At 40.5% G+C, this 243,793-nt stretch overlaps 4 protein-coding genes across 4 annotated transcripts; 3 read left to right on the top strand and 1 right to left on the bottom strand.

Moving 5' to 3' along the window:
• Positions 1–599: 599 nt before the first annotated feature.
• On the top strand, positions 600–43,302 carry LOC106498179 (cytosolic phospholipase A2 epsilon). The gene is given in 21 exon segments (XM_013959326.2): positions 600–710; positions 1,133–1,219; positions 8,803–8,878; positions 20,376–20,512; positions 21,277–21,405; positions 22,093–22,133; positions 22,692–22,734; positions 23,147–23,210; positions 24,153–24,322; positions 24,443–24,538; positions 25,465–25,502; positions 27,691–27,826; positions 29,323–29,459; positions 30,643–30,868; positions 32,116–32,230; positions 32,683–32,820; positions 34,580–34,687; positions 35,746–35,934; positions 36,803–36,969; positions 38,114–38,300; positions 42,584–43,302. Coding segments are annotated over 21 exon segments (2,604 nt in total). The 3' UTR covers positions 42,793–43,302.
• A 3,603-nt stretch (positions 43,303–46,905) lies between these two features.
• EHD4 (EH domain containing 4) lies at positions 46,906–81,328 on the top strand. The gene is made up of 6 exons (XM_067296473.1): positions 46,906–47,152; positions 55,096–55,272; positions 58,249–58,346; positions 68,184–68,596; positions 73,154–73,318; positions 76,611–81,328. Exons 1-6 carry the CDS (start codon positions 46,911–46,913, stop codon positions 77,145–77,147), a joined length of 1,632 nt encoding a protein of 543 aa, XP_067152574.1. The 5' UTR covers positions 46,906–46,910; the 3' UTR covers positions 77,148–81,328.
• A 12,574-nt stretch (positions 81,329–93,902) lies between these two features.
• On the top strand, positions 93,903–194,399 carry SPTBN5 (spectrin beta, non-erythrocytic 5). The gene is given in 68 exon segments (XM_013959456.2): positions 93,903–94,013; positions 96,659–96,826; positions 98,257–98,376; positions 99,239–99,396; positions 100,252–100,480; positions 103,576–104,207; positions 105,150–105,288; positions 106,297–106,529; positions 107,123–107,276; positions 108,185–108,385; positions 109,516–109,722; positions 110,602–110,793; positions 111,557–111,709; positions 112,266–112,396; positions 114,990–115,241; positions 115,894–116,181; positions 116,707–116,953; positions 117,785–117,924; positions 118,991–119,090; positions 120,388–120,558; positions 120,651–120,815; positions 121,501–121,727; positions 122,615–122,801; positions 124,096–124,296; positions 125,670–125,786; positions 127,077–127,240; positions 128,885–129,017; positions 129,857–130,002; positions 131,100–131,214; positions 133,202–133,312; positions 134,486–134,665; positions 138,860–139,063; positions 140,319–140,468; positions 152,824–152,928; positions 153,912–154,097; positions 157,394–157,549; positions 157,925–158,116; positions 158,799–158,894; positions 161,652–161,770; positions 162,327–162,441; positions 164,347–164,460; positions 166,004–166,125; positions 166,758–166,920; positions 168,827–169,015; positions 170,118–170,195; positions 171,657–171,829; positions 172,832–172,922; positions 173,576–173,722; positions 175,254–175,391; positions 176,283–176,539; positions 176,712–176,898; positions 179,752–179,964; positions 180,356–180,552; positions 181,166–181,370; positions 182,117–182,311; positions 183,522–183,677; positions 184,218–184,435; positions 185,954–186,143; positions 187,156–187,332; positions 187,422–187,526; positions 188,537–189,151; positions 190,456–190,527; positions 191,989–192,075; positions 192,506–192,597; positions 192,782–192,867; positions 193,338–193,434; positions 193,436–193,471; positions 194,077–194,399. Coding segments are annotated over 68 exon segments (11,670 nt in total). The 3' UTR covers positions 194,252–194,399.
• A 9,768-nt stretch (positions 194,400–204,167) lies between these two features.
• Positions 204,168–235,306, bottom strand: LOC106498213 (cytosolic phospholipase A2 beta-like). The gene is made up of 21 exons (XM_013959364.2): positions 235,286–235,306; positions 228,922–228,994; positions 227,652–227,828; positions 226,872–227,008; positions 225,998–226,129; positions 224,391–224,449; positions 222,611–222,653; positions 221,307–221,370; positions 220,732–220,859; positions 220,500–220,610; positions 219,361–219,398; positions 218,321–218,456; positions 217,178–217,314; positions 216,706–216,928; positions 215,937–216,054; positions 214,783–214,920; positions 213,419–213,523; positions 212,596–212,781; positions 209,350–209,516; positions 208,257–208,443; positions 204,168–205,098 (listed from the first exon to the last, which is right to left on the bottom strand). The coding sequence occupies exons 1-21, from the start codon at positions 235,304–235,306 to the stop codon at positions 204,854–204,856; spliced, it is 2,625 nt and encodes an 874-aa protein (XP_013814818.2). The 3' UTR covers positions 204,168–204,853.
• Positions 235,307–243,793: the final 8,487 nt, after the last annotated feature.

Raw genomic sequence — 243,793 nt, 5'->3', positions numbered from 1 at the left:
GATTAAGTCACTTTAATACTATGAAGAACTCTGTCCTCTTGATAGTGGTAGCTTGGTAATGGTAATCTAGTTTACTGCTTAATGGTCATCTGTGCAAGTCCTTAAAGAATAAGGTACTGTGTGAAATCTATTGACATTAAAAAAGTCCCCTGATTTTTTCTAAACCAAAGAGACATGCCTTGCTGACTTTGGTGGACTTCTCTCCTGACATCTCCCTTGTAGAGGGAATAGTGCATACCATTTCCCAGGGTCTTTGCACTGAAACACTTGGTAGATGGGTCTATTAAATTATATACTGTCTTTTAGATTATCACTGCAAGACTACCTATTGTAGATTATCTCTACCAGATCATCAACCAAATTATCACCTTTTTTACATTTCTGCAGTCCCCTAGGTGGAAATGGTTTAGTCTCTTTGCATGCTCTGCTCAGTCACAAGAGCTGCAAATGAACATTCCCACCTTGCAACAGACTTATTCTTAGGACAAGCAAAGTGGGTGGTGAATTTTCCTGTTTCAAAAATCCGGCGGGGTGGAGCTCTGACTCAGTGTAATAAAACACCTGTTCAGCAGCTTCTGACACTCTGCAGGTCTGTAAATATGTTTCAGGAGACATTGGGAACTGTGGAACCTCATATGTAGGTGCCCTCTGCAGCACCTGCTTTTCATGCAGCAGCGATCTCAATGGCATCAACAGCTGCCTTCCACCAGGTAAGTGGAAAATAGAACAAACCTGGCAGGATTCTCTGAGAAATTGATTCAGATGTGTCCCCAGTGTACATATAGTTCAAGTCCATCCTTATCTGTAGGACATAACTTTGCAAGAAAAAAAGATTGTCCTTCCTTGGCTATCTGCAGATATGGGGACCTGGAGTCAATATCTTTTTATATTGCACAAAAACAGCTGCCAGTATTCTGGCACATTCATTTTATCTACCACCTTGCTGATATAAGCAATGAGGGAGTACAAATTGCCCAGGTACGCAGCCTACCAGCGGTATCATAGTGGGAGTTCATGAACAGCAACATTTTCACATTGAGAAGCTGAAATAACATGTTGCAATTAAGGACATAAAATACGATTGAAAAAATCATACTCTCCTTTTCATCCTTTGTTTTCCCTACCTCAACAGGATTCAAGCAGCAAAACAAGCTCCTTGGAAAATGAGCAAAGAAAATGGATGATCCAGCATGCAGCACAGCACAATGTTCATGACAAGGTACCCCATTCAGCAAACTAAAAATGGGAGGGACTAAAACAATAATGACGTATTTTTTGAGAAGGGCAGAAGCTTTTTCCCAAATTTGCTTATTATCAAAGATTCGTGTGCTTATTTAGAAATAGGAACAACATTTCATGGATGAAAATTCTCTTTAGGTGAAACATCTGCATTCCATTAGTCTTCTATTCTATTCCTTTGTCTATTTACACAAAGTGTATTATTTTCCTGGGTTTAATTTTTAGAGTAAATCCCTGGGGAAAATGTACTCGATTTACTGTTAAAACGGGACTGATTTTGGCCTTCTTTTAATACCGTCCATCTCTACTGACTTTAATGGAGTTTTAGCTCAGCATGAATGGAGAATGTTGCCAGCATCAGCTACTCAGAGCACGGCTGTCGGTGATCCTCTGGATTTTAGTCATGAATGCCAGTTTCCAGAATAAATGTCCATTTTGCTTACTGTGCAAGTCATCACAACAAAAGGAGAACAACTCTAGTAGACTTTGCAGGGCCTGAGACAGAGCTGTAATTTTGTCTAACCTGTACTGTTTTTATCAGTGACGATTTTTCTCTCCGTTCTTGGTTAGTTTGCAACTGGCTGTACTTTCTGACAAGCTGCTTCAAAGTAAAACTGGATCATTGTAAGCAAAAAGCTAACTCATACTGAATGATATCTTAAATGGGGTGTGATTCAAGTGTCTCTAGCTGACAGGAGACCTCAATATTTGATTTCGTGTTTGTAATAAGTGTTCAAAATCTATAGAAAATGACAAACCACTTTGTTTCTTTATTTATATCACAAACTTGTCAAAATGATTGAAAACATTCTTGTTAATAGTACTCTGACAGCTCCTACACGTGGAAATTAGAGCAGAAAAATGGTAACAAATTATCAGTGGGGTGTGAAATTTGATGTAAATGGCAAAGTAGCATAACCAGTGCTGACATGGCATTTAGGTGTTCAAAATTTGCTCTGTGTGTTTCTGTGTGTGTCTGTGCACTAAAGGTGAGAAAGAGTTGAAGCAGGAAAAGCAACTACCAGGGAGTGTAAGGGTCCAATCTCTATATCGTTCTTGTAATCATTTACAGTATCCATACAGAACTTGTTTTTTGCTTTAAAACATCTATGGCTAAAAACATCCACGACTTCTTTACCACTAATGCATCTCTATATATATATAAAGATTGTTAGAATCCAGTATATGCTTTTGAATGCATGTAAAGTGATACAAAAAATTACGTGGTCAAAAGCGCCTGGATATGGGGATATGGGACTCTTTCCACAGCTTTGATTCTTTGTTCTTGTCCTCATTTTTTCCTTAGTGAAGCAGCTTCCAGAAGTTCTGCCTGGCCATCCCCAAGTGTTTAACAACCAAGATGTTCTCAGTCATTCTGTATTTGCCTCCTGGCTTTAGAACATCTGTTTCTCTCTTCTGTAATAAAGCCTGGTAGAAAACTGACATTAAAGGCACAGGCTTGTGCGAGCTGGCCAATTTCTGCCTCTTACTGGCAACAGATTTCCTGGACAGCTTTGAGCAATCCTTGATTTTTGCTTGCCACAGCTTGCCGTCTGCAACAGGAGGATAATCATTAGCAGAGAGGTGTTATAAAGGATAAGATGCTTATAGAAGCTCTAGAGTCCAAGGCCCAGAATGAGTAATCAGGTGCAAAGCTCTCCTTAATGCCAATGCTTAAATATTTGCCTGAGTAGTTGCTTTAGTTTGATTTCTAAGAGGACTTTGCGTAACTGTGATAAACTAAACAGTTACTGGGTGGGTTTTAGAAATACATGCCCAGAGGCTGCTGCATGGAATTTACTGTGACTGTAAAATAGTAATAGCCATCTTGCCTATCTACAGCGGAAAGCCAAATATCCCTCATTGCTTTATTTTCCGACAATGCATCAATGCTATGAAACCTCCTTCAGATTTTAAAATGGATGAGAGTCTCAACTGAGTGCACCAATAGAGTGCTTTAGAGTGCTGTGTCTGGGCATCCTGAGTTGATAGTTTGCCTTTTAGCATGTTAGAAATGAGTACAAGGAAGATGAACCATAACAAATGAATATCATAAATGGTTGTAAGCCAGCCCATAATTACAGTAAATCTAGTAAATTTATCACTGAATATTATTTGTTAGTGCATTGCATTTCTCAGACTCCTACACTGTAATTTGTCATTTACATATATGCAAAAAACTGTGGCATTTTTCCTTGATAAATTATCAGCTTAAAAAACCTAGCTGTTGGCTTATCAGCTGTGGATGTATTGAACATTTGTGTGCAGTAATGCAAAGAGCAAGAAACTGGCAAGCATAATCTCAAGATTAGTAGCATGAACAGTGAGCGGAGCAGCTCATCAAGGTATTCTGCTGGACAGGATATCAGAAACTGGAGGAGCACCAGCAGGAGCTCTGTCAACTTTGAATTTATGTAAGCAATATAGAGCACATCTCACCTTTAACAATTTGCTGCAAAACTAGAAAAAGTCATGACGCTAGGACCAAGCCACCTGTCACCCTTCCCCCTTAAAAACTACCTGGAATTGAACAGTGACATGCAGGCTTATATTTTGCAAGGGTAAAAATGAGCCTTTAAAGAAGGCTACTTAGTCTGCCAGGCACCCTGCCATTGTAGGGATGAGTTTAAAGGTTCAGGGTACAGGCATACCTCATTTTATTGCGCTTTGCTTTATTGAGCTTCGCAGATACCACATTTTTTACAAATTGAAGGTTTATGGCAACCCTGCATTGAGCAAGTCTATTGGCGCCATTTTTCCAGCAGCATGTGCTCACTTTGTGTCTCTGTGTCATATTTTGTACATTGTTTTTTTACACATAATGCTACTGCACGCTTAATAGACTACAGTATAGTGTAAACATAACTTTTATATGCACTGGGAAACCAAAAAATTAATGTGACTCGCTTTATTGCGATATTCGCTTTCTGGCGGTGGTCTAGAACCGAACCCGCAATATCTCTGAGGTATGCCTGTATACAGTTTTATCTCATTGTTAGAGAGGACTGCAAGTCTGCAGTGAGAACAAACCACACTCTTCAGGGCTTTGCCCATCTGTGGAAAAAACATGATGTACTGTGGATCCTCATGTTTTGGTAACAACGCTTTCTTCTTTTAAAGTACCAGGAATTGTTCATGACTCAATATGGAATGCAAATGTTCTACTGAAAAAAGCTATTTATGATAATTATCTGTCATGAATAGTTGGTTACATTACTAACTCTCTGAATTAATAATTTTTTAATGTAACACAAATGATCAGCAGCAGCAGCAGCAACACATTGTTACTTTTTAATTTGTTAGCATTTAGCTTTGCTCAAGGTGTTATTGTAATGAAATGATGACCCTAGAGGAAAAGAAGGATTAGTTACATGATTTCCATTGATGACACCAGGGACTTGAGCTTCAGTTAAAAGAAGATGTTATTTTGCTCACAGAATTTTCTGGAGTGGCTTTCATGTCTGGCTTGGGCCAGCAGGAAAGTACTATATGGAGTAGTTTTTCATTAACTGCCTTCTCTAGAGGATAGGTCTCGTCTTCATTTGTCTCAGAGACTTGCTTAATACAGAGCTGGCAGTTCTCTCCAAAGGCATTGCTGTCTCATTGCTGTTATGATGAGAAGGAATAGTCACTGAGTACTGCTCCTCCTTTGATGCCCCAAAGAGGGGACAAAAATGTATTCTAGAACTGTTTTTTTTTTTTTTCCTGAAGGACCTTGGTTTGGGGGATATGGCCAAGTGTTGTACTGAGAGAAAGCAAAAGCAGATCAGGTTACAGACTGGTTCTGAGTGCTATGAAAATGCTCTTTTAGCTGGTAGAAATGTTGAGAACATGGAGATAAGACTAACATTTTCATCATTCCTTTAAATTTAGAGTAATCATTATTTTGGTGGGCAGGCTAACACTGGAAGGAATTTTGCTGAAAAACCTGCTCAGTGAATGAACAGAATCAGGCTGAGGGAAGCTTAGTCTCCCTTTTTCCTTCACTTCACTTGCTTGGCTGCTTGTTCTTTACCACCAAACATTCTTACTGAATGCACCTTCTAGGTTCACATCACTGTCCTTTACCTCTCTTGTTAATTCCTTGAATGTTCTTTTTCAGTCTCTTTCTCATGGTGTTTGTTCCATGATTATTTGCTGGGTATCCTCCGGCTGATATATCCTGTATGCTGTCAACTCGTAGTACTCAGATTTCTCAGCCAGCACTCTGAGATTTTCCCTGATGGGGGCTGCCTGCCTTGTGGTACACAGTGTGTCTGTACAGAGCTCATTGGCTTTTCTCTTACTCAGCACCCACTCTGAACTCTCCTCCTGGAGGTGAGAAGTAATTCTTCTTCAAATCAATTTCTAATCTGTACATTGTAGATGATCTCATACTGTGCGCTATCATTCCCTAGCAAGCTCTTAAAATTTAAATGAACTCCTTCCCTTCACACTGAACCATCCTCCTGTGACACCACACATCCACGTTCACATTCTCACCATGATTCCACGCAAATGGCCATGTTTGAATCCTTGCATCATCTTTGACACACTGTAATCCAGGTAATATCTTATTGTTCTCCACAACTGTGTACATTGTGTATTTTTTTTCCTAACATAGCCCTCCCACACTGTAGATCTCTTATCAATTTGCCTTTATTTGCATGCAAAATATGATGTCCTTGTGAAGTATTCTTCTCAGAATCTCTCTTCCAGTCCACTGCAATGAAGTGTTCATGGCCCTCAGGAATGAGCATATGACTGATGCTTCACGTAGATGCATCCTCACAGAATCCACACTTGTTTCTACTTCTGCCATTCTGCTTCTTAAAAAGTCATGGTAGTCTTAAAAACATAGGTTCCAAAATGTTGGTTGACAGAATGATGCCACAAGCTTTCACTAAATAAGGCTAAGAGAACTTCAACACTAAACTCACACACAATTTCTTTCACTCTGCCCTTTATGTTTCCTAAAATACTTCTGCTGAAGGTTGTTCTTTTTTTTTTATTTGAGGTCTACTTTTGAAAAAAACCCAAGCCCAATGGATTTGTAGGTTTCTTTGAAAACAAAGCAAAACAGAATCAGTTAAGCAGGCATAGAGTTATGCCTTTCTGATGAAAAAGGAGTGGGTTACCATAATGGCTATGCAATAGTTTTGAGGTGGCTCAACCCAGATCCTAATAATGTGGAGATCTTACCTCCCTAGTTTAAAACAAACACTTTAAAATAAAATATAAATAAACAAAATATTCTGCACCCTACCTCAGACTTTATGCAATAGCTGTTAGCTTCCTACTTTGTTCTGTTCACCCAGAAGCTCAGTAAAATGCAAATATATCTTCTACTCCTTGTAGCGTGATCAAGAGAATGTGTTTATTCAGCACTGAATAGACGTCTTATTGTTTTGGGTGTGTTTCTGTACCTCACAGCAAAAAGTACTAGAATTTTAATTAGCCAAGTTATCAAAAATATTTTGAAATTATGATTCCTGGTTATAAGATAGAGCTCATGCACAAAGCTTTATGGTTATTTAACATATCAGTTAATTTTTATCTAATACACCATTAAGTTACTCAGCATTTTCTCAAAAATTCATTCTTGCCTTTTCATCAGATAATTTCAGAGCTTGACAACTACTGTATTATTTGCAAGTTACTTTTATTAATTTCATGTCCTTTATCTTCATAGAGATGGAGACAATTTGGGGGATTAAGCTAAGTTTTGTCATCATGAATTCCCTATGGTCAATACTTTACACACTTCAGCTGATAGACTGTCTTGTCCCACTGATTTCTTATACTTTGAGCTTTTTTGCAGTCTTTGACTTTCTGTCACAGCAGCAGCACCTATGAATATGTCACTTGCTCTTACTTCACTTAAGAGTTTCTCCCTATTATTTTAATCAAAGTTTCTCAGAAAATAGATAGTATCATCTTCCACTAGCACTCCACCACTTTCACTTCAGATAGTTTTTTCAAATTTTTGGCCATTAGCTTTCACAACAGCTTTTTTCTCTTTCCTCTTCCTTCTTCTTTTCTTTTTTTTTTTTCTTTTCTTTTGTCAGGTGAAATTACTAAGAATTTATATCAGTTTACTCAGAGGTCCTTAAAAAAAATCACTGTGATTCACAAACCTGTATCTTTCTTTAAAGGTCACTTTTTTGTTTTTTTAAATAAATTTTGCCATATTTATATCTTACCCTCTTATTGGAGGTACTCAATTCAGAATCTGCTGATGACATCTTGGTATGCAATTAAATGCTCTTATGTCATGATAATGATCAGGCTTGGTGATTTGAAAAACTAGTATTTTCTTTCTTGCACAGAGCTTCATTCTCTGTGACACTCAATGCAGTCTTACTGTGTTACCCCAACTATCTAATGAGCTATTTCTATTATAACTACACATCAGCTTGGGACACTGAATTTACTACTCAATACAGTTCTTTCTGAAACCTCTCTTTTTCTTCTGTTTCTGTTCCCATGCTATGATGCCCTACCAGTGGCCTCCCCAGTACTGATTTATCCTTTTCACTCAGTCTGTTGTGTACAAGTGTGCAACCCTCTTTCCTGTCTAAAAAATTTTTTGACTAATTGACTAAACTATTTTGACTATTCTTCCGTAACAGTTTCCACAGTCAGGGACTCCAGATAGTCACATGTTCCACCTGCAGAAAGCTTTGCCCATTTTCTGCATCTTTCTGCTGATGCTTTAATTGCTGATGCTGAGTGATGGATATATTCTCTAAATATGTAAACCCCCTACAGCACATATGACTGGCACAACTTTTACAGACCCAGCTGGTCAGGCCTGACATCTTCTACATGAAACTGAATATTTCCTTCTTTGAGATGGATTGTAGTCAAAACCGTGTATTCTGTTATACTGCTCCACATATCTAACAATCAGATACCCACATCTGGTAAGGAAAACTTCTGCTCACAGTAAGCAAACTGTGAGTATTTTTCAGAAGTTCAGTGTTGCACTGGCTGTGTGAGACACGTCCTAAGGAGTAAGAACGCATCCTTAGACATCCCACACCACAATCATGATGCTGATTCTACCTTTTAAAAACAAGCAAGAAAACCTCAAAAGATCCCTCTTATATTTTTTCCTCCACTCATCCAAGAATTCCATTTAAAGCAGAAACTTTTGTGTAGGCCTTCAGTATAACACAGGCTGTTGGTCAATAATCAATCCAAATCAGAGTATCTCTGATCTGTGGATTCACTGAATTGTGTGTTGTCATGTTGGATACAAGTGGCCACTTGTATCTTATATGATTTGATGTAGCTGGCTAACTGAACTTTCTCAGCTGTATTTACCCTCTGTCTCCACTTTCGTATTTACCCTTTCCTTCTCCGCTTTCTGCTGTATGCTTAGGTGGCTGCAGACTTTAGCAGTTGATTAAGTTTGCAGAGAAAGTGCATTTTGTTGCTGATTGTGTTTCTGCTGTGATGTGCATTGGAAGAGATACGTTCAGTAGAACCTGGGTTCCTTTCAGTGTTTGGTTAGCATTAAAATGAATACACATACCCCAACCTTTAAAGCTTATGCACATCTCCTTTGTTATTTTTCAGCAGAAAGAAATGTCACCTTACTGCCTGCTCACCGTAAGAATCATAAAGATGAGAAATGCTCATCAGGCAGATTTTTGTAAGTACCAGATTTTTCTTAATGACATACAATTCTAAAATTACTGGATCAGGCCCTGCTTGTGCTAGCCACTGCACAAATACAAAACACAGAAATCATACTTGCTATTAATTCACAATCTAAGCCAAGTTCTGCCACAGAATATCCATTTTCAGTTTCAGAGTTCATTTTTTAAGAACTCACCAATGTGTCAATGCCAGGTCATATACTGTTTGAAACTTAAACGCTATCATCACTCAGCAAAGCACAGAATTATACATTAGTTATCTGACATGTTAGCTATTTCAGTGGTGTGAAAATAGCTTAATATCAGTTTTAATAACCAGGTGTCTATATTCTATGTCTATAACAAAGAGAGAGAATGCAGGGCTGAAATCCTTACACATCAGTTATATATACAGCTTACGTGCAAAGTGCTCTGAAAATGTGTGATATTGGCTAGCCCTTACTTGATGCTCCACTTCCACAGAGTTTTTTTCCAGAGAAGTTTCTCCTGCCTTTCCACCATGTGCCTCCTTAACTTGGCAGGTCACTAATAACTACAGTTTTGCATATTCCTTTACCACACTCTTCTTCCTCCCCTTGCTGTGCACTTTTTTCCATTTTGGGAGATTGTGCTGGAATTTACTAACACCACAACCTCTCCACTGCCCAACATCTCATATAACTTCTTACCTCTCTCCACTGTCTTCCTATTTCTTAATATTTGTAGGTACTGTCTGAGCCTCCACCATAGTGAAAGGTCATTTACTGTTGCTGTTAGCTATGGTACTCCAAAATATGGTAGCTTTGGCGCAGTACCAAAGCTGTCAGATGAATTGCCTGTACATCACATGGCAAGGACTCTCTCAGATTATTTTGGTATATTCTTTGAAGCTAGAGCCTAAGAAAATGTCTATGATGGGCACAACTTTTCCAAATAAATAAGATGAGGCTCCCCATGCTCCCAGTAACCAGACAACTCTGCTCCATGCTACTCTTGTCTGAGAACCCAACAGTTTTTCCCTTCAGAAGACTCCTTCAGACCAGACTCCTTGCTAGGTGACAGGCAGACAGGATCCTTATAAATCCCTGCTCCAAAGATGCATCTTCCCATGAGGCAACATGTCATTGGACAGACTTTGAGGAAGGCTAGGAAAATGGCAGGATGTTCCTTGTTGTTTTCTCCAAGAAAGCTACCTAAATTCCATTGGATAATTAAAAGAAGGCAACATTTTTAGCCAAAACACTACCACTAGCTTTTATCTGCATCTCCTGATGGAACAATATTCTACAAAGAAAAAAATCTCACCATCTCTTTGTAAAACTCACTTTGGAGTTTTAAGATCATGGATGTCATTATTGTGAATTTTCCAACCAAATGAAGAGAAATGTTTTGTTCACCTGGTCTGTAATACTGGGTTGCAGAAAATAGAAAAAATATCATAGGATGGTAAAGAAGGTCAAATTAATTTCTGTAGTGTTTCACAGCTATGAAACACTATATACATGTGCAAGATCTTACCTTCATTCCTTTGAAGTGCTGGTTTATTTTCTTTTAATATCATCTTTGATCTAGAATGGAGGTTGAATGACAAGATAAGAACCATGATTCATCAGATTATGCCACGGGATTACACAAAGTAGAATGGTGCTGTGTCCTGACAAAATAGTTTTACTGTTGTGAACCCTGTCTTCCATCCTGAGGACACGGGGATTTCAGAGAAAATCTTGCATAATGAGCTGCAGAGGTTTTAGAGCTGTTAGAAGCTTTCTTGTTGATTCTCATTATCACCAAAATGTACTTCACTGGACTAGGGTTCAAGACATGCGGGCTCAAGTTTCTAGCTCTGCCAACAGGCTTCTTGTATGATCTTAGGCAAGTCATCTGAACATTCAGTGCCTCTGTTCCACCATCTATAAAACATTGATAACAAAATATCTTTTCCCAAACACTTTGTCTATCTTGTCTACTGAGATTATGTACTCCTTTTGAAAGGGATAATCTGTTATTATAAGCAGAGGGATCCTAATTCAAGATGGGAAGTAAGTCTTAGAAACAATGGGAAACATCTTCAGACTCCTTTTTGGCACCAAAGACCCAAGACATGAAAAAATGCCATATAAACTACCAGTAAACAAGTTTTGGAGATCAGTAGATGAAAAAGAGGATCTCTTTCTGTCTCTTCCATCAGTAATTCTCCAGCTACTCTGTGGCATTGAGTCCGTTTCCTAAGGAAGTCACACCATAACAGAGCACCGTAAACCAGCATGCCATTGAACAAGGAGGATAAAGCAATATTAAATAGCTCTTTGTTGACTGAGCAGCATCCATCCTGTGCTCTGAAAGAGGCTGCAGTCTTGCAGAAAAAATAGTAGGTGATCATGTAGTTTAAATACTTTAGTACAATGCACACAGAAATCTTGTAATTTTTGAGTGCTTGCTTTTGCATTGACACCAGTGTTCTTTTAACTTAATGTTTGTTTTGGTTTTTTTACATTGGAAAGTATTTCAAGTATTGTAAAACTAAAATAGCTACACATACTACCATGTGCTGAGGAGAATTTAAAAATGTCATTTACCTAGCCTCAATTACAGGTCTCGGCAATATGATCTTTTCCCCTAGAAAACTGCGTATTAGCAGATGATGCATGTGCCACCAGACTGTGAGATATCAGTGGGAGGCAGATAATTTTGTAATGATTTATTTCAGATTTCCCTAGATTTTCCTCTTCCAAGTATCAAATCCAGGAACAAACCACCTTTCCAACCAAGTGCAGCAGCTTCTACGACTTCCTTTCTCCACCACTGTGTAGGCTTCCCATGTTTCTAAACATGCACCGTTATCAACTTGCTCAAGTTTCTGTCCACCTCTGCTTGATAAAACAGGCTTCCTTTTTCCCTGATTTTTCTCAGTTTATTGCAAGTGCTTTAGCCATTAGTTTTTTTATATTTTTCCTTAACTTACTTGCTAAATCCTGGCTTTAGGATACACCACTTTCTATGTACTTCCAATGACATTCATCACTATAGTTTGCAGCCAGCTTGATCCTGGGTGTTTTTTTAAATATGTATCTCGAGAATTGTGGGATGGGTGTTTTGCGAACCTGGGATGGAGTCCCATCTTATCCTGGAATCTAATGCCACACCTTTGCCTTTAGACAACACGCGCTGGTGGAGTTCTGCAGTGATTGCATCTATTTACAAACAAAGACAAAATTAAAACCAAAAAAAATCCATCTCACTCCTCCCACTCCTGCTCAGTAGATCAATTAGCTCATTTTATATACCTACTGTCGCACCACTACTTTTGTGGGCTCCGCTGTACTTAAGTAATGTTCAGCTCTGACATTTGCTTAGTACTTCGCACAACTGGTTTCTAGCTTATCTTTATTATGCAAATGCTATTTACAAACCTGATCTAATTAATTTTCACTTTATTCCTAGCTGACCTTTATGCCAATTTGTAATAATGGGTCAGAAACAAACACAAATTTATGGTACTCCCTAATTTTATGGGGACACTAAAGAGGCATTACGATAAGATCTCTTTTACTCATCCCGCTGTCCTGCAAGCAATGAGTGTCATCACCATACTCTAATATGTGTGCACAGTTACACTGGGGAAGTGGTGGGAATACCAGTATGCAAGCAATTCAGGTGAAGTTTATGGGACTTTCATAGCCTGGTGCCTGCTTTGCAGTGGTATCTCCTCCTTATTCCCAAGCCTCCACACAGTCTTGGGCACAAAGAAGAACAATTTTGGGGGGATTATTGATGCACAGAGGAAGAGAATTTCACTTGTACCTCCTGCCCAGCAGAGGTGGGGAGGGCAGACTGGGCGCTCAGTCTGCCCACAGGGAGAGGCAGTGAGGAAAGCCACCAGAAACATTTCACCTCAGGGAGCATGGAAAAGGCAGCTGTTTCACATGCGTGCCAGAGGCTTTTCTAAAAGCTCTTGTTCCCTGGCTCCATTCATGGCATAACTTCTCCCTAGATAATTCCCTCCCTATGCATAGGAGGAATATCTGATCAGGCTGAGGCAGTGGCAGAAATGGTGCATTAGCCTCTTTCCTTGCTGCTAACACCTCCTCCAGTGCATCTGTTTCCCAGAAAGGAAGAGGAAGGAGCCAGGCCAAGGGAGAGGAAGAGCGTGGTGGCACACGTTCTGTCATACTTTAAAGCTGCTCTCCTTAAAGATATGAGTGACTCTTCGGCTACACAGAGTTTCACCCAGCCTAGTCCACCTTCACTGCCATTAACATTTATTCTTTATTTCATGGCAGTGCCTAAAGTCCAGTCACAGCTGAACCTCTCCCTACCCCCATCCCCATGAACAAATACATGATTAATGACTGCATCTGCCTCTTCTAGCATGTCTAAAGCGGTAGCACCAAGAGAGGGAAAGAACTGTATGACGCTGTGAGGGGAAGTAGACCTCTCTCAGGTCCTCAAGGAGTGCGAGTGACAAAGTCCTGGAGTGATGTGACCTCCCTGCTGGCCTACAAGGGCCTGGAGGCTGCCTGAGCTCACTGGTCACTGACCCAGGGAACTGTGTAGCGGAAATCTGTCTCCAACATGGACCTATGATTCAATACAAGGTTAAAGAGCAAAACTCTTGCAACTCTACTGGATATCACATAATGCCCAAAACCTAAATAAAGAGGTCTCTGTAACATATGATTCTTTGAAACCATGGTGGCTAACGTGGATATCAGCTGATAAGACATAGCAAGAGCTGACCTTTGCTGCTGCAGAGCATGTTGTGGCTCAGTAACACAACACAGGTAAAGAGGGGGTGTGTCTGGTCTGGCTTTACATGCTCAACCTAACTAGTACTGAGTGTTTGCAACAGCCTGAATTGCAGAGATGAATTTGAGCTATGTGTCCTAATAAGAAATTATTTGGAATGAGTTCCAGATTGACAGGTGCTCTCTTCCCAGAGACAGCAGCTTCTCTGCTGGGTATTGTTCTATCAGTTTAAGAGGTTGTAGGTAGTGGGATCTCCATGATGCAGCTGTCAGAGCTGAGATAAGCCTAGGTGAAATCTTGGGAGGCTGAAATGTGACTGTGACTGTACTAACTGGGTATAGTCTCCAACTACAGAAATCGTGCACGTAGAATCTGGGATGGAGTGTGGTGCCCTCCAAGTGGTATAAAGTGCCAGAGGTAAATTTGAATCTTCCTCCAGATTTGTGCTGAAGGCCACCGTTAGCTGGCTCAGCTGTAAAAAGATACCTGTTTGTTTGAGCTGGAGGGTCAAAAAATCATACTCCCTTTATCCTTCCTTTTGTTTTGGGGAAACCTTTTGATGAAGAGAGATTTTGTATAATTATAAAGGAGAAAAGGGCTTTTCTCCTCTCCTGGCTTGAGAAATTATTTTGTGGACGCTGTCATTCTATGTGTTCAGAAGACGTGCATCAGTTTGGGGATGATACACCTGGAGTCAGAGTGTTTACAAATTAGAGTGGCTCTCCAAAGACAATAGGCATTATTTTTGCTAAGGAAAATAATCAAATGCACAGAAACTAGGAAGAATACATTTACTACTACTTGTTATGTGCATTTCTGTTTGATATTGGTCATTTTAACTAAACAAATATGATAGAGCACTGAGCAGTCATTGACTTCCTGGAAGAACTCAGTGGGAATTTTTGTCTTTCACTTCCCACCAACTTCTCTTCTGTTACTACTGCACAGGTGTGATACTCATGGATACTCCTATTCTAGGAGTGCAAGCGGTGCCAGTGGAGCAGGAGGTAAAGCCTACCTGGGGCACAAAAGCTTCCCTCTGTGACTGAGCCAGATACTGCACCTGCTGAGTCTGTGCCCCAGGGAGCCAACCCGACCGTGCCAGATGGCTTAAATGGCTGGACAGGGTGGAGGGCTAATTCATGCAGGGACTCTGTTCGTTCCTGGTAAAGGACATTACTGATAACACATAGCAGATCCATAAGCCTTTGTTATTTCCACAAGCAAGCTGCGGAGACTGGTATCACTCTCACACATAAGTGTTGCATCTGGTTACCTGTAAAGGACAGTGCTCAGTTCAAACAGGCTCTCAGATAGATGGCAGTTGGAGGAACTTCTTAATACTGTTTGCCTTCTACTATGTTGGTGAGGAAAAAATGTCCCTGAAGACTGTGTTTGATGATTGAGTAATGGGAGTGACTCTCCTCCTTCTCTTAGGTAAGCCGTAGTAAACTAGGATTCAAGGGGAACCTGTCTGTCTAGGTAGGGAGGAATTCACTAGAAGAAATTATTTTTTTTTCTTTTTGTCATTATGAACTGCAGTAACAGGACAGATTTTTTTAATGGTTATTTACATTCATTGTTCTCACAAGACTTGCTTTTCTTATATGCTTTGTTCTTCAATGCTGTAATTTTCTTTTATCTGTGACAGAGATGAGTGATTTTGGTGTGTGATGGTTTATTGTAGTAACATGTCACAGGACTATACTCTCACAGTGAAGCAAATAGCTGGATGAAATTCTGAACTTTTAGGTTCAGTTTTGAATGTTTAGTCCATCTTTCATTTGAAGACAGAAATGAACAATACTCCCATCAACACACAAATGCAATTGAATCAGAAGAAGCTGAGAAACGGGGGAGGCTGCCCGTGCCACTTAGTACCAACTTCCAGAGGGACTGAGAGTTATGACATCCCAGCATCCCTGCAGGGTGATGTCATGTCATTCATTAGGGAATGAAATTGCAACATTGTGTGCTGATGTATGGGCCTGGCATGGCATGAAATTGCAAATGATGCCCAGCCACACTGAGTTGCATTACAGTTTGAGCATGGAGGAAACACAGATGTACCTCCTTTAATTAGCTTGTAGGTAGCAATGAATAAACTGAAAGATTTTCATTAGCTCTTCTGTACACCTTTTTGCAGGGATAAAGGGAAGCAAAAAAGCTGGTTAGTCATTTCAAATGCTCCCATGTAATAAGGGTATCATCTTCAGCAGACATCCCCCTATCCTGGTATTTTTCATCCATCCCGCTATTTGCTTCATAGCTTAGACTGGCTTCATGTGCACTGCCACTTCTACAGCATCATATAAGTTCAGTTAGAGTCACAGCATGGAGAACAGCTGGTACTGTGTACAATACAAGGAAAATACAGGAAATAGGATGAATTTTATGGGGTACAATAAATTCTTCTTCCCATCAGTAGGCACAGTAGATGAATTATGGTACAAACACATCTGGCATGGTTCCCTTTCTTCTTGGGGAGCAGAGGTTCCTTGTCCTAGTGGTTTCACCTCACCTCATCTTGAAGGTCACATCTGTACCAAATAGTTACTAACAATTGCATGTAATTTATCTTTGGCCAACTGGCTCTGCTGTCACAGAATCACACACAGACTCAGAGAATGGCTGAAGTTGGAGGGACTGCTGGAGACCCTCTACTCCAACTCTCCGCTCCAAGCAGGATCACCTACAGCACATTTCTCAGGGTTGTGTCCAGTCAGGTTTTGAATGTTTCCAAGGATGGAGACTCCACAACCTCTCTGGGCAACCCGTTTCAGTGTTTGACCCACCCTCACAGCAAAAAAGTTTCTTCTTATGTTTAAATGGGATTTCCTGTATTTCAATTTGTGTCTGTTTCCTCTTGTCCCTTCGCTGGGCACCACTGAGAAGAGTCTGGCTCCATCTTCTTTACTGTCCCCATTAGGTATTTATATGCATTGATAAGATCCCCTGGAGCCTTCAGCCTCCAGGCCGAAGAGTCCCAGCTCTCTCAGCCTCTCCTTATACAACAGAGGATCCAAGCCCTTAATTGTCTTTGTGGCCCTTTGCTGGACTTGCTCCAGTATGTTCATGTCTTTCTTGTACTGGGGAGCCCAGAACTGGACCCAGCACTCCAGGTGTGGTCTCACCAGGGCTGAATAGAAGGGAAGGATCATTCCCCTTGCCCTGCTGGCAATGCTCTGCCTAATGCAGCCCAGGATGCTGTTGGCCTTCTTTGCCACAAGGGCACATTGCTGCCTCATTGTTTGTTGTCCACCAGGACCTTTTCTGCAAAGCTGCTTTCTAGCCAGTTAGCCCCCAGCCTGTACTGATGCATGGGGTTATTCCTCCAGAGGTACAAGACTTTGCATTTCCCTTTGCTGAATTTGAGATTCAGGAATTGCCCACCCATTTCTCCAGCCTATGGAGGTCCCTCTGAATGGCAGCACCACCATCTGGGGTATCAACCCCTCCTCCCAGTTTTGCTGAAGGTGCACTTTCTCCCACCAGCCAGGTCACTCATGAACATGTTGAACAGGATTGGATCCAGTATTGGCCCCTGGGGTATAACACTAGTGACCAGCCTCCAGCTGGACTTTGTGCTTCTGATGACAACCTTTTAAGCTTGTCAGTTCAGCCAGTTTTTAGTCCACCTCACTGTCTATTTATCTAGCCCATAGTTCATCACTTTATCAAAGAGGAATTGTCGATAACTTAAATTTTAAGTAAATATTTATGAAAGCAAAACTCATGGAAAAATCATTTGTGAAAGTAGCCTCAGGAAATTGTTTTGTCAGAGAAAACACTCTAGCAAATGAATAGATCCCAGAGAAAACAGTAACAAAAGAGATTCATAAATGCTGTGGCTGTTCATTCATGCTTGGCTCAGACTTTCAGCATTGTCAGCTTTCTCAGTTTTATCATGAGTCTTGTTATATACACTGTATATTTGAAATCTGGAATTTTAAAAAAGACTAGGGCATCTCATGAAGAGGAGAGGAGAGGGAGAGGGAGGGGAGAGGGAGGGAAAAGGGATGGGAGAGGAGAAGCTTTGCAGTTAAAGCAAAAATCTTGAAATGTGTTCTTCACGCACCCTACACAGCCAGAAACCCAAAAGGAAAAAAAAAGAAGTCTCAGATCAGTTTAATAGTTTTTAAATTACATCATCTCTCAGCCATTTTGGTGATTTCAGGGAAGGTAGATTCATGTTTTTGGAACACTTGAGATGGCAGCAATAAGTGTATGAATGAGAAGAGGGATGGTCTAGATGACTTGAAGCCATATTCAGCTCTTGGCTTTTGTACAGGTTTCCTAAACGCTCTTGAGAAACTCTGTAGATCAGAACCAGTGATACCACATGTCAGGATGAGTGCATCGTAGATTAGCAGGCCTTCAGACAATACAGTCAGAGGAGCTACTTCAGTGTATCAGACAGATTGGTAATGATAGTTATCTTGCACATGGTAAGTAGAATCTTACACTGATAATTACCAAAGTCAATATATCATTCTGTCACTTTGATTGTGTAAAAATCTGCCACTCTGAAATATTGTCTGTGGAATCCGTTTCAAAGGCAGAAAGGCAACACACACCCTTGGTGAAGAAAGCACCTAACAGCGTTAAGAAATTCCTTCAGATTCATCAAAAAGCCTTACCTTAGAGCCTCCCCACCCATAAATCATCATCCTCTGAGGATATCCCCGCTCTCCTGACATGGCCCTTGGATTTCAAGTAACACATTATATTTAGGTAAAATATCCCAAAGGGAGCTCATCCTGAACAAAGATACCAGGATTAGCTGTCTTTTAACCTGAAACTTGATACATTTTGTCTGTAATTCTGATTGCATCACAGCCTGCCCAGGGGTCAGGGCAGCTGAGGGGCCTATGGTCTTTTGGGAACACCTGAAATCATTAGAACATGCTTCCTCTCCTCCCACATACCATTTCTCTGCCAGCTTCAGTGGGTTATAAGTGATTTACAACAGTTTATCAGTGGAGGATTGATCTACTGCCTTGAGGAATTCACTCAAGAGTTTGGGCTGTGATTACAGAAATTAAGTGCTCAACTCTCTCCCCATGAGGTAGGCAGCTCTATTAACTGACAAGGGACCAGACTTCTCCCCTTCGTCTTTTCCCTGCACCAAGGCCTGTTCTACACAACAGGGTGGATCAGCCTTTACTGAAAGGAAAAGATCCTGCTGAAGGTCTGAGAATCTCTTTGCTTGGCTCATGATCTATGGGGACTGATGCCTTATAGTAAATGCAGGTTCACTCCATCCACAAGATCTAAATCCTTCTTGCCACTTCCTTCTTCCTGGAAAGAGAGATGGAGTAGGAAATGGCTTATGGATTTCTTTCAGGCATCAGTAAGCACCAGGAAAAGGATCCAGCTACCTACTGACCTCCTAAAGAGGTAATCATATTGCTAGTGGGTCTCTCTCTTCCTACTCCGCCTAAGGAGGCAACACTCTGGGTAGGAGGGATAATTGATTTTTTTTTTCATTGTGAAGGGTTAATAACCAGCTATATCAGGCATTTATTATCTGAATCAAAGTCAAACCCTGATTCTTTTAAGGATTCTCATAAAGCTAAGTTGTAGACATAGAAATGAGGATTTAGGAAGTCAATATTCTAAATCATGAGCAAGATTAGAATATGCTTTTCTCTAAATATAGGTACTGTGTGTCAGTATTATACACCTACAAAATCCTGACTTTAATGGTTACAAAGCAAAGTAGTTAAAGCTAGGAAATGTCAGGATTAAGTTTGCTTCTGTCTGGTACACAAACCAATACAATCTTCCCAGTTTCCTCAGTTGGTTCCTTTATGGGACTAGCACCTTCTTTTCTTTCCATTTGACCCCTGTTTCACCTGAAACACATCTTTCTTTGCTTATTCCTACTGCCAGGCTGGATCATCCAGTGCTGGTGCCCTTCAAGGTCCAACTCGATGACCCAATGGCCCATTCTTGCCTTAAAGATTATTTACACTCCATTATTCTCAGGATCTGAGGCTCTCACTCTCTGCTATGTCAGTGGCAGTTTTCTCTCAACTCCCAGTCCTACGGTCCTCCTCTGCAAGCCAACTCCAGAGCATTCCCCATATAGTCCTTGTCCCATGACACTCCCTTGCTTCCTCACCTGGGTCCAAATGTTGTCTTCTCTGTATTCAGATTGGACAATGTCCTTCTCCTCCTCACTTTCTGGGACTAGCAGCATAGGTGATATATCTGATCTTAGGAGAAGGACCATTGTGCTTTCAGCTCCGATGCCTGACACAGAAGGCCAGAGCTTCAAGTAATAACATCAGCGAGTCTCAGACTAGGGTATGTAGGGGGTTTGGGATATGAAGGTCTAGCAAATACATTATAGTATTCACAGTTTTTTGAAGGCTGATAATGTGGCCAAATGTAGACAGATTTCTACATGGCAAATTTCTCCCCCTGCCAAACTTCCAGAGAGAAGAAATAATGTTGATAAGGGACAATATGGAACTTCTTGCTATGCATATTACTCTGTCCACTGGCTAGTGTTTTTTTTTTTTTAATAACATGTAAGATTATGAAGTTATTCAAATACTCTGCTTATTAAAATAGTGTTGTGATGGACAACAACTTAATTTTATACAGCTGTGTGATTCCTATATTCCTGTTCTGGACTATGTATGTCAGAAAGAATTGGCCATGTCTTATCCATGTTCAAACTGCTGAGCGTTTCAATGCCTTAGTCTCTTGTGTCCTAGTTCCACTGCCAGATATTCTGTGCCTGTATTTCTGTAGTAAGTCAATCTGATTACTACGTGAGCCTCTGGTTACCAACTGCTTCAGATGAAAAATTCCAGACCAAAGCCATCAAAAACTGCAGAAATCCAGTGTGGAATGAAACTTTCTATTTCCGGATACAGAGAGAAGTCAAGGTATGCAAATAAACCAAGAACTCTCTTGTTCATCTCATCTGTATGCAACTTCTTTCAGTTTAGACTAAAGCAGGGTGTCAGGTCTTCTAAAGCCTTGCTGAGTTTACTGAAAATCCCACTAGCAAGCTAGAGTGAAACAATTTGAGCTTTTTCTGGGATCTACTTCTCTCCTAAAGGATACTTATTTGTATATCAGTAATATGAGCCTGACCTTCTTGCAGAAGACTGATGAGCAAATGAGTGACAATATAGAGAAACAATGAAATAAAACAGTAAAGCAACACTATGACAGCAGAATACATTTTCCACTGAGAGGTCATTAAATAATGGCATACCAAAGACAGGAAGATACTAAATTCTATATGATTAAGATCTTTATTCAGTCTGGTACCGCTAATGACACTACACCCAAATACCTATCAAACACAGATGCTGAAAGTTTAAGGCCCAAGAAGAACACAGAAAGGTGGCCTTGAAAGTTCTTAATATGAAGTTACCTCTATTTAAGACTACGTTATCTGGGAGAGTTGCTGGCAAGCAGAAATGGTGACCTGTAAGAAATCTCAGCTCAGCCTTAACTGACAAGACTAGAATCTGTTTCTTATAAGTGAGATTATACTCACTCTCTTTCTCTTCCTTGTGAGTTTCTTATCAGTATGTTTACATTTCCTCTTTAAAGCATATGTTAAACTTGGAATAGGTGCAGAACATCATGTTTCTTGGGTACTTTCTAATGAATTGTACATTTTCCATCTCTTTTCCAGAACATCCTGGAAATGGCTGTTTCTGATGACGACATTATTCATGATGATGAGCATGCGATTGTTCTTTTTGATCTAGCTAAAATCTCCCTTGGGGAAAGAGTATATATGGCATTTCCACTAAATCCACAGGTAAGGACTCAATCTGAAGTTTAAACAGAGGCAAAAGAAAATGAATGTCTAGATTTACTAGAGAGATCTGCTGTCTTTTGTGTTTTACCATCAGGACCAGCTTCCAAGTAGCATAAAAAAACTTTCTCAAATCTTGCAAACTTAACACTGGTGGAAAAAACTGACAATCTCAACAAATTCTTGTCTGTTTTCTCTGGCACAGATTCTGGCCAAATCCCTGAGCTCAGTAATAGATGCAATTTTAGAGAAGCTTTGTATTTTTACTAATCTGACAGAAAACAACAGAGATTACCTGATGCTCACAGAGATTATGAAAAGAAAAACAGTACAAGGAAAGGAAAACTGTGTCTATTTCCACAATATTTTTCTAAACACTAACTCTTAGCATATAGTGTTCAGCACATGGAAGCTGGCAGGGAAGAAAGTGTGACAAATAAAAGTTTACTAGGAAGACTTGTAAACACCTTTTGTTCTGCTAGTTCAGTTGATAATGCCTCTTCCTTTGGGAGGAAAAAGGTGCCTCTGTCCTCTACTGCTGACAATAGCAAGCAAGAAAGAGAATATTGTTACATATTAAAGCATAAAGGAAACCGCTTGCAAAAATGAAGGCCACTTTGTAAACCTCCACACATGCAAATTGAGACTGTTCCTTCCCCTCCCACCCCCTCTTTTTTCTTTCCCTTTTAGGGGAGGGAAGAGCTGGAAGTTGAGTTTGCATTGGAGAGCATGTGAGTAAAACCAAGTATTATGGAAGCAGCAGCTCAGAGTGGTACATCAGTGCAATGAAACATTCTGTGCACCTACTATCCTAACAGCCAGATTCTCCCTTTTTCCAAAATTAATGTGTGTGTTAGCAAATCCTTATAAGATGGGAAAATGACATGGTGTGGAGAAAGAGCCCACAATTTCCCATTCAATATTTTTTCTTAAAATTAATATGTTACTTACATAGTTCAGAGTTGGCTTTCTGGGATGGGTACTGTAGTAAGTCTGTTGATTTTCTGAAGAGGATTCTCTAGACAGTTTATGGTTTGGGGGAATGTTGTTACCCAATCTGGGACATACCTGTGACATTAAGACTGTTAGAATCATCTACCTTGCATTTTATTGCAGTTGAATCATTTCTGCTACATAGTTACGTGGCATCTAGTTAAAAGGGAGTGTACTTCTATAAACAATAGAAAGGAGCAAAAATCCATGTTTAAGAGAGAAAGATCTGTCTTGTTCAAAAAAAAATCCAGATTATATTTGTTATGAAATGCATATTATTTGTTCTTGTTTTCTAGCCAGGGTCCTCCTGAAACTATCATCACAAATGGAGCAACAGTGGTAAAAGATTATTTGCTTTGCTTTCTTGTGTTCTTTCCTACACCACTCTACCTTAGCTGATTATGATGGTAGCGAGGGAAACATAAGTCTTCATTCTTCAGTGATACTTTTTTCTCTTAGGCTTTACTTCCCTCTGAGGAGGCCAACATGACCCTAAGGGAGCTTTCAGACTGCTATCATTTTCCTCCTGCTTTGTCTGTATCCATAGAAAACTACAGCATGCTTAGCATAGCACCATCTTTCCATGTGAGGATGAAGTAATTCTCACTATCACAGAGTCTAGCAGAAGCCTCCAAGATGTTTAGCCCCCACATTCAAGCGTTCTGCTTACAATGACCCTTCCAACATCTGCCAGCACTGATGGTGAGATGGTCGGATGAGTAAACTTCTGTCTCGGTCATGTTTGTTACAGTGTCGTGAACTAGCCTGCTTGGAAGTTCAGTTGGACGGAAGGAAGAAAAAGAAGCATTGTGCAGGTAAGCTTATTAATTCTTTAACTAGATATTAATGATTTTACCTTCTCTAACAGTGCCTAGAAATGGCATCATCCAAATATTAAGGGTTGACTATTGACTATGTCTAAGGCAACTTATAAAAACTTCACAGCAGGAAATGCCACCCATTCAGCAGCAGGTTTAGGTTCAGGGTTCTGACTTCACAGGGAACCTTGTGCCAACCTAGAAACAGGGTACCAGGTGCCTGTACAGAAGGTATCTAAATCCAAAGTTGAGATCCTGTAAAACTCTGCTGTAGTACTGCTAAACCCTGAAGAAACTTACTTCCTTTGGCACTGTAGTCTGTGGCCTTAACTTTCCTCAGGATCTCTGACAGCTCGACTTCTGCATGTGCACAGAAACACCTCATTTTTTGCAGGTGTTAGCCACTCAGCAGCTGGCTCATGCCTGACCCTGATCAAGATCCAGAATCTAGAAGTTCCTCTGCCTACATCCTCTGAGGGGCTGGATCTGGTAGGCAATCTCGGAGCATGCATAACACCCTGGCAGGATTAGCCAATTTCTTCACAGAAATAGGGTCAATGTCTGTTGCAGAGTCAGATCTTATTTTAGGGGACTGTGAACTTCTGTTGCTTGTTATTTGGCTGAGATAAGAAATGATTTACAATGCAAGGTACCTGGCTGCGTTTACTGTATCCTGATATACCTGCCATAGAAATACAGAAGTCCAAAACTCAGTGCCATTCACATCACATTCACATCCAGCTTTTTGTTCAGCCCATTATAAAAATAGAACCACCTGTAGTGTTTGGGTCTTGGGTCACTGCTGAATGTCAGCTTTCAAAGTACACAGGAAGAGGGGAAGGGGACTTTTCAGATCTACCTTTTGCTTTTTTTTCCCTTTTCTCTCTTTCTTGCAGTTAAAGGTAATTTTTGTGTGTGTGCATTTTATCCTTCTTTTAGAGAAAGAGCTAACGTTTACAGTGAGAGGATCCTTTGAAGAAACCCAGAGAATTTCACTGGGCTGTGACTGCTATTCCTCTCTCCCAGATCCCACTTTCTTCCACTATGCCAAATACAAACAACCCTCACTGGATGTTGCACTCACAAAGAAGAAGAGACTTCCCACCTTTGTACGTTACCCCAGAACATGGTAGACAACACAGACAGTAGTATGAACTGACCTTTATTTGTGAGTAAGCAGCTACAAAGGAATACTTCTGTCTTAAAAAGAACTCCATGCTCATTTTCAGTGTGCTTGTATGTCATGTGGAGCAAGAAAGAGCAGAAGTGTCCTGTTGTCTCTTCCTCTGAAGTCACTCCCCTCTGAGCAGGAAGTAGTTGGTGAGGTAAGTGCCTGTTGGCCATCAGGAATCCTTCACAAACTTTTAAAATTGTTGCTGGTTTCAAAGAAACAGAAACCAAAGGCCACCTCTCTTGCTACAGAACTGGTTATTCTCCTACCTCCCTCAAATCTAGGGCAACGCACAATGTAAAAAATTCTATAGAGCAAAATAAAAAGGGGAATCCACAGGGGACAGAGGAGGAAGAGAAATGTAAAGATGCCACTCATGCTCCTGGTATATTCTATATCCTTAAGCAGGCTGGAGGTCACTGGGTGCCAGTGGGATAAAGGGGAGAGGCTACAGCCAGGCTCACTAGCACAGGCTGCAGACTGGGCTGCGCACCAAGCCATACTTATGTGACAACCTCTTCATCTTTCTCCTCACCTCGGTGGCTCTCTCTCTCTCCCTGCTTACTCAAGAGCAGAAAGAAACCAACATTCTGAAATTCCGGAAAACCCTGTGGGACCTACTGGTCACAAAGCCTAACAAGGCAGACTGAACCCTTGATACACTTGCATGTCAGTCTGGACACTTCAAGTTGCTTTGTGAGATACTTTAGTTTCTGGATCAGTGTTAATGGTAGATCTTTTCAGTGAGATGCATCACTGCAGTTCTTCTCATATTTATTTGTGCATTAGCTAAGCAGTACTAGAACATAAGCTGTCCCACACCTGAGTTTTATAACAGAGAGAAGATGCAGGTTATCCATGAGAACACTGAAGTCGTGACTTGTTAAATTGGTGCACGCCTCCAGGTGCTAATGAATTGTTGAGAGAACTGTTTATCTCCCAAAATCATTTTACTGAGATTTAGAGCTTTGTAGATGTAATAATGACCCAAAGAAGCTATGCCTTATTCTGAGTGGGGAAGGAGGACTGTGTTAAGCAGAATATCAATATACATTATTTTACCTTTCTGATTTTTTTCAGCACAGAAAATTTGACTTGCACTTTAAGGTGAAAAACTGGTAAGATATCCTGTTTATCTTCCTTAAGCGTTTTTCCCCTTGGTTCTTTACATTCAAATAGTTGCCAGTCAAGTTCCAATTCCTTTGTTACTGCTCATGTCTTGAATGCTTGCTTACCCTCATTTCAATCTATAAAATAAAATGAACTTAGTACAATAACAATTTATGAAACCAATCCATTAAATAAAAATCCCAAAATGGTTTTGAAATCTCAGGACAGAGCAAGCTTCTGCTCTGTATTTCACAGATTGTTCTTTTCACAGGGGTTTCAAAAGATCACTCAGGAAAAAAGTACTGATGCTGGGGTATTCTCTGGGAAGAAAAACTAGGGGGATCATGGGATGCCTTTACACTGCTCCAACAATTTAGCTAATTTAAATGGTTAAAAAGAGTGAGTCAGGCTCTTTCTCCCTCTGACTTAACTCTTACTGTGGCAGTCCTTTCATGTTCTTTTGATGGGTCAGACATTGTACGCAACACAGATACTTTTAGTGACTGTGATTTTGGGTAATGGGACTACACAGTGATTTAAGAAAAGGTTTCATAAAGAACATGCCAATTTTCTACTCATTTTGCTGTAACCAAAATTTGCACTAAGGTGGCTCTGTAGACACTCTTTGATAGCCCTACTAACCTTTGTCAAATATAGACTTTCAGTAAAGGCAGCCTTTGAAAACTAATTGATTGAAAGAAAGCATAAACATACATTTTTCCTTTGTATGTCATCTGTTTCTAACACTTTTGCTCTTGAAAACTCCTCTGGTAGGTCATATTCTGTATCTGTAGAATACCACAGAAGTAGTTGAAGAAGGTATTTTTAATTCTGGGATCTGATGACTTAAAACTTTGCTGGAAATTAACTTTGGTTAATAAACATACTGCTTTCAGTCCAATTGTGAATTCTATCGAAAAGTCTGGAACTGGGGAGGAGAGGTCCATCATTCAGAAAGACAACTTATAAAGCATTTGTGGCTTTGCATACTAAATTCAGTGAAATAAACCTATCTGCTGGACTACTGTTGCTGTTAATGCAGATCTTGGCCTGCAAATTGTTTATCAAAATCTTTGTGTTGGGGGGGGGGGGGGGGGAACTAGTCAGACTTATTAGAGAATAGCAATGAGGTATCCAAGGAGAAGCGGTTTGCCAGCATGGATTTCACTAGCCATGCAGATGTGCTGTGGCGACCAGGCCAGCTCCAGCAGCAGCCTGTTAAATGGCCTCAGTCTGGATGGTCCTTTCTTCCTGGGCTGTGGGAGTCCCCATCCCCTGGGCAGCACCGGCTGTTCTAGTCACTGCCCAGACTCTGCAAAGGAAGAGAGGACAGTTCAAGCAACCACTTCTGTTTCTTGAGTAGAGCCAAAAAACCTAACAGACCAAAGCCAAAAAGCCTGGTCACTCTGGGGTGTGAATGAACTGAAATAATAAATGTATCTGTGTTCATTTTTAACCTCCTTTCAAAAAGATTAAGCTGAAATTAAACTCAAGTTAATTCAATCAAATGATTGCTTATTTTCAAACCAAGGAAACACGCTGTATTTTGAGTTATGGCTAAGGCCTTAGTAAAAATCAGTATGTTGCATTTTGTAGGCAGTACAGTTCTCTTCCCTTGTAAAAGCAAGTACATTTTTGATTGTGCTCTTTATTTTCAGTATATATGCCATGAAATAGACATAGTTTATAACTGCTTAAAATCTCTCCTTTACCACCTCTATTCAAGACTTTCATAGCAGCTTCAAAACTGTAACTGTAGTGCCTATAAATATTCATAAATGACCATACACCCGGGGGGGGGGGGGGGGGAAGCATTTGAACATGGAAGTCCGCAGCTTTAGTCCGTGAATTGCAGGTATGGGTGGAAGTTTGTAACTTTTGAAGGTGCACTCAAAAGCCATCTTTAAAACATTGCCCTCTGCAGGCTTCTGGCTTTATGCCTGAAAGGGAACAATTCTGTTATTTGTAGCTATATTCAATTTCAAGCATTTTCAATAAGAAAAAAAACCTCACTCTCAGTCCAAAGGAAGAGGTGCCGTAGCTCTCTAGCAACAGAAAAAACATTTCAGCTCTTCTTTTCCTGTGTTGCTTTATACAGATGTGGGGGTGAAGGCATGTCTATTTATGAAGTGGAAACAATTTAATTACTGAATTAAGCTATAAACATAATGCGTGATACTTTTTCCTGTGTTCCAGCCAGGAAGACCTAGACGTGCGCCTGGGGTTTGACTTGTGTGCCCAGGAACAGGATTTCATTTGTAAGAGGAAGAAGGTGGTTGCAGCTGCTCTGAAGGATGTCCTCCAGTTGGAAGAGGACTTGCAGGAGGATGAGGTATCTGAGACATAATTATTCTCTGCTTTCTCCACAGTACTTTACCAACTAGGTATCAAAATGTGGTGTTTGTGCTCCATATTCACCATTTCCAAGGGATCAGGAAGTTTGATGTGCCAGATATGGACTTTTTTTCCCCTCTATTCTAGGGAAGAAATGAGTGCTCACAGGGAATATTAGTAAAAACCTGTAGCCTTGTTCCTACAGGATCTCGCTTTGCATTGAGAAGCAAACTGCATGGTAATGCAGAGATGGGCTAGGTGCTCTCAGGACTATAGCAAAAGCTTCTTTTTTAGGATTAACAGTAATCTCAGCCAGCTCAAACACATTGATTCAGCAGTTCTTTCTCCAGTTCAAATCTGGAATTTCTTTTGTTTGCATTTTGTGCTGACATTTAGGCTTCTATTGTGTGAGCACAACATGTTTTCAGTCTGACTGCATCATCATTTGAAGGTAGAGCGTGTAACTTACTTCACAAATGGAAGTGACAATAGAGGGCCCAAGGCAGGGAAAAAATCAGGCCTCTTTTTTAATAATACTGCCAAGGCTACAGTGCGAAGCCTAACCTCAGAAGCCAAGATGCCAAATTTTCCTCCTTTCCCCCTAAACTGAGCTCAGCTGTTCTTTTGCACAGCTGGACCTTTCCCACACAAGACCTTGTCAGCACTAAGCCATGGGCCATTTCCTTCCCCTCTGATTTAGAGGCACCAACACTTCTGTGCAGAACAGTCTCCCTAGAGTCTCCTGACTCTTTGCACAAGAGGTGAATACACCCCAATGCATGGTGTCCGTCTTTAGTGTTAACTGAGCTAATATGTTTTCATGGATTAATCCTTCTTCTAAGACTACCAGACCCTGGGGTTTTGTGTCATCCCAGAAAGAAGTAATGACAGCTCACTTGCAGTCCCAGTATTGTATATACATACATGGTAGGTGGAGTGAATATGGCTCCTGTTTCCCTCCAGCAGCTGTGAAAGGTGGTAGGGTCATCAGCTTTTGGTCCTTAGGGGGTCTGAATTGCTCAGTGCTCCCTTAGAATCATTAGTCATGATATATCTGAATATGACCCATGAAATTAATGCAAAACAGTAGAAATCATATTCAGCAAACTTCAGTAACAGAGCAATTATTGTTATTCATATAGAAAGTATGAGACAGCACCTATATTTCCTGGTCTATTGTAGTTCGGATGGAAGGAGGCACCATTCATTCAAGGTTTTTTTGTTGGTCTGTGTTATTGGTTTTGCAGAATAAATAGAGCACTGAAATGTGATATCCGAGATGGTAGATTTCACCTTCCTAATGCACAGCTGCTTAGCAGAAAAAACATGAAGTATTTCTTATTCCTGCTACGCTCCATGATTAATTCAGGTCTTGCTTCTTGCAAACTGATGGCACACTTCTTTATTGCTTTATCAATGCTGCAATGCTGTCTCTTCTAGTCATGGACATCTCCACACCATTTCATTAAATGCATGTCTTTTGGGATTGAACAGGTACCTGTGGTGGCAATCATGACCACGGGTGGTGGAACCAGAGCTCTGACGGCCATGTATGCTCACCTTCTGAGTGTCCAGAAACTGAATGTCTTGGACTGTGTCTCATACATCACTGGTTTATCTGGCACAACATGGTAAGGCCAAGATAAGTAAAGTTTTCATAGGAATATTCTATAAATGATGCCAAGAAATGACAAAAAGAGATGTAACATCTTGACAGTGGTAAGCTGTTAGCTGAAGTGTAGTTAAATATTCAGTGGTTATTAACTGCCAGATCAGAAGCCATCATTGTTCACAGTTCTTTTGGACAGTACTATGCAGAAAAGTCTTTGTTCTTCCGCTGTGACGTTTTCTTGTTTCCATCAACTGGTATTTGCCAGCATTTGGAATCAATTCAATCCTGATTAAATATGTGGATGGCATCACAAATACGTGGATGGCACCACAAACACATGTGCTTTTTCATGTAAACAGCAGCACTGAAGATGGAACAAGGGATGGGCACAAGAAGATCTCTATTGGCAGTTTAAATGCCACGGTTCTAGAGCAAGAGGTAGCTGACACAGAAGGGCTTTGTGAGTTTGTTACAGAGCCCTCACTCCAAACCAAACACACTTCATCTCATTTCAGAGCTTGCTGTAAATAGATAATTTCAGCTCAGATCCAAAACTGATTGCTGTTGATGAACCTAGGTCGAGTGTCAATGAAGTCTGTGCCCTCTGCTTTCAATGGGAAGCATATAAATTTGTTTTTTCAGTAGAAAAGGGCTGGAAGGGACCTTGAAAAAACAGCTAGTCTATCCTCCTGCCTCATGGCAGGATCTACTGAGACTATCTTAGAAGTTTAACTTGTCCTTAAAGCACTCCAGGAGTGAAAAGGACTCCATGAGACTCACTAGGCAGCCTCTTTCAGGTTTTCTCTTACTGCTAGAAATTTTTTTCTGAAACATGACCTAACTTCCCTGTTGCAGTTTAATGCAATTATTTCTCCATCCTTGCTGCATGCACAAGTCACATGAATAAGGATCTTCTCTGCAACCTCCTTTTACACATCTGAAGATAGAGATCATATTTCCCTTTGGCCTTCTCTTCTTTAAGTTAACCACAGAACTTTCAGTCACTTTTTCTAACTCTCTGCTCATTTCAATTAGGTGTAGTTAGCTTACATTGAGGCATTTCATTTCCTTCAAATATCAAACCCATCCTACAATCGCAAATCAATACATAATACACAAACCTCCATAACCCCAAACCTGTTGGTTTCCCAGTGCTCTAGCTGGAAACTTAAACTTTTTCTTGTGTTTCTTTTTTCTTTAAGGACCATGTCAAATTTGTATGAAGATCCTGACTGGTCCCAAAAAGACCTTGAGGAAACACTCAAGGATGTCCGAAAACATGTGCTCAAAAATAAGTTCTTTGCTTGTTTTGCACCGGATTGTCTGAAATACTATTTAAAAGAGTTGTACCAGAGGAAGCAGGATGGACACCGGATATGTTTCACAGATCTGTGGGGACTCATCATTGAAACCATGTTATGTGATAAGGTATAGTAGAAACACATTTCTTTTCAGATTTGCATATTTAGTGGGTATTCCAATGAGGACAGATAGTAAATGACTAAAGTGTGTGCCTCAGCAGTATCATTCTTTGTGTTTATTGGCTGTATTATGTAGCATTTAACACCACACTTGCTAAAAATAGGGCATGAATAAAGGGAAATAATGGAAAACTTCTAGAATGAATGATTTGTAAATGATTTTATGTGTAAGTATTTAAATAAAAATCCTGCCCTTCTTTAAAGAAAGGGGGAAAAAGCTGCACAGTGTGATTAAAGCAATGAAAAATCTCAAACAAAAACAAAGTTATCTCTGAGTTGCTAACTTTATTTCTTCACTGTGTAACCATTTCCAAGAAACAGCAATGTTCAGACCACGTGCAAGGCTGTATTTTATTATCCATGAATATTTTTTTTATCCCGCCGCACCATTTATACTTGAAGAGAAAACATTCCCCCAGTGATACCAATGCTCCCCTTTTGTAATTCCCCCCCAACTCAGTGCGGCACAGCAGGAGAGCCCCTCCAGGGGTGGTTCAGCCAGGAGGTGCAATGGCTCTCTCCGCTGGACCCGGCGCAGCCTGAGGGAAGCAGGGTGGCCTGGGCAGCACAGCTGTCCCTGCCAGGGCCACTCCGGCAAGGCAGGAGCACCTGCAGCTCTCACAGGGCCTCCCCTTTGAGAAGGTGCTGCAGTCAGCACTTGCCAAGCCTTAGCCCCCCTCCCAAGCTCTGCTGCACTTTCTACCAGTGCTGAATATGCAAGATGCTCTACAGCACAGCAGTGAGGGTCAAACCGTGCTGAATGTTAACTCTGTCTGAGCCTTGGCTCCACCACAGCACTGAGGAAAAGAGGATTTCCTGGGCTATTAGGAGCAGGGGCCACTCTTACTAAATGATACATCTCACGTCAAGAATGCTTTTCAAATGTTTCCTGACATTTTTTTCTGAAATAAACAATATGAATAACAACGTTTTCTTCCTACCAGTTAAATCTCAGGCTTTACTTCAGCATAAGAATTTAACTTAAGAGTACTCAAGTCACAAGGACTATTTGCCTGCTAAAGTGCTGGGGCAGGGGACAATCAGAGACAGGGGTCACAGCACATTTCTGTATGAAGCCTGTGGGACACATCCTAGTTGGAGCCTGGTATGCCTTGTTGGATTCCAGCCTTAGATGAAGTGGGAGGCTCTTTGTGTCATCTAAGTGTCCTCAGCTACTGTCCTTCTTCAAAACAGGAAAACCCCCATAAGCTCACAGACCAGCAGCAGGCACTAAATCAGGGTCAGAATCCCCTGCCCATCTACCTCTCTCTCAATGTGAAGGACAAAATCAGCGACCAGGATTTTAGAGGTAATAATAACACTCCAGAACTGCATTTAACTTCTAATCCCAATAGGGTTCTGTTTAAGATTAGGCAAATAAATTGATTCAATGCACCTAAGAGTAGATTTTTGAGTTAATTTTTCAAAAGCCTTTCTATTTTCAGCTGTATTCTAGATCAAAAGCAGGATGATGGAGGATATTATCATGAAATTGCCTTCTAAACATTTATGTAGAAAGTTTCAAAAATCTAAAGTTGGTAGACACATTTGGGGGGGAACAATCATATAGGGGAACAATTCACTTTTCATGCTCATTACTGTGAAATGTAAAGTGAATAAATGTCTGTTTGCAAAGTATGTTAGTTCAGAAGCTAGTTTGCCTTAACGTAGCTAATATCTTATGTTTTATTCAACTGATTTGCCCCTCTCTTGCTGTAATCATAGTCTGTCTTGTGCCTCCCCCTTTTTTTTTGTGTTAAGAATGGGTGGAATTCACTCCTTATGAGGTAGGATTCCTAAAATACGGAGCCTTCATTCGTGCAGAAGATTTTGGTAGTGAGTTCTTCATGGGTCGCCTGATGAAGAAAATACCGGAATCTAGAATCTGCTTCTTGGAAGGTAATTTGTTGCTCTGGGAAACTGTAATGTAATATAATATAATACATTCTCTAGCAAACCTCTCTTCTGAAATGAAGCAGATGATAGTATATTTTCATCTGCCATAAAAAGCACATGGTGAAATACTAGATTTAATAACAGGTTGTGGTCTGCAGGATTTTTAAATTTCTCTGTGAATTTATTCAGCTGAACAGATTTATTTGATTTCATATACAGTTGTGCTGACTGTTGTGAGACCTTTCAATATTTATATATCTTTATGTCAGCAACAGAATTTGTGTACCATTACATTTAATTTAAATTATCAGTCTCTTTTGCAGTCTAGGTCTCTAGAATATAGACTTTTATCTAAAATATCCCAACTGCTGCTAACCCTCATTAATCCTCCATGATAACACTTCCATTTTGGATTGCAAACAGTTCCTAATATTTACCTTTCTCCTTCTTGCATAAAAATGATAAGAGCAGTAAGAGCAACTTTTTTTTCCCTTTGCGAAAGCAATCTCTTGCCTCCTTGTTCTTCCTACTCCCACCAATTGCATAAAGGAAATTTCAGGTTTCTGGAGAAGTCAAGTCATGCTAAGACTATTTTGCCTGTGTGGAGATTATGCTACAGCCAGCGGTGAGGTGTAAGGAAGCAGTCTGACTTAGAAACTCCCCTTCCCTGGATGCCAAACTGTACCCAGGCCTCCTCTTCTGTGGTCAAACATTTCAGCCCCATCTGATGTCTCTCTCCTTGGTAGTCGTCTTCCTCACTGCTGTAGAGTGACTGCGGGACACTTCTCTCCATGTCCACTGCAGATGACCCAGAGCCTCCTCAGTCAGAATATGTTACTTTAGTGACAGAGTTATTTGAAAGGCTTTCAGCAAATTAGGCAAGCTACTTTACACCCTTGCCCCCAGAATATAGTGGGGACTGACTACATAGGTTGTGCTGCTCTTTCCTAGCCTGCTTTTGTTGATCAGGCTGGTATTGACTGTTCAGGTAATCACCAAGCTGCTCAGGTGCAGTCTTTTCTGCCCATCGCTCCATTTCTTCCAAGATGCCAGATTTAATAACAGGGTTTGGAAGGCACAGAAGACATTGTTACACACTCAACACCTCTGGCTGTATCAGGTAGTGGTGTTTTCTCAGCCTGAAACGTTGCAGATAGGTGGCAGTCTGGACTGTCATTAAGTTCACAGCACCTATTACTACAGAGAAGAACTTGAGACTGTAACCCAGATATGCTCTAAACCCTCAAAAATCAGAAGACAAATCGAAAGACCCATACATTTACATTTTCTGTTTTGAGAATTTTTAAGCTAGTCCCCTCATTCAAGATTGATATACTAATCTCCTGAAAATTTGTGGTTGGCAGTCCTGTATTATGACTGCATATCTGTAACAGGATTGTGTTCTAAAGAAATAAAACCTTTAGAGTCATAAACAGTGGGAACCTGGTGAAAAGGAAACATTGAAGACAGGCAAATTATACTAAGATACACTTGATAAAACATTATTTGCCACACAACAACAATGAATGTATTGGCAGATATATTGAAAATACTGAAATACTATGTCAATAAGTAAGATTCTTTATATATATTATGGATACATATCCTGATTCAAAAAGACACTCCCTTGTATTTTCCCACTAAGATAATTCAATGAACAAAGTTTCCTGGGGAATGTAGGAAGTGATGGAGGTCATTGTGAATGGAAATTCTTGCAGATCTTTACTGTATTACTTTCTGACAAATATATCCTATGTCACAGGGATCTGGAGCAGTGTATTTTCCTTGAATCTTATGGATGCTTGGTTTTTATCTGTTCATTCAGAAGACTTCTGGCATAGATGGACCCGAGACAAAATTACTGACATAGGTGGGTTATTATTATACTCTAATGCTATTTTATTTTCTCTTTCTTCTTCCTTTTTTTTCATCTTTGTGCTGCTGTTCTCTTACTGAATTTTTCAAAGCCATTTTGGAATTTTTTATTCGAGGCTGTGTTAGAATCTGCACAGAAACCAAGAGGAAGTTCATGTCATGTGTTACAATATGGCAACCATTTTTAGTTGTATGAGGAAAAGAATCGATGGGATCCTTCACAGAAACAAGAGAGAATGACCCTCATATGAGCCATTTTCAGTTCACAAGGGTAAAACCAAAGAAAAATATTCCTGTACAGTAGGAGAGGCTGGAGGCTATCCTAGTGATTCAGTCTTTCCTGTTCCTCTCTTGGAACACGGAATATGGCATGAGGCTTCATAAAAACAAAAGAAAACACCACCCTTTTCTTTCTGGAGTTTACAAAGGCAGAATACAAACTTTAGTATTATTGTAAGTTATTCCAACCCAGTCATCAGGATGAGATTTGCAAAACATGCTACCTAATTAAGGAAGATCTGCAGGACTGAGATTTCAAGGACAAACATACAATAAATATTTACTACAGAAAAAAAAGATGAGAAGGAAGAATTTTTTTTTTAATCTTCTTGCACATGTAAGGGACGGTTTCTGATAACTAAAACAAGGAGCTTGCATTTGCTAGAAAAGGGATCTGAAGTCTACATGCATTTTTCTCTGTGTGACTGAGAGAGAACGAGTAACAAGAAGAAGCAAAGGAAGACAGGATAAGTGCAGGATATTGGAGTGGATAAAATCATAGAAAAGCAAAGGAAGTTATAGTAGATGAGGTGGACTGATTTATAGTACATTTAAGGATTTTACCACTGGGGACTGAGAAGACAAAATGGATTTTTCAAAGCTTAGCAGAAAAACTGAGGTTTTTGGAGATCCTGGAAATAAAAGGAGAAAGATGAATAAAAGGAGAAAGGAGAAGTTTTCTGAAACATTAAAATAAATTATGATTACGTAGGACGATCTCAACAATGAAACTGCATAATAGAACTTTTACTCTTTTTTTTTTTTCTTTTGCAGATGATGAAACCCTATTCCCTACAAGACCAAATGAACTAGATACTCGAGTGGTTTCTCCCCCTGATAGCTTCTCAAACATTTTCCGAGACATTGTCATGTTACGTCCAGCAGCTTCAGAAATCCACAATTTCCTAAAGGGCTTACAGATGAACACCAACTACCTGGAGAGCAAGTTTTCTAAATGGAAAGGTATAGTAATGACACCTTGCTTTTAGTTGTATTTTAGACTATTCTTTTAAAAAGGAAACAAGGCTTAGGGAATTAAGCTATTAGTAATATTTGAAACTGTTTGTCACTGATAGCTGAAATTCATTAAAAGGAGAGGCTTCAAAAATAAATTCTTATAAATTCCACAAAGAATGGCAACTGATAGAAGAGAAAGACCCTGATTAGTCAAACAGCATTTGCCTGCTGATGGGCAGCCAGCCAGCCTGTATGTGGCATGGAATTGGTGCCATCGTATGCTGCCTCTTGCCTGGCCAGTACTCAAGGAATAAAACCCAGTTTTATTTGACCTTTTTACCTGTAAGTGAGGTATAACCATTGTAACAGTATTTCCTGTATACAATTTGGGAATCTGTGTTCAGTCAGGTACCAGATCTTCAGTATTCCACAAGGGGATTTGCCTCCTTCAGCTGCATACATTAATATCTATGTGCCTGTTCTTGTAGCATACAAGGCACCAAACATCTTTAATATTAGTCCATTGAGTCAGTGCTGTGCCTTTCTGATTTTTTCCATATAAGTAAAACTTAAATTGACTTGATCAGAGTCACACTAAAAATCCGGAGGTGGAATTAATTTTGTTCTTCTGAGCCCAAGTTACTCCTTCTTAATTAGAGGAAAGCAAATGAAATTGCAAATTAAAGAGAAGTGAAAGGAACCCAGACAAGGAACCCAGAAATGACTGAACTGCAGCTCTCAGCTATATAGGTAGGTCTAAGACCAAAGAAAAGTTGAATTCTCTCTCTTTTACTAACTCTTGGCTTTCTTCAGCATAGTAGCACATCTTTTGTATTGAGTACATCCCCTGAAAAAAAAAATACTTCTTTTCTAGACTGCGAGCTTGATTCCCAGCCCAACCACCTGACAGGAGCAACGGACTCTCTCATTCTGATTGATACTGCCTTTGCCTTTGCTACCAGTTACCCACCCCTTATGAGACCAGAAAGAAAAGTGGATGTGGTTTTGCATTTCAACTACAGTTCAGGTTCACAAACAGGGGTGAGACTTGCACATTCTTCTTTAATGATATCTCAGTTTTATCACTGAGTTACCAGAATGGCCGATCTTCTAGTGACAGAAACCTTTTCCCAATATCTGGGCAGAGTAAACAAGCTGACTGTTTACCAGGGTCACGTATCTTTATTGATTAGTACAAGTATTATCAGTAAGTCAGAATTTAGTAAACTGAATCTGCCCATTTTTTGGACTACGCATATATGAAAGAAATGAAAGAATTGTCTTTAATTTGTAGTTAAACTTTACATTAGAGAGGGTGTGTTTATACGTATATGTGTTTTGGTTGATTTTTTTAGGCAGTTAGGTGTAGAATGAATAAAGCTATATGCATTTAAAAATTGTCGGAGACTTCTCAATCCAAAGATGCCTTCCCACAGCCTCATGCACAGGAAAGTGTACATTCAGAGTTTAATTTAAGAGTTTTTTGCAGGAGGTCAGATATGCAAATAAACGCAAGCACAGTTGCATTTAGGAACTTGATATTCCTTAGGAATAAAAAGCCATCTAAAGGCAACATTTTTAATATCCAAATGTGGGATTTAAATTTTCAGAGGCATGTGAACCCAAATCTATCCTGTTTACCTCTAGATCCTTGGGATACCTAGGTGAGAAGTGTAGCTGTCCTGTTCTTCCTATAGTCAGTAGGCTGCTCCAGAAGGTATTCAGACCTCTAGGTGGGAAGGATATGAAAGTCAGTGTATGTTTCGTAAATTCTTGTCTGTGTGCAACTATGTCTTGGAAATGTGTCATCAGCCAAGAAAGTCACGTCTTGGACAGGGAAGGGCACAAAGAGCTGTACTGCTATTCTGCCACTGTTACCTAGAGATGCCCAGTGCATTCAGACCACCTCCTAGGAGTACCTAATTTAGTTGTTGTGACCACTGTAACATCGAGGTTCTGAAGAGATTTGGGCCAACTGATATCTGGCCATCCAGACCTTGGCTCCCTACTCAGTCTATGGAGAAATGTAGTTAAAATACCTAAGTTGGGTATGTGCCATAATCTGTCAGAACTTGTCCCTTACTCCACAAGCATTCCCAGTGAAATTGTTTTTGATGCAAACTCAATCAAAGTGTCTTCAGTACGTTCTGATGTTTTGTTTTGTTTTCCTATTATGGCAAACCAGCCTCTGAGAGAAGCCTCTAAATACTTTGCAGAACAAGGAATTCCTTTCCCTAAAAAGGTGCCGGATGAACAGGAAACATCAAATCTGAAGGAATGCTACATTGTTGGTGACAAGGAAAGCCCAGAAACGCCTATTGTGGTATTTTTCCCTCTAATAAACGACACCTTCAGGGACTACAAAGCACCTGGTAAGTTTACAGCAACCCATCACTTCTTCAGAGGCAGCAGCCTTCCACTTTCTCTTTGTTACCGTGCAATATCTATTGTTCAGATTCTCCTGTAAACATTTATGGAGTCAGAGTTCCACTATGGTATCAGATATGCCTAGATCTGAACTATATCAGGGATTGTAAAATACAGAATGTTCTTTGACAGTAGAGCAGCAGCTGGGATGAGCCTTGGACATGCATGCCACCCCACAGATTTTTTTCAGGGTTTTCACAGGTGGATTATAGAGTTCACAGATGAAAAACATACTCTCTCTGTCTGCAATGGCAAAAATTAGTAGGGTTAGCAGGTCATTTGCTTTCATACTTCTCATTCCTTCCTGTCAGAGAATGCTCTTGGGAACCCAAGGATTTCATTGTTTACAATCATTTCCAGGCTTACAGTTAGGCAGATAACCTTGAAAACAAAAGTGTGAACTAGTAAAGTGATGAAAATATAACACTGAAACATGGACGGCTTCTGTTCACTTCAGTGAACTTCCTAGAGCTTGAAATCAAGAGAAGAATTTAAATAGCAACATTGCCAGTCACTTCAAAACAGATGAATTCTAACAGATATTTTCTCTTCATCTACTCTCACAACTCCCCACTACTTCTCCTGGTGCCAAAAATATCAATTGTTTCTTCTCCAGATGACAAATCACTAACTCTTGCTATGAAAACACTTTTTTTTTTTAATCACTTCAGTGATTAAAAAGTATACTGAAAACTAAAAATCCTGGGATGGTATATAGTACATGAAATATAATAACAAAGCAAAGGTCCTTATTGTATTCATTCTTATTTTTTAAAGCAATCATTAAAAATCATGCAGTATTTTTACTTTGTAGATATTCTGGATTGAGTTCCTTGCTTATTTGAGGTATGGAACTGGGATTTTTAACAGGTTTCTAATATGCTAGGGGTATTTACACAGGTACACACACCTTTAAACTCAAGCACTTAACATAGATCAGATACCTAAAAGGTTAGTTTCTCTAGCTGACCTTTCTAGAAAGAATCAGAGGAAGGAGAACAGGAGAAAGAACTAGAACAGGAATGGAAAATCAGCTCCTGTATATTGCTTTCTGTGTGAATTTACCTCTCTCTTTCCCTCTCAGTGATTTGCAGAACCCAGGGATGGTTGTTCCTAGCTTAGCTATCTAATACAAGGTACATCTCAGATGATGCACAGATGCTATTTGTCAACCTAAATTATCAGGGAATCTAAAATGGGGTTTTATTATGTATGTAGCAGATGTATGTGAAGACCTATGTGATATCTGCATATTACACTCATTTGGACAAGTCCGTGCTGTGTCTGACTGGTTCAGCTCGTAGCTGCAAGCTGATATAAAGAATCAGAGAGAGAGAACAGGTCCTGGTGGGGACCTCAGGAGCAGGAGCTCCTGCTGAGCTCACATGCAAGGGCACAGTTCATGGAGGGGGCTAGGAGGCTGCCACCTTTCTGGAGGGGCTGCTGCTCGCCCAGGCTGGCAGGACGGATGCTACAGAAAGCTCCGATGCTGGCCACAGAGGTCTGCCCTTGGGCCAGTGACAGACAGAGGTCAGCGATGAGCATAACTGACAGCGTTTCAGTACCATGTCCTGGTCCCAAACTAGCCTGTACAGCATCTGAAATATTAGTTCAATTACATGAATGGACAGTTTTTCTGGAGCCAGCTCATACATGAGCTTGTTCAGCAGTGAGAATTTTGAGCCAGGGCAGTATATAAGTAAAAATGACATATTTAAACTGGGTTGCTTCTGCACTGGTTAGACTATCTCATGTTTGGAGAAGAAAGGAGAATTCCTCTGCATGAGGCTTAGTCTGCTTCCTTTAAGAATATTACCAGTTGCTCATGACTTTCTCTGCAAAGCCAGGCAGAGTACCTTTACTGATCTTACAGAGACCCTTCCAGGATAATCACTTTGAGTGAGTAAACTGATTTCCAGAAACATAAAAAGATTTTTTTGTAGCAAGACAAGCACAGAAAAGATCCATGTTTGAGAAGATTCCCCAAATGCATGTGATCCTTTCAGTGAAAGAAAATGATGAGTTTCTGCAAGACCTACTGCCCTGTTTTAATATAGATATTGCAGGTATTTGCAACTGAAGAGGTGGATTGTTATCTGTGGTGAAAACCTGGTGTCAATTTAATGGTCTCATTGGAAGCTGATAGAAAAATTCTCATCTTTGGTGCTCTCACATCTATGATAAGAGGGAATCGAGCATTGTATTTCCTGTCTGTGTTAACCTTTGTTAATTACCCCTGATAGTTTTATCTGCCATTTGTGTTCATTTCTGGCTTGGCACCACTCTCTTTTCCTCATGCCAGCTGTTAGAAAACCTAGGGGTCTGTGGGAATGATGAGGAAGGAAAAAAAATGTGAGAAGCCTCATGTCAGGGTACAGGCTAGTCTACAGCAGTGGATCTTTGGCCTATGGTTGGATTGGAGCCCAGGAATCTGCACAACCAAACCAAATTCATTGAGCCTTTTCCCTGGGAGATGGAAGATCTCCACAAACCTCTTTATTCTGCATCTATACTAAAAGGCAGATAGATATAAGTTCAGTCTGCCCGTGTGCTGTGTTGCATTAGTGCAGAGTTGAGCCAAAGCTAATATGGTCAAGTGGGCTTTTGACATTCTTTTAGTGTGGGCAGAGAGCGCTCATGTTTGCTCAGAGTTCAGGAAGGGCAAGTTTGCATACTGTGTACAGCATGTAAATAAACCCTCAGCTCAGGTGGTATATGTTGCATGTACTGAGTTTAGAGTATAGAAGTATTTCCACCAGCTCAGTAGGTGATGGTGTGTCCAAGACAGCAGCTAAATAAAGAGCACCTTTCCTGCCAGTGTCTAGAGCAGATGGTCAGGTCCAAGCTGAGATCAGCTGCTGTATTGAATCACAGGTGATTTATGAAGGTCTTAGAAAAACAAGTGAGGAGATGTGTTTTACATCTTCTACATCCATAAATTTGTTAGTATTTGTGATCACAGGATAAGTCTTGGATATTTGTCTCCCAGTACCAACAACTTGCTGAGGAGGTCCCTATGAATGTTTGCTCTGTGGTAGCCTGTAAATAAACACGAAGTTTTGCATTAGTTTTGGATCTGGTTTCTATAGTCAAATGAATTAAAATAAATAAGTTAATTGATTTTGTCTTCAGGTTATAAGACATGATGGATCTAATATTTCCAGAGATGACACTTCTGGGACTATCTGCCTAATTGTTTTGCCTGGGGCCGTCATATGTATGTTGATTATCCTGGGATGATGACGTGCATGAAAAGGTCTTTCAGTGTACCCTGCCATGTCTCAGTGTTTCAGGCAATATTAGGTTCAGTCTCACTGCTGAGGTTTCATAAAGCTTGTAGTTTTTTATAGCAATAGGTAGCTTGCGGAAATTAGTTAATGTTTGTGCCATCTGCTTCCAGGATATGTCCAGATAACGGCTCTGTGAAATCTCCAGATTTAGATAATAGAATCCAGTTTTTGTTGTCTGTTTTGTATACCTTTAGATAATTCCTCACAGTAGGAACCAAGAGCTGATGTAGCAGACTGTGCTAGGGAGTAACTGGGTGGCAGCAGTCACTGAAAAGGCAGGTCTGCTTTTGGAAATATCCTTTGTCTGAATACCTGAAATGGGCGGATTTTCAGCAGCCTGTTTCTAGAACATGAAAGCATAGTAGAGAGGGAAATAAGATGTAAAGTCAAAGTTGGCAGGCACAGAAAGTGGCAGTGGCATCGGAGGCCCTTTGCCAGTAAAGAAGTCATGCTGTCATGAGGTCCTTGCTGCAGTTCCCTGCTTTGGGAGAAGGAGAGGAAAGAAAGAGTAATTGCTCTTTGCTCATCACCTTAGCTAGAAGTGCAAGGTGCTGTAATGGCTGGGACATGGCAGCAAGGCAGGGGCCAGGGCTGGGAGAGCAGCAACCTCTGGAGGGAGACCCAGGGCGGGCGCCTGGCCATGCTGCCAGCTCTGCCTGGGGCTAGGGGAGCAGGCATGGAGACAGATCGCAGCCTCACCTTCTGGTGTTCAAAAAAGGAACTATTCTTTTTGTTTTGGCATTTTCTAGGGTGCCCAAAACAACCCGTACTCCCCCTTACCTCCACCAGCTCCTCTACCCCACTGCTACCAATCAAACATACCAGCAATAAAATGCCTGTGGAAGGAAATCTTTGGGTTGTGATCAACTGCATGTCTGAGAAACGTGCAGACCCTAATCATGTTTCGGTAATTAATCCAACCATTGTTTGTCCCTTAGGTGTGAAACGTAGTCCCTCAGAGATGGCGGAGGGTGATGTTGATGTTGCCAATACCTGTGGTCCATATTACATAAACAATCTGAGTTATTCAGAGGAAAATTTCGACAAACTGGTGAAACTAAGTTACTACAATGTCCAGAATAACAAAGACTTGCTTCTTCAGGCCTTGCACACAGCAGTGGAGAGGAAAAAGCAGCATAAGAAATAGCCACCACTGCAAAAATCATGCAGTGATTGATGATGCCATGTGTGTCCCTCCAGTCAAGAGGGATCCCAGCATTCTGTTGACTGCCCAGCACTAGGAAATATAAAATAAAATATCTGAGTCCTATTCTGAGTCATCAAGGAGCTTGATTAGCTAATGAAGAAAAGCCAAAGAATGCTAAGAAGAGCACTCTGTCACCAAAAATTCTAAAGCCTGTCTGTCAGTGAAGGAAATAAACACAAAAAACAAAGCTCTTCCTTAATGAATTAATGTGCTTCCCTTGTTGAAAGCCTCAGGAGTGTGGCCAGGTGAGGCTATGCTATGCTCTTGCTTGCAGAAGTGACCTTTCAGGCCAAGGCTGAAATATGTGGACACGGAAACGTGAGGAAGTTGATGTTGACGGTGTTTGTGTTCTACCTGTTCTATAAAAAGAGAGGATTTTAAGTCCAGAAATGCAACAGAGAACAAAATCCATTGTTTCTAAAACAGCAACAAGAAGCCAATTTGTGAACTAAGGAGTCTTTATGTGAATGTAAATAAATATCAAACTTTATATACTAAAATACTTTTTGGTGTCTGAGTTATAGCAAATAAATGTTTTTTGGAGGTAATAAATGTTACAGCAATTTATTTTAGGAGAGTCTTTTTCTACAAGCAGAAAAATTAAAGACAACATGCAGACTGACTTTATAGCTGCTGAAAAAGTATTGAAGAAGAAATGACGCTTGCTCCAGATCTAGATGCGAACTACCTCAGGATCCTGGGACAGCTTGAGTTTCAGATTTCATTTAAGACCCATCTCTCCAAGAACTGACTCACACTAATTTATTTAATTAAACTGGATTTAAATGCTACTGGTACACACTGAAGGCTTGAGACTTTAAAGCTTTTGAGAATATTACATTTAAAAATACATAAACAACATAGGCAAAGTAGATCTAAAATTATACTTCTAATACCATTCACACAAACTATGATATCTTCCTCTTTTTTAACTTGCTATAGAGTACTCCAGCTAAAGTTAGTAGAAGATTAACTTTCAACTTTCTGACACTTTGGTCATCACATTAACATGGCTCCTTTCATATAAGCATTCCATTTTCATGATGCAGATATAGCAGGTTTAACGGCAGTTGGACAACTGCCTGGAACCTCAGCTGAATTCTGTAAAATGCTGAGCACTGCCCGAGTGAATCCAAGTTCTGGGGAGAATCAGGCTCTCATGGAGTGTAAAGAGGGACATAATTCTATGTGGGCAGAGTCTGAGAATTGGAAGTAATCTGCAAAATAAAATATAAGCATTTATAAACCTGTCCTCTATATTGCACAGGAATATACCTGAGAGAAATATATAGAACAGAGAGAGAGAGAGAAAGAGAGGAATAGTTCATTTAATTGTTGGGCAAAAATGATAAGGTATCTGTTATGGATAGACAAGAGTGTATGTTTCTAATTTTCTAAGTTCAGAGTTGCTCTGTATTCAAAACTGAATGTAGTTTGAGTGGTGTATTTGAGAGATGAAATCCCAAGTCTCCGTTTATAAGTTTTCCTAGGATTAGTTTAACTTTTATACAATCTTCCTCTTTTAAAAAAAAATTTATTAGAGATCTTGTTTCTACAAGCCCATGGCACTTTGATCTGTTTCCTAGAGGCTTCCCTGCTCATCAGTTCTATTGTAGTGTCTTTTGTAAAGAAATCTTGATATTGTGGGCCTAAAATGGAAGCCCAATGAATCCCATTGCCCTCAAGATCAAGGATCTCCTCCTAGGTGGTTCACAGAAATGTAATTCTTCTGTTTACCACTTAGGTCCGTTAACTCTTACCTGTTGGAGCACACAGCAGGAGCCTGCACAGCTCCTGCTTGGGCTCCATGCCCCAGGGTTCACCTCCCATGGAAACCAGGGAGCAGGGAAGGAGGTCATGCTGGTGCATGCTGCATCTCATCGTGGTGTGGAACTGGATGTAGCCAAAGGGCACAATAAGACCTGGGAATTTGGAAGCACTCCCAGGTTCCCTTATAGTTACAGTTTTATTGTCTGAAGGGCAAAAATTATCCTACTGACGGCAGGAAGCTTAAAGACAAGCAGGACTAGGTGTGTAAGTGCAAACACTTCCCTTCCCTGCCTGCAGCTTTCCAGGAGCCATGGAGGGGTCACAGAGAACAATGAACATTTTACCTCATTTCAAAAGAGTACAGTGGAACCGAAGAAATAATTCAGTATCTCTGAGTTCTCTATGTTCAACAAGAATATAGAACAAAATGACAGGGATGATCAAAGGGGGATCAGCTTCCACACAAGGGGTAAATAGATATATAAAGAATATATAGAATAAAGAATATGCAACCTAGAAAAAGGACAACATGAAGGGGGGGAAGATAGAAAGGGGGGAAGATAGAAAATCTGGCCTTGGCCTGAGGGAGATGGACAGGGAATGACTGTGCATTTTTCCTCTAACACAAGACCTCAAGGGGATCAAACAAAAAAAACAAGTGTCAAGGTCAAAGTAAACAAAAGAAGGTAGTTCTTCACACAGCATGTAATTAATTTATGGACCTCTTTGCCACTGGTTGTTGCCATTGGTAAGTTTACATGGGTTCAGCAAGGATAACATAATTACATTTAACAAGCTTGGGGGGAAAAGTCATAAAAAACAGGACAAATGTGAAAATGAAATTTAAAAAAGGGGATTTCAAAAAATGAGGAAGCCAGTCAACAAGACCCTACATGAAGTGATGTAAAATCTTTAGACTCAGCATGGAAATTGCAAAAAAAAGGTTGCAAAACACATGCACAGCCCTAAATAAAATGTGAAGCAAGGAACCAAGAAAAGGCAGAGTGGTTAAATGCTCAGAGGCAGAGCATTATTAAAGTCTAACATCTGTTCTTCGAGGAACAGAGCAGGGAGGGAGGGGACAGGGAAAGGGCACATCTAAACCTGCTGATGTATTTAGAAAAGAGCAGGAACATATAGAGAAAAAGGTAACATCCAAGATAGAAATTAGGAGGAGGATTGTGAAAGGTGAATAGCTAAAAATGTGAATCTGTAGGTGCAGCGGACCAGCTAAAAGCAATTATGATGATGGGAATATTGCAAAGAAGCCGAAGACTTTATGTAAGCGTGCCACAGGAAAGATGTACTTCTAACACACTGTTTACGCACAGATTTAGTAAAAATTGCCACTTTTTTTTTAAACTGTAAGCCCAAGCATCTGTTCAAGTGAGCACAAATAAAACTTTCATATCAGAGGAATATTTATTCATTTTATTGATGTCTTATATCTGTTAGTGAATATGGTATTTTTTCCATTAAAGTCTGTTGTAAAATTAATGGAAAAGGTGATCATCTTGGGCGGAAGAGCTGAGGTTAAAAACGATAGCCTGTATCTGCTACCTAAGTCCCACAGCAAAATTTTAATGTCATACTGAGAATTTTCCCTGTATTTAGAAGAGAGTAAGTTGTCTAACGTAGCAGTTAACCCCCACCGCATTTAGTCACGCACTGCTCTGACGTCTAAGGACGGTTACAATCTTCAGAAAAACGTGAAAAAGATTTTGGCGAATCTCTGTTCGGATCTGATTTGTCAAGAGCTTCTGGCTTCCATCTCGCGGGACCGAATTTCGGCCGTGGAACAGCAGCAGGTGCAAGTAACCTCCAGCGGCAGATCTGGAGCCAAAAAACCTCACCGGTTCGGGGGGAAAAACCCCAAACCCTGAACAACCAATCCCGCCCCCCCGCCGGACACGGAGTTTATACTGCAGGGAGGCGCCTCGCAGGCTGGCTTTGGCGCTGCGGCGCTGGCGCTTCGGGCGGGGGGGAGCCGCCAGCCCTGCCCCCGCCGTGGCCCTCAGGGAGCCCGGGCGGGGCGAGCCGCCAGCGCAGGGCTGCGGGGGATCGGCCCAGAGGCGGCGGCCGCCGGCCGGGCGGCGCGGCCCCGCCATTAGGCGGAGTCGCCGGCAGGATGCGGGCGGCCCCGCTGCCGCTGCTGCCGCTGCTGCTGCTGCCGCTGCCGCCGCCCCGGCACGGAGGGAGGGCGGAGTCCGGCCCGCCCCCGCGGCTGCGTGCGCGGGGAGGAGCGGCGGCGGCGGGCAGTGCGGCGGGGCAGCGCGGCGGGCGGCGGCATGTTCAGCTGGCTGGGGAAGCAGGGCGGCGGGCGGGAGCGGGGCGGCGGAGGCGGCAGCGACGTGGTGCAGACGGTGACCGGGGCGCTTCGGGAGCTCTACCTCCGCAAGCTGCTGCCGCTGGAGGAGCACTACCGCTTCCATGACTTCCACTCGCCCGCCCTGGAGGAGGCCGACTTCGAGAACAAGCCCATGGTGCTGCTGGTGGGGCAGTACAGCACCGGCAAGACCACCTTCATCCGGTAGGTGGCGCCCCGCGGCGGGCCCCTCTCCCTCTCCCCCTCCTCGGCGGCCCGCTCCGCTCGCGGCCTCCGCTCCCCGCGGGCAGGTGCAGGCGCCCGCGGAGCCTGCGCCCCCCTCTCGCCTGCGCGGCGGCCGCTACCTGCTGGGCGTTAACGGTTCCCGCCTCGCCGGGTATCAGGCCACGCCCCCCCAACCTCCGGGGCGAAAAAGCAGGATAAAACCCCCACTCTGACAGCGTGCCGAGCTGCTGGCCCTGTAGTAGGGCTCCGAAGTTTCCTTAAAAGCAGCCTAGCGGCAAAGTAAGAGGTCCAAGAGAGCCGAGTTCGGTCGCTGCTGGCGGTGTGAGGTGATGTTCAGCGCGGGCAAGCTGCCGTTACGCGGTGGCTGCTCCGCGTGAAACACCGCGCTGGGGGTGGCCGCCGCCTGTGGGTCTTGCAGACGATCTGTAGCTCTTCTGGCAACTTCCTGTCTAAGAATGTTCTCTCGATTTCATGTTCTGCTGGGAAAGTGCGACCTGGCTCTCTGCTTCCTGTTAACTTCATTTATCTAAGCTACTTCAAAGAAAAATAGTCACTTCAAGCTAATATACCATGACTGCATCAGTCATCACAGACCATTTAACCTTTTCCTTCTCGTTCTTTCCCAAAAGTAGCTTACTGCAATAGATTGTATGTGAAGACAGGGGAGAAATGGGATAACAGTTTGGGGCAAAAGACACCATAGTATCTTGAAAGTTTTCTCCCTGCTGTTTTGCTTAATTACATTGAGTAAGAAATATCACAAGTATGGCAGCCTAACAATAATGTTGCTGTTGTAGTATTTTCTGTCTCTTCTGTTTTCCTTAGTTAGTAACTATGATGTTAGGAGGCTGAAGTGTGCCTCAGTTGTTAGGAGACTGTGAATATCTTAGAAATCTCTAAGAAAGATTATTTAAAACTTTCCAAAGGACGCTGAGAGGTCAGTTGGATCAAAATTTTACCTCTTCCTTATATCCGAAGTTCATTAGAGTCTTTCTTGAAATTTTACAAATCTTTCACTTTTGGTTTGAAAGGTTACTGGCAGCCTTATGTAACTTTTTTGTTCTTTTTATTGTGCAAAAGACCTACCTCCTTTCTTCTGCATTGGAGAACAATGTTTACCTTTACTCCCCTGAGCACTTCTCAGATATTTACAGAGCCAGTCAGGTTTCTTTTCCAGTTTCACAACTAGCTAATTGGAAGCTTAAAGCAGAACTTGGTTCTTTACTGGTTATTGATGAATTCCTGCAAACACTTATGTACAGTGTCTTTGCTCAGAGGAGTAAGTAAAAATAGAAACAGGGCTATAATTAAGAGAAACTTAGTTTCAAGATCCCCAAAGGCAGTTGCCAGAAAGTGTGTGAGGAGAGGTAACTTGGGTTTTTCCTAACATTTGTTTAGACATGCTGACTGATGAATTATCTGTCTTACTGGTGTACAAATTAAAACTGCTTTGTGGGCCTGAGTATACTTCCAGATAAGCGGTGTTCTTGGCTTATGGACAAAGGAAGGTGAGAGCATGGGTAATTTTGAGACAGAATGGTCCGGATTGACTTACTAGAACCTGTTCAACCTGTCAGCTAAGTTGCTGTGTCATTTGCAATTCATAGATGGCTGGGTTTTGGGGTTTTTTTTCCTTTCCTTTTCCTGGAGGAGTTTGCCTTAGATGAGAACACATGTTCTTGATTTATAGACATTCATGTTTTCTGCCTTTTGTAGTTGCCCGTATTTGATTGGAGTATAAGTCAATATCAGGGTTAGAAATGCTGATATTCCTGTAGCGCTTTAAAAGCATTTTTGGTACTGCTGCTTTGTAAGTAACCAGTTACCACTTTAAACATGTCCTGTAAAATGCTGAGCAGTAGGGCTGGCTTATTATTTTTGGCTGGGCCAAAAAAGAAACATCATTTATTACAATTATTTCCAGCCTTTTAGCCTGATTTCCCAAGGAAATGAGGCTTCAGTGGTCACTGTTGGGGGAAGACATCCCAACAAATTTTGAACCCACTGGCAAATGTCAACTAAGTTTGACAGAGATGAAGGTTTCAAAGGTATTTTCTTAAGAGCTTTATTAAAATACCTGACTGAGTGGAGGAAGAGAATTCTGCTATGGTATGCCCTTCTCTCCTCCCTTTTCTCCTCCCATCTTAGGTAGATAGCAGTGTGGTTTAATCCCTTATTAGGTATCAAAGAACTCAGAAAGGTATTCACCCTTGAGACCCAATCTGTAATAAAACAGCTGTTGTTGCTCCACAGAAGCACAGTCCGACCTCACCATTAACACTGTCCCTGGGGAAACCAGATAAGTGTTCATTACATCTGCATTCACTATAGAATAGATTAAAAACTGTCAGTATCAGAATGAGAACACACTCCATTCAAAATGAACAGCAACTTATGATAGCAGTATAAAAGTTATACCACATTGACTGACATTCAAAAGGCAATTTTGAGAGAAAAAAGAGCAAAGAAGTGAGAAGTGAAATACTGCTTGTATATGGAGGCAAGGCTTATGAAAGAAGAAAAGGGGAATTATTATAGTGTCCAGGTCAACCACATATAAATTTTCTCTCTAATAGGGTGAATTTTCAATGGAAAAGTCCTATCTTACTCTCTAAAGATTGTTTTAAATCAGTTTATTATAGATAATAGTTCTTAGAATTAAGTTAGACTAGATCTTTTTTTTTTTCCAGCAGCCTTTTAACAAGCAAACATTATTTAAAATATTAATTGGAACTCCTTTCTGTTCCCCAGTTCTTCATTTCATAGTCAGCTTTTTATGGAGGACTATGTCTTGAATAGGAAAAAAAGGATCATGCTCTTTGGTGGAGGAGGCTTTTGTTTTGTTTTTTAATTTCTGAGGCAATAAAACATTAGTTTCATCTAGATGAATAATTCCTCTGAAAATATGCTTAGGTGTTTGTTACCTTGGTGGCAGATGGAATTAAAGGAGGACGTACTAGATCTACTTTAGTGTTTACTATTATGTTTATAGGTGAACCTAAAATTTTGTTATCTGATAAATATTCATTTTGGATTTACTTTTTGTGCTGTTAACTTCTACATCAAATTATCCTGTTTTATTTATCATGAGAACTGTATATTTTTAGAACTCTTGACACATCCACCCCGTTTCTTCCACCAAGTCTTCATGTAAAACATTGATCCAGCAATAACAAAATGTCCCTAAGCGAAGTGTTAAGATTCAAAAAAAAAACCCCAAAACCCCCAAAAAACAAAACAACCCCCCCCACACACATTTCTAGGTTTTTAATTCTAACAGTGTTTCTGATCTTTCACTAGATGCTTTTATACTCTTTGCACTTGGAACAATAAAGTGAAACTAGACAGCTTCACTGTCTGAGTAAGGTGCAGTGTGGCAATATTGTTTTAAGTGTCTGACAATGCTGACAATTCAAACAAATACGTCCAGGCACAAATAGCGATGCTTGCTTTTGTCTGATTAGTTTTTAATGGGGTGAGAGAGGGTGCTCATCTTGCCTGTAAGCGGCTTGACAACATACCTGTGGTGCTTCTGCAGTTCTCTCAATTTGTCATGGCTGCTCTAGAGGAAGAAGAGGGGAAAGGAGAAACAAGAGAATTGTAGTATATCAGAGATAGGAGCTAGTCTGTGCAAATCTGTAGTCACCGATCTCTTTCTTTCTAATGATGAATTAAACTTCTAGTCTGTTATAATAATGCATTTAACTTGTTAGTAACTCTATTTTAAAAGTGTAAGAGACTTTTTTTTTTAACTCATCAAAATGAGGAAAAAACAATTAAATTGCTCAGCTTGCCAGGCTATGCTTTTAGTTTCCTCAGAAGTTATTCAGAGGTTAAAATGGTATTTAACTTAACCAGAGCTGAATTTTCTAAAAGCACTATATCGTATGCATAATATTTGGAGCTTGCAAGAAAATTGCAATTGATTGTGTGGCAAGAATGGGCTACATCTTTTGCGGAAAAAGAATTGTTCTTAATTTCTCAGGGGTTATAAAGCTGAACTTCTTTCTTACTGATACCACATGCAATGAGTTTTTATTCAGAGCAGAATTCTCATACAAGAGCAAAAATCCTATGCTAGTTTTGTTGTGCTTAAAGAAAAAAAGTGTGTGTGGGGGGCAGTAGCTGGTTTTGAGTCAAACAGCCTTCTCAAAGGAGTCTTCAGTTTGTGTCTCCATACACCAGAACAATCGCTAGTGTTTCCTTGTCCAGTGCTGCTCAGTCCGGCAAGCCTGCGCTGGCATGTTAGTATGGCTTAGCCGAAGCGTTGAGACCTCAGATGGTTATCAGCCTGAGGAGCTCTGGGTACTCTTTGCTGTCTCTGGAACTTCTGTAAAACAGTTTCCCATAGTTTGGCTACAGATCTTGCAAAAGGAAATAGAAGGATGTTTATTAGCCAAGGAGATAGGTTATAGCCCAGGTAAAAACAAAGGGAGAAGAGCAAGTGCCTTGAGTCAACAGGATGTCTGTTGTTTGATCTAGACTGTCTTTGGGACATGTGCTATTTTTAAGCATTCTTCCTGTGAACCTTTTTGAACTCCCTCTCTGCTGAAAATTCCTGAGAAGGCCATGAGGTCACGGATGTTAAAAATCCAGGTATTTTCCTATCTTAATGTAGCATACTGTACAAAAAGTTGAAACATTTCTGTTTATGGAAGACTGGTCTTCCCTTTTGTGCAGCTAAGTGAAGCTGATATTTTCATGTTGAGAGGAAGTGTGATAGCTTATACAGCCAGCACTCAAGATCTAAGGTTTATTTTGGACTGTACTGATCCTTGATGTGTGACTGTCAGACAGTATCTTAATTGCCATTACAATGTGCTGCCTGTGTCTGTTGAATAGCTCTACCAGGCCCAGCACTGTGACTGTTGGGTGGGACTCAATATTTAGAAGGAGCTCTTACCTACATGGGTTGTTGTCATTATAAAAACTTATTTTTTTGTGTTTTATTTTCTGGGTTTTTTTAAGCTGTATCTGTGAAGTTAGTTTGAAAGTATCTTTGCAATCCAGTAGCACTTATATTCAAGTCCAGTATTTGTCTAGTTATTGGAATATGCAGATAATATGAATTTGCACTGTTCTTGTTCTGAGCTGAAAATCCTAAAAGGTGCTTGATACTTTCAACTCTTCATAAATTCTGCAAGTGTTGCATGTGCTAGAAAATGTTCATGAGCAGGCCACGCAATTACTGTTTTTAGTGATCTAAAGGAGAAAGACCGCTGAAGATGCATCACCATGCCTGTCAGCTTCACCAGCTTGTGATGTATAGCAATTGCACTATTATCCTGGAGGTCTTCTATCCTGCGTTCAGATCCCATGATGCAGTTGTTCTGTGTGACTTGGGTCTGGGACTTTTCTTAGGCACGTCTGGTTCGGTACAAGGTGTTCACTGCTGTTCTGGGAGCTTCTTGTCAGTTGTGTCAGCACCTTATGAATTGCTTGCCTTCTGTCAGCAGGAGTCTGGCAGTGATGATTCATATCAAAAAAAGAACTTAGTTATGGATCCCATAGAGATTTCTTTTCCCTTGAAAGAAGGGCAGTGAGGAAAAGCAGAAATAAGAGATTTTAAAATGGAACATTTTATCATGGCAAGTTGAAATCTCGTTTTAGAAGTTAAAAGTATAACTAACCTTTCAAAATCAGTGCTGCAGATAAAGTCTAGTCTGACTTTAGTAAAAAAAAAAAAAAAAAAAAAAAAGTGGCTGTCACAAATCAGTCATTACAAACTGTTTTAGAGGACTATAGTCTGTCATAGTATTTCATGAGAAGGTAGGGATATGCTTTTCTATTTCAGGAATTTAGCTCTTTGCTAAAGCACTTGAAACTCTAATGTTTCCATGCATAAAGAGTTCAACTTTTGAGCTCCAAAAGGAGTTTTTTCTTCATTTTGTTCCTTCATCTTTACCAAATAAGTCATATATTTGGTGCATTGTACATTCATGCAGGTGCAGAATGGGTTGTTTTTTTTCCTTTTGGAAAGGCGTTTGTTTTATTTGTGCGCTCCTGAGCATTAGGTACAGGTTATTCCAGAAGCAGAACGAATTACTTCAGCAAGTTCTGTCCTCAAAGTTCTTATGTTCTTCCTTTCCCATAGTTTTTAGCAATTTTTTTTTTGGAAGCAGAAAGATGCAGTAAGTCACAATTAAATAACTGTTCTCTGCTTTCAGCCTCTTAGATCATAGCCTTCATGTAGGAAAATAGAATTGTTCCCTGCAGCTTCGAGTAAAAATATTGAGCTGCTTGGAACCAGTTTAATAAGGCTAGTAGAAAGAGATCTTTGAAATAGGTAGTGTAGATTTAGTTCCTTAAAATTAGCTTCTGTGCACTGATACTGTAACTGCTTTGAATGTTTTGGCACTGGAGAACTGAAAGACAAACAGGAGTCTTCAGCAAGTACAGATACTTTGTGGCATGTTTTTGCGCTTAGAGCAGCCTGCAAGTCCTCTCAAATCAATGTTGCTTCATGAAATAATAGAGAAACAGGCAACTGTTGTGAGATTAAGGACCAGGACAAACCTACTGCTCGAAGACTGGTGTTGATCTAGCACATGCTCAAAGCTATCTAGTACTGCCATTGAATGTGGGACCATCACCCATGCCTGAAGAATTCTGGTTTAAATCCAGGTTGATTATTTTAAAAAAACTAGACCATAGTTGGTCAAAATTGGTTCAAAGAACTCCAAGGTGACATGAAAGCTGTGGAATTAATAATTATTGGTAAGACTTTACTTAGCTGATTTGAGAGAGGATTTTAATGCTCTTGTAATGACAAATTACAGCATACTGAAAAAGCTATTTGACCTTAGTCTTTCAAGGTGATAATTTTCAAGATGATGCTGTTGTGAATGAAGACAATAGTAGTGATATACTGTAAAAGTGAAGAGGATGGTTTGCTCCTTTTTTGAAAAGTAGCAGTTGTCATAGTGTAGGCTGGAGTAATCTTGCAAGCTGGAGGCTTACTTGATAGGCTTGTGTGTTCTCTTGCTTCTCACTTTCCATTCAGGGAGAGATGCCAGCAAGCTTTTCTTTGAGTACAGGCTCCAGTTCTATTAAATTTTAGCCTTTAAATATGTGCATCCTTTATTTGAGATCTTGTCACCTTGAAAGTCAAAACTTGCTGTATCAGACTTGGTCCACTGAGTACATGATGTTTGTGTCTCTAAGTAGCTTACTCAGGAGAAGGTACAAAAGTCTTTCTGTTGGTACAACATTGCATGACTTGATGTCTCAAGGAGGTAAGTTGCCTTTAGGCCTGAAGTTCTGCAGGTATAACTTTGTTAACAATTATTATTTGATATACAGGCCAAAATGAAATCTCCTTTCCTCACTCCCAAACAGATGCAACAGTATTGCCTCAACAAGTGTATGATCTGTGCCTATGGTAAGATGGGTTAAAGCTATAAAATCTTATCTTGTAACTGAATTCATTTAAGGCTTAGAGCTGTCAGCAAACTGACAAATCTGTTAATGGGCTGTGTTTCAAACCACTGCCTCTCAGTACTAGCAGCACTCACAGCTTGAGGAGACATACAAAAGAAGCAATGTCTTGTAATGTAAGCAGTGTGGTATTTGCTAGCTACCAACAGGCCTGGCAAAGTACTCTAACTACAACACTGTGATTGTCAGTAGAAGCATGCATTTGAATGGTCCAGGTGCTATAGTTGAGGGAATACTTTCCAGCCTGTTTTTGTGGAGGGACTGACTTTCTTTATCCTATTACCTAGTTGTTGTGGAAAAAATGAAATTCACTTCTGATTTCTTTTCTTTCCCCTAGCGAACAGAAACAGTGAAATGCAGGAAAAATGTAATTTTATGACTCTAGAGCATATACATCCTTGGGAATTTTCAAGAGAATTATAGGTATTTATTTTTGTCATAAATCTGTTATTCATTTTGTTCCTTTATGTGCTCTCCATCTCAAGGTATCTGCTCGAACAGGATTTTCCAGGCATGCGCATTGGTCCAGAGCCTACCACAGATTCTTTTATTGCTGTGATGTATGGGGATTCAGAAGGAAGTGTTCCTGGAAATGCCCTAGTTGTTGATCCTAAGAAGCCATTCCGCAAACTCAGCCGCTTTGGAAATGCTTTCCTGAACAGGTGAGATTTTGGTTGTTTGCTGTCTTTTGGTTGTAAGTTTAAATTTCTACTTGATATCATCTTCAAACATCAATGTTTGCTAAGTCTTTTCTGCTGTACTCATTTTGAACAATATGACAATAATGACAAGTAGGAGTAGTGGCAGTTCAAGTAAGTTAAAAATTACAGTACTATGTAAGGTAGCATTAGCATAGAGCTAAGTACATTTTTAAGAAAAAAATTGGAGGAAAAAAAAGATAAGGTATGTGTGTGTATATATATTAAATTACCAGAACATAAAATCATCATTAAAACAAGTTCACAGAAAACTGCTGAAACGCTTCACCCATTGACTTGTTTGTAAGGCATTAGGCAGTTTAAGCTTTAGATCAGTTTGGGCATAAATCTCTCTGCTTAATTAAACTAGTAGATTAGTACAATTTTAAAAACTACCATCCAAAACAGAGATCTGTTCCCTTTGATGCTCTTTTATTGCTTTGTGCTGTCTCCTATACACCAGAGTTTTTGGTATAGCTCTTTAAAGTTGTGAGTTGCTGAGATGTGTAATAAGGCCTACGCGAATGGATAACATTTGAATATACTTTCTGAACAAACTATTCAAGCTGCTAGTGATTAATTTTAGAGATGGTCTCTGAGCAATCAGAGAGACTCAGGAGATTAGTTTTAAGTTTTGGGTGGCTGTTGTACATTTATAAAAAGGGGAAAGTTGTTGAGGGGCTATGGGCATTGCAGTAGGTAACTTGTATAACAGGCTAAATATTTTCAAATCAGTTATTAATAACTTTATTCAGATGGTGTGAGCAATCACCTCATTTTCTTTCTGTATTTGATAGCAATTTGACATGGAGGCCTGGTTTTGGAAGACAATGAAGTTAAATTGGTTCTCTCTTAACTTTCCTGTCTGGCTGATAAACTCTGGCTTATGTGTTAAAAGTTCGTCATGTACAGTCTTATCTCTTGCTGTACATTTCATAGAAGAAAGTTTATAGCTGCTTATATTTGGCTTGTCTATCAGTTTGTTGAGAGAGAAAATTATGTGCAGTGGGAAGCTGCAGTTAAGCCATATTTTAAATAATATTTTTGTGGCCTAAGACCACTTTCTGTGAAGTTATTAGCAGAGTTCTGTCCTCCACAGCACTGTTCTATTTCTCTCTCTCCCTATGTCACTGTGTACTGGGCTATCCATGCAACTAGTTAATATAATTATATTTTAAATTGTATTTTACACAATATTCTAATACTTACACAGAACATGTAATAATACTGCATGTTTGTTTGGATGAATGGGTAACATAATTTTGTGGCTAAATCACCTGTCTAGCTGGTTGTGTCAGGTCCTGAATTTTATGTAACCAAGGTCGTTTGCTAGCTGAAAAGATGTACATTCTATATATGACAAAGTAACCAACTAAATTATTCAAATTTTTTTGTTCTTTGGTGATTGTGGTATTGTTATATTACAGTACTGTAAGCAACTTAATATTCCCCAACATTTGCATTTGCTCCTTAAGCATGCAGACCTCTGCTGCAAAGTTATAATATCACCCCCACCATTCCCCTGGGCTGTTCCTCTGATCATATCACTGCATTTCCAAAACTCTCAACTCATTTCTCTTTCCTACTTTATCTAGTTAAAAATGTCTTAGGCTTCATTTCAGCATCTTGAGTCACTTCCCCCTGTTCTTACCTGTGAGCATACTACATATTTTTCTTTGTTTTCTCTCAATTGCTGTACTGTCAGTGACAATCCTTTATCCGCAATATTGTATTTTTCATTCCTGTCTTAATATATTTCTGTATACATCTCCCTCCCCACTTCCCCCCCCCCCCCCCCAAAATGATTTCTCAGTCCAAGTGTTTTGTTCTAAGGCAAAACATCAGGTATCACTTTTCACAAGGCTATGGACACTTATGCTGCTCAGTCAAATGCCCTTTTCACCTGAATGTAACATGAGGGAAAAGAGTGCCTGAGAAAATAGGAAATCAACAAACAAGAACACAGTAGCACAATCAAGACTTGTACTCAGTAAGTTTATGAGGCTGATTAGTGATGTTACCTTGTCTCTTTTTTCCATTTCCCTTTCTTATTTCCCCCTGTGTCACACTACTTGTGATAGTTGGCATGTCTCTGAATAAATTGTAAGGCTCCTGAGTGTAGAAACTTGTCTTTTATTTCTCCTGTGTACTTTTAGGGAAAATTTGGGGTGGGGAACCTAGTGTGCCCTTGGATGCCAAATAAAGTAAATGTAGCTAAAGAACATTGCAGTATTCTCAACAGTTGGCACTGCTGAGAATAAATGTGATCCTTCTGCATTCTAATATATATCTGAATGGACACAAAAAGGTATGTGCATTCTTGTTAGATTCTTTGAATCATCCAAAGGGGATCTTAAAACAAACAAACAAGCAAAAGAACAGCAGGTCTTTACAGGATTGTTAACTTTATTTTTGCAAATGATGTAACTTTTATATTTGCAAGGATAGCCCAATATTGCTGGGTTTCTATAATACAATTTTATAATATGAAAAGCATGAGAGGATCAAAGTTCTTAGAATGCTAATGTGTCATAAGCAGTTATGGTCATCTCATACAACTATTTTTTTGTAAAGTTCTGTTCGCATCTGGGCAGATACTATGTAGCTGCTTTTTATGATGCAACACTTGAAATCGCATTTTATACAGGTCATGCAAGAAATGGTGGTTCAGAGCCAAGTCTCAATGTCAAAAACAGATATTCGAATACAATGAACATTGCAGTTTTAAGTTTTCTGAAATATGAGTTTTGACATAATTTTAATCTGTTGTCTTTAAACTATAGATTTATTCTAAAAACTGCAGCCAGTTAATTCTAATTTGAGCTTATCCTATTTCATATCCATCATTTCCATCCAGTCTGTCTAAAAGCAGATACATCAAGGGAGACTTTCAATGTGAGCTAGAGCTGTTGTTAATGTGTTTCTCTCCTCTTTGTGCAGGTTCATGTGTTCTCAATTACCTAACCAGGTTCTGAAGAGTATCAGTATCATCGACAGCCCAGGCATTCTCTCTGGAGAGAAACAGCGCATCAGCAGAGGTGAGTTGCAGAGGTTAAAAATAACCAAGTTTACTAACTCTAATTTTGCTGTACTGAGAAAGCCATTATCCTAATCTGTTGGGCACCTATTTCAGTGGCATTGAGCAGTGCAGTCTCCCAGACTTTCTTAACACAAGGCCCATTAAAACCATGTCTTAAAGATGGAAGCAGGGTTTGGAAATTATTCCATTGAAAACTGGTGTTGTTGGGACCTCTCCTGCTAATATGGCTGCAATTAATCTTCAAATGGTTATGGTTGCATGGGCTGTTGACTAATTAGTGATTTTTTTATTTTGAGAGAAAGCCTTATTTTCATCATTTTAATGGCTTTCCACTAAGTAATAATAAATAGGCTTTTATACATACTATTGAAAATCATGAATGAAGGAATGTTTGATAATGGCTATAGCTCTTCAGGCTGGTTATGTTTAAGAATTGGGGAATGTAGGCTATAAATAAGGTGTTCTTACTGTAGCCACAGTTGCTAGTGTAGCTTATAATGTTGCTCAGTAATGGCATAATGTAGTTTTCACTCATAGGAAGAAATTAAGGTAGCAGGAAAAAGAGGGAGTAAGACTTGGGAGGGTCAGGAGACTGTGATGGAATGAAGTGCCCCAGAGTTAGAGATAAGGATAGGGCAAAGGAGTTGCTCATCTGTGGGGAGCAGATGAGAACTGACTTTGCTCTTAGGAGCGCCTGCCCTGAATATCCTTGAGTATCTGATATCCCTGAGTTTTTCTTCCTTTGTGGGAAGAAAAAAAGTCTCCACTGACGTGTCTCATCTTCCGTAATGCCCAATTTGTCATCATTGTTGAAGACCACTATTGAATAAATTGTTTTTTAAATGTATTATATCTAAAAGCTCCTGTCTTACTGATAGCCTGTGTAAGTGATTAGTGTGAAACTGCAAAATAAATTAGGGTTTTTTTTTTTAAATAAAACAAAAATAGAAAATGCAGGAAGTGTCTTAGAGTTACATTAAAAAATTTGTTATTAAGACTTCAAAGTCAAGCACTGAAAAGTACAATTAACTTGTCAGAAGGAAAAAAGCCTACGCATGATATTTCTCTCAGTTGTGTGTATCAAATAAGCTGCATGATATTTGTTGTTCTGATACTGCTGGACTTTTCTGTGCTTGGCCATGTAACTATAAAGCAATTTGTAAACATAGCTTTATGCTTTTAGTCCAACTAAATGTATAAATGGCACAGAAACTAGAAGCTAACACACTGACATAAAAAAAAATTATAAAGTAAAAAATGCAATAACTGGAATGAATTCTTGACCTTAATTTATTACTTCTGTGGGAAGTAGCTATGGTTTGAGCTGTCAGATAACCATGGTAGAGAGGTCTGATCCTGCATACTGTGAGATTTCTTCCCCCCATGGAGGAGTTTCCACTCTGCTCATGCTGTATGATTGGAAACTGAGTCTTATCAGCCATTACATCTGAACATCTATTTTACTGTTCTGATGCTACTTAATTAGTTATTTGCTGCACCTATGGCTGCTCTTTGTTTCAAGTGGTTCATCTGTGTGGTATTTTTTGGTATTTCCTATATTGTGAATTATGCTTCTTTTTAAATAAAATTGAAATTCTACAAAAAAATTGATCATGTTTTTAATAGGTTGTTTATGGAATTAACCTGTCTTTGAGAAACTATTAAAGCAAAACAGCATCATGCAAATCATCTTTGTCCAGGTTTCTTTCAGTTGCATTTAAGTGCGTGTCGGAGGATTCTGCAGTTCGAGTTATAAATGGTAGCCATCTATGGTGTGACTTATTATGCTGCCCTCTGTTTTCAGACCTTTGCTTAGGGAACACAAACTTATGTGTGTTTTGTGGCTGTGGGAAGGGAAGGAATCAGTTCTTTAACCTGTACCACATCTGAGATTTCCTGAGGAAATCCTGGAATGAGCACAATATATGGCTGTTGTGCAACCATAGTCTTTAGTTTAAATTGCACTGACAGAACAAGATTAACTTCTATTAATAGTACTGATTGAACACAGTAAAAATAACAAGTTGGGGCTATTAGCATGGCCAGTTTTTGATTTTTGGTTTTCTTCAGACTAATCAAAACTATACTTAAGCTGCTTAATAAAATGATCTACTAAATGTTTCAGGATTCTCCTTTTTTACTCAGTGCCAGAATGCCTGTTCTGTCCTGTTCGTTGCTCATACAGTCATGTGAAGCATTCATTGTAAAGAGTGGGTTTTTTTCCTATGCCTGATAAACTGGTCAACTCGCAGAGATGAGCAGCATGAGTGGTCTACATTTGTGCAAGCAAAGGCTTCAGTGTTGCCAGACCAAATGGGCAAAACAAATACTGCAAGTTGACACATGCAGTTTTAAACGGAAATGACCAAATGCATAACAAATATTCATTACTCCTTAAAAATCTTCTCATAATATGTTCATAAAATGGGTAAGTCTTGGTTTAGAGTCTGATAAAATAAAAGATGGTCTTAAATTTTATTTTTTCTGCTTCTCTGTTTAGGATTCCAGTTTCCTTTCTCCTCCACCAAAGATAAGCATTCTCCTCCCCCCCTCCCCCCCCTCTCCCCCTCCCCCTCCCTCTCCCTCTCTCTCTCTCCTTTGTCAATTAAATTAAGGGAAAATAATAGTTGGCAGCCCTCAGGTATTTGCTGCCACTGCCATAACAGTATGGAAGTAAATATGAAATACACAGACAACTAGAGCATCATACTACTCAGCCACCAAAAAAGTGAGCAATTGTGTGATTAAAATTCTACACTATTGTGACTTGCCTAAGAAGTTCCAAGACTTCATGTGTGGTTATGTCTCATTGGTAGTCTGAGGTTGTCTCACTGGTAGTCTTGTATTGCTTAAAGGACTGTGGTTCTTTGCTGCCATCTAGAATTGCTCTTTTGAGTTAACAAAACATGCCTGTTGCTTTACTGTTCAAAAACTTTTTCTTGATGGCGTGTGCCTTATCATTTGCTTTTATGGCCTAGTTGTCCCTGCCCTTTGATATGGTAGACTTTCGCCAAAGTTGACAATGCTCAGTCACAAACTTTTATCTGTTTCACAGGCTTTAACTTGACTTATATTTGCATCTCATGACACTTTTTTGATGTTAGGAATTTGTTAAATAACGTAACTTGGCATAGTTCTTTTATTAAAACTGTGGGTCTGCTGTCTGCTGTTTAGCTTTAACCAGTCTGGTTGTATCATAAACAAGGTTTGGGAAGTCAACTTTAGAGCACTGTGTTCTCTGTGCTCCAGGTTTACAGGGCAACTGCTGCCAACATTTAAGGTTTTGTAAGTTCTGGTTTTGTTTTTCATTAGAAATTAGAGGAAAAGAACACAAGTAGCCAGCTATATCTACTAGCTCCCATCATTTTTTTTTTTTTTTTTTCCTCCTCAAGTGGTGAGACCTAGTTCAGAGTTGGCCATTGTGTGTATATAGACCTAGGGGTGTTCTTCACGCATGCAGTTCACCTTGCATATAGGTACATTGAATTTCAGTTGTCATTCATTTATTTCCCCCTTCACTTAGTCCACTAACATTCTTCCATAGATTTTTTTTTTTTCCTTCCAACTCCCTGCAGGTGCCTGTACAAAATCAGTGGAGAGTGTCAAAAATATGATTAACCAACTTTAACGTTTAAGGTTTTGTATAGTTAGATACCAGCATGCACTGAGTAACTACAACTGAGTATAGGAATTATTGCATGTTCTTATGATTGACAATACTGTGCTCACCCTTATGTTTTTGAAATTTTACATAGTCAGATATGCTTCCTGTATATGATATCCTGACTGCTTGTGCAGTTCCAGTACAGATGGTTTTGTGTAGTACAAATTTAACTCGTCCTGTGATGCTACACATTGCAAGGCCTGTCTAAATTGCTTCCTGAAGGATTCAGACAGACAGCAACATGTTTATGCTACAAGTCTAATTTAGCACATTTTCAACTTCAGTTGTTTAAATTCCTTTTTAAATCACTCTGTGTGCAAATATAAGCAGGATTTTACAAGAAGGTTTCTGGAGTCCTTAAGTGTGTTTGTATCAAAGAAAGTTTTATTTGCACATCTTCAAACCAGCAAAGGTGTTTTCCTACAAAATTTGTGGTGTTACCCCTTACACTCACTGACTGCTTCTTACTGAAGTAAGGTGATAGGTTGTGTGCTTCTCTGGAACTGCTGTTTCCTTTTGCTTAAACTCATGACAGGCTTAAGCGTATGGACTCTTTGCTTGCTAGGAAAGCTCTAAACATACGGGGTGATTCTTTAGGAGAATTTATTTTCTGACAATTTCAAAACTTTATATTTCAACAGCTTGAACAACTTTTATATTTCAACAACTCAACTGAAAGCTTATAAAACTTATTCTTTCTGCTTCTTTTCTAAGATGTCCTTTTTTTAATGAAACTTGGTGCTTTTTTTTTTTTTTGAAGAATGTATCTAAGAAGATGGGATTTTCATAATGCTGTAGTGTATATGGCATTAAATAACACCTGATAAGTATTCTTAGATGCTTTCTACTCTGCACGTTATTAGTTTTTGTTTGTATATTTTGTCCTAGAAGAGAAAGTTTGGCCAGTTTCTAACACTGCTGAGCAGCAACTTTCCTTTCGGGTGATATTTTATTATGTTTGGAAGAGAAACAACCATTCTTAGCTTACAGAATCTTAATGTAAAGGTTTCACTACTTTTTTTCATTTTTATTTTCCCTCTTACCATGAGCAACTGCTTAGCTGTTTAACTATCAATGGACATAACACCTGCATAATGATAGGATTTGGCAGATACCACTAAGAGTAAGGTGAACCCCTGCGCAGGCCAATAAAGCTATCAAACATTAACTTTCAGTTTTAAAATGCAGGGGAAAAATAATTTCTTCCCCAAACACAGGGTATGCATTCCTTACCAACATACTTTATTTAAAGCTTTGGAAAGTTCACAAGGTAGTCATGAAAAAAGGAGCTGCTTGCTTTCTGAAGGGTCAAAAATGTACACAGAGTACAGCATTCAAAGCTGCCTGTCTTTTGACACACCTTCCCACTACTTTTATTGGCTGGAGCATGTGCTAGAAGCTTACTGCCTGACTTTGCACTGGCAGTAAGTAATTTGAAGACAAGGCACAAACGTGTGCCAGCATTGTCACCCAGGCACGCAAGGGGAGGCTCTGTACTGCCGGCACCCAGGGAGCATGTAAGAAGGGTCTGCAGCATCGCTAGTGACATTTGCAAAGCTGCTTTCAGACACAAATGTCTGAATGGCCACCAAGAGTTGAAAGAAACAATGAGGGTAAGAAGAGGAAGAAGGTGAGGCCATGGCTGCCAGGTCATGGGGAGAAACTGCTTTTAAACAGGAGGGGGGAAAGTGCTGCCTACTGTTTCATTAATGATTTAGTGTTAGAATGACTGTCCTCTATATGATTAATGCAGTTAGAGTATGTAGCAACTTTCCTGTTGCAGTGTTCAAGGCCAGGCCTTGATGTTTTGCTGTAAATGTCAGTGAATGCACATGGGTAGGGAAGGAAACACATTCCTCTGTCTTGTGATTGTCTTCCTGGGATGTAAATGGTAACTGAAACCCAAAGGCAAGGGTTTCAAGAAGCATGGGGAAAGAGCACAGAGGAAAATGCAGAATACTGGTTAGTTTGTATTTTTAGAACTGGCATTATTTAAATACTAGTAATTTTCTGAGTTCAGTTTGGTTTGTGAAATGTAGTTGTGGACTAAATCAGATAATATACATAGCTAAGCACTGTGTCAGGCTTTCCCTTGTGGTGAGGTGCAGTGCCTTCCCTTCAGGATGAGGCTGCCAAGAGGAATACAGTAAGAGGGTTATCCAGGAGTGCTAGGTTGAGACAGGTTTTCATTAGCATAACTTGAAACTTCCCCCCAGGGTAGGAGTGTTAGCAAAAAATGCATCTTTCTTTGTGGGACTGAGCTGCGTTTGAAAGACTGGGCTAGCTTGGATGCCTGCCTGTGGTAAAACCACGAGAAGAACAACGGATTTCTTCAGGGTAAAGGCTGCTCTTGTCCAGGTCCAGAATGTGTCAGCATCAGTTTTGTGGTACGGGGACGGCACTGGTGACTGCAATCACTCCAGCACTCTGTCCTTCCTGGTTTGATCTAGAAAGTGGAAACTGTTCTCTGAACTTGGAGGCAACTTGTTGCTGTGTTCCTCTAGAGGTGCTTCTCTGTTACTGCCCCACATGGGAATCACTGGATGCTACGTCCCTCTGCTCTTGGCACATGAGTGGAGCCTGTCACGTTCCCTGATTATTTTCCAAATTGTAAAAGCTTTGGGGGATGGTATTAAGGCAAGTCGGAAATTATTTATTTTAAGCCCCAAAGGGAAAGTATGCCATTTGTGTACATGTTTATTAGTAACTGGCACATAAAATTGACCTGCACTTGTACCACATGGATTGCATAGTTGTATCTGTGAGTGTGTCCTGCATGAGACTGTTACTTTGCTCTGTGCCAGTGACAGAGGAAGCTAACCATCATTCCTGGCATCTGTGTTTGCAGTGCTGGAAACCATGCGCAGTCTCTCTCGGACTCTTTCATCTCTTCTGCATTGTTTCATTCTCTTCTCCTTGGCAGCCTCTGTGCTGTGCCTGTTACTGATGCCCGCTAGCCAAGTGCCTCTGGTGCCAGCATGAGCTCACTGCCTTTCTCCCCGTGCCTGGGATGAGCTCCAGAGCTCTGCCGTGCTGTGGGGAGGCTGCTGCTTTCCTGTGCCCCTTAGCTGGGCATGAGGGCGACTTGTGACTGTGCGCTTGCAAGTAGGTACTGTAACTTCTGGTCATACAACATAGACACAGATCCTCAGGCAGGATATAACTGCTGACAGCAGTCTTTAGGACAAACCTTTGAAGAAATAGCAACAGTAAAACAGCAAAAAGTTTAGAAGCTATCAACACAGGATTTTTTGGTCGGGTTTTCCAAACTGATCAGTGTTGAACTAGTACGGCTCAGCTCTGAAAATCCTACTCCACACACATACAGAGTATATGGCAGGATCTTAAGTGTGTTGTATTTCAGTGCTGTGTTATGTTTCCTTTAAAGAACATTGCTTTGAATTACGGGATAGATACTGCATTGTGTTCTCTGTGAATAGGCTGGACAGAGTGGGACAATAGTGAAATCGGCCATGTGAAACCCTTGGCTGAAATATTTAACCACATATCACTTCCCTGTACTTCGGATATACTCTTAGGTCTAACCGCTGAACCTGTGGAGAAAATAGGTTCACTTCTAATGGCAAGTTTTCATTAAAATTAATGGATTTTTTCAGATTGTTTTTTAAGATGAGATCTTTCTTACTGATTTTCAATTAACTGGGTTTTCTTCTCCAAGGAAATTCTTTATTAATATTTATTTAATTCATATTTAAGATGAATTTATTGTTAACGTACAGTTAAGTATACATATTAGTGTATATACATATTTACATATATGGGGTATATATAAACTCAGTAATTATATTAAATGAAAAAATATTTTTGTAGTTGAAAATCCATCAAATGTGTGGTGGGATTTTGTGGGGGAGGGGAAGGATTATTTATTTATTTTAACCAGCCCTATTAGTCACCCTTTCACTTACCCCTTTGTGGAAAAATTAGTAAGATTTAACTTGTTTCATTTTGCAATTTTATGTATTTCAATTCAGACCAATTTCCTTCTACATAAATCAAGTTCAGAACAAAGTGCTACGTTCAGATTTGTGCAGTGTTGAAACTACTTTGTCCAGAGAAGTGACGAGATTTTTTCTCTCTTTCTTTCCTGCTAAGTTTTTGTACAGACAAATCAGAATTAATCATACCAGTTTTGATTAAATGTTAGTGTGAAGTCAGAAGAATTCTCTTCATGTGTTTTGTACAGCTCCGCTCCTTGCCCCTTCCTTTATCTCTTGTTCAGTTCTTTTGAAACTATTTACCGGGGGAGAGAATACTCTATGAAAACACCAGAGCAGCATTATCTGGGAAGGCCCTGGATTTTGCATTCCTTGCGAAGTAATCCTTTTAATGGGAAATGTTATGTTGGCTTTTTTTGTATAGCCAGCTAATAAGTCTGATCTGCATCCTTTTAGATCCCAATAATAGCTTTTTTGCATAGTCCTCTTCTTTCAGTTTGACATGACTGCGCTGGATTTATAATGAAGTTACGGGGATTTCTGGTGGTGTTTTTGGTGGGTTTTCTTGGACAGCTAATTGGGGACATTTTGTTACAATTAGAGTTATGGATGTAGTTTCATATGCTATTCGTCCTTTTTAAACAAAGGGTTTGAGGCTACGTTCTTTCCTATGTTGATAAGCATGCACAAGTATGCTTCATGACAAATCTGGAGTTCATCATTTTTCCTATTTTCATATATATCTGCTTTTCTTGATGTTGGCTCTAGCCAGGTTCTACTGGAAAGCAAAAAAAGAAAGAAAAAAAAAAAAGATTTGCTATCAGGTTTCCTGTTAAAGACTGACAACTTGAAGATATAGTGAGTAATGGCATGACTGAGCTAAGATTGCTTCAAGAACAGCTGAGCGACTTTAGAATGTCCTAGTACCCTTTGACTTGCACCATGTAACAGGTGCTGGGGAAAGCAGGAAGTAGAGAAGAGGGATTTTTGCATGTATCTGGTGTACGAAATATTTGGATGCTGCATTTGTATGTGAATAGTTTAAGTGGGTTTTCTTTGGAGGTGGGGTGGGGAGGGGCTCTAAAGGCTTATTTTATACTGCTATTCCTGGGAAATGACTCAAGATATTGTGACAATCTTGCTAGTGACAATTGAGGTTTTTTTTGTTGTCAGTACTGAAATACATGTTACTGGAGGGCAAAACTATAGATGCTATTTGGGTTATTTTACACCAGTCCTTGCTTTTTTGTTTTTAATTTTTTTAGCTTTTTATTGGCTTCTTAGAGGAAGAAGAAGGGTGGAATATTGGCTTCCAGCTCACGTCTTGCTGTTCTTTACTCAAGCAAGATGAGTCATTTATATGCCAAACCGAATGCCACATCATTAGTGGTGACTTTCTGTGGATTAAATGTGTCACTTCAGAAGGAGTTCCTGAATACTGTTTGTTGTGTAGATTAGGCTATCAGGCTACCACCTGGGTTTATAGAGCATTCAGACAGATGCTACAAACAGGCTTTTCTTTAGAACATCAGAAAGAGTCTGTTCCAGGTAATCAGAAAGGTCACTGATCAGTTCTGTTCTGTAACCTGTCACATCCTCAAAGCTATCAGGGACACAGATTACTTGTAAATTGAATTTCTGAGTTTACTATGGCAGAGATATTGCAGTGCAAAGAGATATGAGTTTGAAATGGTTTTAAAATGCAAATATTATTTTCTGGTTGTTGATTTTAGCTGGTGTGCCGCACCTTCACTGTCTTCCTAGTTAGTACAGATATGCAGTGATACTGAGGTGGGCCAACATTAACAGCAAGGAAGAGAGCTTGTGCTGTAGAGCCTCACAAAGCTTCTTAGCTTGGGCTCTGTGCTGCAGTCACGAGTTCAGGGAAGAGGCAACAAAGGGTGTGAGACAGTAACCCTCAGGATGCAAAGACAGTGACATAGCAGATGAATGGCAGGGTTGAGAAAAACAAGAAAGGGGAGTGATGAAAACAAAAGGTGGTAATAAGTGAGACCTGCCTAAGGAAATATAGGGTACAGTTGTCCTGACCTCATTGCCTGCAGACACACTCCTCCAGGTGCTCCATACCCCCTCTTCCCCCAGATAAATACTATAATTCCCTTGTTCTCTACCCCCAACCCTACCTTACTTGAGACTCACTGCTTTAACTGGTAGAATTGTAATAGTGATTTTCACTGGTGCGTTCTTTCTTCAGGTTATGACTTCTGTCAAGTCCTCCAGTGGTTTGCTGAAAGGGTTGACCGCATCATCCTGCTTTTTGATGCCCATAAGCTGGATATATCTGATGAATTTTCAGAGGCTATTAAGTCATTCCGGGGCCAGGATGACAAGATTCGAGTGGTGCTCAATAAGGCTGACCAAGTAGACACTCAGCAGCTGATGAGGGTCTATGGTGCACTCATGTGGTCCCTGGGAAAGGTGATCAACACTCCAGAGGTGCTACGAGTCTACATTGGCTCCTTCTGGGCCCATCCTCTCCAAAACACAGAGAATAGAAGACTCTTCGAGGCAGAGGCACAGGATCTTTTCAAGGACATCCAGAGTCTCCCACAGAAGGCTGCTGTGCGGAAACTCAATGATCTCATAAAGAGAGCAAGACTTGCAAAGGTAAGAAAAGATGAAGACTTAAGTTATCTGAATGAGCAGTCTTTTCCGTCCTTTCCATCTGACTTGCAGTAGAATGCCTCCCTAACTTTTAGAGAAGGGATTCAATGCCTTTGGTGGCCATTAAAGGTATTGTTTGCTTGACAGAGGGTTGAGGTTTTTTACCCTGTACAATGAGGTGAACTTACTACTATTTGAAGTTAATCCACTTTGTTTTTTAACAACAGTTGGTATGTACGGAGCTTAAAAAAGGGGCAGGGGGGAGGGGAATGCAGAAAAACAACCGAAACTACACCTATGCAACAAGAACAAAAAAATTTGAAAATGTCAAGTGAACTACCTTTCCAGTGAAGACTACCTGAAGGCTATCTAAGACCCCAGAAAAGTAATTCTCTTCCTTCCAACCTTCCATATGATCACTTATACATTTAATCCATTAGAGCATAATGCCAGCCAGTTGCTGTGGAAAAATGTTTTGACTAAATACATGTAATACCCTGGAATTAGAAGATTAATTAAAAGGTTATTACTCGTAGTGAAACTCTGATATGCAGATATTGAGCAGAGGTGCTTGTGTGTTAGATGAAACTCTTTACCTCAAAATAAAATGTAATCTCTCAGATTATATCATCTTCATCTCCAGTCCCAGAGCCCCAGTCCCACTTAGGCAATATGGACTTTGTATCATTATATCCAGAAAAATCCATCTCACTGTCCAAAATGCAAGTTCTGTGTCCCTGCAGTAGCTGGCCCCCGTCGCTGTTCTCCCCTTGTTTTCAGCTCTGGAAGAGCACTTGTGTTGCGTGCAATTTCCAGTCATGAGCTAAGGTGTGTGGGCAGTCTGAGTGCGAGAACACTGTGACTCTGTCTACAGCTGACTATTGAAAATGTGTTTAATTTTTTTGCTGGTTCTCTAGCTTTCTTAGATGAATAAGTGGATGTCACTTTAAAGCTCTTCTATCACCAAGTTTTGATATCTATTTGTAAAGCCTTCTGATTACATTTTACACTAATCTGCAGAATCCCTGCTTAACATTAGCTTCAGCTGTCCTTTCTTGTCACAGCCCAACTAGAATAAGTTTTGGTTGCTGTCTGAAGTGTTTCTTTACCTCTCTCTCTGATTCTGCAGCTACCACTAGATTAGTAGTTGAAAGTACTGCCAAGCTTCTTGTTTTTAAAAAACTCAAGAACAAAATGAACGTTGGTGATGCAAGAATTACCATTTGTCACTTGGAAAATGGGAAAAGAAGGAAAAATAACCTCAGAATGATGACACGTTTAAAGCTTTTCTTTGTAGCCTGAGCTTTAGGGAAACCAGTAACAATTGCTTTTGAAAATTCAATTTACTATCATGTTCCTGATATTACTGTGTTAAATATTAAACTTTTGTTGTCATAATCTCAGTCTGTTTTGTAGACATTGTTGGTAGCTTTTTATTTTCATTCTTCGCAATCATTTTGGAAGTTAAAGAATGTCAGAGGCAGATGGATCGTTTTGAGGTGTTTTTACTTAATGTAAAATAAAAATGGGTAAAGGTGAATGCAAAATATAATGTTCATAGCTCATGCTGATATGACAGCTGCAGAAGGACAATAAACTGCTTATCTGCAGGGTAGTAGCAATGTAATGCTTCCTGTGTCATCTTTTCACCTTCTGCACTGAATTTACAATACTGACGCTCAAAAGTCACTTTTACAGCGTTGCAAAGTATTTACTTATTTGTCCAATTTCTATATCATTCTGTTTGTTAATCTCTAAAACATGTACAAGAACCCAAAATAAACCAAGCAAACTGTCAACTTGCTGTCAAATTTGGGTTTTAGCCTTTTTTTTCTTCTTATTTTAAACACATGTGACTCTCCCATTTCAAAGATGGGAACTGTTATCTTTAAGAAACATGTGTGGCTATTTGCAGATCTTAGATCACTGAGCATGCACATGCAAAACTGTTAGTGCTTGGAAGCTATAAACATACTTTTCTCTATCTTTGCTAGAAGTATTATTTTAAACATAAGTTCCATAAAATTACTTCAGATTATTTATAAACTGCTAGAAATACTTGTTGAATTAATTGTCTGTCATTATGGAGAAATAGTTCTTTCCCCTATTAGGTGTGTGTGGGGGGTTGTTTTTGTTTTATGTTTGTTTGTTTTAGGGTTTTATGTAGAAAGCTGGGGGTCTTTTTCTTCTCTGCAGAAATTTAAATTTATTTGCTGTTGAAACGCATGCACTCTTTAGATATGAGGAAGTGATGTTGAATACACACACACACACACACACACACACACACAAAATCATCCATATTTGCACAGCTATTGTGTTAAGTCTGCATTGCAATGACTACTCAGTTCAGTCTTGAAAATACTGAGTCATTTGCTTCTAAGGCTCTTCAGCAAAACTAAACATTTCAGGACTATTTCTGGATCTTTGAGTTTAGTTACACTCCAGATACTTTCCATACATTTCTGTGGAGACTGCAGGCCTCTCCCTTCTGTTTCCAAGTTAAGGACATCAGTGCACCCATTCCTTACCTCCTCCCTTGCCATGATTACGCAGGCATCTCTTATTTTGGTGTGAGATTTCCAAAAAATTCTTTCAAGCTCTGGGAATGCTGACTGACTGTTTCTCAACAATTATGATAAATGCAAGGTTTTTTTATTTTTTCTTTTTGAAGACAGGAATGTTCCACTTATGTAAAAGATGCTCTCCTTCTTGCCTTCTGCTTTAAGCACTTTTCTGTAATAGCTTTGTTGTGTGGTCCAAAATGCAATGTTCAGTAAAGATAGTATTGCACAGGGTAGTCTGAATAAAATCTGAGGCTTGTAAATACTTTCTGCTGTGAAGTCATACGTACTTATGGATTCTCAAGTTTGCCATGGAATTCCAAGGAAGAAGCAGGTATATCAAAAGTGAAAGTTTGGATCTTAAGAAATGCAAAGAAAAACTGGCTACACCATTTTTCTTTAAAAGCAAAGAGGAATTTTTTTTTTCCATTTTCCAGTAGACCTTTAAATAAGTAAGGAAAGGAGTGTGAACACAGTTTTCCTGTGCAGGTTATGTGTAGAATTTGTACAGAATACCATGAAGCATGTTCTGTGGTGTTTTGGTAGGCATTAATTATTGTACTCATCACCATATCTGCATAATTCTTTTTTTTTTCTACTGCTGCTTTTTTGTTCTAGTCTCTTTCCCCAGTCCTTCCAATTTCAATTCTTTAATCTATGCTTCAATAGTTCTTAAATTTTAGTTAAGAAGAAAAAGTACAACTTCTGTTTTGGAAACAGCTGCTACTTTTTTTTTTATTATTATTATTATTATTATTATTCTCTTAATGAAGAAAGGCCTGAATTCTTTAAACATTTACACTATTAAGGAGGTAATTTAACTTCTGAGCTCCTTGCAGGGATAGAGGTTAAGATAGTCTGATTACTTCAAGTTGTCATAAACTTGTATTGCTTCTAAAAGAAGCCTGCCCTTGTGTTCTCTTTCTTGTGCAGCATGAATATCTACATCTGCACAAAGAGCTGGATAAGTGAACTCTTGTGGGTTAAGAACAAGAGCAATGCACACAGTTTAGGTCCTTGACCAGATTGGTATGTGGCCCCGCAGATCCTGTTGTTGGTACAAGGTGGTGGGAGGGTAATAAGGGGAAGAGATGAGCGGCTGAGCGGTAAGGGTAGAAAGGAAGTGCAGGGGCAGGATGGATCTGCATCTTTGGCAGTGCTGGATCATCTTGATTATGTTACATGGGAAACTCAAATTGCTCGGAAAGTATTGATGTGTTTTAGGGCTTGTCAAACTAAATTAATGTCTTTCCTTATATACTGGAATGACTCTGCTTTTCTCTTTCGGGCTTCACAAGGCAGCCAGGGCATACTCTTATTACAGCATGCTGAATGCTCTGTCATCCTTTTGGGGCTGCATAAATATAGATTCTATGTACTTGCTTTTCTGGGAGTGAGTAGGAATGCAGTGTCACTTAAGTTAGATAGCCCTGTCACTTAACATACTTGGATTACTTGAGGCATAACCCCGTTCTTTTCCACAATAATATGTTGTGGTAAGGCAGATGGAGTTACAAATCTCAGTCACCGAGATGGATGGTCCAGTATGGCTGGAGCTCGTCATATGACCTGTAGTGTCTGGACCTGTTTTGGGGGCCTTGCTTTCATTCTCACTGTTGGTACTGATACAGTGTTGTACCATGCTTCTCCTTAAATTGCACTAGATTTTTCAAGTGTCCATCTATAAAATTTTTATGTGTTTCCTTTATCTCTGCTGAAAGGAATGCTGAAAGCAGCAAAAGCTAGTTAACACCTCTTCCTGTAAAGATGAAGTCTAAACTGTATGGTAACTGCAAATATCTCCCTGGCCCTTTCGGTGTAGCTTTTTAGACTGCTCTACCTTAGTTGTTCCACAAACAGTGGTTGATAACATGTTGTCCTTGAGCTGACTTATGGAACACATTCTTTCTGTTTCTTTTTATGGCCTGGATGAGAACATTAATGCTGATAATTTTAGATAAGCAATAGTTTTGATTTCAACTTTGCTTCTTCTTAGGTCCATGCTTATATCATCAGCTATTTGAAGAAAGAAATGCCATCTGTATTTGGAAGAGAGAACAAGAAGAAGGAACTGATCAGCAGATTACCTGAGATCTATACTGAACTGCAAAGAGAATACCATATCTCAGCAGGAGATTTCCCTGAGGTCAAGAAAATGCAGGTAAAACAATAGAGTACAGTTCTGCTGAAATGATATTAACTTTCCAAGAGGATTACTAAATTACAAAAGATAGGACAGGGTCTCTTATTGTAGTTTTGGAGTCTTCAGGTAAATGGCAAAAGAGCAGTAGAAATAACAACCACTCTAACAACCACAATAATGCTAACTCCCTAACAGAGTTGTTATGACTTAAAGTACTGCAAAATGAAAGCAATTGATAATTTCCTTAGAGTGTAAATCCACTGTTACAAGTTTATAGGAACTGCCATAAGGAATTAGACCTTCTGCCTTTTTAGTCAGTATTGTCCCCCGTGGCAGATAGTACTAGATGTTTCAGAAGATTGTGCAAATAAAATGGCAGTGGATGCTTACGGGTTAAGGTGGTACATGATTCTTGTCCTAAATGTGGGTATTTATATCTCCTTTAAAATGTTATCAGATATTTATGTAGGTGAGAACATACTTAGACACTCATTCATATTTATCCTACTCTGTTCTTGCTATTATTTATGCTGTGGGCCAGTGAGTCACAAAGGCAATGTGTTACCTGAAAAATGCAACTTAGAGGCTATCACTTTTGAAAATGTTGCCTTTCAGGTTTTTTCCTGTCCTTTTGAGCTTGCATTCTGTGCAAAAAATAAAAAATAAAAGTTCTCAGTTTATCTTGCAAACTTTTAAATGCTTCTTGTGTCTCTTCCTGTTTCTTTGTTGAATTTTGTGCAGCATTACTGCCAACTTCCTATGTCACTACTTCAGTTTTTTATTTCTGTACTCCCTCTGATTTGAGGTGAGTTGATTAGAAACAAACAGGTATCCTGGGGAAGGACAGCTGTGCTGTTAGTGGTTAATTTATCCCCAAACCTCAATTTGGCAATGAGGGTGGATTGAAATGAATACTTTCCAGTCATTTAGTTTGTGTAATCTCATACTAGGCAACCTTTTGATCCCAGATCCCTATGGCACATAGGCTTCTCAGATGGTCTTTGAATTAGAAGGTAATTCAGTGTCCAGGTCAAAGAACATGAGATCAGGAGCCTGTTGTCTGGTCTGACTGTGCTCTATCCACACATGTAGTGGAGAACATATTTCACGTTGACACTTATGTATCATCCTAACAATTTATATGTGGTGTATTCATGCTGGTGATCAGAAAGAGCAATGACTAGCTTTTTTCATTAACCTACCTACAAGGATGCACAAGTTTCTCTTATGAATTAAAATATTTAATTTAGAAATCAGTTTTTGCATGAGTCAGTAAGTTATAGACAGAGCACAAGATCTGTTTCAGTTAGGTTTTCACAGCAGCAAGATTGTTGAGGAGGGATTTCATGAAGTTAGGTTTTAAAAAGGGATTTGTTTGAAAAAGCTGACTTCTCCTTTCTTCCCATACCACATTCTCTTTGGGATAATGAAAGGTGATAATTTGTCAAACTGGATATCAAAACAAACTTTTGAACGGAACTTTATCAGACTGGTAGTGCATATCTCTAAGCCTTAGCAGCAGATGGCAGCAAATATATAGATCAGAGATCAGTCACTTCTGTGATGAGGAAGGAAATTGTGAGAAAACAGCAGGTTTGACCTTTGCTTTCTAAAACTTATTACATGTCATAAATTTATATTGAACAGTTGCAGTAAATCAGGTGACTGCATAAACTTTAGCCGAATAGAATGGTTGTTAGCTTTTTTCTCCGGGAAATCCAAAGGGCTTTGTGCAATTGGGCAGTTGAGTGCCTGTCAGTTCTGTGTGCATTAACAAAGCAGTTTGCCTGTACTTCAGGTTTCTTGGGTTGGCATCACTGTAGTTCTGATGAGTGGCAGAACAACTCCCTAAGGGAAATGAGATTTGTCAAAGCGGCTTAACATCATTTTGACAGACATTTTTTCTTCTTACAGTTTCCACTGTAACTCTGCTTTCCCAGCTAGCATTTTTTAATGTAGAAGTCTAGACTCTTAGAATATTGGCTTTGTTGCAGTCAGTATCAGTTTTGTCATTAGCACCCAAGAGGCCATAATATACACAGCAGGACAAAAAGTAAAATCTTAATTAAAATCAGCTATTACGACAGCTAGGAAAGCTCTAATCTGTTTCTTTTTGATTAAGGTGAGCCATCTCTAGTAACTGAAGACTTTCAAATGAATACCTTGTAGAATAGTATGTTTCAGGAGCTGAGAGACAGTCTGCAGACACAGACTTAATCCAAATAAAGGTTTGCAGCTTTTTAGATGGTTTTAGGTGTATAAACATGAAAGTACCCTGAAAAACAGAATCTGTGGTAATATTTTAATAAGAAGTATATGCTGTAGAACAATAAGAGCCATATAAATTACACTATAATATATTCTTTAATAAGAGCTTATAGGCTGCTTTTTGTATCAAGAAGGAATCCCTCCTAGAGGACAGTGCCTATTGGTATGCTTGCTGTAATGTCAACAGGATGAAAACCCTTCTTGGCAAGGATTGCCCCCACCACCCATACTTGCAAAGCTTTGTCAGTGTCATTGTCACATGATGGTTCTGCAAAAGTGACAACTGATTAGATAAAATTTAATAATTGCCTAAAGCACTTTTCAATTTTTCTGCTCTCTGACATAAAACACGTTCAGGCTTTTGTTGAAATAGCACATCTTGCCTAACAAAAATCTCATTGAGGTTAGTAGGAGTTCATGTCCAAGATGAAAACTCAGCCAGGACTGTATCACTGCATGAATTCTAGCAGCACTTTCATAAAAATGCTGCTGCTATAATCCCGATACAGTAAGGCTTTTTTTTTTCTTCTTCTTCATAACTTGACCACAAACAATAAGTTTAATTTATAAAATCAGATCAGTCCTGCAGATACATGAATTTGTTTAACCTTACTCTTGCATAGTGTTAGCAGGACTGAGGCCCTGCTTGCATACTACTTTTGATACTTGGAAAAAAATCACCAAATGGAAAGTTGTTAGGTAACATTCATCAACTGCCATGTTTTCATGCATTGCCATTTTGAAAATTATACTGTGAATGTACTTTAATAGAGGAGCTCATACATTGTTGCAAAATTGTCTCAATGTATTTGATCAATATATTAAGTATATGATAGGTATTTTTATGTTCACTTTACTTCTCCTTTAAGAAGAGTTTGAGTTTCGGTTGTGGAAACTGCTTCAAAAGAGACCTTTACAGATCGTTGTCGTTTGAAGCCCATTCCTTAATAACCTTTTCAGTATAATCAAGTTTTTCTAACTGTACTGTCACTGAAACCTTTAGTAGATTTTTTTTGCTTATTTATATATTTGTCATTGACAGGAGCTGCTGGAGACTTGTGACTTCACTAAATTTCACTCTTTGAAACCAAAGCTAATTGAAGCTGTGGATAATATGCTGGCCAATAAAATTGCCTCCCTTATGAGCCTAATCAGCCAGGAAGAGAGCAGTATGCCCACACAGATGGTGCATGGTGGGGCATTTGATGGCACCATGGCAGGACCCTTTGGCCATGGATATGGAGAAGGTGCCAAGGAAGGAGCTGATGAAGAGGAATGGGTTGTTGCCAAAGATAAACCTGCTTATGATGAGATTTTCTACACTCTGTCACCAATCAATGGAAAAATATCTGGGATCAATGCAAAGAAGGAGATGGTGATTTCCAAACTACCTAACAGTGTCTTGGGGAAGATCTGGAAACTTGCTGACTGTGATGGCGATGGAATGTTGGATGATGAGGAGTTTGCATTGGCAAAGCATCTCATCAAGATTAAACTGGATGGATATGAACTGCCTGGCACATTACCTCCCCATCTGGTGCCACCATCTCACAGGAAACCTCTGCAGACAGCAGAGTGAAAAATACAGGGAGAAGAATGAGGATTTGGGATACCAAATGTGTTTAAACCACCAAAGTTGGAAATTAGGCTTAGATCCTTAAACCTCATAGCACATTCCATGCAAGTTGCTGACATTAGAAGTGTAGTAGCAGGAAAACACTTGTGCAGTAGTTCCTGCTGACCTTCACTGAGACATGCTTATCACAAGTGCCTTGTATAGATTTATCACAATGTGTGATGCAGGGTGAAAAGGTTTTCATTGTCTTGCTTCCATGTCTTGCTGCCTTTACAGCCATAAAGCAAAAAAGACCATGTATAAAATCACCAAGCTTCGCCAAACCTAAATGCCTAGCAACTACAAGTCTCTCCAAACTGTTTTTAATAAGTGTAAGGAAGCTCTAAACACAAATTCACCTGCCTGGAATGTGTTTATGCTAAAAGCATACTCTAGACACCTGAGTGAATGTCAGCATTTGTATAGTTTAAGAAAAGGCAGACCTACAAAGAAATTTAAATTTTAGGGTGGGTTGTTTTTAGTTTGGGATAGAGAAAGAGAAGAGAGTCAGGAGAACAGTCTTTTAAGAAGTGCTCAGAATACATGAGCAGATTTGTTTTTAGACTTCAGCAGTTATGGTTAAAACTGCAAAATATTAAAATGATTCCTTCAATCTGTCATCACTGTGTCCTGTTATAATCTGAAGAACTGTTTATTCTATTTTGTACAGCACTATATGTTCAGTATTCTCAGTTAAAAGAACTGAATCTCCCTTCTTCCTTGAATTTGGAGTTTCTTTTGAGGTTTCAGGTTAGCTGCTCTGCAGACCATGAATTCCTGAATTGTTCAAAATGATGGTGGAATGTTTTCATAAGCTAAAAAAGTCATATGTTTCTATTGAAACAAAGCCTCACTTTCTGTTCCGAAAAGGTTCACTGTTGCAAAGTCAGCCTCTTCACATTGAGTTGTGTTGGGAAATTTTTGTGAGTTAATTTCTACTTACAGCTAATTATACAGGTATCTCTAATTATGCAGGTATCTCTGTATATGTTACATACATATATACATGCACTATAGATATATTCGAAAACTTTAACTCTTTCTGTTGCCAGCATGTAGCTGACAAATACAAAAGAGTTGTTCCATTCCTATGGTGGCCCATTTGAAGGATGGGGCCACTAATAGGAATCTTCACATTGAGATTAATAGCTGATCCCTCCAAATATTATTCCTTTATTCAAAATAATCCAAGAAAGGAATGGATGCTTACTAAACATTCATTTTCTAACCACACAATCAAAATGTTGAGCATATCAGCTGCTCACAACTCATTTTGAAGAGTATCCCAGAAGAAGGTAGATTTTTGGCTCTGAGCTTCAAAGTCTATTGGGGAGGGCCGGTTCCTTTCTGAAATTGAACCTGGCAATCATTTTAGGTCTCTGCATATGAGCAAGAATTGATTTGTACTCCACTTGTAATATAAAATACCCTACATATCAAAGGTACTGTAACTTTGAGCACTCTTTCTCTGAGTCTCAGTAAGTGGTAGCAGTAGTGCCTTCTGGGACAGAGAAAGCCAAAAAGTGTTTTATCATCCTTGCAGTGGAGGTGGGGAGGGAAGAATTTTGAGTTTTGTCTCTGACTTAAGATTTACACATTTACATGTTCAGATTTGTAGGTGATCTAAGAGCCTCAGCTTTTATCAATCTGGTTTCATACTTCAGATCTTTCCAGACCCCTTATCTTTCTGCATCTTGTCTATTCTGATGTGAAATTATGAACCTTGCCAGGGCTGTGCCATGTGAAAACAATGAAGCATTTTTAAGTAATGATATAGAAGAACTCCTTTACTCTGCCAGATTTTCAGGCCTCTGTATCAAGAATACCCTGGCATAGTTGATCATTCTTGAGGACTTGCTTGTTTTTCATTATTGTTATTAGATTTTTCTCCTGTCACACAGGTATACTAACTTTATTTCTCTTGGATCTAAAGTAGGAACCAAATCTGCCATAGTGCATCTCTGTGCACTTTAACAGTTATGAAACTTGACCATAAGTCTAACTGTATGACTGTATGTCTGCAGAGTAACTGATTTTTTATGTAATTTATGCAAAGTATGCAAAATGTATTTCTGACTAAAAATATTCTATAGATATTGGGGTGTTTTAAAAAAACAAAACAAAAATGCCCCAACCTGCACAATTATTAATGTGTGCTTGCTCATGCGTGTAGTGTCTGCAGTCAGTGACAAACTCATACACTAATAACCAACCTGACTAGTGTTGCAAGGAAAGCTGCTGGGAGAAAGAGCAAGTTTGTGTATTGTGACTACTGTAGTGTAGTGAGAGGATCTGGGAAGCTGCTGGTCTTCTAGCTGTGCCTGCCTTACCCTGCCCTTCAGCTGCACAGGATTCCCAGGTGGACTCGTGTTCTGAATTACCACTGTGTGTAGTTTCCAGGGGTGATACTCTCAACACTTTGGAGCTGTGTGATCCCGTGCAAACATCCTTCTGCAGTGAAGAGGGAGGAGAAGGGTAGTTTCTCAGTGACTTATTTATTTTATTTTTCTAGCTTTATTGGAAGTAAAATGGAGAACATGGCCTTACCCCCCCCACCCCCCATGACAGTGTACTAACTTGGGGTTGTGGAGACAACTTTAAATGTGTCATTTTGATAAGTTAAAACATTTTGTCTAGATATATCTAAAATATATATGGGGGGGTTGATTTGTTTTTGTTTTTTTTCCTACAAAACTTGAGGAGGGGAAGAAGAGGAGGAATGCACAAAGCATGTATAGGAGTACAGGTGGATTCACTCTGTTTCTGTGGGGAAATAGAAATGTTTCAGGACCAGCATGCAGAGCTAAGTGCATAAATGTATTTCTAGATATGTGGTGCAGTGCACTGGCATCTTAACAGAGCTCATACTTACTTGAAAGTATTTCAAGTACATTTCATGTAGTCTTTAAGCCATGGTTTCTTAGGCAGCTAAACTGATCTAGTAGCTTGTTGCTCAGAGGAGGGGATCTCTTTCCTCATTGCCTCCTCCCAGACCTGTTGCCCTGCTCCCTTCACTTTGCTAACTGTGTGGTTAGTAGGATCTGTCTGCAAGCCAGTTCAATTAGCTAAACCAGCCACACAAAACAGTTTGGATAGTGTCCTGCTGACATTCTTCAATGCATTAGGAATACAAGGAAGAGAGAAAGGAGCAGGATTACCTTCTCTCATGAAATTGTGCTTTAGGTAGTTATTGAGAACAGCAGTATGATGTAACCTTTGTTGTTCACTTCAATGTCATTGTTGATTTCTGCTCAGGAAAGACCAAGATCTTGGATTTTATGCCTGGGACTTTGGATTTGCTCCAAGGACATTCAGAACTGTCAGATTCATTCTGTAAAATCGGTGCTCTGTGGTGTTGTCCACTGCCTTAAGCCAGAGTAGAGACTGCTGCTTTTCACCTCTTTCCCAGCTATTCTGCAGCACAGTTTTTACTTCCCAACTCTGATTCTGTTCCCACAGAAATTAATTGGACTTTTGTTACAGATTTAAACAGAAAATGAAGGGGTCCAGTTCATAACCACACCACAGGACAGCAAGAGCAGTTTAAAGCTGTGACTGTTTGAAAATTGTGAGTTTAGAAAGATTTTTAGGTCAGGATGAGGTCCCAATTGTTGGAGTCAAGGATGCTATGGATTTGTAGTCCCAGAAGCTTCTGTGGAACTTGGTCTCTAAGAAGCAGTATCTGGCCCTTGACTTTCAATAACTTAATACATCTCTAGTACTTGAAATGCACCTTTTTTTTCTCCTCACTCCCTTCCCTTCACAAGATGCACTCAATTTGGTGGCTGTTCATACAGTTGGAATTCAAGCAGAAAATTCAAAGTATATGCTTTATTGGATGTGTGTAACATAGCACTGAGAGAATGGATGTAAACTTTTTCTACTTCACGTGCTCACTTTTTCTAATACTTTTGTTAAATATTGTATTTTCACTTCAGAGGCACTCTTTTCTGAGGGAATGCTTCACCTGTGCGGTGTGCTTCAGTTTGTCCAACTAAGCAAACAAAGTTGTAAGTTCATTACTGTTGCACTTTGATTACACAATAAATTCCATGCAGATACTGTAATATATTTTAATATGCTTTGTAATCATTTTTAGGGAGCAGTGATAAAAATTGCTGATTTAATAAACTAATATTAAACTACCTGAAATTTTCTTTTGTAAGCTTCTTTCTGAAAGGGCATCTTTCAGTGACTAGAATTTTGTAATTCTGCAACTTAAGGTTTGTAGGCATAGTGGCTTTTTGGCAAGCTGCTCGCTTTCCCACCTCAGTTTGTGTCCATAACAGGTTATGGCTGTTCCTTTCTGTGTCCATGAACTTGTTGCTGAAATTACTGCCCATAACAAGGCTTGACTCCAGAATCTAAATTTATATTAAAAATATATATATAGTTCGCTTTTTATAGCAAAACATAATTCTGAGGTTTTCAATGCAAGTCCAAGAGTGGAAGATAAATCAGACTTCTGTGCTGATTGAAAGCTTGAAACTTGAGCTATGAGAGACACTTATTTTATTAACTTCAATGGAAGTATTAACAATGAAAAAATAACAGATTAAATGGCAGTTTAGCAGAAAGTACTTTATTAATGTTTGCTCTAAAAATTCAAGGGCATCTTCCACACCATGCTACCTACTACTTATAAATAACTAATGAAGTCAATAGAGCATTCACTTTAATGTGTTTAAATTAATTCATCCTCCCTTGTTTCTTCCCCCATATACAAACATACAGTTTATTTGAAACATCTCCAAAGATGCATCTGTGCAGGATGCTCCAGAATTTAGATAACACTCCTACGATTATCAAATGTCAATTGCTGCCAAGTTAAAAGGTTTTGTGTATAGCAGTAAGTGTTAGCAAGCCATGCCATTTTGCCTTTGGTCATCATGAGTTATGTCACATGCAAGAAAATTTATTTCACATGCAAACAGTGTTGAGGGTCCCTGGGGGCTACACTACTGTCAAAGTGCAGTGGCTTGTTTGAACTGTTCCTTTTCAAAATCAAATGGTTTAGATAAGACAAGGTTTGGTTTGGGGGGAGAGGGAGGGTGGCATGGTTTGGGTTTTTTGCATAGTATGGTGTTCTGCATACTCCATATACAATACATTTTGGACTGAAAAACTTACAGTATACTTTAAATCTGCTGTACACCACAGTTTATATTTGGACAACAGGAAAAGTTCAGAACACCTACAGAATCACAGAATCGCTGAGGTTGGAAGGGACCTCTGGAGATCATCTAGTCCAACCCCCCTGCTCAAGCAGGGTCACCTAGAGCACATTGCACAGGATTGCATCCAGGCGCGTTTTGAATATCTCCAGAGAAGGAGACTCCACCACCTCTCGGGGCAACCTGTTCCAGTGCTCTGTCACCCTCACAGTGAAAAAGTTTTTCCTCATGTTCAGATGGAAGTGTCTGTGTTTCAGTTTGTGCCCATTTCCTCGCGTCCTGTCGCTCGGCACCACTGAAAAGAGTCTGGCTCCATCCTCTCGACACCCTCCCTTCAGATACTTGTACACATTGATAAGATCTCCTCTCAGCCTTCTCTTCTCCAGGCTAAACAGGCCCAGCTCTCTCAGCCTTTCCTCACAAGAGAGATGCTCCAGTCCCCTCATCATCTTCGTAGCCCTTCGCTGGACTTGCTCCAGTAGTGCCACATCCCTCTTGTACTGGGGAGCCCAGAACTGGACGCAGTACTCCAGATGTGGCCTCACCAGGGCTGAGTAGAGGGGGAGAATCACCTCCCTCGACCTGCTGGCAACACTCTTCCTGATGCACCCCAGGATACCATTGGCCTTCTTGGCCACAAGGGCACATTGCTGCCTCATGGTTAACTTGTTGTTCATGAGGACTCCCAGGTCCTTCTCTGCAGAGCTGCTCTCCAGCAGGTCAGCCCCCAACCTGTACTGGTGCATGGGGTTATTCCTCCCCAGGTGCAGGACCCTGCACTTCCCTTTGTTGAACTTCATGAGGTTCCTCTCTGCCCACCTCTCCAGCCTGTCCAGGTCTCTCTGAATGGCAGCACAGCCCTCTGGTGTATCAGCCACTCCTCCCAGTTTTGTATCATCAGCAAACTTGCTGAGGGTGCACTCTGTGCCTTCATCCAGGTCATTGATGAAGAAGTTGAACAAGACTGGACCCAGTACTGACCCCTGGGGGACACCGCTAGCTACAGGCCTCCAAGTAGACTCTGTGCCACTGATCACAACTCTCTGAGCTCTGCCATTCAGCCAGTTCTCAATCCACCTCACTGTCCACTCATCTAGCCCACACTTCCTGAGCTTGTCTATGAGGATGTTATGGGAGACAGTGTCAAAAGCCTTGCTGAAGTCAAGGGAGACAACATCCACTGCTCTCCCGTCATCTACCCAGCCAGTCATTCCATCATAGAAGGCTATCAGGTTGGTTAGGCATGATTTCCCCTTGGTGAAGCCATGCTGACTACTCCTGATCACCTTCTTTTCCTCCACATGCTTGGAGATAGCCTCCAGGATGAGCTGCTCCATCACCTTTCCAGGGATGGAGGTGAGGCTGACTGGCCTGTAGTTCCCTGGGTCCTCCTTCTTGCCCTTTTTGAAGACTGGGGTGACATTGGCTTTCTTCCAGTCCTCGGGCACCTCTCCTGTCCTCCATGACCTTTCAAAGATGATGGAGAGTGGCTTAGCAATGACATCTGCCAGCTCCCTCAGCACTCGTGGGTGCATCCCATCAGGGCCCATGGATTTGTGGGTGTCAGGTTTGCTTAAATGATCTCTAACCCGATCCTCCTCGACCAAGGGAAAGTCTTCCTTTCTCCAGACTTTCTCTCTTGCCTCCAGGGTCTGGGGTTCCTGAGGGCTGGCCTGACCAGTAAAGACTGAAGCAAAGAAGGCATTCAGTAACTCTGCCTTCTCTGCATCCTTCGTCACCAGGGCACCCACCCCATTCAGCAAAGGGCCCACATTTTCCCTAGTCTTCCTCTTGCTACTGATGTCTTTGAAGAAGCCCTTCTTGTTGTCCTTGACATCTCTAGCCAGATTTAATTCCAAACGGGCCTTAGCCTTCCTCGTCACATCCCTGCATACTCTGACAGCGTTCCTATATTCCTCCCAAGTGGCCTGTCCCCCTTTCCACTTTCTGTAGACTTCCTTCTTCTGGTTGAGTTTTGCCAGGAGCTCCTTGCTCATCCATGCAGGTCTCCTACCTCCTTTGCTTGACTTCCTACTCATAGGGATGCACCGCTCTTGAGCCTGGAGGAGGTGATGTTTGAATATTAACCAGCTCTCTTGAACACCCCTTCCTTCTAGGGCCCTCACCCATGGGATTCCTCCAAGTAGGTCCCTGAAGAGGCCAAAGTTTGCTCTCCTGAAGTCCAGGGTTGCGATCCTACTTGGTGCCCTGCTGCCTTCTTGCAGGATCCTGAACTCCACCATCTCATGGTCACTGCAGCCAAGGCAGCCCCCAACCTTCACATCTTCCACCAGTCCTTCTTTGTTTGTTAGTACGAGGTCCAGCAGCACACCTCTCCTTGTTGGCTCCTCCACCACCTGTGTCAAGAAGTTGTCACCAATGCTCTGCAGGAACCTCCAGGACTGTTTGTGAACACTGCCTGTTCTACTGTAAGTTTTGTGGTAACTTCTAATATTTTTGGCACTCTTAAAGCATGAAATATTTTTCTGTCTACCATTTAATTTCTCCAACTTCTGTTTTTATTCCCATGTTTGGTATATTTTTAAGGGCTTTGGAGCAGGAGCTCCTTTATTCTCAGCTTCTCTGATCTGAGGTTCTATTATGCTTCAGGTAATACCTGTGAGTGCAGAGGATCTTTCTTGTAGCAATTGAAGGCACGGACTCAAGAAGCGATGCATCTTGAGACGTTTATTATTTGTTTCTGAGCATATTTATACTAAGAACTTTGCTGCTTCAGCGGTTTTACAGATATATACTGTTCACGTCACAGATACGCTTCGCTAAGCCAGTCGTCATGCTGATTATGTCACAGGTAGCCAATCATTACATCGATCACGCACGCAGCCATCATGTCTTGTATTTTGCTACTTGCTTCTCCTTTCCCATATGCTTTGCTACTCATAACTCCTTGTATCTTGCTACTTGCTTCTTGTTTCCCATACGCTTTGCTGCTAGTAAGTTTCCACCAGTTTAACCCTGTCATGACCCTCCACATTTCTGACAGCTTGGCCCTTGAGCTTGCCTTCCTGACTCGCATAGCAAATGCTGGGAAGAAGAGTTGGCAGCCTTGCTGTGCTTGGAGAGCTGAACAAACATATCTACTGTGGAGGAAAGTGCCTCCTTTCACTTGGGTTTTGCGGCAATAACCTATCATTTGAATTAATGCCCAAGCCCAGCTAACACCTGTCATGTACAAAACAGAGCCAGGAAGAAATGGATGTGTCTTTCACAATTTTATTTGGTAGTCCTGTTGGACAGCTTTTCTCACTTCTGAGTGAAGAATATCTTCTCTCATGGAAACTATGGTATTCTGACGTGGGTTCCTCTCCCTTTCCCCAGGTGATACATGCTAGCACAGACTTATACCTGACCATAGACTAGGCTCAAAGTTACCTTCTCTCTGGTCCAGTTAATACTGGAAACTACTTAATGCCAACCCTAACTTTTTCCCTTACCTATTTCTTTCTCTGAGGTAGAGCTTGTTCTTTCCAAGGTGTGACTAGTTTAGCATCCCATATTCCCCTTCAGTCTGGAGCTTTGGAGTTTTTATTGTAGTGAAAGCAGTTCATTTTACATGGTTTGGAATAGTCTGCTAGAAATAAAAGCAGAATTAGCTACATCTATGATATAGAGGCACTGGATGGTATGCATCTCTTGCCAGATGCTGCATTTCACATGCACTGTAAGAGTTCCGTATATAATTATCACTTCTCTTAAATATTTTAACATAGGAACTATTGAAATATGGTGCTGATGCTTATTGATTTCCTATTTCAGATCACTGTGTTCTTTAAAATGCATTAATTTTATGTTTAGTCTGAAAATAAGGAATCAACCAACAATGTAATTGCAACCGGTAAGTTTAGGACTTGGGCAGTTTTGGCCTACGATGGACAGTAATTGCAATTGGTCTTCACTTTACCTTATCCTGTCTTATCTTATCCTGTCTGATAAAGTTTGCAGCCTTAAAAGTGTTCACTGTACAATTCTATGCCATTTGCCATCTACCTTCCATTATTCCGCATGACTGGGTTGCCTTTGCAATGAAACTGGGGCTTGTGGGCTTGGAGGGAGCTGTGATTGTGATCAGTTATCTGCTGACTGGGGACCAAAATATGTAAGCACACTACATCATCTGCCTTCCTACTGGTTAGGATGCAGTGTTCTGGCATCAGAGTTGCTGGGTGCCTGCAGTGCCTCTCTCCAGTCTGGTTGTAAGTCTTACAAGTTTGTTTCCTTGATAAATAGAGCTAAATGCTTTATCAGTGCAACATATAAAACAGCCCCCTAAAATATATTTGTAAAGGAGAAAGAATTTTTGCCCTTCCCAATACAATGGTATTCCTTAGTATCAATGAATAAAAATGAAAAAATCTGAATAATAATAAAAATACACTAATTAGATCTGGAATTACCAAGGCAATGATTTGCAAGGTTCATTTTCATTATGATGTTTGAAATATTAAGGCTGTTCTGTTACTTGAAATTCTTTATCTATATTTGTATGAAATGGAAAGAGAATGCAAGTCCTCTGTCCCATGTGCTCATCCCGCAAAGGCTTTGAAGCTCTTATGTTAACAGTTGGAGGTTCAGAAACAGAAGGAAAATTTCAAGATAATATGTACAGCTCCAAGGCGAAAATGTCTTTAATTCATGTGTATTTTCTGTTTCACAAAGATGACTGAATTTCTTTGTGCCAGGAGAAATAAATCCATCTGATTTTTGCTTTAAGCTGTCCTCTTTTTCAAATGCAGCAAGGGGCTCCAAATCCTTTGGATGATGTAATTCAACTGCTCTGCTTGAATTCTGCTCCCTGTTGATGTCATGTAGCCTCTAGCCAGCTCTTTAAGAAGAAAAGCAACTTCTAGTTTAGACTAGAGCCTGATGAGGCTGAGGTTTATAATGAGCCTGCATCACAGAATGCTGGTGTAGATCCTCACGGGCAGAGCTCAGCTGTAAGAGGAACGGGGACTCCTTCTGCGGGTGGCCCCCACCTGCGGGTGGGATGGCACACGGGGTCGGCTGATGGCAGCACACGCTGGGAAGACAGGTACTGGGGGGGGGGCGCAAGGGCAGTGGTGGGCTGCAGGGGTGTGTGCTGGGGAGTGGGGAGGTCAGACAAACTGAGAGAAATATTCAGGGACAACATTCAGCTCAGAGGCCTATGAAAATAGGGAAGCTGTACAGACTGACGACTGGAAGTTTCCACGCCTCTCCTAAGCTGTTTTTGACTAACTCCCTATGTCTGATATCCTAACTGGGCAAACAACATCATGTAATAATTACTTCCTGACGCTATCTGCTGTTTTCAGTATTCGCAGAGCAGCTCTTCTATGTCATACTGAGGTCTAAGGTTTGCCATAATTCAAGATGTAGTTAGGAAATATTCTGGGACCATGGTTCATACCACCTGTGGCTCCACTGCCTTGACATGACTAAACCTCAGCTCTGGGCTAGAGCACCGCTGGTCCGTGTCCAAGCCTCTTGTGCGGCTGTGCCTTCAAGCGTAGCCAGGGAGCAGGCAATGTTCCAGTGTTAGAAATAAGGAGGATGGGGACTGCATTTGTATTTCTACCTAAGCTGTAAGTATATATTCCTGATGATCCTTCAGAGTAGATCTAATGTATGAAATAAGTGTATATTGTCTTTGGAAAAGACTATGCAACTGTGTGGTAGTACAGGCAAGAAACTGTCCTTTTTGCCAGTCCATTCAGTTTTGTGCCTTTGTGCTGTACCCATGAAGTTTGGGAAGGATGGAAGAGGGGAGGACTCTTTGCAGGCAATTTAATCATTGCCTGTGAGATCTGGAATGGCAATAGCTTTTTACCAAGGAATAAACTGGCTACTTCTTGTTCTTTCTTGGCACACTGTGGGCTACAAGACTGGCGTTGAGGACTGCCCTTAGATTCCCCAGAGCCAAAGCTCAGATGTTTGTTGTTTTGAGACTTTTACATGTGGAAGCAACATTTCTTGGGACACTGAGAGGGATAGCAGGGTGAGCTGTCACGCACATGTTTGCACGTATATACTTGTTTTCTTTGAGATTTGGGGGCCTTCTCCTTACTGAAGCCCAAAGAGGATTTTCGCATACCTTCAGGAGCACATGTGCACAAAGCATACCTAATGGAGGGCTACAGGCTCTGCCAAACCTTTTGTCTGAGCCAAGTGAACAAGCTCAGTCCTCTCTTAGAGGAGGCACTAGTCTGGCCATGTGGCTTTTAAATCTGAACTAGCTTTGTTCAGTGGCAGCTCAGAGCGTGCACTTACTAGCTTGGTACTGTGAAGGGCTTGTTTAGTTATAGGGCTGTTGGATGCAAATGGCCTTACCCAGGGGCCCACCAGAACATGAAGGCATCTGCACACGTCTCTATGCAATACTTCCCCTGCAGACCTCGGCAGGCTCCTCCATCCCAGAGGAGGAGGCAAGGCAGAGCTGCTGCTCCGTGAGCCTGGTTGTGCTCTGCTGCCTGTTTGCCTGCCACGGGGAGGCTGCCAGGAAGCACCCTTCCATCTGGGAGGGAAGTGGGAGCAACAAACTGCACTCCTCTGGGAAGCCGGTATTTGTCTCTTTATGCTATTTCACAGAACAACAACAACAACAACAACAATTCAAACAAGTGGAGAGGAATTTTCACATCCTTTGTTCTGTGTAATGCTGCCAGGAGTGAAAGAGCAGCAGGGGCAGTGCTCAAAGGGGTTATGGGACGGCAAGCCAGACAGCTGGCGGGTGAGGTCTATTGCATCCCAGTGGTCTCTGATTCTGTCTTAAGCAAAATGAGATCATGGGCAGGTAAGAAAGGGTCCTAAAAGAACTAACACATCTTACGTGGCTGCTACTTTGCAGATGGGAAACCCACATCAGGATCCTTCCTTTTAAGAAACAAGAAAATACCGTTTTACCACGGTGGTTCCAGGGCCAGGGGGAGAGCGCTCTTTGGGCTCCTTCCCAGCATCAGAAGCAAGGCTCCACTTCTCTGTGCAGGCAGCGAGAGAGGGCCCGTAAGCAACCTGGAAGGATGGGGTTTTTTTGTTTGTTTGTTTTAAGAGTGAGCCAGTTCATGGAATGAAAAAAGTGCCACGTCCCCTGACAGCGAGTGCAACCCAGTGCTGCTGGTGTGGCCACGCCGAACTGCAGCCTACACTGAGCCTCTCCCTCTTCAGCTGTCCGCCCAGGAAGCTGCATACAAATATTGTTTTACCCTTCCTCTTGGCACATTAGGATATAAACAACTGATGAAAAGGCCTTATTTAGCAGTGTCATATCGATGCCCACCTTTTTAATTCTGAACTGTAGATTCCACGAATGGAGATAGGCATTCAGGAATTAGAGAAGTTTTACACCAGATCTTTGATTGCCTGTGTTACTGTAAAAAGCAAAGCCAGTGTTTCACAAATTTAATCATTAGATAATAATTAACTTGCAACAGGGAGAAATGCCTCCATCTAGGGCCAATTCACCTACTGATTCTCTGCCTTATATTTGATAAAAGCAATGACAAAGAGTTTTCTCAACACAGACAGCTCTGCCAACCTGTACTGATTGAAGCCAGTAGCCTAGGCTCATACCTTCAGAAGAATGAAGGTATAACTAAAAGCAAGACAGAACAGAGAAGAGTGGAATTGTAACCAGGCAATGAGCTTACAGATGAGGTGGAAAGAGCTGCTGAATTCATATCCTTTTCCCTCTTTCATCCTTCTCTCATTTAATGCTGATTATTAAAAATGATATTGTCTTAGCTGGCTGGTAAAGACAAGTCCAGGACTTTGGAGGGAATATTTGGAGCAATACCTGAAATATATGCATTCCATTTTTATATTTAGCTGGCTTAAAGACACTCAATGTGACATTTCTGTAGGGGGTGTATGGAGATACAGATTTCCTTGCTCAAGTTTTATCTGTACCAAGTTTGGGGATTTTTGTGCATTTTTTCTAACGCATCTCCTCCCCTAGCACTTGCACTCTAACAAAACAATCCTTGCCAGAAGGGAAAGTCTGGTATTTTCTTACCACATCCTAAGCTGGGCATCTCTGCTTACCACTTCTGATTACAGATGCCTGCTCATTTTCTAGCGGTGATTCCCAACAGCAGCCCTCTGTTTCCCAGCAATGAAGCCAGGTCAATGTGCTCAGTGTTTATGCAGCCCTGTCAGTGACAGCAAGGGCTCAGTGCTATTTAAGTTACCAGAATTATTTCCTCTTTTGCTATTAACAGTAAGTCCATCAGCAGTAACTTTTACAAGCATGCCTACCACTGCTGGCTTTCTCCCAGTACACCTTGCCAGCAGCAGGTAAACGTGCAGATACATGAACTTCCTCAAAGACGTGACTGACAAATTCTGACACATACGATTTTCATCTTCTCACTTGCTTTATCCCAATTCAAGCATTTGGGAATTGCTCTGATCTTTGTACCCTCTGCTATGCTTTCTTTTTCAGACTTCATTTTCAGATTTAATTTCTCAGGTAACAATTTTCTTAGAAAAGTGACCTGTGATCAGTCAGAGCCTTCAATGAAACTGAGAAAGGCTAAATGCCCTTTAATAAAGCATCAGCATGGTGGATGACTATTTTCACTATGTTATAGCAATTTCAGTGTCATTTCTACGTTATTTTGAACATAAGAATCAGATAAGGTCTGTGACAACCTTTACTCATTGCGTTCTAACGGGTTATTTCCTCCAGAGTCAGGTGAAAGGTTCATAGGTAGATTATAAATACTTGGTCTCTATTCCTGAATTCAAAGGTCACCCCACATGAAAATGGAGAGCTGAATGTATGAATAGGAGTGAATCTAGAACTGAAAGTCATTCTCCAGAGTGATCAACTGGTGAATGTGAGAAAGGAGTTCCTCCAAACCCGAGTAAGTGCTGATTTTTTTAATGTTTTTTGATCTTTTTCTCTAATGTATCATGACAGCCATATCTGGCTTTTAACACTGCCCTTATATCCTGCAAATGCAGATAAGTCATTACAGATCTGTCTTCACGTAAACTTCTACCATTGTTTCTAACTTAATTTAATGAAACAGGTGAACTATTGTATGAGGCAGTAACTCAGCAAATAAGCTTCCTTTTCACTTAAATGAAATCTGTTTAGTCATTGTCCAGGGTGACTGCAAGCCTGGATTATGGAGATGGCATACATTCTGAGAACCATTTTGCAAATTCAGAAGTGGTATTATTATAAATTACAGAGCTCATTCTTAACTGGTGTGGGTTTCCAGAGATGAGGGGATATTCTGTAGGAAATAGGAAACAGGCACAGTGATTTCATGCAGAGTGTATATCAGCTACATAGCATAAGTTGTAAGAAAGAACAAGGAATAATAATGCCAGAAAAGAGAATAGCTGGAATTTTGCTGTGGGAAGAGATGTCTATTTGTTTCTAAGCCTTGATACTGAACTGCTGCCTATATGAAATGCCTGTTTGTATCCATTTCTATATCTTTGCTGTGTAGTAAGTCAACAAACTTACACATCCAAAACAGCTGATAAATTTGAAGTTACTGGTGGTAATATATTTGTGATCAATATTTCAGTATGATATTGTAAAGAAGAGATGGATCCATATCCTGGACCAAGTGATGACAGTCTGCCTTGTGCACTGAATAAAGCACTGTGGAAAAAAGAAAAAGCATAAGAAGGCTGAATTAAATTTCTGACAGGCTCCCCTAGGGCTGCCATTTTTTGGGTGCTTGGCTCTGAGGATTAGAGATAGTAGCAAGCAGATCCAGTTGCTTCTGACTAGTTTTCAAGTAACTCCACTATAGAATCAGTTGGTGTTAAATCAGTCAGAAAATGTAGCATTAAATATTATTCCTCACTAGGAAAGGAGAGTGAAGGGGGCGAGAGATGTTGGCATCCTTGAGAATGGAAGGGGAATGGTTAATATCACCCTCTCTGGCAGGGAAAGGCAATTCTTTGGATAGCCGCTCTCCAGATGGAGAAAGTTATAGTGCTAAACTAGCCCAAAAGATCAGAAAATATTGTGAGGATCTATTTACAGTTCCATTTCAAACTTTGTTAAATTCCTTCCTTTCCCACGACTTTCATCTACAGTCATGATCCTCCTGAGTGGGCAGATCATGTCAGGTTTCAAGGCTGTCTGGTTTGCAGAAGCCAAGCAGTAAGGGTTGAAAAAGGTCTGACAAAAAAAAAAGAAGGAAAGGAGAACAAAAAAAGAAAGACACAATAACGAATCATTACTTCTCCACTTCCTGCACCTTTCCCCATTGTAAAATGGCACAATCATCTTTCACATTTATTAGAGCAAGGAAAATTTTCAGGCAAGCAACTCCCTATTTGCTCTGGCTGCTGCTGCTAGTTTGCTGTGTCTGTCTTCTCACACTAGAACAGATATTATTTTTTCAGTGATTTACATTTTATGAGTTAAAGGACCCAGAGCCCGGAGTAACTTAGAACGGGGCCTCTGCACAGCAGAGATAAAAGAGTTAGAAAGCAGGTCACCCTGCTCCAAACCTCCACAGATTGTCACAGATTTTAATTTTCCGTTCCCTTCTCTCTTTGCAGTGAGTTGACACCAGCAGACTCTTCTACCACCACTACAGCAGGTTTCTCGGTTTCACAGTGAGGCTGATACCCAGGTAATTCTTAGAACTATGGCAGTAGTCCAAGGAGACGATGTTTGGTGACTAAAGATATCTGTAACTATCTTTGATTTATTTAAACGATCCTCTTGCCTTCATAACAGCAATGGACACTGCCATTAGAGTCTCACACCTTAAGCCCAATGGCTTCAACAGAACTGCTCAGTAGAGCTGAAATCCAGTTTAATGCACCATAAACTCCATGAGGAAGACTCTCCTCCTTTATAATCTCTGAACATTCACACTGGGTATCGTGATGAATTACACTTCCTTGCTCCCTGCCCAGGGCCCTGTCTTTGTGATTGCAGACCTTTATCACCATCCTTACAGTGACAGATGTGAAAAAACTGAGCTCATGGGAGGAACAAACCAAGATGGTTCTGTTTCCTTTCTAAACAGCTGCTTGACTTCTGTTGGACATACTATGGTCTGAAAGCCAACCGCAGCATCTCAACCAGTCCTCAGTGAGCATAACACATTCAAATACATTTTCAGGAAGTGCATTAGAAGGTGACTTGCAGATCCCTCTTTTTCTTAGAACGTCAAAGATCAGTTCCCAGCCATGTGCTTTCAGCACATTGAAGGAACTTACTGATGGCTTTCAGATCATGGTGTGCATGATGGGATCAAGTGACTGGGGAGACACTGAAAGAAAGAAAGTAAAGCTGCATAGATACAGGTCTCATTTTCATTCTGAAACTAGACAAGTATTTTAAAAGGGAGGACTCAAGTAAGTGAAAATAAACTGGAATGAAAAGAAAGAGCAAAGTACAAGCAAAAGGAAATTAAGGTATTATACTGGGTGTGGTATTGAATCTTGTACCTGCTGTGGCTGGGTTCCCTGGATAGACTGGGTACATCATTGTTGTTTGTAGCTGGCTGGGCAGATCCCTTCAGCGCTGAACACCTCACTGGAGTTTCTGACTTCGTAGGTGACCATGGATACAGAATATGAAAAAGATCACATTAAAAAGCTGCAGGAGCAGCATATGTCCATGCAAAAGAAAACCTTCACCAACTGGATGAACAATGTCTACTTCAGGAACAATGTAGGTAGTTCCTCCGCTTTGGGGCTTTTTCCTGTTTTTTTTATTTCACCCACTCTATTATTTTCTATGTTATTTTTTCACACCTTTCCTAAGTGTCATCATTAGATATGTCTGCAAGCAAGAAACACTTTGACTAACCATAGTATTCCAGCCTGTATCTTTTATCTCACATCTATCTCCATTCCCCATGTTACCTATCTTCCCTGAAACAGTAGTTCACTTTTGTAGACTATCTTCCTATAACCATGTCACTTTTGTGATGTCCATTGTATCCTGTAGATCTTCCCAGAGTAAGATCTTTATTTGTTCTTCTTATAATAAGTGAAGTATTTGCAAGTGTCTGGGTTTCCCAAAACAATGTCCAATTTTTAATTGCCCAGCCAAAATTTAAAGATTTTCTACTTTGCCTGCGATTTCTGGATGCAGATCAGTCCAGGTTGCGTTGCTGCTCTGTGGCTCTGAAAAAGCTGCTTTAGGTCTAGCAGTTTCAGACATATTACTGTGCAAATACAGAGCAGTTCGTTTTCAGTAAATCTGAGATTTCCAGAAAGCATCAGAACTACTGCACAGTTGATTTGTGCATGCAAGGTAACTCCAACATATTCCAAACGTCACCAGGTATACTTCACATAAACTAATTTCAGGCACAAATGATGTATCACAGCAGGAATTTACCCAAGAACAATTGCCTTTTCTAGAGTCTGTGGTTGATATTAATGACAATGGACCAAGTAGGACCAGGCCTCTTGTTTCTTTTCTACTTCATCACCATGACGGATGTTTCAGTATTAGATGCATTTTTTTCAGTGTAATGTTGCAACTCAGTGATTGGTGCACAGGTAGCTTCAGAGCACAGCAAAATTTTAAATTAATTTTTCTTAATATAAGAGAAGAACTGCAAAACACAATCTGTTTTTGTTACCTGCAGAAAGTCAGGCTTTTATGATGTAAGAACTTATCTCTGTGTAGCCACAGATAAATATATATACTTTATCATTTTTAAAACACCTTCGAGTTCAAAGATTAAAATGTCAGTCTTAACTCCCTTGACAGTACTTGCTTGTATATCATAAGTGTAGAAAAAAAAGAATAAGAGAGAGGGAGAGCTTTGCAAGCCGTATATGGTAAGAAATGGTGCAGAGATTGAGAGCTTATCAAAGTCTTCTTAGAAATGTAATTTCAGCTTTTGAAAGCACACTTTAACTTGACAGGATCATACTACAGGACACTACAGTGTTTTCAGTTGTACTGCTGGCTATTTGTAGTCTAGCAATAAGGATGCTATTGGATTTAATTTGTTAAGTAATCTGTGATTGGTATCTTAATTCAAAGACTGATACAACAAAGCTATTAAAAATATATCAGCGGCTGGGGATTAGAGCAGATATATGAAAGTAGTCTCTTTACAAATAAGTTAAAATGAAGCTATTCTTCACGAGTAAGAGTTCCACAGAACATAGCAAGTTTAGCTTTTTAATGGTAAGATACCATAGGCAGAATTTTAGGCCTATTTAATGTACAAAAGAAAGTGGAAGAATAAATAAAGATAGCAACTAAATAGGGAGTTCTTTCACAGGGATAAGAAGTCAGAGAATGTTGTCAGTTCTTGTTCTACACAAGGTACAGACTTAAAGTCTCTCTGAGCTGCTTTTACGCTTTCAGTGATTTCTTGATTCTCTGGAAGATCTGGTCAGGAATTAAAAGATAAGTCTCCATGTTACTCGTCCTTTTTTTCCTTGCATGTAACTATGCTCTGAATTAAAAAAGCTACTACTTCACTTCAGAATTTTTTTATTTTTTTTCTGGAGACAAAAAGCTTATTTACTGTGATTTCAGAATCACAGTAAGTTATTATTGGGTGTGTGATATGGTCTTAGTGTCACTTCTTGATGGCTAGTGGCATAAAGCCAAAAGGAAACGCCTAAGGCAAGCTCTTGCTAGATCAGAGTACACACTATGTCATGTTGTATCACATAAGCATTCAGTGATCTCACTACTGGCAGCAATGAAATAGTTTTTGTAGAAAATCTTAATCTTTCACATAGTGACTGAGTTTAGTGTGAGACTGGCTAAAAATATGGAGACTTTGGATGGCATCTAACCAGGATGTAACAGACTTTGTTAAGACTATGGACTGAAAAAAGGAGCCATTGAACCCAGCAAACCTGTAAATATGTCTTCTCATTTCCTTTGTTTTGTTTCACTTCACTATGGGGTTATCAATGCAATTTTTAAATGAAAAGCATTGCTCAAAAATAAAAAGTTGAAAACATTTATTTGAATTGAAAAAAAAAGTCAGCACTTCCAAAAATGTTTGATTTTGAAAATGTTGAAATGTTTTGACATTTTTCAAAGTATTTACTGCCTACTTATCCTGTTTTTGTTCTTTATTGGTTTGGTCATTTATTTGACTTCAGTCCACAGTCATAAATAATGACAGTCTTTCTACATATCCATTTTTAGTGAATTAAGATTCATCAGATAATCCACTTACTCTTCACACTTATGCACTGACCTACAGTAAATTCACTGAAACCAGCAACAAGGTGTTGTTTGCTTATCACTTAAAGTAGAGGACTCTGTGGGCCAACTGTTCAGGCACAGAGGCTGAACTGGCTTTAGTACTGCGTGACTGATCTTTGCAGGTAAAGGTTGTGATAGAAGATATTTATACAGAGCTGAAGGATGGCATTTATCTCATGCAACTCCTGGAGCTGCTCTCTGGAGAATCTTTGCCCAGACCAAACAGGGGAAAGATGAGGGTGCATTTTCTGGAGAACAACAGCAAAGCCATTACATTCCTGAAATCTAAGGTAAGTATTGATATCACAGATGACAAAAGTTTAGAAATGTCACTAAATAATTATAGTATTATGCTCATCATGACTTTCCCCTCTGACACACAATAAGATGTTCTTTGTATACAGGGCAGGGTTTGGGGTTTTTTTTAAGTTTTTAGATTTGACTTTTTTGTTATTTGACTAACATGACTTATAAGCATCTGATGTCCAGCAAAAAAAGTCACACCTAAATGAAAAGATATTGCATTTTGAAATGCTGATTTGAAATGCTATTTCCCATAAGAAATTTGAGACAATAGCACTCAAAATCTGCACTTTCACAATAGAAAAGAATTATTTCCTCAAATTCACATTTTCTGATGGAAGTTTTAGTCATGTGAAAATTGTTGACCAATTTTAATCTTGGATAGAGGAAAACTGCAAGAAGAGAATAAAATGGACTGAGGAATAAGAATATGTGACTGGTAAGAGGGAGACCAGGGCTGCGGGAGAAAAAGGCATAGGAAATACATCCAGGGAATAGGGAGAAGGTTACTCTGCTAGCTAAACTTTTTGTTTTATTCATATAATTATCTCACACTTGGTTTTGTTTCTTATTCATTGGAGTTTGAGAAATAGAAGCAAAATTATCCCAAAAGTCCCAGCCCCTTTCCCAGATATGTGAAGGACAGTTGTAGGCTGTAAGAGAGATAAGACAAACTGTCATAAATATTCTTGATTCCCATGGCAAAGAGGGTCACTAATCCTTCATATTTGGACAGCTTCTTAAAATGGTCCCTGCATGACTGCAGTAGGATAAATGTTCTCTAAAGTCTAGGTAATTCCTGGAAACCTGTCTACAATTTCTGAATTAACTTAAAGAACTTTGTCACATGAGTCTCAACTCCATGAAGGTGAACATGCAGACAGCGGGAGTCAACAGGGTGTTCACAGACTATCTGAAGAGATACCACCTTGCTGGCATGACCTGCAGCCCTGCCTGCTGCTTGAGCAATAGCAGAGGAAGCCGTGGCTTGTTTTGTAGGGAGCTTGTGCTGTTTGGTGAGCCACGAGCTATGTGCTGACTAGCTGGAGGGAGGTCAGACAGACAGAGGGTCTCTGAGCTTGCCCTGCAGCCATTCCCTTGCAGGAACGGGGCACCAAATCATGGTTCTCTTCTTTCCTTAACCACCAGTTTTCAAAACCCTTGTAGGAACTTTGTCTGTGAGACTGCCATCCCTTTGCCAGGCTTTTGCTGAGACTCAGCTTTGGTGCACATGGCAGCTTGAGGGGAGTGAACATGGGAGCTGACAAGTCTATGGACAAATGAAGAGATCACATAAAACCTGTTTCCTTAAGAAAATAGCCTAAACATTCTCTTCACACACAGTTTGCTACACAGATGTTTCCTTCAGAGAACTGGATGTGAATTGTTTGATGCTGAACAGATGTTGGTTTATTAGCAGGTACAAGTAAAAGTGATTGGGCCTGAGAATATTGTAGATGGTGACAAAACCTTAATCCTGGGACTTATCTGGATCATTATACTCCGATTTCAGATTTCATCTATCAAACTTGATAAGGTAAAACAGCAAGAAAGGACCATTCTGATGATGTTTCTTGACCATTTTGATCATGTAGATCTTGTAATGTTACCCAGTGATTTGCATGTTTCCTAGCAACTGCATGCAACTATCTAACTCGTTTGACTTTAATTAGCCAGGAATTTCTAAAAGGAATTGAATCCATTTTAGAGTTTCTCAAAGACAGAGAAAACAATAGCTTGTAGATATACAGAATATTCATGTTCCTTACTCCCGTCCGCTAACTTTCTACTGGCTTTGACTCTAGAAAGAATTTTTTTTTTGAGGAAAACTCTCTCCATATTTGAACTACGTGCTGACCATTTGTTCTTTTGCCAAAGAAAAGTTTTTCATTTTTAAGAAAAGTTAATTTTATAACCCTTATTTAACGTGTACTCTAAGTACCTGAGAGGTAAGATCCTGTGAAGATACTGCAAAATCAAAGTTAGTAATTTCTAACGTTAGATATCAATATATTATATTTTGTTTCTGAGTTCTAGACTGCAGCTAAGGAAACAAACTGAGCTGAGCTTTATGTCTCTCCTGCTTTTCACTTGGTTTCTACAAATCTTGCAAAAAATAAAAGTTTAGAAACTTTTTAACACCTTCATTTCAAATTATAATTTAGGAGTTCATTCAATTAACTTTCACAGAAACCTTCTACATTCATGTTAAATCATTCTACCTTCATGGTAGATCTGGCCAATAAGTATGATAAGGCTGTTATGACTGCTAGAGGGGATTTGGAAGCAGAACAAAAGTAAAACAAAGAGAGTTTTTTGGGGAACATAAGCGTAAACTCACTGATGCTACTTACATATGCTGTCTGCCCTGATTTTTCTCTTCTTTGCCTTCTTCACAGGAAGAATTTGGAGGCAGAGCTGATTTTCTATTTGCCAATGAAGCCTTACTAATCTGGTGTCAGCATAAAACTGCCAGCTATTCCAATGTGAATGTGAAGGACTTCTCCAAAAGCTGGAGTGATGGGCTGGCCTTCAATGCAATCATTCATGCTCACAGGTAAGAGCTGATGGATCAGTTCAGATCATTTCAGGAGCAGTTGCTCATTGCTGTCTCCAGGTCTGGCACAAGTTGTTCCATGGTCCAAGTTACCTGTATTTGTCAAGATATTGTAAAATTGTCTCTTTGCTCTTTCTCACTGAAAACTCTCTGAAGAAGGACCAAAGGCTTCCTGCTTGGCAGTTCCTTTTGTTGGAAGTAAAATGGAATTTCCAAGGGAATATCACACATCTAAACAATGCTGCCAAGTTCTTATTTGGTCTTAGCCTCCCTGATCATGTTCCAGTTGCACTTTTACAAAAGTTATTGATTTTTTCAGAGATGGGTCTTATTGTAGGAGCTTCGTGAGCATTCACACTTTTCGATTCAATTTTAACAGAGTAAACAACCTCTCAGTGTCTTTTTTTCCTCCCTTCTCTGCCCCTCAGGAAACATGTGGGGAAAACAGCCCAAGGCAGGAGAGAAAAGCCACCTGTGAGAGCCTTGAACAATTCTTTTCCCACTAACAATTCTGCTCCATCTTCTGGCAGGATGGGGGGAGCCTGTAGCTTCTCCAGCTGGGAGTGAGCTGCCTTCTCAGAATTGCTTCACTAATATGCTTTGGTTTTCATAAGCCAGTGGAGACAAAGTGCAGAGACCTGCTGGGGAGTGGTGGTACTTCAACTTCATAAGGGGGTTTTTCTTCCTCCAGTGTAAGTGAGGTTTGATGCTCTCAGATGAAGCTCAGACAGAGTAATTTCAGAGTTTGTGTTGCATTTCTTATTCTATTCTAATAAACAGTTTATGTTTTATCATCTCAAAGAACTTAATATAAATCTCTTTTCCCCTCCACCCCCTATTCTTCTCCTTGTCCAGGCCTGATCTTATCCACTACAGCTCCCTGCGGCAGGACCAGCCCATCAAGAACCTGAACAACGCCTTCAATGTTGCAGAGAAAGAGCTAGGAATCAGTAAACTGCTGGATGCTGAGGACGTGGCAGTACCCCACCCAGATGAGAGATCCATCATGACCTATGTGTCACTCTATTACCACTACTTTTCCAGACTGAAACAAGGCCAGACAATCCAAAAGCGACTTGCCAAAGTAAGGGCATCGCTATCTTTAAAAGTTACCTCTTATTTCTATCTCTGTTTATGCTTTTCACTTGCATAAAGTTAAATTTGTTTTGGAGATGTTTATTAGTGCAAGCTCAGCTTCAAGATCATTTGACCTGAATTAAATGGCAGTCATTTCAGAGATTTTTTATTGTCACTTGAATCTTGAGAAGTAACTGCAGACTCTCTGATCTCTAAAAGTTTGCATTTATCTCACTGGAAATGGATCCCTTTTTGACCTCACAGTTTCTCTGAGAGCTGATGTGCTTCAAGGCAGCTTGAAGCATACAGATCTCATCAATCTTGGGAGGATTACAGCTAGGTAAAAGCAGAGCTAGTCAACAATTTTCTGATTTAACAGGAAAGATTATCTCTTATTCTATGAGACTACTCTGAATTTTTATTTCCTGTAAAAATCCTCATCCTTTCTTTCTAACTCCGTAATCAGGTATAAAATGCAAACAAGAGCATGAAAAGTGGAAGAGTGTAAAAGAAGGGGGAAAACTCCTAGAAAACCAAATGGAAGAGAAAAAAGATTCGTTAATTAATTTTATTCAGTTTTCATATGATTCACATGATTATGATTTGTATTAAAATTACTTACATCCTTTTAATGAAAAACTGAAAGAATTTTGAGTAGTTCTAACCAAAATATTGTGGTTGTTCCACTGAGGACTACTTTCCTTAGAGACAATTTCTTTTCTACCTTCAAAATAATCCATTCTGTTTTTGTCAAAAATACAAGACAAACAGCCCACAAAAAATCTGCATGCCCAGGATGGGGGCTGCATGATTGTCTGCATTCGAAGAACAGGCTGTGCTGTTGTGGGGGGTGGGAATACCTTGCTGAGTAGGAGGCATAAAAATCAAAACCAGGACTTCCCTGGTGGTGACAAGGTGAAAAGCTTCTTCAAAGCAGGGTTTGCTCAGCTAAGTAGTTTGGAACAAGAACAAGATGATCCTGGGTCATATATTGGTAGCAGTGATGTTCTCTGAAGAGAAGTGTTAGATGAGAGCAGGAACTGGAGTTTAGTTAAACAAAGATTGGGCATAAATGAGGAGAGTGGACAGTAGGTTTTGACTGGAGTCCACCCAAGGCTCTGAGTTTTAACCTGGAGACATTATTTCAGTTCTCTCAGAAGAAAGATTTTCTTTTCCATTTTGCCTGAATTTCATTCTTCATCGCTCAGGGGGCACTAGCAGAATTTCTTCTGAGAGTTTGAGGGTTATTCCTTATACCTGAAATAGAATATCTTAGAAATATCTCAGGAACTGATTTCAGAACAGAGGAACACATTTTAGAACCCCCTGCATTATATTAAGCTTTTCTAGAGTCACCAGACATGTATTAGGGGAACTCTAAGGATCAGATAGAGTACATCTTTGTATGTTGGTCAAAAATGGAAAGAATATTTCTCACACCTTTTTTGTTGTTGTTGTTGCACTCCACAGATTTTTCCTCTTTGTATAGGCATATTTATTCTTTCTTCTCTCTCTCTCTCTCTCTATCTCCACTTACCTGCTTCTTTTTCTTGGTTTGTCTTCTTTGACATTTTTACCCTGTCCCTAACATTGCTCTCCTCTCCTCTTGCATTTCTTGCACTCACAAACATACAGAAGGAGAATGAGACAGATGTTAATCTCTTCATGTCCTTAGTGCCCTCAGATAGGCAACTCTGAACTTACTAATAGGATTGGGGAGTGAAGCCTGAATGTGTCAAGGAAGCGTTTGTGTTGAGGGTAAGTGGGTGACCAGGACGGCAGAGAGAACAGGTCCAGGGAGGTAAATCTCCCTTCCCCCAGCCACACAAAGTGGCCGTGCACTTACTAGGATCTTTCAGCGAGAACTGGGTATGATGGCAGAAAATACAGAAGGGAGCTCTGATGCCATGGGCTGCTTTTCCTACACTAAAGGGTGGTGCTGTTTTACTCCCCTTTCAGCACGGTGACATTTACTCATTGCCAAGTGCACTTTCTGATAGATAAAAGCAGAATACAGCTTGCAGGGCCTGGGTCTTTGCTCAGCATGCCATCTCCACTACTAATCTGCCTGCCTGGAGCAGACAGGCTCTGAGGAGTGCTAGAGGCAGACAATGTTGTTCAGCATTAACTCTGATGTCTGCAGGAGAGTGATTCAGAATGAGGGCCACTGAGTTAGGGTGAGAAAAAATATAAAAAGACAAAGATGGAAAAATATGTAAAATGGAGAGAAGGGATGGTTTCATTCTAACACTTTTTATTTCATTATAAATTTCATTCTAAATATTTGCTCCAGGAACAGTATTTACTTGAAGTTCACATAAATGCAGGTCTGACCACAAATGAAACAGATAAATGTCCTGGACTTGGAAAATCAGTATTGAGTCACAGTTAACATCCTTACCAAACCCCTGTTTGTTTATGATGCATTCTCTTTCTCTCATAATTTACATAAAATGAAACAGCTCCAACAGAAGAGATTGAGAAGGGGCTGCTTGACAACAGTCTGCAGTAGGGTTGTGAGAGAGCCAGGATGTGACTCAGGCGAAGGAGGAACTTGTCAGATGCTCTCCTGCAGCTTAAGGCAGTGAAGCTAAAAGAGGGTAATTGCATATTAGCAGACAGGATGGGACTGTTTCCTTTTCTTTTCTTTTCATGAAAGAGAATGGAAAAAAATCTTAGTTTTTCTGCACTATGAAACATAGATTCTGAATCCTCAGTTTGGGATTCTTGCTTTCTGGTCAGCCCACACAGGAACTGTCGACAGTCTCCACACACATGCTGCCAGTATTTCCCCCTGTTTAATTCCAAAATTAACCTTTCTTAAATAAAAATGAAATGAGACATTAAATAACATTTATTTTACTGTGTTTTATGGAATATCATTCTAGGATTTCACCTAGCCTCAAATGTGACAGCCATCATCACACTGATTAAAAAAAAATGTGATGACTGTGTCAACCCGCTTGTTAAATACAACTTTCCTGACATATATTGCAGGTCATTGGGATCCTAAACTTGGTTTATGAGGATGTTACATTCTGTTCACCCACTTTATTCCATTCTGCTTATTATGTGGCTTGTAACTCCATATTCCCATTACAGATCATGTCCTTCCTGAAGGAGATAGATGACTTGAAGCTTCAGTATGAGCAGATGGTCTCTGATCTTCTGAAATGGATGAAACAGAAGGTGATGGAACTGGATGATCGTCATTTTCCCAACACTCTTCAGGAAATGTGGCTGCTCATGGCCAACTTCAAGACCTTCCGCACTGCAGAGAAGCCCCCCAAATACCAAGAGAAAGGTATGATTGAAGCTCATCTCTTCAACATCAGGACCAAGCAGAGAGCCAACAATCAATGGCCATACCTACCCCCTGAAGGGAAGACACTGCAGGATGTGGAAAAGCACTGGATTATCCTGGAAAAGGCAGAGCACAACCGGGGAAAAGCACTACAGAAGGAGATGTTGAGGCTAGAGAGGCTGGAGCAGCTAGTTCAGAGGTTCCTGAAGAAGGCAGCCCTGCGTGAATCCTACTTGGATGACATGAAGAAAGTGATTGGGAATCAGGACTTCTGGCTGGAGAGCGCAGACAGGATGGAGGCTGCCAGTAAGAAGCTGGAAGCCATTGCGGCAGATGTATTCCCCAGGAGGGAACGCTTCACAAATTTGGCTGAAATGGCAGCAGTCATCAGCCAGGAGAACTATCATGGCAAGGACCAAATCAAGAAGAAGTGAGTGACAGTCGTGGTACTGTGTAGTGGTGGAGGTTAAAGTTAGTCCTGATATTCAGTGGAGTGGAGGAAGAAGTAGAATCGTAGCTATTTACCTCTGCCCTCATGAGTAGAACTGGCCAGAATTTCTTCTACTGAACAGTTTCAGCATATAAATGTTTCATTTTCTTTAAAATTTTATTTTTTTCTTGAATGATCCAAAACTCAGGCTGATTTCCGGTGAAAAATAGTTTTGAGATATTTTCATGTTTGTATGAAAATATGTGCTCTGCCAAAAATCCTATTCTCCATGAAAAATGCTTAGATGGATACATTTTTTTCCAAATCAACACATTTCCTTTCCAGTCAATAGTTTGGGAAGTGCAGATCAGTTCAGGCACAAAGTCTTCCAGTGTCACCTGTTTGGAGCAAATCTTGAAAAATTGTGACTTCTGTGATTATCAGTATATTCTTATTTGGGACTGGCTAAAAAAGCCACATGAATAATTTTTATTGTGGTATTTCAATGCTTTTCTAAGTTCAGACAAATTCAGAAGCATGTGGGAAAACTGAGAGAAATAATTATAAAAGAGTAACCCAATTTCCTTTACGAGGTCAGGTTGTGATTTGAAGACCCCATCTTTTTTCCAAGCCTCTCCACTGTATCAGACAAAAGCAATACAAGATGTCAAGTGTGAGGATCCATAGAAAACTATCTCTAAAATAAAAATTCATTGACAATTGATATGCTAGTCAAAATTCCTCCCTATCTCCACACTAATTAAATAACAGCATTGCTGTGACCTATCCTGTGATCCTGGCCTATCCTCCTGCCCCACTGGCAAGAGTTGTATGTGTTCATTTAGCTCCTCTAAAACAGTGAGCACTGGGACTCTTTTCCCATGCTGCCCAAAGCATGAAGTCTTTGTTACAAGTGGGTCCTTTCTCTCTCTTCCCACACAGGCAAGACAGCATTTCAAAACAGTGGCAGGATCTTCTGGATCAGCTGCAGAGACGACAACACTCTCTGGGTGCAATGCAGGAAATTCTGGGCCTCCTGAGGGATATTGATGCCATTACGGAGGAGCTGAAAGAGTTGCAGGTACCAAGCCCTCTCTGCCAGCACACAGCTCACACTGTTATCAATGTGCATCACTAAAAAAGCACCCATATTTCAGGGACTAGTATGATCTAGAGTGCTCGCTGCCTGGTGTGAACAGATGAGTCTATCAGCTTTAGAAAAAAATCATGATTTTTTACTTCAGTGCCTAACAGTACATTTCAGTTCATCATTCCAGGTACCTACATTAGAAAAAACAGGCTTCATTACAGGGCGCTCTGTAACCAGAACCCGATATGGTATTACTAGGAGTGCACTGTAAGTTCATAATATGTAGTAAAATAAAGATTAAATTAAGGATAAGTGATACCTATAAGATATGAATCTGTCTGTCCTAGTGTTTTGTCAGCCAAGAGCAACTAATGGTAATGCTGTTGGAACCATGATAGCCTGATATGAGAGAAGAAAGATTTATAAGTAAAGATAATATCCTACATTAGAATAATTGATACAATTAGAAAGAGAACAAACTCTCAAGCATGCAGTATCTTTGTCAGGCCCAAATAAAATACTAATTTTGTTATTTATTATTTTATTATTTAGATAGCAAAGACAAGTAAGTTCATCAAAGAAAAAATGTGTAGTCAAAGCATATCACGAAATGGGATGTCATAGAATTCTCCAGATAAAGACTGTGAATCTAGCTGATTATGATCGGATGTATAGGAAAGGCCTATTCCTTGGACCCAAGAATGCTGAGACTTTGAGTGCTTAATCAATAGAATAACTTAGATGTGAAAAAAGAGGCTTGTTTGAAGAGATCATTGCTTCCAGTGTAGTAGATAGAAACTCAAGATTGTTGGCACTATCTTGTGAAACTGAAAGAAAAGTATGATTCCTCTAATTAGGCAGATACAGTCTTTACATAGTTGAAACCAGTCTTTTACATTTAAAAGCTATCAAAGTCAACAGGAACCTTTTATGTGATTTCTTTGTACTGGGCCCTTAGATGACACCTTCTGCCAACACCATTTCTTTCTCACTTTGCAGGCACTAGTGAATTCCCAGGACTGTGGGAAGCAGCTCTTGGAAGTAGTAGATTTGCTGCAGAAGCATGACCTGGTTGACTCGCAGATCTCTTCCTATGATGATAGATTGGCATATATCACCCAAAGGACAGCAGAAATCAGCAAGGACAGCACAGTCAAACCAGAAGTGCTTTATGCGAAAGTTCAGATGCTTCGTCAGCTGTATCAGAACCTTGTAGCTCTGAGCAAGACACGGTAGGGCTGTGCTTATGGCTCTTTTCTTGCTGATTAGGATGATGGAGCAATGCCTTTTAAATCAGAGGACACAAAGGTCCTAGCATTTAGAATTTCTCCTTTCCCCATTTAGAAAGGCACTACACAAGCAAATTGAGTGTCTTTATTACAGCTGACTGGAAGGGTTCACTAGCGCTCATAGCTGAAGAATAGTTTCATTCTCAGCATGTATTTTGACTTGCCAAATATGTAGTCTGGATAGCATGTTGGTTGACTTCACATCTCCTAGAGGAAGCAGGAAATGTAATTTTCATTGCCTTAAGAGGAAATGGGAAATTTAATTTTGGTTGCCTTGTTTTCATTTTCAGCATTTATTCTTACTTGCTGAATGTGTAGTCTGCATAGCATATGGTTGACTTCCTAGCAGAAGTGGGAAATTTAATTTTGGTTTGCTGGTTTTCTTGTATGGATAAATTAAGCTATGACAAAGAGTTACAGGCATTCAAAATTTGGATTTTCTAAATTCTGAAGCTCTTTGATTAAGAAATTCTGTACCATTGTCCCCATGGGATCTCAATTCTGGCTGTGATATACTGTTTCTTTCTTTGTTTCAGAAAATCTCAGCTACAGGAGGCCTTGAAGCTTTTTGAATTCTTTCGTGACTGCAAGGAGGAAGAATTATGGATCTCTGAGAAATGGAAGCTAGCAAGAACAACAACATTAGGGAAAGATGTCAGCCAGATTACAGCCTCTATTCAGAAGCACAAGGTATCTTATTTTGCTGGTGGTCTTTTCTTTGCATTATAGCAAGACTTTAGAACATCTGTGTCCTTTAGTTTAGTCAGTACAGCACTTATAAGAGCTCTCACACCACTCTATCTCAAGTGTCATGACCAGTGCCTGGAACTCTAAAAAAAAAGTGTAGGATGGGGATTTTTCCCAGGAGGGGAATGAAAGGGCAGGGAAGTCATATATTTGATACTGGACTGGAAATGTGGCCTGAATTGAAGATCAATGGGCTACATACTAGCTTACGTTGGTGGATGGAGGGGAAAAGGCTGTAGTTTTTGTTTTTCCCATTCATCTTCCCTGGGCAAGAGAGATGGCAGACTGTTGGGAAAGAAAGAGATGGTGAAAAAAAGACTGGTCACTAATAATAGCAGGCAGGATGGGAGCCCCATGGATGGTATCGTGTGAGATGCCTAGAAACCTGTTACAGCTTTCCCTAAGAGCTTGCTGTGGGTTAGCGTCAAAAGTCTAGCTATGCAAACTACTGCTTTTTTTATGGCAAAGGATCATTGTAAACAAGCAAAGAGACTTGTGGTGTTGAGAATCCAGTGATGAAACTGAAACAAGAGCCCCTTCTGTAATCTGAATATGCATGCGTGTGCATCTATTTGTGTATGCTACTTCCAGAAGCTGTACAGCAGCTGGATTGGTGAACAAACAAATATCTCCCTCAGAGCAGCAGACCATGTCAAAGGCAACAAGTAGGACAGTAACTTGGGTGGGGAAGGGAGTTGTCTCATGGCTCGGGGAAGAGTCCCAGGCACAGATAAGGCAGAGGGCTCTTAGAACAGTCTGTGTTATAGTAGCTGACAATAAGACCCCCACTTTGCTCTCAGCTGGTGGTGAGTGAGTGACTTGTGCTCGTGCATCTCCCATCCCTCTGCTAGGCTCTCGAAGTGGAGTGCAACTCCCACAGGGCAGTTTGTGCAGACGTAATGAGGAGGGGCTGGGAGCTGAGCCAGAAGAACCATGCGCACAAGGAGGACATCCTGAGGCAGACGGACAACCTCCAAAAGTTGTGGCGGCAGCTCCAGGATGAAGTGGCTGATCGCAAAAGCCGTCTGCAGGCAGCAGCTCTCATCAAACAGGTCAGCGGGGCTTTACTGTGGTGTGTGGTAGTGGGGACACAAACACGGTTCAGTTCTGCCCTGTGCTCCTGCAGGCAGGGCAATGGGGGAGGAAATCTTCAGGCTTCGAAAAGAGATTGCCAGTGGTTCAGGCTCATCCCTCCTGCAAGCCAGGCAGGCAGTGGAGAGGAGTGGTTTGTGCCTAGCAGAGTACCTCAGCTGGTGGTTGTTCTCAGTTAAAAATGCTATTGGAAGTAGCTCACATAACACTGCTGATGCACAGTCTTTTCTGAGGGTGAGATCTGGGTAGCTGTGCGACACTTTTCTAACGTTAAAAAACCCAGCAAAACAAACATGCCATAAGGCTTGGATCTGGATCATGAATTTCCCAAAGCCTGGGAAACACTTGACCCTGCCATGGTGATCTGCACAGCTCTCTTGCACATACAAACGTTCACACAGCTGCAGACAAAGAGCTCCTATAAAATCAGCATTCAGAAATTATATATCAGTATCTCAGGTATTCTTATAATCGCCTCTTTCCTACTTTTTTTGCTCAGCCTCATAACATCATTATGATGTTGTTTTATATTCTTCTTTCTTTTCCTTTCACTATTATTGGGGGGGGGTGTTATGCTTTTTTTCTGTATCACAATATCTTGTTTGTTTTGTTTTGTTTTTTTACAATCATAGCCAGGTAGACGCAATTCATGGAAAAAAGAAGAAAGTTTATATTGTAGACTCTGAATTCGTTGTTCATTGTGAGGTTAGTCTTTCGAACCTTTAGAAAATAGCTGTTGTTGAAATTGCACAGTGTCTCCTGTGAAATATTTTATGTTGCCAGTTCCTTTTATAGCTGCTATTGAGCAGCATAAAGGTTTAGTTACTTAGGTATTTTCAAAGAGTTGTAGAGGGCAATGCTTGAAACTAATTTGTGCACAGTGATTCTGTGGCTTATCATGAAATATATCAAGGATTTAGAGCTCTAGAGCTACCGTATTCATAGCTTACACAACATCTGAAAGTAACCTCATAGCTACAGTTCTAATGGAATTTCTGCCTTGCTGAGGACGATTTTCAAAAGAGGAAGGAGGTTGGTATGAAAGTTCCAGGATGAAACCCAGTGTTTTCTTCTCCTGTGTTCCCTTCAGTACTTTGCTGACATTGATGAAGCAAATTCATGGCTGCGAGAGATACAACCCCTTCTGGCCAGCAAGGACTATGGAAAAGATGAATCCAGTGCCGAAGTGCTGTTGCATCGGCACTTGCGTCTGGAGAAAGAGATTGCAGCCTACTCCTCGGAGATGAGACGCCTGAAAGAGCAGGCTGACATTGCGGCAGAGCAAGCACCAGCTGCAGTAAGTAGATGAGGGGTTCTGTCATATTTTCTTCCTTTGTTTTGTAACTATTACAGCTGGCTAGAAATTTCCCACAGAATACTTTTTCAACTGGAAAAGGGTGTTCTGATGTTGTCTAAACCTTTTTCAGTAAGGCAGCCATTTCAACAAATTTTTCATTTGTAAAATAGATTGAAAAAAAACCTTGTTAAGTTTAAAGCAATACATTTCAGAACAGAATATTTTATGTTTTAAAATTACTTTGGCTGGGATTGTTTTTTAATTTTATATTAGACCCTATGAAATGTTTCTGAATAATGCAAAATATTTTGATTTTGCCAGAACAGAATTTTCCATATGACCTAAACAAGAGTCTTTTTGGTTTTTTAATTCAGTAGAAAATTTGAATTGGATTTGAAGCAAATTTTTAAATGGCAGAGAAGTTCATTGGCCACTTTTAGCCCACCTAGTTAGTGTTTGTCTCAACGTCCAAATAAAAGCATTTATTCCCTAGGGCGCTCAGTAGGCCTTGAAACTATTCAGGTATTGAAAATATCACAAGGAGAACTTTGAGCCTAGTGGATTCTACAATTTGTTGGCAATTTTAAAAATTAAAAAAAAAGCTGATTTGGGCACAAAATGAGATTTTTTTAGAGAATCCAAACATTTTAAACTGAGCTAAAGGAAACTTTTTCTTTAAACAGAACTGAAATTTTTTTAGTTATTCATTTAATTATTTCAGAATTAAAAAGAAAATAGGTTCAAACTAATACAGGAGATGTTTTATTTAAAAGTCAGAAGTTATAGTCTGAAATAGAAAGTCTGAATTTTCTTTCTACATAAATTTTTATCCAATTTAGAAATATTCAGACGCTGATTCTGTTAAATTTTGCCTTACAGATGGTGAAGATGGAAGCTCCAAGTGACTTAACTCAGAAGACAACTAAGCTATCATTCAGTCGAACCTGGGCTACATCTGACACTGCATTTCCTGGTAGCTCCAGTCAAGATGTTCATTTTGTTCCAGAGAACATCTGGAAGACCCAAGAGGAAATAGACTCGCTTTATGAAAATCTGCAGAGCATGGCTGAGGTGTGGTATCTCTGCCAATCTTTTGTGCTTCAACAAAATAGCCAAGTCCAGAGCAATGCGAAGGTGCTGCACCAGCTTCTCTTTTTTAGTTCCAGTAATGTGTCTCAATCCTGAAAGAGGTAGCTACTGTTCAGGGTGAAACTTAAAGAACTGAGATTATCACCGAAGTTTTATGTCAACCTGCATCAGAGCCTGTCTGTTCAATTTGTATTGGCAAAATTCCCATTTACCTTCCAGTCTTTATATTTCTTGAAGAGTAGATTCTTTGGTGTAATCTTGTTTTTTCTAATGTTTGCTTGCTGCAGCTGAAAGCCTGTGCCAGACTAAAAAAAAAATTGTCTTAAGTCTATGTGCTGTCATGCATGATATGAGAAAATGAAAAGAATTGTAATCTGCATTCTGCATTTACTACCTTTCATTCCCACCTGCTGCAATCCAGCCCAAAAGACCAGCAAAAATACCTTGTAAGAGTTTTTACATGTCCCCAAGATTACCGAGGTAAATCTTCAGTAAAAGCAGCATGCAACACTGTACCTCGCTGTTTGTCAGAGGCTGAGTGCTCTCTAATGGCTTTTCTCATGCTTTTAAACCACTGTTGCTCTGGGAAGAAGTATTCTAAAAGCTTCACATAACATGTTTTCTTTCAGGCAAAACAGCCAAGCTATTACCAGTATGTGGTAGTTTATTTATATGCAAGGATCCTTTTTCTACAAAAGGCAAGATAGTTATTACAGCAATACTTAAGTTTCCATCTGTTTTGCAGGACAGAAAGAAGGCTCTGGAGGACATGATTGGATATTACCGTTTCTGTAGCTCATGTGAAGAATTTCAGTCATGGATGAAAGAAAAAGAGAACATTTTTCGGACTCTTCAACCTCAAGCAGACAATGTGGAGGTCGTGCAGCAGAAATACCAGGTACCCCTTTTCCCTGCTCACAGGTGACACCTTGTAAACCACACTGGCTTTAGAAGAATGGATGAAGCTGACAAGTGAACTCGAGAGTCTTTTTCTTAATTACATTTCAAGTTATGGGGTTGTATATAGCTCGGATGTTCCTTTAGTATAAACTATGACAAGTTTATTGAAGCTGATGTAATCACGCCCCTTTAGCTCTTTTTTTTTTGAATACTTATCATGGCATAAAAGGACTTGTTTTGTGGTTTCTTCGAGAGGCTTTAAATTACAAGAAGAAAAAATCCTACAGTGCGCTTGCATCGCAGTGGAATTAGATGTATGTGCCTAGACATATTGTGCAAGCCTGGAGTAGGTCAGAAGGGTTAAGAGGGAACTACACATGCAGATCTGTATTGTGTCAGCAGACAGGCAAATGAACAAAGAGGGTAAGGTGGAGAAATCAAAGTGTATGACATGCAAAAGTAGAAGATGAGTGAATAAGACAGCTTATTGAGCATTTTGTTCATAGAATTGGAAAAATCTCAAGTTCTGCTTTCCTGTATCTTTTCTATTTTAGAACTTTTTAACGGAACTGGCTGCAGGGAAGGGCCAGCTGGGAGATATTGAAAAATTAGCTGGTAAATATGCAGCGAGAAATCCCAGCAAATATTCTGAGATCCAAATTTGGCTGGAAGAGATCAATAACAGGTAAAGGTGCTACTGGTAAAATGGAGATTGTCTCATGGAGACAACTGGACAACTGACCTTTCATGCCTGATTTAAACTACCCTGAGAAAATATCAGTCTGATAGATTTTCACTCCCAGAATTTGCCTAAGGTTTGAAAAAACAGGTCTTTCCTAGGGGAAATTTTGCATGTGATTGAAGTTTACCGTGTTCCGTTGCAGCTCTCTTCACCAAACACGGATTGAGAAAATCTTCCCATTAGTTACTCAGCAGGCTCTAAATCCTGCAGTTGCCAAGAAGTAGTAAAAAATGCCGTTTTTCTCATTAAAGCTCAGTGACCTCTTTGTGCACATGCTCTAGCAAAAATGCAACAAGAAGGAAAGGAAAGGTAGAGATAGCCTGTTTGTTCAGACAGATGAAGATCCCCTTTTCTACATGAATACCTTGCATAATGGATCGGACTCTTCCATGTTAGGCACCCACCCATGCTCTGATTTGGTACACATAATGAGTTCCTAAAATAGATGTAGGACCAACCTAGGATGCTGTTGGATGTCTGTGTGCAAAGGACGACAGAAACAGCCACTGCGGCTGAGTGTCGCCCTGACTTACTGATCAGGACCACTCTTTATATCCTCTCCTCCCCCTTGATCTTCCGATCCTAGATAAATGGCTGACAACAGGTAAAATACAATATTCGATAGGTGAGGTGCCAAGTGTCAGGGCACCGTGACTGTGTCAGCAGGGGCTCCCTGTGGGGCAGGGCCAGGCCTCGCCGCCAGGGCCCGTCCCACCACCCCGTGCGGGAGCAGGGCAGCGGGGGCGGTTCCAGCCCCAGGCACCAGGCACTGCCACGGGGACGGGGTCGGGCCAGGAAGGCAGCCCGTGGCTCGGGGCCCGGTCGGGATCAGCAGGGCCATGGCAGGGCGGTAGCTCAGGCCAGGCCCTGCCGTCGGCCCTCAGCTGAAAGCGGCTCCTGCAGGCTGGGCGTGGGCATGGGCAGCCACTGCACACCTGGGACCCTCCACACAGCCAGTGAGACGGGGCCCGCCCTGAGCCCCGAGCCCTGTGGCCAGCCCCCCGGCAGGGGCGCGCTGGGGCCTCGATGCCAGCCTCCCCTCTCAGCGAGGGGCGTCCCCACACCTCGCACGGGGCTAGGTCGGGGCCTGGTTGTGAAGCCCCCAGGTGGCGGTGGGAGCGCGCGCGGTGTCTACAGGGTCTCAGGCCAGGCTGGGTGTCACCGTGGGGCTGCTGCAGGGGGTCGTGCAGCTCCATGGGGCAGGGTTGCCATGTGGCTGTCCTCAGCTGCCGGGGGGCCAGGCAGATATTGCTGGGGGTTGCTGTGGGGCTCAAGAGCAGGCAAGGGGGTCAGGCTGGTACTGAAGAGCCTCAGGGACCAGGTGGAGGGTTCAGCTGTCAAGAGGGGGGGTGACACCATGGGGGGATGAGACCTGGGACCAGGCCAAGGGCTGCTCAGGAGCCAGAGGCCAAGTTTGGGGGCTAGCACTAAGGGGGGATCAAGACAGGACTGGGACAGGGTGGTCACTGAGGAGCCCAGGGCCGGGTTGGGGTGGTGTTGGGGGAAAACCTTGGGGCAGGCCCATGGCACTCAGCTTGGGAAGCCTGTGCAGGGGCCGGCCCCTGCACGGCCGTGTGTCAGGCCCCACAGTGCCAGCTCAGGGCTCCAGGCGGCCTGAGCTCGCTGTCAGGGCACAGCGAGGGCCTGCTGCTCCCTAAGGGAGGGGGAGCCGGGAGCTGGGGGGATAACAGGGACAAGAGGGCCTCGCCAGCCACGGCCCAGCCCCACTGGTGAGCAGGGCAGGGCCAGTGGTGGCAGCCAGGATCCAACCAAAGTCCCTATCACTGTGGCGGCTTGTCCCCAAGGCCCCGAGCGGGGAGGGGGCAGCCTCAGCCGCACTAGCTCTAGGTTGGCCCTGAGCCCCCACAGCCAGGCCTCCAGGAGCAGGGGATACTCTCAGGGCCCTGAGGTCAGGGTATTTAAACTGCAGCAATTTGCATGTGTTAAAAGAAGCACAACATGAACTCGCTTGCAGGGGACAGTGATGGATCCAGAAGAGTTCTGTCTGTACCACACTGCAAGGAGCTGATTTGGTTGCTTAGATGCCAGGTCTAGGGTGCCCTTTGTAAATATTAAGAGGAACAACAAACCCTGCCTGACTGTGCCAAGTATGTTTGATACCTGCTCTAGACATAGTCCACCCAGCTGCACCTATAAGGCACTGCCAGATCCTGAATTTGACTGCTGTTATTTATTTGCATTGTGTCCAGAGTTTTCTGGTCACCTGAGCAGGTTGCCTTGTTTAAGGTGAAATTCACTCTGAGGTTGAGGGTGAACACTAGTGTTCACCTTCTCAGCCCATTTAAGTCATGATGAAATCTTCCATGCAAGACATGCAAGGCCATTTGAACAGAAAAAGGATATAGTGTGTTTATTTCCCTTTCCTTCCTTGCTTTCTGATTTTGGCACAGAAACAAATCTCTTCATGGGTAAAACTCGGTACAACAACGGCTATGAACTGAGCCTGTCTGCTTTAGGTGAAGGCAAGTTTGGGGCCTGAGGCCAGATGCAAGTAACTGGGTTATCTCTCTCCAAGGTGGGAGCGCATGGAATCTCTGAAGGAGGAGAAGGGCTCAGAGCTGATTGGAGTGGCTGACGTGAGGACATTTCTTCAAGACTGTCAGAGCATAGGGGTACTCCTGCAAGACAAGATGGTTCAACTCATGGGTCTGGAACCAGGAAACTCAGCTGCTGGGCTGGAGTCAGACAAGCGCAAACTGTCTGCAATTGAGAGAGAGGTCCTAGTGATGGAGAGGAAAATTGAATACTTGAGGAGTGTTGCTAAATCGTAAGGAACCTGCTTTTCTTTTCCGTATTCTTTGCTAATTATCTAAGATCATGTTGTAAATGATAGCCATAACGAGAATGAGAAACTTGTGAAGTCTCTATCTAGCACTGTAAAGAACTCCCTTGCCCATTGGAGAGCAATCTGTGCTGAGTATGCCTGGGAGACTGGCTAAGTGATTGCTTCCAGACTTCACTGTTACAGGAGAAATCTGTGAATACCACAGGATTGTTTGTGCCTCTAACTAACAATTTACCTCTGCTAATGGGAGTTATTTCAACATTCTGAACCAGATCCCACTTAGGTCCTGAACAGGGTAATCAGAGGAAGCAAGGGTAAAGGAAGAAGGATAGCAGATAATTGTGCACTGCAGTTTGAATTTGAAATTTGAATTTAAAGTGCTCTGTTTCTTTAAGTCTTCTGTGTATTTACAATGGGAATGAGCCACTGAACTACAACGTTACCAGAGTCTTTTGAGAGGATGCATTTTCTGCAGGTATGCCAATGTTTCTTACTAGTGTAGAGCATTTGGTGCCTTAAGTGACTTTAACGGAAGTACAAATATCTAGATCCATGGCTTTTAAAGAGCACTGGTTCAAGCTCTAAATGCCTGAGGCTGTTCCTGCAGTTGAATGTATTTGATTTCCTGCTGCAGGATTAAGGACACCAACCCTGCAGAAAGCAGGGCTATCACAGAGCAGGTGGAAAACATGGAGAGACTTCTCACAAAGCTCAAGTTGGAGACCAAAAAGAAGTGGGACGTTCTGCAGCAGGCACAAAATCAGCAGTCCTTCCTGCAAGACAGCCTCAGGCTCCTCCTGTGGGCAGAAGGCATCAGGGAGCAGCTGAGAAGTGAAGAAATGGGTGTGGACGTGACTTCTGCAGAGCAACTGCTGAAGGAGCATCAGGATCTGCTGAAAGAAATTGGGTCTCAGAAGGAAAGGTAGAGAGATTCTATCAGTGGGCTGTTACTACAACAGTATTGCAAAGGTGAAATGTGTCTATTGTACATAAATTGTGTATGAAAATGATGCTGAGGATTTATTTAAATGCTTATGAAATTTAGCATGAAAAGGAGACTGCTGAACACAAAATCCAGTTAGCTTCTGCACATTTGCACATTTACTGTGATGGGGGGACTGTCTGTCTGTTCAGAAAATGGGAAAGCCTGTTTTGTGGGCTTTCCATTCCCTGAATGTGGGCTTTCAAACCAAACAGGGAAATCTCCTCACCTACTACCTCAGCATGTATCCCCAGAGCAGATGTCCACTTGCAGTTTGTAGTGCACACCATTGGCTGGCAGGAAAAGAGCAAGAGAGAGAAGGAGGGAGGGAAGCTAAAGAAGAAAACAAAGCTTATGCAGTCATTCAGTATGTGGGCATTGCCAAGGGAGCAAAGAACTATGATGAAAGAGAATTCAGATTCTGTCATGCAATGAGATCTCACTTTTCTTTCTGACTCTGGGAAGATTTGTGCAGCTGGAAGAGCTAGGGCGCAAGGTAATCCATGATCAACCCAGTAACAGTAGGACCAGGGAGGCCCACCAGTCCATGGAGAGGCTTGCTGAGGAAAACAAAGAGTTGGAGAAGATGCGGGAGCAGCGACAAAAAAAACTGCAGGATGGCCTGGAATTGCAAAAGTTCAACAGGGAGGCAGATCGCATCAATGCAGCGCTCTCCAGCCATGAGGCCTTTCTCCGGGGAGATGACCTTGGGGTATGTGCTGCAGCAGCTGATTTTCTTTTCTCCTTCTTCCGCTCCCCATCCAGGGAGCTACAACAATTTTCTTAATTAAATTAGCTTCCTCATTCTTATAGTTATGGCATATTTGGAAAACAGTTTCAGGGCCTGGGTTTTATGTTCTTATTCATCTCAATGAGAACTACGCTCATTGTCTCTCAGAAACATTTGAAAAAACAGCATGTGTTGTGACCATTGCTGTATTTGTGCGTATCAGATGGTTGTATACATAACTGGGTCTTCAGTTTGGTGGTTAACTGTGAAAAAAGGTTCTAGCTTAAACAAAACCAGTCTTTTTTTCAGTGAAATAGAATCCTTTTTCTTTTCACTAAATATTTTTAAGAACATTAAAGCAAATGAAAGGAAAAATCAAATGCAGGCAATATTCAAAAGATCAGTGAAGGAGGAGGTTGTGGTGCCTCACCTTCTTTTATGTTTTCAGCTGAAACAGTGTGAGATTTTGGGGCTAACTAAACAGAATAAATATTTACTTAATTATGGCCCTTCATATTGCACTTCCCTGACTGCCAGATTGCTGGCATAGCTTATGGAATGCAGATTTTCTTTAAAGATGAAAATGGAACCCTAATACTGGAACAAACCTGAGACAGGGAAAACAAATGCAGCTCAAACCTAAACAGACCTGCTGCCAGTTTACAAACCTGAACTTCCTTAGGCATGGGCAAAATGCATGGTATATGTCCTGCCTGAAAGAAAAAGTGGAAAGTAAGGCCCAAAATTTTTTCATTGCTATAGAAACAACATACATCAGGAAAAACTTGATCAACTTTTCTTTCTCAAATGCAGGACCATGTGGATGCTGTTCGAAGCCTGCTAAAGCGTCACAAGGAATTTGAACAACTGCTGATGGTGCTGAAGAGACGAGTTGAAACACTTAATGAAAATAGGGTGAAGCTAACAGAGAGCAAACACTTTGCATCTCACATGTGAGTTCAGACTCCTTCCTGCTTTGAGTTCAAAGGGTGAACAAGATAAAACAGGAATTCCACAGTAAATGTTCAGCTTTGGTAAAACAGCAAGTGTGATTAGGTGTGAAATGGAAAACTGTCTCTGAGCCAGGATTCAGTTGATCTCCAAGCTGTTGTTTTCTGGATGAGGAGGGAAACAGGGAATTCCCAGAAAGATACAGATTTCAGAACAAGTGCTTTCAGAACAAGTAAGGGAAATGCTTTAGTTTAAAAGTGACACTTGTCAAAACACTAGAATAATTCTCTTTGTATCATAAACTACATACAGTTCTAAGACCTCTTTAATGTAAACTCATTACATACCTGCATAACTGAATTTTTCTTTCATTTATCGGTATCGCTTAGAATTAATACAGTGCTTGCTGTTAAAAAGTCACAGAGCACTTCACAAGGAAATAACTCGTCATCATCATCTTATGGACCTGATTCTCACTCACACTGAAGTTTCTTCACGTTATTTTGGAAAATTAATTGTCATCTGTGCATCCTTTATCATGCTAGAGCCACTAGGATCTAGTAAGGGGATTTCTGTATAAACAAGGATTAGGGATATAGGATCATATTGGACCTCCTGGGTCAAAAAGACCATGTTCTTGTGATCACAGGTGATAATGTCTTGAAAATTCCTCTGTGAAATTCTAAAACTACCCTTAAAATCAGATCTCTTGCTGGTACTACTACCATTAGAAGACCATTCACAGCCTCATTGCACTTAAGCAGAGAGAAAATTATTAGTTAAGGTGGAATATTTGTGAAGGAGAAAAACCTGGGTGTTCAGTCAAACATAGGATGACTACAAGTCACTAATGTAATACAGCTATATAAAAGAAAAATCAGAGCAGTTGGCAAGTAGAAATTGCTTTCTTGACAAGTCAGCATGGTCATAGAACAGGACCATATACCCCCTCCTCCTGTCAACAGATGCATTGAGCTAGATGCTAATTATATCACAGTCATGGCTACAGTATAACCACAGACACCTATATGACAATTACTGCATTTGGCTTACTGTTTTTCCTGGTAGTATTGAAGAGCGAATGGCTACTCTCCAGCAAAGATGGAAACGGCTGGTACAAAGCAATGCACAGAGAAAACAGAGGTTGTTGGATTCCCTACAGCTACAGGTAAAAGGACTGATTCTGCAGATTTGGTCAGACATGTATGAAGTAATTTTACCCTTTGTCTTAACATGGGATGAATCTCAAACTGCTGAGCATTCCCAACGCAGCTCACTTTATCTTTGCATATGAAGCAGAGAATTTCACTTTCCAGGGAGGAGGTGATGCACTCATGATAAATCTTACAAAGCTATAACCATAGCAAAATACCAAAACAAAAATGGAAATATTCAGTGAAAAATATCAACTGAGTATTTTATCTACTGGATAAGTTCATTTTGCTTATTGCTTAATGTTGTTCTAGTCCTTAATTATTTGGCACAATTAATGTTTCACTGTAGATTAATGCAATTGGGAAGAATATGTGAAGAAAGTGGTACTCCATAAGCATCAATGGATAGTCTCTCATTCACATTCTGGATTTGGAGTGGAAGGTTTTCTTCTGAGAGATGAGGCCAGGTTATGCTACTGTAATGTTAACTGTTGATGCTGTCTTGTGCTTAATGCAATCAGTCATATTGTGTTATAACTGGAACAGCATCAGTTAAAATACGATCAGCTTTTTCTTTTTTGCATCTTAGTTTCATCTTTATCAGATTGCAATTATTACTATGATTATTGTTTTTATTTACCATACATGCAAGGAAAGATTTTGCCTTGGGGATTTGATTTTCCAAGATGCTTTATCCTGGCTTTCTGTTGTATATGCAAACTTTGCAAGTTCCCTCTGCATCCCATAGACTCCATTCATTATACTTACTCAGAGTGTTCATGAAGAATTGAAGAAACATTAGCTATGATTCTTATTTTGGCCATAAGGTCCTCTACAGGAAAATAGCCACCAAAAGTGTATAATATATAATTGGGATGGAATATTACCTTATACTAACTGTATGTGATACTTACACTAACTGTACTTTCCATGTAGTTTGTTTGTCTGTTTTGGCACAGAATTTATCTTTCAGTACTGAAATACAAAGTTATACTGGAGGGCTGGGCCACATATAATTAAAATATTCTATCAAAAATGCAGACATGCGTTGACAATTAAAGGCAGCAGATGGGTAAATACGGTAAAAAGAGACTAAAATATTACTCTGGGGGCTCAAGAACTTGTCACTGGTACAAGATCATAACTCATGAATTAAGAGTATTGATTATGTAGAGCAACTTTCATATGAAAATGTATCACATTTCCTAACCCTTAGAAAAAAGTAAGAGCTTTATCCTTATGGCAAGGATGCACTGCAAACCCCCACAAAATCAGAAGTTAAACCTATCTAATCCTGTTTGTTTCTGTAAGGAGTTTAATCATGATGCTTCTGAGCTTTTGATATGGATGGAAGAGAAGTACAAGATTGCATCAGATGAATCCTATCGTGATCCAACAAATGTTCTGCGCAAACTGAAGTGGCATGAGGCTGCTGAGAAGGAAATGATGGCTAATGAGGAACACTTTGCAACACTGATGAAGGTGAAGGCAGTTTTGGAGCTAAGTCTTCCATCTTGTCCCAAGCTCTATAGCCATTGATCTGCTCAAAGCAATGATGTGCTGTGTCTCTCCAGAAAGGAAGTCAACTGATTCAAGATGACCATTATGCTGCAGTTTCTATCCGGAATAAGATGTCAGAGCTACAGAAGAAGTGGGAGAAATTGTATGGCAAGATGATAGAGCGAGGCGACAAGCTGAGACAAGCTGGGCAGCAAGAACAGCTCATGGAACTGCTCCAGGTCAGGAGGTGGTGGGATGCATAGGGGAGGGATAGCCTAGGAACCTGGTTTATCTATTGATATGGAGTGCTCCTCACAAAAAAAGAGCAGATGCAGGGATTATCATCCAAGTAAAAGTATACTTTAAGGTGTCCTAACATCAGACAGATCATTGGACTTTGTCAACACTTTCAGGAGAGAAAACTCAATATAAAACTGACCAAGATCACTCTAAAGCTTTGAACAGGATAATAGTGCTAGCGCAGCACCAAGACACAAAGCTGTTGAGCTCAGGCTCAGCACTGCACCTGTGTGGCCCTCTTGACAATGCAAGAAACCAAGCAAAACTCTCTGCATGGTTCAGCACTGTGCTGTTTGCTTGGAGTCAGTTTGGGGATTGCAGACACAGCACTGCATTAAGTCTGTTGTCATCCAGGGAAATTGAATGAGAGGAACATTATGCTATGAAGCTGTTCCCAGATACAAGCATTTGATGAAACTGCCATTGTGTTTTAGCTACAATTTTGAGTCTTTGAACATTGTTTCATATTATGCCACCTAAGATAGCTCAAAAGGATGGATTTGGAACAGTGTTCTTGAGTGGCTCAGGAAGAGGAGCACTCAGGAGACTGTCATGGGAGGGATCGAGTGAAAGAAAATGATGTTGCAAGGTCAATACAAGTGTGCTGTGACCTTCTCCTGGTAGGATGCTAAAAAGAAGATAGAGAAAATTGAGAAGGTTCTTCAGGAGTCAGAAACAGGCCATGATTTGCGCTCCAGCCATGATCTTCTCAAGCAGCACAGGCAACTGGAAAACGAGACACGTGAACTGGCAGAGAAAATGAACTCTATTGTGTCTCATGCAAGGAAAATGGCCACCAATCACTTTGACTCCCAGAGGATTCTGGATGAAACACAGAAATATCTGAAAAGGTGAGGTGCCATTCTCTTTTTGTCTTCATCCCTGTGACAAGTTCATAAGTCAGAAGCATTTTTCTTCTGCCTTCTAGAAAACGTCTTTCTGTTGATTAGGTTTAACCCATATTCAAGAATTGTTTCTCCTCCCAGTTCTACCACAATTGTGCTTTGGTTTGCACCTACACAGCTGTCTGCTGACCCACCTCAGCCTTTATTATTGGACCTTGCTTCTTGCCTGTCATGCTCCTTCTGCTCTAGTCCTGTGCATACCCATAGGTCATGCAGCTGCTTGCTATGTGATGTAGTTATCCAGTGTTCAACAGTGACTAGCTTCATTAAAAAATCTCAGGACAAGCCCAGGACTTCAAAAGTGTAAATTGTTTTCTCTGTTTGCTTAGTGTTATCATATAAGCCTACATCAAAAAGTGGGCTGCAATTCTCTTCCCAACAGCACTGCTTAACTGGCTGTAAACTGAGGTATAGGTAGTGTGTTAACTATATTTCCCTTTAGGTGTAGTTTTACTAAATGGAAGATGAAGGTGCTGTTAACTGTCCACTAGCAATATCTGTTGCAGCAGGCATGCTCCATGCAAGGCTGTATTTAGTGCAAAGCCCTGTCATCAGCATTGCAGCAGTGCACAGTCCTGCTCCCATTTCCTCTGCCTGCTTTCCTCTTAAACATGATACATCTCCTATGTCAAATCCTTTTCATGCTTGCCAGAAGTAGCCTTATTGAGAAGGGATTCTTGTGTGTGCAGACAGCAGTAGCCATTGAAATTTAATTCCAGAGAGGTTCCCAGTGTTTTCTTATCTGCACGGTGGGATCACAGCCTAATTCCTTTGGAATTAAGGAATCAGAATAAAGCTTTGTTTTAACATATATCTTAATGGATGACCCTCAGATTTGAGTCTTTGCAAGCACCTCTTGATGGGAGGCGTAAGTTACTGGAAGCTGCAGTGGATCTCTATGAGTTCTATCACTACCATGACATGGAGCTGAACTGGATTAATGAACGACTGCCTATTGCCCATTCCACCAACTGTGGGAAGTCCTTGGATGTGGCTCAAAGCCTGCTGCAAAAACACAAGGTAACTCCTTTAATCAGGTGTGTTATAGCATGATGGCACACTGCACTTCATCTCAACCTGCAAACCAGCAGCTGCAGAGTTCTCCTTTGCCTCTAGGGAGGGTGTTGCAATCAAAACCCAGTGCTAGACTCTCATTGAGGCATAATCCCAGCACTACCTCAGTTAAAATGTTTGCAGCAGACTGAGACAAGTCTGCAATGTGGTGGTGATTTTCAGAGCAAACATGGAATTCCTGTAGGAAATGCAAAATTTATCATGTTTTACAGTATTCATATTCTGAGAAAGTTTGTAGCTCTTCCCATCAAAAATACATTAAAAAAAACCTCACATGAAATATAAAGATTTTTTTGTGTGTGTGGTGGTCTGGGTAGAATATTTTGGCCGTTACATGCTCATCCTATTTTAGTTCTATACTTACTGCTCTCATGATGCAGCCAATGTCATCCTGAGCTATGTGCATGGAGCTAGGACAGCATAGAACTGCCATTTAATATTTATTTTAGTTCCACAATTGTTTCTAAAATGTTTTGAACAAGCCACAGTCAATATATGCATAAAGACAGATTAACACTGATTTCTGGAGCGTCTGATTCTTTGTAGCAGCTCCTCACAGACAGAGAGGCAGCTCAGAGCTGCCATGCACCATTGGCAACACTGAATTTTATAGCAGCTGGATCGCAAGTTCCATGGGAAGGAGCATAGGACCAGTGGAGGCTTTATGGAGCAAGAGTTAGGAGTCTAGTAACAGTCATGGTGGCATGGTACTTTTAACAGTGTCTCTCTTCCCGTGATCCTCCATCCCAATCATCTTCTGCGATATTTCCTTTTCCCACCAGCAGCCCAACACTCTTTTCTGAATCCCCCAGCTCTGCCTCCCATCCCTTGTTTGCCTGCTCCATCTCCTGAACCTCCGTGGCTGCTGAGCAGGGGTCTGGGCAGGAGCACAGGAAGAGGAAGGGGTAGAACTGAGCCAGAGCACTGGGCCAGGGACTTTGGTGAGGAGAGCTGAGGGTGGAGGGAAGATGAGGGGAGCTGTTACCATACAGACTCTATCTGCTTCCTCAGTGGAAGTACCAACAGCAGAGCATTACACAAGTGGAGCTGGGACAGGCAGCCCAGGTGGCAGCTGTTGCAGAAACAGGTAGTCATTGTATCCACTGGCATAGACAACTTCTGCAGTCTGCCCACCATCAGCAGCTGCCAGTTTTGCTTATGCCTAGAAGAGCACATAGAAATTTCTTTGTCCTCACACACCCTTCCTTTTGTTCTCATCTTCCTCCTTTCTCATTTCCAGGAATTGCAGGCAGAAGTGAATGCCCACAAACAGCAAGTCCAACGGGTCCTAGATAAAGGAAGGGCGATGGTTGTGGGCCAGCACCCCTCAGCTCAGAAAATAAATGAGAAATGCCAGGAGCTTGTGACTGCCTGGCAGGGTCTGGAGAAGGCCTGTGAGGAAAGGATGAAGCAGCTGCAGCACTCAGTTGGCTTCCAGGAGGTAAAAATTTCAGCCAAGTGCTTACATAGTAGCTTCTTCAGACAAGAGGACCAAAGTTTTAAAGTAAATAACAAAACAGCTTTAATCTCTTCCTCTGCTGAGACTGGAATTCACTTCAGCTGCTTGATGCCAAACTTGTGGAAGTGGAGGGTTGGTCTGCACAGCTGAATGCAGCCCCCAGCTCGTTCTCTAGAGGTGTGACTTGGATGCTGTACCCATTCCTTGATGTCTGGGTGTAGGACACATTTCTCTGAGTAGTACCTCTTTTCTCAGCAGCCCTACACAAGCTCAAGCTTTAACTTAAGTAGTACAGTGGGTCCTGAAATGACCCTTCACACTGGAGTATTATGACAAGTAAGTAAGAAATGAAGTGATCTCTTGTGCCCTCCAATCCCTGTCTATTCTGGGCAACAATACCTTAAAATGATACTCAGAAACTGATAAAGCTATCAGTTAAACTAATGGATAAAGCCATCTCAGAACAAGATAGGAGTTTTGGCCCTACTATTTCAACAGGATACTGGACCATAAGTTTAGCCTGCTTTAAAGAAAATTGCATGCAAATATTTAGCTAGCTAATCCAAATTTTCTGTCATCAGTGGGTCATTATCAATGCAGTTACCCAGCTGACACATGCAGTTTTGTAGACATAAGCAGCAGCTGCACAGAGTTAACATCCATACCTAAACTATGTTCTCTGGAGAATTTGGTCATCTCTGGCTCTTATGTTTTCCATCTGTAAAAACAGCAGTCCACACTGCAGGCTTTATGAAACCTGATTTTCATAGGTGACTTGAACTTCTCAGAAAGGGCAAAGAGAAATAACACACTGATACTATATGGTTAGCACCTACCCCTAGTGAATGACATAAAGAAAGAGTCAAGTAAGGATACTGATGTGAAGAAAGAAAAATGAGACTACTAGAAATTTATTTCTGGAGCTTTGATGCCTAGAGAAGGCCTTAATTATCCTACACTAAAGTCTTCCATCTGTAGCCTTCTTCACCTGCAGATGATTTGACAGAGCAACAGTATGCCTAAAATCCTCATAATAGTTTCCAGCTTATAAACAGGTTCTATAGCTTAATTTGCCATTCAGAAGGCCATTTTTCAGAGAGTTAAAAGCTAACTAATTCTTCCCTGAATTCACTGCTTAACAGGAGTGACAGTTATGTTGTACCAAGACTCCTATAACTTAGTCTGGTTATGTGGAATGGTGGTTCTTGGGATTAAGTATTCTTCATTTGTTATTCTATATGACCTCAGTAAGTCTTACAGTGTGGCCTCCAGTTAGAAATTATCAAATCAAGAAAATGACATAGATATTATGGAAATTGAGGGAGAAACTAATTTGCCTTATCTTTAACTGATAGTTTTTAATGAACACCTCAGACCTTGAGGCTTGGATAGCAGAAAAACGTCCACTTGTGACAAGCAAGGAGTATGGTAAGGATGAAGATGGAACGCTGAAACTCCTCCAAAAACATAAGGTATTTCAAAACATAAAGTATTTCAAAAGTTTTTTAATAATTCTTGAAGAATTTAATATGGAATGTTCGGAGTTGGCATCCATGGATGAGTTAAAGAACTGAGTTCCTGTGTTGCTTTGGGAAAGAATTGCCACTCTCAGATTTGTATTCATGGACCCATTGATAAATCAGTGGTTCAAGAAAGCTTGGATCTTCTCAGTCTGTGTGTCATGCTCTGGAATAGCAGTGCCTCAGAGCTCCATAGCGATAATATACTCACGCTATGGGGTGCAAGAAACAGACTATGTCAAATAAGACCACTCAACTCCAGCAGACTAGGGAGTGGTGTTGACTAGCTACTAAATCCATATCCTAAAGACTTTCTTGAGTGAAAACACATGTTTGTGAGGTAGAATTTTGAAATTGTAAAGATAGGGTGAAAATGCAGAGATCTTCTGTTCATTGTGGGGCTGCTTTTATCCCTTCAGGAAAGCTTAAAGCTCAGTGAATGTGTGGCAGGGCTTCCGTCTCTCCAGTGGAAGCTGGGCCTTCAGTTTGATGCTGTTTACACATACCACCGAACCTTGAAGAGATTGTTTTTCAGATTTGTAGGTAGAAAAAAAATTTCCTCTCTCCTGCATTCAAAAATTGTTCCACTCCTCTTTCTTTCTAGTTCATCTATCTGAAAATCAGTGTCAAAGGAGATAAAGGGATCTCTACTTAAATTCTATACACTGGCAGGATCTACAGATCTGTCTGCCTTTGTGAAATTTTCTGTTTCATCGGTACTTAAGTGTCCAGTAATCTGCAAAATATTTCACATTGACATATGTCTATATCTGTATGAACACATAGAAAAGATAAAATCAGCTTACTGATATAGTTAGATAAAATGTGGTTTGGGGAAAAAGGAGAATGGTGAATTTTCTCATCATATTTTTCTGAAGACAAAAATGACTGTGACCTGATATCTGCTTTTCAGTCACAACAGAGGCATGCAGACACTGTAATTTTGTCCTAGAGTTGAAGACAGAGTATTAGTTCAGTAATACCATTCTCTGTCTGAAAATGTACCAAGTTTTTCTAATTATTTTATTAGTTTGTTTGAATTTAGATAAAATTCCCCCCCCAAAAAAATAGAGAATTATATAAAAATGACCAAGTCTGGGAAACTAACATGATTCCAAAAAGTTTTTCTCCTCTTTTACTGGCTCAATGATCATGCCAGAGGTTGGTACAAAAGTTCAAACAGTGCAGATCTTGGACAAGTGGGTCTTATTCCCTCTTTTCCATTTGTCTTGTCTCTGCCAGGCACTGGAGCATGAGATTGCTGTTTACCAGGCTTTGATGAAAGAACTGAGTGAAAGTGCCCAAACTCTTCCTCTTGTGGGCTTCATTCAGTGTGTCGATGTTGATGGCCCAAAGGACCAAGTTCACTCAAGACTCCAGGAGCTGCAGGAACTAGCAGCAGCAAGGTATGAACTAGAAAAATATATATCTCGACTGACTCTCATATACATCGCACCTTGGATCCTAGGTTTGATTCAAAGCCCACTGAAGTCAATAAAGAATGTCTCCAGTTACCTCACTAGGATTTGGATCATATTCATTTTCTCTTCTTTTTTTAAATTGTACTTAGGAAATTGCTTGTCTTTGTGTTTGAATCCTACACACTACTGAGCTTGTTACTACTGATAAGCAAGAACTCTACATTTTGTTCAGGTAGTCCCACTTCATATTAAGGATTTGAAAGACCCAGAATTTCCTCTTTTCCGTTCCTCATCCTCCTGTGAAGTGACCTGAGATGCTGGATTCTGACTAGCCTTCCTGGTATTTGGAATCTGTCATCAAAAGGAAAGAAATTGTTTTTGAAAGGCTTCCTTAGCATTGCTTGTAAATGTCTTGATTCATTACATAGCAGAAGAGCAATAATGACAGTTATGCTTATGTTTATGCCTAGTGGCTGTGTTAGTATAGGAAGGTTTTTATCCTTAAATGAGTCATTTACATTCTATTTTACTTCCATTGTGTTATTATTACAGTAAGATATTTACAACAAGACAGTTTGTTTGTACTCAAATTTTTTAAACACTTCTAGTTTGTTGTCAGGAAGGAACACATATTACTTGAACAATTTAGCTTTTTGCACCACAAAAATTTCATTTAGAAAAGGGGTGGGGATTAATAACTGGAATAACAAATAAATGAGTCTGAAAACTGGAATATTTAAGCCCACAGGAAATGCTGATTTTTTACCTTTTGCTTTTATTTTGGTTTACAATTAAAAAGGTAAAAGCATGAAAAAAATCTTGGGAATGAAGGGTTCAGAGAAAGAAATAAATATTCAATCTATAAATATCAAAACACTTGAGTATGTTGAACACAGGAATGTTTTGTGTTGTTTCATGCTTAATGTTAACCTGGGTCTCGTGGTGCTTTATTGGTGCTCTGGTTTGTACCTCCTATCTGCATTCTCCTTGGTGGTCTGGATTCTCTGAGCAGGTTACATCCCTTGCAATAAACATTTGTGATTCAAACAGACGGAAGCCTGATTCATCTTTTCTGGAATGTTTGCACAGTAACTAAGCAGTGTTAACAGATGGACAATTGGTATTTTGTTTACTGTGCAAGGCCTGTAATGTGCCTGGCTGTATTACAAGATACTCTAGACAATCAGAGATGTGCAACAGGTTGCAGCAATTTTGCTGGATAAGCAGTATGAGCAGAATTACATACAATGGTTTCCATCACACTTGCCTTGCTGGTGTACCATCCTCAGTTATAAAGTTTTCCTTCTCACTTTCATTAGCACTACAATTATCTTTAGAAATGAAAATGACTGGGAAAAAATTGAAGGGGATTTTCTTAACAAAACAGAGAGAGTTCAGCTAGGCGCTGTGCTGTGCTGGGAAACTCAGCCAGGTAAGCCTGACCTGACCGGCTGCAATTGTCCTACAGACATCTTTTGCAGTCTGGAGAACTAAAGTGAGACCTTTCATTAAAGAGAATGGCTCTTGGTAGGGAGAGGTTTGAGGGTTCAGTAGGAAGAAAATTACTCATTTTCCTCCTCTTTAATTCCCTTAGTCTCATTGCATTGTCTTGTTTCCTTTTCCCAACAGAGGGAAGAAGCTGGATGAGACTCTTATCTTGCATGAATTCCTGCGGGAATATGAAGATCTGCAGGACTGGATCACTCAACAGAAACAAGTGGCCAGCTCTGAAGACTATGGAAATGACTACAAGCATGTCTTGGTGAGTTTTTTGAACAACAGATCGAAAATCAACTGAACTGTGTGGAGTGGGACTGTTAAAAGGTTATAGCATTGTCCTTGAAAACTTAGAAAGCAGCATAGGAAATAAGAAACTGGGAGGGGGGGAAGAGAAAAGGGGGAAGAGTGGGTGAAAAGGATTGACTGGTAATGATAGGCAGGCAATGTTGCCTAACTCTTGCATCCTGTTACCATGAGGGACATGGCGAGAAAGAGGGCTGGGCTGCACAAAACAACTGCATACTAAAATGTCTACATCTTCAGAGATTCAGAGTTCAACCACATTCTATTTTTAATAACCAGATATTTAAATGTCGTGTCCACTAAGGAGTTTTTATCATTGCTAATGTGATAAAATTGTGTGTGCAATCTTAAATACTAATGTATGGGCAGCTACAGTTATACTTCTCAAAATCCTCATTTTTATCATTTATTTCAAAATATCTTTTGTCCTAAATCTTGGAATTGGACTACAGCATTCACTTATAGTACTGAACACATATTTGCTTTCATGATGTAAGCACATATCATTTAATAATTGAAATTCATTGTACATTGAAAAAATGCGCTTGTTTCTATGCCCCATAACATGATCCTGCCTCCTGTCTGCCTCACAGACCTCATGCTTTTGCTACCAATCTGTAGGTCGTCATGGTCGTTGGAGGTAAAATCTAGTCATTGACATCCTCTTCTGCAGTTTCTTCATCTCCAAATATGGTCAGCCTATTACCTTTCTTTGGGCTCTGTTCTCACAGCTGAGCAGGTATGTTTGGGAAAAACAGCACTCAAAATGACTTCTTGTTGTTGTTTTTCCTTCACAAGCAACTTTGTGCCAAATATGACACATTCCGACGCCAGTTGGAAGCAGCGGGGAAGAGAGTTGTGGCTTGCCAGCAGCTAGCAGAAAGCTTGCTGAATTGTGGCCATTCTGAGTCCAGGGAAATCCGGCAGAAGCAAAAAGAGCTACGGTAGGAGACTTGTGCTAGTTCTATAATACTTTCTCCTTTCAGTTCCCTTGCAAAGAGGAGGAAGTGAGAAAAAAATAGAAAAGGGTAAGGCAGTTACTCCCAATTCTCTAATTGCAAAGTGTGTGGTTTGTTCACTGACACAGAACTGCTCCATGCTTTCTTTAAAAATAGACTACTATAATGCAGACTATCTGCTTGCTGATTTGGCTTCTTGCAAATTGCATCAGAGACGCTTTGCAAGCAAGGGGTCAATGAACCTCCTTTGCCCTTTGAAACAAGATCACCTAATTGAAGGGCTGGGAGTTTAGTTGCACCTTTATTGCTTCTACTTCTCAAGTTTGAATCCCATGACTGCTCTATGGAGCCATTAAGATCATCTTTGCTTCTCATATTGTCTGGCAGTGGTCCAAACTGGCCCCAAAGAGAAGGATGAGGAAATAGTAGGGTCTGGCCCAGTCCTCATCTCAGTCCTCTACAAAAAATCTCTCTGCTCCTAGTGCCACATCTCAAGAAGCCAGAGACCAGCAGCAGCAGAGGAGGAGAAGGCCTGCTGCTGCCTTTGGCAAATCCCCAAATCCCGTGGTGTCAGGTGTACTGCTGGGCAGGTGCAGCATTTGCTGACTGTCTTGACTCTGGCAGTGGAACTCAACAGAAGGTCTGGCTTGGTCATCTGTTTGGTGTTTGGATTGGTGTGGAAGTTTTAGGGAGGCAGCCTCATGCAGGAGAGGAATTGTTATCCCCCTCTTAGAGCACATATATGTGCTTCATCCAGGAGTCCATCTACCTCGCTATCTTCCTCCCCTTCTCCCATGTAGTTGTATCAGGTTGTAGCATGTGAATCCTGAAGGGCATGTTGGAGAGGGGCATCTTTACATAGGGGCATCCATGTAAGTACCTGGAGCAGAGAGGAGGACATGGACAGAATAAGGCGAGGGACATGTTCTGCCCCTCAGAGAATTGCTTTGACAGAACTTAATGGCAGGACTGAAAAAACAAAATAAGAGGAGGTCTTGTTTTTAAGCTTTCTTCAGACTGTTAATCTCACTTACTCCTATTTTGCATGTTTACACGCTTCCTCTCCCCATCCTCTTTTGTAGGAACTCCTGGGAGGAGCTATTGGAAATTACCAGATTACAAGGTGAGCAACTAAGAGATGCTGAAACGATTCACAAGTGTTACCAAGACCTGACAGATGCTCTGGCCCATATTGAGGTAAAAAAACATGGGGAAAACCTACAATAGTGAGAACTTTCCTTTCAACTTAATTTGTAGAGTATTCTTATCATTTTCAGCATGCCTACTGCTGGCTTTTATGTATTCTCAGTAAGAAACTGCATCTTACACAAGGTTCTCAAAATTTCCTGGGTCATCCTTAGGTGCCTGGCTTGACAGTTCATGAGACCACTGGTGAAACTAAGTCCAGTTAGAGTTGCTTATTTGTGGGAGAAGCTGAGTGACCAGGCCTTGAACTAAATTGTCTCACAGTGTAATACATATAGTAATGTTGTTTCCAGTCATCAAGTCAGATTAAAAAACTGTTCACTGACTCATTGTGCTCCTTCCTTTACACCGTTGGACCTCTATGCACTGAAGAAAGAACTCTCTTGAAAAAAGCATTTGTTTGGATTACAGTGACCAGTAGCCTAGGAGGATGTCAGGCAATCATGTGACCTGATATCGGAAGTGGGGCCAAAAATGACTCCTTTTCCTCTGTTCTGGTGCCCAATATTGGCAATAACTTCAAACAGTCACAGAAGGACAGGAGGAGAAGTCTCAGTGAAAATCTTCAGGCTTTCATTTTATCTGCGCATCCCAAAGAATTTAATGAGAAACCATATCCTTGCTATACTGGAAGGTGGGATCACTCTAATGGAGATGTGTATAGGAGGAGGTGATCCATCAGAGCCTCCACTCTGCGCAAGGCAACAGGGCTTTGTTAGGTTATAGGCAGTAGATTTTCCACTTGTTTGTGCTGGCAGAGGCTGCCCTATTCAACTATGTTATTCCTGTTTTCTTTCCCTGTTGTAAATGGAAAAGCAAATGTCATGTATTTCACTGTACGCCACCTGGAGTTTTCAGAACCTGGTGCATATTTAACTTCAATGTTTCAATAGTTAATTCTGTGACTGTGACAAGTGATACTTCAGAAACACTCCAAAGACCAGCTTTTAGTTTATCCCTGTGCTGGGTTTGGCTCAGGCAGTGACAATTCACACTTCTCGCATCTCATCCTGTTAATAAGCTTTGCATCTAAGTGAGAGAGCAATTCAGTCATCCTGTCCATCCTTTCATGTGTCCGCTGCTGAGATGTCTAGCAGAGAATGTCATTTCCAACAGGAACATAGGACTAGAAGATACCTCTTAAGTGATCAAGTCCAATACTATCATATCGTAGGCAACCATACCATGCATCTCCTTTTACAACTTTAACAATATGCATTGTTAGTGCCCCCAAACCTGCTCGTGAATCTGTTATAGAAATGTTCTTCTCTAATGGTTGGAAATATTCTTCTAATTTTCACCTAAACTGACCTGAAGCAAATTTTGAACCATTTTATTCTAGTGACAGTGTTGTCTTCCAGCTGAAATGCCTTTTCTTTTTCCTTGCTGTGCTGCCAGTGCATGTCTGCATAACAGCTATATGCTCCTCAGAATCTTTATTGAGTTAAATAAATGTTTAAGTCTCCTCTTATATGATGGTCTCTCAGTTTCTCTCATCTTTACAATAATCCTTCTTTGCATGTGTCCCTTTTTAAACTCATCTTTCCTGAGCAGGTATAAGTAAATTTGTATGTAAAGGTGGTTCACAAATGGTCCACATGCCTGCCAAAGAATGGCCTGAGACTACTGGTTTTTAGTGCTACTTTAAGAGTTCACCAATGGTTACTGCAATAGCTATTTAAGATAGATTCCCAACTCAAGACTTGTAAGACTTTTTCATGCATTGCCTAACCAAGAAAAGACTTGAACCTTGGTCTCTCACAGCCCAGCTGAGTAGCTTAATCACTGACATACTTACTAAAGTAAGGACAGATGTGCTAGGACAGATTTTTCTGGCTTCCCTCTTGAGTAACCCAGAAAGGTAGTCCTTACCTGTGCAGTACGTAGAACACTACACAAAATGACTAAAGTAGACTTCTAGTGTGTTTTGCTTGGAAGCATTAAGTGACAAAGCTTGCACTGATTTTTTCCTTGCTAGGAAAAATCCAAAAGTATTCCAGATGACATTGCTAAGGACATGAGGGGTGTGCAAACCCAGCTCCGCAACCACGTGGCCCTGGAGCATGAGCTTGCTGGAAACAAGCAGCAGGTAATGAAAGTCATTCATGATCTTTAATGTGTAGCCAAAATCCAGGTTTTCAGTACAATCATAGTAATAATTTGCTATTATGAACTTACTTGTAAGAGCCTGGAAAAGGCAAAGGTCTTCCTCAGAGTCTTCTACTTTTATAGTATGTTCAAGGTCTGATGGAAATGATGAAGTGGATCATTTAAAACCTTAAAAAAAGGGAACATGTTATAATGAGTGCTGACTTTTGAAGTGATTCACATGAATGCTTCTGATCACTGTTTGAAGTGTATGATTATACCAAACTTTTTGATGTTTACCCCTTTGTTCAAAGCATTCTGGGTAAATACAAGGAAAAATCCAGAATCTGTTCTATGTGCAGAGAGATTCAATATTTATTGAACACAAAATGAAGAACTGACTACAGGGGACTACAGAAGGAAGGGGAGGGGGAGCAGTCTGAGAATTTCAACAAGTTTAGAGGGTTAGAGATTGGACTGTGAGAAAGAAGAGAAGGGTAGGGCTTGTTATACAAACTTGTGAAAAACATGAGCTCATGAGAACAGCTGTTGCTTAGAAAGCTTCCTCTTATATAATAATTTACTTAGCTTCAGCTAGACCAATAAAATCAATACAGTTTTCTCTTTATCCCTTTAACAAATGCAACATTAGAGTTAACACAGCATGCGTTATATTGAGATTACTAAAGTAGTTATCCCAGTATCATTTATCAGTGGCCTGATATATTGGCCTTATGGCAGATAAAAATGGATCCCATCAGGTGCTTGTTATTTTTCAAGGTAAAAGAGCATGAGATATGCGTGAAGAGAATGTAGTCACAATTACTCTAAACAGCAGGGAAAACAAAGTATGGGTAGCTATTCTTTGCATTAGTTTTGTAGTATATTCTTGTGAGGATCCCATTTTGGTAAATGGTATGGTAGAAAAAAGAAACAAAACCTATCTGCTTATTTGAAAATTGCTGCTGTGATGAGCCCTAGCAAACACTGGATGTCACTGTTATTCCATAGAACTGAAATGAGGGAAGCTTTTGTTTAGCATGGAAAAACAGGTCTGAGCACGTTGCTTGAATTGTAGTGTCATGTACAGGTAACTTAGCCCTTGCCATCATTTTTGTAATGTTAGCTGGATCTTTATGACTCTCCTACCTTCTTCTTTCCTCCCTGTGTATAGCTGCAGGAGCTGATTCACTCTGCAGATCATGTGCTGGCCCACTGCTCTAAGAAACAGGTGGCAGACCTGAAAGCAAAGCAGCAGGCAATAGCGACAAACTGGAAGGCCCTGAAGTCAAAAGTGGAACTGCGCAAGGAACTTCTGGAACAAGCGTACAAGCTTTACCAGTTTCAAGCACATGTAAGCACTTCTACCTTCTGTCCTTTGGCACACAGGGAAAGCTGCCTTCAGTGTGTGTCAATCATGGGTGGACTTCTGAGCTGCAAAGATTGATGTGAAAGGTTGCAGGAGTTGTCTGTGTTATTCACCTAGTATTTAAGTGCTTGCAGCTATTTAGAAAGGTGTTAGAGGATAAGGATCTTTTACCTCTTAGAGTAAGGGAAGCTTGTGTCCAATAGGGTATGAGTTATTTGACAGCTGTCAGAGGTGGTCATCCCTTTGCAGGAATAGTGGTAGATGGACCTAATTTTCAAAGGCCCTGCAACTCCCACTGAATAAGAGTAATAAAAATAGGTATCAACTTCCTATTTATAATGTCCAAAAGTTTGTTTTGTCTCTCTCCCTCTCTCTTTCAAAGCTTATTCTATATCCAGTGCATGCAGTAATCTTCAGTTAACTTCATAAAATGTATTAAATGCAACTCACTGGTCTTTGCTGCATCATAGCAGTAACCTCTCAATTTACTTAAACGCAGTGACTTACATATATCAGCACAGTATTATTAACTGCAAGACACAGTAATTGTCTCTCCAAAGAACTCAGCAGGCCATGGAAAACTAAGTGAATGACAACAGTTTCAGCGAAGTCAGTTGTTACTGTATCGTAAATTAGTGGATTATTGTTGCAAGTACTACGGTGGCAGGTACAAAACTGTGAGGGCCCCCCTTGTATCAAATACCATATAAGATATGAGCGGGGGAAACCAATCCTTTGTGATATGAATGCTGACTATGGTATTCCTGTGCTTCAGGTTATCCTATGCTTCGGCTGTTCCAAGTATAACTTTGGTGTCAATTAAATATGCCTCCAAGCTGCAGTAATTCATGTACTGTTTCCATGGTTTCTAGAAAGCAGAGAATAGCCAGGGTGTGTTCCCTGGGTGAAACCTCCCATATTTTTGTCTTAAGGGTGTGACCTGGGAGCAGGACCACAATAGATCGGACATGATCCCTTTGTGTTAGCATGAGAGGCTTCTGTGCATTACGTTAATCCACTTTAAGTCTAAAGCTCTAAGTCTAGCTAAAGGTAAAGGATGCTCATGACACTTTTTGTTTTCTGAAATTTTCTTTTTAGCTGTTAAGACTTCATTTTATGAAAAATTCTTGTGCAAACATGTTGAGAAGGAAATAGAATAAATTAGAACATTAATTCAGGAAAATTAGAGTAATTTTACAAATGTAGGTGAAAGGTCCATCTGCCCAGTATCCTCTTTCTGACAGTGATCCAAAGCGGACGTCTAGGGAAGACTGTAAGTACAGGGCAAGCTTCTTCTCATATGTATTCTTCTGATATATATTAGCTTCTGGAAGTCTTCAGCCTGGGGGCAGCCTCATCAGGAGACAATACTTTGATGGATTTGTCCATTAAAACACAGTCACTCAGAGTTCTTTTTGGTGTTGATTTTTTTCAAAATTGATGTCATATGTTTAGTTACTGACTTCATATAGAAGATGTCCTGTTGGTGAGGTGCTTTTTTTGTTTCTGTTGCTGGAATTGTAGACAGTACAAACATCCCTGGTTTGAATTTTGTCTGAAATCTGTAATGCATCCTATCTGAATGGAAAACCTATAACCATTGCTTACGCTGGCAAAATGCATCCTCTCATGTGCATTGGTAACTTTACAAGCAATAAACAGTATATATAATGTACAAATCCATCAGTATTTAACAGAGTAGATTGTACCGTCATTAAAGCATTTTCTTAACATCATAAAACAAAATGACAAAAGCCAGGTGACTGCAATCCCAGTGACATGTCCAGATGAAATTATGCCCCAAGCATCTCCCTGTTTCTTTGGTGCCAGTCTGCTGACAAGAAATATTTCTGATCCTCTCAGTTTTAACCTCCTTTCCTGACAATAATTGCCCCAAAAGTGGAGAAATGGTTTGGCAAGTTCTGTGACTTCATCTTTCTGCCCAGATGGGACAAGACAGGATTATCCAGTCACCTCTAATGGCTGTAAGAATCTCAGTGGCTCCAGGGTAGGTTAGAGCACATTTGCTGCAGAACATCCTCTAAACTGCTGAGCGCAAGAGGCAGCTTTGCTCACTTTCCTCTTTCAGATGTGCCAAGAGGTCCACAAAGTTACTTAATGTTAGGCACAGCTGCCCAGTATATTTTTTTCATTAGTTTTGTTCACATGCAGAGCCCATAGGGCTTTTCCATTATGCAATTTTACGTGGATTAAAAAGCAGAACAAAAATGAAACATCTGCAGATCTTTGCATGAAATGAGAATTCTGCACAATCATCTAGTGTATCTCCTTGCTTCCCATCAAGTATGATTTCACTCTGACTAAACAGCAGAGCTGGTCATACCTGACAGCAGGCAGCAACAGCAGAGGGCTCCAAATCTTGCAAGAAACTCTGTGAAGGAATCAGAATTTCGAATTATGCTTAAAGTGTTGCTGAATGGTCTGAGGCTCTTGCTCTGAAGTTTGTGCTAGGATCTCCATGGTCTCAGTCTGGCTCTGCTTAGGAGTTTCTTGCAGACAGATGCCTAGTCTATCCTTAAATGTTGCTGTCAGTGGCAGTCCAATAACCTCTTGTTGGCTCCTGACTTGTTCCATTGCATTAAATATCCTGAGATTTATGGATTTCTTCCTAATGCTTAGCTTAAATCTCAGGGAGTCTTAGACATTTGCACTGTGCCAAGTGCAATGTCAGTGTCTTCAGTGACATCCAGCTCTACATGAATTACAGTTCTGCAAATCAAAATGATGCCAACACACGTGCACTAGTTGGGCCCATTTAAAAGGACCACAGTCACTAGGAAGAGTCACATAGTAGCTGTGTTACCTGACTTTAAGAAAAAAGCATCTTGCTTTAAAACCTAAACTCTCAGAACCCCAAGCTGGACAGGTTCAATGTTGTGGTGCTTTTCTGAAAATGTTTGTTTCCAGAACGATGGTTCACTAGCCAGCTTTAAACTGTACCAAATTTTAATAATACAGATAAAATCTATGGATAAAATGGAACAGGCAAGAAGCTATTTCCATTACGTATTTTCCTTCAGTGGAAAAACCAGCAACCATTCACCAGAGAGATATTTTTTTTTAGCTTTCTGCAATAAAAGAGCATTTTTCTTTAGCACTGGTTGCCTGTGACAGTCTTTTAAAATACAGTAGAAATCTAAAAGACCATTTACTACCTCAGTTCAAATAATCCAGACACAATTAAAGTATAACAAAACTTAATTAATCATCCCATACAATCCCCTGTACATTCCCTTGGTGTCCTATTTTTACCAAGTGACATATAAGAGGGCAACACCTATTTATTACAGATTCAAATGAGATGCCAAAAATAAGCAGGCTGGTAAAGGTGCTATAAATCAAGTGCAGAAAATAACACACAAAAAATGTCAAATTATTTTTAGTTGCACAAGTTTCTTCAGTTAAAAAATAGGAACAATCCTTGGGGTTTTGTTTGAGAATTTTCTTACTAATAATTGCCTCAGCTGAATGCTTCAGACATTTTCAGATATTGTAAATGTATGTGTGTTTATTGGTTTGTCAGAGTTTGAACGTATATTAGCAGTACATCCTTGTTGCATTCTGTGACAACCTCAGTCACATAGTTCCACAAAGCAGGAGTTGAAACTGCATATCTGATATGCTTAACCAATTTTTCCTGCTCTATAGTTGCATTTTTCCACCTCTATTAGAGTGAGCTCATTTTTCTTTCACCTGACAATTCTCACTCCTGTCTTTCATTTTCGAATATGTATACAACCTGAGTTTTAAATGGACATGTATTAGTCTAAGCTAAGGCATAGAAAAGTAGGGTGATATATTGTTATATCCTCTGAGGAGGAATAACTCCAGAAAGCACTTAAGAAATGATGGATTAAAGGGCAATAAATAATATTTTTTTGTCACTGATATGATATGACACAGTTTGTTTATGGTTATGACATTACAAATAATGTATATGATTTTTTTTAACACAGTATGTAGAAATTTCTGTAGTCATGTTGTCCTCCCTTAATAAATTCATAAGGGGGCTATCAGCCCTAACGAAATAATTTCCTTTTTATCTGCAATTTTATTACCTATTATTCACTTGGAGGTGAACAGTGGGGTTTTGATTTTACTGTCCAATAACCCAAGCTTCAGATCTAACCTCATCTTTCGCATTTTCTTGGGTTCCAGGTGTGGGACTATTTCTCCTGGGCAGCAGAAATCATAAGGGAAATGAAAGCCAAGGAGACCATTCGGGACATATCTACTAGCAGCCTGAGACTTACCCAGCATCAACAGCTATTGGCAGAGATTGAAGCACGAGAAGAGAAATATAATCATGTTGCACAGCTAGGACAGTCACTCTTGCAAGATGAGAAAATAAGAACAAGAGAGGTAATTGAAACACATTTGAGTTCAAAGTCACAGATATTCAACTGCTTAGCACCAGTGTAACTATCATTCTGTACTGTATAATGTTGTAAATGTACACATCTATGTGAACACTCTCACGTATCCATATGCACGATCTACATTTGCCTTAATGTATTATCTAGCTTGGACACAGAAAACATCAGCTCCATTTCCTACCTCAGCAGTAGATGAGTGCTGAAGTGCCCTGAGTGCCCATGGCAGCAAAGCTGCTGTTTTTGGAGAAGCTTGATATGTTCTGACCAATGGAGATATTTTTACCCACTTCCCAAACTAGGTTTTCACACAAATTCTTTCCTGCACGTTACAGTACTATATCCACACCAGACCACACTGGACAAAGACATCTCAATCAAAGAAGGAAAAGATTCAAAAATATCAGGGAGTGTAAAGACTAACTGCAACATTTTCTGCACTAGTGAATTATGCTGGTGTATTTAATTCCCCAGACATGAAAGATGGAAACCAAAATGTAAGCTTACTCGAGACAAGTAGCTTCTAAAATTTTCATAGTATTATTTCTTTTGCAATATAAGTACCTGCTAGTTTATGTCACCCCTGACAATTCAATAGTATGTCTCTTGAATACCTTCAGAAAGCAGAGCAGAGTTCATAAAAATTACTCTCCTGTCTGACCAAGGTATTTCCTGAGTATTCATTAAATATTGCAATGTATACCTAAAGTAACCAGGATTTTTTCTGACTGTAAAATCCTTTGCTTGTAGAAAAATGCAGAGAAAGAAGTCATTTATAGAAGGAAGTCTGTGAATATATGCAGTTTGAAAGCTGAAATTACATGAAGGCTAACATTGTGATACATATTCACTGATTGGCAGAATCTGCTATGCCAATAACTTATTTAAGTATCACAGTTTACGGTGATATAATTGTGCTGTTACGACTAAAGATAAAGGAGCATTAGGATATGATTCTAGAAGGTGCACTTGAGGAACACTTCCTTCTTTGACACTTGGCTTGGACTGCTATAAACATTGTAACAAGCATTCCTCCATTCCTGAGATGAGCCACCTCTCTGATTATCTGTCTGCCTACATAAAAGTGCTAGAATTTGTTCTGCTTTTCTTTGTTTGATAGTTTTGGCTGAAGTGCCATTTAAGTGACTTATATCCAGCTCTACCTGATCTTTTCTCCTCCCACCTTACCTGGTCCCATGGGATATGAAGACTAACCAGAGTTTTTCTTTGGGTATTGTGTTCAGATTCAGCAGAAGCTACAGGCACTGTTGGAAGAGAAGGAAAATGTATACAATGAATGGAAACAGAAGAAGGAGTGGCTGGAGAAAATACATGAAGAACAGATGTTCTACAAAGATTGGGATCACCTGGACATGCTCCTGAACTCACAGGAAGTAAGTGAATTTATAAATTTGAAATAAGCAGTTAAACTCTTTAATCAGGTGTACTCTTCCAGGCTAAAAGTGGCACTACTATTCAACTGCAACTTAAAATCCTTGGATCTGGATATAGACAAGATACTCGTTCTATTATTGTTGTTGTTGTTATTATTATTATTATTATTATTATTATTATTATTTGCATTGTGGTATCACTTTGGAGACTGTAGAAATGTACCAAGACCCCTCCCTGATTTATGGGGGGAAAAAAGAGAAACAAAAAGATGATCCTTGCCTCAAAGATAATTTCTTGCATATAAACATAACCTAAGAGGTAGCAGATGAACTCAAAGAGCCATGGCAGAAGGGGAAGACAATGGTACAGTATTAGTCAGCATGACAAGCAGAGATTTCGACATACCACTGCCTAACCATTGACAAATTGTTTCATAGGCTTCAGAGAAAAAGGAAATTGTAAAGAAGGGTTCAAAGGAGGGTAGGGAAATTGCTTTTCAGGTGTTGCTGTAAACATCCCCAAGGCAGAGGGGGTAGTGTTGAGGAAATGTAGCTAGTGGAAAATTGATGTTGACAGTGTGAGTTGTTCAGGTACAGGAAAAGACTTCTCAGTTATGCAGGCAAATTGATAGCAATAGGGAGAAAGACTATGAATGAATTTGACTGTGAGGAGTAGTTGCTTCTGTTTGATGCAGTAAGTAAAAGTGAGCTAGTGAAGTCATGAAAAGAGCAGGCTAACATCATTAATGCAAAGAGACTGAAGGATGTTCCTTGTAGTATCGTTTCACAGCTCTTGAAATATATTTTCTCACCAATATTAAATTATCTTTTCTCTTTCCTGCCCTTTCCTGGATTCATGGAAACTATTTAAAATAGTTCCTGCTTGAGGTCTGACATTTGCTATCACAAATCTATGAGTGTAGAATTCAGATGTCCTTTCCAGATGCTCTGTGCAAATTCATAGACTGATAGATTGCAGTAGCTGTGCTGAACCTTGGCATGCTGACCAAATTGGTGGTTTGAAGGTTGCCGAACTGAACAGTTGAAGCACAACTGCAGAAAGTTAGTACCTTAGGGTCATTTCTTATTATGGAAAAATCATTCTTAATTCTTCCAGATGAGTGGCAGCATGAAAGAATGGCTCCAGATTTGTTCCGGACTTTGATTCCCACCAGTGCTTTTCCACTGGCACTAAACCTTTTGGAAAAGTGACCCTGAACTGTGCTATGCAGTGATACTTAACTGTTTGGGACCTACGGGCCTTTTCCTTCTCGCTGACTGCAGGAAACATATATCTTCAGAATTCCCAACATGTGGCACCTTTGGCTAATATGGCCTGTACCCTGAGTTTGTGTTCAAACTTGAAACCAGGAGAGTTTCTTCTAGCTTCAAGTTTTTGGAGTAAAATCTTACACAGTCCTGTCAGTTAACAATTTTAATTTGTTTCTTAATTAACATATGGCACAAGTTGCATAATATCTAGCTTCATTCCCTACCAAGCAGTGATACATCATTGCTAAGCTCCTATATGGGTAACATCATCAGAAAAATGTAAGTGCCGCAGAATTTTGACCACTGTATTCTTTCTATCATGAAATCGAGATCAGCCAACATGGGGGGACACTGAATACAGCATCTGTTTTGCATTATATACCTCAGAGGTGAATATGCAGCATAGCTGCTAAGGGCCTGTGTTTCTTTTTGCCCTCAGTCATGATTCCTGGTCGCAAAAGATTATATTACTCTTACATCAAAGGGGTTGCACCTGGCAATTCTAGTGTGCCCCTGGCACATCCTGTACGGTTAAACTGCACCTCATATTACTTCTTTAGTCAGCTGAATTTTCCATTGCTATATGCTGCAAAGTAGACTGCCATAAAAGGGGAGGGTCTCCATCATAGCCTGGGTAAAGTCTCTTGCTCAGAACAGCCAGAGCACCTGCCACTACTGCAAGTCTCTCCTGCCAGATCAAAGCCTGTGAATGAAGACAGTGACCTTGAGGAGTGTGAGGGGCAGTTCTGTTTTCAGAATCTTTCTCTAGCAGTGTTTTCTTTATGAACTTCCAAGGTGTCCGGTACCCTATTGTTTTTATTCATGTGCATAAGTATTCACAAGGTTCAAAAGCAGATTGTGGATACTTGGCTGTCACTCCCAACACCTTCTTGCACAGATGCTATCTTATGGTCAGGAAGAATGATGCATGTAAAGAATTACAGTTGTGTGCTCACAGAGTTAGTTTTATAAAATAGAAAAGCAGGTCATTGTGATGTGCACCATATCAACAAACGTCTCTGATAAGGAAATCAGTGACCAAGTATCTACCTGAGATTTATCAGAGAGATTATAAAACACTACAGATTTCCAGGTTTGTAATATGAAGATCGCAGTCAGGCATACGTCTCCTTTTTCACCAACACAGTTGCTACCACCACCCACGTATCATTATGCCTAGAAGAGACCATTACGGATTTGTGCTTGAATTTAATCTAGGAAATGTATGGGAAGAGGAGATACTCAATTTTTTCATAGCCAAGGATACAAAGAAACAGATCCTCGATGAGCTGTGAGCTCTCAGGATGAGTTTGGACACTCACTACTGCTTGATGCACCAGTTAGCCCAGTATTGCTAACAGCTTTTATTCCAGGAATTACTCATTTTCCTTCATCATGATGACTCAATCCTGTGATGTCCATTCTGGTCGTCTTGGTTTTAACCTACAGTTGACACTGAACTAAAATGCCATGAAGAAAAGGCAGCTGCCCAGGGACATCAGCTTGCCTCGTAGCTAAAGACTGTTGGTGAAAGCACATCTCAACTGTATTTCACAAATACCACTGCTCCTTGCTCATTTTAAATCTCATTTTTGCTGTCTTTAAGTTGCTTTTACTGACTTGGCACCTGGCTGTGTTGGAGATCACCTCAATGTCCCATGTCATCCAGAGCTGTGCAAGTCCACAATGAGTATAAACATGGAGAGGTGCAGGTTTGGACTGTCACAAGGCTGAAAAGCTGGACTGAGCCAGAGGCTAAATGTGTTTACATCCAGATTCAGCTATACCTTAAAGGAACTTATAGGGTAGCATCAATAAAGAAAGAAAATTATTGCAAGAAGAGGCACATTTACTGCTGTTAATGAAGGAACAGAAATGAATTACCTTTTTCTGGACTCCACTCCTTCCTTAATATGCAATGCATCAGCCTGGCTGTGAATAGAAACACGAACACTGTTCTGATTCCTCTACAGCTAGAACTCCTGTATTCTAGAATATCTCACATTGCTTTTGTTCTCTCATCTCTGTGTGATAGTTCTTCACACAGGCTATTCCCACACTGCAGGACTCCCACCTGAATGAGGGAGAAATAGCAAGGAGTGCAAAGCTGTCATTTCCAGCAGGCACCATCTGCCTTATGGGTCAGTGATTATAATCTGACAACAAACTGAGGGTCTCTATTCCCAATTTGTATTTTATTTCTCTGCATTTTAAGAACAAGTGGAAGAGGAATCTGTTGCTTTTGGATGGATCTCTGTTACTACTATATGGAGTTAAAATGTGGCTGCATAGTGATGCAGACCTTGCTCCCAGAGAGACTGGCAGGAGGGTAGGAAAGCAGTCCTTTAAATGCGTTTTGGAAAAGTATTCAGCCCAGACATCAATTGAAGACTTCCAAATCACTTTCCCAATGGGAATTTTGTCCTTTGCTGCCTTCAGAATGGACAGAAGCAAACATGCATTCAAAAAGGATTCCCATCAGGCAAACAAATATAAGCAATCTCTCCATCCCCTGTGTTTCTTCTGACTTTTGTGTTTGGGGCAATGCTCAATCATGTGCATTTCGCAGTTGCACATCTGCAAAATATGTGTGTAAGAAAGCAGCTTCTGTCATCCCATAACTATCAGGTCCTATTTATCCAGAACAAACTTCATATGCCTTTGAGCGAGTCTCTCCTAGCAGCAAGGAATAGGGGAAGGAGTGAGGTAGCACTGGCGTGTTTTAAACTAAGAACTGCTACTAAGAGCTGCTCTCTTATTTGTTCTTCGTGCCAGTGTGACAGGTTTGACTTCATGCCAGCATCTTATATTACATCCAAGTTACTTAAATCTTCGAAGGATTTCTGCAGAATTTAGTCTAGGATTGTTCTGTGCTAAAGAAAATAGAGTACATGTGGAGAAAATTAGGCAAATATCTATCTTTTTTATTTTTTTATTATGAATTCAGTTGTGCCATTGCATGGAACTGTTGTAGGAAACTCTCCTAAGACCTACGATCTGAGATCTTGCCATTCTGAGTGCTGACAAACAACAGCTGAAAGAGCGAAGGAATAAAAAAACAGTTTTGTTTTGAGCAGAAGCAGCACCCTGTACACTGCTCCATTCTAATCTTTTCACAGCAGCAGATGCATTGCTCAGGTTAGCTGCTTTCATTTTTTTCACAGATGAAATAACAGCAAGTTCACAGGCTGTCTCTGGCAAGCATTTTTGGCTCCCTCCTCCTCTGTCTGCAGTCTCACTGTCAGAACACTCAGGGAGCAGAGCCTCATGCTCTGTAATTTATCTTTCCGCCCATCCCACTCTCATATCACTTTGCAGATGTGATAGGCAGTGGTGGCAGTGGCAGTCCTAGAAGAGCTGTGCTTTTTATTTTGAATGTGGATTTTTTTGGTATATCTTTTTTTTTTTTCCTCCTGGAGAATGTTTATTAACCTCTCATTCCTTTGCTTCAGAGGAAGAATGGAAATTTCCAGTGCCAAAGGAAAAAGGATCAGGCATTGGTTTTAAAAACAGGGGGAAAGACAAGTTTTTGTGGCTTTGGTTTTGCACCGTTTAGGACTAAGCTGCAGAATGTCATGCGGGGACCATCACTGCAAACTTTCATCTGCACCCATCTATGTCTCCACGGCGGAAGTGATGCTGTCTTCCAGCAGAATGACCCCACCTCCTCCTTTTGAATCTGTTGTGCGGGACAGGCCTTTCCAAAAGATGCCAGCATCGGCGTGGTGTCTTCCTGCTGATCAAGCAGTTGCAGCGATCACTCCAGGAAATGCCAGCTCACCACCAAGCAGTGTGTCTTCTGGAGCTTACTGCACACAGCTAGATGTCGTCCTGGCACACACAGACAGGAGGAAAGGTTCGGGAAACGCTAGTCATTGTGTCAAGCCTTCTGATGTGACATCGAGGTGTTCCAGTCCTCCCAGAAACACTCAGGGCAGTGGATATGGGGAGTCTGGCACTTGGTCAACACCTGCATCTTACAAGCAACATTCAGAAAGAGATAAAAGTGCTCGTCGTATTTCTCCTGATAAAAATGATCCCTTGAAGCTTGCTGTGACTTTGCCCTCTGATGTTCTTTCCTACAAAGCTCCACCAAGCTGGACATCACGCCTAGACGTTGATCTGTCTGCAATGCCAGCTGTTTCAACACTCTGCAGCAGAAATCTGCGTGGACCTCTAGCACCTTGCAATTATGTTCCACCGCAACAAGGCTATAGCCAGTGCAACGTCCAAATGCCAGACCTCCATGCTTCAATGAAGCTCTATATTTCAACTTGCAGCTTGACAGTAAAGCCTTTTCGAGCAGATTCCCATGGAAAGAATCATGTTCATTCAAGTCTCCTCATGCCACAATTAGAAAAGGTGTCTGAAAGTCCTGCAGGTCTCCCAACAGGATCCTGGAAATCAAAATCAGGCTTCTCTTCAGGTGGGTCTCCAGCCCTTCAAATCACAAGATTTCATGTGACTTCCTCTGCCAAGTGTCCTGGACTTCCCCAGCAGACTGTCTCCAGAGACATATGGCTGTCCCCCTCTGTCCTGACTGGAAGAGAAAATTCAGCTAGTGGGAATGAGGTCATGAGCAAGGATTTAAATCCAGAGCTGCTTGTCTTTCAGAACCACCCTTCACCTAGGATAGAGTCTCGGAAGTCTCCATGTGATGGGTTAACACATGCTCACCACAAGGTTTCCAAAATCACCCTGATACTTGCCACTCCTTGGACTACTATGCCTATCCAGGTGGTAAGAGAATTTAGAAGAAGCCCAAGTCCAACAATCTTTATCAAAACACATGATTCAGATATAGCTGGTCCGCCCCTTCACCCTGTGGGAATTGGCACTGGCCTCTCTCTGTCAGTGAATCCGGTTTGCTGCTCAGGACTGCTTTCTACCCAACAGCAGTGGGCTACATCTGATTTGAGGCCTTCCCAGGAAGCATGCACTGTGGAAAGTGTATGCCCTGACAACCTTTTGACAAAGATACCAGCTCACGCAATGTCTTCAACTCACAGAGCCAGAGAGAGGGCATGGTGTCCATCTATTGCTGTCAACATTGCCTCTTTTGGATCTGGGAGGAAAGTAGTGAAGATTTCCATTCCATTCTAGGAACATTCACAAACACGATTTTTAAGTTGTGTTAATCAAGCCATGTGGATTCCTTCTTGTATTCTTCCTGCTGTGTTCCCCCTACCTAGAGATGACTTACAGGACAATCGGAAAGCTACTTTTGTTCTGCTGTCACCAAGGCTGCAGTTACCACTTGATCCATCCTAAATGAAGCTGAGTGCTCTCATCTGATCCAGTAAAGTGCTTCACTAGTGTCTCGTTTTAAGCATTTGAGTAGTCCTGTTGACATGGCATGCTTAATGCTAAGCATGTACTTACATGTTTTGCATAACTGGGCCATAGTGCTCAGCACTTGAAGGTTCAAGACTTTAGAGCCAAGGACTGTTCTTCCTCTTTGCTAGTCAGTCTGGGACCTGGGGCAAATCCTCAGTGAAGTTCTTCTTAGATTTTTCTGTTTCACTGTTTTCATTTGCTCATTTGTCAGATTGTGCTGTATTTCTAAATGGTTAATTCCTGGTTTTGTAACTTTTAAAAGTAGTCCTTGTTTTCAAAAGCCAAGATATTTAAGTGTGTAGAAAGAAATTACTTTTTTCCTTAGAAAAAGAGAGAGACCACCCTTTCCTAAGGGAAAAGAAGGGAATTTAGTCTCCATAGCTTGTCAAATTTGGACATCTCAGCAACGTCTCTAACAATGAAACCAAAGGAAGTTAAAGAGAATTTAGTCTGCCTTCAGACAAATGTTTCATAAGTAAATATTTAAGGATGGTTTGTAAAGGCATAGGATTCTGGTTTCATACCTGCCACTTACAGGATAGGGGTAGGTATTGGGAATTTTGGAGATGGAGGGGATATGTGGGAGGAAGGGATTGTAGCGGTTCTGGAAAAAGAAACACTGGCTGCTATCTGTGCATTTCCCGTATATATTTGCAGTCAGTGGTCCATATCAGATAATTATATTCTTATGCAGAAGAGAGAGCATGCAGTGGAAGGGGGGAAGAAAACTTTTAAATGTAACATAAGAATTCCTCAACGATATTGTGAGGTTGTTTTACACACAACTTGCTGTGTTTTATTCCACGTATAACAGAGTACAATACTGCAACCATAACTTTTACTGACATGAAGCACAGTACAACAATACTGTGAACTATATATAATCACGGTATTGAGCCCATTTATTTACTTTGCTAAAACAAATTTATTTGTTTTTTTTAATTGATTTTTTTGTATGTACATTTATCAGAAAAAGGTCAGATCAAACCTTGTTGTTATTACCATCTATCTGGGCAGCAAATTTGGACTCGACTGCATGCTTTAAGTGAAGGCATTTTAAATCTGGGAGTAACTGACTTTTTCTGGCCTTTGATATGTGCTTAGAGCTGAAAGATTTTTACTAAAGTTCCAACAATCTCAGCAGCCAGCCCAGGACAGGCAGTGGGGGGCAAAATACATGGAGCTTGTTACACTGTGAAGAACAGAAGCTGCAGAAGAGAGTGGATTTGCACAAATACTTAAAATTGTTTTTCTTCTAGAGAAATAAAAATGACACTTCTTGGAAGACAAGAAGTCTTGGGGCTATGTTAGCTTCCAATCTGTCTGTATGAATGCAAAGTTGTGGCATCCAGAGAACATGGTTATCCTAATGACTAAAATGTTTCATTCAGTGTTTCTGTAATAATTAGAGCTGGCCTGTACTGTCACATAAGTGTGTATATAGCATTGTTTTATTTAAAATGAACATTTGTTTTGAGAAAGACTTTTTACTTAATTCTGCCTTAACTCTTATGTAAGAGGTCTTACCATAATGACAGCATAGCTGAGTCTATACAGTGAGCTCAGAAATAGTGAAAAACTTCATTTGAAGTAGAGTTGAAACCACTGCTTGTTTCTGCGTTTGCATTTTTAGTAGCTCAGTTATTCGTTGCATGTTCCATTTCAAAAAGGGCCAAGTCCATTTTGTGGTTTTAAGTGTCTTTGCAAGTCTTCATTTAAGAACGAATGCATTATATGGTCAAGTCTTCAGTGCTTTTGTGGCTGAGAATTAAATTCCTGATGATGGGCCATGATTCGTAACAGAAACAAACTTGAAAGAAAGTTTATACCTGCTCTGTGCCATAGGAGACCCTAGTAGGTTACCTGAGGAGAGCTATGCAGTGCTTTGTATTTGACATTAACATGTCGCATTCAAAGTAGGAGTTTGGGGACCTCTTTGAGGCCGTCCTCTATGCCAAAAAAATTATGTAATTGGCCAATGGCCAACATCATAGTGTGGGAGCCAGTTTCCATTCTGCTTTCAGATTGGTATAACAAATGCTTCGATGAAAAAATGTTGCAGTTCTGATTCTAGGAATTGCTGTAATAAGATTTCTGTTTAAAAGCAGAATGGAAAGTTTTTACCTCATCAACTCTCCAAGTAGCCCTGTTAGTGCTACTGGGACTGCTTTCCTCCAAATGTGTTGCCATAGCCGCTGCTATAATATATGCAGTTTGTGCGCCAGTTTTCTTTTCCAGTATTAAACCTGGATCCCAGGAGTATTAACTTTGCAAGGGCTTCTACTTGCAGGGCCTGGTCTAAAGCTTTTAGAAGTCAGAAGAACTTTTTCCACTGTGGTAACAGCTCTGAGGTGGGGCTCTGAATGCTCAGTATTGTTTGTGTATAGTGATTTTCAGTAGGAGCGAGGCACTGAGCACTCCAGTGGCAGCTGATTATGACTCACTGTCCCACACCCCTGCTCTCGGATGTCTCTATTCAGTTTTTCAGAGAAAATGTCCATCTTTTCCAGTAGATATCCTTTGCCTTTTCCTTCCGCCACAGATATGTGAGCAGGAAAACTAAGGGCTGACCATTTCTTCATGTATCACAGAATTCGCAGTTTCGTTGCTAACAGTTACTGAGAAAATGGTCCTGGAGTGGTATGTGGAAAATTATGGGAATTTTCTGTTTCTCAATTAAAACTTTTTTTTGGTCAGAGATGGTAGATAATCCACAATATGCAGCAAAGAAAGTCCAATGCCTTTGAAGCAGCTTTTATAACACAAGCATAGAGACGTGGTATGTGGCTATGCTGGGGTAATATGTACTACAAACAGGAGTGAGTGTATTCAGGTCAACAACATTTTGTCTTAGTGTTAGCAGCAACAATGTTAAATATAAATGGCATAATACAGCAGTACAGTAGACAGACCTATAGCCCACAAATATGGAGTTTTTCCTTCACTAGAGAAAACCAAACCAAAAAACACTCTAAAAAATTGTTCATCTTAATTTCATAGGATAGTAGGATAGATCAAAGAATTAACAGTTGAATGACAGAATATCTGCCTTCCAGTGGCATTTGTATGTAATATTAAATAGACTTTAATGATAATGTATTTCTTTATGCATCGTGATGATTAATGTGCCAGACTTATTAAAAACTTAGGTCTGCTGTACAGTGGCCTTCCCCTCTCCTTGACAGTGATTACAGCGATGGCACTTATTCATTTCTCTTCCAATGCTCATCATGGATTAGTGTAGTGCAGTCTGAACATCTGGACTGGGCATGGTATTCTTCTGTGTATTTTTCTGTATATGCAAAATATTCCTCTTATATCAACTTCCAAAAAGGAACCAGAAAGTCAGGCTAGGTCTGGTTGTCAGTCCTCTTAGCTACAGCCCGAGCTGGGCTTGGGTGTTGGCACCAGTGACAGGGTCCGTCAACTGGCTGGTGATCAAAGTGAGAGGGTGAGGTAACGCGTGAGGTCTGGGGTCCATGCAGGAGGACAGGTCAGTGCGTCAGGACAGCAGGAGAAGGACTGGGTGCAGGCCTGCCTTTGCCGCAGCTCAGGCAGGGCTGGGGCTGGGGCTGAGCCTCAGTGGAGCTCCCAGGCCCATGGGCAGGGGACAGGGGGACCGGCCAGTGGGCCAGCAGGGCTGCCAAGGCCTGTTGGTGCACTCAGGCCCCGACAGGTAGGTGTGGATCCTGCTGCCCATACATCACGTCGGGTAAACCTCTCCTTTAGAAGATGCTGTGTGGAGTTAAAAAGTCATCTAATACTTCTGTCCAGACAATTAGCGACATCACTGGTTTTCTAAAGCAGCGGCTGAGGAAACTCCTATAAAGAACACCCTGTCAGACTGCTACAGAAAGGGAATGTTTTGCAAAGCAAGAGAGATCTCTCTAGATACTGTTATTTTTCCTGTGCACATATATGTTTCTGAGGCACAGATTTACTTGTATCTTTTACCAGGCTTCTTCTGAAAATATTGGCCTTTCTGTTGTTTCACTGATTCTATTGTTTCTTTCTCCGCCTCTTAGTTCTCTTGCACTATATGGCTGATCTCGATTTTTTCTTCTGTTTCTGCTAATTGCAATTTACCCAGATAGTTACTGGTTGAGATTTCATATCCTCATTGAAACACAATTCCATTAGCTCACAAAATGGATTACACAGTGGTATGTCCCAGCCTGCAAATCCAGTCCCTTGTAGCAGCCTGAACTCCAAAAGTTTCTCCAGCCGTATTTGCTCCACTGTGAACCATGTCTGCAGCTAGTTTTGCTCATGCCCCATCAGAGCCTCTGACTGATTACTGTTTTTGTCTTGCTATTGTCTCTTCATTAAATAGGAAAATAAACCTGTGGGCAAATATATACATTGGAAAAGAGTAAATTGCTATTGGCCTGCAGAAAAGCTTATTTTTTGTGGAGAATAGATGACTACATTGTTTATTACTTTGCATTTGATTAAACATTGACTACTAACAGAATGTATGGGAGAAATAATCATGCAGTCAGTTTTCTTAAAACCAGGAAAGTAGGCAACAAGCAGTGTGGTGTCTTAGAGATGCACATGGATTAGTTAGCAAATGTCTTAGCAGTGTTAGAAGTGAGCAGTGCAGAGGTCAGTTCCCTTGAAACTGCCCTTGATATTTTAGGCTGGGGTCTTCCTGAATCAGAGATTGATGAGATTGACAGTAAATAGAATTAATGCAAGCAAGTCAGAGATAAAACAGATGTTATGCACTCAGTACAGGTGCAAGTTATGACATTCTTTGGGAATAATCAGCTGCATAAATACAGGATGGGAACAAGCTGGTCTGACAGCAGTTCTTCTGAAAAAGTTCTGGAAGCTTATAGTAGATTACAAGGTGAATGTGAGTCAGTGAGTTCATTGTACTGTGTAGAAGATAAGCGCCACACACAAATGCATGAGGAAGATTATGGTTTGAAAGGCACCAGAAATAATCTCTGTGCTTCCTTCACTGTTGGACAGCCTCAGCTGGAGTATTGCATCAAGTTGTGAGAACCCTGCCTGAAAACAAATGGAAATGGAGAAAACCCAAAGGAGAACAGTGAGAATAATCAGAGGTCAAGAAGACACAGCCTATGTGGCATGATTGCCCAGATCAGGGTAGTTTAGCTGAGTGAAGATTGAAATCCCAGTACACAAACGGTTTACAAATGTATTTAAAGCTGCAGTAAATGTAAAAGGAATTATCTCCTTTCTGCAGTGAAGAGGGCATTATGTAATGGGGTGAAGTGTTAGCTATGTATTTTCAGGTTAGACATTTGGAAAAACTTGCTAATGGTAAAGGTAATGAAGCACAGGAATAAATTGCCGGGGGAGGCTGCAAAGCCTCTGTTATCAGAAGGCTTCTTTTAAGAAGAAGCCATACAGACATCTGTCAAGCATGACGGTGTTATCTTGCTTTGAAATACAAGGACCTCTTAGAGGACCTCTGGAAGTCAGTGCCTGCCTTGTGATTTAGTGATTGAGATAAGCACTGATGGGACACTTTCCTTCGCAGGATCTGCTAATGCATCTTCTTCTTGCTGAAGACTACGGAGCTCTACCATTTCATTTCTAATTTCAATTTCCTTCTGTTCCTTTTTTTTTTTCCTCTCAGGCATCATCTCTCCAGTGTATTCTCAACTGTAGAGTTAATATCTAGAGTTAATATCTCTCCTCACATTTGTGAATCAGGTTTATGCGATAATTAATCCACTGAGAAAAATATTCACCTTTTTTTTATTTGTAGATTTATTTGAAAAGCAGTGACCTTGGAAGCTCTGTAGATGAAGTGGAGCGACTGATCAGGAAACATGAGGCTTTTGAAAAACTTCTGTCTTCACAAGATGACAAGGTACAAAAAAAATCCAACAAATATCCTGCCAATCCAAGAGGTGGAAGGATTTTTATTTTTTTTTTAATATGGCAACAGCATAAACTGCTGACAGGTCTGATATGCTTGAACCAAAGAGAGAATGGGAAAGCTTAGTGAAATAAGAGGCAGAGGATTGGAGAAAAGTGTTAAACACTCGATGCCCAATTCCTGGTGTATTAGACAGGAAAACCTCTCAGTAAGTCAAATAAATACTGGGACTTACCAGAAGAAACATTAAAAGCAGGCCATATTTCGTGTCGTGTATACCAGCAGTCTCTGCTTCTTTCATAAAAATACAGTGTCTTTCAGAGTAAGTAAAATACAGTACGTCAGAGGGGATGGTTTACTTAATTATTTAAATATATATTTTGTATACAATGTCTGTACAAAACTGGCTGACATCCTTGCACTTGTGACAGAAGCTTGATGGCTCACCAGTATGTAAAGGATCCCACCTGGCTGATGGCCACTGTTGTAATTCACCCAGGCTAGATCTAAACTCTCAAACCTGGGGCTGTGCCTGAGATCCCAGATGGGAATGAGCTCCCAGCCCTGTGACAGCTCCCTGACAGAGTGCTCATGTTGAGAGCTACCTCCCAACACCTGACTTCCACAAAGCTTCCCCCCTTCATTCTGTTTTCCATGCGCGCTCATGGATGTCAAGGCTTGTTCCATGATTCCTTGAACTGGATGATCAAAGGGGTCAGGGCTCCTGTAACTGAAACTTTAATTCATCTAAGTAGCCGGAATGCACTACAAAGGCAAATGAAAAGGTAGTCATAGATGTGGCATAGTACAGGGGGAAGGGATGGTGGCAATGCTGGTTAACATATACCTGCCATTCTTAGTTCCTTCCAGAAAAAAAAAAAGAATCTTTTAGATATGGAAAAGAGCCTTTTTTTGCTGTTTCTTTTACTCCACTTGGAAGCACAAAGGTGACTGCAGATTTGTTGCCTCCTCAGATGATGTCTCTTCAAGAACAGGCAAGCAAGCTAGAGAAGGTTGGTGGACTGGAAGGGCTACAGATCCAGCGCAAACTGAATGTCATCCTTGAGAGGAAGAAGCAGATCAAGGATCTATCCCAGAGCAGGCGGGAGAAGCTGCAGACTGCCCTCCTTCTGGCATTTTTCTACCAGAACCTGGCAGAGGTAAGAGGGGTTTAGATTGGGATGGAGGTGGAAGGCTGGGGAGCTGCCTACCTCTTTTGGATGAAGTGCTTGCCATTGCCCGAGACTAGGTGGATTGATAATCTACTCAGGTATGGCAATTCCTGTACTGCCACACTCACACAAAGGGGTAAGTGTTCTAATGCCACTGCTGTTGCTATACCCCATCATCATGGCATTGTGCCCATTGCAGCTGCTTTACACATCAGGAACTCTGCTGAAGTAAAACTAACAAAAAAATAACTGCCAGCCACTGCCTTATATCTCCCTTGGAGGGAAAAAAGGGTATTTCAAGTTAGGGTGGATACAAAGTGGAAAGGAATATGGGGGAGGGCACCAAGCTTTACTACAGAGTGTTCGATGAAGACCTCTAAGCCAGTGCTGTAACAGCTCTTCAGCTGCTGTAGACTGGTCTCTGTAGAACATGTTGGTCTCTGTTTGTCTCTCCAGTTCTGGCCTTAGTCCTGTAACTGAGTAGCTCTGCTCCTGGCATAACTTTTGGAAAGACATACTAGGTCAGTCTTTCAAAGGCAGCACAATGTGTGTGACTGAAAAATGTGCTAGCATCCGGTGTGCTGGCATAAACAACATGCATTCAGGCCCAGAGGGACATTTTTAAACCCTCCTACTGGTCTGGAATGCATCCCTTCTCCTGCTGCATCCCTTGGAATGTCCCCCACAGTTGAAAGAAAAACTGCAGGTGCTTGGTCACCTCCCAGCCCATGCAAAGAACATATGTCCTTTGACATATATGTCAAATATATGACACAAGTCAAATTAGGATTGTCACCAAAAGCAAACAAATGCCTGTAATACAGCTGTTGCTGACAACCAAATTTAAAAAAAAAGAGAGTAATCTAAAGAGTAAACAGCTTCTAAAATTCCATTTATAGGATGATATATGTGGAACTCACCTAAAAGTAATCAAATATTTAAATACCCTCTTCTCTGGCTACATTAAAGAGCCAGAGCTGCACTCTGTTTTTTAAATAGAGTGTATCAGGAATTATTTACACAGCCAAGTATTTTCCCATAGTATGTAGCCATACTTTTCCTATCACTGGAAAGCCACCTCACAGCCAGTCCACCTTGCAGACTAGCAGAGGAAGTGAATGGAGTGAATGATGCATTGCACAGTGCTAATATTTTCGAAAGAGCAATGCACCTCTGATGGAAAGGTCACGGGGCTGCAAACATCCTCACTGTCAGAGAAACTGTCAGTGTTCTTCTGGGCATACAATCAACCCATTAGCTAGGAATAATTTTGCATCTCCTCCCATCTCTCTGTAATTGTCCAGTCAATGCTTGGGATGAGATCCCCCTTCATTCTGTTTTCCTGAATTGCACATATATAGCTCAGGATCTGGCCTGCTATATTAAATAACATTTCCCTTTTCTCATCTAACATCCTCCACATTCACTCAGCCGAGGGTCCTCTAGAGAGTTTTTGCTCTTAAACTAGCTACTCATTTACCTAGCCAATCTAAATTCATTGCCTACCACTGTAGAATGTGAATGCCACCAAGGAATTAAAAAAAATACTGTTCCAATAATACCTCTCTTCCTCTTTAGTGGGTAGAATGGAATGTTTAATTTCATTTTAATGATGTTCTGGGTGTGTACAAGTTCTTTTGTGAAAATAGCTCCCAAAGGAAAGTTAAATTGCAGAGATGAGTTTTGAGTTTAGCTGTGAAAGCAGTGAGGTCATTGCTTATTCTTACTTATTAGAACAAGTCCCATAGCTCAGGTCCCACTCCCCTGAAAACTCTCTCTCCTGCAGTCATCTTTAGTCATTTCCATTGAACAAACAGAATTTTTGTATCAGCGTAAAGTGGTGATCACTGATCACTAAATGACTCTGTTCACTTCTGTCGTTAGTCCCCTGCTTATTACTGACAGTAGGAGAAAAATCACCCCTTGAGTGGCTATATACAGGGGATCTATTGGTTTCTCATTCTGACTGTACCAATAGCTTCTCCCATTCAAATGAGAAGTCAGTTAAGTGTCCTTAAAGTGTTAATGTGTGGCTGGATAGTGGAGAAGGCCCTAGCTTGTGAGGATAGTGTCAGAAATGAAAACAGCAGATGACAGTTTGCTGTCCTGGACAACCTTGACATAAGGCTCTTTGAGTTTCTAACTGTACTTCAGAGGGGAATGGTTTCTGCAGACTGTGCTGTTAATGAAAGCTATTTCTGCTATTGTTGATGCAGCCATAATTTCAACAGCTGAAACAACATTTCAAATCATTAATTAACAGGGAAAATCTTCCTGTTGTTGAGTCCTGTGTGCATTTAGTGCAGTTCCATAAGGGCAGCTGAGAGACTTTGAAACTGATAAAGCTGGCATCAATTTGCTGTTCTTATGTAGTCAAAACATTGGTGTACTTCAGTGGTCTGAGGACAACAGGATCAGTTACAAGATATGTCAAATGTTCAGTTCTCAGTGCTTTGACGGATAGGAAATATTTTCTTCAGTGCTGAGGGTTGAAGTTTAGCAAACTTTAAAAAAAAATTGTGGCGAATTAACTATCCTATTGTTTATTTTGTTCTCCCTACATTTAAATCCCCTACATTTAAATCTTAAGATCCTTAAGAAAGAATTTTGACCCCATGTAACACTTACACTGTTAGCCCTCAAGGTTCACCTCTGTATCTGAATCCAACATTCCTGATTAGAACATTTTGAATGAAGAGAAGAAGCAAATACAGAGTTGTATTGGGTTTCAGATAATCTGACTAGTGCTTGATCCCGTGGTTAAGGTTTTATTTGCTTCACATTATTCATCTAGATCTCACAGCATCTCCAAAATCAGGAAATGTTACTGTTGTTTTATAGATGAGGTACAGAATTTTTAAGAATCTTAACCCATATTACAGGTCAGTCAGTGGCAAAGACAGAAGATGAAATTCAGAGCCCTAAATCCAAGGTCCAACTGTCATAATCTGATCCTAAAACTGTCTACCATGTTAAGCTTGCATATCTGCTCAAGGGTCTAATGTAGAAGATTGCATCATCTGTTTATGGCTTGTAATAAAATGTGGGGCATGCAAGAAATTTTTCATTATTCTTGTGGTTATATAAAAACTATTTTCATTCCTACTGGCTTTTATTTCCTGTCAAGTAGAATAGTTCAGAAGGGCAATCTCAGCTGTCAGTTCCTTGCTCAATCTACCTAGTCCAGGCATAGTCAGTTGCACAGAGCAATGGTATATTTTGGAACAAGACCCCAGGACGGCAGGTAGTGGTCATGCTAATTCTGATGCTTCGCTTGGCTGCAGGCAGAAGACTGGATCAGTGAGCGCATGCAGAAGCTAGAGGATCCTTCCATACAAGATCCCAGCAACCTGCATGACAAAATGAAGCTGCTGCAGAAACATCAGGTCTTTGAGGCAGAGATTCTAGCAAATGAAGAAATCATCACAGCTGTTAGTAAGGTAATGCTCACACTCTGCCAGTGTTTTTAGAGATTATTGAAGGTTCTATCCAAAGAAGGACAGGTAGATGGAGTGGACAGGGTGAATCACATAGCTGAAGGGCACAGTCATCTGTAATAACTCTGCTGGAGCTCCCACTCCATGAATGTCATCCTGCCAGGGGAAAAAACAAATTTACTCTTCTTTATTCCTTCCAGAAGTAAAGGCTTTCCAGCTGAGCACTGTTAGTGGGAGGTGAGGATTTACATTAGTGATTTTTTGTGCAGGGTAGGTTAAGAAAGTGAGAGACTCCTGCTAGAAAGGTCATGTAGCATAGTAATCACATTACAAATTAGTAGCAACCTTCATTTCTAATTCTGTCTTCTGAATGTTAAGAAAGGAGAAGCCCTTGTGTCAAAAGGCCACCCAAAATCTGCGGAGATCCGTCATCAAGTCCGCATGCTTCAGGAGCATTGGGAGAAGTTGAAGAGAGCTGTTGCTGCCCGTTCAAAGATACTGGAGGATAGCCGGGATTTCCTGGAATTTCTCCAGAAGGTGGACCAGGTGGAAGCCTGGATCAGGGAGAAGGTAAGTGGATTCCAGTATTTAACCCAAGCAGCACACTAGAGACCTGTTATTTAACAACAAAATTTTGATAAGTGTCGCCTTCTGGAATATTTTCTCAGTGTCTTTTGCCTGGGAGCATCAGGAAGTGCTCTACGAACAATATTGAAGAACTGATACAACAAATTCTAAAAATATTCTGGAGTGTTTCCATGCCAGAGCTGGCTGGACAGTATTAGCACATCTTTTCATTCAAAAAGTGCACATAAAGAGATTGTGATTATTAGTGGTGTTCTCATGCATGTCTCTATTGAAACAGAAAAATGAAAGCAAACTAGAATGAAAAAGACTTCAAGCATTTGGCAACCGACATTCACCCTCATTTTGTATCAAATCTGAAAATTTCTCTTTCTGATAGTGAAAAAAAGTCACTTTATTCACTAAGTTTTCATGCAGTGGCTATGTTTGGTGATCAGTTTTAGACTGGAAGGGGAACTGGGAATTCAGCTCATAGTTATGTAAAGATCAGAAGAGACTACTTCAGAAGCTATAAGGTGGTGATTTACAGAGGCAGAACATCACAGACCTGGTGTGTCATGGTGAACTGAGGGGAATCCCTTTTGCTGCATCAGCATAAGCATTGGGGAATATTGTGTGCTTGTACTCTTAGCCTAAATATTTGCTTATCGGATGCTTCTTTCCCCAGGAAGTTATGATTAACATAGGTGACGTGGGAAATGACTATGAACACTGCCTGCAGCTCGTGAAAAAGCTGAATGAGTTCCGTGGAGCAGCATCAGGGGTAAGAGGCATTTTCCATGCCTGTTTCTACCTCCCTTGTGTGACTAGAAGCAGCAGTTAACTTTTCAGCCCAGCAGCATATCCATGTAGCAAATACAGTTCAGTATCCTGAGGGGGTTGGAAGCATTACCATTATGTAAGCTATTAAAATAGCTATTGTTGGCTGTCATTGTGCCTTCTGCTTTGAGGATGTCTAAACAGAGCTGTCAGGCGCTTCTGATGCAACCTGAAAATTCAGATTGCACAACATGGCTGCAAAGCTGGGTGCATACGCCTGAATTGAGTTCAGACTTAAGTGAGCAAACTTCCAGTTTGGGTTATGAAGTCTGCAAGCCACAGTGACTTCCACCCAAATGTGGATTAAAAATGTTTGTTTCAGCTGAGTTTCTTTGAATCTGCAAGTTGATATAGACCTTCTATGGACAAACTCTTCAAAAAAGTTGACCTCTCTGTCGATTTCCCTCCTATATTTCTCCCTTCCCCTCATCATGAGAAACAGACAAGTTTCTCATACTCCTTCGTGCAAATGAAGCATAAATCTTGTAGGGCCTTTGTTGATACAGCACATGTGGTAGGTCATGAATCATAATATTAATAATCTGGCATTTAGTAAAATACAGCAATGGTTTACACTTCAGAAAGCAGCTATGTGACAGGACAGCTGCACAGTTTGTATTTCTGTGCTGGATTGAGCCTCCTTTGTAGTGGTGAGTTGCGCCAGCTGCCTCTCTTGCCCCCAGCGGGATGTGCTAACCTGGGTGCCAGACCTTGGGAGCACTGTGGAGCAGGTCCTGCCACAACAGGGGCCTGCTGCTGACATGCTTAAGCTCCTGCCGCTGAGAGCTGTAACCTCATCCATCAAGGGGATGCATTTGCAGCAGCCTCTTGTCCTTTCCCTTTGTATGAACTGATAGAGATGTGGACAAATGGGTCCCAGTGTCACATAGGAAAGACTGCTGTGCTGATTTGCTAGCCTGGAAACTGTGATGAAGGTCTGGAAACAGGTGTATTAGGATTTACTGAGTGAGGTTTGCTCTAATGTTATCTTCTAATACTCTCTTTACTCTCTATTCTTTCTTATCTTGTTGCTAGTTCCTGTTATGGCAGCTCCCATCTTTTCTTTTTGTTGCCTAATGGCAGCAGAAGACAATCCTCTTCTATGCAGAATAATAGCATAGAGATGCCTGGCACCGAGGAAAATACCCAGGACTTCCTCTTCCAGAGCCCTACAGGATTTCCTGTGACAGTGCATTAGCACTGAATCAGGACAGAGAACCAAATTAATCAAACTTCAGCACCAGGGAATCAGTGAAGTGAAGAGACCCTTCAGTCACCAGCTGAGCTGTGAGCTAAGGGATGGAGCAAGGGCTCTGCTACAGCTCATAGTAGCCCAACAGAAAGATGGTGAAAGAGACAGAAACAACACAGTGTCCCAGTCAGTGTAAGTCTCTGAACAAAAGTCTTACCATAAACTAAGGTAGACCTTAGGTGGTGTGTATGCTACAGGAAACTCTTGGCCATAGATACTGTCAGCTTCTAGCCACCGCTCCTGTACCACTCTCACATAACTCCTACAGAGAAAGGCTGGGACTGTGATACCCTTATAGCTGGTGCGTAGTTATCCAGTACATCATAGAGTGGTACAGACAGAAACAGGCTGGCCTTGGCACAGTGTGTGCATCCATCCAGTCTAGGTTTCCCCACTGGGCAAATCTGAGATCAGGATAGGGAGCAACCATTCTGCATTAATGGCTGCCAGTTTTTCTACTCGTAGTCTTTGACATAGTGCTGCTAGTTCCCAGGGGAGGAGACTGCAGGGTTTCTGTTGAAGTAATATCTTACTGTCTGCTGCTTTTTCTTGTTTACTTTACAGCTGTGTATAATAGTAAAGTACATATGGAAACGTGCATATTAGTATGGACATAGCATAAATAAAATACAAATGGAGTCAGTACTGCTATTAACAGTGTGCTAGCATCTTGCACCTGTGCTTCTGCTACACTCTCTGCTAAGCATGCGATTTACCGTTCTATGGAGAAAGTTTTTGAATCATGGAAGAGTGTTCAGTGTAGGCTGTCGGTCATGCTCCAAAAGAACAACTGTTCCACTACAGTCCAAATTATATGTGCTATGTGCAAATATTTTCCTTTCTATGGTGCACTGGTACATGGGAAGCAAACTGTCTCAAAGGTTTAGCATACCTTTTAAGATACAATGATACTGCTTTAGAAGAATAAGTAATGACATATCTTGCAACCAGATGTGTGGATTGCTTGGGTTTCTCAAGGCTGTATGGATTTTAATCCTGTTGTCCACAGTACAGAAGGCACTTCTGGACAGCAGTCTATCTGGAAAAACAGTGAGTAGGCCCAGGAGCCACAAATCACTGCCTTTTTGACAGAGGAACGATCTGCCACACATCAGCTATTCCACAGCAGCCACTTACATAAGTAACAGCTGCTCCTGTGTTTCCTCAACAATTGAGCCCCTGCTGGAATGCTTGGATTATATAGGAAGCTCTGAGGGTCCTTGTCTAGACCTAGATTATTTTTGTATCTGTAGCCATGAAAGTTTTTCCTTACCTCTGCTCTCTTCTCATCTGGCACTGGTAACAGCATGTTAGCAGAGCAAACATGTCCGAAATTTTCGGTAGTGGGGCATAACACTTGCTTTATTGTTGTTGTTGTTTTTCATGTCTCAGTGGAAAGCTCAGCAAGCATTTTGAACATAGACCTTTGCTCCTTTTCTCACTTTACAGGAGATGACAGTGGATGATGCACACATTAAGGCTATCAATGTCCTGGCCATGAAACTGGAGAGACAGAACAAGGAAGAAACAAAGACAATATATCAGCGCCGGGAGCAGCTCAATGAGAAGTGAGTATGTCATTAAGCTTCTGTGTGAAGCAAAAACAGGAAGGGAAGATTAGGTCTCTGAAGTGGGCTGAGATAAGAGGAGGAGTTCCAATACATACTTTCTCCTTTAACATCATGGCTACCAAATATCAGGCAATGGAGTTGCCTTTCAAGACCCTTAGCAGTTAGCCAGAAGGTTTTCTAATACAGCAGGGATAGGTCATGTTTCTAGCCTTGGAGATGAATAGGCTGTGTTGCAGCACTTTGCAGAATACATTTGCAAAGCTAAGACACTTATGTCTGTCCACGTAGTCATCCTGATGAAGTTCATCTTACTCCCACTAATTCACAGCAGAGTGTTAAAGATTCCAAAGTATAGATTTAGAATAGATATATCCAGATGGCTGGATATTTATTTTGTTAGGCTAATGTTCTGCCTCTATGAAGTCTCTCTGTTATAGGGTAGTGGGGATCAGTGCACAAGGTAGCTCAGAATCCAGTCTTTCTACTTAGATTTGAGTGTCATGAACCTCACTTGTGGAAGTCCTCACCTCTAAAATATTCTTTTCAATAACAGGTGGAACAGTTTCCATGGTAACCTGAATGCATACAGGAGGAGGCTGGAGGGAGCCCTAGAAATTCATGCCTTAATCAGGGAAATTGATGACATCACAGAAAGAATTAGTGAGAAGGTGAGTTCTCACATTTTTATTGATGGACATGAGAAAATGTTCTTTACCATTCACCCAGCTTCTATTTTGGCAACAGATGATAAACCCAGGCAGCCTAATGGCTAGACAGTATCCAGCAGTGACTTTTGATAGTTTTCTATGTACTGATTTCGTAGGATGGCTAAAATATCATCAAAACACTTCATGGATTACCAACTCTAAGGCATTCATGGTTAAAAATGTAAATTTGAAATGTATTTTCAGGAATTATAGATTAGGTCTGCAATAAGAGGGGATGCTATTTTTAACTATCTAATGGGAGGTTACAGAGAAGATGAAGCCAAACCCTTCTCAGAGGTTCACAGTGAAAGAATAGTCAGTAGACACAAGTTGCAACAAGAGAAGTTCCAATTAGATGTAAATGGAAAAAAAAATCAAATTGAGAGTGATCAAACACTGGAAGAAGTTACCCAGAGAGACTGTGGAGTGTCCATCCTTGATAATGTTCAAATTTCAGCTGAACTGAGCCCTGAGCAACCTGATCTAAGTTGGTCCTACTTTGAGCAGGGGCTGGACTAGATGACTTCCAGAGAATCACAATTCTTTTGTGATTCTATGATTCTAATAAATATTCTCTAGACAAATGATATTTCCAATTAAATAGTACTTTTTACCTTGGTGACTAAATGCTATATCCAGAAGAGTCGTCCATGGCCTTCTTTCACACTGACTAGTGGAAAGAAATAGGTACTTCTAGAGCACAGTGTGTCCAACCTATTTCAGATGTCCTCTTGAAGGTGCGATGAATCATGCTCCAACAGTGCCTCCTTCTTTCCACTGATGATAGAGGGAATTAGCTAACTAAATGAGCAGTGGCATCTCTGCATCATAGACATCTGCATGTGATCTGGTAAATCCTTCCACAGGGAAGAAACACAAGAAGGTGCAGTGAGCAGGATGCAGATCTAAGAAGCTAAGAGACTGGGGTCTGTTTCTTGCTGTGTTACTGATGCAAGAGTACATCTCCTTGAGACAATGCTGAGCAGAGCTATCCAAGTTGGTTCTGAAGTCCAAAAGCCATTAGCTGAGCTACCATAAAGCTTTTTATGAATAAATTAGCTACTTAGATAGAACATAGCAACTTCTAACATTAAAGTACTGTTCCAAATTCAAAGCTTGTTCATTCAGTGCTAGCTTGGGTATCTCTCCCTGTTACTGAACTGTGACATGTACTCATATTAAATATGTGACTATGAAAAGTTATATAAAAATCTCATTATATTTCATTTTCTCCATCAGAAAATGCAGGTAGAAATGTCTGTCCTTGTTTATTCTATTCAGGTTAATAGAAGAAAAATGCTACATAAAAACTAATCATTTCATGCATATAACTATATGCTATCTATTTGAATAATAAGTCAGTAGGGGCTACTTCAGCTTACAAACTAGTAGTTTGAATGTTTTTATAACAACTTTTACTAATGTATTTCTTAATTGTCCAGGATTTTATTTCTTGTAGAATTTTAAGGGTCAATTTTTTTCCATGTTTTCATCAAACAGATGCTCTTGCAAATTTCTACACAACAACAGAATCAGAAATATTTGGCTATTTTGGTCTAGGGAAAAAAAAAAGAGAAGAAGGACTGAGAAATGTAGGGAAGCATTCCTGCCTTTATGTTTTACATGTGAATGCCCAGTGGCACCCCAAGTAAAGGAGGATTGAGACTGTTTAAAGAGTTGTGAAGTCTTGTTCCTTCTCCGTAAACAGTGCAGACATAAGGTGCCCTGTTGAAATTTAAGAAGGCAATTTAAAAAGTTAGATGGCAAAAAAAGAAGGGGAGAATGGGACAATTTGAAAGAATTGAGATATGATCCTTTTGCTTTTTGCCATCTTTGCCATTTGCACCTCCCTCTTACCCCCTTCAGAGTGTATTAATACAAGCATTGGATTATGGGAAAGATGTGGAAAGTGTGGAAAACCTGATTCGAAGGCATGAAGAGATGGAGAGAGAAATCAGCGTTATTAAGTCCAAAATGGAGGTAAGAAGTGGGGCTACACAGAGGATACTATAACAATGTTCATTTTTGCTTCTTGGAAATATGATGTAAAAGTCAACACAACCCTTCAGATTCACCAGCATGAACTGCACTGCAATGAGAAGGCAGCAGGTATAGTAGAGCATGCAGGTTTCTTCTTAGTAAAATACTGTGATTCTTTATCCTATGCCATTTAATCCTAATTTATTGTATGAAATGTCCTCTTCCTGGTGGACCAAATCTAAGAAGAGAAGTCCTTTTTTAACATGTTAGTTGTTTTTCTGGCACTCATCTAGGTGCCAGATTACACTGTCCTGTATCTCTTGGAAAGTGTGGAATCCAAATTTAACTCTCAGTCTTTCCCCCATTTTCTGTACTGACATGAACCAAAATGTTGACTTTAGCTCTATTTAGAGCTGAACTGCAGTGCATATGGTTTTTGGATAAAGTCATTAGAACAAAAAATCTTAGGTTATCATTCCCTGATCAGCTCTTGTTCTTGTAAAATGGCCAGTTTGCATGGTTTAATCTGAGCATTAAATATGCATCTGAGCTCCTATGTAATTGCATATTTTTTTAATGTTTTCAGCTGAACTGCAGTAGCAGAAATCCCATGACATCTTTTCACCATTTTTACTGTTGACCAGAGTACTAAGGTTTTTTCATATGGAACACATTTTTGCAAACTTTCTCTAAACTTTCTTTCCTTCACAGTAGTGTGCAACAGGTGATATCATCACACCTTGTGACTTTGTTAGCTAACTCTCATATTTCTCATATGAAAAGTGGGCAATTACTATTCGGCATTCCACAGATAGAATTAGCAAGGCTATATGGGGGAGTGCTGCATGGAAGCAGGAAGATGAGCAAAGTTTTTTGTTTTTTGTTTTTGATGCTGCTACAAATAATGTCAAAAGTATAATATCTATAGTTTTCTTATGGATTAAAACTAGCCTGGGACATTCTTCTTTCTACATAATTAAAATTCTTCATTTTCATCAACTTGATGGAGTAACAGAAGAAAGATAGCAACTATAAACCTGAGTTGGTGAGTGTCTGTTTACCAGGTTGTGTTAAAACAGCATCAACTAGAAGTCTACATTGAAAGTTATGTTTTGGAGCTGCTGTTTTATGAAGCAGAAACAAAGGAGTTTCCAGTCATTTGCTGAAAGACAAGTCTGGTTGCTCCTGTGTACTGCCTTATCTCCATGACTCTATTATCCATCTTAATTTAGGCTAATAGAGGTTATAATTAGCACTTTGTTCTGCGTTTGTCCCCACTCTGCAAAACTGTCTTCTTAATTGTAAATTAAGGTTTGTGTATGCAAAGCAACACACATCTGTTTCTGCATGTGGACAATTTCTTGCAAATACATATGTATCTTTTGTGCATTAAACAAGTCCTTTTGTATATTTTGTTGTTGTAATCTAAGTACCCGATTTTGAAAACTGGGATCTTAAAAGGAGCTACTTGTCCTTGAAGTCAAACTCAGGAATGGATATAACCATTTGGCCTAAAGTCACTGTACTATAAATCTCTTCCCAGCCATTGGAATTGGAATCTTTCCGCCTTTCCACAAGGAATCCATCCATAAATGACAAACTGACTATGAAGAAACATGAGATGAAAAACAACTGGCTACGACTCCAGGGGCAGGCCAAACAAAGGTAAAGACTTCTAGTGGTCTGAACATCTCTCATCATCAGGAGGAAAGCTGCTCCCTGGGGTGACAAATCTTTCCAAAATTCTTTGAGGATCCTTTACAAAATCTTACACAGGCAGCTAAGACACCTGCATTGGAACAAGGATGACTTGGTACAACAAAATTTCCACAGATGTGATTTCAGGAAAACCAATGCAATTATTTTTTAGCTTATTCCACTAAATAATGTTACTGAAATGCCTCCAGACTATCAGATTAAATCTGTCATGAACCCTATGTGCACTTATTTTTGGATTGTTATAGAAGATTCTTTTCTTGGGTTTTTCCAAAACAGCAAAGGCTTAGGCCTGAGCTGGAATAGTTCCTGGAGGCAACTGCTATGAAGGTTTTTACAGTTCTTGTCCTAATGAACCAATGTAGAGAATAAGGTAAGTGTGTTGCCTCCAACACAGCATGTATCTCTTGTGATTTTGATTTAAACATGAAGACTGTAGGGAGCTGTAAGGGAAAGCTAGAAGGCTCAAATTCACTTACGTCATTCAGCTTCTCCTAGGACACCTTCCTCTGGAAATGGGGAGGGAAAGGAAGCTAGGCAAATTTATGTTGGCTAATGCTAAACTGCACATTGTGTGGCAGGAAAGAGAAGCTGGCAGCCTCATATCAGTTGCAGAAGTTTAATTTTGAGATGAAGGAGATGCTAGATTGGACCCAAAACATCAGAGGCTTGATGGAAGCAGCAGGGCTTCCTAAAAGCCCAAATGAAGCGGAAAGCATGATCGAGGAGCATCAGGGGAGAAAGGCAAGTATCATCATTGCTCCCAATTGAATATCCCAGTGGACTTTCCCATGGGAACTACTTGCTGCAGACACAGCAGGACCTTGCTGCATGCACCTGTCAATAACGTGGTGAACAAACTGTTTTCAGTAACATGCTGGGAACAGAAGTCACCTAGGTATTGACAGAAATCTATCCCATGGGCTGTTTGGCAGTTCATGCCTCTGCAAAAAGTCCCAGAAAGCTGCATTACTTCTCACCTGTACTTCTGTCCAACTCTGCAGGTAAAAAAACCTGATCCTGTCTCAAAACACACTTAATGCTGATCTGTTTGCTCAGATTGCCAAAAAGCATACTAATCAATGCTAGCTTTGGGCTAGCTTTTGCCATTTAACTCCGTTTGCCTGAGAGGAAAATAAAACCAGCAATTTGTTTCACACAGGACACTAAATTGCCATTGAGTGGTACTGGTACTATACATTCATTGCTGAAACACTTTGTACCCCAGTACAAACTACCGCACATTCTTTTGGTGGCTAATTTGGCTAATATTTTTGGTGAATTTTCTAAAAGGGGTGATATTGTTAATTAACTTCAGAAAAAAGACCTATATTACCAATTTACTTTCTACCTAGCATTATGCACTTCATCCTACTGTTTTATTTTTTCTTTGCAGTTATGTTACGTTTTCTAAAAGGCATGTTCCCAAAATTATTAATAATATCAAGGGTGAAAATCCAGTGCTGTTTGGATCCCATTACTAGTACAAATAGTTTGTTATGATTCTGATTCAATTCTAGATCTGAATTTAATACCTAGCACCTGATGTCGCCTCCTCTTTCAGTCTTCTATTTTAACAATGCTCTTTCATGTCACGCTCTTATTCAACCATACTAATAATTCTTTGCTACAATAGAAATGCCCCAAACCATTGTTATACTCCAGTTTTGAAAGTGGCAAGATCTAGGCCTTTAATATCTATTAGCAAAGGAAGCCAAACAGATCTAAGGAGACAGTCATACAGAGAAGGAGGAATCCAAGAAATGTGTTCTTTTGCACTATGTTCACTAAACTAAAATTATAGATCAGACGAGATGGATTATTTTTTCATTCAGGCTAGTGGCACAAACCAAAGTCCTTAGGAGAGTCGAGAATTAAACACAAGGTGCTAATCTGAATAAAAAACAAAGTGGCTATCTTCTTACAGATGTGTTAGCTAAGACTGGCCAACCCAAATAAGGAATAAACCCTAAAAACAACAGTGCTAATTTGAAACATTTAGTAGACCATGCCATAGTTTTGAGATGGTTTACAAGTTAATGCACATTGTTATTTCAGTATAGAGTTATTTTTTGTTTTCAAATGGTTTACATTAGGAATTCCACATTCAGTTTGCAGGACTCACAGTTGTTTGTAATGTTTTTACCTCAAGGATTCAATATACAGACATAGCTCAATCTTTTCCTCAGACCAGAGGATAAAGTTTAATATATTTCATTTTATCCCCAAGAAATAAAATAAAATAGTGTCTTTAATGCAATAATCTAATATTTGGCAGGAGAGGAAAAATTCTAGGCACTGTTCATTTTAAAAGAACCACCTTTCATGTGGGAATATGGGGAATACAGTATTATGGATGTTCAAAACCATGTTAATTTATTCTAATCATTTTTCATTCTGTTCCTAATTGAATCTCAATTTTGATTTATAGGAGACCAGTTGTTCCTAGAGCAATAAAGTCATTTATTGTCCACATTTACTTTCTCAGGCCGTTCTATGCTCTTTCGGTACCATAGCTCAAAGGTGAATGATTTTCTGTACAAATACTAGTGTTGGAAAGTTGATGTCCATATTCTTCCCCTTAAGGCCTGTATCCTGAATAGCTGGCATTCCATAAACCTTTGACATCAACCTTACTAATATATTTTAGGAGGAGATTGAAGCACGAGTGGAAAGATTCAACTTTCTCAGTAACTATGGTCAGAAACTTGCCAATTCTGGTCACTATGCAACCCCTGAGATTCATCAGTCCCTCTCCAGATTGCAGCTAGCCTGGTCTGAATTGATTCAAGCATGGCAGGAGCAATATTTAAAATTATTTGAGGCTCAAGATTTACAGGTGAGTAAAAAAGCATTCAATGGAGAATGTGCATCCCACTGATAACTTTTCTCAGTATAGACAGCAGATAAAAAAAAATTGAATTACCATCAAGTGAGGATGGTATAACAAAAGATATGCTAATAATACCCAGGGCTTGACACCACATTTCAGTGGTTTCCAGAAGGCATAGTGAAGGCTGAGTATGTTCAATGATGGCAAGACCTTTAGAAGTTGTATCTTTACAAACCAGAGAAGTTTCTGTGGAATATGTGCTCTTATGTCTTTCAAAGGCTATAGAACTTGGCAAAAGTTCACACAAACCCTCATGCAGCTGGCAAAAGGCACATCCTTGAAATGGAAAACCACTGCCCTACCAAATTCCAAACCCTCACCCCCAAAACATGGAGGCAGGCATACATTTTAATGAAATGATCTGAAGAAAAATGTATCATGGACAAGATAAAGTATTTTTCCCTGGCTTTCTTCTAACATAAGAACTGTTTTGGCTGAAGTTTTCCAGAAATACTTGCCTGAGACAGTTATCCCATTTACAAAATTTCTGCCCAAATGGCTTGTTGGCAAAAGTTAGAAATAATTGAAACAGAGATCTTATAATGGGGAGTGTCACATACCTTAATTAACAGCTGGTGCTACTAGACCCTTCTAAAAAAATTCATATATATAAGAACTTAAACCATATGGTAAGCGCTGCTTTCATGCTTCTTTATGTATTACATTCTACTTATTTCAGGCAACATTACCATCTCTTTCATTGGCCAGTACCTTACACAGCACTCTCAGTGTAAAGGTACCACTCATAGTTTTAAGAATTAGAGTATAGAAAACTGTCTACATTATTAGCAAACATGCTACAAGTACTTGTATTGTACCCTATGCCTGAGGTGAAAAGAAATAGTTATATTTGTAAAGGAGAAAGCTACAATATTTATAGTTACATATATAGCTATTGCAGCATCTAATACTTATTGTCACGCAGTGCTATCGATTAATTTTTGCAATAGTCCAGAAAGTTAATTGAGTATTTTTCAGCATGCTCTGCCCAAGACATGACTGCTTCTACTTTACAGCACACTTGTGTCTGCTTTCTCTCCCCATACAGAAATTCTATGGCTATGTGGAACAGACTGAGAGCTGGCTCAGCAGCAAAGAGGCTTTCCTAGCCAATGAGGACTTAGGGGTAGGTACACGGAGAAACAACAATATTCCCAGCAGTCAGTCGGGGGGACAGGGAGCTGTGAAGTATGATGATGTGCTCTGAACCTTCCTGCGATCCTTCTCCCTCCAAAGTTACTGTTCTGCCTTGTTGACAGTTTAGGATCAGATTTCTTTCCTCAATACTTTACACAGACAGGATAGGTTTCTCAGCCCCAAGTGTAATGAAACATTCCAACTACTCCTATTACAGTGGGAAACTGAGACTGCATCTCTAACTGGTCATACCTGACCCAAGTAAGCTTACCAGCAGTGTGCAAGTCAGCATTGCTGTCACTGCTGACATATCCAATGTAGCTTAAAATTAGCTACCTCAGGTATCAGTAACATTGCAAAAACTTAAAGCATAGTCTGATGCACAGGCTGCAAAAGCCATGCAGGATGCTGGATATACACTCTGATGGTTAGCTTACACTGCGACTTGTACAGTATACATAGTACACAAGCAGTCTTAAACCTCACCTCTCACTGTCTCTGCAGGAACTACAATTACATCTCTGAGTTCAGTGTAGACATAATTGGTACAAATGGTACTAATGCTAGCAGCTGGTGTCTGTCTCAGTAACTTTCAGCCTGGAGGTATGTATTCACAGCCCCTCCACTGAAGTATAAGAGACTTGAAAGAGGCACCCATTTTCCAGTCATTTTTAGTTCAGCAACGCACAGAACCACTATTCCAGTGGTTCATGTAAACATCCAGCTGTTTAGATGTTTTGTAATCCATCTGATATGAAACTTTTGAAAGGATGAGCTTCTTCAGGAGCTCTACAGCTCCCTCTAGAACAGTAGGAAAACACAATTTATTAAAGTAACATTTTGACACTTCTGATTCTGAAATTAAAAGTGCAGAGGGGTGCTGAAAAGAGAGCTCTGAGTCATTAAATTGGAGTCACAAACATTACAAGAAGTCAGATTCCATGTTTCTCTTGAGATTAACTGTAATGGCAGGTCCAGTCCTCAAGTTCAGATCCGGATCTGAGCTCTTCCAAATTCCATGGGTTGAAACTGAGGCTCTAGTTTTAACCTCTTTCTGTGATATATTTGTTCATTTAACTCTGATCTCATTTTGGCATCTCATATTTGCTTCCAAAACAGCATCTGTCACAAGACTGATTTATGATTAGGAGGAGATCAGCTTTATCTCCTGAGAAGAATGAGATGCTGTTTGTAGCACAACAGTCAGCAGAAGAAGCTGAGCATCCAGCAGTTTGTTCAGTTCTGACTCTGAATTAATGGCTTCAGACCATGCATAGAACATTATTTAAGCCCCAAGTCTCAGGTTCAATGACAATAAATTTCAAAGGCCAATATATTTTCTTGATGGCTTACAAATGTGGAGTAAATGCCATTTAGCTTCTGGATTATCAGTGTGGTGGATAGAATAACTGTGACTAAAAGTAGCTTCCCTTTGTTGAATTCCGTCCAGGACTCAGTGTCTAGTGTGGAGAGCCTACAGCGGAAACACATGCAGTTTGAGAAAGCCCTGGAAGCTCAGATGGAGAAAATTGATGAGATAGCTTCATTTGCTCAGCAGCTAACACAAAACAAGCACTATGACTCAGACAACATCACCAACAGATGCCAGGCCATTCTGAGGAGGTAAAGTCAATTCCTTCCCATGTCTGCTACCCATTTCTTTTGCAACGAAACTCTCCCCATGTGCTCTAAAGTCTTTGACTGTTTTAAGAGAACCATAAACTGGTTTGCATTTACTTAGCATTGCTATTCACACTGTGGTCCTGCCAAATTGGCTTGAGTCTAGTCAATATTTCATTAGGAGGTTTCCAAAGTACAGTTAAATGGAGGGCGGGTTTCAGGAAAAAGGCAGTTTTTCTGTAATTCTGCATCCTGGCCTGGCCTTAGGGACAGTGCTTCAAACAACCCACAGAGGCCCGCTGTGCCAGTAAATACTTCATTGTCATTAAATATCATCAAGAAAGGTAATTTGCTACTTTACTGCTTTTTCACTGCTCTGAGGGAATTGACCCTAAAGCCCTGCTCAGGTTCTCCATTACGGCATTTTACAGTTCTTTCTGATAAGATCTTGCCCTTTCATGTGAATTTTTTTATTTCTCCTAGCATGTTTCATATTGTTCCTCTTAAACAAATGCTGATAGTAGAGGCAGTTACATTCAGTGCTATGGCAGAGCAAAAGCAATGTGCAAACTATCTCATTCTTACATTAATTTGAATAAAGTGCTGATGGCCCATATTTGGGAGGAAGAAGAGAGGATGGTGTAGCTTTGGTTTATCAGACAATATCAGTGTCAAATACCCTTATATCCACAGACTTTCCATATAGAAACATGCTAAGCTTATGTTCCATTCCCCTGAAAGGCACTAATGGTGATTCTTAGAGGCAGGTATTACATATAGAGAATAAGTGCACACTTTAAACATAACCTTCTGCAAATAGTCCTTCCTACAGTGTCCTGAGCATCTTCTCTGGCAGTCTGAATCATGGAAGACTGCATGTTATAATCAACTGTCTCCTAGAAATGAAGGGTTAGATCACGTGGCTTTTAGAGATGAAATTTGAAAACCCATATCCTAACTAATCCACTCTGTGATTTTTACTTCATATGTTTGTCTTCAACTCAGGAAAGAGAAACTGCTGGAGAATGCTGCTGCTCGCAGACGTCTGCTAGAGGAATCAAGGCTTCTGCAGAGGTTGCTGAGGAATTCCTTTGAGGTACAATTACATTGGATTCATGGTGTTCTGGTTTCTTAAAACATACCATGCTGCATAGGTCTGAATCCCTGAAGGGATTTACTAGGAGAAAAAATTAAAGAAGAACTGAGTCTGAAAGGAGATGAGATTGGAAAAGATGAGGATAAGAGAGAAGGGATCTTTTTCAGCTTTCAAGTCACAGTTTCCCTCCAGTGTCTAAATGAAAGGTCTAATTCTGATATTCTCCTCAAACCACAGCACAATGCAGAAGAAATAGATACCTAAAAAGAGAATGTTCCACCATTTGAAAATTAACGGGCAGAGGCAAACTAATCCTTTTCCTATGAGATGCTGACAGTGGGATTAGAAATATGGATGCAGTTGCTCTTTCTCCCCCATAGGCACATATACCCACACACACACACTCACACTACATAGACACTATCTCATGGATGCGGCCTCCTTTCCAGCTGACAGTGCTTGTAAACAAAGCTGCAGGGATGATCTCATTATGAAAGACATAAGGAGCTTTGGAAAGCAGAATCTCAGAAGGACAACTAATTTTTGTTCCTACTCACTAGTCCTATGTGTTATACATATTAGAAGAGAGCCTGGCAGATTGGAGCTGAAGGAACTCTGAATTTTTGTCTACTTCTGCTCTTTCCTCCCCAAAGGTGGCTGCTTGGATCAATGAGAAGAATAGTATTGCCCAGGATGACAGCTGGAAGGATCCAAGCAACCTGCAGACCAAATTGCAGAAGCACCAGACTTTCCAAGCGGAGATCATGGCCAATAGAAATCGCCTAGACTCCATCAAATCTGTGAGAGAAGCTGGGTTGATGGCAGGGCTTGAAAACTGTCACAAAGTCACAAACAAGCAAGGGAGATCACTGTCCCCCTCACTGACATTGTTCACTTTATTTACCTCTAAGGGGGTTTGGAAGCTTACTTCTTTAACCCATCAAGAACTTTCTGTGCCTTGGATAAAAGGCATGGGATTCTTTCAGCTTATCTCTTGGGGTCCAGTGTGAGCTATATTCATTGTATGTACAATGGAAAAAGATGGTTGCTTCCAATGAATGATTCATTCCACTGATTTTAGACATGTCTCTTTGGGGTGAATCACACTTTGGAGGTATACCTGTTTCTTTCCTGAAGGGAACCAAGGTGACTAAATGCACAGTTTCAACAAGTCAGATAAGATATATCCTACAAAAGGTGTCAAGATGAGTTTTCAAGTGTTGCCTTTGCAGAGACATGCTAGTAGGAGAGATATGAGGGAAGTCTGACAAGCTTTGTCAGATACCTGGCAGAAGCTGTGATCAGATGATGGGTTTGGAAGGACAGACCGTTACATGTTTCTTAAACTTATTCTCAGCACAATGCTTACTATCTGTATTTTGCAATAGGTAACTGAGCATTAAGGATAGGGCTCCTCCTCAGATTTATCTGTATGGAGTGATGTAGAAGCTATTGTTTTCAGAAACTGAGCAGACACAACAGGACAATTAAGGGTGGAGTTACAACTCTCTCCATACTAACATGTTTTTAAAGAGTTGTTTGCAAAATCTCATTATTTCTTTCTGCCTTGCCTTTGTCCTTGGGAATGTCCTTGGGAATTGATTTTTAGAAGAAAATTAACATCTGCTGTTCTGGTTTAGCATCCTTCTCTTGCTATGCCTCCTCTCCCTCATTGCATAATATAGAAATAGCTCAGCGTAGCTTTCTAAAGCAAATTTGGCCCCAGCTTAAGGATCCTCTGCCTCATGGAGGAGTCTCTTGCTGTGCCTCCTCTACCTCTTTTTCAACCAACCAGTAAAGCATCTGTAGGTCAGGGATTAGAAAAGCAGATACACTTTTACTATATCATACAGTGATACAAAGGTACCATTGCATGACATTGTAAAACCTCTTCTAACATGCAGGGAAGGGAATAGAAAAGGATAGGTAGCTGGACAATCTCAAACAGTGGTCACAGAATATGGGGCATATCATAGAAATAACATAGTGCTTGCAAACTAGGCTCACTGCCAATCTTTAGGTGGTGTAGCTATTGCATAATGAAGATTCTCTTTAGCCTTTAAATGTCCTCTAACATTGGCTTTGTAACATTTCAAATAGTTTTAGAGGCCAGAAATATAGGAAAATCAGTCCCTGACATAGTTTCAATAAGCATTTTGCCTTTATCCATTTTCCTTTGTCTGTGCAGCCTCCTTATGTTATGTCAGGAAGTGACAGCTGCAGCTGGCCCTTTGCCTAGCAGTGCCAATAGAATTTGTTATTGAGGCAAATGTGATATATTCTCACATATTCAGCAAAGAAAGAAAGCTCTGACAATTCTCTTTGCTGTAGGAAGGGGAGAAGATGCTCCGTGAGAGGCACTATGCCCCTGAGGCCATTCAGTCCAGATTGCAAGAAATGGAAGAGCTATGGGATGAACTGCTAGCAAGCTGCCAGGATAAACGGGTCAAGCTTCAAGATGCGTACAAGGTAACAGGTTGCCCAGAGAGGCTGTGGAGTCTCCTTCTCTGGAGATATTCAAAACCCGCCTGGATGCGATCCTGTGCAAAGTGCTCTAGGTGACCCTGCTTGAGCAGGGGGGGTTGGACTAGATGATCTCCAGAGGTCCCTTCCAACCTCAACCATTCTGTAATACAGAGATGCCAGTGGTTGGGACTTGGTGTCATTTCCGGAGATATCATGGTTGCCTTGATGCACAGTCTCATCTACTAGTGTGTCAGTTGATACAGTCAGACTTGATTCCTCAAGACCATTAGAGCAAAGAAACTACTAAGCATGAACTGGTTGAATGGAAATAGTGGGAGGACTGGGAAGGAAAATGATTTGTAGACTGTGTTCCCTTGTGCTTTCTGCAGCTGGTTTGGAGTCGAGATTTCAGAGAGGGATACTGAGGGGAAATATGTTCACCCACTGCATCTGTCAACTCTCTGGATCTGTCCCAGTGGCATCTTTCCTCTAACACAAGTGAGAAAGAAGCCCACAGCTGCTTTCCATTCTTCTAGCTCTTCCCAGTCACATGACTTTCCTCCTTGTGAGCTTTACATGAGCAATCAAACACCTTGTACGTATAAAATAGAGCTCCCCTTTTAAAATGGCTTCCTTTTTAAGTATTGTGTCCATCAGTAATATTTGTGCAACCTAGGTAGGATTAGCTCAGATGTTCTCTGCATCTGTTCTTGTGTTTGCTCTGACTGAATTCTCTTCTTCATTTGTACCACCATCACACCTGGGGAGAGGTCATTGAGCACCAGAAAGTTTCCCTGCACTGGGTGTGTAATCCTTCTTGAAGGTGACTGAGATTTTATATTATATTATAGATCCTAAAGATTTAATTAACCTTTCCTTTCTGCTTGTCCCCAGGCCCTTCATTTCCAGCGGAGTGTAGAGGATATGGAGAAATGGTTGGAAGATGTGGAAAATGAGCTAAAGGCACCATATAGTAGCAATGATCTGGTGGTTTTGAACAGTCATCTGAAGAAACAAGAGGAACTGGAGGCAGATATCGCTGGCCATAGGGACCGGCTGCAAGAGCTTGTGACCACAGCTCAGGAATTTCAGCAGGAGAAACATTTCCTTGCTGATGAGCTTGAAGACAGGGTAGATCAACTGGTGCAGAGGTATGTGAGTGCCTGGCCTGTCTCCTGCCATTTTTATCCTATTTTTCTCAGCCTTTTTTTTCCCTACATCCTCTTTTATTTCTTTTCTTTTCCACATCATTTTGAAAAGACCATTTCATATTAGTTCACTATCACTCTGTTGTCCTCATTGGATTCCCTTTAAAATCTGCAGATACAAAAGTCTACGTGATCCACTGCAGGAGAGACGTGGGAGTTTGGAGGCAAGCAGACTTCAGTACCAGTTATTCCGAGATGTTGATGAGGAGTTGGCCTGGGTTCGTGAGAAACTCCCAGTGGCTTCTTCCAGGGATTATGGCCAATCCCTAGCAACTGTTCAGAGTCTACAAGAAAAGCACGAGGTAATGTAATGTGAAAACCATTCTCAGTCTTCAGAATCAAAGAGAGAACATGGAATTCACCTGTTTGGCAAACCTCATCTGCTGTGCTTTGGCTAACAGGAGTCATGATGCCAGGAATAACTCTTATTCTGGTCTGATATTTATGACATTTTTTTATAGGATGTGTCCATGACTTGGCAACACCTGGGACTCCATGCTGCTTAGCACTGCAATGCTCTAAGTAGCACACCATATGCTGTGGATACATTAGCTCTTTCTGCAAACAACTGAGTTTCAAATCCTAGAGCCGCAATATGAAATAGTTTTTACAAGCTGTTGTGCATGCTGGTATAGCTTCTTTGGCAACAGATGTCCTAATAAAATGTGCTTTCAAGCTCGATAAGTGCATCCAAGCATGCTCATTGTTCAGATGTCTCAGGATGAGCTCTCAGAGAAACATCTTTTCCTACTCTGGAGGGAGGGAGTTAACAGGATATTATGATTTTGAGCCAACCTTCATTCTAGCAATAGCTTTCAAGATAGCTGCTGAGTTATTCTGCAAGGTTCAGATGGGCCATCAGAGACAGTAGTGCCTGGAACGCTGTCACCTCGAATACCAACAAAACAGCAGCTGCCTTTCTAATTGTTTTTGAGTAAAAAGCACTGTCCCTTTGCAAACACATGAGGTGGAAGAAAAAAAAGCTCCTGCTAGAAGTTTTCAGACACTCTTGGTATTTAGTGTTAGCAAAGGGCAGCTCATTTAAGTGGGACATCAAATGCCTCTGGGGAAAAATCTGTGCAATCTGCAAAGGGCTGGGAAAGGCAGAAGATTTTATAAGGTGAAAATATATATGTACATACACAAATATTTGGCACAGATATTTGGTGCAATCTGATGCATGTCTAGAAATAAAAATCTAAACTCACAAAAAATTCTGAAAGTCTCCAGGGTAAAAAGTCAAGACTGGTACAGGTCATACACTAGGACAGGGATGAAGTCTCTTAAAAAGTTTTATCCTAGGTGTGCTTACAACTTAATGAAGAATGATAAAATGGTTTTAAATGCATCTTCCAGAATAGTCCTGAGTAAAACCCATGGGAATGTTGTGAATAGTTATTTGTAAATATTCTGAATATTGAGATGCAGTTGGTGGCTTTGAGAATAGGCAGTAAGAACAAAAGGCTTGTTTCATCATCACTGAAAGTATGAACGTTATTATGCCTGTAATTACTCCTAAAAATATGAGCTGATTGACATGGTGGGGAAGTAGATTAAACTGATGGAAAGAAGGAATGTTTGAGCTGGATTTATCTGAGAAAGCATTTGGGATAACTGAGGGAACTGTGGATATACTGCTTTAGGCTGCAATGATCTTTGTGTTAATTGGCCAGATTTCAAAATATTTCAATAATTTGTGAAAATGGGGGAAATAGGCTGTAATACCAGTGCAGAATCAAAGGCCAATGCTTCCTGCCATTTTGCTTCATATTCTCCTAGAAGCAGGATTAAAATATAAGTTTTGAATTCAGAATCTTTCAGTAGCTAGAGTTGCTACACCTTTTTTTTTTTACTTTGGCTTACAAGGGAACATGTCAGAGGTAAGATATCAGTCTATAATTCAATATACTGTTAGCTCCACCATCTATTGTTTGCCTTAATTAGTCAGATTTGCAAAATTCAGCCCTTGTTTTGTTACCACAAAAGTTGTTGTGCATGAAATGTATCAACCTAAAAAATTACTGTGTCTTGCAAAAATGTGTTCACATGCAAACAAAGCAAGTACAAGCACAGCTGCTTGGTTTGGAAGCACAGTGCCTTCCACACTTTTTTTTTTTAATCCAGTGGATATAAATGAGGAACTGTGAAAATAAGTTCCTAAATGCTCAATCACAAAGTTTTCTTCATATTGCCAGCTTATTATTAATACACAGTACAAGCTGTTTTATAATCTTTGCCACTGGATTCTGTTCTGCTGGGTTCAGACATGGTGTCACTTTTTAACAACATAGTAGCTGTCCTGAAATTAATGGGGGGAAGTTAAAGGCAAGATTAGAATCAGAGCTCCCCTCTTTTGCAGCCAAGTGATCTGATAGTTAAGTTGAAAGAATAGCTCCTGTCTCCAGAGGGTGTCTCTTCTACATAAGATAGCACTGCAGTCTAACTCTGAAACTGCCTGTTTCATAGCTCTGAAAATAAATAGAACAGTTGTAAAATGCTGGGGCTTGCTTTGTGCACAAGGACCTCAGGCTTAGTTAGCTGTGGAATGAACCAAGTCGAAGACTCGGTCCTTGTTCACCCAAGCAAAGACCACCCAAGGGAGTATATGGAGGTATGCGTGTGGTTTAGCAAATCTACAAGGCTTCAAAAACTAGTTTCAAAGAAAGTCTTTGAGAGTTGGTTCAAGCGGTTTGCTTCTCCTGCTACTGTGCTCTTGGCTGCCTGCTAGTACATGTTCCCACAGTGTTTACAATGGTTATATGGTTGTTATGCAAAGCTGCATCGCCTAGAATGGGGCTGGGAAGGGATAAATACTGTTTAGCAGGTGAATTGATTGTCCTTCCTTAGAAACATTTTAATTCAAGAAGCACGGTGAAATGTGGATGAAAGTGGGTATGTATGTTTCAGTGCTGTCTACTGATAAGAGGCTTGTGGTTAGAATCTCTTCCCTCCACACTCTGAGGAGGGTACACAGCAGGGTGCGAACTTTGTGGCTAGATTTGATTTCTGTAAATGCTCCTTCACCCCAAAAAACCTCCACTCTACTGTGAGTATTCACTCAGAAAACAGATTTGTAATGGAAATACAGGACTACATTACCTCGTAGAAAAATCTCCATGGCTTTTATTTTTGGTTTGTCATTTTACTCTTTTCAGATTTTGGAGAATGAGATAAATAGTCGGGATGCTTTGACCAAAGTGGTGCTCAGTACAGGACAGAAACTGGTAAGGGGAGGCCACTCAGCCTCCCACAAGATTATGGAGCATCTGAAGGAGCTGGAGACATCTGTAGAAAACTTGAAGGCAGAGGCTCAGGGGAGGAGACAGAGGCTCATGCAATCATATGAGGCCCATCAGTACCTTACTGAGGTAAGGATGATTCATGAAAATTTTTCATTTGGTCTTTATTTGCTTAAAGGACCAGATACCTATATTGCTGAGTGTCTGAAAGTCTTGAGATAGGAGCAAAATTAATACTGTTCTGATTTTTCATATCTGGTAAGCATGGATACAGTGGAGAAATAAGAGCTATTTTCCCTAGGAACTGCAGTGAGGGATAAACATGTAACCATAACTACTGGGATTAGTTACTGGGATTAGTAGTTTCTGGAATAACATCTTCTAGATTTTATTACAGACAGGCTCCCTAGATGCTTTCTATTCTCACTGCTGTTTCTCTTTGGGCATCACTGCTTTCCAGTTTTCTTTGTTGTGACCTAAATAATAGCTGTGTTCATGCTCATCACTATATTTCATACAGCTACTGGAGGTGGAGGCCTGGCTGGCAGAGAGGAGCTTCATCTTGGAGACCTCCGATTATGGGAAGAATGAAGAATCCACCCAGGCTTTACTTCGTAAACTTGAAGCTACTAAGCTGGACATGGAGGGTTTCAGGCCCCGGATTGAGAAAGTACAGGAGACGGGCACCGGCTTAATAAACAAAGACAACCCAGAGAGGTAGGAAAGTGAAAACAGGCTTCTGTTCCAGATCTAACAAAAATGCCCAAGAAAGGCAAATATTGAGAAATTCAGCCTTAAGAAGCTGTTTGGTGGCTCATTCAGAAATATGACTTCAGGGGACATCAATCCCTCCTTCACCACCATCACACACTCCAATCCCCTCCCCCCCACCAAAAAAAAAAGATTAAAAAAAAAAACGATGATTGTTCTATTCTTTTCATGACTGTTGTTTTTCAACAACAGGCCAGATATTGCAGATCAGCTTCTTTGTCTACTATCTATTCCCAGGAACTGTCATCTAGTTGTCATTTAATATAAAGGTTCAGAAAGCACCGTGCTTGGGAAAGGAAACTGATATTCTTGACATTTCATTGCTTTTCATTGCCAATTTGCTTTTATATCTGGGGAGGAGTTGAAAAGAGCAGCCATTCATGCAAGATACTTTAATTTCCTGAACTACCTGGTTTTCATGTCCTGGCATAACTCACCCCATAATGATATCTGGTCTCTTCTATATTTTGAAGGTGTTGCAAATTCAACCTGTCAGAAAAGATGGTGTTCAAAAATAACACTAAGGCAAAGACATACTTCTGATTTTTGTTCTTTGCAGTCCAGCTATACTTTCAAAGCTCCAGGGGATCCTAGCAGACTATCAGTCTCTCCTACAGAAGGCTGAGACACAGAGAAAACGTCTGCAAGAACAATTCCAGCTGTATCAGTTTGAAAGAGAATTCCAGCTGGTGGAAGCCTGGCTTTCCAGTAAACAGTCTGTGGCAGAGTCCGATGACTATGGGCAGGACTTGGATGATGCTGAGGTAAAAAAAAAAGAAAAGGTCATGTGTGGCAAAGCAGAAATATTTTTGCTCTATTTTTTTGTGTAGCTAGTGACAGTGAAGCATGTTACAGTGGCACAAACTGAGCAAAACAGTGCTCTCTGCAGCAGGCACTGAGACTGGTTTCTGCCTGCTTGTGCAGGGGTCTCTGAAGTAGCGTTCTCCAATGGAAAAGGTAGGTTCGCCCGAAAATTGTCTTTTTCTGGGGATAAGGTGAGGTCACCACACTTCACTTATGGCCCTAATTTTTAACGTGTCAGGACCTAATCATTTGGCCACAGTCTTACAACACTGTCAGTGGAAAACACTAAGATGGACCATTCACACCAGCAGCTGAAGAGCTGCAGATTTCAAGCATGAATTTCTCCTCAGAGTACATTGCGCAGAGAGGTATACTTCACAGTATCCACTCCCCAGTTCAGCGAATTAATGCTTTCAACAGCTATTACATATGTGGACAAGCTAAACTGGTTATGTTTGGCAACATCTCCGTCTGTCAGGATGTAGGTAATTTTCTTCTCTGTGGCATAAGTTGTTGAGTAATCATAACAATAGATGTTTTCTTCTGACTCTAGACCATTTCAGTTTTTCAAGTGGTTTGTGCTTATAGTTTGCAATACATAGCTTTTTTGTTCTACGGTAGGGAGAAAGTGATTCCTTTTGCCTCTGTAAAAGAGGTAGGCAGAAATTCTTTTGTCTAAGTCCACGTCCCCTCCTTTATCCTGTAGGTGTTGGAGAAAAAGTTTAAAGATTTCATAAATGAGGTGAAACCTCTGGGACATTCCAAAGTTCTTTCCCTAAATGAATTAGCATCTAAACTGGAGAAAGAGGACCACAGCAAGACAGAAGTTATCCAGAAGAGAACAAAGCAAATCAATGAAATGTGGGAGAAACTATGCCATGCCATCCAGACAAGGACAGAGGTAGGAAATACATGAAAAGCTGGTGAGGCATTGAATTCCCTGCATTTTCCTGTGGCCTTCTTTCTCAAGCCAGTGCATTGTTAATGTTAAAACACAAGGTTTGTAAGAGTGATGAGTATATTCTTTTCTTTCTTGGCCTGTTTCTCTTTATAGCCACTTCGTACCCTGGCAAGGTTTATTTTTGAAAGATATGTATCAGCCTAGAAATATTCTGTTTTCCTAAATTCACTGCAACCTCCAGTTTCCTGAAAAGCTAAACCAATCTAATGGTTTATGACAACTAACAGGAGGAAGTTTCACTCTCCGTATCCTCCTTACCCTCCTTCTTTACTCTGCCCTCCCTCCTGCTTTACTCCTGGCTGTGCAGTCCCACCCTTGTCCCAGCTCTGGCACTGACTAGACTCTTTCTTCAACTACTTCAGCTCATTGAACCAGCAAAAAAATACCCAGATTTGTTTGCTGGGTTAGTGAGCTGAAGTCAAAGAAAGAGAATGGGAGATAAGGTGGTAGAGGGCAAAGAGCCGAAACCTCTGACTTTTGGCAGCAGTTGACTGTTAAATCAGCTCACCTCATCCTGTGAAACTGCAGCCACAGATCTATTTGGAAATGCAAAGAAGAGAGGACATATTGAACTTGATGTGGGTGTTTGCTTTAAGGAGATTGTAAAATGTTGGATGTCCTCAACTCTTTCAGTTACTGTTACATACTGACATTTTGCATACAAATTAGCTGAAGTCCACTATTGTGTGTTAGCAGCAGTTATGCTTGACAATTGTTTTTAATGTGAAATCTGAATGTAAAATGTATTAGAACTGTTTTAATCCTCTCATCTCAGAAACCCTAATTTTCACCTAACTCACCTTATTTTTACAGTTTGAAATGTAGGCCTCTGTCCCAAGCAAGTTTTCTAGGACTCTTTCTGCAGTCAAGAGAGGTATCTATAAAGGGCAGTTCATGCTCTCCATCTTGATCATTCATCTTAGGTAGGGATAAATTGCTCTAGAGAGACATCTGTTTCTTTTCATTGACATAGAGAACTTGGGAAACTAGGTTAGGTTGGATACCTCTTTTAGATTACTTTCATTGGGAAGGTGTTTCATTCCTCCACTTGTTCAGTCTGTACTGCATGAGGATATGACATTAGGGTTGCCTATTTTTACACTGCAGACATGATATATCATATTACCAGTAAATTGTTTCTTTATTCCAGAACCTAAGAGCAGCCCAGCAAGTTCATCAGTATGATCACGATGTGGATGAAGTAAAGGGCTGGATGCAGGAGAAAGAGGCGGTGGTGGACATAGAAGATTATGGATATGACCTTCCAGGTGTACAGACACTTCTCAGCCAGCTTGAGGGAGTTGAGGTAAAGAGATCTGTCATGAAGCAGTGGCAGAAAAATGTAAATGAAAAAAAAGTGACTGCTGCACATTTTGAAATCTTTTGGGCTGGCTCATTTGCAGGCCAACAAAAGATAAATGTATTCCATCCTGAAAAATCCATTGTGCCTCACAGCAAGGGTGCCTTTTTCTCCTACTTTTACCGTTGTGATATTATATTATTATTACTTTTATTTCTCAAGATGAGCTTCTCTTCTAAAGTTTATTCAAAAATTGTTGTTGTAATTGCAAAGGTGTCATCTGAAATGAAAGAAGAGAATTCAGGTCCGTGCTTGTCAAAATAATCAGTGTGTTGCATCTAAAGAAGCTTCTTTTGTGTTTGATGATGAATGTTTACAGGCACTACTAGGAGGAAACTGAGAGGAAAAGACCTGATAGTGTCATAGTTCCAACCTTTGTGCAATCAGTGGATAGAAAAAATAGGCACCATCTTTAAAATATGCTTTTGATAATCTCTCCATGTAAATAGAGACCTGATCTTACAGTCAGTTCTGTCTGTGTTCCAGAGAGATCTAGAAGCCATCATGAAAGAGCTGGAGCGGATTCGGGGAGAGGCTTGGCACCTCAGCCGCACCTACCCTCAAGTCAAAGAAAACATTATGGAGAGACTCACAGATGTGGATGAGTGCTGGGAAAACCTGGGCCAGAAATTCCTGGAGAGGAAGGCGAGACTGAGCCAGGCAGAACAAGTCCAGCTCTACTTCAATGACTGCAGAGAGCTGATGTATGTGTGGGCCCCTTGCATTTGGCAGTGGGCCTGACTTCTTGTCTTTCCCTCCTGGAGTTTTCTATCATCTTACACTTGTGGATGGTTTGACTCCTGTCCCAGGTGTTATGAAGCTTGATTATGAATTTCTTTGAATAATAATAACACAATGCATCTTCTTGACAATACTCAACAGAATTTATCACACGGCAGAAGAGACCATGCCACTCTGCTCCAGCACAGTGTGCATGATAGACCCACATTTTTAGACTATTTCCTTTAAAGTTTTGGAGAATTCAGGCACTCCAGATAGTTTTGGTAGTCTCACAATTCCAGTCAAAAACATTGTTGATTCTTTTGGAAGATGGGGAAGTCTCTTCTAGATATTCAAGTAAATTATGTGCTTTTATTAGAGTCAAAGCAACTACATTAAAGACAATCTCCTAGAACAGATTAGTACTTGCTCAAGTGCTGCAAGTGGTTTGGGCACATTTTTTTAAATACTATTACCCATATGTGCACACTCTCCTGTCCATTTTTATTAGGTGTCAACATTTTGTAGTAAATCAGTTGCTGGGAAATTCCTTTTTTTTTTTCATTTTTCTTTTTTAATCTGAATTAGAACAAAAGGCTGAATGTTAAAAGCATCTACAAACATCTTTCAAAAAATTAAGTTGAACTAAAACATCTCATTTTGATTAAATCAACCATGCCAACATATCTATAAGCAGAGGTCTAATGTAAAAGTTGAAATAATGGATGCAAATAGTCTTTACTGAAAGTGGCAGACCAACATTATTAAAATACTACATTTTATCATTTTAATGGCATTTTCATCAAAATTGATACATTCACCATGAATTTTTGAACAGCGTTTCTCATAGACTACGGGAATAGAAATACGGGAATTTCAGAATCAATGAAGTGAATGAAAGGGTTAATCCATTGCAGGAGTAGAAATCGAAAGACAGTGAAATGGTTACCACTGACTATTGGGCACTTGTAATGCTAAAGAATAGATCCAAAGCTCAGGTAAATCAAGATGCATTGGTTCATGCCAGTTGAGGCTTGTGCCCAGGAATACAAACTTTTCCTTAAAAATATGTCAGTAGGCTGTTTTGCATGAGTGCTCTGTATGTGTATAAAGTGCTTTTATGCATGGCAATAAGGTTACATGGGCATCTGAAAGTCTGTATGTTCCTGTATAAAAGTTCTATGAGTGTGTACAGCCTATGCTTCTGCAGTTACAGGAGTTCCTTCTAAGGATTTAAATGTTTGTCACTTCAGTATGTAGAGATGCTGCAGCTGCTTATCTAACAGTCTATGTATTGCAACATCAGTGGGAATATTATAGAAGGTTATAAAAAATCCATAAATGTGTGGGTTAGCCTACACAAATGTATTTGTATATTCATATCTTTCATGGTCAAATAAAAGTCTGTATACATATGTCCACATCCATGGGATGTATGCATTCCTAGATAGCCAGAGGGTTCAGATTCCTTCCATTTTTTCCTTTTTGACTCTGCTCTGTAGGGCTTGGGCCAATGAGATGCATGCACTAGTGATATCTGAGGAACTGGCAAATGATGTCCTGGGAGCTGAACTGCTTATCAAGCATCATGAGGAATACAAGCGTGAGATAGAGAAGCAGTGGCTAAAATATGAAGAAATGCAGCGGGCAGGAGATGACCTGATGAAGAATGGACATTTCATGTCTGCGGAGGTGTGTTGATGATGGGTTAAATATTTTACAAACAAGAGTGAACTAAGAAGACATATGAAATGGGCGGATGCCCAGTTGCAGTATAGCAAAATAGCTTTCAGTAAGTTTTCAGAAGAACTTTTGCAATTCAAAGGCATCACAGATTTATAGATTTGTCTCTCGCTTCTTGAGACCTATGAAAAAGGAAAGCACCTTTTAAAGTGCTTCCTCACGCCTCTAAAAACTGATTTTTGAAGCTAACCATAAAAGGAAGAGTAGTCACTGCATGGATTATAGCTGTGCGGGGGAGTAGGAGATATTGCTGTTCCACAGAAAAGATGTGCCACACAAATAAGTTTTTAGCATTTAACTACACAAGAAGTAGGATAAAATACATCACAATGCAGATCAAATATAGGGTGGGGTGAGGTCTATAAGAACAACAGAAAATATGCAATTCTTCAGAAATTTTAGAAGGAGGAATAAGTTAACTTTAAAACTACTGTGATCCTCTTATCTATGTAACTGTAGATTTTGACCTTTGCTATGACCCCAAACTTGTCTTGAGACTGTCAGTGGATCCAGAGATCACAGTTAAAAACATCTTCAGAATGTATGCAAGATTACATTACTTCCATTGCAAAGAGAATCAGTGGGTTTTCAACAATTTAAGAATTTCCATTGTCTCCATGCCATAAAAGCATAAATTTGTTGAGTCTTCTGGGTTCCCTTTAGTTCCATAATACAAATTGTCTGGGTATAAAATTTGACCATGGGAAAGCATATAGCAGAATATTGGTCACACAGCATGCAGAATATGCATAAAATTATAAAGTATAGCTATATAAGGTGGAGAATAAATGAATCCAGCTAAGCAAAATGAGGACTCAGATTTCCTTTCTAAATTATGTTAGCATCACAAAATTATCTATAGGTCATTTTGTCTGAAGGTCAGAGTACATGTTATTTGAATCTCAAAAGATAGTCTGACTGTATCTTTCACCTGCTGGCATTACAAATGTTATTTTTCTAGATTGAAGAAAAATTGTTAGAGCTGTCAGAGCTGATGAAGAAGGTAAAGGAGAGCTGGGACATGAGGAAAGAGCTGTATGAAGAAAACTGGGAGATTCAGTTGCTCCGGAGAGAGCTAGAACAAGCAGAAGCATGGCTGGCTGCCAAGGAGAGCTTTCTTTCAGATCCTAGCTATGGGGTGAGTACCACCATTTGGCTGAATAGAATGCGTAAGTCTGAAAAATCTCAGGCTTAACTTCTGTATCTGTTGTTGATTTTTCCACTCAGGATTCAGTGTCTGAAGTAGAGGAACTACTGAAGAAACACCAGGATTTTGAGAAGATGCTTGCAGCTCAGGAGGAGAAATTTGCTCAGCTCAACAGGAAAACTAAGGTGAGAAGTAGAGTTGTATATGAGGCAGGATGTTGTCACAGGATGACCTGGCTCCTTAGATGTTTGGGGCTCAGTCATCCCTTGACAGAATGAACTCCTATGGTGAGACGGAGGAGATGAATTCCAAAGCTGAGCTACTGGAAACAGCAGCTGAGAAAATAAGAGCTGTCTGTAGGTCAGTAGAGTCCAAGTAGCCTGCAAAAGCTCTAGGGGAAAAGTGGAAGCTTTGTCTTCCAGGAGCAGCAAAGAGGCTGCGTAGTATAGCATGTGCTGCTGTGTGAGGAACAGGGTGATCCCTCACTATTACAAAGAGGATAGAGAGACATTTGATACACTCAGAATTTCAACAAGTAGCTGCAGTCCCCTAGCAGTGCTGGAGGATACCAAGGGGCTGAAAGCAAAGAGAGACTGAGGCAGAAATAGGCCTTTTTCTTTCTGGCATCATAGTTCTACAATGGATCATGTTCAGTAACTAAAATATTCAGTCAGCCTCCCAGATCCTCTCTCAATTCTTCTTCAAAACATTTACCTGAAATAACCAGCAAACATAGCATTTGTATTTGGCATTCAGTTGAAAAAGAGTTTGAGTCTGCCTTTTGCTCTGTGTTTTTGCAGATTGGTTAAATGAAGGGACAGAGGTCCTCCTTCTTAAAATTTTCCATGAGAATATTCCTGGATACTCATTGTTCCTACAGTAGACTTAAAGCAAGCAGTGCCACAATACAGAGGCACAATTTCTCTGGAGGTTATTAAAGTCGCAACCTCTAAAGATCATAGAAAGGGCTGGGATTCACTGTATTTGAGATTAATTCCCACCAATGTTCATAGTTGGTAAAATAACACTTAGCATAGCAATTAAGTTCAATTCTAACTCTAAAAATGCTAGTGGAGGTACAGTCCTTTAAAGTCAGTGCCAGTTTTTTCTTGCTTAAAATAAAATATTTTTAGGTAAGTACCCGTAAGTGCACCCTCACAGGTAATTTCACAAGTGTAATATTTGTGTCCTACAGAGGGAGATGAATCTTCTGAAGCAAACTGACACAGAAGAGAATGATCCAAAGAATAAAGGCAAAATCATACGGGTTCCCTCTCTGAAAAGAAAGCCATCTGACAAAAGGAGTCCATTGCCAAGAGTGATAAAGAGCACAAAGCCACTGCCACCTGTGCCCTTACCCACCCTGGCCTTGAGAGCTCCCCTTGAAACTATTTTCTCCCCCATCGAGAAGTCTCCGTCGGCTTTTCAACCATTCGGTCCTGGAGGAGTCCCAGAGGTGCTGGGCAGCACCAAAACAGAGATGAAAGCTGAGAGGAGGCTCAGTGAGATTATCTCTCCACCTACACCAAAGCCAATGGGTCCACAAGCTACATCTTTGGAAAGTCACAGCTCTCTAACCTCTCCTTTATCTCCTATTCTCACAAACCAGCAATGCAGCAGCAGTTTGTTGGAATCATATTCCCCAGGCCTTTTATCACCCCAAGAAAAAAATGCTAGAGGGTCCTCCTTCTCTGACCTGCAGACAAAAGTAGTGGCAACTCCACCTGAGCCTGGTCAAATGTCACAAGATAAATCACCAAACTTACTGCTGTCTGGCTCCTCTCAGGAGAGATTAGAGAATGCATCTTCTGTAAGTCCTGAGGATTTCTGACTCTGTCCTCACAAAACCTGTGTCTCATGCTACCATGTGCTAGTTAAAATAGCAGAATATAGGAAGTTCTGTAAGAAAGTCACAAAAAGCACTGTACAGTGGTCCTTTCAATGGATTCCCTCATGGATCCAAAGGGCAAGAACATTTAATGTGCCTTTGCAGAGCCAATATATTTTCTAGAAAGACAGTTGCCTTAACCAGCTAGGCATAACTTAAGTGTTTTTAATTTGCTCACTTCTATAGACTAGGGCTAGACAACAGTGTTGGTCTGTGTTTTTCTTTCCCAAATTAGAGGTTATTCATGGTAGTGGGTGCTCAGCAGAACACTTAAAAAAGAGCCAGAAAATGCTGCCTCACAAAGAGAAAGACACTGCTGATTTACATGTGACATCTTGCCTCTACATGAGGTGGTGGGTCTCAGCATCCACTGAATAGAGAAGTCAGGGAGAGGCAGGAGTTAGGAGCTGCTGCTCTGCAGGTGCCTCTGCTGCCGGCTCTCTGTCTTGCACCATGTCGGCCTGCCTGGCGCCCCCTTTGGCAGGTGTGTCCATGTTTGCTTTTGCTCACCCTGGCAGGGAATGCACTGTCAACTCATGGACAGATGAAAGTTGTTCTCTTCCTCTCTTTCACTTTGAGAGGAATGTGTTTGTCACATATCCAAGTGTACCAGTACAAAGCTATACATTGGTATAACTCAGCATTTATTGCCTGGGTGTTATAAATAACTGGCCATTTACATTGTAAATTGTTTTCAATCATATAAAAATAACATTCAAAATTAAGAAATTTTGGTTTTCTCTTGTGGTAGTTTTTATCATATGGTATCACAGTCAAGTCCTTGAATGGCTCTTGATTTCACAATGTTTGGATAGCAAACAGACATAGTACTTGTATTGTGAGGGGGTCAGGTCTGCCCCTTGCAAACAATATGAGAATATACCTTGTTCAGTACAGTCATGTTCATTTACACCTCATAATGGGGTGTTGCTCCAGCTAAGCAAACAACTCGATTACAAAAGAAACCTTTAATTAATACACTGTGACAGAGGACATTCCATGAGAAAATTGTTCTAAGTGAACATGAATTATCTTCATTTAGGTAGTAAATCAGAGATGTGACTGCAATCTAGAGAGGATTGCTAGATGTGCTGTGAACGTAAAGGCTTAGAGACAGCAGAGATCAGTTCCTCTGTGTGGAATATATCTAGAAATAGCTTCAGAAATTCTAACACATATTTAAGGGCTCCTCTATAGTTAAACAGTAACGTCCTTCTGTGTCGCAGGTTTCTGCAAGTCTCCATCGCATGGAGGGATTCCTCGAAAAGAGAGACCAGCTCCTTCCGGGAAGACACCAGGTAGAAACAAAAGCCCTCACCCTGAGTTAATTCATCTTTCCTTGAATTATAGTCCGGAGTGTGACTTCCTCAAGATAAACTCTTGCTGAAGGGAAGTTCAGGACTGTGGGCTTAATTCAGTTCCCACTAAAAACCACAAAGAAGTCTCCACTGACTTCAGCAGTACTTGATCTCGTCCTTAGCAGAAAGACAATGGAATTTTTGCCTGTCAGGGGAATCATGCAGTACAGGGTCAGTCTACATTTGATGGATTTATTAACAGAACCTGGACTGTATGACAGTTAATTACATTCCCCTTCAAAAAGCATCAAGACCCTATATTGGCGTGTGATGGTTTGTCAGCAGTGAAAGCCCCCAGTCCAATGTTTCCAAGGCTTATAATTTCTAACTGTACTAGAATAGAACTAAGGTTTCAGTTCATCTTTGGGTAGTGGGTGGAAGAAGTAGTTTGTTTAATCCAGGGCTGAAGGAAACTGAAGTCTAAGTTCTCATCCTGGTAAAGCATATGGCTTCAGTTCAGTAGGATAATGTTCATAACAGGGCAGGAAATTTTCTAATATTCACCACAAGTATGTAGACATCTGAGTGCTTGCCTAGGTATGGCATGCAAATAGGTTGTCCTGGATTGTTTGTCCCACAGACTATTTCTTCCTCTAAAACTTTTAACTTGCAAGAACTCTTAAAAAAAATGAAAATCCATACTGAATTTCATCATCTGGAAGCAGAATTAGTTATTCCTCTGTTCCAGATACATTGAATTAAGTTTGCTGTGTTACTGCACTACCATCTCACCAACAAAGAAAAACCATGACATATCTTCCTTAGGATTTTCTTCTTCCTTCTCTCTGACACACCAAATAAGTCAGCTTGATTTACTGGCATAACAAAACAGGAAATATATATAAGTAATAGGATCTTTCATCCAGAAGGATCCCATGGCGCAAGGCTAACCTTTTACTGCTACACAGTTGGGATAGGAAATAGCAGCTGCTTTTGCACAGTGTTCAGGAGCATTTCACAGGGGATAGTTTAGGAAGTGAAGAAGAATTTAGCAGCCACATTAGAATGAAACCATATCTGGACCAAAACTAGAATATGACCAGCAAGCGAAGGCCAATGTTCCAGCAGCTGGAGAAATAAAGTGGAGTTTCAGTGACCAGAAATAGACACAACTTTGATAATCCATCTTTTCTCAAAGATGTCGCTGATCACAACATGGTGTAGAGCTTGCTTATGCCATGTTACGTCATTTGTTGTCCTGGCTCACAAAGAGCCCATTGCTGAATCACCCACCCCATTAACTACAGCAGACTCTGTTTTTCTAGGAGAAAATCATGAGCTTCTGTGATCATAATCTGGGCAGCTCCTGGCTCCCTGTGGAAGATGCATACAGAAGATTTCACTACTGTAATTAAATATGTAGCTATTAATTGGATTTTATCATTGTTTCTATTCATGTAGCCAAGCTCAAGATCTTGGAAATCCTTCTATGTAAAACTTGATGGGCTCAAACTTGATTTCTATAATGATGAAAAAGAAGCCTCTAAGGTAATTTCTTTTCTGAATCTTTCTAGTAATCTCTCTGTGTTTCCCTATTTAAAATAGAATTTAAAAAATAAATAAATCAGAGTTACATTGGTTTGGTTTGGGACTAGAGCTAATTAGTAATCTTTCAAATGGTAGTTGGGTCAAATCCAACAATTGTTCCATGGATACCAACCATAAGACTGAAAAATAAGCTTTCAGAAGTTTTTCAAACATGTTCTTTAAAAGAAGTATCTTATTCAAGAATTGCCTTCAAGATACAATGTAACACTCCATTGTTCCTTCACCCTTCTTCCTATTCAGTGATTGTAGTTGTAATTTCAGAAGCAGAAAAAGGTAGTGGGGGTGTGTAGTCAGCCTGCAAGTTGGAATAGTATTGAATCCTAGGAGAAAGACACAGAAAACATTCTATTATAATTTCATCTTCCTTCAGAATGTATCCACACTTCTGTCTCTCAACATTGCTGGTGCCACATGGGAGAGGTTGACAAAGTACGTCAGGAAAGAGAACACCTTCATGTTACGGTAAGTCATATAGAGAAGTGCGCTAATAAAAGCTCTTCTGTATGACTGCATTTACTTGCAGTCACCTAAGACTGTTGCTAAGAGACATAGCTGAAATGTCGTGCAGTGCTTGCACCACTCATAAAGACAGGAAGGTATAAGGTAAGACTAACTGGAATGCCTCTCCTCCTGTCCTTATTTACAGGCTGAGAGATGGGGCAGAGTATTTCTTTGCAGCACCTTCTCAACAGCTGATGGAGGACTGGCTGCAATCACTACAGAATAATATAGGTAGGTTCTCACTTCCTTCAAGAATGAACTGTGTTGTTAGCAAGTGATGGTGTAGAAGGGGAAGAGAATGAAATATTCTGGTGTTTCCTGAGCTGTCCTTTTTGCCTCTGTTAGACAGCAGTCCACAAGTCACCTTGCAAGGTAATGACCTGACAGGAGAATATTCAGGGTGACTTGAAAATCAGCTTATCAGTTATAGTGTGGCTGGCATCGTTATTCCCGGGGAGGGGCCTTGCCCAAAGGCTGTTTCCATCCTTTTAATAAAGAGTTGCTTTGGCTCTTGATCAACAGCTTTTCCTCCAAATCTAGCTCTCATTTTAGACACCTCAACAGGCAGTGGCATACTAGAAAGGGTGTCAGGACACAAAGATACCTGGTGTTCAGACAAATTTGTTATGGACCCAGAAATAGCAGGTTGCCTCTAGCTCTACTTCAGAAGGTTTTTATTGTTGTTCTTTGACACTCTGCAGGACACAGTAACAGACCAGACTCCAGGGCAAAGGTGCAGCCTTTCGTTCCAAACACAGAGACCTCTCAGACAAGATTGTGGGGCTTTCCAGAAAGAGACTGCTGAAAGACTAACCATCAAAAGCTCGCTCCTGAGGTAAGGTCTCTGCGCTTCAAGGCTGAACAGATATTACTGTTGTTTGTATTTAGGTAGCAATCACCTGCAGAGTAAGATTGCCCAAATAATTGCCGAGGAATATTTGTATCACCTATCCCAGGCCACAGAGTTACCAAAATGGAGCATCTGAACTGAAGGCTGGGTTGCGTACATGCTCAACAGAAAGAAACTGGCTCCAGTAGATAAGGGAGTCAGAGCAGGAGTCTAAAATAGGTGCCTTGGGTTTTCCTCTGAATATTCTCTCCAGTAGGGGCCAAAAGAAACCCAGCCTTCTATCTTAATGAGCCAAATCAGTTGCCTAAAGTTAGACTGTCTGAATACTTTCCTCAAAGGTCATTTTGAGAATCCAAACACAGGCATTGAAAATACAGCCACTGTCCCTGTCAGAAAATTTAGTCCATAGTATAAATCAGTTGCATTTGAGGTCTGTAGGAATCTTACAGACTATGATGTGAAATCATAGTCCCTCTGCCAGGTGGATTTTTGGTGCTGAGCTAGATGTCTAACAAAGTTCTTACATAAACATAGTGACTTAAATTCATCCAGATTATCCCTGATTTTCTGGTGGTGCTCATTGTTGATAGGAGAACACCTTCCTTCAAAATCAAACCGGAAAAAGAGCCTGCAGAATTTTCCAGAGATTTTAAGGAAGACGGGACTGCAGTAACACAAGCCTCCATCACCACACTGAGACCAGAACAAAGTGGTAATAAAAAAAATCTGCCTCTATCTCTGCTAGAAGCAGGAAGAGAAAAATGACATTTGCCCCAATGAATATCAGACCCTTCAGCACTACTATCTTAACCCAGCCCTCTGGAAATGTACTGATACATTTTAACTTAATCACTTCCTTGGAACTTATTTTAATTACCTATTAAATCTAGTAAAGCCTTTAAATATAGTTAAACATGGCTGCCTCTGGTATACTTTTGTGGATACAATGCCTCCATCATTCATCATATCACCTAGGATGTACCAACAAGTATCTACTCCAAGTTACCTAATGAAAGATCAAAGGGACCTCTGAGTCAGACAGCTCAAGTGAAGTGACCCTATGGGATGGAAATGGAGAGCACTGAGCAGAGAGCAAAGTGCAAGCTGTGACTGAACAGCAGCCACCTGCAGGTAGATTTGCCAATATCAACGGATAAGATTCAAAAGAAGAGGGTTGTGCAGTCTGTACATCACAGAAGTAGAGGTCTCTTAGGGTACATTTGTTATATAATTTCTGCAGTGTTTTGTAGCCTCTAGAATCTTTCATTTTTACAATATATTAGCCAGCTATTTCATAACTGTTTGCCAATTCTTTCTGGATCAAGTTACCAGGAAAAAAAAAAAACTGTAAAGTTATTCATTTTTAATGGACTCTAAAACTAAAATTATGCATGAACAATCAGTGTCTCAGTGTAAAAGGAGAGGAAAAGCAGGATGCCAAGGAGGAAGTCTACAAACCTGACCACACCTCTGGGAAAGCTTAAAAACTAGGTTGATTTTACATTAACATGAGCCTACCAGGAAGCTGGACTGAGTAGAAAGTATATGAGACAGTCTTTTGAGGATACGTGGGATAATGAAAAAATCATGTCCTCTAGTATGTTTATCTGTACAAAGACTCATCTTGTTCTCATTACACTGTTGGCTGTTTTCACTCTTAAATTTCTGCAACTAAAGAGTGTGTCAGGTGTGCACAAAATTACCAGATTTTTCTTCCCACAGTGCATGCTGAAAGTCCCAGCATGATGCAGCAGCAGCAGTTCTGTTAAAGGCAAGTGACCCCCATCAATAGGAGTCTGTTCTCTGGCAGAATCCAGTCATTTCACCATAAAGGGCAATCAGATAGTTCAAGCATGATTTCCCCTTGGTAAATCCATGCTGGGTGTTTCTGATTACCTTCTTTCCTTCGTGTGCTTGAAAATGCACAAGAGAACTTTCTCGGGGCTGAGGTGAGGCTGTTGGCCTCATCTGTAGTTCACCAGGTCCTTTTTCTTGCCTTTCCTTGAAAAGCTGTAACATTAGCCTTTATCAGTCATTGGGGACCTCCCTCAGCCACCATAATTCTTCGTAGATGATAGAGCAGTAGTCTCACAGTTGCGTCAGCCAGCTATTTCTGCACTTTTGCTGAGTCTTTCCCTACAGGGAACTAGACAGAACCTTCTTGACACACACAAACACACGCACACCCCCATGCACATGCACATGCATGTTACTGGTGTGAGGAGAAGCTCATATTCCAAATTCCCCATCCCAATAGCAATGCTGTATTACTATTTCCCTTTCAGTGGCTAAGACTGAGCCCCAAAGTGTGAAGACAAGGACCCATACTAGTCCACTGACCACAATGAAACAAGATCTAGAGCCTGATGGAAAGGAGGAGAAGAAAAAGAAAGAAAAAAATGTCTTGAAAAAGTTCTTTACCGTGAAATAAGAGCACGACCTGAAGGTATTTTCTGGATAAGATGGTCTCTTTCCCTTCACAACACTCTGTTGCCTTGGAAACAAGGTGACAAGTCAAAAAAGTACACACTGAGAGAAAGGTCTGATCATATAATCATGATGGAAGCAATTTTCAGAAAAGAGTTGTCATCATTTTCAGAAACTTAACAGTCACAATCCAGTTGGCCAGAGCTGCAGGCCTATGAAAGACTTTAGTCTTTAAAGTGTTAGAGATTAATATTCACAAATGAAAGGAATTAGAGGCTGTTGGGTATATACCTCACTCTCAGGGACCATCAGTCATGCCAAATTGAGTTACTGTGGTCTTGGATGAGATTTGACTAAGAATAACTGCAACTTGATCCCAAATCTCCATGGATGAAAGATTATTGCACTCAGTGCTTTGTCTCATCTCACAATATTTTCATGCCCTATTTTACCTTGAGATGTTCATGTAAAGGACTTCTTGACTCAGCTGTGCAGAGCTTCAGCGTAATAGATTTGCCTGTAGTGCTCTGAATGGCACTCTGCAAAGTCACAGCAATAGATATAAGCATTAACCTCACTCATGATCTGACAAAATCCTTTGGCAACCACCTGAGTGTCAGTCCTGGGAAGAATGCAAATAAGAGAGCAGTTATTTCCTAATAAAATGAACTCTTCAGGCCTTGCTAGATTCTTTCAGGGAAGACCTTTAACCTGTCAAAAGTGATTCACACATTAGAAATGCAAAACACCATAGGATTAAATTATTGAGTTTTGTAAACCTCCCTTTCTCCACCTGCCAATGTACCAATGCACTTGCTGCTATTCCACTGTAAATCATTTTCAACAATAAAAAATGGAAATGATTATCAAACCTAGGTGGGCTGTAATTTGGGGGGCTTAGAACGTATGACTACTAAGATCAAGGCACATTTGCAGAACTATCGTGCTAAGGTATACATGGTCAATTTTCAAAGGTAGTTTCTGCAGCATTTTCAGAGGTGTTGCATTCACCAGTTTTCTGGGTAAATAAAGAAGAAAACATCTCTTTTGTCATTTACCAGAGGGATGGAGCAGGGGGAGCCTGGCATTGTTATATGTAAGCATTTAGTGCCTTATCGCAAATGTTAACAGAAGAATAAATTAATGCTTTGGGTTTCTAAGCATCCACACCCACAGGTAACCTGGAGCTTACTAGTAAATTATGTGCAGCGTGTACAGCACTTTATATTGTAGTGTAGGTCTTCCAGCATTTTTCCTAATAGGACAGACGTCATGGCCTGCTGGTATCACCTCTGGATTGCTTGGTCCTTACGCTTTTACCAATTCTAGCTTTCAAAGCAGAAGCCTCATGGGTCCTATGATCCCAAACAAGGACCCCATCCATGCAGTCCCTATCCACCACTGCACATCTCATTTCCTCTTCCCCGTAAGTTACATTTCAAGGCCCATGTCCTCACCAGCCCTGCACAGTACACTGTAGAGGCACAAGCCATTGCTTTCCACAAGGCGTAAGCTACTATTGCTCAATAAAATCTCTAGTAACTGCCACTGTAACTTTTGAAAATGTGGCTCTTACTCTGAGATGTGTGTGTGAGATATTTCGACACTGCTACCCCAGAGAAGCTTTCCCAGCAGAAACCCCAAAGAGGGTGACAGGCTATGCACATCATGATGTGCATCAGCAGTGGAAGGACCTCCCTCCAGATGCACCAGAAAGAAGGGGATAGTGTGCTCAGTCTGAGCACCAAAGATAAAATTACCAGTCTTATTTTGACCATAAATCTTCCAACAGTGCTGACTACCAGAATTCAGCTAGGAACAAACTGAAGCAATGTCTCAGGCGTGAAGCCTGGTTTGGCTTTCCAACCCAACCTGATTGTGCTCTGTCCTTTGATACTTACTTCTCCCCTTTTCCCTCCTGCAAACAACTCTTCTGCTTTCAGGAACTGGTTTATATCCCCTGAATGTGGATTATATACATATTTTTTGTTACCTATGTCAGTGCCATTATTAAAACTGCTGCTCCCATAGGCCTGGGCACTTTTAAGGTTCTGCCTGGATTTGTCACTCTGCAACATATACTGTTTGATAATTTATCATCGCATAAAGTTACAGTTTTATGCTACTTTTATTACTCATATCAATTAATCAGTTGTGCATGCTTGAAGCAAGAAGCTAAAATCCTTGCCCAAAGTATCTTGCTGCCTGAATAGAATATATTGGTATTAGCATTAAGAGGAGACCTGGTCACATAGGATCATATCTAATTCTTCCATAGCAGGCCTATAATAAGAAGCTGCATGCCACTTCTGTGAGAGATGACTCTTGCCAGCTTCCTCTCTCCTCTGATGCTGGACATTAAATTGTTCTGAGGCTCTAGGAAAAACTTTGTGTCCTTGAATATGGAACCGTGTGGCTATGCTAAGATTGTTTATTACACACTTTTGCCAGGGGAATCTGGACTAGATGTATGTGGTTGCTCCAATCCTGGGTTCCCACAAAAAGAACAATTCATGACAACTTTTGCTCAGAGTGAATTACAGTAGCTTGGAAGGGAGGAAGTGTAGTGCCAGGGAGAATGAGAGCCAGGAGAGACAGGTTTGGTTCTTCCAGTGATTTTGGGCAGCAGAAATGAAAGAGCTTATGTAGATGCAAGCCAGCAAGCCCACGCCCTCTGCCCCCCCCCACCCACACAAAACACCCCCTCAAAAAACCAAACAAAGCAGAACCCTACCTAAACTTCAATGTTTACAAATATCATGGTTTTCCCTAGAACATCTCTCAATGTCTTAAGCCTTACTACCTCCCAAGGGAAGATGTGCAAGTGGAGCAGTGTGCACCCCGCTGCCCCAATTCGTGCCCAGGCCCAGCCAGGGTGCTGGAAGCCCCACATGTGGCCTGGAGGACTCCGACCAGCACAGACCAGTCCTGCGCGCGTTACCAGCGTTACTGACAGCATAGCACAAAACCGAAACCAATTAAAAATGCTGATAGTGCTAAATGCTATTTAGCATGATTGCTTCTACCCTGTACGTTAGACAGCTTTGGTGGTTTGGGGAACAGGAGGTTTTGATTTGAGATGAATGTTATTCTTTCCCTTTTGCCTCTCTGCCAAGCATGCACGCACTCCCCCAGCCCCGCGCGCGCGCACACACACACACTCACGCAGACACTTAGAAGCAGCGTGATGCTTGCTACCATATATAACTACGTCAGCTTCTCTTACTAATGAAGGCTGGCAGCCTCAGATCACAGAGCTCACCTTTCCTTTCGCCTCCACAAAACCAGTTTGTCTCCACACCACACTCTTTTCTTCTAGGAGGCCCTATCCGAGTGGTGAGTTAGCAACATGCTATGCTTGGAAATTGTTAGCAGCTGTGCAGAGTAAAACTCCTTCTTTCTCTTGGGGGGAGAGGGGGGAAGAATCACCAATTAGGGCAGGTTTAAAAGTGTAGCTCCTCTGCCATGAATGGGACTGAGATGGTCAGTGCTCTTTCAGGGGAAAGCCCTAGCCTCGTAGAGAAGTGTAGAGGACAGCACAGCTGGTGGCTTTGTGTTTTCTGTGCCTCAGCTCTGATATGCAATAAGATTCAGCTGGGATTCTCACTTTTGTGTCCCTTAAATCCTTATGGCTAAGAAGTAGAATAATAATAAATAATGTGAAAGTGGTAGGCATGCAATTAAAGCTGGTCATGAGCTTTCTTCCAGAAACCAAACACTTGTGGCTCACCCCTCCACCGAGTTAGTAGAGAGCAAGTTTCAGCTCTCTGATTCTGAAATAGCTTTTTAAACCAGTGAGTGTGAAGCAGAGCAGACCCAAAAGGAAAGACAGAGCTCAAAATAACCTCAAAATAACATGCTGGTGTGAATGCTCACCTGAGATACAGCTGCAAGTCCTCCTGCACAGGGCTTAGCCTCAGCTCCTGAGACTAAGGGAAAAGAGTGATCAGCTGAACCCCTTCAGTGTGGGATGGGACCTGCATAGCCCTTTTTATTTCAATACTTACCGATTGGTGCAAGCATTTGTATTTTAGACTCCACTCATTAAGGTATGGTGCAATCACGGGTATATTATTTATTTACTTATTTATTTTTACTTCTGTCACTGAGCCAAAGAAAAGTTACCAAGCACAAAGGTGAGAAGTAAGGCCATCTAAGGCTCTTCCCTGAGAAGTGGAAGATTAAGTTTCAAGTCCTTACTCATCCAACAAAGACTTGAGACTCTGTCCTTTTTTTATTTGTTCTGAAGCATGTGTTTCTTGCTCTTTGTTGCAGTTTTCTACTTTGTATTAACTAATTTTCCAGTGGGAGGGAAGGAAAGTGCATAACACAAGGTTTATGTAAGTACTTACTGGATACATGCAACAGCTAAAGTTCAAATTTGTGTTCTGACTGATTCAGATTAGTCCAACAAGGTGATCTAATCATTGTGTGTGTGTGGCGGGGAGGGGGGGGTTGGCTAGCCTGGCTCTCTTACCTGCTGTACCTCTGCTGGAGCCGTTTTCTTTCACAAAAAAATAGAAAATTGATGCATTTTCTTTCATTATTGATAAATTTTAATTGCTTTCCCCCAGAAAAACAATATGGTGGGGGGAGGGGGGGCAGGGAGTTATCTTAGGTATTCCACACTTACCATTTAATGGTAACAATGAAGTTCAGTGAAAGGTAGACTTCCGCACGCATTTAAACAAAATCACCAAAAGGCAATATAATACTGTCTCTTGGTTGTGGCCCAGTACAGCTGTGTTCCTACACTTTCTTATGCTAGCCCATTGAAGAAGGTTTATTTGCCACTAAGGTAGATTCTTCCACTTTTCCAAGGCACTCAATGCCTTTGTGAGCCAGCACTTCTGATTTGTCCACCCAATCCTGAAACCAGTAAATGCTCTACAAACTGCTCAGCAGACAGTTAGCATAAGTAGTGCTGACACAAGTCAGTAAATGTTGTTCTCTACTTAAGCACATAAAGATTTTCATGACTCCAGTGCTCCTTATGCAATATTTTATTTTTAAAGATTATATTATTAAACAGTTAAAAGATGCAAGCAATTTCTATATAGAGTAGGTAAGAGAGAGGAAAAACTTTTGTTTCCTCTGCATTTGGCAGCAGATAGCAAGCTCTGTATTTGTGTGGGTTTTCCGGAAGAATGTCCATCTGAGAACAGGGATCTGGGTGCATTTTGGGTGAGTTTTTTGCATGTGTGAATTCACCTTAAGCAGTTAAGCAGACATGAATCCTTCAGAGCAGCACGGACTTGCTCAGAAGCATGCCACGTGCCTTGTCACGTATCCCTTCTCATGGCGAGATGCAGAGAGGTAGCTTTCTCCTTGCAGTACCTGCTTTGCTTTTCATTCCTTCCAGTCAAACAGTCATTTGACAGCACATGGCGTAAGGCCAGACAAGAAACAGGGCAAGGAACAAACACAACATTTGAGGAACAAGAACACAATATTTCAGTGATCCATTCCGTAAGACTCCATATACTGCTAAAGAAAACAGGACCAAGGAGCAGACCTGAGCACTGGTCTCTGATCATCCCTAATTCTTCACTGTAACTATGCTCCATAGTTTTGTGGGATTTGGGTTGTGCAAATTCACATGCTCTGAAACAGGAGACAGGAGCAGTTTGGGAGATAGCATGTGCCAGCCACCACCTCCCAAGAAGCTGCATGTACAGGACTGTGCCAGGGCCAGTTCCCTCCACCCTGTGGAGTCCTCCAGCACTGTCTGGGCAGGCTTTGCCCACAAAGACACCCTCAGGTCCTCCCACCGTGCCATCAGGCCAACAACATATTTCCTCAGCTTCATGCTACCACAAAAAATAAAAATAAAAACCACACACACTTTGATGGGCAATGATACAGCCCTCACATAATTTCAGACTCCTTGAAATGCAAAAGCATATAAAAAATAGGTATTATCTTTTAAGGCTACAGGGATACCACACAGGGCCTGAGGAGGCCAAGGAACATGTGAATGGATGTGACCAGTCTGTGCCTCTTGTCTGCAAGATCAAACAGCAGCCCCCAGTCCCACTTTATTTAGCAGTGTAGGCACAGCCTTGGGTGACAGTTCTCCTGGGTAAAGGGAGCATTACAACACTCTCCTACCTTGCTCTTACAACCACCTCTGTTTGCTTTATAATAGGGTTTAAAAGTCCCTCAGGAAAGTTATTCTCCACTGACCTGTGTGGGTTACTTGAAAACCCTGTTTGTTTTGGCCCTTTCACATTTTATTGGGCATTTCTGTTTGCATTAGCGGCATTATGAATGCACCAAACAAGCCCCAGGTACTGGTTTGCGGAGCATTTAAACAGACCCAATTTTCTCAGTGCATGTGAGGTGACTTGCTGCCAAGCACATGCTTGCAAGGTCCATGAGTGTTAAGGAGCGTTCACTCTAGCCTATGAATGAAATAGGGATATTTTTTGCAGCAGCAGAGTATAAAAATTAGGTGGATGAAGTAAAACAGTATTTTTCTTATTGATATGGCTGAGGCATAAACAAAAGGCAATTACAAAACTTCACTGATGATCTATTTTGTAAAGCATTGGTTGTATTTATGGGGCTTTTTTTTTCCTCTGAATCTTTCTTCCTGAAGGCCAAGTCTCCCAGCTTCAGTTAGATACCGGTTCAAGATCAAAAGAAACCCCAGTTGTCTCTTGTGGAGGCCACCAGTGTCCCTCACTGACCAAAGGCCTTTGAGCACTGCTGTGAAAAGGGGCACTTCAGCCCCAAACCTCCCTCAGCTCAGCCCTTTGCACCTTCTGTGTAATAATGAAGCGCTGGAAGAGGCAGGCAGTAATTCGGTGCCCCAAGCACACCCCACAGTGAGGGCACAGGGAGAGGCCTCGTGGCAGCCTCACTCGCTCCTTGCCGGTCCCTATCTGCTCGCCGGCAGCATGAGGCAAAGCAGCTGCGGCGCCGAGCACAGGACATTGCCGAAGCGGGGGGCAGTGGGCCATGGGAGGGGGTGCGCAGCGCATCCCAGCCGAGCGCTGGAAGCGGTTTGCATCCTGTGCAGACAGGTAACGTGAAGGGGTTTCTTTATGAGATCAGCCAGAAGAGCATGAAAACAGCCTGCACCCTGTGCTTGTGCATGCACACAGCCGTGTGTCTGTACACGCATACACCCCCCCTGCGGTGTACAACTCTCGTCTGCAATAGCACCCTGCTGCCATCCTACTGTTCAACTCAAAATGGCTTTTTAATTTTTCCTGCAGCCAATATCTGATTAGTTCTTACCATCTCATGGCCTGAATTCACTTATACAATTGCATTCACAGCTGTTAAAACTCCTCACAATACTGCTTAACTCAGTAAATAAGAATTATACACAGAATATTCAGAATATTCCTGAGGCGGCTTCTGTCTTATTCACTGCCTTTGCTTGCAGCAGAAGATAGCATTTAGTGGATGCAGGGTTAAGGCAATGAAGCCTTCTCTAAATGTTCTCTCTCTGACCTTGACTATGGGCTTTATATACCAAAAAGGCAGACCCATATTTATCTTTGTCTAATTTTCAAGTAAAACTAATTCTAGATACCAGGTAAATTTTTAGTACATGTGTAAGAAATGTGTAAGATTTTCCTTGGAGGTCCCAATGAATATGCCCAAGACAAGTCCAAGTCCTTTGGTGCTATAAAGCAAGATATCTTTGACTTCTGTGGGGCTCTGTTGGTTTGCACCAGATGAAGATCTGTTTCATATTGCTCAGCATCCTTCCCTACAGCTTTTTTGTTAATATAGCAGTGGGCTAAAAGATATTCCAAGCTCCTAGCTCAAAGTAATGTCTCTCACTGCACTCCAAAGCAAATGAAAACCAGGCATCATTTTCCCCGAACATTTTTCTCCAGCAAAGAGGTGTGAAAAAGAATTTCCTTTTTTTTGTGTTCTACTATTTTAGTGTAGCACCTATTAAAAAATACCTTGCCTATGATGTTAGGGTTAGAAGACTGTAAAGGGAAAAAAATCTTCTGAGTGTGAAAATACAATGGCTATACACTCAGTATTACATGAGTGAGCTATTTTACCCTACATTCAGTTCATATGCATAAGAAAGGAGCACTAGCTTATATCTCAGTCGTTATTATTAAATTAAATGTACCTGTGCCTAAGATGATGAGTCCCCTGCAGTTTCTGATGTCAAAAGCTTGTTTCAGGCTTCTGACATTTTAATTCATAAAGGCACTACCCTGTATAAATCTCTATAATCTCTCATGCATTATGCAGAATTTTTCCTCCTGCCAGCACTCAGAATAACTGTACTCACCCCCTGCAGCTAACGCCATCTTTCCTTGAAATGTAACTGCCTCCCTAGCAGCAGTCTAGAGCAGCGTTTCTGTGCCAAACTCTTTTAGGGCAATGGAATAAAGAAATAATTTCTAATTCAGCAAGGGAAATTAGCCAGAATGTAATTGTCCACGTTGCAGTCTGGCCATTGTTCACAAATATGTATGACTCTTTGGCCTGACTTCAGAGCTGAGCCCACCAATTCAGCGCAAATCTAGCTGCTCAGCCTATCTGAAAATCTGGACATGACTGAATGCAAATGGCCAGGACTTGGTTTGTAATGAATTGTCCAAAAGACACTGATAATAGGCTCCGTATGGAGGGAACAGAGGCGTACAAAGAACTATTACTATCACCACCACCATCTTTTTATAACACCGGGGAGTTCCTGGAAGATCTCTGCTAATCAGGACCCAACCTCTTGACAAATAAGACCACAGTGTGATGCTGTCATGGTCTGAAAACTTGGTCGGGGCAGAGGGATCGGCAGGGGAGGGGGTTAAATAAGTCCTTTTGAAAGCTAGGAACTTGAACAAGGCACAATGAGAAATGTACAGGTTCTTCAGTTTCCTGCAAATAATGGACACTGTGATGTGTTGTAATGTGACTGCCATAGCCTTCAGCGGGAAAACAGTGCAAAAACCTAGCCTAGGCATATTCAGCTCCAGAGTGGCTGGGTAGATTCCCAGTCCTGCTGCCTCTCCTCCGTCCTACAGCACTCTGGATTGCCTGGAGGAGCAGGTCTTTGTTATTGAGGATGTTGTACCTGCTCAGGTTCACCAGTTTATCAAAATTTTCAGAGGAGTAGATTAGCCTAACGAGGTAATAGGGTGAGCGGCTGTTGTCCAGATTTACGTTGCCCTCTTCCATCTCCGTATGACAGCGCTCTACCCCTGCAAAGGAAGAGAAAAGCCACCACAGTGAGCTGAATCTGGACTATAAAACACGTGATGTTGGAGAAGATTGATCTAGTTAGCAGAACTAGCTGTCAAAAACAGCCTCCAGGAAATTGTGCTCCCTGAGACTGCAGACCTCACCCCCACACACCTTGAAAAAGCCATTCATGGTCAGCTTTCCCGGCTGCTCCTCCTTCCCCTTCCTGCTAAAACTCAGACCTGGAAATCCCCGAGGGGGGCTCAGAGGAATCATCACCTGCCCCCCTTGTCTTGCAGCTGCAGCCAGTCATTACTGGGCAATGTACTCCTGGGTCCATGTCCTTTCCCAAATCCTACTCGGCTGATTCTCAGACAAGCCACACACCTGGAATACCTTCCAATATTCATGATTAAAGCTGGTGTTCAGTGAGTAGACAATCTAGTACATACAAGGAGGCCTTGTGATGCTAACCAGGCAGAACTGCCTATTCCGATCCATACTCCCTGTTGTGTCAGTTTTTTTGCTAAGTAGCAAGACACTGTGATTACCTCCAAGGGCCAATGACTTCAACAACCTCATATTTATGCTCCTTTTTACCTAACTCCTTACAGCTTGAACCAAATGTGCCCAAACCAAAAATGTAATGCAAGATGATTGGCAGTCAGGCAACAAACAGACTGCATTTGAGATATTATTATTGAGATATATACAATGCTTACAAGAACCACATAAAAATGATGCATGAACTATGCTTGAGACATAGCAGGTTTTAGTCTAATCTAGTGGTTTCCTGGCAGCATGACCTCAAGGTGTTGGGCCCAGGCTGCCACTAGAAGTAGCTGTATCACAAAGGTCCAAGCTTTGCTTCATTGAGCCTCTCAATGTTGAGAGTGCCATATAATCTGCGCTATCCACATCCAGGCAGCTGCATCTGTCTCAAGCACACAAAGCACAGCTGATAGCTGCAATGTAAATGTGCACTTGCAAAGCTGATTCTTTCTCTTTTCTAGAATTTAAACAGTTAAAAGCAGAAAAAACAAATACCCACATTCCACAAGGTGTCTCTCAACCATCTAGAAATGAAAAGCTCCACTGTTAAACTTGAAATCCCCAGGTTGCCAAGGGCTCTCCTCCCCCAACCACCCACATCAGCTGCTGGCTGTCAGCTTGATTGATGAATCACTCAGGGACATGCAGATGAGTGTCACAGCTCAAAGATTTGGGCCTGGAGCACTGAGAAGCTGCAGCAGCTGCTTTACTCTGCATAATCTCGTCCATCCTTCATTCAGAGTGATTCTAAAATACTCACCTGTTTTACTTGCTAGCCACTGTTGAGCAGCCTTACCTGACTGCCCCTTGCCATCTAACAGGCCTAGTCCCCTCTACAGGGTATCTGTCTCCTCTATCTGTTCATCTGTGGAGTTGTATATGGGATTTTGTTGGTGTATCTGTTCATGCATGTATTCTCTGAGCATTCAGTGGTGAATGTCATAGCAGAAAAAGAGCATTACTTAACTTTCCCCAAACATTCCCTCAGAGACAGCCATTTTGTTTGCTTTGGTCCCAGAAACACAATATGGTTTTGGGTAAAGCTGGAAGGAGAGTGAATGCCCTGTCTCTTGTGCTGAGCAGTGGGGAGGGACAGAAGTTCCCTGTGGGCCTGGTAACTCAAAAGGGGTATGTGAGATACTTCAGGGTTGGTTGCTGTGAGAGCTCCAAGCCAAAGGAAGGTCTGAGTTTAAGGAAAACAGGTGGCAGAGGCACCAGCAAGATAAAACCTGCTGATTTTTGAAGAGTATCCCACAATCTCTTGGGAAAACCTGGTCTTTACTGAGGCCGCCTTGTTCTTTGCTGCTTCATGCCTACATTCAAAGACAGTACCGGAAGGAAGACCCCACTGCCCAGGGGCTGCTGAGCCTCCAAGCAGAACGGACCCAACTGCATATGCCCCTATAGCAAAGCAACGTCTGTCACTGAAGTCACTGGAGAAAGGATATGAGTTGTGTTATCTGAGACACTTAGACTTGCTTTCTGTCAATCATGTGCATGGTCACCAAAGTCTTTTGCAATGCTCTTTAGCAAGTACACGATAAGGACCTTCTCTGTGAGCTAATATAGGCTTTTCCTTGTGTACTCCCCAGACCAACAGAGCTGTTTCTTAGCAGCTCTTTCTACTCACTATCTTTTTATCAAGCAAGTAACCTCCTTCTCCCATGACACTTGTACCAACACCATACAATGGCTAGGCCAATGTAGAACAATCAGTAACTTTCAGTCTTATTCCTGTGCCAATTAATTATTGCATCCACTTCACCTCCTACCATTTATTCTTCTGACCATGTTGGGTAAACATGTGCCTATTCCTTCTGCTCTGACTCCCTCCTGAATCTCAGGCTACAAGCATCATCCTTACCATCACTGGACAAAGGAACAAGGGTGTGCGAGAAGCAACCTCTGCCCCGCCTGCTTGTTTACTGCTGCATCCTAAATTGATATGGGGTAGGGGAGGGAGGAAGGAGCCAGCCTAGCACAGATGTTCTAGGTCCTTTCTAGGCCAAGGAGGAATTCTAGCCTTCCCTTTTCCCCAACATCTTCCCATTGCAAGTAGTACCTTCTCCAGTATGTGTTGCAATGTAAGCTGTGGCTTGAAGCCATGGTCTACCCTAATGCATCACTGAGTCTGTTGTGGTTTGCTAACCTGCCTCTTGAGCTGATATGTGGAGGCTAACCTGTACAAACGTAGATCTGCCTCAGACACCTCTGTTGCATCATGGCTTACTGGGATATGCCTTTAAAGACATAGCATTTCACTCAGTAGATGGGTAATATAAACCAGGTTTTAGTGAAAAGGTTAACACAGCTAGGTTAATGGGCAAAAAAAAAGGTTAACACATCCTGCTTCTCTGCCATGGTAGAAATTCATGTATTTTAAGCTTAATGCAGTATCCTAAACCTGGCCTTAGAGAGGACTGGACATCCTCATTCATAGCCCAACGGAAGAGGTAATCCCACATATACAACCACGATGGGTGGGGGACAGGGTGGTCTCACTCACACAAGGACTGTCCCCTTTCTTAGAGCTATTGCTACAAAGGACAAATAGGATCCTTGTTGTAGAAAGACAGCTGGCCCAAACTCAGCTAAAATGAATAATTCTTATTGACTGTGAACTTACCAGGTTCCTTGAATTCCTTAAACGTGTCATTTACAAGGGGAAAATGGATTACTATAGGTGCTCTGGGGTCCTCTGCATCCGAAAACACGTAACACTCCTTTGGGTTCTTCTCTTCTTCTTTACTTAGCTCGACTTTGGGGAATGGGATTCCTTGTATCTTGCAATATTTGTATGTCATCTCTAATTGCTATGGACACAGAATGAGATCACCTTAAAGCCAACACTAAGACAAGAATCAGGTTTCCTGGGATAACATAGAAACACTGTGGCAACTGAATTTAATCCCTGAAATGACTCTACAATGAATGTATAGTCCAAAAAAGCCACAGAATAACCCTTTCTGCCACCACTCACCACAAGTCAGAAGATACTTTCCATCAGCCTGTAACATATTTTACAGCTAGAGGGAGTGAGCAAAAGCAACACTTAGAATATATCATGAGGGCAGAGCAGGAAAAATGATGGTCACATCTCCAGTGACCAATTGTTACTGCAATTCCCAGAGGATACTAGGCAGTGTATGCTACAACCATTTAAAGAGAAAAGAGCCCAAGAGTTTCCATAATTCTGATCTTGGAGGAAATTTCCTTCTTGTTCCCAGATATGGTGACTGGCTTACTCTTGAGCCTATGATTAAGACTTTGACAGCCACGTACTTGAGAGTTTTAATAACACAAGCATCTGCCATATTCTGTCTTATGTCCTGTTAGTCAGTCCCCAATCCCCTCCCCCCAAACACAAAAGCCAAATAAAGGGAAGGGGGAGTAATTTTCCTGACCACCCAAGTGGACCTGCAGAAGCCCTGAAATATGTGATTAAACCTACATAAACATGGTGCCTACAATACAACCTACAGTGATCAAACCTCATTCAGTCCTCTGCTTTGGAACACCAACAAACTCCATTAGTCACCTCACAAGCTGACCTTTCTAATGCTGGGAACACTTCCATGCCTTTATCAGTTATTCATTTTCAGAGCAACAGGTCATTGTGTAATATGAGCAGCAGATATTAATTTGACTATTAAACTTCACAGCTTCACAAGAAGAGTGTTACCAGGGCTGCAAGGAGCAGAACATGTCAATCTTCTTACCTTGAACACATTTCCCAAACCGTAATCAAGTGAGATAATGACATCCACGTTCCTCTCTGGCTTGAAGAGTGCTGCACCACTGGTGTTAATGAAATAGCCAACATCTATCAGGCAAAGACATTTCTCCAGCGGTGTCAGATTGTTAGGGTAAGAGTCCAGGACAGTGTCTGAAAAACATTTCGAATACAGTTACTGGTGCATTGGTAAGAAACAAGGAGTCAGTAATTCTGTCTGTACTATGTGTTAAGGGCAGCCCCATGGTCCAGATGACCAGGCTCACCTCCCTCCATAGTACGACCCTAGAAATGTGGCCTCAGGAGCTCACTCTCCAAACTGCACGTCTGAGCACATCTGGCCTGTTACCACGCTTCCCCAGGCACACTCACATAGGCAGGCTGTGAGGCAGCCAGGCAGAGGGCAGGTGAGACATAGACCCCGCTGGCCTCACAGCTGCTCTGAGGATTGATTTTTCAGAGAATACAGACATAGCTGATTTTTTTCCCCCTGCTAAGAACTGGGAAAAATGCAAACAACAAAAACAATTTCACAGTGTAGCAACAAATCTAGCAAATGCAGTACATCACTGCTCTCTTCTCCAGGTGCAGCCATTAATCCCACAGGAGAGAATGTCTTTTGCTTTTGCACCCTCAGGATTAGATTCCTCTCCCAGCTTGAAAACTCTGATTACAGCCTGCTTTCAGTGACTTCTCATGTAAATTATCTTAGTTATTCCACAAAAAATACCATGTCATGCATTCATTATCCTCTACCAAGAGCTTAAAATATTGCTTGAATTAATTAAACCTCACATTCACCCCCAAGGCAGGCAAAAGTGGATTATACCAAGTGGTAAGCTGAGATCTAAAGCCCAACTCCTGACAGCCAGACACTTACTTCTCTGCTAGCAATCCCATCAATCTCTCTGTAGACAGCACCACCACCATTGTTCCCCTGTGGAAAATACCATTACTACATTACTAGTCCCATGGAATAAGAAACTTCCTGCCATGGTTTTAAATATCAAAATAGAGTTTTAAATGATTTCTTCAAGTTCACAAAATGAGGTAGCAAAGCCCAGAGCAGACCCCGCAAGCCTTGAATCATTTATACTTAAGTGTTTTAGGGAATTATTGATCACAGAAATACTGCAGGTAAGTTCCAGCATTTCATTTCTTTCAATCTTTCTGCCTCCCTGGCCTCATTCTGAAGTGTTGATTTAAACTGAGTAGAATAACTCATTTGTTCCACAGTCTGGAATGTTAGACGGCATCTTGAAGTAATAACTTATATTTTTTCCATCCCCTCTCTGTCAGACTTTTACAAAATCATTTGCTTATTTTAGCATTCATGGCTGCTGGGAATTCTCAAATTATGTTGTAATCAGAGACATTTTCCTTGCAGTTCCTCACAGAAGAAACAGAGCATGCTTTTTAGTTTTATTTGGCCAGGTGAATATTTTTAGTTAAAATTCCATTACTCCCATTTTCTTATCATGGAGATGGAACTGGGCAGCACTTATTCATGGCTGGATATATGAATCAGAAGTAGGCAGTTCCTTGGGACAGCATCTACTTCTATTTCACACCCTAAAAGAGACTTTGGAGAAGTCCTTCTTAAGGAATTCCCTTGAAAGCATGAGCCCTACTGTAAATGTATTATACTGATGCGATCTCAAATTTACCACCATGAAAATTAGGCCTCTCCACAAGCCATTTAAAGTCTTGTTCTAATGTGTCATATAATCTGAGCTGCAGGCAAGTCTTTAAAACATAGCTATATTCTGGAAACTTCACCATTACATCATTTCTGTTCATAGAGCTGACATCTCCTCCCGCCTTTGTGCTAGGGATGGATCCAGACCTGTTTTTTCTTTGGTTTCATACAGGCAGCAAAAAGAGGCTACAATATCTGCTAATGTTTCCCATTCCAGGCTTTTTTTTTTTCCTTTCCTTTTCCCACTCTAGACTACATGCTTTCCACTTATTTTACTTTATTTGTAGGATATCTACCGTGAGGTAGTCTTTATTATCTCTATGCTCTCTTCCTTCATATCCTCCTTGAAACCTGCCTCTACCCATTTGCCTTTACAAAATTGCTAGTCAAAAAATGTAGGGGAGAAGATTTTTTAAGATTTACTGACTGGCAATTTTATCCTTCACCCACCTTCTTATGCTGCTTGTTTTCTCCTTCTCTCACCCATCCTTCTTATGCCACTTTTTTCTTAGCGCAGGCTGTTTTAGGACAAGCACTTTTTGCTTACTGAATATTCTGAAACCACTTAGCCCACTGTGGGCTCTGCCTTATTCCACAAAAAAATCCATCATCTCTTGCCATTGTCAGCAAACTTCAGGTAGCAATGGCAGCCAGAGACAAAATGTGTTGTAACTTGCACAAAACAGGAGAGACAAAAAACAAGTTGCCAAAGAGAAAGACTCAGAGGAGGCTGACAGCTTAATTTGTTTTCCTGCCGAAAATTAATCTTAACAGTATGGGGCCCTCCTACACTGCTACCTGCTTGTGATATATGGAACAAATGAGGGGGATTACAGGAAGGTTTGTGATGCACAAAAACTCAGCTTCAGCACCTTGCTATCATTTCACAGATAGATAGGTTCATAGATTTTGAGGTAAAACCATTAAGACTGTTTGCTTTGCCCTCCTGCAGAGCAGAGGCCATAGAAGAATACCATTCAATTTATACATCAGGTCTACACATTCTGTTTGAGGTGCAATATAATCAGTCCGTGGCTTTATCCTTCTGCTGTTGCATCCTGTTATGCCTGTTTCTGAAGGGTCAAAGAGAGGTCCCTGGTTGGATAAATCAGAAATACTGCATATATGGGCAGCTACATGTTTTCAACCAATCCATTCATTCATCCCATCCACATAATTACTTTCTATTTTATGCTTTTAGTGTTACCCTTGTTCCCTGACCTCAAAACATTCTACTCTTCTCTGAATCTTTGGACTATTGTACCTGCAGAGTGGCAAACTTCCTGCAGAAGGGCATGAGGTCACCCAAACTACAGGTCTCTTCAGGAACTGAAAAAGCGGCCCATGGACTGATTAATTTTAATTTGCTATCCTTAAGAAACAGACACTAAACATAGCTCCATCCCACCAGCTTTCCAAAGCCTGAGAAAATATCTCTAAATGTAAGATTTCCAAAGTCTAAAAAAAAATAATAATAAAAAAAAAATCTGAGATGTTACCTGCACATTGCAGCTAACTCTTTGTTGCAGTTACCTTTCCATTCAGTAAATTCTTCCTGGTGGATATAATCCTTATGAAATTCCAAGCCTCTCAGGAAGTTATGAGTCTTTCCCAGCAGTGGACGCTTTGTCATAATGTCCTGAAACATTTCATACAATTTCCCTGACAAACAAGACGGAGGCTCGATGGCAGTGGTATCATCCTCAGGGGAATGTCTTTCTGGAGCAGAAAGGGAAGTGTGAAAAAGAACATTGGTGACCTGTTCTGCCATGCACCTCTACTGGCTAGCTGCCCTTCCCATCTTCCTGTGCACCCCTCCCCTTCTCATTTCTTGCATTCTGCTTGAAAACATATGCACATGATCCTATTCATAAACAAAGACAGGTTTGTTTTTGTTTAAAGCAAACACAGCTTTTGCCTTTTACTCTTTCAAATGACACAGTTGCTTTATACTTTTGCCTATGAGCAAAAGGCACCCCTTTTATTTGCACAGTCAGAGCAGGAATCATTTAATAGACTGTGAGCAAATTTTAAATGAAAAACATTTGCAATTAGCATAAAGTGTGACTGTGGATTAAAAAAGAAAAGAAAAGAAAAAATAGAAAAAAAAGAGGAAAATGTCACAGAGTGTGCAAAAAAAGTGGAGTGTGTTTTCCATATCATCAGAGTTGAATCAAAGTCGTTCTGGTGCAGATAAAAATCATACTGGAAGATCCACAGTGATGCAATACATGATGCACCAGTTTAGGGAGAACATGCGAGAGATTATCCACAAACAGTTGCAATAGTATATCTTCCTTAATCCTCTCCTTTATAAGAAGTACTATGTGGTCAAGACTGATTTTTAATCTCTTACCTATATCTACCATATCTTTGGCCCATCGTTCCCAGAATTCATTTGAATTTGAAGACCAATACAAGCCATCCAGCAAATTCCTAGTAAAGATATTTGTCCAAAGACCTGCAAGTCAAAACATATGGGAAAAATACTGCACCAACTCATGTTAATAACTGGGTATTTCATCTAAATTTTTTATTACAAGTACCCATGCAAAATATTATTGGCCTATGTGAATTGACTCTGCTGCGACTTTGCTTAATGAATAAGTCTCTCAGAATTCAGATTTAATGATAATATTTCAGTGCTCTTTCTCAAAAGCTATCTACACACAGACCATTCACTTTCTACTATAGAGTAACAAAACAGAGATATCAGTCACCCAAACTATGTTTTAAGAGTGTCTGTTGTGTACTTGTGAAAGAAGGAGAGTGTAAGCAGACTTCAGAAGCATGTGTGAAGCCATACAAGCTTAAGAATTTTCTTTCAACTGATCTGTTCTTTAAATTTATCTAAGGCCTGTTTTTTTTCCTTTCAGGCATGTTTAGTTTCTGTGGAGTTCAACTGATACAGGATCAGAATGGAATTGGCTCCATATGCCAGTCTGCTTTTGGAGAAGAAAGAATTACCATTTGTCATGAGCCCATGCCAGGTACTCACATGAAGAACAAATTCAATCTCTAGTGGACTTCACAATGAAGCAAATATGATTTTGATCTCCACTGGATCCTTTTTTGATGTCAAGGATTTCAGTTTTGACAAGGATTTCAAATCTGCCTCAGGGAGATGGACTCCACTGACTAGCTGCTTTTCCCCTTTTAATTGCTTTGAGAGGCAGAGCAGCCAGTCAAGGCAGTTGCTGGAGGTTAAGAGGGCTTCCTTCATCCTTACAGGCAAGGAAGATTAGTGGACGCATCTAACACCATTCTCAACCCACAAAGCTCAGATGGTTCTCACCTTTGTGGGCTGTCTCAGATGAGTTGTATTTTATTTTTGGCTCCTTCCAATTATACTCCTGCAATATCATGCCTCCAAAGAGGTTGAAGAGCTACCTCACTTCACTTGCCTATGAAATGACTGACTGGGAGGAAAGGGGTTAATATTTCCTCATCTTGCCTTCTCCACCTTCTTGTTTGGCTCAGAAAATGGGAAGGGGGACCCTGCTGCAACTCTCCAAACCTGCCTGAAGGAAAAGGGAGGAGAGGAGGAAAGAAGCTTTACATGGAGCTGAAGTGCACAGAGCAGGTAAAAAGTGCATTGAATCAAGACCAAGAGCAGACTTTCTGGCCAGGACTGTTTTACACAGAGCAGTGGCTAGTTAGTACCAGATCCGTGCTTTCTACTGTATTTTGATTAACTTTATTCCTTGACTTCTAGGTCACCTTCCAGATAGCAGATCTGAGATTCTGGTAACTTCTTCACTCGCCTTCCCATGAAGAACTCACTGTCAAAAAATTCTGAAGAAATGGAGGCTCCGTATTTTGGTATGGCCACCTCGTAAGGAGAAAACTCCGTCCATTCTGCAGAGGAATTGACACATGGTATGTTTACTGTAATACAGAGTAAGAAGATAAAACCTCCCCCTACGGATAAAGCTATCCACAAGTTAAATGAGTTTTGCTAGTCTCAGCAGCTTTGTACTATCAGTAGCTTGTAGTGCAAGCTGTACTGTATATTTCCATAAAAACTGAGAGATGATTCACATACAGAAAGAACTGGCTTTTTCACTTCAGAAGAACGGTCTAACATTAGCTTCAAAAGCTTATATTTATATTTCCATATAAAGATTCTGGGATCCCACTTGTCTCTATAAATCAAGAGCATTAAATGTACAACAGGTTGTCTGATCCAACCTGCAAGGAATGACTGGCATGAAGCTTCTGCTAACCCATCAGTCTACACGATAAAACAAAGCAGCTTGAAGACACATCAGCTCAGAACTAGAAGATATCAAAATATGGACATGGTGATGCAGTTTCCAGGCTCAACCTCTCTTGTATAGCTATTGCAGTAGCCATAAATCTAACCTAAATGTAAGTACTAAATGGTTTTTCTTTCCAGTATCTCTCATTTTAATACCATTTGTTGAATGTAGCCTGTGTCTATTGAAAGTGTCAGATAATATGCATCATATCAATCATACCCATTTCTCCATTCTAGACATTTTTAAACTCTCATTTGTATAATATTTAGGGAAGTGACAATTGCATTTCACAGTAGCTTTACAGACTAAAGAACCATCATAACAATTTTATATGTGTGAAACTGAAGCTGAAAAAGATTACATGATTTGCCCACGGTCACACACTAGAACTTCGGCCCAGATGTTCTGAGATACCCTGTTCATGTCTGAGGGCGTCAGCTAGCAGATCTGCTTTCTCTTACCACACCCAATAGTTCCAAAGAAAGACAAACATTTTAGTAGAAGATGAGTCCTGAGCCAGGGCAAGCAACAGAGGCTTTCTCACTGCCACACATCCCTCCAAATCCTCTTTAGTCCCTACACAGAGTCACAAGCAACTCTAGGAATACTTACCTCTAAATTTGAAAGTGCTGAACTTTTCCTCTTTGACATTGAGGACTGCATAGAAAGGCAATGGGTTTTGGCCATGCTCCAATGCCTTGCGCTGGTCTGTGAGTTTGTACTTTCTCGGCTAATCGAATATATATATTAAAAAAAAAAAAAACACAATAAGCCTCAGGAGAATTAAAGTAAACTTCCTGAAACAGCAAGACAGAACTGCTGACAAACTATCTGAGCAATAGCAGATGACAGATATTTTAGTACCCAAATAAATCTGTTGGTCACATTTTCATAAGAGGCTCTTCCTTTGTGTTCCTGCATTTTCTTTCCTAGTTGTCTTTTTGATGAATACTAACCTGTTCAATAATGTCTAAGTGCTTTGACTGTCTGTGTCCCACAGATCTTTACTAAGGCTCAGACTAATGTTCTGAAGAAGACAGATTACTCTAGCTCTCAAGTGTCCACCTAGAAAGAGACTTTAAAAGGCCTGATTTTTCAAGGGGGATCACTCAGTGCTTTCTGAAAGCTTGGCCATTGAAGCTGTTGTCTGTTAAGCACTCCAGTACAGAGGCACCATCCAACCATTAGCTACCCTGGAATATCCTGCCTATAGGATCCTTTGTCATTGTTTACAAATCACACTGGGATGCCTCAATCACTTTGGATTTGTTCCCAAACCTTATTCATCCACATTATATCATGGGACCAAAGCTCTAAAGAAAAAGAGAGGATGTTTCCCAAATCTGTGGCAGGACCATGTTCCTGGCAGTACGGTACAAACCTCATCATGTAAGAACATTTCCTGAACAAGTGACCACAGGGTTGTAAAAGATGAGATGTGTCCTTCTTTTGCCCTTTCAGTTAGTTCCTCGTGATAATACTTCAGATGCTCCATAGACATAATGTTGAGCTTGCATTTTGTCACTTGTTCTTTTACTGCCTTGAGCGGCCCTTCCAAAGTCTTCTGTGACCAATCAGCACGCTCATACAGGTCTGCTAGGGTCCTAAAAAACAGAAATGTGAACAAAATCATCCATTTAATAATACAAATTACTATTTTTACCCATCTGCTTCCATCAAAGGAGAGAATTAGCAAGACTATGATACAGAACCAACAGTAATGGCTTTACCAAGGAATAAGGTTCACTTATTAACAATGTAAAACTTTGAGAGAGATACAACTCTCAGTGTGTGGAAATGTGGTGTCACACTCTTTCCAGATTCCAAATACAAATCCCATCTTCTATACGCACCATGTTGAGCCAGAAGCCCCAGTGAGATAGGTAACACAGTCCAACAGATTTAGCTTCTGAAGAGCTAAAAGGTGGCCAAACATTGCTGACATTGCTCTGAGGCCTCCACCTGTTGCCATAACAGCTATTACTGGGACCTGTTAAAAACATAAGCATTATCTTCAAAAAGTTACTCACCTGCCTACTTGGAAAAGTCTAATTCCAGCTTTTATAATTTCCTTAGCAGACTTTACTGGAGGACAATGAAATTAAATCAATGTTCAGCCAGTCTTTACAAGTACCTTCTTTAAATTAAACTCCAGATATTCAGTGAGTTCCCTTAATCTCAAAGCTTAGGTGAGTTTTAATATTCAGTGATTTTAATTCTCCTTTCTCCCTTTGTTCTTTAAAAGTGGAATTGCAACAATTTATACCAGATAATTATCTGATTTTACTATTAATGATAAAAACTTAAATAAATGCAATTAAGAATTGATTCAAGGAAGTCCTGAACAGAGTGCAAAGAAAGTAATAAGCAAACAAAATGACTCTTTGGACAGCATCCATTCAACAAATAAAATTCCAGCAGGAAAATCAATGTTCACTTAAAAATTCACCTTGCATTTTGGCAGCAAAACATACTTCAGCTGGATGCAATTAGAAAGTGTTCTTTCTCAACCTGGAGGATTTTGAATTTTTGTGAAAAGTGTTTTGAAAATAAAAAAAAAAAATCAGCCTAAAAAAGGGAGATTTCAATGATTACATATATTTCTACGTGAGATGAATTTCAAATACCCCATTTTCCAACCTGGTTTGGGTTGTCTGGCTAGGCTGTGTCTCACACAGTGTACTAACTTCTCATAACTTGCTGACATGCTGCATCACACCATTGGGAACTTTGGACTTGAGGAGGAGTATATTATGTCCTTTGGAATTTGGCCACTGAAGAGAATGGGGGCAAGAATATTTGAGATGAAATTTTGGGGTATACCACTCAGAGAACTTCTGTTTTGCTGCCATTCAATTAAAATCAATGGGTTTGTCATCAACATGCAAAAACTACCAGAAAGTTTGTAGGGAGTTGTGCCAATTTGAATTCAATAGCCTTGATATCAATTTCTATCAATAGCCCCACATCCCATGCTTGGATTCCAACTCACAGACCTCGTGTTCATGTAGATCTCTTTCCAGATGAAGAACCTTCTTCAGGGCATTGGCAACCACTCTCTTCCTTTTTTGCAAGAATTTGTGTTCTTCTGGGCACAGATTATACCCTAAGCGCACATCTAGTTTTTCTGTGCTGGAACATAAATAAATCCAGAGGCACAGGACTGGTGTTTAAAATGTACATGGATCTACTTTCAGCAACTGCAGTTTATTAAACATCATAAAGAATCATGATTCGCTGTTCTGATTTAGAGACCGAAATGCAGATCCCAGCTTCAAAGAAAGCAACTGCTGTGCTTCTATGTGGTCTCATTACTTTCTGATCTTTCAGCGTAAGTTATACTGGCAGCTTAGGATAGCAAATACAGAAAGAGAAAGGCTTCTTTGTGTCCTTCACTAGCTTTGTAAGCTGAATCCTTTCTATTTCTGCTTCATATAATTTCTGAGCTAAGGGTGACCAGAATGTAATGCTGTTTTCCATGGAGATTTGTACCATAGATCTCTAGAATAAGAGTTTAATGAAAAAGATAATCAAATAATTTTGTTAATATTTGTTTTCTAACTCATTATTTTAAAGTGTAACTTCTTGTCTTCCCTAGCTAATGCTTCTTTCTATTTATATAGCTGGGACCACAATTCTGTTTTCTGAAGAATATATGTTTGGTTTGAGTAATGTATAACATCTGGATGTTTTGCTCATGTCAAACTCTCTTTTCCCTCTGCCTTATTCCTGTTTCATTGTCCCTTTTGAAGAAGTCTCCAATCTCAGTCTTTGGTTCTTTGACTCAAAGGACATTCTGATGAAGTTCTTCACTGTTTGAAATTGCCATCATTTTTCTTGGCATCTTGGTATGACTCTGTTGCCCCAAAGGTATTTAACTTCACTATGTTGTGGTGACTCTTGCATGGTGACTTAACGTTGTTCTATTTTGTCTCTAGCCTTGTGCATTCCTTATATCTAAATGAAGAATACGCTGCTCTAGAATTCACTGTTCAAAGAGCAATAAAACCTTCAGAGAAAAAAGCAGTCCTCTTACCAATCATTTAGTTGGAGGTACAACTGCAGTGGCACATTCTGTAAGCAAAGAAATGTCATTATTAAAAAGCCAAACGTGATTTAAAAGCAGGAATGAGAATGACTGTGGGAGAAAGAAGTTTTGAAATCCTAATTTTTAGTGCCCCCGGAATACCCTCCCCACTACATTCCAAATAAACACCAAAAACATTCTGTAGAGAAGCAAAAGCAGCAGAAGGAGTAAAAGTGACTACAGGAGTGGGCTATCAAACACAACTCCTACTTCACCGTGAATACCCCTGTGGACCAGCTTAACTCAGCAGTAATATCACACTACCACTCTCCCATTCTTTAGGATAAAGAACAGTAATATCCTGCTAAAGACAGTGTTAAGAAGAGGAAATGCAAGTCACCATATACTTCCAAAAGGCTACTGAAGAAAAAAGATTCCCACCAGAGGGGTGGGGAATCACACAAGGTGAAGCGGATATTCATTCTCCCTTCTCTTTATGAGAAAGGCTGTTGAGAGATTCTTTTCCTCCTATTTTTGCCTCTCTCCTGCTGTGAGGTCTGAAAGGATGTCTGGCTATTGTTAGCAGATTCATCTGGCCACATAGCAGTGTTTCTTCTGCTTTTAAAAAAACTTAAAGATGTACTTATCCACCAGTTACCATCATGACTGTAGGCATAGAAGAATGTACCAGAAGTGTTCACTGAGGGTAAGATTCATCTCTTCTAACTTTCAGCCATCTAAAAGTTAGGTATATAGTCTGAGCTAGTCACCCAGGCTTGCTTGAGATGGTGGAAATAGACTGAGAGCCCTACCAAGAGCAACCCAAAACCTTGCTGAGGAAGTAGAATATTCTTGTTCCGCTGTATAAGGCTAGAAGAAGTTGGCCTCTAAATTTAGACACTTAACTTTTAGGCATTTAGAACTAGCCAGGATGGATCCCCAGTAACTGATTTTATTGACAAAGAATTGATATTTCTATGAGAAACTAACCTTTCCTTCTATTTGCAGAAAATTCCCACCCAGACTTACTAATTGAAAGGTTTTTTTTAAATGATACCGTGTTAAATGCAGTTAAATACTGTGTTGATTTAACTGAGGGTTACTTTGCTCATCTCTCGAAAAGTTCATATAAATGTTGAAGCACTTACATTTCTTACAGGGAGGGCTACTTTCACTTTATGTCCAACAGGGAGAAATTTCAGTGGTACTGTTAAGGTGTCACTTAAATTGCTTTTGTCATCTTCCTTATCAGAAATTTTCTGCAGAGAACAAAAAACATGTTTTTTATTCGCAGAACAGAACAGTCCTGTTCTTCGCTGTTTTGGAGATGCTGGAAAGGAATGAGCAGTATGAACAGTGGTACCATACAGTGCCCATTACCTGCAGCCTGACTTTTAGCACTGGCTCCCAAGCCTTCACACAATGGAAGTAGAAAGTATTTGTGTCCTCTGTAGTCTTCTGTGTTCCTTCATGAGATGCAGGAACTATAAGCACGACGTTTTTGCCCTCTAGATAAAACAGAATTGTTCAAACTAGTTACTGCTGCTCAGGCAAGATAGCTAACGAAGTCAGCAAACTTTCTGCTGGAGGCTCATTCTCTGGGACAACTCCATAAGTGCCATACTGGCAAGTGTCCTACAGCACAGGCACAGGTCTTCGCATGATCAATAACTGGTACTACTGCCTTTACCCCATAGCTTGGAGTGCTCACAATGCCAGCACTCTCTCATACCTCCACTAGAAAACTTGGCTGTATCGAAACTTGATAGTTTCAAGGAAAGGACATAGGAGATCAGAGTTACAACCTGGGGCAGTTCAAATACTTTCTCTGGTCTATATTTTATTGTCTTTAGTAGGTGTTTAGTCATCTTTGTATCTTAATGTGCCTCCATCTGGAACTGACTATGATAGGGTTGATTTGGTTGCATCCTCACTTCACAGAGAAATGGGTGTACCTTTCAAATATTTCTTGCTTTCATTTCTGTCCACTTGCACTTCTAAGCAGCAAACTTCACGGGACTGTGAAAGATACCAATGGAAAAAGCATGAAAATACAGCAAACGCTCTATATGCTGTACATAATGAAGCATCATGCAGATGGTCCTTAGCTATAATATATAGCCAACTAAACTGGTTTCAGTGCTGGAAACAATCTAGTTGCGCAAGAGTAGATTCAGAGCTCATTATCTCATGACAGTGTTGCACTAGCCCAGTTATACAGCTTCTGAACTAACTTGTCCATATAGTGGCACACTGCTGCAGGTGATCATACCCATTCAAGCTATCCTGAAATCAAGAATCTCTGTATTACACACTGTTGCCCAAACACAGCTACAGATATATCTGATAATTATTTAGGAAGGGTGGGGGGAGTCACCTGATGATGACTTTCTGTGTATTGTGGCTGTGATTAGTCTACGTGGCATCTTCTTGCTGGTCTTGATGTAGGGAGATCATGGATTTATTCCACCCTACCTCCCACCTGAGTCATTCCAGTTCACCTTTAATAATTCATACCAGGACAGATTTCCAAGCCATTTCAGGAACAACTCATGTCAGTCATTACAGCTCTTATGCCTCACCCAGACAATGAGGGGGAAAGAACAGAATATGTGTTATTCTGCCTCAGAGGTAACAAAGGTTAGCATCTGGAAATTACGTGCACGTTTGGAACGGTTGGCATGAAGTACTTTGTACTCCTTAGCTGCTGGGCCAGCCCAGGGAGACAGGTACTGTACCACATACTGACTAATACCATGAAGAACTCTATGATTCAAAACCTAAACTGGCTCTTTATTAACAGACTAATTTCCAAAAAAGTTGTTACATTAGAAACCTTCCCGTCATATGCACATTGATTACTTACCAGTGCCTTCTACAGACTCATCACTTTTACAACCTTTGTTTTTCCTGCCAAGTGCCATACAGTATTAAATGAAATACAAGCAGTATTTCACTTTGAACATCTATCAATATGGGGCTCTGAAACATTAACAAACCGTAACTGGGAAAAATATTGACATCCATAACACCTAAGGACTTCAAAAACAAGGCGGCTATTTCTGCACAGAAAAGGCAATGTTTAAACCATAAAGAATGGGAATCATTCCACATTTTTCTCTTTATAATGCAGACCATGCTCTTATCTATCATGGTGGCTTTTGTTCTCTCTATAAAGTGTCAGATGATTTGGGGGGAAATGGAGAGAAACAAAATGAAGGAAAAGTCATTCCAAGTTAAATTCTTATGTGAATCTTACCACTAGGACATCATTGGTAATGAGGTGCTCTGGCGGGCCAGGACTAAAAAGACAGAACCAAAACAAACAAACAAAAGCTTTGTGAGTATCTAGTATTTTCCTTAAATAATAGTTTTATGACCTTTCCTGCTTAGAATTGAGTATGGTTAAGTTAGTGTCAGAATTTGTTTTTGAAAGTCCTAATACTTGATCACCTGCTAAGCACATGAACCACAATGTAGTAGCTAAAAAGAAGACAGGCAAGTCTGACCATAAAAATACCAATGCTTAAAACTACATATTAAGACACAGCAGAACAAAAAAGTATTGGTCTGTGTGGAATCATGTCCTGCCCTTAACAAAAATTACCATCTATAACTTAGGGAAAGCAAAGACTGCTATTAATATACTATGTGCAAATATTTATTAGGAAGGACATTTCTGACTGTTCCAGATTATAATTTGCAACTGGTCACCAAAGAATGGCAAATAAGTATTAGGTCCCACTGTGCTACAAGTATGACCAGAAAACACGCAGGTAAGTAATATAAAGTCTTTGTCCCATACATTTTACTTGGTAAGACCTAGATTTGTCACTGAATGGATGTACCTATTTAATACTGTGAGTAAGCTATAGAGTCTCCTAACAGCACCTCTCATTAAAGCTAATGCTCCAATGGCACTATGTTAAGCACATTTGTAAGTGTTTTCACAGATCTGAAAGGACCATTAAAGTTGTGCAGCTTGACTTTCTGCGAAGCCCAGTGTTTTACCAAGCACTACATCCACCCATGTAACTTCTATCTGAGCTGTAGAATGTATTTAAATGCAAATACCCAGGCTTGACTTCCAAGAATGGAGAATCCCCACCCTGTGCCTTGTAACTTGCACTGTGAAAAATGTTCCTTATTTCTAGTTGGAATTGCCTAATCTAATTTCCAAGCACTGCATCTCATTTTGTCTTTTTTATTCATCTGGCAGTGATTGCTTCCCCATTTGCAGCAGAAGCTTATACCATCTCTTAAGGTTCTCACAGATACACTAAATAGATTTTCAGAATCATTGTGGGGAAAATTAACCAAGAATACTAGTCATTTACTTCAGAACTTTTTTGATTTTTAAGAAGCAGCAGCCCTATTTACAATTCTTGCTTCTAATCATGCAGTTAGTTTTAATTGGACTATATTTCTTTTTTCATAGTGCTAAGCTCAAATATGTCATATAATGCAGTTATTTTTTCAACTAAACTTGTGATAGCATTTAAAAGTGGGATACAGCTTATTTCATGGGATTTGCTCTCCTCCAGACAATATTGATTATTGCTACTAGCAGGGGACTTATTTTTATTATTTGTTGATTGCATCTTTTGTCAGTTTAACTAAGCATCGCCTAATGGGTGACCTGTCTAATATTGTCTATGTCACCCTATGCATATTTTGTGATAGTAATACAACACAAGTTTTCTGGTCTTTTAGAAACAGCACAGTGTTCAAGGCATTGTTAAATTAATATCAATAGCTTGGAGAGCACCTCTTAACTCTTTCAGGCCTCCTGTGTGCAAGTTACTACATCCTGCCAACGTTACTACATTTCCATGATTAGGATATAGGTGCCAAACAGAAGGCAAGACTTGTATAAGATATACTGAAAGACAGAATTAGCTGGGGAAGTTAAGGTAAAATAAAATTGAAACAGTAATCTCAGCTCACCACTGGAAGGAAGAGACTTAAGAAGTTCCTCTCTCTCAGGTATTACTACTCCCCATCAGATCTATACCTCTCAACTTCGTAATTTTACTCACATTTTTTCCACCTTGAATTCCACTTCCAAACATTCCCATTTCTTAGTGCACCTCTCTTTCTAGAAAGAAAAGGGTAAAATAAATATGGCCTATTGGAGGCTGCAATAGTCTGACAGTATAGACATACCTGAAAAACACTGTATTTCCATGGCTGACATCTGTTCTGCTAATATGACCAAAGAAAGCAAGCTGTATGTTACCTCTCTCCAAAGCTGAGATTGCAGTGAAATCACAGACTTGGGAAAGGCGTGTAAGATTAACATTCTCCCCCTGTAGGATGTATAGAACTGAATAGACTTCCAAAACTATAATCAGAGAGGGAAAGCTTAGCTGACACCGAAACATAATAGCATGCTGAAAGAACACGTGCCTGGGTGCTAGACACTGAAGTCCAGCAACAAATGTGACTAATACCAGTGTCATTTCCAGGTACAAACCATTTTAATCACATTCCTACTGAATCCAGCAAAGATAAAGAAGTAGGCAGAAGCACCCGCGACTGAAATGGTTACTGAATTATTATATTCCCCCACAAAAATTTGGCCACTATCTCCCTGGGCTCAACAACATTAGGAGTTGGCTTACATATAAAGAATAGGCTAGGTGCCTTGTTGCTAAATATAAGGTAGCATAGGTTTTGTATTTCATTTGCTACATCTTCTCAGTTCTTGGACTCGCTCCCTTCTGGACATTTGCCTTAAATGTTGGTGAATACTTTACATCGTTTTACTGAAACATTTGCCCAGTAATCCTGACCCTATGAGAACTAGAGTGAAGCTGACAAGCTGGATGCCCTGACTCAGGCAAACAGTGGATCAGCGTGAAATGAGGTGAGCAAGCAGTCAGGAAATGTTGCACCCTGGTGATATTTGCCTAGGGAGCCAGCGGCTGAGGAGTGCATGACACCAGCCTGCAGAGTCACTAGGAGGATTTGTTACCAGCTTTCTGCATTTGGGAAGTGGCTCTTTTGGGTATGAACTGTCTCCCATCTGCAATGAGCATGCAGCAGTACCTCAGCCTCTGCTCAGAGATGCCCAGGAGTTGTCACAGAACTATCCCAGCTTTGTTCTCTGAACAAATCTCTTAAAAGAATACGAAAGATGTTAGCAGAATAGGCTTCCCTTTACTATGGGCTAGGGAAATGTGAATCAACTAGAAGGAAACACAACAAGACCATCAACAGGAGAAGCCGAAAGAATCATTTAATTCAAGTAGTAAATAGATTGTCTTCATGTTTTTAATAAAGAGTTGTTGTCTGAGAGGAAATGTCCTTTAAACATGGACAAAGTAGAAGCCAAAAGGTAAAGAAGTTACTTATTGGGAATACAAAAGATAAAAATGACTGTATTTACTGATACTAGCTATTAACTTTTTTGCACCTCACATGGTTTCATAAGAGAGAAGCTGGTTCATTTTCTGACTCTGTGAAGAGAGATTAATGAAGTCATAAGAATCCAACATTTAATGATATCTGATATGATCAGGTATTGATAATGATATCAATATTTAAGGATTTTTTTTTTATGCAGACCCAAACCCCACTTAACATGGGAGCCAATGCAGACAGCAATGTCTTGATGAGCTCTCCCTGAAATTTCAGTCCTTACCTCTGATTTCAAAGCAAATGTCTCACGGACTGTCTTTCCAGGTTTGACTCTAGCAACGTTAAAAAGAACTGTGAACTGCATGTCATCTTTGGTGAGAGGATCTTCATCACACACTGCCAATTCTAAGATGTTCTGGTAGTAGAAGAAAATATGTAAGAACTCTGTCGAGCTGCTATTAAACAGAAACCGAAAAAAAGCTTATAGACTTTTGCAGCTGATTGACTAGCGCAGTGGTAAGAATAAAGGAACCTGTGCTTTCATTCAGGTGTCTGCTAATGTGGGATGCAGTCATTAACTGAACTCAATGATGTTGAGAAACTGATCATGGAATAGAAGACAACTACCTGTAACAGTGAGCTCCCACTATCCCAAGATAGAAAAGACATCACTGCTCTGTGCCACTCTCTGATAACCAGTCCAAAGAACACTTTTTCCAGTTTCTTCATCCCCAAAGTTCTCAAGTATATAGCCTAGGGTAGGATTAATTTGATCAGCTGAAGTCATCACAGTGTAACTTTGTTGTCTGCATCACAGCTACTCCTCTAACTTTCCCTTACAACTAGTGAAGGGAAAGCTCTTTCTAAATTAACCATCCAAAACAGGCCAAATGAAGTGTGCTAAAGTAGTCCTTCTTTCTCTCTAGGTGACAACAAAGGGAGTCTGGACTAGCTCAGATGTAGTCATTTATTCCACAGATGTCTATAATTAGCTGAGGGGAATGCCACTCAATATGTCTGTTATTTTGTGCTAACCAGCTAGTTGCAAATTCTGTGGCACAAGCATTTTCTTAAGTTACTTAGCACATTTCATCAACAAGGTGTTAAATGAGGACTCCAGCTATTCAAAAGGGTGAATTTTCTGTTTTTTTTACTACCTCAACTTCACTCTGGATCCTAAAGTAGAAAGTCTCATTCCAGACAGGGTCATCAGAATTCTTGATGGTTTTGGTCTGAAGCTTTTCATTTGAAGCAGATGGCAGCCACAAGCGCACATAGCAGTCTGATGCAGTCACTGCAGCAGAAAAATATTAAAAACCTGATGCCAATATTATAGATGAAAAGAAGGGTAAGGCCATGATTCTGGTGACTTTTTTTTTTTTCCTTGATAAGTAAGGAGATAATTGGCTGGAAGCAACCAAGGAGAAGCATCTTACTGTACTATCTCATTCCAGGATAACTACAAAGGGCAAATGCACACGTTCATACACACAAGGCACACTAAAAGCAGTATTTCCCGTGTGAAGGGAAAGAGGTATAAAAGACCCCAGTGAAGGTTCTTCAGGCATATTCCCTGCAATTCCAGCCAACTATGTTTAAAAAGGATTAATAGAAACTGGAGTTAATTCCAAAAAGGGCTATTAGGATGATCAAAGGAAAGGAGAACATATTTTACAGAGAAGATCAGATGAGACCAGCTTGCTCAGTCTAGTGACATAGACACATGAAGGGGACATGACTGCTGTCTAGAAGGGTTAGATACTGGAGTAGAAAATATGTTGCAGCTAAAGGCCAATGTGGACCCAAGGGTACAAGGGCATGAACTAGTCAGAAATCTTCATATCATTTCCAGCCTAAATTTATTCCTTATTATTAGTGCAGTCAGTTTTTTGAGCAGCCGTCCAGTGCAAATAGTTGGGGTGGGAAAGTACATTTACTTTGTGGAGCTTGACAACGGTGTGAAAGGAAATCTCCAGGGTGATGTCTTTCAGCGCGGGGATCTGGACTTGACTGAAGAAGTCTACTGCAGCCTGAGATGCCTAAATACTTCAGACTGGTATCAAGCAGTGAATAACATTTCCGCACAAGGTTTTGGCAGGAAAGTAGAACAGACCCTTCAATGGAGTAGATAGAAGAGATCACTGAAATTCTTAGAAATACAGGTTTTGTCACCATATAATCTTTTTAATGTCCACCTCTAGATGTTGCTGCATGATACTTCCTACAGAAGTAAAAGAAGCCATTCAGCAGACAGTTACTCAACCAATAAGGAATTCACACTCTCTGGTCTCTCTTGCATCCAGGCTTTGCCCCAGATTCTGCTTAGCTCTGACCAGTAAGATGTGAATAGTCTCAGCTGTAACTCAGATAGCATACTGTGAAGCAATGTTTTTCTGGCTGAACAGGACATTTTTCATTATGGGAATACACAGGCCAGAGGTTTCAAGAGTGTGAAAAAGGCAGCTCAGGGTCTTTGCCCTGGCTGAGGAACCCACAGGAGACATTTGCAAAAATAGCAGCTGAATAGCTGATCCATGATACACCTTTGAGAAGGAGTCATAGGAGGCTATGAGAGTGACAGAATGAGTTAAAGAAAGATGAATACAGAAATTATACACAGAAAAGTCCGTTTCACCTGCATGTTCAGCATATGTTTAGGGCTGGCTCTGCAGGTGGCTTTCCTTATCCAGAAACTATCAATATAATTTAACGTGACTGGTGATCTGAGGACAACAAACATCCCAAATGACAGCAGATTTTAGAAGGCTTGAAATTCTTTAATTTACCTGTGAGTATGGTGTATAATTGATATATTTTAATAAAAGTTTTCCATATACGTGGACTGTGTGGTGAAATTCCAGTTCATGACATGATTTATACCCATTTTGAACATCAAAAACAAATAATTCAAAGCAGACTTACAGATCTTATTGTCCTCACAAGGTCTACCTTCTCTGCCTTCTCCTACTGGTCCAGCAAAATCATTTGGGAGTCTTGTGTTTTACCAGCTCCCTGAAATGCATTCTAGATAGAGCCCCCAACCTAATGGTACCTCAGGCATTTGATTTAATTATAACCCCGGCATTAGCACTTGTATTGCTTTGCTTTATGTATGTTACTTGTATACCTTTAGAGCTCAGGAATATTACTCATGTTGTATAAACTCTGGAGGTGAAAAAGAAAACAAACAAACAAACCACAACTCACACAGGTCTCTTGACTTGATGTTCTTGGCTTGTATGACTCTTACAGAAAGCATATGGATGGGACAAACCTTCATCTGCAGAAAAAACAAATGCAATGAGTTTATCAGCTCAGGATACAAAAATCATATATATTTTGAATAACACAGGGTACAGTCTGTCCGTGGTGTTTGCCTATTCGAAGTGAGGGAACTAATCTCCCAATCTCCAATATATCATGCTGAGATGACAGCATGATTGTGCAGTGGGCTATTTACTAAATAGCTTGACTAGGCAAAGCCAAAGAGGAAGTTAGGGATTCAGCTAATGCCACGGCAAGCCTCTGCAGTAATCCTAGAGGTGCCTCTTTTCATGCAATCTAGTGCAATCATGGCCACGGTGATGGTTGTACTGCCAATCTGCTGAGAGACCTGTGCCACAGCTGGGTCAAAATTGGGCCTTCGGAAGGCAATGCCAGTAACTTGCAGCTGCCTGTCTCGGTCTAGCATAGTAACGACACAAGGCCAGGACAGCGTAGTTACTAAAGTGCTTTAAAAGCTTCTGACATTGTATCCCAAGCAAGGCTAAATTTTCACAATGCTCCTAAGTAGGCCAAGCTCACTGAGAGGCATCCAGAGGAGTGCACTACTGACTTTGAGTGGTTGGACCACTGGCCCAGCAGAGACCCTTCAGATGAAGAAAAAAGTGCCCTGCTTTGGGGGCATAACATCACAGAATCCCATATCATTAAGTATTTTTAAAAGCAGATAGGACTTTGGATACTTTGGCAATGGAGCTGCTTCATCTCCAGACAGGGGATTTATTTTTACCATAGGCTAGCTATCATTGTAATGCTTATTCCAAGTTACTTGTTCTTAGCTCTAACAAAGAATTAAGCTTCCCAACCTAGGCTGGTCAGATAGTATTTGTCATTTTAAAAAGATGTTCTGAGAAGCCTGAATCTCTCTTTTTTGTCATTCACAGACATGAACATACATGTACAAACATGTAACAGTAAAAGTGGGAAAATATTTCCTTTTTCAAATTGCAGCCTTTAAAATTTCTTCTTCATTTTCTGTTGGGTTTTTCATCTGTATTTTTTGCATATTAATACGGTTTGCCAACAATAATAAGCAATAAAAATATACAGTCCTGCTACCACTGATAAATTAAAATAGGTCCACACCATGTTTGAAGTATTTCATTATTTTGAATGGCAGTTAAAATTAAATACTGACTGAAACACCACATCTCCTTGTCTAAATCAAAGTACCACATTATACTGTAATGAAGTAATTTGAGCTTTGTTTTGAAAGACGGCACCATTTTCCTGACACCAAAATCATCAACTTCAAAGTTGCTAAGAGCTGGGGAGGTGGAATTCTCTATAGAAGAACTTACTCAGTTAATCTGAATTTCTTTTAAAATGAGGTAGAGGCTATTAGGCATTTTATCAGAGATGAGAATAGCCTTCATTCAGTTTCATTCAGTTCTGTTTAGAGGTAAATTATATTACATCAAATGAAGATAATTTGGATTTTGAATAAGCATATTCAAAAAAAGTTTAGTATTAAATTTTATGATGTCATTTTTAAAGTTACATCTATTTAAATTCAGATTAATATTCAAGAGTCACCCTAAGCACAGAAACCCTGTTGTTAACTCTACAAAATCAGACAATACTTTGTCTCTTGGCCTTTTAATGTTTGATCGAAACACTTCTTGTGTAAAAATGCAAGATACATTTGTTCTCATGTGACAAGAACTGTTTCTGCTGCATTTTCTTCCTATTTGAAACTGGCATATTTAAAATCTTCTAAATTTAACAGATTATGGACTTTACAAGTTCCTGTTAGGACACTTCCAAATTATTCCAGTTGCCCACTGAAAGAGTTTGACTTGAATTTTCCCATGCAAATGGTTATTTAACGTAGAAGTACTAACTGGAATGCTCAGTCAGCATTCCCAGTGGCTTTCATTAACCTGAAGTATTGGATTATGTATCCAATTACAGCGCTGACTGTTTTTAATTAATATGTTAATTCTGTGTTATTTTGTAATCAATTTCCCCCTTGCTCAATAAAAGCCCAAATCATTCTCAGAATTTGCCTTCACCAGAGAAATGGATATTTGTACACAATTTGCCTTGCACCTTTTGTGATGAAAATTTCATATTTGCTTACAAAAATGACACATTAGCAGCAGTTCATCATCAAAGTACTCTGAATTGTGTTTCATGTCATCTTTTTTCATCCTCTCTGATTAGGCTCATTCCTCCTCCCTTCCCTTTCAGCAGCAATCTCACTGAAACATGTGAACATTCATCTGCCAAAAGAAACATCATCAAAGATGACTGTTCATTACTTCTGATTTGGTGCAGCATAGTCCGTGTGCTGTTGCAGGGTAGAAGTCTAACTGGTTCAGATGGGTAAATGGGGCATAACAAACCCTATGGACTGTGCAAATGCCCAAGGGAAGCCAGAAGTCATCCAGCTCCTAAGGCTGCAATTACTCCAGTCTGGGGTAACTGTGTTCAAAACTGGGCCAACGCTTTTTCCATGAGAAAAAGCCTGGACTCATTTTCTTTTACAATAGTCCAGAAGAGCCTGTTGGGGTCTGGTTGGGTGGTCTAGAATAACAACTTTGCACAAAAGGTGCTGGCTGACCAGAACAAGCTTTAGAAAAAAAATAATTGTGGTTAGAGATAGCATTTGCTATTTTCATAACATGAAAAGCAATGTGTAGTATCATAATTAATGCAAATGGATAAGCACAGGCACCGTATGTGGACAGCTCTCATGACAGTCTTGCAGCTGTACTGTTCTTGCTCATTTTAGCTCACTTCCCTGTGTGCACCATCATTTCCTGCATAGACACAGAGTGTGACACAACCCCTCTGTAAACACCCAGAATCAAATACAGCTTTCCAAGAAGCACATCATTCTGGTTTTGCCTAGAAATACAATCACCCATTTTTGCCTGAAAATTAATAGCGGCACACTGAGGCCAACAGCAGAGCGCAGGATTCAGCTACCTGTTTATATTTGTATCCTAGATGATAACTCGCCAGACCAATAAATACTGACATGTCCAAAGTCCCAAAGAGTAGGCTAAAAAATGCAGAAAAAAAATCTTTTCACTGGATTGCATTTATCACTTAGCTACTTTTCTGTACTCTCAAAGCAAGTTGTGGGGAGGACATTTCAGGTCTAAAATACAGAAAATTTATTAAACAGGAAATGAAACACGGGTCCCCAGCATGGCAGAATCCTCACAGTTGCATCAAAGTTTAAAGAAACTGAAAATTCACATCCATTGCCAAGATCTCAATTGTTATAATGATATTCATTTGCTGGCCTATGTCTGGCTTCCGGAGAATAGTCATATACCTGTCAACTCCAAGAGGACATAGAATTAACTCTCTCTTCTGTTTACAGGCAGTTAGTCACTTCAAGGTTTCATCCCCAAAACACAGCTTCGAGAGCATGTGAGCTTCCTGAAGGTCATTAATAATGAAGAGCCTACCGAAACTGTCTTTGGATGGCAGTGGAAGAAGCAGAACCTAACTACAGCTCACACTCTTGATTCCACCCCTTACTGCCTCTCATGCTGCTCCTAGAATGAGGTCTCCTGACTACCTTCACTAGTAATTTATTCTTCTAGGGGAGTAGTTTCTGCAAAGCCTGGAAACCTGGGAACCTCCTCCCAGCACCACCTTTTCAAGCTCTTGTTTTTAAAAAAGTCCTTGCTTTGTACATGTTGGAAGCCTAACTGGAATCTCAGCATTTCACTTCCCCCCCATGAAACCTAAGCAAATCGCTGAGCAGAGTGGGATAACACCAGGTTTTTATACAGAGTTTGCTCTCAGTGTAAATAACTTTAGGGACATCACTCAGCTTTATCAGTATCTTTAGGCATGAATTATTACTTCCTTTCATGCATTGCTGTTTTTTTTTCCTCCAATGCTGTACAGGAAGAAATGTTCAATATCTTATATACAGGATCTTACACCAAATGTAATCATTTTCTTATCATTTCTTCTATTTTAGATACTGAGGAATTGGTTCACCCACAACTCGGAGGCAATTTACCAAATTAAGATTAAATCTATAAGCTTTCCAAACCAAAAAAAAAAAAAAAAAAAGAAAAGAAAAAAAGAACCTTCATGAACAGCCTGGTTCCAAAATCCTCTCTTCCACATAGATTCTTAAATAGTTAACATGGGCTGAGTTTATTAGCCCTTTTATCAGTGAGAATACTGCTAGCAGCTTGTCCTTCCACCCAGCTGCCTGTTTTTATTAAAATTAGAAGTATATGAAGTTCTGGGGACTTTTGCTTTTCTTTTAGCTTTGGCTGAAATTGGCAGTGATTTCAAAGTTAGTGAGAGAGACAGATGGTGGGAAAAGAGACTGACCGAAGAAATACACAAAACCAGGAAAGGGGATAGAAAGAGAGAGCATGACCATTTCCTAGGCAATGACAACTATCCAAAATCTTATTATTGGAAGTTGAACAGTCTGTTAGTAAAAAATATTTCCTTTACAAATATTTACTTTAATTTCCTGTTATTACTGATGAATTGTTTCAAGAGTCATCATGGATTTGGGATGCATGCCCTCTTCATATTCTACCAGTCTTTTCACACATATGAGTGGCTAGGGGCTACGGCTTTACTTAGACAGAATTTCTGAGTATTTTACCACCTAACAATTTTTCCATAGCTCATAAAACTGCTGAAGACTGATTACTCTTGTCTGAGCAGAAGAAAAGGTGCTGTCATGAATATCAAAAGCATTCCTAACAAGTTGTAAATTAATTTTGCCCATCACTGCCATGCTAACTTGCCAGCCTTTTTAAACAAACAAACAAAAAAACTGAGAGACTTTTAGTAGGCCTTCCTATGGAGTACAAAGTATTCATGCTTTCTAAACAACTCACTTTTTTGATTTAAAAGGAAAAAGAAAAACACAAAACCACTATCCTCTGACTTCTGTCCTTATTTTCCAGCTTATGCATACTGAAAAATGCATTTGCCTGACAGAATGACATAGCTACCTGTATTATTGCATGAATATACTTCTTTGGGAACAGAAACTTTCTGACTCAAAGCCATGCTTGTACTCTAACCTTTTGGCTGTGTTGCCTACTACCCAATAGTTTGCGTATACTCATGGCATAGCAGTTGCAGCATTAGAATGAAATGCAAAAACTTTGTGTTTTACCTGTAACAGAGACTTTCTAGATTAACTTGTATATAAGCTGTCTACCCATCTCTTAGATCTAGAGTTATCTTAATAGATATAATATAGATATATAATTTGGATAGATAATATTTATATCTAAGACAGAGAGATAGTTCAAGATACTAAGAGACAGGTAAATAGATTAGATACAAATTTTAGCCAGAGAGTATATTACATATATAATTTACATTCTTTGTCTTGAGCACCCAATGTTTGAATATTTTTATCTATCCTTCAAGCTGTCTATTCAAATTACTGGTATTTTCCTGCATCTTTAATTTTACCTGCAAAGATTTCTGTGGCGTTAAGTACAGTAAATATTCTTTAGTCTTAATGATTAATTACTCCATAAGCCACAGTATGTAACACTGTTTTTCACCATATTTAAAACCCATGAAAAAACATTTTTTTTTCATTTGCTGTAAAATTTGACATAAGGTTTGATACATGAAGAGTGGCTAGTTTATAAATAATTCAAATCCTGCACTTCAGACATTGCATCCATTTTTTAAAGGTACACATGAGAAAATAACTCACAGCCAATAATTCTGTTCATTTATACTAAAAACTATCACTTAAAACCTCTGAATGGAACTTACTATTGGAAAACTCAAGTCCAGACATGATTTACTTCCACTAGGATTGCAGATGCTGTAAACATTACATTAAAGATAGCTAAAATCAGCCAAAAACCTCATTAGAACTCCCCCTGCAGCTAAAGCAACATAAGTGGTGCTTTGCTGCTAGAAAAAGCTGTTTATTTTTTTTAGGTGGGGCAAGCAAAGAACATATGCTATGCTGAGGAAAACATGCAGTAGGGCTAAAGCGTTTTCATTTTACAGTGAGGTAAACTCATCAAGACCAGCCCCCAATTCCTTCCTGGTGTTAAGCCCAGCATGTATACCTCACGATAAAAGAAAAGGGCCATGCTTTCACTGAGGCTAGCTCGCGTATTAGCTACCCTGAGATAAAGGGGGAAAAAATAAATTTGCGAAGTTCAAGATGACCCTGCTGCATTGCACCACCAGCAGTTCATCTCTGCACCTCAACAGACGCAAAGAAGTAGGAGTTTGCTCGTGAGAACTGGAACAGGGAGTTCCCACAAGGTGTTGGGCCACAGCAAAGAGCACAGCTGCAATCTCTTACCTTGGCTGGTGGGCTCCCCATGACATGCAAGTTGGCAACAGCAATAGAAAACCCAATTTGGTTAACAGATCTGTTGGCTGACAAACACACTCACGGCTTGTTGTTACTGCTGAAACAACCTGAAGGACACATATAATTTATACAGGCTCTGAGCTCCACCCTCTGCCTCCTCTGTGTGGAGGAGAGAGTCTGCGTACATCTGAGACAGAGAGATCTGCAATGTCAGAGGTGAGAGGAAAGCTGCAGTTATCACAGCTTTGCCTGTCACTTTATCACCTCTCACAATTTATTATTATCCCAATACTACCTTGTCAGGTTTACAGGTGGATGCTGCCATGTTCAGAAAGTCTCCCTCCTCCTCCCATCTCTTCCACATAGTCAGTAACTGTTTAGTTCTTCCACAAAGTACACTACTCCAGAGAAAAAAGGGAAGGGACAGCTGAATCTCACCTATTAAAATTTCGAGTGGAAGGCCAATCCACTTCTGAAGGCTCTTTTCAGCCCTTTTTACAATGAGGACTTGTTTTAATATATTGGTGGGAACCTTTCTGCTAAACAGTAAACCAAGCTTTCTTATTTTGCAGTACCTAATGGAAGAGATGACTGCCTGGCCAACGCAGGGGTACTAGTGGAGGGAATGCTGCATACCTTCTGGGTTGTTCCTTCTGCCGACTTCTTATAAGAAGAACATGACAACTTAACATCTCCCAGCTTCCCATCCTATGACCCCATCAGCTTGCTGGTGACAGTGGTGAGTCCTGAGGCATCCTCTAGAGAAGCCACGGGCACAGCTTCTTCCACCTTTCCCATGCCTAGCTGGCAGATAATCTGTGTAGTGCCTGTTAGGACACTACTTCAGACGATCTGTTCTAGCTGTACCTTAATCCACACTTACAACCTCTTGTTGGATGTCCTGCAAATCCAGTCTCAGAAATGGCCTGGAGGGCACCATGAACTTGCAGTAAGATGTGTCCATTTTCTCCCCATGAGCATAGCAAGATCAGCCACAAGAAGAGATATGGCCAAACCTCACCACACCACCAGTGGACTGGGTGTTCTGACGGGAGGGGAGAGGGTCAAGAGTTAATTTTGGTTGAATAGTGGTTCTGAGTTTGATTTTTGGTGAGAAAAAAAGAAAATGAAATGTAACCAAAACAATTATTTAAGAAAATTAGTTTACCTCAAATCTTTTGACTTTAGGTTTTTCCTTAAACTATGGATTCACCTTTAAATTTTATTTAAAGGCATTTCCCATTAAAAACTGTCATCAGTTGAAAATCAGTTCTAGTCTCATGCTCCTGGGTTCATGCAAGTAACAACTCACAGCTTAAATAGACATTTTTAAAAAGAGACTGATGTGACTGGCAATGTAGCCACCATGCTACAGAGCACAGGACTGCATGCAGGATTGGCCAAGCAGCAGGGTTAGAACCTGAGTGCTTGGTTAGGTTATCTTTGAAATAGCAAGAAAAAAAGAAATATAGCTATCTTAAATAAATCTCTGCTGTGTATGCACTGCAGATTGAAGGACAGCATAAAGCCCCTAGTAAAATGAGCCAAACTCATTAGAAAGCAAGCTGAGGACATTCAGAGCAGTTAACCACAGATTCTCATGCTCCTGCAGTATCATTGCTTAGTCAGGCATGTTTACAGGTGCAGTCAAGACTGCAGTGCAAGCATTCTTCACCATGCTTCCTTGCACACAAGAGCCTTCAGCATCCAATTTTCAGAGGTACAAAAAAAGCAAAGGAAAAGCTCTTATTTAGAGAGGAGTTTTGATTTTCCCCCTCCATATTACTGGTGCAGCTTTGATTACAGGTTCTGCTGTTGTAGCTAAATTGAGAGACCAAAATAGTAGGCTGAAAATGTACCTCCTAAAAAGAAAGCAAATGGAAAAACAGCTGGAGAAAAGTGAATTCCACTCAAAGAGGAGTATGTCTGCCTGGAAACGGAGCAACAAATTAAACATGGAACAGCTGCAGCAAGGAGACCCAGACTTTAATGGAACAGGAAAGAATAAAAAAATCTCCCAAAGTGCCCTCAACTCAAGGTGCAAAAGTTATTTTGGAGAGCTATGGGACTAATTTTTCCAACAGCCCCTCTAAAAAGTTAATGTTTCCAGTAAATCAGCATGGCCAAAATACATAAAGCATTTTGTGTTGCTTGTCAACAAGCACACTGACAAGTACCACATACATTTCTGTCTCGACATGAGGGAGATGGGCTAGGTGATGTCAGGCCTAACTATAGATCCAAGAAAGGTACAGGATGTGGAAAGTGAAGAAAAGAAAGTCAGCTGCCTAAAGAAAGGACAAATCTAAAGGGTTAAACCTAAAGCAATGAAACCATAACACAATGCATTAGAGAACTAGCCAAACAGGAGGCAATATCTTCAAGGGGGTACAGAAAGTGCTTTCCCTCCCCTTTTAATAGGTAGGACCTAATCATCCTGAGCTTATATTAATGGAGTTGTTAGATTCAGAAAATATAACACTGTATCTGTGGTTACAATTGGAAAAATGCTCTTCAGGGGATGCTAAAAAGATTCTAAGGGTTAATTAACCTAGTGTCATTCTCCCCTTTATAACTGAGTCTTATTTCTTTTCTGAATTAGTGTTAATAAAGCACTGGAAAGAAGCTAAGAGGGGAAAAAAAGGCATAAACAGATATACCAAACCACACAGATTAAATTGCTTCATATACTACCTGATGGTACTCAGACAATACATACCAGAGACAGTATGAAACAAAATCAGAATGGAAGGAAAGCAATCCCATGCTGTTCCCAGCATGCAGAAAATAAAAGTTAATTAATACAGTGTTCTGCTTTATGCAACTTACCCAGTGGGCTGCTCATTAACAGCCCCTTACAAAAAGCTACTCACAGTCACAGTTAAGCTGCCAGAAACCAAACAGTAGTGTGACAGCAACTCTAAATGGCTGTCATTTGTATCATCTTACTGCTGGCATAAACTGAAAAACTAACTGGGACAGAGCTTACAAAAGGTACTGAAGACTCATTGGTTGGAGTTCATTATTTATCCCAGCAATGGCAATAGCACAGCAAAATTTCATACAAACATGTTTTGGCTTTGGTGTACAAAGAATGCACTCAGTGCAGCGTTGTCTTCCGAGTCTTTCCATGGTTGATCCCAAAGGCTTCTCAAGCAAGGATGGTAATTACTGGAATACTCATCTCCTAAGATTTTGTTTGAGAATATTTGTTTATTTATCTCATGAAAGCTGTTAAGTAGAGCTGAGTAATGGATCTTTCCAGGGCTAGATGCATCTACATCATTGAGGGGACAGAGGTGGGGGACTGCACAGTTTTGCAAAGACTGTTCATAGCACCAGGCAGTGACAATGGAAGACGACAGCCACTTTCTCTTTGGCTCATAAATCAGCTCCTGCTATGTTCAGTTCAGTGGTTGGGTTAGGAAAATGAACGTAATCTGAGAAAATAATTGGATGTAGTCAAATTCAAACCAAAAGTTTTCAAAATATTCTGAGAAATTGGGACAAAAGCCACTTTTCTCTCTAGCTCACCCCTAAACTGTTTTGTTTTCCACATATATGTTATTTTACCATTGTGAGAAAACATCCAAACAAGCTAACAAAAAACCTTTATTAAAATATATATCAGTTGTTCAATTGAACATTGCCATGGTGAAACTGGAAGTTGAAAAGCAAAGCCTCAAGAAATGCTGGATTTATTAGGGGCCTTTCCAAACCGAAACATTTAATTTTGAAATAAAAATCTTTCAAATATTCAGGGTTCACACACGCACACACACACACTGTTTTTCGAGCAAAACAACACAGCTAATTTGAAATTATTTTAGATCTTTGAATACTTTGCAATCATCCTTTTTTCAGTATACCTAAGGTTAATTTGAACAAAATGCTGAGCTGTCTTTCTGAATAGTAGCCAGGTGATAGCAGCATTAGTAAATGAACACTCTTTCTGGTTATCAAGAACTAAACTTGTTTCAGAAAAGTAAAAGGTGTTATATCCTCTTACCCATCTCCTGAACCACTGCAATCTTAAATGAAGATATGATAGAGTAAAGCCAGTATCACTTGCTCTTTATCCTGCCCAGGGTAAAAGAGCTAGTAATTTCCTGAGGTACTTGCAGGTGTGGGTGTAGATGTGGCAAGATGGTGATCTTTGCAGCTTCAAGATGGGAGGAAACTGTTGATTACTTATCTGGGTTATCTGAGGACTGGAGTGCTATCTTTCCAAGACATGTTGATGTAAAGCCATGTTTTGAAACTCATTGTGTTTATGTTTAGAAATTGTTCTTATTCTTTTATTTTAAACCAAGAGATTGCAGAGCACCTAATTGAAATAATTGAGAAAGACTTTTCAATGTAATTCCACTCAAGCCAGTTTCTGAGACATTTATCTTCAGATCTTACTCAAATAGTCTGGCACTGATGTCAGTAGGAAATTGCTTGAGTAAAGGCTTCAGAAGAGTTAAGTAAGTATTACACTTCACCACTTGGCTGACAGGAAGAATTGATTTATGGTTACGGTATTTGTTTCAGACTATCAAGAGAAGGGTTTCTTAGTTCTTCACAACCCCTTGTATTATTTGAATAGTCACTTTTTTAGAATCAAGAGAATAACACTTGTTTTCTCCTATTGTTTCTCAGTCTACATAAGTTCTGTGGGACAAGACCTACTAACAAAATGTTTGCTACTCTTTGTTGTTATGCTGTGTGAGAGTAAGTAAAAAGCAAGGCTACTATGATAGTATGACACACATAGCAGTATTTCCTTTCTAACCCTGTTGCTGTGTAACAGCTGAATCCTGATGGCCTCATTTAACCCTTACTCAGCCAAAGCTTCCAGTAAGATCTGAATGTGATTTTATTCAAGGTTTTACATATTTGGAACAAAGACAGGATGGAATCTGAGCACAGCCCTTAGACGCTGGCCCAGAAAGGGCTAGAAGATATACAAGAATTTATTTCAAAATTTATGCAAGTCATCAAGGGTTCAACTCCCTTACTCCCAGCAGTAACTTGCTCTCCAAACAGTCCCCCAAAATTAGCAAGACTAAGGACAGTAGCATCTATTCTCAGTAAGTTATTCTGTATGTTAGTATAGTTAATGGCTAGAGCTTTTAAATAAAGCTGGCAACAGCCAAACTATGTCCTAGTTTGGAAGACTTCAGTGAAGTGTAAATTTAAGAAAACCACTCACACCTGAGCACAGAGGCAAGGCAAAGAAATACAGAAACACAGCCAGTTTAGGGTGGTCTGAATATATCAAAGTGCATCAGCAGTAGCTCTAGAAACACTTCCAAGGTAGGCATGCCAGTCACAAAGAAGCAACTATTGGCACAGGATCATTGCTAAATATCTGAAAATGCTCAAGTCTGAAAGATATTTGAGGGTGAAGTTTCATGTTGCAGTAAAACAGATGTAACAATTAGTTAGCACCAAATGGGGAGGTCTTCTTCCCATCCCAGTCCCAAGCTTACAGAGTTCTGCCCCTATTTACAGTATTGGCTCTGGCACCTCTGGCCAATTGCTGAGCTGATTTGAGGTGCTAATTAATAGAAAATTATACTTTTTCTTTTTCTGAGGACTTAGGAGGACTACACTTCCTTAGTGGCAGGTAGCCATTGGATTAGCTTAGCTGTAATATAAAAACTTACTTTGAGTTCAGCAGTGGGAATCTCACCAAGAGCAAATACCATAACCCATGAGATCTGCCTAAAGCATCAAGACTCATAAGAAAATGAATATCAGAGGCGGAAAAGACATTAGACAATCCAGGGCACACCCCTGCAAGTGGATCATTATAATTCATTATCCCCAGTATCAGAAAGCAGTGGAGCTTTTCACTTCCTCTTTGGATGGTTTATCTAAAGCTACTTCAAGGCTGTCAAAATTGGAAACTGAATTTTTCCCTTCCTTCATTTATGTTCATTACTGTGCCTTTTTTTTTTTTTTTTTTTTTTTTACAAAATATCTAGACATCAACCAAGCTATGGGAACAATTTAAAACATAATAATCAGATTTTGACTGAAGCTATTAACTCTGGGAGTTAATTTCTGACAGCAGAAGACTATCTCATGAGGACTTCATGGGCTCTACAGAGTCATGTGGATTTTAATACAAAAGCTCCTTCTGCACTGATACCTATCCCTGGGGAAAAATATTTCTGATGAAAAAAAATCTTCATTTAGCTACAGATCTGTGGCTGTTATTCTAGTTCCTTTGTGCCATTCTTGTGACAAAAAGAAGTCACAAAATTTTTCTAATGGTGCAACTGGGGATTCACTTTGCTGAGAGCACTCTCAGCTTTATCCCAGTAGTATGAAAGCAGCTTTCTGTCACCTTCTCCCTTAGCCTAGTGTAGAAGGCAGACCAGTGTGAGCAGAGAGCCTGGCACCTGAAATGCACTGAGCTTTTCAATTAGTCTCAGGGAAGCTACTCTAACGTCTGCCAAGGCAGAATCATCCATGGAGCCTGATTCTGTCTCTGAATGCCTCTTTGCATGCATATTAAGTCTGTTTTATTTGTTTTAACTGTTCTGGCAGCACTTAAAACATAACACTTGACTGCAATTTTACATGTTCTCATTCTAGTAGAAAAAAGTAGTTTTTCACAGGCACAGATTTTTTTTTTTAACTTCTTAATTCATATAATATCCTGGGGGTTCTGAAGCTCCTAAGATTTTTGTACAATGCTTCTTGAAACCTGAGAATCCACAATAGTCCTGAACTCCTACCAAAGTCAACAGAAATTTATAGCCTCCAGCATCTCAGTGAGGTAGGACATTTTTAACTTTAGGCCTCCAATGTTGATGGTTTATGTAGCAGGTGAGGCACAATATGGCCAATGTGCCAGAAAATTTTCATGTAGGTCAAGAGTCTGTTTGGAGCAGAACATTAAAACACTTATACTGCATCCTTTGACAGAAGATCTAGAATTATGTGCCAAAGGTCTAAAATTAGATCTTCTTGGTCTAATTGACCAGGGAGAGTCCAGACTGGAAGAGATGCATTCACTGAGAGACTCCAGCTTCCAAAGGTTGGGATCTTATGGAAGACTAGGTTTCAAATGGTGACCGATCCCATAAACATCTGTAGGAATCAAGCCTCACCCACAGCCTACTGATGCAGCAGAGGATAAACCAGTAATGGTGCCTTCTCTGCAACATGTGCAGTTTGTACTCTGAAATCTCTCCCCATACAATAGATACATTGCAAAGTAGCAGAGACCCTTGCCTTCTATGATTCAAACCCACTAATTGCTGATCTTCCCCAAAGCGTACTCACACACATAGTGAACACATTTGTCAGCCAAGTACTAGCAAGCAAGTTGTCAACCACAAAAAGCCAAAATGTCCCGTGACTTGCCTGCACCATTGCTGGGAACTGGAATGTTCATCCCACAGAGGAAATAATGTTGCCACACTTCCCCTCGCCCTTCCCCAAAAGGTTTCACTCACATATATAACAATCACACAAAAAAAGATTTTGAAAATTCTGGGCTGATGCCTCACTTTATATGACAGGACCCCACCTACACAGCTGTTTTGCTCTCATCTGGGTGCCCAGGCAGTCCAAGAACTGGGCAGGCTATGAGATATGAACCTAAGGGATGTAGCAAACTGGAAGCAAAGGAATTGGCCAACAGCTGAAGGATATCTAAGGGGCAGCTCATTCAATTGCTGACTAGCCTAGGGGTTAGCTGCCAGTAACTGGGAGAAGCCAGCAGTGTCACAGGATCGCAGAATGGTGGGTAGCCAGTGAAACAGGCCAGGTGGGTTTGCAAGGTCTACGCCAGCATGACAACTTTCCAAGCAGGTTTCCATGAAGCTGGAGAACTAGCCAACCCAGCAATTCAGAATCCAATCAACATTTTCAGAAGCAGAAGTGTTGCATCATAAAATTTATGATCACTTCCTCACGCATACTAAAATGGTGAATGGGAAGTACCTAGCTGTTGCTAACACACCTCATATTTATTCCTCCTCCTCAGACTTGATACACAAACAGCTGACAACATGGACAGATATGTGAAACATGGAATGCATTGTGCAACAACTGTGTGCTTTTGCTTACAGGAAAAAGAGGAGAGAAGAAATGAAAATAAAAATGGTAATGCAGCCCCCTCCCCCCTTTTGAATGCTCCTCGACTCTGCCATAGACTCTCTGTACATCTCAGGCAAATTAGTGAGCAATTTGTACAGTGAAATGAAAGCAGCTACAACTAGTTCACCTGAGACCTGGGAAACTGGAACATCTTAGGGGAAAGACAAAGTAGAAATTCAAAGAATAATTACCATGATTCTATCTTTACAGAATATTATAGGCCCTTCTTCCAGATAACCGTCATTTGAGCACCTCATTTTTGGACACCTTTTCATTTATAAATCCAAACATTGTATATTGGTGCTATTAATGTCCTGAGAAATTTAGTGTATTTCCCAGTAAATATCTGTATCATGGAGATATCATTACACAGATGGTCTAGAGAGCACCAAA

The sequence above is a fragment of the Apteryx mantelli genome, chromosome 4 (assembly GCF_036417845.1).
Source record: "Apteryx mantelli isolate bAptMan1 chromosome 4, bAptMan1.hap1, whole genome shotgun sequence".
NCBI lineage: Eukaryota > Metazoa > Chordata > Aves > Apterygiformes > Apterygidae > Apteryx > Apteryx mantelli.
This window is presented reverse-complemented; position numbering and strand designations above follow the sequence as displayed.

What these genes read in the sequence shown, in the direction of transcription:
- EHD4 (XM_067296473.1), top strand. Translation starts at nt 46,911, where the DNA reads ATGTTCAGCTGGCTGGGGAAGCAGGGCGGCGGGCGGGAGCGGGGCGGC. An exon ending in GGCAAGACCACCTTCATCCG is followed by an intron (nt 47,153 to 55,095) that starts GTAGGTGGCGCC and finishes CTCCATCTCAAG; the next exon opens with GTATCTGCTCGAACAGGATT. An exon ending in AGAGAGCAAGACTTGCAAAG is followed by an intron (nt 68,597 to 73,153) that starts GTAAGAAAAGAT and finishes GCTTCTTCTTAG; the next exon opens with GTCCATGCTTATATCATCAG.
- LOC106498213 (XM_013959364.2), bottom strand. Translation starts at nt 235,306, where the DNA reads ATGGGGAGCCCACCAGCCAAG. An exon ending in AAGCAAGAAATATTTGAAAG is followed by an intron (nt 220,860 to 221,306) that starts GTACACCCATTT and finishes TGTTTTATCTAG; the next exon opens with AGGGCAAAAACGTCGTGCTT. An exon ending in TACCTCCAACTAAATGATTG is followed by an intron (nt 218,457 to 219,360) that starts GTAAGAGGACTG and finishes TTTATGTTCCAG; the next exon opens with CACAGAAAAACTAGATGTGC.